The sequence below is a fragment of the Mesoplodon bidens genome (genome assembly GCF_964165515.1).
Source record: "Mesoplodon bidens genome assembly, chromosome: 13".
Taxonomy (NCBI): domain Eukaryota; kingdom Metazoa; phylum Chordata; class Mammalia; order Artiodactyla; family Ziphiidae; genus Mesoplodon; species Mesoplodon bidens.
The window spans coordinates 76520490-76767566 of NC_138169.1; the positions used below are offsets into that span (position 1 = coordinate 76520490).

The window sequence follows — 247077 nt, forward strand, 5'->3', positions numbered from 1 at the left end:
CCGCGCACCACAATGAAGAGTAGCCCCCGCTCGCCGCAACTAGAGAAAGCCCGTGTGCAGCAACGAAGACCCAACGCAGCCAAAAAAAAAACAAACACACAAAAAACAAACCAAAAAAACCCTGGGGAGTGGGGAAGGTGACTAGGAATGGATGAGAGGGCAGAACAGAGTCCTTTGCAGGAGAAGGTACTGACCGGCCTATTATTAAAGGCCATCCATGCAGTGACAGGAGTCACGTGCATCTGCAGCTCACATCAAAGCGTTCACTGTACTGGGTCAAACTCATCAAGCTGGAGCCAGGCCCCACCAGCTTTGTCCGATGTCAGCAGCCTCCTGGAGGAGCAGGTCCACCAGACAAAATAAGGGAACCTGTGAACCTCGTGCCACACAAGCTCTCAAGTGCAGAGACCCAGGGCATGGCTAACAGGCCCTCACCTCATTATTCATCCCTCTCAGGGCTGCAACACCCCAGAAGCAGTAAAAACAGCAGCCGTCAGACCGACACGAGGTAAGATCTTATAAACGAGAATGTCAGTTAACATTACACAGGGCTCATGGCTTAACAAAGGAAATGCCACTGGAAGGCTTCCCTCTCAGGTTCAGGGAATGTTCCTGTGATGGTGCCCTGTCACGGGGCCTGTGGTGGCAGGCCCTGATGTATGCCAAATCTGGATCAAGGCTGAGAGGACTTGTGTGCAGGGCTCCTGTGGGAAAATTCCCTCTCACATTCTGGATTAGGTCATGGATGCCACAGAGTTAGGGAGGGTGAGGGCCTTCTCAAGAATGCTCCTGAGGCCACGCTTTAAAGGACAACCAGACTTAGGACAAGCTTTCAACTTTCTGCTTTTAACAGAATCCAGACACATAAATACCAAAACTATTGAAGGGAAAAGGAAATTCTCAGGATCTCTTCACTACTTCCAGAAAAATATGGCAGGAATGTTCCAGAAAAGCCAAATCGTCAGCAATCTTGACCTTAAAGGGTAATTAACTCCACCTTCAGGTTTATGTGCTGATATTTTAATAGTCACATTTTGTGGTACTCAAACTTATGACCCAGTAAACTGTATGACTTTCAGATAGAGCAGAGCAGTTGACTTTATTTAGATGGGCAGAAAACAAGAAAATAATCGGCTCCTGAGTCACCCATAGTTTTAGCAAACGCCTCAGCTTTGGGTGGAGCAGAGAAGTGTGTTTTGTGAAATGGTTAGAAGGAGGCTTTTCTCCGAAGGTGTTTGCAACTCCATGAGTATTCTAAGTATTTCCTATAGTTTCTCATGTTCTATGCCATTTTCTTTCTGGTTCTACTTGAGTCATTTGCTGGTTTTGATATAGATCAGGAAGTAATGAAATAGATTTCATCACTGAGAGATCATCTCTAACAATCACTTTTTTTTTTTTTTTGTGGTACGCGGGCCTCTCACTGTTGTGGCCTCTCCCGTTGCGGAGCACAGGCTCCGGACGCGCAGGCTCAGCGGCCATGGCTCACGGGCCCAGCCGCTCCGCGGCATGTGGGATCTTCCCGGACAGGGGCACAAACCCGTGTCCACTGCATCGGCAGGTGGACTGTCAACCACTGCGCCACCAGGGAAGCCCTAAAATAAAGTTATTTTTAAAAATTTAAAAGTAATAAAAAAAGAAAGAAGAGAGCAACCGAACCAACTAACAAATCCACCAATGATAACAAGCACTAAAAACTGTACTAAACAAAACAAAACAAAACAAAACTGGACAGACAGAACCCTAGGACAAATGGTAAAAGCAAAGCTATACAGACAAAAATCACACAAAGAAGCATACATACTCACAAAAAGAGAAAAAGGAAAAAATATATATATATATTAAGAAAAGGAAGAGAGCAACCAAATCAATAAACAAATCTACCAGTGATAATAAACTCTAAATACTAAAGTAATATAAACATAAAACCAGAAACAAATTAGATGCAGGAAGCAAACCCCAAGTCTACAGTTGCTCCCAAAGTCCACCGCTTCAATTTTGGGATGATTTGTTGTCTACTCAGGTATTCCACAGATGCAGGGTACATCAAGTTGACTGTGGAGATTTATTCCACTGTTCCTGAGGCTGCTGGGAGAGATTTCCCTTTCTCTTCTTTGTTCGCACGACTCCTGGGGTTCAGCTTTGGATTTGGCCCCGCCTCTGCATGTAGGTCGCCTGAGGGCATCAGTTCCCCACCCAGACAGGACGGGGTTAAAGGAGCAGCTGGTTAGGGGGCTCTGGCTCACTCAGGCGGGGGGGGGGGGGGGGCGGGGAGGGAGGGATATGGAATGCAGGGCGAGCCTGCGGCAGCAGAGGCCAGCATGATGTTGCTCCAGCCTGGGGCATGCCATGTGTTCTCCCAGGGAAGTTGTCCCAGGATCCCGGGACCCTGGCAGTGGCGGGGTGCACAGGCTCCAGGGAGGGGAGGTGTGGATAGTGACTTGTGCCCACACACAGCCTCTTGGTGGCGGCAGCAGCAGCCTTAGCGTCTCATGCCCGTCTCTGGGGTCCGTGCTGACAGCCGCGGCTCGCCCCCGTCTCTAGAGCTCATTTACGTGGCTCTCCTAATCCCCTCTCCTCGCCCACCACAAAACAGGGCGGCAAGAAAAAGTCTCTTGCCTCTTTGGCAGCTCCAGACCTTTTCCCGGACTCCCTCCCGGCCAGCTGCGGCTCACTAGCCCCCTGCAGGCTGTGTTCACATAGCCAACCCCAGTCCTCTCCCTGGGATCCGACCGAAGCCCAAGCCTCAGCTCCCAGCCCCGCCCGCCCCGGCGGGCGAGCCGACAAGCCTCTCGGGCTGGTGAGTGCTGGTCGGCACTGATCCTCTGTGGGGAATCTCTCCGCTTTGCCCTCCGCACCCCTGTGGCTGTGCTCTCCTCCGCGGCTCGGAAGATTCCCCTCCTCAGCCACCTGCAGTCTCCGCCTGTGAAGGGGCTTCTAGTGTGTGGAAACCTTTCCTCCTTCACGGCTCCCTCCCACTGGTGCAGGTCCCGTCCCTATCCTTTTGTCTCTGTTTATTCTTTTTTCTTTTGCCCTACCCAGGTACATGGGGAGTTTCTTGCCTTTCGGGAGGTCTGAGGTCTTCTGCCAGCGTTCAGTAGGTGTTCTGTAGGAGCTGTTCCACATGGAGATGTATTTCTGATGTATTTGTGGGGAGGAAGCTTTTCTCCATGTCTTACTCCTTCGTCATCTTGAAGGTCTCCCCCCGACACCCTTTTTTGAAACAGTATAAGCTGAGGTTTTTAAGTGCAAAAGTATGTGGGGACACTTCTGAAGTATGTGTGCCAGGTGGAAGGGAGACTTGAAGGTCGGTTCTGTGGTCAAGCAAGTGGAAATTTGGGGCATATTGCTATCTTGTCCCTTCACAATGCACATACCAAATTAAATTCCCCAGTACTACAAGAAATACACCTATTTAGCTTTGACTAGGTGTTTCTCAAATATATTTGATCAGGGAACCTTTTTTATTATGACATCTATTTGTATCCTAAGAAACCCATGTTCCAAGGGACATACTTTGAGAAATGCTGCTATGTGGCAAATACTGCAGTATTCAGGGTGGTGAGTTAACAACTGTGATCTGTGTTAGTGTCTCTAAGGAAATTAATAAGTGATACATTACTTCTAAAATGTTCTTTTTATAGAATGAGTATTAAGAGCAGAAATCCCACCCAACTCTTTTACAAACCACACTGATGCAGAAATGGGAAAATGCTACAAGATATTACTACAGTGCTGAAAGCACATACCCTAATAATCCCACTCTCAGGCATTTTACAGATAGAGAGAACGTCAGTATAAAAAGAACAACTCTGAAAAGGTGAGACATTACCAAGTTATCTCAGATCTCGTAAGTAATCCTCAGAACTGCTTGAAGGGGATCCTCCCCAAATGATTTGAGTTGGTTTGGCTCATTCTCTTCGGGGGGCTCCCCTGGCTCCGCTCCCCGACCAGTAGAGACAATCTAGAGACAATCCCCATGCAATGCCCTGACCTCTGGGCCTGCTCCATCAGAAATTACATATTTGATGGCACAGTTACGTATCAAAAGGTGAAGGCCAAAGGAGTCCCCAGTCCACTACAAGTGTGTAAGGGTGGGGCTGGGGGACATATATGCTCCTAATATCTGAGTTGATTGAAATTCGGAATGAGTTTTTCATGAGAAACAGTATCATAAGTGATGAGTAGATTTTCTAGGTACGTAGTTCAGCTCTATCATTGTTAAATCGTTTGAGGGGATTATTGTGAGAATATACTACCGCTTATAACATTATTTCCTGAAAAAATAAAAACGCATTTTGTGTTCTAAATACAGCACATTAAAAAAATAGTAGAGAGAATTAAAGCATTTGTAAATTACAGACAGGCTGCAGAGAGTTTCCTAAATCCTTAGGGTTTCCTCCAAGATTTATTCATGGTCCATGTGACATAGCATGTTTTTTTGTTGTTGTCCAATATTTTCTCAACCTGATATTCCCACTTTAATTCTTACAGCAATTCTTAATTTAAACAAATGTTAATCAGCAAATGTCTTAAGTCTTGACTTGAAAACCTGGTATTTATAGTTACAATGAAAAAGTAAATGCCTTAAACAGAAATATATTTTACTTAAATCTTATTTATATTTTCTCTGTTTTTCAATATAAAAATATGCATTTCAAAACACTTTAAGATATTCTGATAAGCTGTGAAATAGAAAAGGCCCATCCAGTGCACTGTTCCCAGGTGAGTCTGAGGGGTCCTGTCACAGTAGAGCAAGGCTGGCCTGTGGCTGTAGGGGCAATCCATGTTTTGTAAATTCACACTGATTTGAAACAATATTAAAAAGATGTGCTTCGAAAAGCAAAATAAAGATAAAGCACCTTTTACCATGTTGTAATAAAATATTCATTAATTCCTCCGTGTGAAAATCTGGAAAAAGATGAAAGGCAAAACTAGATATAAAAGGAAAAATAATAAGTGTTTATAAAGTCAGTTTTCTCTGACTTGTGAAAAGACTGATCAAAAATCCTTTGAAGCGGGGCTTCCCTGGTGGCGCAGTGGTTGAGAATCTGCCTGCTAATGCAGGGGACACGGGTTCGAGCCCTGGTCTGGGAGGGTCCCGCATGCCGCAGAGCGACTAGGCCCGTGAGCCACAACTACTGAGCCTGCGCGTCTGGAGCCTGTGCTCCACAATAAGAGAGGCCGCGACAGTGAGAGGCCCGCGCACCGCGATGAAGAGTGGCCCCCGCTTGCCACAACTAGAGAAAGCCCTCACACAGAAACGAAGACCCAACACAGCAAAAATAAATAAATTAATAAAAAAAAATACTTCAAAAAAAAAAAAAAATCCTTTGAAGCAATGTGAAAGTTCATGGGTTCTCCATCTGCCTATACCGTTTCAGCAGCTTCTTAGCCGTCCACCTAGATTTCATATTACAGACTGCATGAGGTCTTACATTGACATCAGTACGTCTCTGGTTCTTTTGTACTATAATGCTTTGGCTGATACCATGAAGTACTATCACAAGTCAATTATAACTACACTTCATAATAAATAGGAATTAAGAAAGTACATTTTGCCAAACTGATTTCTGAATCTCCTAAATTGTATCTGTTCACTCACCTGCCAATTTGAAAAATCTGCTAATTTGCAGAGGGCTTCCTCATCATTAATATGAATTAGTGATGCTATAAATTAATTCAAAATCAATTATTTTTAAAAAATGGGACTCAGACCAAGAAAGCTTAGCATCAGCCAAACTCTCCTGGCACACCATGGGCAAAAGGCCAACTCCACAGTGATATCTAAAGGTCACTTTACGAAGAATCCAAATAAAAATTACTCTCAAAATATTTTATCCATTAAAATTAGTTTATGAATAGAAATTAAACTTTAATGAGAGGACTTTGGGCCTTTGGGCTAGAATCTCACAACCAGAAAGAAAAGCAATTTTAACACTGACTTATGATATTTTCAGAAAGTTTAACCATTGATTTAAAGAATTCTGTTGGAATAATGCATGATAAAAGCTTTGGAAGTAAGAGCTATTGAATCTACAATTAAAAACTAATCATTTAGGGGCTTCCCTGGTGGTGCAGTGGTTAAGAATCCGCCTGCCAATGCAGGGGACATGGGTTCGAGCCCTGGTCTGGGAAGATCCCGCGTGCCGTGGAGCAACTAAGCCCATGCACCACAACTACTGAGCCTGCGCTCTAGAGCCTGTGAGCCACAACTACTGGGCCTGTGTGCCACAACTACTGAGCCTGCGCTCTAGAGCCTGTGCTCTGCAACAAGAGAAGCCACTGCAATGAGAAGCCCACACACGGCAACGAAGAGCAGACCCCGCTCTCTGCAACTAGAGAAAGCCTGCGCACAGCAACGAAGACCCAATGCAGCCAAAACTAAATAAATAAAATAAAAAATTAAAAAACCCCAAAAAACTAATCACTTAAATCTTTTTCCCTATGGACAAGACACAAATAACAAGCTTTTTCTGCTTTTCTATCTCCAGAAATTCCATGAGAATCCAGAAATGGAAAAAAAAAAAGTGAAGGTAAAACCTGCATCTAGCTGATTGACTATGAAAACTAAAAAAGCACTAAAAAGCACAAAATAGTATTGCTGAATACTGAAGAAAAATGAAAAACACCTGCAAACATTTTTCTACACATCCTGATTGTCTTTGTAATGTTGTTTAGTAGGTAGAACTACTTGCAAAACAAGTGCTGAGAATTGATAAATATTTATGGTGCCACCTGGTGATTTACTTCATGTTCAGCCAGTGCACTGATTTTGGATGTGATCAGTGCTGCCCACTCAGGAGCACATTCTCCTCTGCATATAATACAGGAAGCTGTACAGCTGGGGACCAGAGACTGTTACAGGTGCTCTGAAACCTCGGTGAGAAGAGTTGCCAACTAAAGGAAAAAATGAAAATGCAGAATGCTTTACTCTGCTTTTCCACAGATGTAACCACGACTTCATGCAAAACCTAAAGAAAATGGAAGCTCCTTTATTCCAGATAACCTGTAAATTCAGAATTCCACATATAATTTCCTTTAGATGAGCAGAGTATGTTATACATTAATATCCGTCTCCTTTATGAATCCTTGATAAGATTTTAGTTGACAAGGAGAATGAGAAACAGGATCTGGATGCTGAATGATGGCTTTGGCAACATCATATGAGATGGCTTTTGGGTCTGCCACACAGTGTGAGTTTCTTTGTTGTGAGCATCTGTGCCAGGCCATTGAGAAACACCAGAAAGATGGTCATGGACATGACAATCACGTAGTGGCTGATGCTACAGAAGGAGAAAAAGAAACATGTTACAGGCAGAGAGAACACATAAGAGGAAAAGCATAAGATCCCTCTAACTAATGTTTCTAAATGTACAGTTGATCCTTGAAGAACTCAGGGATTAGGGGTGCCGACCCTCTGAGCAGTCGAAAATCAGCTTATAACTTTATAGTCGGCCTTCAGCATCCAAGGTTCCTAAGTATCTATGGTTTGGCATCCTTGCATTCAACCAACCACGGATCTTGTAGTACTGCAGCATTTACTATTGAAAAAAATCCACATATAAGTGGATCCATGCAGTTCAAACCCATGTTGTTCAAGGGTCAACTGTGTATATAAAATATACAGAATTACAGAGGATACCAATGATTTTGAAATAGATATCAATATGTTAAAAAGGACAAATTTGTTGTAGAAGTAGTGATGAACATAATATTTTGAGATAGCTCCCACAACTATAATGATATGAAAATGTCTGATTGGTATTAGTAGTGCCTGTGTCTTTGTCACCATTAGAAACTGAATTTTAAAATTTAGTTTTTAGAAAAATAAAGATAATTTCCCCCCCTCTAATTCTTATATACTCTGAATAATATCCACAGACTCCCCAAGATGTCCCCAAGTTAAGTATTCTGATATTTTAGAGCATGCCATCCCATGTTCTGACATAAGTTAGAAGTACTCTGACAAAACTACCAGCCACAAAGAAAGAAAAATGTTACCCAAACTCAAATTCAGTGAAGCAAAAGTTTTAGTCAAAGAATCTAAACAAAAGAAAAGGGACACATCTCTCTATTAATCTCAGAGTCAAAGCTACTATCCCCAAGATGTTTGGAAAAAGATAGAATACGCTTAAAATTACTCAATCCCAGTTCCCATCTATCAGCAATATTAAATATTCAGTTTTTCTTTTTAAACACAGTACATAGTACAGGGCTTGATGATAAATTTGGAAATATGGAAAGAAATTTAGGACACAGATCTGACAAATGTGCAACAAAGCAGAGGCTTCCTATAGTGATAATAGTACAGTATTGCCCAAGCTAAGCTTCAGTGCAGATTGGCAAGTTATTTATTCACAATGCCTATCAGAGTTGTGTTTAACTGTCTAACTTCATAATAGATTCACACATTTTACACTCTTCAACAAAGGTGAAGGGAAGGTTCCGCAGGCCTGTAACCAAGCTGGCTTGATGAAGGGAGGTCATATTTTCTCCCCTTTCCTCTCCTCTACCCACAGCAAACAGAAGTCCTGGTGTGGGTTAAAGAAGCCCCTTCCCAAGAATGGCCCCCGGGACAAACCCCAGGGAACTTGTCTTAGGGCATCTGGGAAGGTGCCTTTTGGGTGCATCGAAAACAGGCCGATCAGAGAGGGACATGGAGACTAAGGGGAAAGGGAACAGCGGCCTGCAGGCCTCCCTCCCACCTTCTCAATAACTCCAGTCCAATAGGTGGGCAGCCCCCCAAAATGTCAAACTGCTGGCCCTAGGCCAACCTAGGCAAAGCTTCACTGTGCTGTCAGGTAGCTGCCCCATAGGCAAGGCCCCTCGAGGCCAGGAAAGAAGGGCCTCTATGCCACGCAGCTTTTATTTATTTATTTATTTTTGGTATTGTTATAAGCTTTTAAGTAAGAACCTCCAGTTGTAAAGCTTTATGGTTTGATAAGATTTCCTTTGGAAAGGCACTGATTCCTATTTAGAATCTTTCTCTAGGTTCACTGGTTCATCTTGTAAAGTAAATTTGATATAGAAGAGTTGGCTAATTAAAAAATAAGAATGAGACCTAGTTATGTTAGAAATCTGGTTCTGGACTAGGGTAGGCTCCTGACCTAAAAAGAAAACAGTAAGATTAGATCTGTAACTGCTAGCCAAATATTAACATTAAGTTAAGATTTTTGAAATGTTTGTTTATTTTCACTGTAAAAATAATGTAATAGAATATTGGACCTGGAATTTACTTCAATTTATGTGTGTATGTGTTTGTGTGTATGTGTGTTTGTATATTTTTTTAACCCTGAATTAATATGATATAGCTCTAATCTACCACTTAATTATGTAGATTTTACAAAGCTACTTTCCAACTTTAGTAGCTACAGAGGAAATAAATCACTGATAATTATTTATTTAAAAATGAAAACAATGATAAGACATTTTTATCATTCTACAAAGCCCTTCTGGGAATAAAACTATCTAGATATTTATTTTAACAGAATGCTCTTGAACAACTCATGCCAAAATAGACAAGATTATGTTACTAAAATTATGTGAGTTATGCTGAAATTTTATCACACTTAAGGTGGTAACTGGTTGACTGATTTTACTTTAAACATTTTCCAAAGTGGGGCAATTCAAGTTTATCACAGCACAGAGGTGTTAGAAAACTAGAAGCTTAAAAAAAAAAAAAAATCAGAAAAACTTCCTTTTCCAGGAGATGGAGTAGGTGTACTTTCCCCTATTCTTCCTGCCAAGTACAACAAAAACTCTGGGCATTGTATATAAAAGAAACATAAGAAGACTGAACAGTGGAAAGAATACACACAGGTTAAGGATCTTGGGACCCAAGGAATGACACAGTGGGTAGTTCCCTGGATTTTCTTTTTGCTGGAACAAATCGGAACAAACCAGAAATGCCAATGGACGTAGCCCACCCCCCCCCCAAAACAACCCAACATGATAACAAAAGCCTACTCTCTAGCCAAAGGACAGACAAGGAATGGGGCAGGCCCAAAAGATGGAAAACTTTTAGACAGTAACTGTTCCACTTCAGCCAGAAACCACAGAAAAAAGGGTGGTTCGGCTCCTACCTGCTCCAGCAAAGGCCGAGTGGGGAGCCTACACTTCCACCCTCACCAGGCTGTGATGAGGTACTCCAACGCCCATCCATCCCTGACCCTGAACCCCCATGGCATGAGAGAACGCTGAGTAGGGAAGCTGGTACTTTCACCCAAACCTGGCAGTGACAAGCAATTCCCACTGCCCGACAGTGTCAGTGGAGACCACGTGAGAAGCCTCGACTTGCACCCCCGTCCAGCAGTAATGAGGGCCCCCCTCACTGGGGTAGTATCAGACGAGGCCCAGTGGAGAGTCATTCACCTCTGCCCAGAGTTAACAAGGCCATTCCCCTCCCCACTGTGATGTTAGTGGAGGTCATGTAGGGGAGCAATAAGGACTTCCAGCCCTTCCTAGCCACGGAAATACCAGGGGAGGCCCAGTGGGGAACTGTAATTCCTTCCCCTGCCCTGTAATAACGAGGAGACCCCTTTGGGCGTCAATGGAGGCTGAATGGGGAACCTGGATTTCTACTCCACAGTCAGTCAAAAAACAGTTTGGTAGTTTCTTATAAAACTAAACTTGCAACTACTATATGACCCAGCAAGTGTACTTCTGGACATTTATCCCAAAGAAATGAAAACTGATGTTCACAAGAATGTTTAGAGGCTTAATTCATAATAGCCCCAAACGGGAAATAACCTCAATGTTCTTCAATGGGTGAATGACTAAACAAACTGTGGTACATCCATACTACAGAATACTACTCCGAAAGAAGAAGGAATGAACTACTGAAACACACAACAGGGCTTCCCTGGTGGCTCAGTGGTTGCGAGTCCACCTGCCGATGCAGGGGACACGGGTTTGTGCCCTGGTCAGGGAAGATACCACATGCCGCGGAGCGGCTGGGCCCGTGAGCCATGGCCGCTGAGCCTGCGCGTCCGGAGCCTGTGCTCCGCAATGGGAGAGACCACAACAGTGAGAGGCCCGCGTACTGCAAAACAACAACAACAACAACAACAACAACAAAAAACCCCACAACAACCTGGATGAATCACCGGAGAATTATGCTGAGCAAAGAAGGCTAATCCCATAATGTTACATACTGTATAATTCCACATATGTAACACTCATGAAATAACAAAACTACAGAAATGAAAAAAAGATGAATGGTTGCCAGGGGTTAAGGAGGGATGGAAGCAAGAAGGAAGTGGTTTTGCCAATAAAAGGACAACACGAAGGATCCTGTGTTGATAGAAGCTGTTCTGTATCTTGACAATATGAACGTCAATATCCTGGTGGTTCTATAGCTTTGCTGCATGAAGTTACCCTTGGGGGTAACTGGGTAAATGGAGTACAGGATTTCTGTATTATCTCTTACAATCTCATGTGAACCCATAATTATCTCAAAATAAAATGTTTAATTGAAAACAACTGGCAGCTTGCAGACAACACAAAAACAGGAAGTGGGCTGGCTTGCGCTAAAGGGTCCTAGATTGCTGACCTCTGCCCTAGGCTGTCAGGTCCCTGGAGGCAGGGACCATGGTCCCCGTTTCTCTCCCCATTGCATCTTTAAGGTCCAGTTCAAGGCCTTGTGGGCCCTTCAGTATTTGTTAAGTTATTAAAAATGGTAATTTGTAATTAAAAGAAATCAGAAAATCTTCTTTTGTTTTATATACTCCGGTAGATTTAGCCTGGACTGAAATCAGACTCCCCTAAAATAAAAGTCATAGACATATAATCAAAATTAAATGATAAAAGACAAAATCCCAAAATATTTAAAGAAACAGAGTCTCTCCCAAAATGAAGTAAAACTAGCTCTAGGAGAAATTAAAACATAAAGATAAGTGTAATTCTGGCATTAGAATCAATAATCAGAACCAGGGAATGGAACAGAAAGCACCGTACACTAAAGATAAAGGAACCATCACAAAAAACTCATGCCTGTTCTGGCTACGCTCACTTTAATTTTATGGGCACAGATGAGATTTGGTTCTCATGAATGCCTCAATTCTGACTGCACACTTGTGAATTATTTTTCTGTCTCCAAGTCAAACCATTTAATGTCCTTTCTTCTCAAAGTTCTATCACCTTCCTCCCCTCTCAGGAGATGACTTTGCTTATTTGAGAAAACTTTACTGAGAGCTAAGAGAGAACTTCTCTTCTTGCTCCAAACCTACTAAAACACCCATATCTGTCCATATTTCCTCCTGCACCTGATCCTGTCTAAAACAAACCCCTCCACTTCTGTTCTGGATCCTGTTCCAACTTTCCTACCAAAGGACTTTACTTTTGCAATGATTCCCCCGCCTCTCTTATAGCGACATTTTCCCCTTCTCTAAAGCGAGCAAAGCTGTCACCACGGAGATGTGTAATTTCTCTCATCCTAAAAATAAAAAACTCTCCCAAGATCCCATGGCTTCCTCTGGCACCATCCTAATTTAAGGCATTTTAAATTTGATATGTAAAACCCAGCTCTTAATTTCCCAAATCTTCCTTCATCAACCTCTCTTTTCTGAGGGGTTTCTCCATCTCGGGAAATGGCTTTACCCTTCATTCACTTAGTTACTCAAGATAAAAAACCTAGGAGTCAGGGCTTCCCTGGTGGTGCAGTGGTTGGGAGTCTGCCTATTGATGCAGGGGACACGAGTTCGTGCCCCGGTCCGGGAAGATCCCACGTGCCACGGGAGAGGCCACAACAGTGAGAGGCCCGTGTACCGCAAAAAAAAGAAAAAAAAAAAACCTAGGAGTCACCCTTGATTCTCACCTTTTCTTCTCCTAGCACATCCAGCCCATTAACAAATTCCACTCACCTCTCTTTCAGAATACTTTGTAAATCTAGCCTCTTGTTACCATTTTGAATCACTGCCCTAGTCGAAGCTGTCATCATCTCTAGTTTAGAATACTGCAAGAGCCTGTTAACCAATCTTCCTCTTCTCTCTCTCAATCCCTGAGTATGTTCTCCATATTGGCCAAAGTGTTGTTTCCAAATGTAAAGCGTATCAAATACTTCCCTGCTCAGGAGTCTAATGCTTTGCCTTATACTTGGAATAAATTCCTAATTCCTTACAATGACCTTCAAAGCCATAAGTAACATCAACTGTCTTTCTGAACTCTCTCCCTACCATGTTTCTCCTCACACCTTTCTCGTCACAATAACCTTCATGTTTTCAAAAGTAATGACATCGGGGGCTTCCCTGGTGGCGCAGTGGTTGAGAGTCCGCCTGCCGATGCAGGGGACACGGATTCGTGCCCCGGTCCGGGAAGATCCCACATGCCGTGGAGCGGCTGGGCCCGTGAACCATGGCCGCTGAGCCTGCGCATCCGGAGCCTGTGCTCCGCAACGGGAGAGGCCACAACAGTGAGAGGCCCGCGTACCGCAAAAAAAAAAAAAAAAAAAAAAGTAATGACATCGGGAAATGGTTATCATAGAAAGCCAACTTAAAAAAAAAACCTGTATATGTTTGCATATAAATTAAGTCTAAAAGGAGATACATCAACCTGTTGGACAGAGGTTAACTCTGAGACACTGAATTATGTGTGACTTCTTACTTTTTCTACATGCTTTCTGTATTTTCTAAAATGAGCTTGTGATACGTTTCTATTTATGTGATGTTTACAAATTATGGTAGGTTTAGACATAGAACTCTTGGCCGAGCTCATAATTATCACAGAAATCTTCAACTCTCTCCCATTTCTGTTCCTCACAGGACATTTCAAAATCTGCAATGGTTCCTGAGATAAAAATCCTCCAGCCAATAAGCTGGATATAATGGTCACAATTCTTCATGTTATAAGAAGGTTCACTCGCCAACCCAGGGACTGGAGTTTGGAGTCAGAGGTGAGATGAGGGATGGAGTGCAAACTGCCCAGTCTACAGCCTCGAGGATCAAATCCAGGACAGCCCAATCTGACCCTGGTTCCATGGGAAGACCAGGCAAGGAGGTTAGGAGGCAGGTAGATGAAGGAAAGCCACGAGGATTGTAAAAGGTTACACTATAAAACGAATATACAGAATGTGGCCTATCCATACAATGGAACACTATTCAGCAATGAAAGGGAACAAAGTACTGATCCATGCTACAACATAAAGGAATGCCCAAAACATCACACTAACTGGAAGAAGACAGATGTGAAAGACTACATATTGTATGATTCCATTTATTGAAATGTCCAGAATAGGCACATCTGTAGAGACCGAAAGCAGATTAGTGGTTTCCTGGGGCCAGGTATGGGAATTGCATAGAACTGAATTAGGCACGGGAGAATTTTTTGAGTGACATTCAAAAATATTCAAATATTCAACAACTAGATTGTGGTGATGGTTGCACAACTCCATAAATCTGCTGAAAAATCACTGAAGTGATTTAAATCATTTAAAACCTTAAAATGGATGAATTTTATGATATATAAATTATACCTCAATAAAGCTGTAAAAAAAAAAGAAGAGATTATATTCTAGCAGATGTTTTTTCCATTAAATTTTACTATCACTTTTAGGTGTTTTTAAAAACTTTAAAATATTAAATATGACTTGACCTCTTAACAAAGTAGTTTTGTAAAACCAGAAAGTAGGTGACCCATCCTCAAATTTAGTGACAGTCTGTTTATAAAAGGTATTCCACAGATCACCTATCTCCTTGGCCTGAAGTGGCCTGAAATCATGGACTCTTGGCTCATTTAAGCTAACAGCATTGGCAGGGAACAGTTGTGAAGCTCATCATCTTCGTGCCACTGAGTCTAAGGCATTCAGTTTGTTATATTTTCCATCAATCAAGTCTTGGTGTCATCACAGCATAGCAGAGTTAAAGGAGCATCAACTTTCTACTTGAAATGAGTTCGGCTGTTCCCACTCTCTCCCCTTGACTATTCTGACAGCATTTAAATCAGTAATTCTAAAGGTATACATATGAGATGGTAGAGGGACAGGGTCTGTGTGTGGAGGGGCATACAGAATCACCAGGCAGGCCTGTTCAACGTGTACAATGGGTGATAAAAGGTTGATTATACTTCTCAATTAGGATAATGGGCAATAGAAGCAGGTCCTATCTGTCAGATGTACTGGGAAAGAAACAGGTTGAGAATCACTGATTTTAATAAAGCTTAGTATTCATTGTCAAGTGTAAAGATATTTTATGGCACTTATTAATTACATTTAGGAGGATATTAAAATATTACTGAACTTAATGATAAGTTTTCACTATATCTAAAGATAGAAGTGATACTTTAGTTGTCATTTATATTTTAATAATGTATAACAATAGTGCATGTAGGAAACAAAGTCCAAATGAATACCACTATCAAACTAAAGTTCAAACTGATGATGATGACTATTCACCTCATATCAAATACATTCAGAACATAAATTTAAATCTATGTTTTTATAGTTATGAAAATTCCCTCAAAGGAATTTTTTCTGTAGTTTAAAAAATGCACTTCTCTCAGTATGCAATATAAAAGGCAATACTCTGTAAAGTTTATGGCCTGCTATAAATGAAGAAACTGTGTAAAAGATCAAAAGAAGAAAATGCTAAATTACAGCTCTGTCGGCCCAACTCAGTTTCATGGCCTGGGTAGGATATTTTTCACATGGCTGTTGAAAAAAACACCTGATGCCACAAGGTTCTCCAGAAAACCACAGAAATTATACCTACGGTTTCAGGTGATCATACTGACTGGAGTGTATTCCTTTAACAGTTTCCATTAAAGTCTGGTAAAATCTGCTCCAAAGATGCATTTTGAACATATTGGACTACACTTACAAACAGATATCCTGTCTTATGCCCTAGCAATGCAATCTTTATTTTTAAAGACACTATTATTTATTAACCTGAAACTCATAGCTGAGGAATCTCTCCAACCTATTTTGAAAACCCACTGCAGTACCCACGACGGCACTACAGACATTACAGATACATGTCAGACTGCATTCATGGGGGTCTTTAGCCCCTAGTCCTCTCTCAAATTCTAGGACAAGTTCTCACCATTTATGTATTTATAAAGCAATAAAATAGTGAGGACAAAAGGACAACATTCCATTCCTGTGAATAATAGGCATGGGATGGCTGAAGTTATTAACTGTATTACTAATACAAAGGAGTTTGGAAATAAAATTTGTCACAAAGGGAAACCACTGCAGGAGCACAATTCAAATAACCCTGGTTCCCATTAAGGAAATTATGACAGAAAGTTTAATAATATCTGCAACATGACAAGGAACTGCTCAGCTTTTCAAATGTATATCCACATAGGAATAATTAGAAAGCCAAAACTTAAAGCAATATTCTCACAAATAAAATGCAGGAAAAAGTAGAATAATGAAGTTTTGATAGGTGAACCTTATTATATGGCGCTTTACTTTTGGATCTTGAAGTGTATTTTCCCCCACTATCCAAGCCTTATCCTGGCAATCAATCAGATGCTTATGAAGATGCATGAACCACTTCTGCACATTAGACCTGTATCACATGGTTCACTGAGGTACTATATGCCATTACTGCTATACAGGATGCAAAGGAAAGATTTTAGAATTCTAACTCACCGACAAGAGCAGCAGCAGCAACGAAAACCTCACCTTGCAGCATCAATTGGGGCAATTCCACTTAGAAAGCTTAATTCCACTAACTCAGATTTCATTCTGTCTCTCCATCCCGACCTCTTCCACCTCCCCACTCCCCATCATCTTCCTTTCTCAAGTAGGCATCTTTTGTACAATACAATAAAAGACAAAGAAGACAAACAGAGCAGAGCAAAGAGATATTTCCGCAGGAATGACCGGGAGGGGATGTGGGTAATTTATGTAGGATGGTTCAATGTTCTCAGCCTGATGAATAGAACTGAGCTCTGAAATCTGAAGTCTCAGAGCAAGCATCCCAGTTCACCTATGGGAGTTAGACTCGTGATGATGAAGCATTGAGACTGAGATAAACTGAGGTTTAACATAACTTATTAACTGGCTACACCTTTATTCTCTTCCCATCCACTTTGGATTTTTAATGTTGTATAGATGAGGATGTGAAGATTACACCAGGACAAAAGGCATAAACCGGGGCTTCCCTGGTGGCACAGTGGTTGAGAGTCCGCCTGCCGATGCAGGGGACGCAGGTTCGTGCCCCGGTCTGGGAAGATCCCACATGCCACGGAGCGGCTGGCCCCATGAGCCATGGCCGCTGGGCCTGTGCGTCCGGAGCCTGTGCTCCACAACGGGAGAGGCCACAACAGTGAGAGGCCCACGTACCGCAAAAAAAAAAAAAAAAAAAAAAAAAAGGCATAAACCAGGACTGCTCCAGGTAAACCTGGACATACGATCACTGTATGTGTAGGGCAGCTCCCTTTATAAAAAAATACTATTACCACAAAATATTTCTACAGCACAGTTTTTACCCTGTATAGCATTAATTAACTATATACTATTTTAATATGTAATATAAATGAAGTACAGTACTGAAACACGGAGTTAGCGTCCTTTTCTCATGGCTAGTGCTGCTGAGGGAGGGGTCATTAATGCATTCACAGCCTACAAGTGCTAATGCACCATTCTGTTTCCCTTGATTTGAATGATGCTCATTGTTTGTTTTATGCCTCTGCAGCCTCTTTTTTGCTATTATTTTGTGCTTTGATGAACACTTTATTTCCCATGATGGTTGTGTAAAGGAATGCAAGGAAGAGGCCTGGAGGTACCAGACGCGTGCCAAGAAGAACGTCACACTAGATATTAAATTCAAGTTTTGCAATGGGTCAAAGCCTCTTTTAGTAACAAAAATAAAGATAGATAAACTGGACTATATCAAAATTTAAAACTTCTGTGCAAAGGACATAATCAACAGAGTGAAAAAGCAAACTACAGAATGGGAGAAAATATTTGCAAATCATATATCTGATAAGGGGTTAATGTCCAAAATACATAAAGAACTCCTACCACTCAACAATAAAAAACCAAATAACTCAAATGAAAAATGGGCAAAGGACTTGACCAGATATTTTGCCAAAGAAGACATACAAATAGCCAACAAGCACATGAGAAATGCTCAACATCACGAACCATTAGGGAAATGCAAATCAGAACTACAATGAGATATACTTCACACCCATCAATCAGGGTGGCTACTATCAAAAAAAGAAAAGAAAACAAGGATTGGTGAGAATGTGGAGAAATTAGTCTTCTGCACTACTGGTAGGAATAAAATGGCACAACTGCTATGAAACACATTATGGCAGTTCCTCAAAAGATTAAAAACAGAACTACCATATGATCCAGCAATCTAATTTCTGGGTGTGTATCTCAAAGAACTGAAAGCAGGGACTTGAATGGATAATGAACACCCATGTTATAGTAGCATTATTCACAGTAGCCAAAGGTGGGAGCAACCTATGTGCCCACTGAGGGATGAATGGATAGACAAAGTGTGATATACACATACAATGCAATATTATTCAGCCTTCAAAAGGAAGGAAATTCTGATATGTACTCCAACATGGATGAGCCTTCAGGACATTACCCTAAGTGAAATTAGCCAGATACCAAAGGACAAATATTGTGTGACTCCACCTATACAAGGTACCTAGAGTAGCCAAACTCATAGAGACAGGAAGTAGAAAAGTGGATTCCAGGGGCTGAGAGGAAGGGAAAATGGGGAGCTGCTGTTTAATGGGTATAGAGATTCAGTTATGCAAGATGAAAGAGTTCTGGAGATTAGTTGTACAGCAATGTGAATATATTTAATAAAACTGAGCTGTACACTTTAAAATGCTTAAGGTGGTTTTTTATATTATGTATATATTACGATAATTTTTTTAAAGAAAAGAAAAACATTATCAAGGAAAAAGACTGTCAAAGTTGGCAATTTGGATTTAGTGCAAAGTACTATGACATGGTAATGGGCCCTGTAACATCGCTGAAGCCTGGGAGGACAGACCTTGAAGGAAGCAGGAAAAAATTATGCCTGGAAGCACAGAATAACTTCAGGGATCAAAAGAGAATTGAAGCCTGACTGTTAAGGTTATGACACCAGGAGCACTTAGGATAATGCTTAATCACCCTGATGGTGCTGGTTTAGTTCGTTCCTCTATTTCCAGACACACATTCTACCCCACCTGTCACTCCACGGAATGAACTTGTATAAAAAAGGCAGTCAAGGGGCTTCCCTGGTGGCGCAGTGGTTGAGAGTCTGCCTGCCGATGCAGGGGACACGGGTTCGTGCCCCAGTCTGGGAAGATCCAACATGCTGCGGAGCGGCTGGGCCCGTGAGCCATGGCTGCTGAGCCTGCGCGTCCGGAGCCTGTGCTCCGCAACGGGAGAGGCCACAGCAGTGAGAGGCCCGCATACCGCAAAACAAACAAACAAACAAACAAATAAATAAATAAATAAAAGGCAGTCAAGATTCCTAACTCCTAGGCAATAATTCACTTGTGGAAGTAACATCTAGAATATTAAAGCTCCGGTAGAACCAAAGTACATGGCTGCTCACTTATATGCCAACAGAATGTACACTGTATGTAGTTTTGTACTCAAGGTTCTCCAAGTTTAGGTTCCCAAAGGCTATTTTCTGGAAATTTGTTTACCCAAAACCTAAGGTTTCTGAAATTCAACTTATTTATCACACTCCAGATGAGTAGGCATTGGGCTTTTTCACCTCTATGCTTTGCTCATATCCATTACGTCTGCCAAAAATACTCTAAGTCCCCTAACTGAAATTATACCCTTCATTCAAGGCCCAGCTCAAACGCTGACCTTGAGCAATGTTTTCTCCGTCACTGCAGTCGGAACTGAAGCGGCCTCCATTCGGTATTCACATAATGCTGAAGCACATGCTGCCTCGTTTTACAGTTATTCTGTCTTACAACCCTGAATGCAGGGGCCATGTGTCAGAGTCATATCCTTCCAGGGCTGGAATAGTCCTTATAAGTTATACAGTAGAACTTCCCCCTCAGTGCTTGAATTCCCTACGAAAAACTCTGATGCAGGAGTTATCCATCTCTAGCAGTGGGGCATCACCAAGTCTTGAGGAGGCAATCCCATTCATCTTTGGGCCCTTGGTAACACCTGGGAATGCTTCATGGATGGTGAATGCTCACTATATACTTTTTCCTGAAGAAATGATCTATATATTAAATGTACATACAATGCAAAAAACTGAAACCTACGTATTCCATGTTATTGTTAAAGTCTTTCAGAGCCAGTTTCTTCTGCTGTAAAGTAGAAATAATTAAATTTTCTTCACATCACTGTCATTAAAACTAATGAAATAACCTATGTAAAACTCGTAATACACTGTGTGCAATAAATGACATTTTAATACTAATTATTATATCGATTTAATACCTTTCTCAATAATCCTTAACTTTACTCATTTGCTGCTTAATTTAATCTGGCTTTTCCCCAGATTTGGGTATAAGTTTTTTTCTGTGGCAAAACAATCCAATCCTCCAAAAGGTTCTGGAAACTTCTAGTGATCCCAGAAAGGAGGAGAGATAAACATGATTGCATTAAATTCCTTAAAACAGTTTAACTTAACATTTCTAAAGAAAGACATTGCAGAATTTTCCAGAGAAAAACGGTGACTATCTTTAAACAAGCAACATGAAAGACTGGGAAAGAGAGAAAATAATTTTTGGACAAAGAAGGATACAGGACTTCCGGAGTGGATCAAGGGCTGATGTTGATGCCAGAAGGTGGAAAATGAAATGCTAAAAAGGGTATTCTTTCTCTTTCTCTCTCTTTCCCTCCCTCTCTTCTTCCCTGCCTCCTCCCCACCCCTCCCTTTCTCTTCCTTCTTTTCTTCTTTCTTTTTCTTCTTTTTGATGAAACAGTATATTACTAGAGAGGAAGAAAAGAAAAGGTAATTTGAGGGGTTGGTGTTGAGGGGAACGTTCTGCTAATTAAGTTTTAGATGAAAGACTGAAGATGACAGAAAGGGAACAGGGCCAACAGTGCTGAATGGAATGGGATCTGTGAAGAACTGACAAGAGATGGATGTGAACAAGAGGGCACAATGTAATGAGAAAGACAGGATTAGAGTTGTTGCTCAATAAGTACTTGTTGAGTGAAAGCATGAAAGACTAAATAAGTCAGTAAGTGGGGGAAAAGGTCCTGAATTCTGGGATCCAATGCTGAAAAGAAATCTCTACTGGAATCCTGAGTAAAAGGTAACCAAGGTCAGCAAATGTGACGCAGCTAACGAAAATTTCTGATCAGGGCCTTGCTCATGGGTATCTTGATTCATCACTATGTCCGTGAATTTGCCCTTGATTCTCTGTAGCCCTAGCAAAAGTCCTTCTAGGGCACACACAAAGCTTCAGAATTTCCTAAGCATCACAGTACTGCAGCATTTCTTTAACCGTATCTTTTAACTCTCCTAGGAAGAGAGTCTTCTTTATGTCACAAGGTTTTTCTCTCAACCACCAGTATGAGACTATCTGTTGCCATCTTCTGACATAAATAAGACGCCACTTTGCCAGCCATGCAGTCTGGCAGTGCGTGCTCGGGTCTGGGGTGCCTGGCAGCAGCCTGCGTGCCCCGTGACGGCCTTCCCCTAGCACAAAGCTGCCACCAGCCTCATTCCCTGCTTCTCAGTATTTTCTCTTTGAGGACACAACTCCGCTCTGTACACTCAACAAAGGCCTCTGGCCCCAAACAGGACTTTTCTGACCTAAGATGCCCTTACTCTTGGCTCATTCCCTCCTAATCAATATTTCTTTCTCCTGTAAATCCTAGATTTATATTATTCAAAACTTTGCAGTGAATGGTCCCTTTGCAACAATCACAAACATGGGATTAGACACAGAGCCACTTTTCAAAAAGAGGTTATTAGAATTACAAAACAAAGACTCCGGGGAATTCTAAGTAGAGGCACTTAGGGGCAGTGGAAATACACAGCCCTGGTGCCCAAGTGCTGCCTCCCTGACCTGCTCAGCCATTTACAGGCTCTGTGGCATGAGCAAGTTGCACTCTCCTTAGGGCCACGGGGTCCTCAACTGTAAAATGAGGCACTAAATATATCCGTGGTGGAAAATAATGTGTACTTCACAGTGCTATGCTAAAGATCACATGAAATAATGTGCTGGGAGATACTGTAAACATGGTGGCACAATACCAGTGTTGGTTATTAGTGCTACAGCTGTGACCAGGGGCAAGCCTTTGGCATCCTGAGCCTCCTACTCAAGTTTGAGCTTCTGTCTTGTTTTGCCTTTTGCCAAATATAAACAGATTCCCTGGTCTCTGAACTGCCTGTATCATGCCTCTCAGGGCCCATGTCTCAAATAACCAACTGCTGGGTACGAGATTCTGTGTTGCAATGCCTTGCTTTGACCTTGCGGGGATGGGTCACTACCCTACTCCGTGAACGGGTTTACTACATTTGAGCCCCGATGCTGGGCCCCAGTTCTGACACAGGGTAACCAGATCTAGGAACATTCATGCCTTCCAACTATAATATCATTCCTCACATCACTCATGGCTGAAACGAAATGATAACAAAATCTCAAAAGGAGGTAGGAGGGTATTCCCAGGTGATAACGGCCTTATTTCTCCTTCCCTTTCCAATTAAGCTTGAAAGAGTGGTCTGGACTTCTAACTCTACTTCCTGACCTCCCATTTCATTTATGACTTTCCCTTTAATTTTTTTTTTTGAATTAGGACCTTTTTTTTGTTGTTGTTATTTCAGTATATTAACAATATACTTATTTCCTGTTTCTCTTCATCTTCCTCATTTTTCTTTTTTTTTTTAAATAGTCATCAATTTTATACACATCAGTGTATACATGTCAATCCCAATCTCCCAGTTCATCACACCACCACCACCACTCCCCCGCCACATTCCCCCCTTGGTGTCCGTAAGTTTGTTCTCTACATCTGTGTCTCAATTTCTGCCCTGCAAACTGGTTCATCTGTACTATTTTTCTAGGTTCCACAAATATGCATTAATATACGATATTTGTTTTTCTCTTTCTGACTTAGTTCACTCTGTATGACAGTCTCTAGATCCATCCACATCTCAACAAATGACCCAATTACATTAGTTTTTATGGCTGAGTAATATTCCACTGTATATATGTACAACATCTTCTTTATCCGTTTGTCTGTCGATGGGCATTTAGGTTGCTTCCATGACCTGGCTATTGTAAACAGTGCTGCAATGAACATTGGGGTGCATGTGTCTTTTTAAATTATGGTTTTCTCTGGGTATATGCCCAGTAGTGGGATTGCTGGATCATATGGTAATTCTATTTTTAGTTTTTAAGGAACCTCCATACGGTTATGGTGTATCTCCATAGTGGCTGTATCAATTTACATTCCCACCAACGGTGCAACAGGGTTCCCTTTTCTCCACACCCTCTCCAGCATTAGTTGTTTGTAGACTTTCTGATGATGCCCATTCTAACTGGTATGAGGTGATACCTCATTGTAGTTTTGATTTGCATTTCTCTAATAAGTAGTGATGTTGAGCAGCTTTTCATGTGCTTCTTGGCCATCTGTATGTCTTCTTTGGAGAAATGTCTATTTAGGTCTTCTGCCCATTTTTGGATTGGGTGTTTGTTTTTTTAATATTGAGCTGCATGAGCTGTTTATATGTTTTGGAGATTAATCCTTTGTCTGTTGATTTGTTTGCAAATCTTTTCTCCCATTCTGAGGGTTGTCTTTTCATCTTGTTTGTAGTTTCCTTTGCTTTGCAAAAGCTTTTAAGTTTCATTAGGTCCCATTTTTTTTTTTTTTTTTGCAGTATGCGGGCCTCTCACTGTTGTGGGCCTCTCCCGCTGCGGAGCACAGGCTCCGGACACGCAGGCTCAGCGGCCATGGCTCACGGGCCCAGCCGCTATGCAGCATGTGGGATCTTCCCAGACCGGGGCATGAACCCGTGTCCCCTGCATCGGCAGGCGGACTCTCAACCACTGCGCCACCAGGGAAGCCCAAGGTCCCATTTTTTAATTTTTGTTTTTATTTCCATTACTCTAGGAGGTGGATCAAAAAAGATCTTGCTGTGATTTATGTCAAAGAGTGTTCTTCCTATGTTTTCCTCTAAGAGTTTTACAGTGTCCGGTCTTATGTTTAGGTCTCTAATCCATTTTGAGTTTATTTTTGTGTATGGTGTTAGGGAGTGTTCTAATTTCATTCTTTTACATGTAGCTGTCCAGTTTTCTCAGCACCACTTATTCAAGAGGCTGTCTTTTCTCCATTGTATATTCTTGCCTCCTTTGTCATAGATTAGTTGACCATAGGTGCATGGGTTTATCTCTGGGCTTTCTATCTTGTCCCATTGATCTATGTTTCTGTTTTTGTGCCAGTACCATATTGTCTTGATTACTGTAGCTTTGTAGTATAATCTGAAGTCAGGGAGTCTGATTCCTCCAGCTCCTTTTCTTCCCTCAAGACTGCTCTGGCTATTCGGGGTCTTTTGTATCTCCATACAAATTTTAAGATTTTTTGTTCTAGTTCCGTAAAAAATGCCTTTGGTAATTTGATAGGGATTGCACTGAATCTGTAGATTGCTTTGGGTAGTAGAGTCATTTTCACAATATTGATTTTTCCAATCCAAGAACATGGTATATCTCTCCATCTGTTGGTATCATCTTTAATTTTTTTCATCAGTGTCTTATAGTTTTCTGCATACAGGTCTTTTGTCTCCTTAGGTAGGTTTATTCCTAGGTGTTTTATTCTTTTCATTGCAATGTAAATGGGAGTGTTTCCTTAATTTCTCTTTCAGATTTTTCATCATTAGTGTATAGGAATGCAAGAGATTTCTGTGCATTAATTTTGTACCCTGAAACTTTACCAAGTTCATTGATTAGCTCTAGTTTTCTGGTGGCATCTTTAGGATTCTCCATGTATAGTGTCATGTCATCTGCAAACAGTGACAGTTTTACTTCTTCTTTTCCAATTTGTATTCCTTTTATTTCTTTTTCTTCTTTGATTGCTGTGGCTAGGACTTCCAAAACTATGTTGAATAATAGTGGTGAGAGTGGACATCCTTGTCTTGCTCCTGATCTTAGAGGAAATGCTTTCAGTTTTTCACCACTGAGAGTGATGTTTGCTGTGGGTTTGTCATATATGGCCTTTATTATGTTGAGGCAGGTTCTCTCTATGCCCACTTTCTGGAGAGTTTTTATCATAAATTGGTGTTGAATTTTGTCAAAAGTTTGTTCTGCATCTATTGAGATGATCATATGGTTTTTCTCCTTCAATTTGTTAATATGGTGTATCACATTGATTGATTTGTGTATATTGAAGAATCCTTGCATCCCTGGGATAAATCCCATTTGATCATCGTGTATGATCCTTTTAATGTGTTGTTGGATTCTGTTTGCTAGTATTTTGTTGAGGATTTTTGCATCTATATTCATCAGTGATATTGGTCTGTACTTTTCTTTTTTTGTAGTACCTTTGTCTGGTTTTGGTATCAGGGTGATGGTGGCCTCATAGAATGAGTTTGGGAGTGTTCCTTCCTCCTCAATTTTTTGGAAGAGTTTGAGAAGGATCGATGTTAGCTCTTCTCTAAATGTTTGATAGAATTCACCTGTGAAGCCGTCTGGTCCTGGACTTTTGTTTTTTGAAAGATTTTTAATCACAGTTTCAATTTCATTACTTGTGATTGGTCTGTTCATATTTTCTATTTCTTCCTGGTTCAGGCATGGAAGGTTATACCTTTATAAAAATTTGTCCATTTCTTCCAGGTTGTCCATTTTATTGTCATAGAGTTGCTTGTAGTAGTCTCTTAGGATGCTTTGTATTTCTGTGATGTCTGTTGTAACTTCTCCTTTTTCATTTCTAACTTTATAGATTTGAGTCCTCTCCCTCTTTTTCTTGATGAGTCTGACTAACGGTTTATCAATTTTATTTATCTTCTCAAAGAACCAGCTTTTAGTTTTATTGATCTTTGCTACTGTTTTCTTTGTTTCTATTTGTTTCTGCTCTGATCTTTATGATTTCTTTCCTTCTGCTAACTTTGGGTGTTTTTTGTTCTTCTTTCTCTAATTGCTTTAGGTGTAAGGTTAGATTGTTTATTTGAGATTTTTCTTGTTTCTTGAGGTAGGCTTGTATAGCTATAAACTTCCCTCTTAGAACTGCTTTTGCTGCAACCCATTGGTTTTGGAGCTGGTTTGGTGGTGCTGAATTCTCTTAGCTTTTGCTTGTCTGTAAAGCTTTTGATTTCTCCATCGAATCTGAATGAGATCCTTTCTGGGTAGAGTAATCTTGGTTGTAGGTTTTTCCCTTTCATCACTTTAAGTATATCATGCCACTCCCTTCTGGCTTGCAGAGTTTCTGCTGAGAAATCAGCTGTTAACCTTATGGAAGTTCCTTTGTATGTTATTTGTCATTTTTCCCTTGCTGCTTTCAATAATTTTTCTTTGTCTTTAATTTTTGCCAATTTGATTACTATGTGTCTTGGCGTGTTTCTCCTTGGGTTTATCCTGTATGGGACTCGCTGAGCTTCCTGGACGTGGGTGGCTATTTCCTTTCCCATGTTAGGGAAGTTTTTGACTATAATCTCTTCAAATATTTCCTCTGGTCCTTTCTCTCTCTTCTTCTGGGACCCCTATAATGCGAATGCTGTTGGGTTTAATGTTGTCCCAGAGGTCTCTTAGGCTGTCTTCATTTCTTTCTTTCTTCTTTTTTTTTTTTTTTGCGGTACGCGGGCCTCTCACTGTTGTGGCCTCTCCTGTTGCGGAGCACAGGCTCCGGACGCGCAGGCTCAGTGGCCATGGCTCACGGGCCCAGCCGCTCCATGGCATGTGGGATCTTCCCAGACCGGGGCACGAACCCGTGTCCCCTGCATTGGCAGGCGGACTCTCAACCACTGCGCCACAAGGGAAGCCCCGTCTTCACTTGTTTTCATTCTTTTTTCTTTATTCTGTTTTGCAGCAGTGAATTCCACCATTCTGTCTTCCAGTTCACTTATCCGTTCTTCTGCCTCAGTTATTGTGCTATTGATTCCTTCTAGTGTAGTTTTCATTTCATTTACTGTATTGTTCATCTCTGTTTGTTTGTTCTTTAATTCTTCTAGGTCTTTGTTAAACATTTCTTGCATCTTCTCGATCTTTGCCTCCATTCTTTTTCCGAGGTCCTGGATCATCTTCACTATCATTATTCTGAATTCTTTTTCTGGAAGGTTGCCTATTGCCACTTCATTTAGTTGTTTTTCTGGGGTTTTATCTTGTTCCTTCATCTGGTACATAGCGTTCTGCCTTTTCACCTTGTCTATCTTTCTGTGAATGTGGTTTTTGTTCCACAGGCTGCAGGGTTGTAGTCCTTGCTTCTGCTGTCTGCCCTCTGGTGGATGAGGCTATCTAAGAGGCTTGGGAGGGACTGGTGGTGGGTAGAGCTGACTTTTGCTCTGATGGGCAGAGCTCAGTAAAACTTTAATCTGCTTGTCTGCTGATGGGTGGGGCTGGGTTCCCTCCCTGTTGGTTGTTTGGCCTGAGGCAGCCCAACACTGGAGCCTACCTGGGCTCTTTGGTGGGGCTAATGACAGACTCTGGGAGGGCTCATGCCAAGGAGCACTTCCCAGGACTTCTGCTGCCAGTGTCCTTGTCCCCATGGTGAGCCACAGCCACCCCACGCCTCTGCAGGAGACCCTCCAATACTAGCAGGTAGGTCTCGTTCAGTCTCCCCTGGGGTCACTGCTCCTTCCCCTGGGTCCCAATGTGCACACTACTTTGTGTGTGCCCTCGAAGAGTGGAGTCTCTGTTTCCCCCAGTCCCGTCAAAGTCCTGCAATCAAATCCCACTAGGCTTCAAAGTCTGATTCTCTAGGAATTCCTCCTCCCGTTGCTGGACCCCAGGTTGGGAAGCCTGATGTGGGGCTCAGAACCTTCACTCCAGTGGGTGGACTTCTGTGGTATAAGTGTTCTCCAGTCTGTGAGTCACCCGCTCAGCAGTTATGGGATTTGATTTTACTGTGAGTGCGCCCCTCCTACCGTCTCATTGTGGCTTCTCCTTTGTCTTTAGATGTGGGGTATCTTTTTTTGGTGAGTTCCAGTGTCTTCCTGTCGATGATTGTCCAGAAGCTAGTTGTGATTCTGGTGCTCTCACAAGAGGGAGTGAGAGCACGTCCTTCTACTCTGCCATCTTGGTTCAGGGCTTCCCTTTAATTTTTATCTGAGCCATACACACAGTATTAAAAAAGCAAAATAAGGGAGAAAGGCTTACAATGAAAAGTAATACCCCTCATTCTTTCTTACCCACTTCTCAAGCAACCACTCTAACTGCTTCCCTTTTTAGACCTTCTGGTGGTTACCTCCTTGACATGAATTAGTATCTTTACATTGCTGTTTATTGATGCATCAATTTAAAACATCATTTATTAAGTCTCTGCTAGGCAAGAGGAGGATTTGGCTGACTTATACCATAGTCTACTCATGTCAATTTTAGGTAGTTATTTTAGTTCTATTTTTCCTTATGAATCAACTTTGAAGTATAATTTATATATAAGAAAATGGAACCATTTCAAGTATCCAGTTAAATGAGTATTGTCAAATGATTCCCCCATGTAACCATCATCACAGTCAAGACGTAGAACACTTCCATCACTCCAAAAGTTTCCACATGCCCATTTATAGGCATGCTTACCCTAATTCCCAGGCCCAGACAACAATTGATCAGCTTTCTGTGACTATAGATTAATTCTGTCTGTTCTAGAATTTTACATAAATGGAATAATATAATATGTACTCTTAATGCATCTGGTTTCTTTTACTCATTAAAAAAATTTTTAAGATTCATCCATGTAGTTGGGTTCATCAGTCATTCATTTTTTTATTAATAAGTAGTTTTCCACTTTATGGATATAGTATAATTTGTTTTATCCATTCAAGTGCTGATAAACATCTGGGTTGTTTCCAGATTTTGGTTATTATTAATAAAGCTACTATTAAAATTCCTGTACAAGTCTTCTGTGTACATATTTTTTCCTTCTCTTGGGTAGGTATCTAGGAATAGAATTGTTATTCTATTCAGAATAGCAATCAGAGGGTAGTGTTAAGTTTTTAAGAAGGTCTTGTTTTCCTCTAGGTCTAACTCACATATAGGATAGTTGCCAGTAAGTTGTGGATATGTAATAAAAATTGCTATGTCATGTTTTAGGATTAGCAGAGGGTTGCCTGCCTCTGCCCTTTGGGCCGGGGTGGAAGGAAGCTATGAATGCTAGAGTGGAGGACAGTTTTTCTATGAGGTAGAAGCACATGTGTCACAGCAGTGAAATTCTTCACGTCTCCTCAGCCTCTTTCCAGGTGACCTCTGGTTTGTCCTTGGGAGTAAAATGCAGAAAGTAGTACTTCCTGCATGGGGATGAAGGAAGAAGGAAAGAGGCCATGGAGAGCTCACTGACCATCACTGGACTGAGAAACATGCAGTTAATCCCCTTCCTCACTCCTGTGTTCCATATTACTTTTGACTGAGTCTGGAGCCTCTGGGTTTTCCTGTTCCTTTGGCAGCACTTGCTGATAGATTCTGGGCTGCTGCTTCCTCTCTTGGATTATCCATCTTCTAGGAATTTGTTGAACTTGCATTTGCTGATGGTCATTTTTCTATTCTGTTCACTTTTGCTGGGTTTGTTATTTTATTGAAGACTTGGTAGTGAGGAGAAAAATGATTATCTTTGGTCTGTGGTCCTCACCCAGAAATCAATGGATTTGATTCAGTGCAGACGTGTAATACTAAATCTTACCACTGAACCATCCCTGGCCAAGCTCATCAATGACCCACTGTTTAATCCAATGCATGTCTTTATGTCTTCTCCTACTTACTTTCTCTGTGACATCTCGATAACCTCCCTCCTTCCTGAATGTTCTTTTGATTTCCACCACACTACTCTCACCTGGTTTCCTCCTGCCTTTCTGGCCACTTCTTTCAGCCTCACTGCCACACCTCCTGTTCTCTACCTGTAAATATCAGTGGTTCCTTAAGGTGCCACTAGATCTTTGCCTTTATTTATGCTACACATTCTCCCTAGATCTTGTGACCCAATGTGCTCTTCTAAATGCTACTCTTGCAGTGTCTAAACAGTCCCTCTCCTGACAAGCCTTCCCTTACCCCGAAGGCTGAGGTAGGTGCCCTGACTAATGTCCCCACAGCACCCAAGAGACTATTCTAGAAATTTTCACACTGCACCATATTGTCTGCTCATAAGTCTGTTTCCTCCTCCAACCTTAAGCCCCCTAAGAGCCTGAGAATGTGCTTTTCATCCCCAGCAATTCACCTGGTGCATAGCGGGTGATCAATAAATATTTGCCCTGTTGAATTGAGATCATGGATATTTAAAAATGCTTTGTGTTTTATGCATGTTATTACTGGTAATAACAGTGAAATTTGTATTTTGAAGAACAAAATCTGCCAAGTAAAGATAAACCTCAAGCAAATCAGAGAAAATCAAATCCTTAATTTGTGTAATATAAATTAATGATGCTGTGCAGAAATTAATGATGCACATCTTCATGTGAGAATTATATCCTCTTCATTCCTTCACACCTCTTTAGAGCCAAAACCAATATAAATTTCTCCCATCAAAAAGTCTCAAACCCATGTTATAGCAGCATTATTCACAATAGCCAAAAGAGGGAAACAACTCAAGTGTCCACAGATGGATGAATGGGTAAACAAAATGTGGTCTGTACATACAATGGAACATTATACAGCCTTCAAAAGGAAGGAAATTCTGACACATGCTATAACATGGATAAACCTTGAATACATTATGCTAAGTGAAATAATTCAGTCACAAAAGGGCAAATACTGTACAATTTAATTTATGTGAGCTATCCTAGAGTAGTCAAATACATAGAAACAGAAATTAAAATGTTGGTTGCCAGGGCTGGTGGAGATGGGGAATGAGGAGTTTTTTGCAAGATGAAAACCATTATGGAGATGGGATGATAATGATAGTTGTACAACAATGTGAATGTCCTTAATGCCACTGAGTTCTACACTTGAAAAGGGTTAAGATGGTAAATTTTATATTATGTATATTTTGCTACAATTAAGAATAAAATAAAAAGTCTCATATGTAATAATGCTATATTTTGTCAGAATATTTTCCAAACAAAATTCTGACCTATGTTTAAAATGAAAATACATTAATCAAATTATGGAGAGAATAAGGAGAGGTATCTCAAATACAAGAAACACTATGAAGGATAAAAAAATAATAATAGTTTCCATTTATTGGAGCTTATTTGATGCCAGGCACTGTGCTAAATGCTTTAGATGGATTAATTCATTCAAAACGACAAGAGACAGAGAGAGATTAGAGACGTTAAGTCACTTGCTGACAGTGTCACAGCTAAAAAGTGGCAGAAACAGATCAATCCCAGGAGCTCTGGTTTAAAGCCCATACCACGACCTACTACCTGCCTGGACACTTTGGGATCAGAGGGCTGGTGAGAAGGACACATTAAAACTTTCCCTAAGGGCTTCCCTGGTGGCGCAGTGGTTCAGAGTCCGCCTGCCGATGCAGGGGACACGGGTTTGTGCCCCGGTCCGGGAGGATCCCACATGCCGCGGAGTGGCTGGGCCCGTGAGCCATGGCCGCTGAGCCTGCGCGTCTGGAGCCTGTGCTCCGCAATGGGAGAGGCCACAACACTGAGAGGCCCGCGTACCGCAAAAAAAAAAAAAAAAAAAAAAAAAAACTTTCCCTAAGCTTCAAACTTAAGAGACTAATGAAAACAAAATTAATGACCTATGGAGTACCCTCTTCGTGCCTAGCACACAAGGAATGAAACAGAGTCAAATCAGCTGACAATCAAGGGAGACAGACCTCTATATAAATAACAAGGCGGTACAAGCCTGAGCTGCCTAAGAGGGTAGGAACAGAGGAGAGGACTTGTAATCGAGTACCTCACAAACCTACACAATTCCTGGCTGAACAAATACTGACTAAAGGAAATAAAATTAGTCTATAAAAATGTCTTCTATCTCTGAATGCATTTGAAAACAAAAAGGCAAAAGGATCAACCTTGCTTTCTTCCCCTCAAAGAGAAGAAATTTAACAGATTATGGCAATCATTGACGTTTAAATCACAATAAAGAGGAAACTGACTTTTTGTTCAGATTATACTTTAAATAACGATGTTCTAGGTAGGTATCACATGTTAACATGTTCCCATATTGAAGATTCTAGGAGGCATATGATGATTACATGAAATGTAAACTGCCACAGAAAATTCACACTGCAACTTGAATAGCTTCATTGTTCTTGAGAGAGATTGAGAGATTATGAGAACACAGACACTGGAGTGATCCACCCCAGATTCCAGCAGTTTTCCTTGTACCTTCCTGCTGTTCTGCATTTCTTTCAGACTTAACATCTGTCCCCACGTCATCCCAAGGAAACACCTGATAATGTGTTAATGCCAAGGACTGGAGGGACGTGTCTCACCTCCAGAGGTTTAAAATAATTGCTACTTGCTATGCTTACTTCAAAAATCAAATTGAAATCTTCTATACTAAGATATCAAGTTACTATTTTTCACTGCACTCTGAAGAATTCTATGTGAATATATACTATACCTTGTTCCAATATCAAGCCAGCTGCCATAATCTTTGATCAAGAAGAAAAAATGCTGTAAAATAAAACAAAATATGGCTTCATTAAAAACAAAGGCTATGTAGATTCAGTCTAAAAGCAACTTTCTTTTAGGATTATGTCTTTCAGATTTCTGACCCCTCAGAACCACTATCTGACTGGAATCAGTAAGAATTCGCCCTTTATTGAAATTTTTGCTTGGACTAAAATGAGCAATAGCTTAAAAGCCAGAAACAGCGTTACCATTCAGTCATATAAGCACAAAAGTGACATCTTGAATAACTAGAAAGAAAACCCAGCCAACTTTCATAAAAGACACTAAGTATCGATTATACCAAAGACTGCAGTGAAAGGAAGCCGTATCATCTATTCATCAGCAAACATTTACTGATCGCCTACTATGTGCTAATCACTGTGTTAGGTCCTGGAGATAAACTCTCTTTCAGGAGATTTATAATCTAGTGACTGATTCAGTCAATTTATCAGGCATGTGTGTGTGTGTGTGTGTGTGAGATGAGTGTTACGATTGGAAATACAGGCAAGTACAGGAGCACAAAGGAAGGGGCACACACCCCAGCTGGGGTAATAAGCGAAGGCTGTCCCAATAAAAAGTCTAAAAATCTAAGTGACAAGTAAGAGTCAGAGGAAAGAGGAGGTTGGAGAGATCCGGGGAGAAGTTTGTTTCTGACAGAGGGAGTAACGTTTATAAACATCAAGGGTCCAGGTAGAGCTTGGCAGGTCCAAGGTGAGGCTGGGGTAGAGGAAACAAGGAGGGAGAGGAGAGACACAATGCCAGTCAGGTAAGCAGAACTTAGACCACACATGGCTCTCTAAGTTAAACGCAGCAGTCTGATTCTTCATATAAAATTAATCAGAGAATTTAAATTCTCTTCTGTTAACATGTCTTTGTCTATTTGCCACTTTGTGAGCCAAACTGAAAGCTAATTTGTTCTAACATTATGTGTGGTCAATTTCAGAAATATATCCAGTTCAATACAACATAAAAATGTTCTCATCTGAATCAAGTGACTAGGAATCTGATTTGGGAAGTTACCCTAACAGTCGTCTCTCAGCACTTCCAGCATAAGATGTTGTGTAGTGAAGAATTAACCCTATCTAAAGAGAGGTCTGGCCTTTACCTTCAGCTACTAGGAGGCAATTACTAGGCCCTGCCTGATAGGAGTGTTTTGCCTGGGGGACCTCAGCCACTGGACAGTCTAATAATGTGATTTATGTTAAGGGCTTTGGGTCGTGCGTTATCAGTTCTACCTCTAGAAGGACTGGAGATTAAAGGTTAGCCATGGGAACAATATATGATTGGGCTCCAATAAAAAGCCTGGACATCAAGGCTCTGGTGAGCCTGGCTGGCAGTACTCCATGTGCACTGTCACACATCACTGCCGGTAGAGCACGGTTGTCCCAGCTTCATGGGGGGAGTATGGCCAGACCTCCACATCTGGACCCCTTCTGGACTCTGCCCTCTGCATTTCTTCCCTTGGCTGATTTTAATCTGTCTCCTTTCCCTGTAATAAGCCACACTTGTGGATATAACAGTCTTCAGTGAATTCTGTGAGTCCATCTAGTGAATTATCAAACCTTAGTGTAGCTTGGGGAACCCTCCTGAACTTGTAGGTGTAAACTGGGTTCTTTTTGTTAATACATTACATACTGGAGGCCCACCTACCTGTTCCTCACTAGAACTCATTATTAGAGCTCGCATCTTGATAACATCATCCCACTCTGCTCCCTCTTTCCTTCCTTCCCTTCCTCCTCCCCTCTTTTTTCCTTTCTTTTTCAATCTGACAAAAAGGTTAAAAATCAGCATTTCAAGTAGGAAAATGGTATATTACCTAAACCTAAAGTTAGCTTTTTCTGTTAACTTCCTATGGAAGTTTCATTTCAGATACAACGTACCATTGAAGACTATGTATAAAGTGACAGATTCTAATAAATCAAGTTAGAAGATTTCTGACACTCTAAGAGCACTCTTACCACATTATAGGTCATATAAAAAGAAAGTAATTTATGTGTAAATTATGCCAGCACTTATAACTCAGTATCTAAAGAGTTCATGTATAGAAATGCATTCATATTTCACTTGATTAAATCAACTCATTGGGGGACTTCCCTGGTGGCACAGTGGTTGAGAATCTGCCTGCCAATGCAGGGGACATGGGTTCGAGCCCTGGTCCAGGAAGAGCCCACATGCCACAGAGCAACTAAGCCCGTGTGCCACAACTACTGAGCCTGCACTCTAGAGCCTGCGAGTCACAACTACTGAGCCCACATGCCACAACTACTGAAGCTCGCACACCTAGAGCCCATGCTCCACAACAAGAGAAGCCACCGCAATGAGAAGCCCGCGCACCACAACGAAGAGTAGCCCCCGCTCACTGCAACTAGAGAAAGCCTGCGCACAGCAACGAAGACCCAATGTAGCCAAAAAAAAATATAAATAAATAAATAAATATATATAAATATATATATATATATATAAATCAACTCATTGTTTAGCTTGTCAATCTTATTTATATTAAATAGCCAGTAATGCCTTACCAAAGCCATGATGTCTGATATGTTGATAACCATGAGAAAAAGACTGGAAAAAAAATGAAGAAAAAACACATGTAATACTGCAGACACATTTTAAAAGCACATTAAAATCAAAATGAGAATCAAATAATCTAACATTCTGTTATTAGTATTTCTGCTTCTGTAAATATTACATTTGACAAAGGCTCTTTTCACATTATCATGGACTACTGTCCCACAGTGATGGGCTAGACTTCAAAAATGTTATTTAACACTTTGAATATTTATTTCAATGGTATGAAAGGGACATGACAGAGAACAAACGTATGGACACCAAGGGGGGAAAGCGGCGGGGGGATGTGGGGGGTATGATGAACTGGGAGATTGGGATTGACAGGTATACACTGATGTGTATAAAATTGATGATTAATAAGAAACTGCTGTGTAAAAAAATAAATAAAATTTAAAAAAGAAAGGGACATGAATTATGATTTTTTTTAAATTAAAGTTTTTATTTTAGATAATTATGGATTCACATGCAACTGCAAGAAATGATATAGAGGGAACCCATGTACCCTCTGCCCAGTTTCCCCCACTGGTAACATCTTACAAAACTATAGTACAATATCACAACCAGGATACTGACATTGATTCTGTCAAGATACAGAATGTTTCCAGCATCACAAGGATCCCTCATGATACTCTTTTATAGCTACAACTATCCTCCTCTTGCTTACTCTCTGTCTACTGCCCAGTCTCTGGAAACCACTAATCTGTTCTCTGTTTCTATAATTTTGTTATTTCAGGAGTGTTGTACAAGTGGAATCATTTGAATCACTTATAACATTTTGGGATTGCCTTTTTCACTCAGCACAACTCTCTTGAGATTCATCTAAGGTTCTATGTGTATCAATAGTTTGCTCCTTTTTATTGCTGAGCAGTACTGCATTATACCACAGTTTGTTTAACCATTCAAGCACCAAAGGACATCAGGGTGGTTTACAGTTTGTGGCTATTACAAATAAAGCTGCTATAAACATTCGTGTACAGTTTTTGTGCAAACACAAGTTTTCATTTCTCTAGGAAAAATAGCCGAGTGCAGTTACTGGATTATGTTGTTGGCACAGTTTCATAAGAAACTGGATAACTCTTTTCAGAGTAGTTGTACTATTTTACATTCCCACCAGCAATGTCTGAGAGCAATTGCTTTGCATCCTCCCCAGCATTCGGTGATGTCACTGTTTTTTACTTTTTGCTTCTTCATCATTATTTTGTCAGTTATAGATTTTACTCTGGGTGGTTTTACCTTTTTACAGTGTTATTTGTTGTTGTTTCTACCAAGTCTAATTTTTCCTGGGTCAAATTTTAGTGCTCTATGGAACCAAAAGGGGGACGTTCTTAAGTCAGTCTTGTGTATAAAAGAAATGTCACAATGTGTAGTAGTAGCCATTTCCAGTTTTATTTTGTGCTGATAACTTCTACCACTAATTTACCACATACGTTTTCAGTTTCTATTGTATGCCAGCCACTGTTCTTGTTGCTGGTAAAACATCGGTGAACAGAGTCTACCATCTACTCAGGGGGACAAATAATAAATAGAATGTTTGTAATAACAATAAAATGTCAGGTGGTGTTAAATGTCAGGAAAAAGAGTCGATTGGTCGGGGGAGACCTCTACGAGGAGAAGACATTTAAGTAGAGACCTGTGTGAACACAGTGAACCATGAAACTATATGATTTAAGAGCACTGCAGGTAGAGAGAGTGTGGAACGTACAAAGGGCATGAGGTGAAAACGTGCATGGTGTATTTGAAGAACAGCAAGAGGGTCAGCTTTAAGCAGAGTGTGCTAGCACAAGAGTTGTGGGAAATAAGGTTGGAGAGATAGATATGCAGGGGCCAGATCACATGGGGCCATTTAGGCCATAATGAGGACTTTAGAATTTTTCCTAGTTGTGACAAGAAGCCATTGGAAGGTTTTAAAGGCTCCTCTGTCTGTTGTATGGATAATAACTGTAGGAGGACAGGAGTAAAAGCAGGGAGATCAGCTAAGAGGCCCCTGAAGATGACTGATGATAGTGGGTTGGTGGAGGTGATTGAAAATGTGAATAGAAAGAAGAGACGATATCAGTGACGTAGCGAGTGGATTTGGCAATGAGGGATGGATGGACTTGGGCTTGTGTGACGGATTAGAAAAAGAAAACAGGATGAGCAGCTAGAGTTCAACAGGAAGAAAGGGAATTGCTGGGTTCAATGTATGACATATTAAGTTTGAGGGGTCAGTGTTATATTAGGGGGGAATGTCAGTGACTTGTAAAGGTTTAAAGGTCAAGAGAAGACATTTATAAAGCCACAACTTTGTCATCTTTGCCTCAGTTCTCTACCTTTGTATTTAGTTTTTCATTGTAGAAAAACTAAATACTAAACTAAATACTAAACGAACAAAACTAAAACTCTCCCTTTGTATTTAGTTTTTCGTTGTACTAGTCTCAGGTTAAAATTACTACACACACACACACACACACACACAAATATACACATACATATACACACACATTTTGATGAGCCTTCTACTTCTCATCCCACATATCCCCAGCTCTTCTTAAACTTTAATTAAAAGCCCTTCTAGGGCTTCCCTGGTGGTGCAGTGGTTGAGAGTCCACCTGCCGATGCAGGGGACGTGGGTTCGTGCCCCGGTCCGGGAGGATCCCACATGCCGCGGAGCGGCTGGGCCCGTGAGCCGTGGCTGCTGGGCCTGCGCGTCCGGGGCCTGTGCTCCGTGGCGGGGGAGGTCACAGCAGTGGGAGGCCCGCGTATCGCAAAAAAAAAAAATCCCTTCTAAAAACTTGCATCTGTTAACAGAGATGTGAGAAAGTACATGTCACTTACTATTTTTTTTAAATTGCATCTAAGTATCTTCTATGTGGTATTGACAAGGTATAAATGCTTTCTTTTTTTTTTTTTTCTTGCGGTACGCGGGTCTCTCACTGTTGTGGCCTCTCCCGTTGCGGAGCACAGGCTCCGGACACGCAGGCTCAGCGGCCATGGCTCACGGGCCCAGCCGCTCCGCAGCATGTGGGATCCTCCCGGACCGGGGCACAAACCCTCGTCCCCTGCATCAGCAGGCGGACTCCCAACCACTGCGCCACCAGGAAAGCCCTATAAATGCTTTTAATGTTAAATTCATGTAAATATCCTGTAAAAATACACTAGTCTAGAAATGAGATTTCTACTATTTTTAAATAGTGAAAGAAGACCTTTTTATTATTATTATTATTATTATTATTATTATGGCAAATACATAATAATACGCTACACTTGGTTCTAGCTTAAATTCATCAAGAACATGCAAATTTATGCTAATATTAGTTATTTCTTTCAGCATTGAATATTCCAGTTTGATTCAAGAATAACAGAACTGCTAAGAAGCTACACATTTATCTCAAGTGTCTTTCAGAGAGGCTGATCAGTCCTGTGCTGATGACACAATTTCATTGCATCACAAAAGCAAATAGTTGAGTTGACAGCTTCTCTTCCAGCGTCTTGATTGCTTAACACTGACTGCTCCAGAAGTTCCTAGAAACTCAGAAAGGATACTTCCCATTCCATTTGCCAAAAGTGTAGAAATCAAGACTAAGGAACTATGTAAATTATTGACATCTAGAAGTTAATTTCAAGCCATGTAAAATGATATAATGTTAACACATTTGTCTAATACACATTTAAGAAATAATCCAAAAGAAAACAGAATGATATCCCTTGGAGTTTGTAGGCACAGTTATATCTACAATAAACAAGTTATTAACTACAAGAATTTAACGTTTATATTTTATAGTTTTCTAGGGGGGCTCCTCTCTAGCTTGAATAATATTCTAATAACATTTTATTGTTGAGAAAGCATACTATTCTGCTAGAGGCTCTAATCAACTAATTTCCTCTCATGACAACTGAATTCTGACTAAAAGGGTGAAACATTTTTTCTCATTTTTATAATAAATCTATGTTACTGTGTCTTAATAGCAATCACACAAAATACCCTCAAGTGTTAACTCTCATTTGTTAAAAACTAACAAATTCAATGTTTCTTAAACATTCATCTTACCTTTTTGATGATAACTGGGTAGTTAACTGAACAGCTTCAAAAGCACACATCACAAGAGCAAAGGGGATTAAAATCTGTTTAAAAGAACAACAAATGATGCCATGGGTAGCTGTACCATTTGAAGAAATATTTCTATTTCTCAAAGTTTGTCTGTATTAGTGAAAAGCCAATGCTGAAATAAAACCATGATACCAATGACATATAGAACGGTGACGAAACGGATTTAAAAATCCACATCAACAGCATTTGGTGTATAAAAGATAACAACAAGTATTTCAAATAAAGCCTATTCCAAATTTTTGTTCTATTTAACTCAGTATAATAATTAATGAACCAAATCAAATAAACTATGGGGTCTGATGATTTGATTCACAGATCCCTGAACTCATCTGGTTATTTGATACTACAACTCTATTAACATGATTTAGCTGCTTTACCATTGCTTGCTGTTGTTTTATTTTAATACTAATTTATTTCTGATTATAAAATTCATACTCTGTAAAAAAAAAAATGGAGAAAGGTATACTAAAATTTACACTGGTTGAAAAATCTATAATCCAGAGGTAACACTGTTAATATTTTGAGATACTGCTTTCCAATGACCAATTAAAACACACACACACACACACAATGTTTAAACAAAGAGGGGAGGGAGAAAATATGGAAAAGAAATGATGTTCAAAACTGCATAAGACTCTTGTTCAAGCGAAGGCTACATGTAGTGAAGGCTACATGACTGAAATAGAGGTCCAGGAGAATTTTCACTTCCAGCCACATCAGTCAAAAAAAGTGACCAAATATATTACATCAGTAAAACTTACTGAATTAAGCTGGAGATTATAAATCTAGCATTTAGTTTAAACTTCTGTTTTTCTTTCTTTTTTTTGCTTGTTTTTAATTAAAGGCCCATGATCTTTAATAGACTGAGAAAAGAACAACTACCTTTAAGAAAAATGTAAATAAAGAATAAGGAAACTATTAATACACATTTCAAAATAATTCAATAGAGAATGGGACATGAGAAAACAAACATCTTTTTTAACATTTCTTAAAATTACATTTGTATTAGTGGAGTAACAAAAAAAAAGGATATTAATCCGTTAATAAACACATACTTTTACAATTATTATTTATGTGATCTGAATAGAAGGCAATCAGATTTTAGGCAGATATTAGTTCCTTTATTTAAACAAATATATACTAAGTATATAAAATGTGCCAGGCACTATGGTAGAGGGAATAAGACAAGCTTAATGATCCTAGAGAAAAAGGGAAAGAGCATGAATTACATTCTATTGGAGAGTCTGAATGCCTGGAAAGCTGATAATTTGTCATTATCTTAGAATCCTCAGTACCCAGCTGGTGCTGATAAGCCTTCAGTGACATATTTATTGAATGAATAAATCAGTTCTAAGTACAGGGATTATGAGAAAAGATGATAACATGTTGGCAGTCTTGGGGGTGGGAACATCAGTTCGGGGAGCCTTTGATCTTGAGGAGCAAGGCAGTTTTGATCCACCCTTCACTTCCCACAGGCTTTAATCACCTTTGATAGGACTTCCTGGGACTAACAGACTCTACTTTTTTGAAGTTAAATGGGCTTAGGAGTAAAGTAAAAAGATTAACTATATTTTGGAGTAAAAGCTAAAGTGTCCGACTTCCCATTCAACAGTGTCTGAGAAGGTATCTTCTTTCCATGCAACTTAACTCTGTCGCTTTAGAATCTTAATGTCATATGTTACATAATCTTAATTGTCACAATGAGTTCATAATCTTATTAATCAGTATCTTAAGAAAATAAGAAAACCAACCTTCCACATCATCAGGGCTCCCATCATGTAAGGACTAAACACCGTCAGAAAGCAATAGACGGAGGCAAGATCAAAGCTAAGGAATCAACGAAAAGAGAAAGGAGTTTAGAATTCACATTGTAACTTTAAAAGAATGTTCTTCTAAAAAGCATGTTTAAATTAATTTTCTGAAATCTACTCTTACTAAAGAACAAGTATACATTGTCTGAAGAACTATTACAAAATCAGTAAAACGAATGAGATAGACTTGTATGTGCCCATACATACCAATTTTCAAAATACATCCTTCAGTGTAAAAAGCAAGGTACAGAACAAAATCCCTATTTGTAGTATTTTCTGGTTATACATATGCTGTTTTTATTTTAAATTACCTGTTAACAGAAGCTATATTCCCAGTTCCAAAAAAGGCTGTCATTAAGAAGAAAACCTAAATAGAGTTAAGGTAATGCCAAAACAAGTCAGAATTCGTAAAAGTTCTTTTTCATTTAGAAAAGATACACCTATTCTACCATGAGGGTAATTTGCTTTTCTACTTGTACATTTGATCATAAATTGCTGTAAATGAGTGTTCCATTGTATCTCCTTGTGAATGCATTTGGAAAGAACCAGACTGAACAAGCAATGTACGAAGAACAACGAGGCCAGGGAGGTCATCCTTGTCACTAGTAACCTTGGGAAGGTTACTATTTTCCTCACCTCTAACATAAACAGTTGGATTACTGTTATTTGTAGTTGGCTGCTAATGATTAAAAAAAAAAGCGACAGACATTTTCAGCTGAAATACGATTTCATTTCATACATGCTTGCTGTGTGCCCACTACATGTGAAACGTGCCAGGTTCTTTGAAAGGCTTAGGAGGAAATAGATATCATGTTTTAAAATAATTCAATAGAGAATGAGAAAGAGTAAACATCTTTTTGACATTTCTTAAACTTACATTTGTAATAGTGCAGTAATAAAAAGTAGGTATTAATTATATTGGAGTCTAAGAACTTACTGCTAGTAAAGTATTTAAAATAGTGCCTGGCCCACTGAAAGGGCTCGATAAATGTTAGTTACTTTATTATCATAAACACACAAAAATGGTACAGAAACACTAAAAAGGAAGTATGAATCAAGACAAATTTCAGTGAATAAGCGGCATTTGCGTTGGTAACTTGAGCCTTAAATATATTCATTGTTGCATGCATTCAACCAGTCAACTAACCAACCAAGATTTATTATCTAGTACATGTCAGAGGCAAAGCTAGGCACTAAGAATATAAATATAAATAGAATAAAGTGCTCATATGGTGACTAAGATCATGATGATATGTAGAAGTATGTAAGATGAATTTAAAGGTAAACTGTGGGAAATAAATGATGTAGTCAAGGACTTCCTTAGCGATCCAGTGGTTAAGACTCCATGCTTCCAACGCAGGGGGTGTGGGGTTCAATCCCTGGTCAGGGAACTAAGATCCCACATGCCACCCAGTGCAGACAAAAGAAAAAAATAAATAAAATGATGTAGTCAAGAAACAGTAAACAGGTGTGATAGAAGCTGAGGGTTTATTGAAGGGTACAGTGAAAGATGAAGCAAGAAATATAGATTGGTGGCATATTAATAAAAAACCTTGAACTTTATTGTGGAGACAATGAAGAGCTGGCAAGAATTTTAGATGAGTAATATAAATAAGAAATACCAATAACAGTGAGATTTTGGATCAGGGATACAAATAATTAGAGGCAGGAAATTCAGTTAGGAAGCTATTTCAGTAGTCTATGTTGGGGACAAGGAAAGTCTGAACCAGTGTGGTTAGAGTGGAAATGGAGAAGGAGGGGAGACCATGGAACTTTAAAAGTGGACAGGGAGTTGTTAAATATGACATGTTTGATGCCCTGGGTAGCTGGGAGCATGGCAATGCCATTAAATGAGATGAGACCTGGCAGAGAGTGATTTTGGAAAGGGGTGGGCAGTCATTAGTCAGTGTGGACATATATCTGGTGATGCCCAGCAGGATGTTGGACATATGACTCTTAAGGTCAGAGAGGTCAGGGCTGGAGAAGTAGATCTTAGAGCTGTTTGTACAGAGGTGTCAGTCAAAGCTATAAGAGAGGATGATATTATCCAGGCACAATTAGAGGAGAAGGTTAATGATAGAGCTTGGAGAAAAACATACATGGTTCAAGAGCAAAGGAAGAGTAAGTTTCCATGAAAGAGAATAGAGATGGTGTAAAAAGCTGAGAAGAGAACCTGGATCATGTTCTGGATGTCAAGGGAAAAGAAAGACAAAAATCAATTGAGTTGAATGTTGTAAGAGTGGTCAAGTAAAACTGAACAGATCAGACTGTGCAATCAGGAAGGCCCTGCAGACCACGAGAGGACAACTTCAGCAGAGACATTTGACAAATACTGAAGAGGTACTATGTGCCAAGCACTGGTCAAGGCTTGAGGATATAGTACATAAATGGGAAGGAAGTAGTAGCGGCAAGGAGCTTGGTAGTAGACACAAAGGACAAGATGAAATTATAATTTAGGGAGATGCAGGGTTCAAAGGAAGAAGTGTTTTATTAGTATAGGCTGAGTGGAAGGAATCTGCAAAGACAGAAAGCAAAATTGAGAGTGAAGGCAAGAGGTAGAGGAGAGAATAAGAACATTTATTTTCTGGACCTATAACGTCCAGACTCCACCACGGTAAGTTCAAAGGAAATATCTCCCTATGAGTTTCTTCAACCCAGTCAGCCAGCCTTCCCAAAGTGAGACTTTATTCTGTCACATTGTCTTTCAAACTTCTAATACAAATAACTTTCACACAATATTGCCTCTGATGTGATCCAAAAACCTTGTGGGACAGATGTTATATAACATGAGTATAGTATAAAATACACATAAAAAGATACAAACCTAACTCATAATAGTGGTTTCTTCTGGATGAGGGAAATTAGTTTGGAGTCGGAAGTTGAAAGGAGACTGTCTTTAGCTGTAATATTTTAATTTTTTAAAATGTGTGACATATATGACAAAATATTAGTTGTTGATATCTTGGATGGCAGGAATACACATATATACATTTGTTATATCATTCTTTATGCTTTTCTATAGTTTCAGAATTTTTTTGAAGTGTAAACTATATGAGAAAATTATGGTTGGGAGGGTGGTTAAATGGTCTCCAAGGTAATACCACTACCAAATGACAGGCAGAAACCCCTCCCACTTCTTCTTACTCCATTAAATGGGAGGTTGCAGTGCCTTAAAACAGAAGTCCATAAAAAGGATACAAGGAAAAAGGCCCTACGGATGTCATCCAGATAGAGGTCTCGAAACTGGGTTATATCAGTATTATAGGTGAACTGGATACTGGAGACCTGTGAGATAAGAAGAAATTCATGAATGCACAATAACAGTTTGCTTACTTCGACCCTCAAAAGCAAACTTACCGTCAAAGTTACAAGAGCTAGAAAGATAACTCGTACTGACAAGAAAACAAACAAAAACAAATAAATCTTTTCCTATGGCTTAATTTCACCTTAATAACATCTGCCGAAAGGTAAAATATACTGTTAATAATATACTGAACAGAGTTGTAGTATTGCCATATGTGTAATAAAAGTGAGAATTGGGCTTTTTATTATCCTGTATAAATGCTTCACTTTTAAATCCCTATATAATTTTTCCCTTTTCTAACATCTGATTTCTCAGTGTCCCGATCTTCTCAAACTCAAGTATGGTATGATATTAAAAAGCATGATAAATTAAATATTTTTCTGTTTTTTTGTTCTTCTGTTAACTCATTTCCAGAGAAATTATTTTCTCTCTATAAAAAAGTAATATATTTCTGTCCTGGTAAAATAAAAAGCCTCTCAGGTTCCAACATGGTGGATGCACTCTTGCTTAATCCCCCGTTTTCCACAAAAGAAAAACTCATGGATAAGTTTAAAGGGAGACTTTCCCTATCTCCCACTTCCCATGTAATTTTCTGTTAAGTTCTTGGGATGCTTTAATCCTCTTTTCTAGAAAAAGACATATCTCCTTTCAGTTAAAATACAGAATTTAAAAAATAACACAATAAACCTCATTTTTAATTTAATAATATTTTATTATTAAAATTTTGAATATTTAATACTAAGGACAGTCTGACCATTTACTTGAATCTGATCAAAACTTCTTTTCATGTATTATTTTAATATTCCAGGACTGAAAGTTAAAAACCAGTAATTACTCAATATACTTCAATAAAGTTTCTTCTTTATTGAAATTGTTTATTCTAAAGCATCAAGTACTCTTTGTGAACTCAAGTAGAACCAGTTAAGGATGAATCAATGGATCAACTATGAAGGTCTTTTCCTGCAATATTTCTTTTCTCTGACCTCAGTAAAATTGTAAATATTTTATCATCAATTTCTTATAATTATCTTCAGTTCTGAAATAAAGGCAAGAGACATCAATTAACTCTCTAGCTCAGCATAATAAAGGTGTCCTTAATATCTGGTTGGCTTTTAGCCAATTCAAAGTATATTACGTTGAATAAACAGCCTAAGATTTGGACTGAGGCCACGATCACTAAGGTGACAGAATAAGCATTTTGGATCAGAATGACTAGAAAGAGAAAAATAACACTGGAACACAAATGTCACTTTATGATCAAATTCATAAATTGAAGTGTGACAACATAAATATTATTCCAACAAAAATAAATTGAAGGAAAGAAAAATTAGATGTGAAAACAAAGGCAAACAAGATAAAGAACATTCTTTCTCCTGTATTCTTTCACCTATATTAATGTTTTTTTGCATCAGAGATTCTCAAATAATCTCTATGAAAAGCCCAACACATATAATGCCCATGAAACAATAAAATCATGCTTTTCTGTTGTAAGTGAAAATTTCCTTACAAACTGTTTGACTTAATTATTAATGCCTTAAGTACTGTAAATTTTTAAGTAGAATTTTTGATGAAATAACATTGCAACCTCTTTATAGGATAGAGAATATTCTAGTATTCTTAAATAAATGCAAGAATGATTTTGACAAGCTACCTTCTGTTTATAGGAAACAACAGATTGTGGCAGGGTTTCTTGTTCCATGTGTATCCAGACAAACATCAAACATGACAATACTAATGGGAAGAGAGCTTCATACCTAAGGGGTGGGGGGTGTGAGGTGGAAGTGGGAGGGTAGAAAAGAAAAAACATTAAACAAATAAAAATGCAAATTTATAATACTAATAGGTCCTTCTCAAAATTAAAACAATCTTGATAATACTTTAAGTTACAATATCATGAAATTTAAATTTTTTAGGCTTTCCAGAAGAAGAAAGTAGGAAAAGAAAGTAACATTTAAATATTAACTCTAACATCATCTTTTGAAATTTATCAGATCTTGAGATCATTACATGTTTAAAATAGTAGAGATATTTAAAATTCATTCATGAGGTAAATGACAGAAATACACAAAAATGAAAGAAAACATAAGACAAAGGTAAAAAGACAATACCTGAGTTAAAATGATTAATATACAGAAAAGAAGATCAAGACAAACATCCCAAATTTTTTTTTAAAATGGGTACAATATGGGAATATAAACCTCTCAAAAAGAAAAAAAAAAGAGCCAATAAATCCATAAAAATGTCTGACCATATTGATAACTGATATAGAAATTATAAAATAGATGCCATAGCCACTTATAATATTTACCATATTAAAAAAATGTCAACAAGAGTATAGTGAAAAAGGAACTCTCATACTCTCTACATAGGAATAAACACTTCCTGGAAGGTAATCTAATACTATGCATCAAGAATCTAAAAAATATTCATATAGTATAATGTAATAATGTCACTTCTAGGAATTCACCCTGAGAAAATAATCAGACATATGCACTATGATTCCCATCTGAAGATGTTTGTTACAATATTGTTTACAGAAGAGAAAAACAAGAAAACAACTTAATATCCACAGGGGAGTTTAGTTCAATAATGTATGGTACATCTTTAGGCTGGCGCATAATGTGGACATTATAATGTGGACAAAGGAGAAATGTGACAGATGCTTTTCCTAATCCTTTTCTGCCCTAGTTTAAGATAAGTGTTTCACCTCTGTAATCCCCCAAATACTCTACATATGATAGTAGTCATCACACTATTTTAATCACATGTTTACTAATATGTATTCCCCACTAGTTTGGAAAATCTTTGACTGGGTCAGTCTTGTCACCACTACAGGCCCCCTCATAATAAGTATTTGTTGACTGGAAGTTACAAAACAAAATCAAGCAAACCAAATTAAAACAAAAAAAACCTGTATTTCTCTTTCAACTTTTTCAACTACTGAACTCTACTCCATATTGCGCTATTTCTTAAACAGGAGAAAGCAAAAGAAACAAAATGCTTTAAACTCTACCACTGATCATAAAACGAAAGCACTGAAGATCAGACAGAAGAAAACATTCAGGTTTGAGAAAGCATACACAAACCACTTGGTATATAAGATTTAGGATGCCCCAGGATATGAACAGACAACACACATGTGAGAAAATATTATTAGTAAAACAAGTGCAGAAAAATGTATCGACACAAAGCTGCACTATTTTTGGCCTACTAAAATAGCATTTGATATTCTTATTTAAAAATGAAAATATCAAATACTGTGAAGGATATGATGAAGTAGGTCCCCTCATAGGTTGTTGGTAATATTATAAGCTGGCACTGTTCTTAAGACAAAAGTAAAAAAAAATTCATATTTTACGGCCCACCTATACTACAACTGAGAAGTGAAAAAAGGAAATAATCTAACTTTATAAAAGGCTTATGCATAAAAACATAACTCAAAACATTATTTATGATAATAAAAACTGTAAATAAAGTGACCAAAAAATACAGGAAAGATCAAGGTGCATCCACGTCATAAAATATTAAAAATCTATTAAAATGATGGTTAGGGGCTTCCCTGGTGGCGCAGTGGTTGAGAGTCTGCCTTCCGATGCAGGGAACACGGGTTTGTGCCCCGGTCCGGGAGGATCCCACATGCCGCGGAGCGGCTAGGCCCGTGAGCCATGGCCGCTGAGCCTGTGCGTCCGGAGCCTGTGCTCCACAACGGGAGAGGCTACAACAGTGAGAGGCCCGCGTATCCCCCCCATCCAAAAAAAATGATGGTTAGGAAGCCTATAAGCCAACTAGGAAAATGCTTCTAAAATAAAGTAGAGGGACTTCCCTGGTGACGCATTGGTTAAGAATCTGCCTGCCAATGCAGGGGACACGGGTTCGATCCCTGGTCCGGGAAGATCCCATATGCCAGGGAGCAGCTAAGCCCGTGTGCCACAACTACTGAGCCTGCGTGCCACAACTACTGAAGCCCATGCCCCTAGAGCCCGTCCGCAACAAGAGAAGCCACCACAATAAGAAGCCTGAGCACCGCAACAAAGAGTAGTCCCCGCTCAACACAACTAGAGAAGTCCACATCAGCAGCAAAGACCCAACACAAACATAAATAAAAATAAAATAAAAATTTAAAAACATTAAAAATAAAATACAGCAAAGTAGAAAATAAAGATATAAAATAGTACATGGACTATGATTAATACTGTGTTAAAAAGATAAATACAGAGCTAAGACTGGAAGGAAATATGTCAGAACATCAATAGGAGGGGTAGGGTTAATAGATGATTTTTCTTCCTTATTCCTACTCTTCAAAATGTGACTATACTATGTTTACAATGATTTTAAAAAATTGAAAAAGAAAGAATTAGAATGCCTGTATCCTAGCCATTATTGAAAATTTAGTTCAATTTCCACATGATTCCTTGATGGCACCAGTTCAGCTCCCTTACCCAAACCCTGTCTCTAGTCATTCTTTATATCACATAATCCACAACTTAAATTACGATAACTTAATTGTTGCGTTTTGTAATTGCCTAACATTGTAAAATAGAGTCCATATTTTATAGCAGCTTACAACTCTATTATACACCTGGGGTACACTAATTGTTCTAACTGTATGTCTGTCTAGTGTTCAGGGCACTAGAAATGTGAAAAAAACTTGACTAATTGAATCAAGAAAGTGTACTCTCTGAGCAAAAAACAAAGGAAAAAAACCCATGATTTTTAAAATATTTGCACTTATATATGAAATTATTCTTTCCTAATATGTAAAAACATAAATTCCATAGTTCTACAAATAGTACTACAGATTTACTTCTTTTCAAAAACTATAAAATAACATTTTTGTAAAATGTAGATGAATAAATCTGATAAAGACAATCTTCTTATGGGACTTTATTTCTTTAGAGAATGAATATCTCATATAAAGTCTGTATATCTGAATTAATAAACTGAAATACCAATAAAATGTCATCATGGGCTCAGAGTGTACATAACAAAACCTTTCTAAATTAGGATCTGCTAGTTAGGTCTCCGTGCAAATTGAACAGGGCTGAAAAGACATTTAGTTTGTATTATACTTTGTTAAGCAAAGGGATACTATAATCAAAATTTTGGAGGAAAATGTTTAACCAACTTAAGAGAACTATTTTCAAGTATTATAATAGCTTCCATCTGCATAAAAATAATTAAATGCTGATTAAAAATAAATCTTCTTTATTCATTTAGTCAAGGGTGCATTGTTAGAATGTAGGATTGCTATTATTGTACTTTTGTAAAGTAATGAAAGTGCATTTCTTTTAAATATCCTATAATTCTGACTATTCACTTACTTACATGGAGAACCCTCCAGGTCGTCCAAAAATAGTGACGTGGAATGATAACAGGTGGACTATGTTTTGCAAAACTGATTTGACACTGAAAAATGTACTAACTGAAATTATTAGACTGCTGTTTCAGGCTACCTCTGTCTAAGGTAAATTAAAAAAATTTTTTTTTTGCAAAGGTAAATATACTTTCTGATGTTGGGTGATATATTTCTTAATACATTCATTAATAAGGTCATACTTATTATTCTGATTTTAGGCATGATTTTTCACTTTTTAGATTTCTTAAATTAAATGTGCTTACATGTGCACAATGGTAAATCCCTAGGTTCTTCTAATTGGGATCAAGATCCTATATTTGGACCAAATTTTGAAACTGTCTGAGTGGTGGTTATTCGATTTGTCTGCTCTATTCAGTGTTTATTATAAAGTGCATATTTCTCACCCTCATGAAGATTTAAGTAAAGATGAAATAAAATTCAAAAGCGAGTGAAGAACTCTTTTCTTCAAAGTAGATGGGAGAGTATGTCATCGTTCTCACTGATTTCTAGAGAATGCTTCAGAATCCAACCCAAATCAAGCTGTTCTTTTTTGGTTTTGTTTTACAAGAAAATTTTAATCTTCAATGAAAATGTTTAACTTTTTAACAGTTTAACTTTTGGGAAAATATTCTAAAAGGTTTCTGAATCAAAAGAAATATCTGTACTATGACATATGTAAGAGTAAAAATAAAATATTATACTCAAAGAAGAATGAACAAATCAAAACATAATTTAAAGTGCATGAAAGGAATGCAACAAAGACTAAAATTCTTATAAGTCATTGTTTGAGACTTAAAATTCCTCCACAATCTATCAGAACTCTCTAACACTGTAGGTAAGCAGTATTTAAGCAACTTCAGGAAATAAACAGAAACACAAATACTATAGGCAATACTGTGAAAATGATAAGAAAAAGAAAACTGAAGATTACAGATCAAGTCACACAGTTTTTACAGAGGAAAAATACTTATAATTTATTCCTCAAGATTCATGTATTTTTCATTTCCAGAGGTTAAATACTCAGAGAAATGTCAATATGTCATGTAAAACTTGCTACTAAAAATTAAAATTTAAAAACAGTTTATACCCTGTGCTTAGAAGTAGGTAGGTCGACATTGAGGAAACAAGAATGCTAAACAGCCGATCAAAGAGAATCAGAGGACTCAGTAGAGGCACGATGAAGGAAGAGGCTGTAATAAAACAAATGTGGGTAGTGTTAGTACAAGCGACACAGGGTATGTTGAGTTTAAAGCACCGAATACTCTATTATCATTTATAGCATTTATTATTTGTGTGACATTTAAAATGAAGCTACATTTGCCCTACTCATTTTTGTAAGAAATTTGAAACTTCACATTTTTAATTAAAATTACATTTCACCATTTTAACCACAATTTAGTTCAGATTTTCCCAATTTATATTCAGCCTTGTTCACTGTAATAACTCTTAAATAAATAATTTGTCATTTTCTAATGTAAATAATAAAAAAAAAATTACTCAAGATTCAGCAACTTTTCTCCTAATTAAACATTTAGTTCAAAGACAACTTACTCCCCAGAAATTGATTTTTCCTAAACACTCCCTCCTCCAAGTTTTCCCACTGCAAAGTATGCATTGAGAGTTGTAGTGTGCCAGTTAGAAAATTAGAGACAGGAGACAAGGACTTCACCACACATGACAGTTGTAATAAGAGTAAACCAAATAAGTGAAGTAATCTTTCTTCTCAGGATTAGAAAGCAACTACTTCAGTGGGAGAAGAGCAAATAAATTGGGGGGGGGTAGCAAAACATAACCTCCCCAATCTTTATTTTGGAAAGAAAATGTGCATAATTTCCTAATCCTCCTGGCTAGGATGGCAATATGCGTGGAATGAAATGCTCTAAAGTATGAAGACAGATAACTTGGGAGGGCATCCTGGCTGAATTACTTATAACTCTTTAACCATGAGGCAAGTTTGTTAATCGATCTAAGCAGTATTTCCATCTGTTAAGTAGAAATGAATAAAGTTGTTGTGAGGTTTAAATACAATTTCACCTATAAAATGCTCTTTGAGCATAGTGCCTGAGATACAGTAAGTGCTTAATAACTGCTAGGTGCTATTATTACTACTAGTCAACATCTACTAATAAGTTAAATGTAAAGACAATCTCATTCAAAGTTGAGTCACTGCAAGATTTAAGATTATGTGAGTTATATTTACAGTAATCTTAAAGGAATCACTTCTGATTTTTTTTCAGTGTAGTTCCAGTAACGTTATCATCATCTGGTATATATTTTAACAGAAAGAAATAGTATTTTAATATTTATTTAAAAAGGCAGTTCAAATGAGACCTGTTTTACCAACCTGTATTTTCTGTATTTGTTTGACTTTTGTGTAAAGGATTGATAAGATGCTAAAAGGGAAATAAGAGTCCCCATCCTGAGTGACATAAGTTAGAACCAGTTGCATAACATATAACCCATTTAGGGATCCCAGCACATTAGCAAAAAATGTTCACTGGAGCTAGACTATAGTGAATTAGTGCTTGGAAGATACCTCTGGAGATACTGCTGACCTACCTATGAGTCAACTATTTCATGCATTGCACCATATGGTAGGCATCCTCTAGTACCGATGCTCTCCTAATCCCAAGGAGGAAATGTCTTGTTTAAAATATATGTCCAGCCTATAAGAGACTCACTTCAGATTTAAGGACACACATAGGCTCAAAGTGAAGGAATGGAAAAGATATTCTATACAAGTAGAAACCAAAAGAAAGTGAAGGGTGGCTATAGCTATATCAAATAAAATAGACTTTAAGCCAAAAAATGATAACAACAGACAAATAAAGTCATTACATAATGATAAAGGGGTCAACTGATCAGGAAGATATAACAACTATAAATATATATGCACCCAACATCAGAGCCCCTAAATATATTAAGCAAATACTAATAGATCTGAAGGGAGAAATAGACAAGAATACAATAATAATAGGAGACTTCAATATTCCACTTTCAGAAAGGGATAGATCATCCAGAGAGAAAATCAACAAGGAAACATTAGACTTGAACCATACATTAGACCAAATGGATCTAACAAAAATTTATATAACATTCCAACTAGTAGCAGCAGAACACATTCTGTGCATGGAACATTCTCCAGGACAGATCATATAATAGATCACAAAACAAGTCTTAGCAAATTTAATAAGACTGAAATCATTTCAAGTATCTTTATTGACTATAATGGTATAAAACTAGAAATTACAACAAGAGAAAGCTGAAAAATCTACAAATATGTGGAAATTAAACAACATACTCCTGAACAACTAATGGACCAAAAAAAGAAATTAAAAGGGAAATAAAAAGATACTTCAACAAATGAAAATGGAAACACAACATACTAAAACCTATGGGATGCTAATGTTAATCATATACACTAGTGCACAAGGAAAATATCAGTAGGTTCTATAAGGTAAAAATGATACAAAAAATACTCTCAGACACAATGTAATAAAACTAGAAATTAAAGATAAAGCAAAAATTAATGAGGTAGTGAACAGAAAAACAGTAGATCAAATTAGTAAATCAAAATCCATGTTCTTTGAGAAAATAAACAAAAAGAACAAACCACTAGCTAAGTTAATCAAAGAAAAGGAAGAAAGTGCAAATATACAAAATAAATTATGAGGGAAATGACTAATGATACAGAAGGAATTTTTTTAAATCATAAGCGATTACTTTGCATCCCTCTATATGAATAAATTTGAAAATCTAGAAGAAACAGAAAATTCCTTAAGCAAATATAGCTTTCCAAACTAACCGCAGTAGAGATAAAAAGCTTAAACAGACCAATTTCATAGAGAAATACAAAGTTATCAGGGGACTACCCAACAAAAAAGGACTAAATTCAGATAGTTTCACAGGGGAATTCTTTCAGGACTTTACAGAACAGATAGTCCCAGTGCTACATAAATTGTTTCAGAGTATAGAAATTAAAGAGAAACAGTTCTTTTTATGTAGCAAATATAACATTGATAACTAAGCCTGATAAATTTAGAACACCAAAGAAAATTAAAGAACAATATCATTTATGATGGAAAAATAGTAGCAAATGAACTCCAATGCTACAATGAGAAAATAGTACATTATAATCAAATGTATCTTAGGAGTTTATATCAGAAACGCAAGAATGGTTCAATACTGGAAATCTATTAGTATTATGCACCATATTAACAGGTCTAGGGAAAAAAACCCATATTATTATCTCCATAGATGTTGAAAATGTCTTTGACAAAATTCAACATCCATTCTTAATAAAAACCCTAAATAAAACAGGAGAGCATGTACTTTCTTTAACATGATAAATATATATACCTCAGTCCTAAAGCCAGCATTTGTCTTAAATGGGGGGACTTCAGAGACACTCCCACTAAGATCAGGAAAAAAATCAAGGAGGTTCACTATCTCTACTATTTAACATTGTTCTGTAGGTATTAGCCAATGCAAGTAAATGAAAGAAAAGAGAGGAATAAGAACAGGAAGGGGGAAATACATATCTGTATTTGTAAATTACATGATGGTATACTTGGAAAATTCTACCTAGAGAGTCAATGATAAACCTAACTCAAGAAAGGAAAATTCAGTAAAGAAGTAGTATATAAAATTAACATGTAAAAATCAATAGCATCTTATACTCAAAAAAAAAATTAGAAGATACAATGAATGAGAAAAGCTCATTATAACAACAATAAAAAAGATAAAATACTTAGGAATATATTTAACAAGAAACATTCCCAGCCTATATGAAGGAAACTATGAAGACTACTTTTAAAGGCACAAAGGTAGACTTGAACAAGTGAAAGGACATCCCTTGTTCTTGGTTAGAATGTCTCAGCATAACTCATGGGTAAAATATAAGTTTTCCCAGAGTTAATTGGCTATATTCTTCAAAAATGTCAATGTCATAAAAGACAAAGGGAAAATACCATAAAGGATATTATTAAGTCAACTGAAAAATTAATATAAGGATGGTAGAATAGATAAAAATATTGAATATGATGTTTAAAAAATTTTATACATACACTCATAATCACAGATGGACAAGAACATGAAGTAGAGGATGACTTTCTGTAATTCTGGGAAATTTCTTTTTTTAAACTTTTTAGACGTTTTAGATGTTTAAAAGTGAGGTACAATAATATGAACACAAATTCTGTTTTCTTTGCTTCTCTTCGTCATGTGGTTTATCCCTAGGTGACATATTGTTTATATGCTGGTGTGTGTTATATACACTGCATATTTTTGAAGTTATGCAGGAAAATAAAAAGACTTCCCTTTAATGTCATCGTTGCCATTCATAATTTTTGATTTTTCTGTGGATTTGAAAACTAACATGTCATATGAGAGACAATTACATATAGATACCCCGCTAGAATACTAGCCCCACCACCCAGCCCTGCAGAATATAAGCTCCAGGAGGGCAGGGACTTGTTCCATATTTATTATTCTCAGAGAACAGAATAGTGTCAGAACACAGTACAAACTAAACATATTTTTTTAAAATGAAAGAGCAGTCTCTGCTATTGTCATGCAGAATGAATGTAATCAAGATAATTTAAAAGGGAAGGCCTACATAATGCCCAAAATGAAATAAAGTTTACACAGTGAAAATAATGTTATATATACAAGAACACTTATTGTCCAAGAATAACTTCCACTTATACAATGACCAAGGTGTTTAGAAAATGAGCAAATCAAAACTTTAGGAGACACATGTCCGTTTCCTGTTGTATTTTTAAGCCTCTGCTTGGATTTTAAGAGCAATCCAAGGACAAACACTCCTATCCCTTAATTGTCTTTTTAAGATAAAGTTCCATCCAAAGATTTTTTTTTAATAACGAACAAAAATCATTTATAAATAAATAAATGTTAAATTGCACATCATATCATTCATAGGCATTACAAACTTTTTCTTTTTTTTAATGAAAAACCTGGACTTAAAGTTTGCTCCTGTTTTCCAGTTGGAAGGAAAAGGCTAAGTCCTTAAATGACAACTGTTTGCTCCACACGCATATTCTTAAAAGAACTATAGAGGAATACGTTTTAAAATGTATAATCAGGGGCTTCCCTGGTGGTGCAGTGGTTGAGAGTCTGCCTGCCGATGCAGGGGACACCGGTTCGTGCCACGGTCCGGGAAGATCCCACATGCCGCGGAGCGCCTGGGCCCGTGAGCCATGGCTGCTGAGCCTGCGCGTCTGGAGCCTGTGCTCCACAACGGGAGAGGCCACAACAGTGAGAGGCCCGTGTACCAAAAAAAAAAAAAGTATAATCAGCTTTATAAAATGTGTAATGTGTTGGGAGGTGACTAATCAATGTTATTTTCAGCAAGGGAAATACAGATAAAATTTAACTGCTTCCTAGTCCCTGTGTAAGAACTGAGAATTTATGAATTGACATGAAATTTCAGCAAAGGAATCTCTTCACAAAACCCTCTTCTCTTCTGGAAGCACTTTTTATCAGGTGCGAATAAATATACAGCCTCATTATCAAGTCATAAATATTCTATCAAGTAATTCTTAATAACACATGAATGCTCACAAAAGTTCTAACTTTCTTTGTCAACTTCCAACAAGAGACAGAAATAATAGCTCGTTAGTATTATTTTCCCACAACAAAATTATTTGTTTCAACAGCAATGATACAGATGTAAGTGGGTAATTTTAAGATGTAACTTGATGGAAAGTTATCTCATTGGATTTGATTTACCTCTTACCTAATATTATCCAGCTAACAACCTGATTAATAAGAGGCAGTCCTTGTTTCTTGAGTAGACTATTATGAGTGCCATACACAACACACATGGAAAGCACCGTGCTTAGCATCTGAAAACAAACACAGAAGACGTAAATAAAAGAGAAGGTGGTGAGTGACTAATTTATATATTAGAAAGAATACTTAGAAAAGTGCTTGAACAACTGGAATCTGGCCAAAATGTTATTGAAATTGGACCAGCTCACCTTCTTGTGGCTAAGGCAAACAGTCAGAATTCTTGTACTAAGCAAAAGCCCTCCTTCACAAGCATGAATGAGGTGTTTTACACTTTCAGGAATATTTTGGCATACATTATCACACTGTTTTTACTTAGAAATATTTGTTATTAATCTTGAAGTTTTCTTAAATCATGGAAGTGCAGAGAGTGAAATGTATATAGCTTGGCATATATGGCTGAGTGTCTTCCACCTCTGGCCCTCACTAACAGTCATATCTATTTATTCATTCAATACATATCTGTGGCCTGAGTTTTCACTGGTACTAGGAATACAAGGAGTACAATATTCTTTAGGGAATATAGACAAACTACTGTAGAGTTGGTAAACTATTGCTTTTAGAAATATTGCTTTATTGGAACATGGTAACTCTCATTCATTCACATGTTGTCTACAGCTCCCTTTGCCCTACAATGGTAGAGCTGTAAAGTGACAACAGACTTCCATATGCCCCACAAGCCTAAAATATGTACAATCTAGCACGTCAGAAAAATGTTTGCCGACCCCTGAATTAGCGGATTAATAGCCAGTTTAAGAAATGAGCTAAATTATGGCTATGAACAAAGTAAACTCTCTTAAAGATCAGATTAGCAACCTGATCACCAAATCCTAGAGATACATTTAATTTACCCATATTTTCAGTGAATTAAGAAGGAAAAATTGTTGTCAATAAATCTATGACACAATTCTAGGATCCTTTCAAATGTAAGACACATTCTCATTTTAGATACATTAAAATGTGAGAAGACACAAATCTTAGAATCATAAAAAAATATATATGGTACACAATAGAGGAATGAGTGCAAATTAATAAGGTTAATGTCAGAAGGAATTACTTTATACTTAGGGGTATTTCTCAAAAAGTCCGTAAGAATTTTAACATGGTATTCTTTGCTCCTACAGAGTAAGATTCAGAAACACACACTTCTGTCAAAGTATTCATTATTATAGGTGAATTTTTTCAAAGCTACTATGGTTTAGTGTAAAACCAGTCGGTATACCATTTAAAATGAAAAGACACGCTTCAATAGCTTGATAGGATCTTTGACAAAAATACTTCTCTTTTTATATGTTCTCTGTTGTTCTCCAAGAATGAGTTAACATCTTTTAAGTGTTGTATATTTTAATTTTTGAGTGTTCTTGGAAATACTATTATCCCAGCTTTGTTCTGAGTAAGTTTTTTGAGGAGACTCAAATAAGTTTTTTTTATCAGTGTTCTAGATGTGGTTTATTGTTTATTGTTGAAAAGGAAAAAAAAGTGGTTTCCACTCTTATCTACTTTTAAAGCTATCATTTTACAGAATATGACATCAAATAATCTCTTACAACCCTACTGGATATTATCTTTACAGATTAAAAACAAACAGACAAGTTCTATTACTGAAAATCACACATCTAGTACAAAGCATAACTGGGAATTGACTCAATTTTGAAATGTCAAGTTCAAAGTTCTTTTCACCACTCCAAAGCCACCAACCAAAGTGAAGTTTATTTTCTCCTAGTATGTCATCTGAAGTCTTAAACTGACTAATCTTCATATAAACATACTAAGCAGCTGCTTTTACTTCAAAGAGCTTACTTTTTTCCTGACCCAAACTAGGACAACACAGAATCTCAGACCAGAGGAAGTCGTTTTCAGTTCAACTCTTTGGACAATAACTCTTATGTCTCCTTAATCTCTGCTATCTAGGTGTTTTTGGGGGGCCTCCTGTTGACCTTTTTGCTATTTCATACCTGGTATTGAGGTTAAAAAAAACAGGATGGCATCTTAAGAACAATATAATTAAATACAACTGTAAGATACATTTTAGTGTATCATTTGTATAACATAGTGTTGAAAATCTGCAACTGACCTGTAATAGATGTAACACCAGCTCTTCATTTACAAAACTATCTTTTCTTTTTAAGACAGATGTTACAACAAACAGGGATAGCAGAAGAACCAGCAAGCCTGCACCCACTCTGTTTTAAAACACAATTCACAATTTCAAATTTTCTTAAGACATTTATAGAATATATATCACATGAAAATATTAGATATTTTACTCTAACATAGAACCTCTCAATCATTTGCTTAATCAAGATGAAGTAACAAAATGAATACACAGGTGTAAGAATAAAAATCTTAGAATAAAGATTCTGTGGGGATGGTGTTATTTGTAATTTTTCACACAATTTTTTAAGTATCTTCATCTTATTTCTATAATTTGATTTTTTTAACATTTACACACACCATAATTCTCAGCTTGACTTGGACAAATTTACAGGAAACAATATAAAAGATAGCTAAACAAATATATCAGTATCTACAGCACACATTTTCTGACTATGAGCACCTACTCATACAAAAAGGAAAATCTACATTTATAATCCACAAATTGTTCCTCTCTATCATTGACGTTGGTGCTTTTCACAGCTGTTTCTGGCTAAGGGAAGGATGGAAGAGGGGCCACAAAAGTAGCATGTGGGTGAGGCATTGGTACAGTAATGAAACAACAAATTACACTTTTTCAAGAACACCAGATACAATATGGTTCCTGAAGTGGAAAGAGACTAATATCAAGGAAGTTGGTTACACAAAGTTCAAAAGAAAGTAACAAAGATGATTACATGATTAGAAAATAAGAAAGGAAATGTTAAATGAAATAATGATCATTTAATTTGCCAAGCGCCTGCACACACACACACACACACACACAGCCATTAGATTACATAATAACTTTAAAGTTAAAAACAAATGTAACCAATTATTTTAAAATTGGTTTATTTTAAAATTTAAAATTATTTTAAAGATTTGCTTGGGATATATTGAGGAGAAATAAATATAACAGCAGCATGGAGAATTCAGGCAAGGTATACAGAATTTTCTAACAGTTTAAGTGATTAAACATGAGAAAGCTGTCAAGGTACAGAGAGTTTCCTCCCATGGAGATCTTTATGTTCAGATTAGAATAGAAGAGAATTTCATTTTTCTCAGACATTTAAAATGTGGACATGATCAAAGGAAAAGAGAGTTTGCATCAATCATCAGTGGCTTTTAGACCTTTTAATTTTGGCAACAGAACATTTTTTCATGTGAAACCTTTTACTGATCTCCCAATATATAAAACATACAAAGGCTTCTAGACCTTTAAAAAATTCTTGGCATTTTAAGTTATCACTGGCACAATTTCATTTTTTATGAAGGTCCAGAAGCATCTTCAGGGAGTTTTAATGCCTCTCAGAGCCTGAGCCAAAATTATGACTAATGGTTTGATATTAGTATCTTAACTTCTAGTTTGTTCACATGATTTTAAACTCATGGCCAAGACTTGGTTCATATTTCATAGTGATGATTAATAAAAACAATTACATTAAAAAGAAAAGTTAAAATATGGTGCATACACTAGAAAGATATTTGGCTTTCGTCCTACAACAGGCATAAGTGGGAACACTGCCAGGAGCAAACAGAAGAAAATCCAACTCAGTGAGGTGCTCTAAAATAAAGAAAAAAGTTATCTTTAGACAATTATGGTACAAAAACTGTCTTCAGTGTTTCACAGACTACATGGCTATGAAACTAAAAGGAAAATTCAAAGCCTTACATCTGTTTACTTTAAAAAGTAATATACTTACTATTTGTGAAGGATCTGTTATATAGTAGGCACTATATTAGGTATGATATAGGCATTATCTCATTTAATTCTCACAATAACCTCAATAGGTAGGCTGTATTATTCACAGTATTTCAGATGAGGAAACTGAGCTCAGAGATGGCAAAGGGTAAGTAGCACCAGATCTATTACTAGTAAATGAAGCAGCCAGGATTTACACTCAGGTCTGCTGTTTCAAAGCAAGCACTTCATTCAATTTGTGTTCTACCATATATTGATGACATCTTTAAGAAAGTTGGCCTGCAATCATAATCAAATGATTGTGCCCAGGAGGGAAATAAGTAAAAATACTTCTGTAATTAGATTAAGACAAAAAAATTATCAATAGTCCCATTAATTGGAAAATTTTGTAGGTTCTCATAGAGTAGAAAGAAGGTATTTCTATCTTCCTGCTACCTCCACGAAAAAGTATCAAAGTGGAAACATGAGAGTATTCTTTGTAGAAGCACACTGTAATTACCTACCTAGTTAAAGGCAGAAAATCAGGAGTAATTATACTTTAAAATAATCTATCATGAATAAATACTTCTCCAGAGAAAGACTGTGGTGGCTAGAGACCAGGAGGGAGGTGACTCCTCGGACTTGAGTCCAGAGTGTGGCCTCTCATGCCACCGCACTGCTCTGGGCAGTTCCTCTGTGGCATTTAGGTATTTGAGCCTAAAGGAATCTAGGAAGTGCTTCAGAGATGGACAAATCAGCTCTGCTTCTTGAGTATTTCAATCACCACAAGACCAGTTCACTTTGATATGAAAGTCTGCATGAATCACTGAAACCTTAAAGTCAACATCAGTCCTCCTGTCAAAAGGATCAGGATCTTTATGTAAGGTCACATTCTACCCTTTTCTTAAAAAAATGAGTAATTCCCTGAGTTAAATGCATATCAAAACAAAGCCGCTATGAATCTGCCTAATTTCAAAGTGAGTACTTATACCTTTGCTCGAGTCCACAGTGGAGTGATAAATGGCCAACCTGCAAACGCAATGAGTCCAGCTGTAAGCATATAGCGGTAGAAAAAACTGAGAACCTAGTAACGCAATCCAAAGAAGAAAGGGAAAATGAGGTCATTTCAAAGGAGTTACATGTGTATGAAAGAGACCTGAAAATGTGGTAATGTGGTAAATTACTTACTAATACTTCAACTCCCAGGATAAAGAGTAACAGGTATCCAACAAAATGACTTGGAGGGAAGGTCAACAGTAATGTGACCAAGCCTTGAATAACTGGAAATCTGTTTAACAAGATTATTTATAAAAAGATTATTAATAACCTATATTGAATATAAAAAAATTAGTTCTCATATAGTAAAAAATAAAAATTTTGTGCATAGAAATCAGGGAATTTTCAATTCATAGATTTTTTAAAAACTAAGATAATCTCCAACAGATTTGTTTCAATGGCTTTACTTACGTAAATCTTTTTTTGATACCTAGTATTCTAGGAAAAATGTAACTTCTGAATTATGTTGATAATGATCACATTAATTTGCTTGTTTTTTTTATAAACATTAATGACAATAAATGAGTCTTATTGGATCTTAGTTTAAACATGGGCACATACAATTACAGATACAACATCAGAAATAAAATACAATAAACCCAAATGAATAAACATAGAGAACATTTTTAAAATTCACTAAAGTTAATTTTATATTGAAATCTCAACTGTCTTAATAAAATAAAGGTCTGTTTTCCTAGTCTAGGTAGAGAAAATCTTAATTGCACTTTTTCACTGGGTGAAATAACCTTTTCCAAACTCAGTTTAAGATGTCACTAATTGTACACTAATTGTAATTAAATGTGAATTCATAACCATTAAAAATGTATTAAATACTTGAGTCCTTTTTACATTTCATCACTGGAAAAATTCTTTTAGCATTGGTAGTGCATTATTAAGTAGGCAATTATAAAAAGTCAGTATCACTTGGTTTCTAACCTTTTTCTGATTGAAAATAATGGTTACATAATGTCATCAAAACGATTAAGGTGCCATGTTAGGAAAGAAAAGCTAACACCAGTCAAAAGGAGAATGTTTCTTTTGTTCTCAACAGTGATGATTTTGTAAAATCATTTAGATTATTTCTAGAAGAAAAGTGAATTTTTATGTTTTATTTTCTTTATAATCTATCAAAAAGATAAAGATAGAATACAACATATTTTCAAAATCAATCTGTCCTTAAAATTTAAATGTATATGTGTTCTTCATAAATAGAACATTTAACAATTTAGGAGGGAATTTTGGATAACACCTTTCATTCTAAAAATTTTTAAGCCAGAGCAAATGACATTAGGAAAAAATCCAATTTAAATATGTACATCCAGCAACACTATTCCTTTCAAATGGAGAAGTAACAGTCTGTTCTTTTGTCAGTGTCTTTTTGCCTTGTTTTTAAAAATGTTAACATTTAAAATATTTTAATATTAATTTTTATTTTTCATATAAAGAAGAGGTGGTCAAAGCTGGAGGTAACAAAAATTAGAAAAGAAACCACATTGTGTCATTGCAACATGCTCGCCAACCCTGACAACACCCTTATTCTGGGCTGTCATTCCCTGGTCTGCTTTCGGCATCTGGTTTGCTCAAAGGATGCCCAAGACTAAATTTAAATTCTAGATTACTGGTGCAAATATAGAAATCAACACGATCTGTAACATGACCCTCGTTGCCTGTGAACATGAACCAGCCCAACATTTTAGTGATTTTCTTTTAAAGTGTTTATAACTTGCATGAGAGCTCTACCTCTGATGTTTCCTACAATGATAAGAATCCATTTCAAGTCCAACTTGTGAGCAAGCACTTAAAGGTAGAACCACAGCATACAAGAATAATCTCCTCTAACCCCTATAGGTATACATGACTAGACTGGATTTAATGACGAACTTTCATTCATCTAGGTTTACATGATAGCTGGGAAAGAAGGGGCAAAAAGGTATGGAACAAAAGCATGCAAATTGCTTTGTGAAACACGAAGATACACTGGAAACTGGGATGATGAGACAAATTCAAAACGTAAGTCACTCCTGACATAGTACAATCCATATTAATTATTTAATTTTTACTCCAGATTTTTCTTATAAAAGTTAACACAGGGCCTCCCTGGTGGCGCAGTGGTTGAGAGTCCGCCTGCCGATGCAGGGGATACGGGTTCGTGCCCCGGTCCGGGAGGATCCCATGTGCCGCGGAGCGGCTGGGCCCGTGAGCCATGGCCGCTGGGCCTGTGCGTCCGGAGCCTGTGCTCCGCAGCGGGAGAGGCCACAACAGTGAGAGGCCCACGTACCGCAAAAAAAAAAAAAAAAAAAAAAAAAAAGTTAACACAAAGAAGGGAATGAGGCCAGTGCTACCTCAGGGCAATCAAGATGAAGTCAAAAGGGAAAAATAAAATAAAAAGGATGTTTAGGGAATTCCCTGGAGGTCCAGTGGTTAGAACTCTGCGCTTTCACTGCCGAGGGCCCGGGTTCAATCCTGGGTTGGAGAACTAAGATTCTGCAGGCCTCAAGGTGCGGCCAAGAAAAAAAAATGCCGGTTTATATGCAACGTTTATGCTGTTATGAATGAAATGAAAGGGCTTGGAGATTTGAGGGTATTATAATTATCTTTCATGACTTACACTACAGAAATCTAATGCATTTAAATACAGATTTAACTGTCAGTGAAGCGAAAAACAAGACCACAAGATGTGTTACTTACTCTCTCAGAACCGCATACCATACTGGCAGCGGCAACAAGCAATATATGTAGTAAGTCCAGGGACAGGCTTGAATCAGCAGGAAAAGTGCTAGTAAAACGCCAACAGCTACAAAACTACATGACAGGAGATGGCTTGGTTTCTGAAAGTTAAACAAAACATTGAAAACACTCCAAACCCATGCTACTTGATAGGTTTTTAAAAGAGATTTTATAAAGTAAAGAAAATACATTACTTTCTTTCAGTGATTCTACAACTAGATGATTAATCTAAGAACTGTATTTAAAAAAAATCTGTCATTGGAGAAGCACATTATAGAAGAAAAAGCTGGATAGCCTGGAATTGTTGCAATTAGGTAATTCTCAATTTAAAATGACTATGCTCCTAAAGTTTGTTTGCAAGTAACTTCTTCGGAACTCTGAACATATTTCTCCTTAGTAACAATTTTATAAATGTTGACTGAGTTCACTGACAAGCCCACAAAAGCCCATTTAATCTACCATAAACTGTGGGACCTAATCTTCATTTGGAACAATGATTCTATCTATTCAAACTTCAACTTGACATGCTGCCCACGCTTCTCTCTCCATCACCCAGCCACAGTAGGTTCATTCAGTCATATCTTCTCTCCCAAACACCTGCCAAACAAGAAAGGAGCTCCTCCATGTAAATCACCAGTGACGGCCTCCACAGGCCGTGGGTGCTCTGGGCCAGGAGTAATGATGCGAGGGTCAGGGACAGAAATGCCAATGATTGGAACAAGAACACACTTATGGAAAGCTGTGATGCTAAGAGCACACAGGAGAAAAAAACAGGACTGGAGGGGTCACATGGTACTCTCTTGCCTCCGTGCCTTGTTTTCTCTCTCTCTGTTTCCCCCTTGTTTTGCTACCCAAACTAAATAAGGTGAGAATTAAGAATTACCTTATGGAGTAGGGGAGGTTAGGGAGGAAAAGCAAGAGGTATTTTCCCCCTTATAACTCCCCCCTCTGGCCTAAAATGTCCCCAGAAAGGAAGTAAAGAAGCAAGAATAAACTAGGGCAGAGTTGTAAAAAGGAAGGTGAGGGCCTCCCTGGTGGCGCAGTGGTTGAGAGTCCGCCTGCCGATGCAGGGGATACGGGTTCGTGCCCCGGTCTGGGAGGATCCCATATGCCGCGGAGCGGCTGGACCCGTGAGCCATGGCCGCTGGGCCTGCGCATCCGGAGCCTGTGCTCCACAACGGGAGAGGCCACAACAGTGAGAGGCCCGCATACCGCAAAAAAAAAAAAAAAAAAAAAGGAAGGTGAGACATAGCATTGTGATGAAGAGTTTGGCGCTACACAGATCAGAATTCAAATCCTGGCTCTGTCACGTGCTCACTGTATGACCACGAGCAAAGTACAAAACAGATTCTGAGGCTTAGTTTTACTCCATCTATAAATTGCGAAGAATAATTCCATATCTATTTATCAAGGCAAGTAATGCTTAAATGAGATTATGAAAAGAGCTTAACAAAATGCCCAGAATATTACTACTGCTTAATAAATAATGGCTACCATTATCACCTTTATTTTTCTTCTCTCCTCCTCTACCTCTCTGCATTAGTCCCAAAAGTCACTACAGAAACCTCTCAGTGACTAGCACTGGAAATGGAGGTCCCATAGCAAGGGGATGGAAGAAGAAGGAGCAAGTCTCAAACAGATATGGACAGGTAGAGTCTCTAAAGCTCAAGGTGCCTGAGGCAGGTATTCACTTGAGGAATTGGGACTGGTTTCACATCACTCTGAGGATAGTAAAATAATAAGAAAATAAGTTTAAAGAGTACCTAAAAAAAAGACACTCGAGGGATTTTCTAGAGTCAGTACAATATCGTATAATTATCCAATCCTTTGATACATAAAGTAATCGACATTACAAATAGACATCTACTTGTAGGAAACCAAATGAAAAAGAATTCAGTTCAGCTAAAGTAAAAATGGAAAGGATTTTCAATAACAGGAATGGGGAACATTTTCCACCTGAACCATGCTGTGTGCACTGTCATGACTCCTGCAGCCAACTAACCATGATTCAGTCGCACAGTCTACGCCACGCTCTGTACTAGGTGCTGGCCTATGAGGAGTTTAAACCATACAGGTGGAGACGGAATCCTGGGACTTGGTTTAAGGGGTTAACATTTTGTGATTTCCCTAAGTAGTGAGAGAATAAGGGAAGCACGTGGCACAATAAGGACATTCAGTTCTAAAGCAAAAGACATCTGAACTAGCAGAAGCAAAGGAGAAGAGTAGATAGAAGTTAAATGCAGAGTTCAATTAGGAGGAGCTATGATGGCAAATTACCTTTAAAGAGCATGTTCACTGCAGAGCTGTGTGTAAGAGTGATAAACCTGTAGAATCTGGGGGACACTGTCATGGAGAAGTGCCAGAAACTTTGGGGTCAGACCTCAATTTAATTCAGCACTGCTGTTCTATTTGCTGTCCCTTTGGCTAAACCGTTTAGCTTGTCTCAAGCTCTGCTTCCTCATCTGGCAGTGGAGGGTCGAATCTGCTGTGAGCTCATCTCTCGCTCCCCCCGGGGCCCTCTAGAGTCCAGCCGCATCAGTGACTTGCAGGCCTGCCAAGCGGCCATGCTACCTCACTCCTCATCTGGCAGGTGCTGCTCTCCCTGCGCCTTTTTCCCCGTCTCCATCGGGCCATCCGACTCACCCTTTAAGATTTGACTTTGGCAACGACTACCTCGGTGAAGGCTCCCTACTCCCCCGCTGCAAGCATCACCCTCTAGCGCGCGCACGGCTGCGGTCTTCTCACGCCCTGATGGCCCTCCAAGCCTCCCTTCGGGTGATGCTGTAGCTTCGGGCAACTGATGCTTCCTGCACATGCTGTCACGTCACGAGATTATAAACTCTCGCTGACGAAGGATCAGAACACGTTTTGGCCACCAGAACCAACGGGTTCGAGATGCTTGTAACAACCTCAGCTCTAACGCTCAGCTTGGCTAGGCTACAGACCCCAGTTAGTTATTCGATCACACATTAACCTAGCTGTTGGCTGTGAAAATATCTTGTAGATGTGATTAAAGTCCATCATCAGTTGACTTCAGGGAGAGTATCCTGAACAGTCACAGTGAGCCTGACTCACAAAAGGCTCTAAGAGCAGAACAGAGGGCTCCCTGAAGACGAAACGGGACCTGTGCAGTGAAGCTTCCGCTCCTGCCTGCAAGTTCCAGTATGCCCTTCCTCATGGCCTGACCTCTGAACTTAGGACCTGCCTAACTAGCCCCACAGTCACATGAGCCAATTCCTTACACTAGATTTCTTAATACAGAGATCCTACTGGTCTATTTCTCTGGTTTAACTCTAAGTGATAGACCAGCTCTGCACTAAAGAAAGTCTAAACTCTATAGTCTAGCATTTGAGGCCTTTGATGACTTCCACCTAATCCACATTATCAGTATCATCTCTTATTAGGCCCTTGAACAAACCTCCCAAATCCCCCCCAAGCTGAACTATTTATTTTGAAGGCAGCATGGTATAGAAAGAGCATGAATTGAAGTATGAGAGTTCAAGGACACCAGTGTGTCCTTGAGGAAAACATTTATCTCTCTGAGCCTAAATTCCCCCATCCATATTATGAGAATCATAACCATTAAATTGAGGGTAGTATTAAGCTTAACTAAATAACACATGTACAACACCCAGGACAGTCCTGGAATAGTGCAGTTGAATAAATATTACTTATTAGCCCAGCATAAAAACACATCTTCCCATCCCTGCCCCTATTTCTATTCTTCAATTTGCTTTATTTTTTATCCTCTCCCTATATTCTGACTGTTAAATATCCACCAAGACTTATTTTTTCCTGTTATCATCACCCTAGCTAAAGTGAGATTTTCTTTATTTAAAATATGATAGTCATTGTATCACATTCACTTAACATTTTATATTAAAGTTGTCAAACATTTGTTGTCTTATGTAATATAGCGTAGTATATGATCTATACTTGATAAGGTGGCTATGTGTACACATATTTTACCCACTTTATTTAATGACAAGCTCCTTGAGAAGCTTGTAATTTTGTATCTGAATTGTGTATTTCTTGGTGTATCCCATGAAGCATCTCGCATTGTGCTGTATACACAAATATTCTCTGCATTATCAGATTAACGAATAAAGAACTATCAGCTGTGAAATCTGCTGACACAACAATCTAAAGACATCATATGCCTTCTCAATAACCCAAAACGTCAAGACAAATACCAAAAGGCAGCGTTTGGTATTAGACTACTCTGGACTCAAATCTCAGTTCCTCCACATCCTAGCTGAATGGCCTTTTGCAAATTACTTAAATAGCTTCAGTTTCCTCTTTTATACAGAAAAATTATAGTGCCTACTTCCAGCACTGTTACGTTTAAAGTGGCAAAATAGATTTCAAATACCCAGCTGAATGCCTAGTTATATCCTCCACTAAAACACGTTTGTTTTTGTCTCTTTTCCTACCACGTAAGAAATGATTTCTACTCTAGCCAATTTCACATACATTCAAATAATGAAAATTACTTGGGGTAAATTATTTAAGATGCATTACAGCATTATAAAGAAATGGAATAAATACTACTGCTCTTCCTTCCATTACAGAAAAATAAAGTATAAAATTGAAAAAAGTTACCACTGGAGATGTCTGTAGACTATTATTATTAATAATACACCATTCAGGTATATTACTTTTTAGAGGATTTGGACATGGTAATAACCATTAGAGAATGAAGCAAAGGAGATGGAAGAGGCGTATTATCCCTGGTAAATGACAGTAATATATTTTAAAAGAGTAAAGTGTTTTAATATAGTTAAACTATATATGTACTGTTATATTTTCTCAGTTGTATAAAGTATTATTAAAGAGCGGGGTTTTTTTGGCATCGAAAGTACAGTAAACTAGGGACTAATTCTTAAAATGAGGATATATAGAAAGTTCTGGAAATCTGTATTTAAGAATTTTAGAGGGCTTCCCTGGTGGCGCAGTGGTTGAGAGTCCGCCTCCCGATGCAGGAGACGCAGGTTCACGCCCCGGTCCGGGAAGATCCCACATGCCGCGGAGCGGGTGGGCCCGTGAGCCATGGCCGCTGAGCCTGCGCATCCGGAGCCTGTGCTCCGCAACGGGAGAGGCCACAACAGTGAGAGACCCGCGTACCACAAAAAAAAAAAAAAAAAAAAAAAAAGAATTTTAGAAAGATGAAAAAGGTAAGGATAGTTCCAGAAAAATGTATATTATTTTAAAAGGAACATTTTGAATAAGTGATTTTATTTCTTTCCAGCTCCTAAACTTAATATCAGATAAATATATAAATAAATATATTGCTTTGAAACTGTTTTCTGATCACCTGTACTGTAGAAAGATACGGAATACTTATAACATGCTAAATAATTATAAAATATAAACAGAAATACAACACAGTTAATGCCATAGGCAAATGTAAATTACACAGCTATCTTTATAGCCTCTTAAGTTACAGGACCATTATTACTGATACACCTTTTTTCCAACTAAAGAAACAGAGATTACTGAGAAAAAAAGACCCAGTACAACAAAAGCAAATGAAAGAGTTAGCTTAGTACAGCATGTACATTATATGAACTCACTGCAGTTAACTTGATATAATTTCTTTCCTTAGTCTTATGATTTTACACCATCATCTGAATCTTCATTATACTTTCTGAACATACCTTGACTTCTTTACTAACACCTCTGTTAAGGCTGCAGTGAGACTTGATGATCAGCAAAGAAACATAAGATGTCCATCCCACAAAACCAAGAACGACATTGAAAGCCAAAAAGAATCTGTCATAAGTGTGATAGTAGGACAATCCTTTCAATGCAAGATTAATCAGCTCCTTGCAAAGGGAGACCTATGGTGAAAGAAAAATATAACTCACCACATGCAAAGACAAAGAAAATCTAAGTTTCAAAGGAAGAAAAATTATTAAAGTAATCGTAGATTATTGATCAAAAACAGATTTTGATTGTTCAAGGATCTTCTTGCAAAGTATAAGAAAAATTCCTGAATAAAATAAATTTCTAAATCTTGATAAAAAAGGACATTTAAAATGCAAACTATCTATGAGATATGCAATTATTTTAAATGATTCTGAATGATTCATTTTGTGGAAATTATCTTCAAATGACACATGAAAGAAATGGTTCTCTAATATAGGTCCCTGATAGGAGATGCCCACATTTACATTTTTTGACTTTCTCATATCAGATTACCCAAATCAGTTATAAAACATTATTAAAATAGCTTAATATTTTAGTAGAGAAGAATAGCTTGCCACTGTAAAACCATAACAAAAATAAGCATTAGAAATGCCATCATACTACTTAGGAAATTTTAGAAACCAAAATAGAATTCTTTCTTACTTTAAAATTATATGACCACTTAAAAGAGAGAAAATTAATGAAAAACATAGTAGGGTAGGAGTTGGGAAAAGTCAGAGCTTCAGTATGAACCATTAGATTTCTAATAGTGTGAAGCTAATTCTAAATGTACAGATATGTCATGTTCTAAAATATTATGCATAAATAAGTTGGATGACAGAAGCTTGGAATATACTTTCTCATTATAGAGAACAGCAATTGTTCATTTCCAATGTTAACCTCAAAAAATTTACCTATAACATTACCTGAAATAAGAGAAGTATGTCCATGTGGCTAAAGCAGCTACTTAGGAAATTCAACCCTTCCTTAAAGGTTCAGGACAGCTCCCTGGCCGGCCCACTGCGCCTTCCATCACCATACCTGCCCCTCCCCATACCTGAATGATCAGCTATTTATATATACAAGGCCTGCATACTTACTGCTTCATCATACTTTTTCTGTTTTATATAAGATCTTGCTTTTCTTAAAATGTTGATCTGTTTAGAATCAGAAAGCGAGCTACAAAAGAAAAAAAAATGCTTTAGGTTTAAAACGTTTCTTCATTTCAATTACATTTTTTCTTGGTTCTTTGCTTAATTGAAAATAAAAGGATGGTGAAAATTGAGTAAAGAAAGAGAGAAAGAAACAAACAAACAAACTCTGAGCCAAACTGTATCACTGCTGGTTATCTGAACTCTTCCAAGAAATAACTTATAATTAAATTTGGTTTTCTTGACTCAAAGTTTCAACTGCCAAGCTCCACTTATGACAGTCATACAATACATCATTGGAAGAAATGTAATGCTCTGGCTAACACAGAAATTCTGATTAAATCAATGTAATTAACGGAACAACAAACGAGTGGTCTGAGTTACAACGCTCAGCTCTCTCATGCTCATGGTAGACACAACAGACAGGGCAGATTCATTACGGTGCTTTGTACCCTTGAGCCAGACAGGGCCTGACAATTTGCATTATCAAAGAGATCTGAGCAGAGCTTAACCAACAATTAAAGTTAGTGAATAATTTGAATCTATTTGCTATTTTTGTATTACACCATATACTTTTTTGGTTTTCCTACCTTTCATTTCTCTTTCCACCATTTCCCTGTCCTTGTTTTACCACAGTAAAAACCTTAAATACAAAGGAGAAATACTCCTAATACTGCATAAGTAATTTTTAAATAAGTATATTTAAACACAAAATTGAATATATACTGCTTAACTAGTATCTACATTCCTAAAGTGAATACCTTTACATTTTAAAAGTGTAAAAAAGTTATTTAAGGATATATTAGGTTGGATCATTTGAAACTGATGTTTTTATATGTCAAAAACTCCAAATGAAATTTTGACAATTTCATATGGCTCAATAATCACTTGTCTTCTTTCTACTTGGTTTCAGCAGCTTCTAAAGAGATAAGATGGAGACTTTGTAGAAAGTTCATCTTTTAAGCAATGTTATTAGTTTGGGTGGGTCACAGACATCTTTCAGAATCAGAAACTCGCTCTAGAAAAATAAATAATCCAAAATCTTACATATAATTTCAGAAAATTCAAGAACCCCAGAACTCAACTATGAACTCTCTACAGTTCTATAGAGGCTTGATTAAGAATCTATGCCTACACCAAGGGATCCCAGATCTTTCAACTCATGGGAACCCAATCACTGTCAGATTGTAGTAAAATCCCCCACCCCTGGGCTCAATGGGATGTGGAAGAAAAAGGTACCAGGAAGCAAGAATACATGAAAGAAAAACAAGTTACTTCAACTGTTGCCATGATCCAGTTCTCTGTCCTTCAGACACCACACATTTTGGAATATCTTCCTAGAAGTCTTAGAAATGGAATTACTGGGCCAAAGGGCACAGGCATTCTTTGAAGGCTACATCTAAGATACATTTTCCAAAGTTCTATAAAATCCTTCTAAGTTGATCTTCCTTCTCCTTGCTCTAATCCACTCCACTTCCTAAAATACTGATTACATCTTCTGATATATGTGAAATTGATATGGGTATATTATTGTCTACTTCATCAATTCTAAACTTCCTGGACTACTGATGACCATCTCCTTCTATTCTACTTAATTTCCCATTATCCCAAATATATACTCTGTTATAAAATGGTTAAGCTCTTCATTCTTCACCTATCTTGCATTCATGTCTGGGTTATTGTTCACAAAGACCCTCCCGTCTCTGCTTTCTAAAATCAAATCTTCATCATCCTTTATGGTCTACTCCAAATCTCACTCACACCATTAGCACTTTAGTGCACTCTCATCATCAATTTATTTCTCTTCAATTAAATTTTAAACTTTATGAGGGCCACTAATTATTTACATTAATATCAATAATACTCAGCAAAGTGCAAAGCACATAAAATGAATCAATAACTCTTAATTGATTAAAATGCTATAAAAAGGGCTTCCCTGGTGGCGCAGTGGTTGAGAGTCTGCCTGCCGATGCAGGGGACACGGGTTTGTGCCCCGGTCCGGGAAGATCCCACATGCCGCGGAGCGGCTGGCCCTGTGAGCCATGGCCGCTGAGCCTGCATGTCCGGAGCCTGTGCTCCGTGGTAGGAGAGGCCACAAAAGTGAGAGGGCCGTATACCGCAAAAAACAAACAAACAAACAAAAAAACCAAAGTTAGCAGAAGGAAAGAAATCATAAAGATCAGATCAGAAATAAATGAAAAAGAAATGAAGGAAAGGATAGCAGAGTTCAATAAAACTAAAAGCTGGTTCTTTGAGAAGATAAAGAAAATTGATAAACCATTAGCCAGACTCATCAAGAAAAAAAGGGAGAAGAATCAAATCAATAGATTTAGAAATGAAAAAGAAGTAACAACTGACACTGCAGAAATACAAAGGATCATGAGAGATTACTACAAGCAACTATCTGCTAATAAAATGGACAACCTGGAAGAAATGGACAAATTCTTAGAAATGCATAACCTGCTGAGACTGAATGAGGAAGAAATAGAAAATATGAACAGACCAATCAGAAGCACTGAAATTGAAACCGTGATTAAAAATGTTCCAACAAACAAAAGCCCAGGACCAGATGGCTTCACAGGTGAATTCTATCAAACATTTAGAGAAGAGGTAATACCTATCCTTCTCAAACTCTTCCAAAATATAGCAGATGGAGGAACACTCCCAAACTCATTCTACGAGACCACCATCACCTTGATACCAAAACCAGACAGAGATGTCACAAAGAAAGAAAACTACAGGCCAGTATCACTGATGAACAGAGATGCAAAAATCCTCAACAAAATACTAGCAAACAGAATCCAACAGCACATTAAAAGGATCATACACCATGATCAAGTGGGGTTTATTCCAGGAATGCAAGGATTCTTCAATATATGCAAATCAATCAACATGATACACCATATTAACAAATTAAAGGAGAAAAACCATATGATCATCTCAATAGATGCAGAGAAAGCGTTTGACAAAATTCAACACCCATTTATGATAAAAACCCTGCAGAAAGTAGGCATAGAGGGAACTTTCCTCAACATAATAAAGGCCATATATGACAAACCCACAGCCAACATCGTCCTCAATGGTGAACAACTGAAAGCATTTCCACTAAGATCAGGAACAAGACAAGGTCGCCCACTCTCACCACTCTTATTCAACATAGTTTTGGAAGTTTTAGCCACAGCAATCAGAGAAGAAAAGGAAACAAAAGGAATCCAAATCGGAAAAGAAGAAGTAAAGCTGTCACTGTTTGCAGATGACATGATACTATACATAGAGAATCCTAAAAATGCTACCAGAAAACTACTAGAGCTAATCAATGAATTTGGTAAAGTAGCAGGATACAAAATTAATGTACAGAAATCTCTGGCATTCCTATACACTAATGATGAAAAATCTGAAAGTGAAATCAAGAAAACACTCCCATTTACCACTGCAACAAAAAGAATAAAATATCTAGGAATAAACCTACCTAAGGAGACAAAAGACCTGTATGCAGAAAATTATAAGACACTGATGATAGAAATTAAAGATGATACAAATAGATGGAGAGATATACCATGTTCTTGGATTGGAAGAATCAACATTGTGAAAATGACTCTGCTACCCAAAGCAATCTACAGATTCAATGCAATCCCTATCAGACTACCACTGGCATTTTTCACAGAACTAGAACAAAAATATTCACAATTTGTATGGAAACACAAAAGACCCCGAATAGCCAAAGCAATTCTGAGAATGAAAAACGGAGCTGGAGGAATCGGGCTCCCTGACTTTGGACTATACTACAAAGCTACAGTAATCAAGACAGTATGGTACGGGCACAAAAACAGAAATTTAGATCAATGGAACAGGATAGAAAGCCCAGAGATAAACCCACGCACATATGGTCAACTTATCTTTGATAAAGGAGGCAGGAATGTACAGTGGAGAAAGGACAGCCTCTTCAATAAGTGGTGCTGGGAAAACTGGACAGCTACATGTAAAAGTATGAGATTAGACCACTCCCTAACACTATACACAAAAATAAGCTCAAAATGGATTAAAGACCTAAATGTAAGGCCAGAAACTATCAAACTCTTAGAGGAAAACATAGGCAGAACACTCTATGACCTAAATCACAGCAAGATCCTTTTTGACCCACCTCCCAGAGAAATGGAAATAAAAACAAAAATAAACAAATGGGACCTAATGAAACTTCAAAGCTTTTGCACAGCAAAGGAAACCATAAACAAGACCAAAAGACAACCCTCAGAATCGGAGAAAATATTTGCAAATGAAGCAACTGACAAAGGATTAATCTCCAAAATTTACAAGCAGCTCATGCAGCTCAATAATAAAAAAACAAACAACCCAATCCAAAAATGGGCAGAAGACCTAAATAGACATTTCTCCAAAGAAGATATACAGACTGCCAATAAACACATGAAAGAATGCTCAACATCATTAATCATTAGAGAAATGCAAATCCAACCTACAATGAGATATCATCTCACACCGGTCAGAATGGCCATCATCAAAAAAACTAGAAACAATAAATGCTGGAGAGGGTGTGGAGAAAAGGGAACACTCTTGCAGTGCTGGTGGGCATGTGAATTGGTACAGCCACTATGGAGAACAGTATGGAGGTTCCTTAAAAAACTACAAATAGAACTACCATATGACCCAGCAATCCCACTACTGGACATATACCCTGAGAAAACCATAATTCAAAAAGAGTCATGTACCAAAATGTTCACTGCAGCTCTATTTACAATAGCCCCGAGATGGAAACAACCTAAGTGTCCATCATCGGATGAATGGATAAAGAAGATGTGGCACATATATACAATGGAATATTACTCAGCCATAAAAAGAAACGAAATTGAGCTATTTGTAATGAGGTGGATGGACCTAGAGTCTGTCATACAGAGTGAAGTAAGTCAGAAAGGGAAAAACAAATACCATATGCCAACACATATAAATGGAATTTAAGAAAAAAAAATGTCATGAAGAACCTAGGGGTAAGACAGGAATAAAGACACAGACCTACTAGAGAATGGACTTGAGGATATGGGGAGGGGGAAGGGTAAGCTGTGACAAAGCGAGAGAGTGGCATGGACATATATACATTACCAAACGTAAAATAGATAGCTAGTGGGAAGCAGCCGCATAGCACAGGGAGATCAGCTCGGTGCTTTGTGACCACCTAGAGGGGTGGGATAGGGAGGGTGGGAGGGAGGGAGACGCAAGAGGGAAGGGATATGGGAACATATGTATATGTATAACTGATTTACTTTGTTATAAAGCAGAAACTAACACACTATTGTAAAGCAATTATACTCCAATAAAGTTGTAAAAAAAATAAATAAAAAGTTACTTAAAAAAATATTTATTTAGTTATTTATTTATTTTTGGCTGTGTCAGGTCTCTGTTGATGTACGCAGGCTTTCTCTAGTTGTGGCAAGCAGGGGCTACTCTTTGTTATGGTGTGCGGGTTTCTCATTGTGGTGGCTTCTCTTGCTACAGAGCATGGGCTCTAGGTGCGCGGGCTTCCATAGTTGTGGCTCATGGGCTCCGGAGTGCAGGCTCAGTAGTTGTGGCTCATGGGCTTAGTTCCTCCGCGGCATGTAGGATCTTCCTGGGCCAGGGCTCGAACCTGTGTCCTCTAAATTGGCAGGAGGATTCTTAACTACTGTGCTACCAGGGAAGTCCCAAAAGTTACTTTTTTAAAAGAAGAATTTTGGGTTTGAGGCAGAAAATTATACTTTTAGTAAATAATTAGTAAATCAGATGGATGAAGTGGTAGAAAGATTCACATTAAAACAAATATTTAAAATTTGGTCCAAGGGAGGAATTTTAATCCATGTCAGACTAAAACAAATAAATATATTAAAAAGAATCAAAGTATCTTTTGTCGGGCTTCCCTGGTGGTGCAGTGGTTGAGAGTCCGCCTGCCGATGCAGGGGATACGGGTTCGTGCCCCGGTCTGGGAGGATCCCACATGCCGCGGAGCGGCTGGGCCCGTGAGCCATGGCCGCTGAGCCTGCGCGTCCGGAGCCTGTGCTCCGCAACGGGAGGGGCCACAACAGTGGGAGGCCCGCGTACCACAAAAAAAAAAAAAAAAAAAAAAGTATCTTTTGTCATTTTAGTAGGAAATATTAATATTAAAATATTCTGTTAAAATTTATTTCAGTTCCCTGAATTTAAATAGTGATTTTTAAATAAAATATAACAGATGTTTTGGCTTCTATTGGCAAGGTACAATATCTCCTTCCCATTTTCATTCTTTTCTAAAATATCTCTTAAGAGTCTTCTCTTGTTCTTTTCTCATTTCATGGAATTTTTTTCTTTTAATCTTTTTCTTATCTTACTTTAGCCTCTATACACACTTTTCAAACAGCAAGTGTTTTTTCCTCCTTTTTAAGGTACATGTAGCCAAACTATACTTTTTCTAGTCATTTAGCTCCACCTGCTGGTCATTCCTTGGCATAGACTCAGGGTCCATTAGACCCAATTTTAGTTTTGAGGGTTTTTTGAGCACTTCTATTTGTCATAATGAATATTTCATGATTATTATTCTTTCTTAGAGGTCTTTAAAATATCAAAGGTAAAATTTACTTATTTTTTAAATAATAGGATAAAATAGGATATGCAATTACCATATGGGTCCATTGGACCCTTTTACAAGTCTAAGATATGTTACAATCTTGTTCTTCCTATATCTTGACACATTTGCTATTTCATCACCCTAGGAACTATTACATTATTCACCAATATTCATGCTAGAAAAGACTAAATAAGACAATGGATGAATGGTAGAGAGATATTATTAAACCTAAATCTAGTGATACTGGTGAAATTAATCACATAAGTAAAATCTCAAGACTGAATTTTCAGCTGTCAATATCCTAGATAAGTTTTCTTACATTTAAGAACTGATGAATGAACAGTATATTTCTAACAAGAAAAAGGAAATATGGTACTTATTCAAGAAGGAAGGACTTCACTGAACAATTATTTGTTACAAGAACCGAGCTGTTTTACAAAAAGGATGTGTGACCACAGCATTCTTTCATCTTTTATGATGTTTATGTTCCAATAATTACTTGATATAGTTTCTAAGTGGACAATGCTAACATTAGGTGTATATATAAAGGTGACTGGAAGGAAAGGGATGGTGTAGAAATGAAAAAAACTCATTGGATTATAGAAAAATAAAGAGCCCATTGTACTCAGATGATAAATGATGATAACTGTTTTTCCTGGTATACTGAACATATGTAACAGGGAAAACAGGATACTACTCATAATAGAAATAAAATATCCAGGAATAAAATAATGAGAAATGTATATTGGATGGGAAAAGTTAAAATTTTACTTAGGGACATAACAGAAGATATAAATAAATAAATGAAGTTCAATAGTGTAAAAACGTCAATTCTCTCCAAATTGCTTCCTAAATATAGTGTAATAACCAAAGAATTTTTCATATAATTCAAGTTGATGATTCTAAAATTTATATGGAAGAATAAATTTCTTTTTTATCTGTGCCCATAACTTTTATGATTTTGATTCATGCCAATGATTAGAATACCGTTTGTTTTGTTTTTTGGGTTTTTTTTTGCCGCACTGTGTGGCTTACAGGATCTTAGTTCCCCAACCAGGGATTGAGCCCAGGCCCACGTCAGCGAAAGTGCCAAGTCCTAACCACTGGACCACCAGGGAACTACCTATTTTTTGTTTCTTTTTAAATTATGTTTTATCAAAGCAATATATACATATAATTTTTAAAATCAAAAACAGTACAGAGGGGCAAAATGACAACCAATGTGTCATTTTGTCACAAAGCCCCACCTTTCTCAGCTCTCAGTTCCCCAACCCAGAAATAAAAACTTTTACATGTGTCTGATTTTAGTTATTCTGGTAGTTACCCTCATTTTTCTTAATAATATGCTTTTATTACTATTTCTTTTTTTAAATTTTATTTGTTTTTATTTTTGGCTGTATTCGGTCTTCGTTGCTGTGCACGGGCTTTCTCTAGTTGTGGTGAGTGGGAGCTACTCTTCGTTGCAGCGTGCGGGCTTCTCGTTGCAGTGGCTTCTCTTGTTGCAGAGAGCATGGGCTCTAGGCACGAGGGCTTCAGTAGTTGTGGCTCGCGGGCTCTAGAGTGCTGGCTCAGTAGTTGTGGCACGCGGGCTTAGTTGCTCCGTGGCATGTGGGATCTTCCTGGGCCAGGGCTTGAACCTGTGTCCCCTGCATTGGTGGGCGGATTCTTAACCACTGCACCACTAGGGAAGCCCCTATTACTATTTCTTGACTTGATAGCCTCAGACCCTTGCTGTTGACTCCCCGCTGATTCTGTTCCTGCTATCTCCTCCCACCTCAACATGGTTATATTACTGTTTTTACCTCCTGGTGGTTACACTGGTCACTTTAATAATCTAATACCCAAACCTCTATCTTATTCTCTCAACTGTAGCTGGAATCATCTCCACATTCTATTTTATGAGGACAATAGCACCACTATTATTCCATTTATATTTCTGCCTTCTAACCTGTAGCCTTGTACATTGCCTAAGTTGGTAACATATGCATTCTATTCTGTAATCATTATTAAGTCTTCCTTGCTTTGTCTAAGGTTTGACTCTAAAAGCTGAAAACCAGTATTTACATTATTTATGATTACTTAAATGCTGTTCACTCAGTAGCAAGGTTTTATACTATAATTAAATTTTCTCATCTATTTCTTTGAAGGCTTGATCCACATGCCAATCTTCAAATCTTTCTTACAGTCCCAACAATTGTTCAAAATCATGTCACATCTTAGGTTGCTTCAGATTTGAAGCCTGCTTTTATTGTACAATTTAAAATGTTTCCTTTCCCCTTAAGTTTCCAGTGTATGGGGGGTGAAGAAATGACACCTTCCAGTGTTTCCTCCAGCTTCTCATTCAGTGCATATATTACTTAAAATTCATTTCACTTCATTTGAGGTCTACTTGCTGTTCTAATTTGGAGGATTTGCCGTCCATTTGGACCATTCTTGCACAGGTTATAATTCCGTAAGTTTTTAGTTGCATTTTGCATTTAAAGAATGCATTCTATACTTTTTCTCATTTTGTAAAGTTTGTGCTGCTTTTTTATTTATGGATACAACAGTTTCTCAGATATTTCTGAGGATTTTAATATTTTTAAGCTCTTTTCTATTCCTTCACTTATCTATTTCCTCACAAGTCAATTCTTTGTTTTATCCAAGGCTTTTCTGGTCATACTGCAGGCTTTCAACGAATGATGATTTTCAGCCAGACAAGTTTTCAGGCAGGGTGGGTGAGCCAGTGTGTGAGAATCAACCATTCTGTTGGGCTCCCTGGTGACACAAAGCTAGCAGTGGCTCCGCAGGCAGGTGTTGAGCATGAAAGCAGGGGAAGTTCATGGGCAGCTCCCGGGCCAAGTGGAGGAAGGTGGGCAATGTGCACTTGAACCCCTTCCAGAAGAGTATTTCCCTGATCAGTCTTTCTCAAGTAGCTGATCTAAAGTAACTCTCAGTTACTTTCAATGTCCTGTGTATTTTCTTCATATCAAAAATTGATAATGTATTTCTTGTTCATTTATTTGTTTATTTTGTTACTGTCTGACTATACCACTACATTACAAATAAACAGATGCATATGATATCTAAATGGTATAATATAGGGTAAATTCTAATTGATAAAGACTTGGCTTATAGTCTTTATAAGTATATGTGATAATCCTACAATTAGGGATACTCCTCAAAAATAATTCTACCTTTGACATATGTAATATAATTAATTTCATATGGTCATAACTTGCAAAATCCTAATTTTGCTTTGTTTTTGCTCTCCTATACACATACACACACACACACACACACAAAGGCAAGCTGCCATAGAGAATGATGTGATTACATGATTCAGAGGGCAATAGTTTCTAGTTTATGAATACTACACTAGTGCTATATAAGTTATGAAAAATAACTCCAGTGAAGTCATTCAATCACATCCTTACCACCCATATTTCAAACAGTTTTTATTAATTTTGGTCAAGAGCAAAATCCTTCCTAATTAAATGTGAGTCCCTACTAACTGCAAACGAAGTCCAAGGAGGCTGAGAAAACCCGCCCGAGTCGGTGGTGCGGAGCCACATTTATGACTCAAATCTCCCCATTCTCACTCAATTCAAGGAAAGCACATCTTTCTGCATGTGGGACAAAATCTGCTGCCCACCAAAATCTACTCTCCTCTTTTCCCAAGTAGTTGTCAGTGTTTCCCAGAATTGTCTCATTGGCCTTTTCTTGGCACTTTTCCCCAGAGCCTCCTACATGTTTAACAGTTTCCACCACCGTCTTTATGCTGTTGGCTCCAAAATCTTAATAACCAATTCTCATCTCTATCTTGAGATCCAAGTTCTTATTTTTAACTAATTAACTGGTATCTTCAAATGTAAGTTGAACTCAGTAAATTCATCCTTACCTTTCATACTAGCTCTTCTTTCTTTCTATAAGCCATAATGGCACAAGCATCTTCCCAATCAACCAAACCAAGAGCCCCACACCTTCCCAGTCAAGCCCTGTTGAATTTATCTCCTTAATGTTTCCTATATATCTCTGTGCCCCTATATCTCCTCTACCAGCCATTCAAAGGTATATAGCATCTGGTTCATTATTTATAAAACAATAGAAGAGGCTTTCATTTAGAAGACTGCACTAACGTACCCAAAAAAGACAATGTTTCTAAGTACCTAATCTATCCTGTCAAGCTTTCAAACTCAGTGAAAAGTTATTTCCTACAAGTTAATAAAAAATATAAGAGACTTACTTAAATGGTGTGAACAAAAATGGTAAAGTAGCTTCTTTTTTCTGAGTCATTTTCACCTGGGAACCAAGTAGGAAAATACTTTATATTATAAATGAGAAAAAAATTAATTTCATTTTGAAACATAAACATCCATTGAAATGGTTCTTCGGGGACAGAAATAAATGGAATTTTGTGTTGCTATATTATTTCATAAATATCTAAAGAAAATGTTAATATTACTGTACCATTACAATAAGCTGAGAATTAAGCATATCAAGCCTGCAAAATAACATATTGTAATGTAATTAAACTATACTTCTTTAATTCTTAGGAAACAAAATAAGCCAAGCTGCATTAACATATTCTGTTATTAAGAATAACAGAAAGGGACTTCCCTGGTGGCGCAGTAGTTGAGAGTCTACCTGCCAGTACAGGGGACGTGGGTTCAATCCCTGGTCCAGGAGGATCCCACACGCTGCGGAGCAACTAAGCTCGTGCACCACAACTACTGAGCCTGCGTTCTGGAGCCCGCAAGCCACAACTACTGAAGCCTGTGTACCTAGAGCCCACGCGCCACAACTGCTGAGCCCACGCACCGCAACTACTGAAGCCCGCGTGTTCTAGGGACGGCATGCCACAACTACTGAGCCCACGTGCTGCAGCTACTAAAGCCCATGCGCCTAGAGCCCATGCTCCACAGCAGAGAAGCCTGTGCACTGCAATGAAGAGTAGCCCTGCTCGCCACAACTAGAGAAAGCCCGCGCACAGCAATGGAGACCCAACGCAGCCAAAAACAAAAAAGAATAACAGAAAGTTTCAGTTAAATGGTCACTTCTTTAAGCTCTTAATGCATATAATAATATACATGGAATGACAAGAAATGTTGCAATCTCTAATCCTACTTCTACAAGGCAAATTCCATTGATAAAGAATTGGTCTGTAGCCTTTATGAGCATATGTGGTACTCTAACAATTAGGGACACTCCTCAAAGGTAATTCTACACCCTCACACTGATTCATGGAACCTGCACCTCAGATATGTGAAACTTTAGGACACTAGTTAAACACACAAAATTTAAAGATAATAAATTATAGAAAATCATTTCTTAAAATGCAAAATCAAATATTTTCACTGAATATGTGCAATTTTAAAATTGTAGTAGCGTCCATTTTTGTGTGTGGTCTTGTTTTACCTTGAACTGTTCAAGAATCTGTACTGCATTTGTAAACATGCTCTCTGCTTTGAAGAGATCAGTGCTGTTAAGTATATCCACAGGAAGGGTTCCCTGTAAATAACAGACACTGATTTAATATTAGTACTAACAAAGCTCAAAATATTCTTATAAAACAAAACAGACTTACAAAGGAAGCAATAGAGATGACATATGGACAAATTCTTGGAATAATTAAACAAAAAATCTTTTTAAAAACCATAACTAAAAAATGTTCTATTATATTTTCTTACAACGTAGATATAATAAAGTAAATAAGGCAAAAGAGATGAATTAAGTTCAATAAAACCTAACATTTATTTAAAGATTACTACGTGGCAGGCAGTGAACTAACGGTGCCCTGCACACACACAAAGTTACTATGGTGGGCTACAGCCAGCTCACTTAAAAAGAAAAAAAAGGCATAGTAAGAAAAATAGGACTATACTACTATGCATAGTAACAGTAAGGATTGTTTTGTGAAACTTTGGTTTCAGTGACAGACATACTCACACACTTAGGACTATAGGGGTCATATCAGAGTTCTGAGGTAGATGACATTTTTTTTTTTAAGTTTGATTTGAAGGGCTAGAAAGAATGGCTGATGGGAATGGATTTTGTTTGTTTTTTAGCTTTTCAGCATCCAGTTCCCATTCTTAATAGCATTACCATTCTATGTTGAGATATCAGGTAGAGCATAGTAGGTCACTAATGAGGCCCCCCCAGCCTTCCCTCACTGAAGGGTAGACAAATAACCGAGGCCAGACCACTCAAATGGTAAGCACTGGAATTTGACACCTGAGAGTCAAGGAACAGAGAGTACAACAGGTGTAATGTTACTCTCCCCTAGTGTCGGTGACCTTGCAGACTGGCCCTGCCATGCGACCACGGTGAGCTCCTTTCTCCTGAGTCTCTGGAGCATTCTTGGTTCCTGTTCATTTCCCAGTCTGGCTTTTGAGGACCCCTTTGATTTAGCAAACCAGCAATATCTTTTTAATAAATTTCCTTTAAATGGATTCAGTTTCTGCTGCTTACAATAAAAAATTACTTATATATTTTCATCACGTAACTAAAATACAAAGACATAAATCTATTTACATTTTAGAAAATAAAAAATTTTTAAGAAAAGCTATTAGGCTTGTGCTCCATGTTGTATTTCATACATAATTATGAGGTGTTACATCTTTAGAAAGAAATATAAAGGAAAAAAGTTTTAAATGTAATCAAAGATCATTCAGAAACACATAAAAAGTAAATTTTACTGTACAATAATTTTTTTTTTAATTCTGAGAGTTGGTAAGAAAATTGTATTCTTTACCACTGAATTAAGAGGGAAGGGAACTCCAATAAGAGCAGCCATCAGTGGTGCAACATCAGCCTACAAACAGAAGAAGTTCAAATCTAAGAAGTCGACAGAGATCAACAAGGAAAGTAAATAATCTAATTAATATCACTGTGGTTTGAAAAGTAACCACGATATTCATTATAATCCATTACCTTCAAACATTTAATACATAGTAGGTACTGATCTCTAAAAAATGTCATTTGCTAGAGGTACGTGAACTTATGAAAACTTACATTTGACAAGAAACCACTAGGATCCCCAAATGTAAAACACATAAAACAAAAAGTTACTTATTCTAGATGCTAAAAACATGACCACTTTATGCAACAGTGTTTGAGTATTATGAGAAGGATGCTTTAACTAGAAAATAAATAGCAAAAATAGACTTTAACTAAAGAAATATATATATATATATGTATATATATATATATATACATATATATATATATATAAATTAAAGACAGTATGTATCAGAAGGAGGTTGGTTTGCCAGCCAGTGAAGTCCAGAAAAGATACAAATGAGCTAAGAGGCTCTTTGGACAAAAGACCTCAAATGTCGTTTTGGAGAGCTCCCTTCAAGTCCAGTTTCCCAGAAGAGTTGTTCATGCTTTCTGTCTCCATGGCCTCACCTCCCCATCACTCCCCAGGCCACTCTAACTTGTTTTGACTCTTTATCATCCTGTAGAGCGCTCTTCCTAAAGAGCTAATAACCTCCATTTTTCTACAACTAATTGATTGCTTTTATATTAGTCCATACAATTTTTCAGGGAGTAAAATACTTGGCTGTCAGAATGCTCAGTTTCAAACACTTGCTTGTGATCTCTGAGACCTCGGGCAGGTTATTTAACCTCTCCAATGCTTCAGTTTCCTTATCAGTTAAAAAAGAAATAAAAGTTTCTCCCTTACAGAGTTATGGCAGGATCAAATGAGACTAAGTTTATAAAGTACCTGGTGCATAATAGTCCTGCACTAACCGGTGGCTACAAATGCTGTTGTGATGATTATAATTACGTGACCTCTTGGCAGTGCTGCGCGGACCACCCCCTCCTGGGCCTCTGTAACATCGCTCCACTGAGTGTCTCCAATCTCACTGTGGCTTCTTTCCAGATACCTTCTCTAGCCCCCATTTAAAATTGGAGTTTGGTCCCAGGCTCTCAGTGTTACTTTTTACCATCTAGACTCTCTTTACCATCTCATAAAACACTGAAAACCCCATTGGCCACCTAATCGCTTCCTCTCCTTCCCCCAGAATCCACCGTTGGCCTCCTCTGATCTAGTCTCCATGCTGCAGCCAGAGGAATCCTTTCACAGAAAATCAGATCATGTCACTCCCCAGGCTTTGAACACTTCAAAGGCTTCCTCAAGCTTTAGGATTAACTCCATAGGGCCCATGAGGCCCTGTGTGGTCCAGTGTCTACCTTATTCTGCCTCACATCAAACCACGGTCTGTTGCTCTGTACACCCATTTCTTCAAGATCCTTTAAAATGCCACATACCCTCTACCAGAGCTCTGGGCACATGCTGCTCCTTTGCCTGAAAAGCTCCCTTCCTCCTGCCTTGGCCTGGCAACTGCTACTCATTCTTCAATCTCAGCCCAAGCCTCAATTTCTGAGGAAGCCTTTGCTGACCACACAGCCTATGAGATATATCTGCTTTATACACTGATGGCTTCACAGGCCTCTTTTGTTGTACTTATCACGGCTATAATTTTACATTTATTTGTATGGTAAATACAAATAAAAGTAAAATTTATCTTATTCCTAAACTATAAGCTTCCTAGGGTAGGGAGTGTGTCAGCTTTTATTCACCATTATATCCCTTATACAAAGTTTAATGTTAATGTGTTAATGTTTCAATATTTTAATGTTAATGTTAATGTTTGCACGATGTTTAAACATACTGCAGACACACAACAATGTTGGCAGAAGGAATGAATAAAGAATTCTCAACTAATATAGATCTGAAGCAGTATTCAGAGAGCAATAGCTGAATCTATATTTAGTTTTTGATTATGATCCAATCTATATAAAAAACATATTCTTGTTTTATGGACTTCAAGTTATTCCTATCCCTTTGACAGTGATTTTTATTGCAAATTAATAGACTGCTATCTGATTCTATACATTGTCACTTACTTGGATAATAAGCATCCATCCTGAGTGAAGAGACCATTCTTAATATGCTGAGAAAGAACAGGCTTCTATAACCGCAAGCCTGAAAATGAGACCCTAGGCCTTGGTTTATCCACCACAGTAAGGAATGTCAGCTTGTGAGGTGACCTGGAGAAGTAAGGTATTCCCGCCATTTTGGAGGCCACATACCAACGATGCCATGCCTTCCACAAATAGTAAAGATGGCTGTCTACACAGCATATCTTCAACAAGATAAATCTGTGCTTCGTATTTACAGATGTTACTGGTCTAACTTGATTAGGTTGGCCACACATTTTCCTATAATGTAAGGTTTCTAGCTGAGTAATCTATATACTCTTGTCACTTTTTCTCCATTGCATTTGTAAAAACTCTGGGTAGAATTAAAGATAAAATGGGTGTCAATAAAAAAGAAATGGTAACTGACACACTAACAGGAGAGAAACCCATAATGGGGTTTTATTAGATCTGTGCTTAAAGGAACTAAGCAAGGCAACCATGACGAGAAATCACAGAAATGTAACAGGCATGCAAATTTTAATTTGCATAATAATTCTTTAATTAGCCAGTGTTATTTGGAGGGAGGGCATCTTCTCTTTTCACTTTTATTTGTGGCTGCTTTTTTTATTTTGCCAAAAGGAAGATTACTTGGGGTTAAGATATTCTCATTTAACAGGGTTTCCCTTGGTAACTGAAATGTTTTAGAAAAATCTTTTATCATTATTAATATACTTTTTTTCCAGACTGTTTTGGTCTAAACTTCTTATAGATGAAATTAAATCTGAACATGATTAAATTTAATGAATACCTGATTGACATCTTGTCTCTTCCAGTTCTCCAATTTCCATTCTGAAAGATACAAATAAACACCAGAGTTGATGTTAAGAATTTTTTTAAAAAAATAAATCATTTTATTATTATAAGTGGTCAGTGGAAAAGAAAGTATTGGTAAAGTTCATTTTAAGCCAAGTATGAACAAAAAGCGTGCTTAAGAAGGAAGAGTTGTACATTTTTTAAACTAGAATTTTAAAAGAATAACTGAAAAGTAAATATTTGATATTTTCTGTGATAGTTTATTAATTTGGAAATAATTTGGAGATAATTGTTTCAAAACTTCCAAAGGCTAAGGAAGGAAAGATGGAAGTAAAAGGCACAATGATAACTGTCAGCATGACTACAACTAATGACAGTCCTGTTCCAGGGAATTATTAAGGCAACCAATAGCCCGTTAGTCAATCTAAGCTTTTCTTTTTTCTGTAATGAGAGTTGCTTGCAAAATATTTGAAATTTTTTAGCTCTGATGCTCTTACCGTCACTAATCCCAAATGTGAAAGTAGTATAGTGAGTTACTATTAAAACTGCCTCATTCCCCTATCTTTCTACATATAGATTCAGAAATTTCAATAAACAGTAATCAAAACAAATGATTATGAGGCCATGTCTTGATTTTAAGACTTTGTTTTTGACTTCAGGATATATTACCCAAAGGGTTCTAAGGCATTTTTATGATGAAATTTCCTTTAATAAGCTAATAAAGTTTAAAAATATGATCCTAATTCTACCAGTCAGCTACTAAAAATTCAGACTAATCACCTGATGAGGAAAAACATGTACATTCTCTTTCTCTGTAACTTATGATACCAAATATCCATATAAGAAAAAATACATTCTTTCAGTAATGATTCTTGAAGTCATATGATTCTAAAACGTTAAGTCACTGAGAAATCAACTGCCAAAAGAAAGTTCTGTCTCCTAAGTATTCAATACAAACATACTATTTAACCTAGCTTTTATTTAGATTCAATCTAATCCATTTAACACAGAGCATAAGAATATAAAATGGTGCAGCTGCTTTGGAAAATAGTTTGGCAGTTTGCAAAAAATAAAACATAGAGGAACACATGACCAGTTAATTCCACTCCTAGGTACGTGCCCAAGAGAAATAAAAACACATATGCACTCAAAACCTTTTACACAAATGTTCATTGCATCATTATCATAACAGCCCAAATGTGGAAACGATCTAAATGTCCATAAGATGACAATGAAATATGGCATAGACATACAATGGAGAGAGAAGTAAGGAGTGACTGCTAATGGGAAGGGATTTGGGGAGGGGGGTGGCAATGAAATGTTTTGTAATTAGATAGTAGAGGCGATTGCATAATCTTGTGAATATACTAAAAAAATTTAATCATACACTTTTAAAACATGAACTTGATGGTATGAGAATTACATCTCAATAAGAAATAAACAAAAAAAAAGAAAGAAAGTGTGTAGGAAAATTTTATTATACAAACCAAAAAGTCTTCTATGGTAGAAATACCTAATACAGCTGGGAGTCCACATCCCTGGAGAAGGTTTTAAAAGGAACATTTCTAGGCCTTACCCAGACTCATGGAATCAAAATACCTATACACAAGGTCTGGAAATCTGTAACTTATTATTTTTTTTGCGGTACGCAGGTCTCCCACTGCTGTGGCCTCTCCCGTTGTGGAGCACAGGCTCCGGACGCGCAGGCCCAGCGGCCATGGCTCACAGGCCCAGCCACCCCGCGGCATGTGGGATCCTCCCGGACCAGGGCACAAACCTGTGTCCCCTGCATCGGCAGGCGGACTCCGAACCACTGCGCCACCAGGGAAGCCCTGTAATGTTTTTTTTTTTAATCTGTATTAACAAGTGCTTTGAATGAGTCTGACACAACTAATCCAGAGAAAGGCATTTGAGAGGAATTTATTTTGTCCAATTAGTAAAAGCTTTGAAACGCTAAAATACCCTTACCTTACAAAATAACCAGAGCTCCAAGAAAAAGGAATTCCTTTTCGTCATGGACATGGACTGAGAAGCAAGGGAGGCTTGGGCAACAGAGAGAGCCTTCAAAAGTACTAGAGACAGGGCAAAATCTGTCCAGTTTTGAAATATCAATTGTGACATATGTGTGATTTATCTAATTGATAGTCTTTGCAGGTAAGATCTAAGCCAAGGGTTTAATCTAAGTCCTGGAATAATAAGGTTTGTGAAAAAAAATATTAAAACTTATACTTGAACTTTCACAAGGCAAATAACTAACAATTATATTTCAAGCTGAATATTATAAACCATATAATATGAACTATACAAAAGTAATACATAGAAATAGTAATGACACAAATATCAAAATGAAAGCTATAACTTGAAAAGTAATTTTTTTAAGTTAAACTTTGGTTTTATTCTAAAATGTCACATTTATAAAAACAATAAAGATAAATGTTCATACCTTGCAAATATGTATCATCAAATTTCTGAGCTAACACTTTTTGAGGATACTTGATTCCAGCTCCCCAAGTGACAAAAGGAGTACAAGTCTCGAAAGGATGACCAGCTCCATGGGAACCTACAAATAAGACACAAAGAGTAATAAGATAAGTATCAATATATAAGAATTAACTTATACCTAAATATTTTTTAGTACTTAGTTTTAAAGAGTTGATCTCTATATAGCTAATTCTAGCCACCATACTCCCAAATGTTTGCATCTCTATATAACAATTAGTTTTTAAATATTCCCAAAGAAAGTCAGAGCATCAACAACAAACAGGCAAAAACAAAAAGCAGAACATCCATTGAGTGACTGGTTGAAAGAAGAATAAGAATAATAACAATAAGAGTTGGAGGAGATGCCACCAGAGTAGCATCAAAGGCAGAAAGAACAGGGAAAGCTCCTTTGGGGAGTAACCACCCAAGTTTGAGGCCAGGTCTGCTCTGAAGAGGATAGCAAAGTCTCTATATGCTTTTCTTCCAGGCCACTTTGGCTGGTATAGCCAAAAGCCCTTTATAAAGTGGAACCGGCTCACAAGAATTCTACATTGTGATTTGGTGACCCAAACCTCAGCTTTGCCTTATTTTGTTCTCTGTGCACACACTGTGTTTGCCTTGGGAATCTCACAGAGGGGATAGGCTCATCTAGTAGTACCCTCAGTAATACCACCTTAAACTCACCCCCTCTGCCATCACATACAGTTAATTCTAGGTGGATAAATAATCAGTATTTTTTGTTTTCTTCACCACACTTTTCTCTAATTTCTCATGTTAAATGAGAGTATATTCCTTTCATAGTTAGAAGAAAGATTATATAAGATCAGTCTTTTATACACTAACATTTTATGCATGCTATTACGTGCTAGACAGTTTGCATATACTAAGATATCTAATCCTCTTCAACATTACAAGATATTTGCAAGCTACATTTACCACTACTTTAATCGTAAAGTATATATCACTTAGAAACAGACTAACCCCAGTCTGTCATTCCATGGTCAGCAGTAAAGATAAATGCTGTTTTCCCATCACTTCCATAAAAATCTTTAAGAGTAGACACAATTTCTTTCAATCCTTCATCAACTATTTTAATATTGTTCAAATATTCCCTGTTTAAAAAGAAAGAGAAGAGAGATTTAAATTATATTATTTACATTAATTTGGAAAAATCAAATTTATTCAATATGAACTTATAAAGTCAATAACTTGAAGTTCTTTTAGATCTCATCTTTAATATTTTTTAAAATCAGAGCTCTTTAGAGTGTTAAAAGTAATTTTCTTCTCTTAAAGAAGTAAAAAAATCTGGAATCATTTTCAAAAATGATTTTTAAAAAGATATTGATTAGCAAATAGATTTTAAGGAATGCTTTTTAAGTCTCAAATGCAACAATGATGACTTTTAAGTCCATGCCTCTCATAATGTAAACTATATTGCTCTTTCCACATTAGTAATAGGTAAGCATCACTGTTTCAACTATAGAATATTTCCATCCCTTAGAGTGTCTGTGATATAAAACACTATAATATATTTTGAACAAACTATATTTAAGCTTTCCATACAGTTGAACAAGGATGGTTTGGTATAAGTTCTATCACTTAAGACAATGCATTGTGTTAAAGAAGGGAAGCATGAGGTATCCATTACTGGCAGCTAACCAATAGTCTTTACAGTTAGTTAGACTAATCTAAATCAAATTCAAAATGAAGAATAAAAGTATAACATGAATTCTTTCTTTCTTATGGTCTGCAAAAGTGAGAAAAATAGTCACTGTTTTATATAAGGAGTACTACTGAAACATCATATACAAAACTTTATACTATTATCTGCTAGATACAGCACTGATTAAATGGAACATAAGGAACAGCTAATTACATCTTTTTGTGATATAAATATTAACACCATAAAAATGCTTTTTATTTCAAAATTTACTAAAATACTTCTAAAATATAAGTTTTTTCTCTCTGACCTGATAAATGAAGAATATGGAATACACATATAGGATATATTTTATTTATATTAATGTGCAGTGTGGTCACAGCATATGTGATTTTAGCCACTATATCATACTACATCTCATATAAATGAGAACTTATTCTACTTTAGAGTCATTTAAAATATAAGTTCTGTTGTGATCATTACAAAGAAAACATTATAATAATATTTTAAAAGTTCAAACAGGTGTTTCCCTCAAAACCATGAAATTAAACACAGCATTAAAATTACCTTGACGATGGTCGGTGAGCATGTCCATTTGTATCTATTCCTAATAAATGTAAGAAAAAAACTATTTTGTCTTCATTTAGTTTAGAAAACAAAGATTGGTTGTTTCTGGCAGCATGAAAGAATTCCTATATGTAACAAATCAGTTAAAAAATTTTAGTTCATTCATTTTACTTAAAAAGTAATTCCAATGAAAACATTTAATTAAATTTATACATAACTATAAAATTAAATTATCCTATTTTGTTTAAATTTGTCCTCAGGACCTACCAACACAAAGTACTTGTCAGTTCAGACATCTACATTCAAATAGTGAGTGAGCTATTTTCTGTGTTATAATTAGGCTAAAAATGTTTATAGAAAGGGGATCTCGTTTTCATGAAGTTCTCATAACATTGAATAAAATATAGCAGATTGAAGAACTATTTTGACAAGAGTCAAAAGTAAAACGGTACTAGTGGGCTTCCCTGGTGGCGCAGTGGTTGAGAGTCCGCCTGCCGACGCAGGGGACACGAGTTCGTGCCCCGGTCCGGGAAGATCCCACATGCCGCGGAGCGGCTGGGCCCGTGAGCCATGGCCGCTGAGCCTGCGCGTCTGGAGCCTGTGCTCCGCAATGGGAGAGGCCACAACAGTGAGAGGCCCGCGTACCGCAAAAACAAACAAACAAACAAAAACAAACAAACAAAAAAAACGGTACTAGTGGCGACAGTTTAGGAACGCTTTATGAGTTTAAAATGTTTTCATACTTCTGTTGTTCTATGTTACCACCCTAGTCCAACCATAGTCTCTCATTTGCAACACTGCAAACAGCCTCCTATTTCCTTTGTCCCAAGACTAGAATCTGTTCTTCACATTATATGATAGAAAAATGTCCACTTAATGAAAGGAAATACGGTTCAAAAATGATTAATTTCATAATGATAAACTGGATTCATAAAGCCCTCTAAGAAAAGGATTCATCCTGTGCTTACATACACATGAACATGTAAGCAAGTACCTATGGAGAGTACTTTTAAATTATTTTAAATAAGTCAACAGGCTGCCAAGATATATAATTATTGTTCACATAAATTAACTATACAAGATGTTAATTTTAAGAATAAGAGGTATTTAACTTCCCAACAAAAGTCTGAAGTATTTTTTCAGATAATTCTTCATTATTACAAACATTAAAAATATAAATGGTGCCAGAGAAACCATCTAGTCAAGAATAGAAATGTCTTTTTAAAAACATAAACATAATGCTACCAATCCTCCTTAAAAACATAAAATGGCCCCCTTTCATATATGTATGAAATGTATATTCTACCTAGCCCCTTTCAAATACATTCTAATTCACCCCTAAGAAATTTTAAATCTAGATGGAAATGGCAAGTTTTTCAAGAGAAAGGAATTACATTCTAAAGATATAATTGAAAGCTGACAAGAAACAAAAAAACTTAGCAATTGAACTTGAGTCAAATTTACAATTTGTTTCATGACTGATAATATTCAGCTTTGTAAAAAGTGCTATTCATTCATATGTGGACACAAGATCTGTGAAGCCATGAAACACTAATCTTACAGAGCTCAGCCTATTGGATTCCCACTGCCTTTTAAAAAGTTGGTCTTTGGTACCTAAGAGATAGAATACACTCCTAGCTTCTTTCCCCCCAATATTTAGTATAATTATGCCCACCAACCCCACTTTTCTTAGCTCAAAGACACTCATTCATTTTTGTACTTAACAAATATTTATTATACCTCATGGGAGACTGCTAGATGACTAACCCAGCATGCAGTCTCTCTTTCTCTCCAAGTAAAACCTCTGATTTTATGGGACATGTCAGTGCTCCAAACTTAAAACCTACATATTTCCTATTCTCTCTCACAGCTACATGTGCCTTTTTGGTTATGGCCAATGAAATATAAGTCAAACATTTCAGTCAAAGGACTATGTGGACCTAAGGCTTTTTGAAATAAATTTAATTTAGTAGGAGAGAAGGTCCTTTTCAATTCCTTGTACTGTTGGCCTAAAACATTTAAAATAATGGCTGGAACTCCAGCATCTCTTGGGTCGTAAGACAACTTTGAAGCTAAAACCATGCCCTGAGGATAGAAGAGAAACTTAGGAGACTGGGTCTTAATGACACTGTGGAACCACTATGGCAATCTTGGACTGCATCAATCTCGGGCTGCCTACTTCTGGCATTATCTTTTATTGAGACAGAACTTCTAAGCAATATTTTTTTTTCTATTACAGAGTTGAATTTAATCTAAATTAATCATGTATCTACGTACCAGACACTTCCATGATAGGAATTTAGATTTAACAATGTGAAAAAGACAGTATCTCTGCCACAAGATGTATATAGGATTGAAATTGTTTGGGTTTTTTTGTTTGTTGTTTTGTTTTGCTTTTAAATCCCCTCCTTTTTGCATAAACAGTACAGAAATGCTTGTTAGATCCAATGGCTTATAATATAGGCAGTTGTAAGCTTAAATAAAAGCAGAGTTCCTTTTAATCCTCTGGGATGTATTGGAACAGTTAGTCCTCACACATCTTTTTTTTTTCCATTCCTTTTTAGATTCTTTTCCCATAGGATTGAAATTGTTGCCAATGTATCAAAAATTACAGCATAGCATAATAAAGTACTAAGATAGAGGTATTAAGGGAATATAGAAGAGGGTTCTCTAAGTCAAACTGGAAGTGGGGTAAAGCAAAGGGAAGTCATGGAAGACCTAATAGAGGAGATGGCTATGGATATTTTACCACAATTTTTTAAAAAGTGAGTAAAAATTGGCATATATATGTAAACCGTTTGACTAGAATTAAGCATGAGTCTCTGGCCAGGGCACAAAGTCCAGGTTGGACCCCTGACTCCCTCTCTAGCCTGATCTCAGACTGTGCTCTAGTAAGTGTTCCTGCCATGCTAACCTCCCCTTTTTTCAGTTCCCCAAATCCATTATGCTGGCTCTCCTTTCAGGGCCCAAGTTTACATAACGCTGTTGGCCTGAAATACTCTTCTCTATATGCAATCCAGATCCATCCATTTCTTTGTCTTCTATACTTCTCCAGAGACTATCTCAAAACTCTCAGGAAAGTCTTCCTCTAACTGTTTAGTTTAGATCAGAATTTTCTAAAGATATGTTCTTAGTCCCTGCATTTTTCCTTCACACCACTAATCATTGTTGATGATTTCATATTTCTGTTATTGATTAATGTACATGTCTCTATTATATCTTATGAAGTTGTAGGCAAATTCTTTTTCTGGTCACTATCATATCACCAACTAGCAGTGTTGAAGTAAAGTAAAAAAGACATAAAATCAGGCCAGTCATTAGCAATATCTGCCTATCCACAAGGAATCAAATCCATGATTTTGGAACATTTTTGGCATGTTTATGAAATTAGAAGCCAAAGGCCTTTAAGCAGATACTAATATAAGTCAATTATATTAAGAAATGATAGCAAAATAAATTGCTAATTATTTTTTTGAAGAGATTTTATTTAACTTGAAGGTCTTCCCTTTTGACAAAAGCATATGTTAAATGAAAAAAGAAAGCTTCAAGGAAAAATATTCTGATAAAAGAAATAGGGTTTATCAAAGAACACATTGAGCACTTAATTCCTGATAAGTAAATACAAAGAAAAATGCAGAAACATACTGACTGTTTACAAACAAACAATAAAAATGACTACATTATGGAGAAGTCCGCAACGTCAGTCCAAAGACACTACTGGTAAAAGGAAGAATCATTAAGGGTCAATCAATGAATGCTTCTTACAACAGATGAATTATGAGTTATAATTTGGAGATTAGAAAGAATAGATTGGCAGAAAGGAGTGAGCCAATATCTACAGCTGAGATTTTCACACAATTTTTGAAAATATAAATTCTATTGGATTCCTGGTGAAGCTGTGATGATTGTCACTAACAAATAGTCCAAAAAACTCAATATCTTAATGAAATTCAAATATTTTTTATGATTAACTTGTGAATTTGTTTTTGCTTATCTAATTTTTCTTTAAAGTACGAATTTTTTAAAACATCTACTTTATGTTATAATAAATGCATTAGATTTGAACAGCATTTTTCAGAAGACTTTCAAACAAATCACATGTTCCCACTACTTGTAAGAGACTGGTTCTGTGGTCAAAGAAAGATCAAGAAGGTTTACCTAGGATGATTCAGCAAACTAGGAAAGAAATGCAGGTTTCCTAAATCCAACCAAGGGCTCATTTTACTGTCAGAAACACGGAATTTAAGAGTTAATTTTTTTTAAATAAATCTATTTATTTAATTTATTTTTGACTGCATTGGGTCTTCGTTGCTGCGCACGGGCTTTATCCAGTTGTGGGAGCTACTCCTCGTTGCAGCGCGCAGGCTTCCCATTGCAGTGGCCTCTCTCGTTGCAGAGCACAGGTTCTAGGTGCGTGGGCTTCAGTAATTGTGGCACGCGGGCTCAGCAGTTGTGGCTTGCAAGCTCCAGAGCACAGGCTCAGTAGTTGTGGCACACGGGCCTAGCTGCTCCGCGGCATGTGGGATCCTCCCAGACCAGGGATTGAACCCGTGTCCCCTATATTGGCAGGCGGATTCTCAACCACTGCACCACCAGGGAAGCCCAGAGTTAACTTTTTTAAATTATTTTTTTTTAACTTCTATTAATTGGTTATTGTAGAATGTGTAATTTCCTAGAATCCAGTCTTTTTAAAATAGTATGCTACAATAAAGTACTTTCAAGTTCATACAAGTAAAAAAAACTAAGATGCATTTACTAACAAATCAGTTTCTAGTACATTAGGTACAAATACGTGTGCTGTAGATTAGCCACTCAATAGGACATACCTTCACATTATCAAAAACCCAGGTATCCAGTTTTGTTACATCCTGGGCACCAAAATCCTCACTGTAAGCGTCATAATTATGTGCAAAAACATGGTTTCCACTAGCACCTATAAAGGAAATTTGGAGAAAAAAATTTTTAATGATCTGCCATGGACCATAGTTTATACTATAACATATGCTGTTGTTTTTGTTCTCACAGTAACATATTCCAATTTTACAGATACACTACAAGTGAGTTAATTAACTTGCCAAAGTCACAGTGCTAATGAATACACGACAGCACAAAAGTGAACACCAAAGTTTGTCTCCCTGTAAGGATTAAACTATTCAAAGAATTTGTGCATCTAAGGATGGTACAATCTAAAATAGATGAAATCATTTGTTTTACAAAATTCCCTAACCAAGAAGAAAATTCAAATATTTCAATTCTTTTATTCATAAAATATGAGCATTTTTCTCAGTATAAGGGAATAAATATTGCTTATTGCCAAATAGTTTGAAAGGGTCAACAAATATATTAATCTTACATAGTTGTAGGATTTTATTAAGAATCTAATCAACTTAGTGAATTTCTGAGTTAGGCTCTTATAGCTCATAAGTAAGAGATATAACAAAATAATGACAAATCTCTTATAATATCAGCTTAGCTCTAATGATACTATTCTATTGTTCAGCCATTCTACTTTCCACATTCTAAGTAAAGATCTGAGTGGGTCTGTGGGTTGCCATAAGAAATGGAACATTCTTATTCGATTATCTCCAATTCAGGCATCCTGTCCTATCAACCGTAGTCAGAAGTAGGGAGGTAAGTTTGGTAGCCATAGCAACTTAATCCATCCTCACCACCACCAGTCCCCCAAAAAGCTTAACTGCTTTCCAAAGAAGGGAGTATATAAATGGCAAGCAGTATGAGTTTTTTGACCTGCTCTACATAATAATGTTCTGTGACTATCATACAGAAAATTCTGAATATCTGTTTTGCTTTTGAGACATATAATAATCTTTAGTAATTACAATTATTATAATTATATTCTTGACTAAGTGTAAACCTTTTCATTAGGTGAAATGATCCTAATGCTCTCACTAAAAAGCAGTTAATGACATAAAATTCAAATGGAATCAAACTGATTTTAGAAAGTAATGTAAATGAATTTTCTAATCAAGAGATGTTCTAATACTTGCAGATTCATGCACACAGAAATACAACAAATACAATAAGTCCAAATGGCATGATCTTGAATATATGCAAATAGAAGTTATAAATATAAATTTTAACATTTAAATCTTTATGTGACTATCTATTAACTTCTTAGTAATAATCTATCAAAGTAAAATGAACCAGACGTCTACATCATCATCATAATGAGGAGTTATCATCATCATAAGCATTTTGCTAAATGTTTCACATGAATTATCTTATTTAATCCCCAAAACAAACCTAGAAGATAGAAATTATTATTATTATTATCACATTTTACAGAAAAGAAAACTGAAATTCAGAGAAGTTATCTAGCTTGCCCAAGATTAAAAAGCTTTTAGATGTTAAGAGTCATACATATACGATTTCATTGAATCCAAGGTATTAAAAACTGTATAATTCAACATTTCAAGTACAACTAAGAAGGAAAAAAAAACAAACTGACATGTCTATCTATTGTAATATACACCCTTATTTCAGAGATGTTAAATATGTAAAAACATGTATTTCAAAATCAATAAAATATAGTATATATTTTAAATTACCATATTGATTTATTGCCTATTTAGTAGCTGAGGAAATATAATCAATGACTTTTACCTTTGGCAAACATAGTCAAGATGTCTGGGCTCCCCCAGCACCATGCGTGCCTGGTTTCATTAATAAGAGAATCAAATTCTACAGGATTTTCCTTCCATCCTTCAGGTAATTGAGAAAGAAAGCAAACAATGACAAAAGTAATATATACATGATGAAATATTAGTATATCCCCTAGAGAAGTATTTTTCAAATAATAACAATGAGGATTAATTGCAGAACAAATGCAAAACTAATAACAGATTTTGTTACATGTATTATATTACAATTTTTTTTAAAAAGCTTACGATAGATAATTTACTTCTTACTAAAATATAGAATCACTTTTGACCTTTCGAGTGTTAAGATCTAGGAAATCCATGAATCCATCCAATCATATTCTATCAATAGCACAGGATGATAAAAAGCTAAAGCTTAGGGCTTCCCTGGTGGCGCAGTGGTTGAGAGTCTGCCTGCTGATGCAGGGGACACGGGTTCGTGCCCTGGTCCGGGAGGATCCCACATGCCGCGGAGCGGCTGGGCCCGTGAGCCATGGCCGCTGAGCCTGCGCATCTGGAGCCTGTGCTCCGCAACGGGAGAGGCCACAACAGTGAGAGGCCCGCGTACCGCAAAAAAAAGTAATAAATAAAAAAAATAATAATAAAAAAGCTAAAGCTTAATTCTTGAGTCAATCCCAGTGTGTGTTTATGTGAGTTAGGCATGCTAAAATACTTGTCAAAAGTATCTCAAAACAGGGACTTCCCTGATGGTCCACTGGTTAAGACTCCATGCTTCCACTGCAGGGGGCGTTGGTTCGGTCCCTGGTCAGGGAACTAAGATCCCACATGCCACGCAGCATGGCCAATGAAAAAGTATCTCAAAACATACTTCACTTTGTGTCATGATTCAGTGTTAAAGAAGCAATATTTTTGCAATAAATTTTTCATGTGATAAAATCATCTAAATAACAATACCTTTGGCAACTGCACTGACGTCTTCATAAAACCCTGCTATCAGGGCTACATGGCCTGGCCGAGATTCAGTTGGCACACGTGTGTGAGATATCCCCCAGCTGCCTTCATGCATTATGATATTCCTAAAAGATGTTACAGATGAATAGTTAACACAGACTATGATCAAATGCTCTGTTAAGGCTTTAGAAAAATAAGATTATTACTGAAGGAATCCAGTCAAAAGAATGAGTCAAAATTTAAGAAGGAAAGGAATCTTTCTGATCCCACTTGAGCCCAGTCTTATCCCTCTCACCAGCTGGATTCAGTAGCACAAGAAAGCCCAGGTGAGACAAAGAACCACTCAACCACTGTACAGGATCACAAGACAAAATACACCATTATTGTTTAAAGCCACAAAGTACTGAAATGGTATGTTACATAAGAAATCACTGATATACACAATATTATTTTGTCAATATTAAATTTTATTAGGTGTGATGGTGGTTAAATTATCTTCCTAAATTTGAGATTAAAACAGGCCAAAATTTCTTTTGTTAAAATGTATCAACATTCTTTAAGTTGTCTAACAGGATTTGCAAAATTTCGGGGAAAATGCAAAACTATCAGTAATGCTGTTGCAGGTAAAAGGCCAGCAGAGCAACAAGTTATAAAACACTAATTCATTGGTAACAACTTTCAAGATAAATTTTCAACTCTCAAAATGTTCTGTAGAAAAGTATCTAAAAGTGCTGGTTTAGATACTTTTAATATTGACATCTCATAATAAAACCAACTTTAGTCAAATATATACATAAAAAGTAAAAGGCTTAAAAAACCATTGAACCACCTGCTGAGGGAGAAATATTTTTTAACTTCTTCAGTTATGTAATGGAAACTGAACTCAAACAGAGAGAGGAAGGTATAAAGAAATGCGGAGACTTCTGTTGAAAACACTTTGATCAGATCATATTTTTTAAAAAACAGCGAGGAACAAATAAAACCTTTCCAAAAAAAAAGGTTTAGAAGCTAGAATGGCATACAACACAAGGAACATCAACTGTGAGCCCTTTGCCCTCCATGTAACACCCCAAGGAGAAGCAAGTGGTACCAGAAAGCCTTGCCTTTGCCTTAACAACCAGTATATTTTATATCTTATTAATTTTACAATGAACTATATTTCTCTCCCTTCTTTGACAACTAAGAAATTCAACCAAATATATCACCCCAATTTTTAAACTATTCATAGAAATTTATGTTACATATTTTTGTGTAGTGAACTTAAGCCATGCTTGATCTTATTTACCTACTCATATTTTCCTACTGCCCTGAGTTGCTCATTTATTTGCATACTTTAGTATATTATGCATTTCTTTGAGGCACCATAAATTTATTCCTGGAAATTCAACATAGAATTCAGGTTCATTCATTCTTCTAGCAGTCAACAAATATTTATTAATTGCCTATATGTTCTAGGAACTAGAGATAAAGTGGTATATAAAACAAAGTCCCAGCCTTAGTGGAAGTTGCACATGCTAAGTAGTACTATAAGGAAAATTGAAATAGGGTAAAGAGATAGAAAGAAATCATGACAGGGGCAGGAGAAAGATAGACGATTTTAGATAAATTTCCACTTGAATTTGAGTTTTAATCTCTCTACAACAGCATTAGGAAGGGCTTTTGAGGGGCTTGCTATGAATCAGAAAAAGAACAGTTGATTGCGGGAGTTCCCTAAGCCCCCAAAATTAAACATTTCTTTTCAAAGCCACTTAATAGAATCCAAAATTACATTATGTAGTGATATAGACTTGGAAGGGCTTTATATATTTTATAGAAGATGTATTTTGAGTTGAAGTCTATATTTTCTAGTTAAACACCTTTGTAATCGGCAATTCACTAATATTTATGCTTGTCATTAATAAGAAAAGGACAATATAGTGAGTTGTAAGTCAGGTTTCAGATATTAGGACAAGTTAGGCCAAGCAGCTAAGGTCATTCATTTCGATTCACCTGATATCAACTTCCACAATAAGAGAAATAACTCTTAGAAGGAAATAAACTGGCTCATCTCTATGGCAAAGGCCAATGTATATGTGCCCTATTCTCTTTCTCATCATCACTCCTCTACCCAACGTGAGATAAACAGGATTAGCATAACATTTTCCAGAGATGTCTTTGTACCAGTTGACATGCTTACCTAATAAAGGGTGCCCTAGGATTTCCATTTTCATCTAATTCATAAAGTTTATCTGCTCGCAGGCCATCAGCAACAAACAGCACTAATCTTTTCGCTGGGGGAGGCAATGGCGTAAACTGAGGAGTCATTCCATGAACCAAAGGAGATGTAAAATAAATGTCAAAGATGGAGGCAAAGAACACCAAATGTATAAGCAATCCCAAAATAATGTACAGCAGCATATCCCGTGTCACTAATCTTCAAGAAAAACTGAAAGGAGGGAACAAAATTAAATTTGGGTAAGCCTTAGTGCAATCATATATATTTTCTCTTATTCTGATGACTACATATAGACTGTATATTTTAAAATATTACATCACACAGCTTCACCTTCATTTATGATGGTAACAAGCATTATTTAATAATGAGATAATACAGAAATAAAATATATGATAAAGTACACTCAAACAAAAAGAAAAGTTCAAGTATCATAAGTAATTAGCACCAATAAACTATTTATAATAAACTTAAATGCATACTAAGCTCATAAAAACTAACATAGGATCAAAAAACAGAGAAAGAATTAAATGAGTCCTAAAATGAGTTAGGGTTCAGTCAAGTCAAATCCTGTATAAAATAGAAAATATAACTCATGGTGGTCTTCGTTACCCATGTGACAACCATTGATATTCTCAGAATTTAACATTATTTGCCTATTTGTGCTTCTTTTTTTTTTTTTTTTTGACTTTTGGTTATCAGCTCAGGACAGTTTTAGCTTCTCTTGACTATCACCAAGTTGAGCAGACAACATGCATTTTGTCCATTTAGTAGGGGAAGGAAAAAGTAGTTAAATTTCATCTTTGCTTCAGAAGATTTACACTCATTAAGGGAACACTTTATTTTAGTTCCCTGAACCAATAAAAAAAGCAGAGGGTTACATTCATTCATTCAGTAAAAATGTTCTGTGCACGTATTAAGTATTGGGGAACTACAGAGACCACCAAAGTGACACAGTCACAAATCTGATGAGCTTACAAATACTTAGGGAAGGAAAACAAAGCAATGTGAAACATTTAAAGTATACCATTAACTGCCTAATCAATGGGAGTCCATGGGAGTGTTTTTCAAGCCAGTCTACAATTTGATTTTGTTGGTGAATCTCTACCCAGATTACAAATAACAGCGAAGTACTCTAACTTGTTCTTGTAATGTAACTGCATTAGTTACACAGAGTGACGCTTGGCTGAAAAACACTAAAGATGAGTTAATTTAATTACAGATAGATCTTATTCTTCCTGGCCTCAAGAAGTACATTATAAAAGGAAAGGGTGGCAAAATATCCTGCAAAAAAACCTGAAACATTGGGGAAAAAACCTTATCAAACTCAAGCTATAATAAAATAATAAATAAATAAAATAGAGAAAATGGTCAAATTATGGGCCAGGTTTTTCTTGGGAGAATCAAGAGTCAACTAAATATCAAAGATATTCCACAAATTATGAAAGTCCCTTACTGAGTAGATGCTATTCTGCAATCTAAGGCAACACTCTCAGAATAAATATGTATTTTCCTTATGAGCTTTGACTACATAACAACTCCCATCTTAATAATAGCAATCTGACTATAAAAATAAAATCACTGTGGTAAGTTTGGAAATATAGAAAAATTACCTATAATTCTACTACCTAAAGAAAAATCTGTTCACAGTTTCTTACAATTTTTATCCTATCTACATTTTTATAGAGGCTCACAATTTTATATAGATTTTTTCCTTTATTATACATTAACATTTCTGTTATTTAAAAAAAAAACCACCTTTTCCTACACATCATTTACCATTACCATGACTCTATTCTACGGGTGCATTTTAATTTTCCTGATCACCCCCATATTGTTAAGCATGTTTTTACAATTAAAAGTATCGATGCGATTAATCTAAATTTATATATAATTTTTATGTTAATTTTTCAGACATTTCACATTATGTGCTTAAGATACTGCCTATAAGTACAGTCACTGAATCAAAGGCTATGAACATCTTTAAGGCCTTTGATATGCTATATATGGAAATAATTGTTTCAGCTGAATACTGATTCTCCTAATGATAAATTAATTCAACACTTGCAATATATATTTCTCTTGCTTATCTCACAAGTCCTCCTTCAAATACACACAGTACAACAAACTAAATTTGATGAATTAAAAAGGAGACATTAAGCAGAATATTCTAAAGGACAAGATTTCAAACACAGAAATTATTATTAACATCAGTGTTTCAAGAGAGGAGGGTGTGGTCAACTTTATCAGATACACTTAAAGACTGGAGTAAGAGCAGGGCAGCAAACTGAAGTCCTTGTTAACCTTACTGAGGAATTTCAACAGAGTAGTGAGAGGTAAGCCCCAGGAACGTGCTTGCTCGAAAGTAAATGGGAGGTCAGGGAGGGAAAGACAGTGGGATGAGTACAGCTCTTTGGGAGAATGCTAAGTCTAAAGAAAAGTTCTTTTCTTAAATGAAAATTGATGTATGGCCAATAGAGGGTTTTCCTCAGCTAGGAGACACTAGATCTGTGTGCTGAGGAATGATTTCAAACGTAGAAAGAAATTAGTTCCAAGTGAACTACCTCTGGGCTCTTCAGCTGGCTCTTCCCATGGCGGGCTCCTTATTTTTCACACCATCTTCTCAAATGTCGCCTCCTCAAGGTTTCTACACCACCCTAAAGTAGACCCTTTCCTCATTTTCCCTGATTTAAACAATGACACACTCTGTATTTATTGGTGACATTTACTAAGTGATTCTCTTCCGCTAGAATATAAGCCCCATAAGGACACAGATTGATATCTTGTTCACCACTGTTAGGTCCTACCTACTGAGAAAGTAGGTGCTCAATCAATGTTTTATAAGGAACTTATTAAAATGAATGGCAAAGTAATTTTGGCTAAAATGAATCCTACTTCAACAACACTTATTCAAAACCTACTATTTTGCAAGTATTATGTTCAGCAACAGAATTTGAAAAGTGAATAGACATGGACCACATGTCCGTGTTGAATACGCATGACCACATGTTTTAGTAGGACCACAAAGAACGAGGCAAAGAACCCAGCCAAAGCAAGGAAAGACTCTGAAGATATGTGGGATATCAGGCAATCAAAAGATGTATGCAAAAATACAATTATCTAGTAGCCCACGTTTCAGTGCTAACAAGGAGCCCTGTGATAATGCTTTCAGATCCAAAAAATTACCTACTAATGTATGTTTTTAACCATTTTTTAATATATGCATATTAAATAAAAATTACCACTAGTTCATACAATTGCTTTTCTTTTGAGTATAAGGGTTCTTGTTATAATACATTCCACTTATTTAGAGTTAATTATTCTAAGGTCAATAGTCTTACTAAATTTTTTCTGATGCACTCTAAGGAATGGCATCTATTTTTAAATTTTTAATCAACTTTATTAAAGTATAATTTATATACAAAAATGGACATTTCACATTTTATAAGTTTTGACCAATATATACACTCATATAACCAACCACCAGAATAAAGATATAGAATATTTTTATCATTCCAAGAAGTTGCCCCATGTTCCTCTGCAGTCAAACCCTGTCCCCACAGCTCTGACCATAAGCAATCACTGCCTTCTGTGATGCAAGATTAATTTTTAGCATTCTGAAGTGTCACTGAGATGGAATCATGCAGTATGTACTTTATTGTATCTGCTTTCATTCAGTATTACATTTTTGAGATTCATGCACGGCTGTGATTCAGTTGTTTCTTCCTTTTTAATACCGAGAAGGATCCATTGTATGGATACACTACAAATTGTTTATCTATTCCCCTCTTGATGGATATGTGAATTGTTTCCAATTTTGGGCTATTATAAATAAAGCTTCTATGAACACTAAATGACTTTGTGAATATATACTTTCATTTCTCTTGAATAAATATGCAGAATTAGAATTGCTGGGTTAAATGGTAAGCAGATGTTTAAACGTATAAAAAGAACTGCCAAACTTTTTCCAAACTGTTTAACACACTTACAAGCAATGTCTTTAAGTGTTTTAAAACTTTATTTTATTGACACTCTATAATTTGGTTATAAATGTCATTTTACAATTTACTTTTATAGTAAGTATAATGTGCTTTATAATTTCTTATATATTGTTATAATGTTTCCCCCCACTCTTGAGTATATTCAATTACAGTTAGTTAGTGGGAGTGTAGTGGTAACCTATTGTGGTTTTAATTTACCTTTCCCTGATGACCAATAACATTGAGCAACTTCTCATGCATTTAATGAGCTTTTTAAAATCCTCTTTTTTTTCCCTTTTCACTTTTTAAACAGCGTTTTTCAAATAGCAGTACTTTTAAATTCTGATTAAGTTCAATTAATTTTCTTTTGGTGATTGTATTTTGTGTCCCACCTAAGGAATTCTTGTAAATGACAACACTTTAGTACAGATTGTTAACATTTTTATTTTCAAACAATTCCAAATTCAGAGAAAAATTGCAATAGTGGTACGAACATCCATACACCCCTTAGCCATATACATCTAACGTTAACATTTTTCCCACTTGCTTTATCATTTTCTCCCTCTTGCCTCTCTGGCCCCTGCCTCACCTCTTTAACTTACCCCTCCCATGTGTGCAGATAGGAGCTTTGGGGTGGGGTGTGTGTCACATAATATTGTATCTGAACCATGTAAAGATAAGTCACATACACTATGGCCCTTTACCCCGAAATACTTCAGTGTTTATTTCCTGAGAATAATGATACTCCCATATATACCTACAGTAGAGTTATCAACTTCAGTACACTCAACGTCAGTACTTTTATCTAATCTACCATCTATACTCCAAATTTTTGAAGTGTCCCAATAATATTCTTTATAGCATTTTTATAGCTTTATTGAGGCATAATTGGCCTATAATAAGCTGTATATATTTAAAGTGTATAATAATCACAGTCAAGATAGTGAACATACCCATAACCCTCAAAAGTTTCCTCATGCCTCTGTGATCCATCCCTACATATTTCATTTTTTGATATTATTGTAAATGATATTTTTTATTTCAATTTCCCCTTGTTAGTTCTTAAATTACCACTGATTTTTATACATTCACTTTGTATCCTGCAACACTGAAAAATTATTAGTTATAGTAGCTTTTATGTAGGTACCTTTTGATTTTCTAAAGAGACAATTATGTCACCTGTGAAAAAAGGACTTCTTAGCAATCTACACTTTTTTATTTTTGTCTCACGCTTGTTGTACTGTCTAGGAGCTCTAGTATAATGTTGAATAGGTGTAGTAACAACAGAAATCCTTGCCTTGTTTCCAGTCTTAGGGTGAAAGTTGTCAGTTTTCCAGGTTTTGTAGATTCCCTTTCTTAAGTTAAAGAAGTTCCCTTTTACTCTCAATATGCAAAGAGTTTTAAACTGTGAATGAATGCTGGATTTTGTCAAATGTTTTTGTTGCATCTACTGAGATGATCATGATCATTCGGTTTTTCTCTTTTAGTCTCCCAATGTGGTGAATTACGCTGATTGAATTTCAAACGTTAAACCAAGCTTGCACTCCCAGAATAAACCCCACTTGATCATTAAGTATTATCCTTTCTATATACTATTGGATTTTATTTCCTGAAATACTACTTAGCATTTTAAAGTAATATTTATTAGAGATATTAGACTATAATTTTCTTTTTTCTCTGGTTTTGGTATCAGACAATGCATTGGGAAGTGCTGTTACCTCTTTTATTTTTTGGAAGAGTCTGTGTAGAATTTATATTATTTCTTCCTTTCTGTGTAACAGAATTCACCAATGAAACAAATGGCTCAGAGTTTTCTTTGCTGGAAGGTTTCTAACTGTAAATTCTTCATATACAGAGAGATGTTATGATTATTTACTACTTGTTGAGTGAGTTTTGGTAGTTGTATCTTTTAATTTGTCCATTTGTCCATTTCATCCAAACTGTCAAATTTATTATTCCAAAATTATTCTATTCACTTATCCTTTTTTCTGTCGTCTAGCTCAGGACCCCATCTATCAGGTATCATATTTAGTTATGCAAAGTAAGTCATTTTTCAAGTACTTAATTCATTTCAGTTGGATCTTAAACACTATTAACAACTAAAGTACATACTGTATATATCTAGATGTACAGAAGCTCACACTGATTTATATACTCCTCTTTACCATGGAAACCTGAGTACTCTCCTTTTCATGCTTATAAATAAGGAAATATGTATATCACTTTTCACTTTCATTTGTGTTTACAAATAACTCCCTGGACTTATGTTCTTTCTTTTCTCCATTGCTATTACACAACTCTTCTACATAAAGTATCGAAGTTTATGTGTTAAAGGATAATACAAATTTTCCACTACCCAAAACCTTACTGAAGTAGTGAAACAAAAATTGTGTTTGAGAACTTTGACCCTGAAGCTGTAACAGCCAACATAAAAATCTAGCTCTGTTCTATAGTGACAGTGGGATCCTAGTCAAGTTCCTACCTTGCACTCTCAAGTATCACTTCCTCAGGGACTATGCAGTCCAAATCAGAAGCCAAAACCTTTACTTCAGTTTACAATTATATGGCTATGACTCTGACTATTTGTAGCAATGTCTGTCTCTATCATTTAAAGCTGATTCCAGGACAGCAAGACAGGCTTTCTCCAGCACTCATCACAGTCCTGGGCACTTACTAAGGACTAATAAATGACCTACAATTATCATTTCAAAGGTAAATGTAATATGCAGGATAGCCACTAGAGGCTGCCTTGTTTCTCTATTCCTCCTCCAGAACATACGCATGAACTGTGAAGATTCAGGATACTTAAAAACAACCACAACAACTTCTATGTTTAAGTCATTTACTATATATAAAATTTTGGTGATTCCAAAATATCATTCTTCACACACTACTTATTTTATTATTGCTAAGCACATGTAATTAAGCAATATTATTACTTAATATTTCTGGTTTTTAAAAATCACTTTTTATTCAGATATAGTGAAAAAGAAAACTTTGTCATGGATGAATCATTTGGAAACCACCAAAATAAATGAATAATTACTAAAAATTTTAAAATACACATAACCATATATAAATAAAAGTTATTTAGCTTATATCTGTGGGATGTTTACCACATGCTGAAAAACAATGTTAAAAAATTAGAATGTGGGCCTCCCTGGTGGCGCAGTGGTTGAGAGTCCGCCTGCCGATGCAGGGGATACGGGTTCGTGCCCCGGTCTGGGAGGATCCCATATGCCGCGGAGCGGCTGGGCCCGTGAGCCATGGCCGCTGGGCCTGCGCATCCGGAGCCTGTGCTCCGCAACGGGAGAGGCCACAACAGTGAGAGGCCCGCATACCGCAAAAAGAAAAAAAAAAAAAAAAAAAAAAAAAAAAATTAGAATGTATAAAAATGTATAAAAAATTAGATACTTATAAAATTTTAAGTCAATGAAAAACTTGCATTTAAAATATTACTTGTGGTTATTTTAAGACTACTAAAGCAAAAAATAATTTTTTAAACAAGAAAATGATTTAAGTGCTTGGAAAAAAGCGATCTTTTATATTTTCATCACTAAGATACAAACTTCAATGACTATCCATATTATTCAGTGAAACGTTAGCTGTAAAGACCAAATTAATGCAGATCTTGCTAAGTAGAAAGAAAATTTCTCAACAATATTAACAGCAAATTATTAAAAGTAGAGATCAGCAATTATTAATATTCTAGTATGTGCTATTTCTTAAACATTTTTAATTGGTAAGTAAACCTCTATGTATTGCGGAAGAGAAAAGTACTTACTGAGGAGACTGGCCAGTTGATTTGTTACGGGCTTGGAAGGTCACATAAACAAGTCCATGATTATAGGATGAAGTAGAATCTGGAAACTACAGACGTGTTATAGGAAGCCAATCATGGAAGGACTTCTACATCCAATTTCTTACAACTCTCTGAGGAAACATATTTTAAATCTATTGATATTTTCAACTTTCATTTTAGAAATCAGACCTTAAGTTAAAGATATTCCCTTTGGGGCCTACTACCTTAATTGCTTTTTCTGGCTGTAGCTACTAAACAATTGACAACGGGTTTGTTTTGCTTTATTTTTAAAAGTCTGTCAAATGTTCTCCATATACTAGTATTACATTAATTGAGAACTGACTATAACATTTATTGTGTAATAGGTACCAGGTACGGTGACAAGCACATTCCTAATTCTATATACTTTCAGCATCCCCTTGACAGATGAGGGCTGAGAGAAGTCAAGTAACTATTTAAAAGTCTCACAGTAAATAATTGGCAGAACTGGGATATGAACTTTAGGCTCTTCAACCTAATAAGCACAATCCTCTAAGGGAAGACCCTAAGTGCAGGGACACTAAATACAAAAGATTTCTAAAATTCCCCATTACAGAGATGGAAATATTGTACTATACAAACAACCCATTTCTAATCATGCCCTTTCCATGCCATTCCCTAATCCCTCCCATTCCTCCATTCCAGAAATTGGTTCCATTTTCAGTCTCTCTGGCAAACTCAATAAGGAGGAGCAATCCTTTTAGCTAAGAAATATGTAACAGCATTGACTAGTTTGATACTATTTTTCTAAGATCCAGGATTTTTTTTTCCCATGGCTTTTCTTCAATATATGGCTCACACACAAAAAAATTTAGAGTTCAAACATTAGGAGCTAATGTTCTATAAAAAATACTTTGAATTCTTAGTATTAATAACATCAAAAACAACTTCTACCAAAAACAAAACGAAAAACCCAAAGCCTCATTCAAATGAAAATTTTAGTTTACTGAGCCTGGGTAAACTGAAATTAAAGCCGACATTTAACTGTTGGTATACATTTACATGTAAACCAATAACCTGACCTAAGGCTATATGAGAACGCTATATTTTTATTTTTCCACAGACCTAAAGGAGATACTTCACTGCTTCAATGTAACATAACTTACTTGATAACATAATTATTGCCACCTCTATTTTGGTGCTTAAAGGAAGAACCTATGCAGAATGACAGGGAAATCTAAAAGTGCAAAAGTGGCAAACTTTGTATACTTGTGCTAACATTTTTGTATACTGTCCAATATATATATACTGTCCAAAGTATACAATATGCTGTATACTTTGTATACTGTCCAAACTTAGTATACTGTGCTAACATTTGATAAAGGATATCAAAACTGTCAAAAGCAGCCAAGTTTGAAAACAATTTCTCAGTTCCACAGTCAGTACCTTGACTCCAGCCTAAATGTACAAGTCAGAAATGTTGCAAGGCATAGCGGAGAAAGAATGGCTTTGGACATAAAAGAACTGATTTTAGTTCCTTTGAATATTTATTATGGAGTTGACTTGACTGGGTCACTGAACGTCTCTAGGAGTAAGTTTACTTTTCCCATTTGATATTTTGAAGCATCCCTGTGTATTAAATCCTGAGATCCTAACAGTTTGCTACTGAAGTCGAGGCTATCAGGGTATTCTCTGATGCACGCAAATCCAAACCTCTGAGTTCCATTTTCCATTTACTCTCTCCATCTCCCACATCCCACCCTATGGCATCCTGCCCTATCACTACTAACTCGGTGGCGAGAAGGCGCTCTCCTAGGCCTCCAGGGCAAACGGGCACACGGCTGGGAAGGCAAGGAAGAGAAAGGAAGCCACATTCTGACTACAGCCCCTGCCCTGGGCACTTGCTACACGTGCGGAGAAAATGTCATCAATTGGCGGCACACAGCAGAAAAAGTGAAACGTGCTAAGGAAAAGTGAAGCAGCTCGGCGGCGGGCGTGAGGCCACTTTCGGTGCCACCGCACCTCTCCCCAACTAGTCCCGGACTTTACCTGGGCTTATAGAAGTCAGGCCTGATCTCAGGAATGGGGCCTCCTCACCGCGAAGGCGGGACCCAGCTCGAAGTCAGAGTTCCCCTCTGTTCCCGAAAGGACATCCAAGAGAATGAATGTTCCTAACCCACCGTCATTACCGCTCCTCAACCACGGAACGCCCCTGACACTTACCTGTCCAGAAGCTGCTCTCGCGATAATTCTTGGGTCAGCCCTCCGTAACTCCAGTCCCCGCCCCCTATCTCAGTTGGCCAATCAAAACGGAGTGGGGGCGGGATTTCGTCTTTGAGCGGGGAGCTGGGCCCTCTATCTTTGCTCACTAGGGGGAGAACGGGCGGGGCGGGGGCGGGGCGGGGGCGGGGCTGGGGCGGGGAGAGGGGGGCACGGCACGCGCTATTTCTCGCGAGACTGGGGACCAGGAAGACGCCTGCAGAGCCGGGCTGCTGCTGCAGCTGCGGCTGAGGCAGCGCGTGGTGCTGCTTCCAGACCGTTTGCCTCCGAGCCTGGGCCTGGTCTACAAGTGAGGAGGCGGGACGTGGCCAATCCAGGGCCCTGGAGGTGCCCAGTGCCCGCTGACGCTTAGTAGGGATTCAGGCTGCGGCCTGTCAGAACCAGACAGGGAGGCGCCCACGCTCCTGACAGTATAAGATGGCGGCGATGGCGCCTGGAGGTGGTGGCGGCGGCGTGAATCCATTCCTCAGCGATTCGGACGAGGACGACGACGAGGTTTCAGGGACCGACGAGCGGCGGGCAGGACTTCGGCTGAGTTCCGGGGTCGGCCTAGATCCTGGCTCTGCGGACTCGCTATCGCCTCAGGATCCCGTGGCCTTAGGGAGCAGTACACGACCAGGGCTCCCTGGGGAGGCGTCGGCGGCTGCGGTGGCACTGGGGGGCACCGGGGAGACCCCGGCCCGATTGTCAGTTGATGCGATCGCGGCTCAGTTGTTGCGCGATCAATACTTGCTGACCGCCCTGGAGCTGCACACCGAGCTGTTAGAGAGCGGCCGCGAGCTCCCTCGGCTGCGCGACTACTTCTCCAATCCCGGCAACTTCGAGAGGCAGAGCGGGACCCCGCCGGGGTTAGGGGCGCCGGGGATCCCTGGAGCAGCCGGCGTTGGAGGCGCAGGAGGTCGGGAGCCGAGTACTACGTCGGGTGGGGGACAGCTCAGTAAGTGAACAACAGCCCTGTCACTCCGGCTGGACTGTTGGGATTGCAAGGGGTAGTTGTGGGGAGGGGGTACTTCCGGGCGGGTACTGAGTACGAGGAACATTTTAGGTAGAGAGTTGGGGCGGGGGGTGATCTTTTGCGATGGAAGCAGAAGGATCTGGCAGTGACTGTTCTCTGCCTGCCTCCAGCTCTTGGCTGGACTTGCACCTGCTCCTGGCTCCACTCTTGGTGTCGGGATCTACTAAATAGCCAGCGTTTCTAGTTCACTGGCTATTACGTGACCCCAGAAGACTCCCTTGCAACCTTGGTTTATCGCGTTAATCCTTTTTCCGTTTTCTCCAATCCCCTGAATCACCACTACCTGGAAACAGTGTTCCTTAAATTGTTCGCAGTAATTATTTGACTCAAAGTCAAGAGAGAAAAGAATAGGAAATTTCTCTCCACAAAATCAGATCCACTTGAACACCCTTTGTCTTTGGGATGACTTGCTCACTCAAAAATTAGGTTTTCTGTTGCATAAAATTTGTTCTGTTTAAACTCAATTTAATTCCATTTCTGTTCCTCAATTTCAGTAGGTTTCCAAAATTACAGGAAGTCTAAGGAGCTGGCTAGGCAAGTTCTACCTGCAGTGTATCTGCTGGTCTCACTACCTCACAGGCTTTTTTCTCTGCCTAAGTTAAGAATTAACTTTTTTACCTTGTTATAATCATTGTTAGCAGTATAGAGTAGTCGTTTACTTCATTCATCATATATTTATAAGCATTTCTTATGGCTTTAAAACGTGCTGTCAAGGATGTATACTGTATTCCTAGGACCCACCCCTTTTGAGAGGCATCTTAGATTTTTTCCCTTATTAATGGTATGAGGTGTTTTTGTGCGTATGTGAGGCCAACTGGAATTTACTAACAAATGTTAAATATACAATTTTAAAATTGTAACCCAATTGTTTATTTTTTGTCTATACTTTTTTTTATTTTTTATTTTTTTTTGCAGTACGCGGGCCTCTCACTGTTGTGGCCTCTCCCGTTGCGGAGCACAGGCTCCGGACGCGCAGGCTCAGCGGCCATGGCTCACGGGCCCAGCCGCTCCGCGGCACGTGGGATCTTCCCGGACCGGGGCACGAACCCGTGTCCCCTGCATCGGCAGGCGGACTCTCAACCCCTGCGCCACTAGGGAAGCCCTGTCTATACTTTTAAATGGTGCCAGAGACTTTTATTTCCTAACTTAGATGTAGTGAAAGTGCAAAGAGTGCACTTTCCATGAGGGTAAATACTGAGCATATTTCTCTCTTGAATATGGAATTTTCTCAGCAGGTGTAACTTCCTTGCTCAATATTATAGGATAATATTCCATTTCTGGAAACGATTTTCTCATTGCTGACCTTTAAGACCATAAAGTGTAACAAAGAGCAGTGTAACAAAATTGTTAGGTAGTTGGCTTTCTTTGTTTGGTTTCAGATTTTTGAACTAATAATGATTTTCACCTGATAAGCTCTCACTACTTCCTCAAGATCCAGCTCAAATGTCATCTTTGTACATGTTTCCCACACTCTCCAGGCTTGGTTGTTTGGTCTTTCATTGTACTATTTTCAAACCTCAACCGTTGCTTTTAACTTTTTGTATTTGATTTGTTAACAATATCATTTTTCTCCATTAGATAGTCAATTCTTGAGGGTTATCTTTATATTCCTCACAGTTGGTACAGTTCCAGGCCTGTTGTTGAACATAATTAAATTGCATCTGCTGTGTTTTTCTACTATATAAATATAATGAAATGGGTTATTACTTACTTCATAATTTTATTCTATTTAATTTAAAAGAATTTATTATCCTATTCACCCTATCTTATTATGGCTTGATATCACTGTTTATGGTGAAAATGTCTCTTAAAAACCTTTTGTATACAAATATATTTATAATTTAGACTAAATATTATAGAGGTGTTTTAGAGTAAAAATTGACTTCTAAATGCCTTTGCATCATACATTTTTATAGTTTCTTGAAATAACTTAAGTCCTATGATCAAAAATCAAAATTTAACTACAATCAAATATTCATCTGCAGTTGTGCTTTTCTATTATCCTCATTTAATTGGACCTGTTTTGGGTATAACTCAAAAGTATATAATTAGATAATATATTTTAGATAATGTATTTTCAAGTTAATACAAAACAAATGAGCAACAGGAGGAAAAAAAATCAAAATTATCCATAATCCAACCAGTGGTACTTGCCTTTTCTGTCTTTTCTATCCATATAATTTAAAAAGCAAAAATTGTTTTAAACTGTTTTATATAGCTTTATATTAGTTGACAGACACTGTAATTTTTACCATCAACTTTGAGGTAAGATTGCATACAATAAAATGTGCCCATTTCAAGTGTACACTGTGATGAGTTTTGGAAAACAAATTACTACTACAAATAAAATATAAAACATTTTTATTGTCCCCAGAACTCCTTCATTTTCCTTTGCATTCAATATCCCAAGACCATCACCGACCACCGTAGAACACAATTTTCCAGTCTTGGCCTAGGCACTATCGAAACTTTGGGCCTGATAATTCTTTGTTGTGTTAGTGTCCTTTGCATTCTAGAATGTTTAACAGCATTGCTGGCCTATCTGTCTGCTAGATACCAGTAGCAACCACCCCGACCCCATTCCCTAAGTTGTGACAATCAAAAAATGTCACCAGCACTGTCCAAGGAAGGGGAGGGCAAAATTTCCCCAATTGAGAACCACTTCCTTAGTTAAGTTTTGTCTATTTTAAAATTTCATATAAATGCAGTTCCAGAGCATATAGTCTTTTCTGTCTGGCTTCCTTTGCTGAGTAAAATGTTTTTGAAATTTATCCAAATAATGTTTTTATGTGTATTAATAGTTCATTCCTTTTTTGGTTTATCCATTCATCTGTTAGCTATTTGTGTTTTTTCCATTTTTGGCCTGTATGAATAAAGTTGCCATGAACATTCTTGTATAAGTTTTGCATGGACATATGTTTTCATTTCTTTTGGGTAATACCTAGGAATAGAATTGCTGGGTCATATACTTAGTATATATTTACATTTGTAAGAAACGGTCAAACTGTTTTTACAAAATGGTTGTATCATTTAAAATTTCCATCACCAGTGTATGAGAGTTTCAATTTCTATACATCCCCCAAACACTTGGTATTTTCAGGCTTTTTATTTAACTCATTCTAGTGAGAGTGCTGTGGTATTTCATTATGGTTTTAATTTTCATTTCTTGAGGGCTAGTGATGCTGAGCTATTTCTTCTGAGCTTTTTGCCATTGTGTGTGTGTGTGTGTGTGTGTGTGTGTGTGTGTGTGTGTATTGCCATTAATGTATCTTTTGTGAAATGTCTGTTCCCAGCTTGTTATTGAGTTATAGTTCTTTATATATTCTGGACCCAAGTCTTTTATCAAGTATGTGTTTTGCAAATTTTTTCTCCCAGTATGGTTTGCCTTTTCATTTTTTAATAATGGGTCTTATGAACAAAGGTTTTTAATTTTATCAAGTCCAGTTAATCGGGTTTATTCCTTAATGATTCGTGCTGTTTGTGTCCTAAATAAGAAATATTTGCCTATCCTAAGGTTGCAACAATTTTCTTGTGTATTTTCTTCTAGAAGTTTTATAGTTTTAGCTTTTAAATTTAGGCCTATGATGGCATCATAAAAAGAAGAAATATTTAATTTAGCAATTTAATTTTGTAAGATTTACTAAATCGTTTACCCAAAAGTCTGTTGACCTCGGTTAATACTAGCATAGTGGTGGTTTTAAGATACTGTAAGAAGTCTTCATACTGTATTTTATCTTTTTTTTCTTGATTAGAAGAGTAGTCTATATTTATAAAACATTCAAAAATTAAAAGAATTATGGCTTTATAAGTGTGATGTTTTCAGTAGAAGAATTTAAAATGAGCTCTAATGAAGTCTCAGTGTTTGATAAATTGTTGCAGCATCATTGTGATGTTCCTACTAGATCCATTTGTTAAACTAATTAGATCTTTTGTATTTCATTTTACTTGCTTGAATATACACACACATTAATTATATATTTTTCCCTGTATTCTTTCCAGTTGAGCCAATTTGGTAATTGTTTTGCTTTCCAATTAGATTGCAAGATAAAAGTTGTGCCAATGCCATTGATTAGCACTGAACAGATTGTAGTATCTTACCCGGAGGAATGCTGGTTCCACTCTAAGCCTTAGAGTTCTAATCAAAATTGGACTGTAATTGCTTAGGATGAGCCAGTTCTTTGTAGAGACAGTATGTGGTCAAATAACTTATGCCTTTCAATGATGGATTTCTTCTATTCTGTATTTATCATCCTTTCAAATTTTTGTAAGGCTGCTTATCAGGAGGCATTTATGATTGAATTTAATAATTTAACTTGTGAGCCTACAGACTTCTTGAGTCATCTTTCTCCTTTTTAAAATTTTCTGTTTCATTACCTTGCCGATCTTTTCTCAAAACTCTGAAAGAGTACATATCTCACTGTGTTCTGTTCCTTTCTTAGTATCACCTGTGCTATATGATTACCGTCTTCCAGAGTTCCCATCTCTTCTGCTTTACAAAGTACAGTAGTTCCTCCCTGTTAGGTTGGAATTGGGTTTAGTGCTTCCTCTGGCTTCTAACAGGAGAGTATCAACAGAATATTTCTAAAATTTATTAGGGTCACTGCTTTTAGCTGAATGAGACTTCCTACTATTGTCTGGACCATATAGATTCCTAAATTTATCTCTTACATGACTGTCATTTTTTTGCCTATGCCTTTCAGTAGCTTCAGACTTACTAATTCTTGTGGCAATTTAGTCAGATATTTTCATTGCCTAGAACAATGACGAGTATAGTTGGTATTCAGTATTTTACATTGATCAATACATTTATTAAACTGTGATCAACTAAGGATTGTAGGAATCCAGAAGAAGTTTAGTGTATGTCCTTGAGTTTATGTTCTTGATGGAGAGGCAAGAAAGTGAGGGTAAAGAGAAGATAATGTTTATTTTATGTTTTGCCTTGTTTAAAACATCATCTGGGAACATGCTTACCATTATCTGGCTCACCGGTTAATAAAGAGATTTTAAAATGCAGTATGATGTTTCAAGCCATTGTGGTACATAGTTTAAAAGGAAGCAAGATAGGGGCATTAATCAGGGGAAACAGGCCTTATTTCTGTCAAAAATTAAATGTACACTTTCTACTTTAGGGGTGATATTCAGAATGTATGCTTATCTGTTTCTTTGCTTGTTTTTTTAAAAACATTTGTTGGAAAAAACATTCCAAGATTAGTGTAATTTTCATTTTGTTTAGTATATTTAGGTCAAAAACTAAATTCGGTTAATTTGTTTTTATATGATGGCTTTTAATTGTGCCCACCCCCTTAACTCCCATGGTTTTAGGATGATTAACTGAAAAAGAACACTTACCTTGATCTAAAAATACAGTCTACTTACATCTAAGTTACAAATATCGATTGAGAAGGGTCTTAAATATTAATAGCCTATTTTTTTTTCTTTCAGGTAGTTGTTTTTATTGGCTTCTACCTATAAGTACTGTGAGAGTTGATGGAAAATGTGGTTTCTAAATTATTTATACTAAAAACATACTTGATGCTTAAGTGAATTATGTCTTGCTGTTTGGCCATATTTTGAACACAGCTCCTCTTTGGTTGATTTTTGGGGGTTTTGCGTTAGTTTAGGATTGATCTACTTCAACTCCCTTATCATATGAGTGTTTGTTTCAATATTACAGTTAATTTTTTTTTGAGATCTAATTGTCATATGACATTTTATTAGTTTTAGGTGTCCAACATAATGCTTTGATATATGTCTGTATTGTGAAATGATTACCACAGTAAGTTTAGTTAGCATCCATCACCACACAAAGTTACAATTTTTTTCCTGTATGAGAACTTCTAAGATCTACTCTCTGAGCAACTTTCAAATACACAAAACAGTCTTGTTAACTATGGTCACCATGCTGTACATTCCATCCCCAAGACTTATTTATCTTACAATCGGAAATTTGTACCTGCAATTAATTTTTTTAACATCTTTATTGGAGTATAATTGCTTTACAGTGTTGTGTTAGTTTCTGCTGTATAACAAAGTGAATCAGTTATATGTATACATATATCCCATATCCCCTACCTCTTGTGCCTACCTTCCACCCTCCCTATCCCACCCCTCTAGGTGGTCACAAAGCACCGAGCTAATCTCCCTGTGCTATGCAGCTGCTTCCCACTAGCTATCTATTTTACATTTGGTAGTGTATATATGTCCATGCCACTCTCTCACTTTGTCCCAGCTTACCTTTCCTCCTCCCTGTGTCCTCAAGTCAGTTCTCTACGTCTGCGTCTTTATTCCTGTCCTGCCCCTAGGTTCATTAGAACCAATTTTTTTTTTTTTTTTAGATTCCATATCTGTGTGTTAGCATAGGGTATTTGTTTTTCTCTTTCTGACTTACTTCACTCTGTATGACAGACTCTAGGTCTATCCACCTCACTACAAATAACTCAATTTCATTTCTTTTTATGGCCGAGTAATATTCCATTGTATATATGTGCCACATCTTCTTTATCCATTCATCTGTTGATGGACACTTAGGTTGCTTCCACGTCCTGGCTATTATAAATAGTGCTGCAGTGAACATTGTGTGTACCTGCAATTAATTTTTTTTAACATCTTTGTTGGAGTATAATTGCTTTGCAATGGTGTGTCAGTTTCTGCTTTATAATAAAGTGAATCAGTTATACATATACATATATCCCCATATCTCTTCCCTCTTGCGTCTCCCTCCCTCCAATTAATTTTTAAAGTGGTTGCTGGCCCCCATTTTGCTGGAGCATGATAACTCTAATTCCGCATATGCATATAGTTTCTACAAACTAAGGACATCTGCCCAAGAAATCTGAAAAAGCTGAATGTAAATTGTCTAATTCACTTTAAAAATAGATTCTTCAGATTTCTGAGAAATGAATACCTGATATAATTGAATACAGCAATGGTGTTTACTAAGATTGAGCAAAAGATAACACTTAACTATAACAGGATCAAGAAGACTGTCCTAGAGCTGATATATTTGGATTATAGCAAGCTACCTGACAGATCTCTCACACTGGTATGAATAAAATAGAGAAATATGGGCTTGGTAAAAGAGTAGCTGTGGAAAGATGCATAACTGGTAAAACAACAGTAGGTCTGTGCCAGTCTATACCATCTATACTTTTGAACTTGGCCTATTTTTTGAAGACCACGCAACTTGTAGTACTGATATCTGATCCTCAGTTCTGCTCTGCCATTTACAGCTCTGTTACCTTGGGTAAATTACTTAGCCTTTTAGAGCCTTCTTTTTTTTTTTTTTTTTTTTTTTTGCGGTACGTGGGCCTCTCACTGCTGCGGCCTCTCCCGTTGCAGAGCGCAGGCTCAGCGGCCATGGCTCACGGGCCCAGCCGCTCCGCGGTATATGGGATCCTCCCGGACAGGGGCACGAACCCGTGTCCCCTGCATCAGCAGGCAGACTCTCAACCACTGTGCCACCAGGGAAGCTCTAGAGTCTTCTTATTCTGTGTAAAGTATAGTAATCATTTCTGTCCACTGCTAGTTATAGGGTTTTAATGAAGTTTACATGAGGGCATATATGTGAGAGGACTTCAAAAACTCATTTTATATTTACTTCTTTCTTTTATAAGAAAAAATATATGAAGCGATGAGGGAAAACTAGATCAGATTTGCTGATGATAAAGACTGAGAAAGATAGGTGATATCTGCTAGTACTAATTTATAGGATTAAATGGAACTAATGGGTGTATGGCATCCTAATTAAAATAATCGTTTAAAAAACATACTGGGAACATTTGTACTTGAAATTCACAGGAAAATTTGATAGCATTTCTATTTGAGTAGCCACCATAAATTAGATCAAAGAAGTCTGCTCATTTTAAGGGAAAAAGCTGTATAGCGTAGTGAGTTAAGAGCACAGTTTGGAGTCAGACTACCTGGCTTGGATCCTGTTTCTGCTACTTTTTTTTTTTTTTTTTTTGCGGTATGCGGGCCTCTCAGTGTCGTGGCCTCTCCCGTTGCGGAGCACAGGCCCCGGACGCGCAGGCCCAGCGGCCACGGCTCACGGGCCCAGCCGCTCCGCGGCATATGGGATCCTCCCAGACCGGGGCACGAACCCGTATCCCCTGCATCCGCAGGCGGACTCTCAACCACTGCGCCACCAGGGAGGCCCCTCTGCTACTTTTTTATCCTTGTGACTTTGAATAAGTAACTTAATCTCTCAATGCCTCAGTCTCTTCATCTAAAAATGAGGATAACGGTACCTACCTCATAGAGCTGTTGTGAGAGTCAGCTGAATTAATATTTATTATCATTTGCAGTAAGTCTGTATAAGTGTAAAATAAATTATGAAAAGGCAAACATTGGATTTGTAATGGTTCATTAAAACCTACTACCATACAGTTAATGCTTTGTATTTTATGTCTGTAAAGGCATTGTACCTACATTTTTACAGATGTGTTTAATCACATTCATGTAAGTTATTTTTAAATATAATTTCTTTTTGTGTTCTTCTTAGACAATGGTTACTTACTCAATTTTATAACTAACGGATGGCCAGAAAAGGGGGGTTTTCCCTTTATTTATTTATTTTTTGGAACTTAATAATAGTTTTTAAAAATCAATATATGTTGCCATCTACAGAACAAATACTTTAAAAGCAAAGAAGAGCAGAGGTAGACAGAGTGAAGTATGAAAGAGATTACAGACCAGAAACAAGCTCAAGGAGTCTTTTGTATAGGAAAAAGAGTCAAATCAGTGCGAGAAGGGTAGGCTATTGAATAAATTTTTCGCCTTCTAGAGGGAAATTATTTCTTTACCTCCTACCATATACATACACACACACCAAAACAAAGTCTCCAAATGAATTAAAATACTAAATGTGGGAAATGGAACTTGAAAACTTTTGGAAGAAAATATTAAAACATATTTATGACCTTGAGGTGAGGATTTCTTAGACATAAAAATTGTACACTTTAAAGTAAGAGATTGATATATTTGTATCAAAATTTAAATTCCTGTATGTAAAAAGCTAACATAAAGTAAAAGACAAGACACAGACTAGGAGTACATATTTGCCATATACATATAACAGTCAAAAAGTATTTCAAATTTAGAATCTGTATAGAATGCCTATAAGTTAAGAGAAGGAAAAATAACCTAATGAAAAATAAGCAAAGGATAAAAATAGGTAATTCAAAGAGAAGCAAACCAATGAAAAGTTGCTCAAATTCACTAGTAATTAGGGAAATGCATTTCACATTACCCAGCCTTTTGGCAAAAATGAAGATGTCTGACAACACTTAGTATTCCTGATATGGAGGAAGCAGGTACTCTTGTGCTACCAGTAGAAGTGTCGATACAACTACTTTGAAGAATATTTTGATAAAATCTAGAAAAGTTGAAGATGTGCACACCCTTCAGCCCAGCTTTTCCATGTGTAAGTATTTATCTGGAACTTATGAGGGTGCGTAACGAGGTGTGTACAAGGTTGGAAACAGTCCTCTTGGCCATACATAATGGAAACATTAGTTATGGTATATTCATAAAACGGAAATCTTAGCAGACTTTAATCAGATCTCGAGTCTGTTGTGGAGCATTACACACAGTTCTATATTATTATGTAAATTTTCAAACATATAAAACAATACTGTATATTATTTGTGGGTACTTGTATATGTATTATAGATGTAAAAGCACCAACTAGAGTCACACTAAATCCATTATTGTGATTGCCCTTGAGGAGGGAAACATTAGGGACATGAACTTTAAGGTATTATTTCTTTTTAAATTGCAAACTGTTAGCAGTTGTTCATATCAGGTGGTGGTTATATGGTGTTGTACTTTATACTTTTCTTTAAAGCAATTTAAAGTAAAGCATTTTAAAGTATTTTTGTCAAAATTTGCATGTAGTAAATTCTGGTAAAACAAGAAAAATTTGTAGTGGGAGTTATAACTCCACTATTCCACCATTAATTGTCACCTAATCCTATAACTGTGCAGTGTAAATTGAGTTTGGTGTTTTTAGTGACATGAAATACCATCTTCTTTCTGGTATATGAACACAGAGAATGAATTTTGCATAGTAAGTTATTTCTGCATATGTGTTTGGTATATGTCTACCTTTTTTGTTACCTTATTGAATATCTGTCTTGTATCATCTATTAATTAAATTTGCAAAAAATAACAGCAAAAAAATGTCATTCTTTGCTCACAAACTATTGGTACACATGTACCAGTTTCTCTATTCTCAGTCTCCTGTTGCCATTTGTAACCTTGAGGATCAGTTTTATCTGGAAGGGAAATCTTCAGAATCAGTTAATAATTCTTAGTATAATGTTGACACAAATCTCTTTTAAGATACATTTGACATGTTTCAAGTGAACAAAACTGTACCAATAGCTTTTTATTGCATCATATAGGGAGTCTTGTAACTATTCTGTTGATGTATATCTGTACGGAAATAGAATTACTGTTAGAAAAGTACCTAGCAACAGCCTTAAAGTTTCTAATTTTTCTAGGCAAGAGTAGCTCCTGATTGTAGGCATTCTTTACAATCATGGGAAGCTTTTTTTTTGAAGCTTTTTTTTTTCTTCAGGGATGGATATGTGAGTAAGGAGCGTTGACCAAAGAATATAAGGTGGGATAATGAGAGTTGTGAATGTATCACCAAAATCTCTAGTCACATTTTATTATTGTTCTTAATGTTTAATATTTGCATTTTGTACCCTTTAATAAGTTACAGCAGTAAGAATTTTTGTCTCCTAAACCTTCTAATAAGATGTCCATATCAAATAGGTAGCCTGTGTTGATGGGTGATTTTTGAATCTACAGTCTCACTGAACTCTTCCTAACAGGTTTTTTTTCTATAAACAGTATTGTCTTCTGAATGTAGTTTTGATCAAATATGTGTGACACAAAGGTCGGAAAGTAAAATGTATACTTACGTACTGTTGGTAGGATACTCTTTTGAGAATAATTTGGTGATATCAATCATATTTTTAAGATACATATTCCTTAATATCCAATTCCTTCTATAATTTATTATAGACAAGCTTGTTTGCATTACTACTGAACCTAGATTTTTTTCATATATTCTACAAGTAAAGGTATCAAAGATTGAAAACAACCTGACTGTCCAACAGGAGGGGATTGGCTAATTAAAAAAAACGATCTATACGTACTGATGTGGAATGATCACCAAGATATATGATAAATTGAATAAATTAGGATGCAGGCTAATTTATTCAAGTATTTGTGTTTTTCCATTTACATACAAAAAGGGAGAGATTGGCCTATGCAGAGGATATTTCTAAAGGGATATATACAGAAGAGTCTAAACAATGATTGTCGTCACAGAGGGTGATTGGTGGTTGGGAGATGGGCTTACCTTTTCTTTGTATGCCCTCTTATATTTTACCACATATCATGTCTTAAGTGGCAAGGCTGGGATTCCAAACCAGATCACTAACTTCCAAGTGTGCATTCTTTCCATTACACCACAACTACTGTTTTGTCCATTTTAAAGCGCAGTTAAGCAAATATTCTTAAATCATTTTAGTGTATTGTCAGGCAAAGTATCTTAATAACTCATTCAGAGTATATCTTATTAACTCAGAGTAGCCAGTTGTTTTAATGCAGAAGGCAAGTCAGGTAGTATAATATTGATCATTTAAAAAATAAAGTGATAAACTATAGCACCACATCAAGACAGAGGTGAATAATCTGCTGAATGAAATTCTAAGGAAATCCACCAAGGTTGGATTAGCATGTACTCTCTTTTTCAGTCTTGAAGCTTTGCTGCATGGTTACATCTAAGTTTCTGGTCTAGACATGGAACATGGCTAAGCCTCAAGGAGGAGACCCCAGTTGCCATCATGGGTGTAACCTTCTTCCAGATATTCCCACCTATTATTTCAAAACTCCCCAGCAGTAAGAAATGGTGTTCATTTGTTTTTGAAACCAGCTGGTCCTGGTTCGGTGGCTTAGATTGCTCAAGGTAGTGTCATCGTATTGTCGATGTTCTTTCTAACCATCTGTCAGCCCGGTGCTTGTGTGCTGCCTTAGTTCAGGCCTTTAGCTTACGTCTGGACCCTCAGTTTTAGCCTTATAACTGGTTCCTGTGCCTTTAAACTTTTCCTCCATCCTTATTCTTAATTGATTATAAAAGCTATTCATTGCTGTCACTGCGGCTAAAACCTTTTAACATTGCTTTCTCCTGTCCAAGGCAACTTTTTCGAACTCTTTTTTTATTAGCAAAATTATATATTGCAGAAACAAGAATTTAATTCTTTTTAGGAATTTTATTTTTTCCCATTTTTGCATAGTATATGATAAAAATGACTTTGAAATATGTTATTATAAATGTGCATCATAAAGTTCTCCCTGTAATTTTGCTCCTTCCTGCCTTTTCAACCCTGTTGTCAGATACCAACCTTTGGTGTACTCACATTGTTAACTCAGTGTCCCTTGAACATGTTTTATATATTCCTATCTCAGTGCCTTTGACCATATTATTTTTCCTTCTCGGAATTCTTTTCCTCCATCCTCCTCTTATTTTTTCCAGATTTTTCCAGATTCTCTATATCCTTAAGGGAGGGTCCAGTTTATGTTCCTTCCTCTCCCTGAAGCTTCTCCAGCACATAGTGATCTCTAAATCCCCTGAACTTGTGGTATTTTTTGTCTGTCTCACTTATGGAGATTAATTATATGGAAACTTGTGACTGTGTTAGTGTTACTGAAATTTTTGTATATGTTAATGTTTTAGCTGACTGGATTTTTTTTTTAAGATGTTTGTTGGAGTTCCTGTCTCATATATCTTTGACTTCTTTCACACCTGGCACAAATGCCTAAAGTAGGCAATATATAAATGTTTATTTAGCATGAGTATAGAAAAGAGACCATATTTTATTTATCTTTCTGTCACCAGTGCGTAATATTGTGCCTGGCAAATAAGCCTTTGAAAAAATGTTGATGTTATGTTAAAGAAATGATCTTTAGGTAGTGGGATCCTATAAATATGTAAGTTTGGAATATTCCTTGTGAAATTAGCTTTTCCCTGTATAGCCTGAGGAAAGTTGAGTCCAGGCTGATCTTTCTGAGGCCTTTCACAGTATCAAGCCCAACTTAGCTGGAATCTAGGAGATCTGAACCTGCATGCTTTTGCATATTGTTCAAGGGAGCTAATGGTTTAGAGCTCAGGCTTTGGCATCAGAGAGCTTGAGTTCATATTTTTACTCTGCTACTTCCTAGCTGCGTATCTCTGGGACAGTCTCTGTTTCCTTTACTGTAAAATATGGAAGGTAATGACTCCTCTTGCAGGGGGCTGTCGTGAAGGTTAAATAAGGTTATCTATGAAAAATATCTGGCACAGAATAAGTGGTCAGAAAATCTTCAATATAATAACTAATGCTGTTATTAATAATAATCTTCCTTTTAACCTGATAGCTGTTCATATGGTAAAATCATCCAGCATTATAGAAATTTTAACTTCAGTGAATAGTTTGTCAATAAAATTTCAGTGTTCAAGTCTCTTCCTAAGTTTAAGTCTTTTGATTTGACATTTAACTCAGTGTAATCTTGTGACAGAAAAGACAGTGGACTGCAAACTGGGAGACTTACATTGTACCCCTAGCTTGCGCACAGATTAATTTGCTTAACCTTTAACATAAAGTAGTCTAACTGTATTATCATTATCTGTGTACAGCACGAAACTACAGTGGTTTATAAACTTATTAAGGCAAGAACCAAGTCTTACTAAATTTTATCTTTCTACTCCCTACCATGGATTAGTAAATATGCATTGAATGAATACACGGTTCAGTTTTCTCATCAAACTGGGGTGGATGGAGGGGTTGGACTATCTCTAAGATTCCCTCTAGCTCTCAAATATTTTGAACATAGGGGTCAGTGAAGTGAGTCCCAGCGTTAGAGAAGAACTGAGGATCAGAGAATATAAATGCAAGTTTTGCCATTGACAGATTTCTAAGATCCATTTTTAATTTAAGTGGATACATATTAAAGTGTTTATGCATGACCTCAGGTTTAGGTACAATTACTTTTAAGGTAAATTTGTTATCTTTCTGTTTATTAAATTTATATACTATATACTTCTTTCTATGTTACTTATCATGACACAGGCATGGTTCAGTAATCTTTACTAAACAAATAGGAATTTAAAGCTAATTGCTTGACATTATTTTTCTTCCTATTCTTTAAGTGTGAACTGGGTACTTTTGTGACTTTTTAATTATGAAATGCCCATATCATAAAAGGTATTAACTGTGTTTGGGGAAAAAAATACCAAAGCACAAATAAAAAAATTCAAGCAGTATGGAGAGGAGTATGTATTGAAAAATTTTAACTCTACTTCTTGGAGTCAGTTATATCTATAACCTTTAAAAATTATCATTCAATATTTTATTGTAGCTTCCTGTCAGTAACCTGATACACTATAGTTGTTCACTAAATGTTCACTGAATTAACCAGTGCTCTTTACCAGTCAGGAGCTGATCAATTTTCCTGGTACACTTAGCTTTTAAAGTGCTATATAATTCCCATAAAAGATACTTTTTCAAGGGTCTGAAACTCATTTTTTTAACTATCGTAAAAGTTACCTTCTGTCATCAGTACTAAAAGATTAAATGTATATATAAATAAGACTACTCTCATATGTGATTTATAAAATCAGTCTGCATGCCTTATAGTCACACTGTGTATAATGGTTTTAGTTTTCAGACCTAGTAAAACTTACATACAGGTTTTACTGGTTTGCCAACTATGATGAAAGTCCCTGATCATTCGGTTTCTGAGTTGTAAAATGAGTTACTAAGAAGTTACACAATGTTGGAATTTGAAGAAAGGCTTTGTGGTATACTTTATATTAGAAAGTGGTAGTAACTTCTTTCTTAATAAAAGAGGCTAATTTTTCCAAACTCTTCTTCTTTTATATTAGAGTATTTGGAAAGGCATGTGCTTGCCCTGGAAAAGAATTGTAGCTGAATCCACAGAAGCATATTTGTCTAGGAGCTGTAATATTACCTATTAGTCTTAAATTCCAAAGTACATTTTATGTACAAAATCTGTTATAGGTTAGCCCCATCAAAGTTAAAATTATTTCCTTCTATAATTTTTTTCTGACATGGAATAAATTTTAATAAATTAGGAGATTTTTTTTTACTTTTATGACACTATAGTTGTTATTAGTTAAAAAGACATTAGAACTTTTTTTCTTGGAAAATATAAAATTGTTGGCTTGGAACTAAAAAAAATAATTAGAATATATTTTTCAATAGCCATAATAATACCAAGTCAAAAATTAAGCAGTGTTTGCTTTCCCCAAGAACTCTTTCTATTGCATAGGTGATTTCTTTGAAACTTTTAGAGAAATAGTAACAGTATAATGGAGGAATAATATATGGTGATCAAATAGGCTCTAACCTAGGCCTGTATGTGTGATTGAAAATACTCTAACCTAGGCTTGTATGTGTGATTGAAAATACTAGAAAACACTTAGAAAACTAACATTAGATAGATACTTAACATAATAGAAAAATATTTATCCAGAATCAACAACCAACATCATACTTAACAGTTCGTGATAACCCAAACTCCTGTCAATATATAGAACATTATTGTCACCCCAGAAAGTTTCCTCATGCTCCTTCCCAGTCCGTCAGCCCCCACCCCTTTCAGCCTCCCACTCCAAAAACCACTATAATGATTTTTTCTACCATAAATTACTACTGCCTATTCTAAGACTATGTAAATGAAATTATACATTATATACTCTGTGTAAGGCTTCTATAATTCAGCATAAAGCATTGAGATTCAGTCATGTTGTGGCATATATCTCAATAGTTTTTTTTTTAATTGCTGAGTAATGTTCCTGAGTTCAGCCTATATTTAATATGAACTTTCTAGATTTCTGTGGTTACTATTGTTATTTGGTGTTTCTTGGTTTATGCCTAAAATAAATTATGCTCTAATGAATGGTACTGTAATACTTGATTTTCTGTTATTCGTTTATGCTGTCTTAAAACTTAAGTTAATAGCAAGTTGTTATTTATCAGATATAATTAAATTGCAAGGGAATTAAATGCTTCTGTGAATAGGAACACAGTGTTCTCAGAAGAGTACTATATGTAGAATTTCACTTAGTTCACCTTAATAGGAATTTAAAGATAAGTGGTACATTGATAATGACATAGCTGTATTTGAAGAGTCAACCATTTCAATTATTGGCGTGTGCTAATTGTTTTAAAAGGAGGTGAGGGAGCCCTACGTGGAGTTCAAATCTTTATTTCTATAACTTGCATTCATTTGTCCAGACTGTGCTTTCTAAACACAGACAATCTATTCCTTAGGGCAATATATAAACAGTAGACACTATGTAAGTAGCATGATTTAATAAAAAGAGTTGACCTAGCCTCTCATTTGTCCCTTCTTTGCATTAGCTAGCTAGATCTCCTTTAGTGAGTATCAGCATTGATTTCTTCCCTTAAGTGAGAATGTTTACATCGTGTTTTTCTGTTTAGGGACACTCCCCACTACCACCATGCACTTAAAACACAGAACTCTGAAACCCCTTCATTTGCCTTTTGCATCCCATATTACAAATTCAATAAATGAAGTCTTTGGGAATTATCTTGTTTACTTTCTTTTACTTAAACCCACATCCATTTCACTACCAGGACATGTTGGTTCTACATCAAAAAATAACCCAAATCTGACCACTTCTGACATTTCTACTGCCTCTATTCTAGGCCAAATCTGATCATCTGTCACCTACATGACGCTAATAGCCTCTTTTTAAAAAAATTTTTATTTTATATTGGAGTGTAGTTGATTTACATAGTAGCCTCTTAACTAGTCTCTCTACAAATCACTTTCCTTACAGCAGCCAAAATGATTTTCCAAAAATGTATGTGTTTTTGTTGTTTTCCATTGTACTTGGAATAAAATTCAAGCTGTTTGAAGTTTTGTTGTCCTTAGCTGGGCTTGCATTATATCCTGTGTGTCCGTTATTCAGGAGTTAGTTAGGGATCTGGGCAGGGAAACTTGAGTTACTTCAAAGCAGATTAATTGGTATGAGCATTTTTACCTTACTGTTTTAATAGAACTCCTATATCTTAGAATCACAGTTTATTCACTGGGAAAAAAAATCATAGCTAATTGATTTCCAATCCCTTATTTTGGCAGTTAAATAAAAATCTGTTTAATTCTATTTTTTGTTGTTGTTGTTTATTACAGATCGAGCTGGGAGCATCAGTACCCTTGATTCTTTAGACTTTGCAAGATATTCAGATGATGGTAACAGGGAAACGGATGAGAGAGTGGCAGGTGAGTAAGATTGTAAAGACAGATTTGGATTTTTTGACATTCCAGAAATAATAAAATGACTTGAAGAATTCTTTCTATAATTTGGTGCGTGAATATATTGATATAGTTATTATACAAAGTTATGTTACTAATTTATTGGCTGCAGGGAACATCCCAGCCCCCAACTGCTCTTTCCAGTGGTGCTCTGAATTTTTGGTTATGCACATCTACAATTTGCTGAGTTCTGCTTGTAGCCAGTAGTTTACAACCATGTAGCTATACAACTGGTTTAAAAGAGGTTTAAGTTAGCCATGGTTTAGTACAAAGTTAGTTGGTCATTGGCCTCCTCATTCCTTTTATCCTCCAAACCAGGGCTGAGTAATATTCATGTGTTATATACCAATACAGCTCTACTGATCATAAAAATTGGTTTAAATACTTCTATGCTGGTTGGTGAATAAAACTTTGCTTGGTTCCCTGGATGCTCCCTGGCCATCACTGCATCTCTCCAGAAACTTCTCTTGACTTGCCTGTGATCCAGAAAATAAAGGGTTAATGCTTGGTCCAGCAGGGGCCTCCAGGACCTTGCCCATTCCAAAAAGAAGGCCAGCATCCTTATTAGTTGCTTGGTTTCTCATTCCAATCTCCTTCCCCTCTCCATCCTCCCACCATTTCTGCCTTTTAGGCATCACCACTGGATCTGTAGGGACTTCAGAAAACCAATTTGTACCCTCTGTGTTCTGCCCACATCAAATGAGGCCAGTTGGATTCTTCTGGGGGTCCACCCTGGGATTTACCAGTGTAGCAGCTCTGGCTCCTCAGGTGTCAAGTGACTGGTACCTTTCTGGTGCTTCAAGGCTGTGGCTGTCTGTTATTGATGTAATTTTCGAATGTCTTATTGGAATTGTAGTTTTCATAGGATGTTAACTCTGAGATAGATGGGAAGCAGACAGACATCAGTTAGATATTTTAATCCACCAGAATGGTGGGCACACCTGGCAGAGGAAGGATGCCACGTGGGACAGATGGGAGCCTGTGAGGGAAATATTTTTCTTCCATTTACTGGGACAAGTTTGTTAAAACCTACCAAATGTTTGCCTGTCATAGTCATTATGAATAAAAGTGAGTGCTATTTTTTATATAGCACTTGCTCCATTCTGAACACTGTTGAAATATATATTAACTTTTTGAGTTATAGAATTATCATCATCCTCCCCTCCCCAAGAAACTGAGGCACTCAGAGATTATTAAGACTTTAATGGCAGAGCTAAGACTTGAACGCAGATAACCCAGCAGCAGAGCCCACAACTGACTGCACTGTATGCTACCTCTTAGCATGAAGGATGAAGTTTGACCTAGTTAAAATGACATTCCAATATGTGGTTTTCATTTATTACTCAAGAATAGAGCTATTGAATGTTTAAAAAATCTCTCTTTCCCTAATCTCTTCCCTGAGTTAGGGGAAAAAAATGATGTAATTGTTTTTAGCTCAACAGAGGCTAAGAGAGGATTCAGCAGTGAGAACAATAGCATTATCAATTGAATGGGGAAGTCATTGGAAGAGTTTAATGCAACTCCATATATCAAGTCATGATTTAGTCATAAGCATTATTAGTTGAAAGCTGTATCAAAAAAGAAATCACATCAGTACTCTCTGAAAATTAGCAAATCAAATGGGAATTATTTGAATAATTTTAGGACAAACTTATCCTACTAATTATATCATTTGTTAAGTGGCATTATGTTTTATTTAATTACATAGTAAATGTTAGCTATTCTGCCTTTTCTGTTATATGTTAAGTATTAAATGCATGGTATTTTGGTTTATTAGAGACTAACCAAATATATTTAGTTTTGTATATTGTATTGTTGTTCAGATGGTTATGTATTAGAAAATAACTTCTACCTGGAAACAGACCACATAATTATTTTCTTCCCTTTAATTTTTATTTGAAAACCTAAATTTTAGACTTAGTAAAATATAAGAGGTTCATCATTATTCTCAGTATTTAGGTATTTTAGTATTTCTAATTAGGGGGAACACTGATATAGAAGCAAGATGTTATAATTAAGCAAAATGTTATAACTAAGCATAACTAAGAGTGAATATTTTATTTGGTAGTTTTGACCTTATATTTTTAATCTAAAGATTATACTCTTGTCTCTAAGTTTGGGGAGATAAAGTAATTTTTGCTTACTATATAATGCTAATGTATAAATATATGCTGTCTTGAGAAAGAAATACTATGTAGTGTCACTTATATGTGGAGTCTAAAAAATAATACCAATGAATCTATATATCAGTGTAAAACAGAAACAGAGTTATAGACTAGAAAACAATCTTATGGTTCCCCAAAGGGGAGAGGGAGGAGAGGATGGGACAAATTAGGAGTATGGGATTAACAGATACAAACTACTCTACATAAAATAGATAAACAACAATAGATACACAAACAATAGATAAATAATGCCCTCTGTAGCACAGGGCATTATACCTAATATCTTGTAATAACCTGTAACGAAATATAATCTACAGAAAAAATCGAATGACTATGCTGTACACCTGAAGCTCAAGACAATATTGTAAATCAACTATACTTCAGTGTAAATGAGTGACTGAATGCGGTCTTCCATCTTCATTGGAAAAGGGAAGGAAATGTATGTTATTCCAAGAGAATGGCATTTAGACTTTTAGTGCTCTCGTGCCATCGCCTGTTATTGAACCAAATGTGTGATACGTGGATGAAAATTTCAATTAATCATAATTCCCATTTACAAAAAGATTTTTGGCTCTTTGCTAACCATTGCTAGTAACTTAGAACCTAATCGAAAAATGAATAATCCAGAAAAGATAATTATCCTGCCATCTATCATTGGATCACATGTAAACCTCACTGAGAAAGAATAAAAATCTCTTTTATTTTCGTACACCAGTCTTGGGCAGAAGGAGATTATAGATAATACAGGTATTGAGTCTGCTGCCCCACGATGCAAATGTAGGGTCTGCTCCAGCCTTTAATAAGCTGTTGCTGTTTATGAGACATATATATACTACTACATGTGGGCTCAGCATCATTCTTATCATCTTTTCCCTAAATTTAAAAATCTGGTTATTTTTTCAAGTCTGTACAGGTGTTCCTTTAAAGAGGAAAAGATCTCTAAATGGACAAATGTTTACTGAGCACCTGCTCTGTGCCAGGCACTGTTCTGGTTGCTTTATATAAAATACTTATTTAACCTTGTTAACAATCCTTCAAAATAGGTCATGATATCTTTATTTTATAGATCAGAAAACTGAGAAGTTTACCAAGATTGAAAAATTTTCCCAGTAGCCTCCATATGGTTAAAGGGCAAAATCAGGATGTGAACGTATAGGTTTTTATTCCAGGGCTCACGATGTATCTTTAAGTACCAGGCTGGAGCTTTGACTCATTTGTACATTCATGTGGATAGCAGAATCTTATCTTTCCCATACAAGACTGTTTCATCATAGTCATTTTCTTTCCAAAAAAGTAAAATTTCAAAAGCATTTCATTTCCAATACTTTCCACTGCTGAATTTAGTAGACACCAAACCAAAATGAGCTTAATTTAACTGACTTTTTAGTAAAAAGCCTTTCTATATGTTATTAAACAAAGCTGTACAGTGTACATACAGTGTAGCTGTTAAATTTTCAAGTTTTCCTCAAGATAGCAATGGACATCTATGTTCTACTGAATGCTGGTAAGATCACTGATGTTTAGGTTTATTAGATATGGCATCAAGTACTAGAATGCCCATTCATACAACTAACATTTGTTGAGTCCTCTATATTCAAGGTATTACACTGTTCTGGGAACAATAAACATCAAAGTAGACATATGAAGCCTTTTTAAGCCTACGTAATCTAGTAAACATTCTAAAATGAAATTCAAATTTTTGCCTGTGGGATAACCTGGCCTTACCCCCTGGGTAAGAAGCATCATCAGTAGCCCTCTCATTCCTTAGCTGTTGGGCTGCAGCATACATATCCAGCTTTATCAGGATTAAATAAGCCTATCTGTCTTATTATAATATATTTTTCCTTAGTACAAATACCTTTACTTCCTGTTTGCAGTACTTTTCATTTTTCTTATTTTCAACTTTACTTAAATCTTATTTATGGTTTTGTATTATTTAAAATAGGATAGATGCTCCAACAAGGCTTTTAAGGGCAACAAGCCTTTGATATGAGTTGTAAATTGCTAAAATTTATATAAGTCATAAAGGTCTGAACTAGGACAATTGCAGAGACAATTGAGATGAATGGATATTTAGGATTCAAGGGCTGGAATCATTATAGCTTGACATTGAATTAATGTGGGAGTAAGGGCAAGAGGTAAGTGAAGAGTAATCTCCAGGTTTCTTATTTGGGCATCTGGGTAGACAGTGGTGCCCTTAATGAAGAGATACTGCAGGAGGAGGGAAGGCAGATTTGAGAGGAAGATGATGAAGTTCATTTAGATAGGATCAAATCCAAAGTTTATGAGACATTCAAGTGGGCATGTCCAGGTGATAAACAGGTAGCCCTGTTTATCTTGGGGAAAAAGTTTAAAGATTTCTGAATCTTAAGAGTACTGGTGAGAGTAAAACTGTAAGAGTGAAAAATGTTTATCATCCCAGTATATAGAGTAAGAAAAGGACCAGGGAGGACACTCTGGGAAACACCAACTTTGAGTTGAATGATAGAGGAACCTGTAAGAGAACCTGAGCAGGAGGAACAATAATGGGAAGAATTTTCTTCTTTTAAAGTTTAAGGAGGAGGAATTTTTTCGCCCTCAGAAGAATATAGAAAACTAAATGTCTGCAAACCATGGAGACTGCATCTTGCTTCCGTTCATTTATTTCTCACTATTTGCTAAGTCATGCGTAACAATCCTCTACCTTTCTTAGGTCTGTAATAGGCAGGAAGCATTCTCTAAACCCAGAAGGAGTGGTGATGGTACTGTCTGGGGATTTTTGTATTATTTTAGGAATGTATTTTTATTCTAACTCATATTCTTATGAGAATTTTCCTCTTTTCCTAGAACCTTTCCTGGGATAATAAAATAAGTATTAAGGATGGGGAAGTGGTATTTTATTATGAAGTAAAATCACCTTACCTTATATTCAGGGGAAAAGAAATCCAAGAAATTCTGACTTGAAAGAAGACAATTTCATGTCTACTATGAGATGGCAAGGTCCTCGACTCAGCCCTAATGATATGAACTCTTCACTAGTGAAGAAAAATGGGAATGAAAAATACTTTACTCTGATCAGTATTATAGGAAAGATCTAAAATATGTATTATTTTGAGTTTTGTGCCAAAAGAACTAAGACTAACAAATATTTCAAGATAATATTAGTAATATATTTAGTTGGGGCAACAAAGAATCAATATTTCTTTCTGCTTTGAAATTTAACACTGCACCTTTGGTGTCTCGACATGGTCAATTGTATATATCCCAAGTCACGAGCACCTGATCTTGAAGCTCTCAAGTACCCCTGATATAATGCCAGTATTATCCAACCCTATTTAGGAAATAACTATTTCAACTAATCTAGAATTGCTTATACTGACTTAGTCATTAAATATTTTGGTAAGATTGTAATATGCAGTATTAGAATATACCTATGTCTTTGCGATTACTTTAGTTCCAATAAAATTGCATTCAACAGGGTTGGGCTAGTGGAGGGTTGGGATAGTGGAGTGAGCAGGCTGGTTGGTTCCTACAGTGTTTTTAAAAAAATGTACTTCTTCAAACATTTTTATGAAGAATTATAATATTTGAAAAATACTTGGAGGTTGCTTGGTACAATGTATCTCTTCACAGGATAATAAATTTTGAGATTTAAGCCAATATTTTTTTAATGAAGAAGTGACAAATTTATATATGTGTAAATATAGCTGTTCAGACCTTTCTTGTGAAACTTTCTCACATAACTTCAAATACTTGATCATACTGAGCCTTTATAGAGATGTGCTATGGCTTCAAAGATATGCCTTTGTCTTTTAAAGTCTATATTGTATATTAAGAAACATGCAGCAGAGTGAATTCATTTTGATAAGCACTATCTTTTCAGAGCATTGGTACCTTTTAATGACATTTGGCAATGTATGTGTAGATGTGCATAAAAATATAAATTCTTGCCGTCTGACATGGGTTTTTCTGGCTTTCTGTGCCTTGATCATTTAGTGTTTTGCTCTTGGTCACCTAAACTTTCACCAGTTGAATTTGAGTTTTTTTCACAGTTTGTGTTTTAACCAGTTTTTTATTTATTTATTTTTTCATATTTCTTTCATTCTGGTGCAGGGCATTTCTGATCTGCAATTGTTCTGTAATATGTTAGTAAATTGTAAGTGATACCGGAAGCATAATATGTATACTCATTTTGCTTGTGGTATAGTTAAGTGCTTTTAAATCAAAGTAAATTACCTAAAGTTTTGAAATAAAAAGAAAAGTAGGGGCTTCCCTGGTGGCGCAGTGGTTGAGAGTCCGCCTGCCAATGCAGGGGACACGGGTTCGTGCCCCGGTCCGGGAAGATCCCACATGCCGCGGAGCGGCTGGGCCCGTGAGCCATGGCCGATAGGCCTCTGCGTCCGGAGCCTGTGCTCTGCAACGGGAGAGGCCACAACAGTGAGAGGCCTACGTACCACAAAAAAAAAAAAAAAAAAGAAAAGTAAACCCATTCTGTACTTACCTAATACACTGAATGTGTGCAGTCTGACTTTAAACACAAACTCTAAGAGTTTCCAGAAGTGTTAAGTTTTAGGAAATGTTTTAACTTTGTTGCACAGAAATATTTGCAGATCAGCATTGCTGACTACCAAAAAAGAAATAGTCACATACATGTCATCTGATTTTTAGTTGTGCTTCCATGTTGCTGCAGGGAAATTCTGTGCATCAAAATAATTGGCTTTAATGTACTAGATGTGATTCAGTTACATCTTAAGTTTTTAATGAAAATATGCAAACTGAGTGAATTCTATTTTTTCCATATATTTTTATAGCTTTGTTGTCTCTGATAGCATTTCATTTGCCATCTTCTTTATTCTGTTTATTAGTCAATGAGGAAAAAATGCATCTTTAAGCTGTTAAATTTGCTAATTTTTATGCAGAACTATTTAAATTATAATTTTTTTAAATATACAGTTGTGACAAAGATCACTTAATTTTCTCAGAGCTTTACTTCACAGAAATGGCTTTTTTTCCCCACATCTAAGCTTGCTTTTTCTTCAGAGCAGTATTTATATATTTTAAAGAAAATTCCCAGCAAAGACACATATAGTTAAATCTTGCTCATGATGAAATATTTGAAAGAGCTCATTAAAATGTCTCCTCAGTATTCATGTTTATCTTATAATCAGACTCTGTGGTAATAGGAGAAATCTTTAAGTTTCATTAGTACCTCTTACTATGAACAAATATCTATTTGAAGAGTTGTCAGAAACTTTGAAATTCTACTTAAATTTATTCAGTATCCTTAGATTACCACACTTGTAGAATTGTACTCAATCATTTGCTTTAGAATGATCTTAATTATAAGTTAAAAGACAAACTATTTCTATCCTTTGGCTTTAAATGAAACCTAAAATAAACCCCTCAGAACTTTTTTTAGATATGTATTTAACATATCTTTGCTTGTTTATAGAAGACATACTTGTTTGTAGAAAAATTGATAGGCATCCCACATTTGTTAAATATTTAAACCCTGTTCTTTCAACATCTTAATGAAGGACTATATTCACTAATGTTTCTGTATGTTGATTTATAACATTATTTTAGATAATGCATTTTAAAATACCTTTTTTTTAATCCTAAGATTTTCTTTAAGTGTATTTGCTAGGACTTCATCTAATTTTTGTCTTTTCCCCTAAAATTATGTCACCTGAAAACATTCCATTACATTTCTAGACTGAGTGAAACACAACCACCTAAATTACTTAAGATTTTTATTTACCTAAAGAAGAGTATGCCATAGATTTTATTTTTAAATAGAGCTATTCCTTGTCAGACAGCTGGAACATTTGATCAGTAGTCCCCTGTATTCTAAAACTATGGAAAACATTCACCAGTTTGCTTGCAAATCAACTCTGCTGCATGCGTTCACAAGTTTCATAAAGATTGCATGCTTTCTGTTTTCAATACAAATTGTATTTTTTTTTCATACCCATCCTTGCTTTTTATTTTTTTATTTTTGTTTCCCTTTTCTTGGTTGGATGCCTGTGTGTGTTTATTCCAAATCCCTGTCCAGTCCTGGAGTTTGAACTACGGAAAGCCAAGGAGACCATTCAGGCCCTCCGAGCCAACCTGACAAAGGCTGCAGGTGGTGTACATAAACTTTTTTGAGACTTTTTCTACTTTGACAATGTAGAAGTAGCTGAGATATTTTCTAATGTAAAATAGTAAAATATTATTCATATTTTCTTCCACCAGAACACGAAGTTCCTTTACAGGAACGAAAAAATTACAAATCAAGTCCTGAAATTCAGGTGGGTGAATGACAGATCTAAAAGTATCTTCCATATGAAATGGTAGCACAAGTATTGAAGGAAGAAGACTTACAGTATTGTATCTGTCTTTTACTTATCTCTAGGAGCCAATCAAACCTCTTGAAAAGAGAGCTCTAAACTTCTTAGTCAATGAATTTTTATTGAAGAATAACTACAAGCTGACATCAATAACCTTTTCAGATGAAAATGATGATCAGGTACAATTTCTTTTCATTTTTTTTTTAATAAGGGATGATTTGTTTCCTTTTTAATTTATAATATACTTATTTTCTCTTTTATCTAGTTTCTTTAGTTTTTTAAAAAGTTATACATGTTGTAAAATTCCATAAGGCTTCCCAGTCTAGTATTCTTTTGGCTTATAGATTTCCTCTTTTTACATAAAGACTTCTCATTCTTTCCAGGGAGCTTTTTACAACTCCCCTATAACTATGTGATCTACTCATATTTCCATGAATTTATCAAATGTGCTTTCTTTTTTAACTTTAAAACATTTACCTAGTAGTACAGATTAATGTGTACTTATAAATTCAGTTTAACTAAAACCTCTTCAGTAACACTATAATAATTAAGATGATAGATAACAGCAACTAAGAGAAAATATTTTTAATAAGAGAATATAAGTTGTGTCTCTGAATAGGAGCCAATCTTAGAACCTCATTATTTTACTGATAAAATCTTATAGGGGGGCTTCCCTGGTGGCGCAGCGGTTGAGAATCTGCCTGCTAATGCAGGGGACACGGGTTCGAGCCCTGGTCTGGGAGGATCCCACGTGCCACGGAGCAACTGGGCCCGTGAGCCACAATTACTGAGCCTGCGCATCTGGAGCCTGTGCTCCGCAACAAGCGAGGCCGCGATAGTGAGAGGCCCGCGCACCGCAATGAAGAGTGGCCCCCGCTTGCCACAACTAGAGAAAGCCCTCGCACAGAAACAGACCCAAACAGCAAAAATAAATAAATTAATTAATAAACTCCTACCCCCAACATCTTAAAAAATAATAAAAAAAATAAAAACAAAGATAATAAATACTCAAAACACATCACTTCATAATTATAAAAAAAAATCTTATAGGAAAAGAAATGATGCTTTGTTTAGTATTATCTCCTAACTCTGGAATATTTTGACTTCTTAGTGCAAATAGGTCAGTTTGAATCTTGTACCTTAGTAAAGTAAATACCAAGGAGTGTATTGTATAGAAATCAGGAGGCTATCATTTTAAATCAGGTATATCCCATTGGTCCATAAACTATCCCATGGATCATTTAGCAAAAATAGAAGTAGCAAAAATAGAAGTTCTCTAAGGAAGATAGCAGTACAGTTACTCCCTCAGTTATTGTAATGTATTTGGCAAAAACTAAATTTAATAAAATATATAGTTATTCTTTATTAAATGGTAGTTTTACTCAACTATATAAAAGATATTAAACTAATATTTACCTAATATAAATAATGTTATAATATACTATGATAATATTTCAGGTTAATCATGTTTATCACAAACTTAGGTTAATGATCAACTAAACAATGAATAAGAAATATGTTGAATATATGAGAAACATTGAGAGGCCAAAAAGAAGGCAGAAAAAGAAGAAAAAGGGAACAAAGAATAGATGGCACACACAGAAAACAATAGCAAGATGGCAGATTTAAAACCAGCCATATCAATACTCACTTTAAATATAAATGATCTATCCTTCTAATTAAAAGGCAGAAATTACTGGAGATGTCAAGCTGGCTCTCTCAATAATTGATAGAATAAGGTAATAGAAAATCATTTAGGATATAGAACACTTGTGCTATGCTGTCAACTAACTTGACATAAGTAGAATTTATAAAACTTCATCTTTCAGTAGCTGAATACATGTTTTCAAATACATATGGGTCACTTATCAAAATAGATCATATATCTATTAAATAGATGTAGGTGATAAAGCAAGTCAGTATTTAAGAGGATTTTAAATATTTCCAAATAACACATAAGTTAAAGAAGAAATCAAAAGGGAAATTATGAAATATTTTGAACTGAATGAAGATGAAAGCAAAACCATCAAAATTTGAAGGATGTAGCTAAAGCTACAGGAAAGTTTATGACACCAAAATGTTTATAATAGAAAAGAAGGAAGATTTCAAATTGATGAAAATCAGCTTCTACTTTAAGAAACTAGAAAAAGAAAACTAAGCAAAGCCCAAAGTAAGCAGAAGAAAGGAAATATTAAAAATGAGAGTGTAAATCAATGATATAGGCAACAGAAAACAATAGAGAAAAGCTAATAAAATAAAAAACTGAGTTTTTGAGGTTAATGAAATTGGAAAACCTCTAGCCTGACTGATTAGGAAAAAGAGAGAAGAAGCAAATTATCAAAATCTGGAATGAGCAAGGTTATATCACTATAAATTTTACTTATTATATATTTTTTAAATATATACCACTGGACTTCTTTTCTTTTTTTAAATATTTATTTATTTATTTGCTTATTTGTCTGCACTGGGTCTTTAGTTGCAGCACGTGGAACCTTCGTTGTCATGTGCGGGCTCTTAGTTGTGGCATGCGGGATCTAGTTCCCTAACCAGGGAACAAACCCGGGACCCCTGCATTGGGAGCGCAGAGTCTTAACCATTGGACCACCAGGGAAGTCCCTAAATTTTACTCAAAAGGATAGAATGGGAATGTTATGAGCAACTTTACTTGAAAGAAGACAATTGCCAAAGCTAAAATAGATTTGAAGAACTTTCTATTTATTAAAGAAACTGAATTTGTACTTAAAAACCTTCCGACAAAGAAAACTCTAGGTCTAGATAACTTCACTTGTAAAATCTACCAGGCATTTAAGGAAGAAGTAATACCGCTTCTCCACGCAAACTCTTCTAGAAACTGAAGAGAAGGGAATACTTCCAAACTCATTCTATGAGACCAGAATAATTCTGATATCAAAGTCAGATAAAAAACATTGCAAACAGAGAAAATACAGGGTCAGTTTCCTTGTGAATTGAATGCAGAAATTCTATATAATTCTATATTTTACTATATCAAATCCAACAATATGTAAAAATGCTAATACATCATGACCAAATGGTTTAGCCAAGGAATGCAAGGTTGATTTAATCCAAAAATCAGTCATTGTAATTCACCATTTTAAGAAACTTTTTAAAAGAGAAGAAAATCATATCTCAGAAGAAAGCATTTGACATAACATGCATTTCCCATAAAAACTTTAAAGAAATTAGGAATTATGAAGAATTTCCTCAATCTCATAAAAGGTATTTACAGAAAAACTACCACTAACATCATGCTTAATGATAAAAGATAAGGAATAAAACAAGGATATCTGTTCTCACTACTTCTACTGAACATCACACTGAAGATTCTAGCCAACACAAGGCAAGAAAAAGAAATAAAAGGCACACATTTTGGAAAAGAAGAAATAAAACTCTAAATTTACTGGTAACATGATTGTATATGTAGAAAATCCTGTGGACTACATAAAAAAATTACTATAGGGACTTCCTGGCAGTCCAGTGGTTAAGACTCCACACTTCCACTTCAGGGGGTGTGGGTTCAATCCCTGCTCGGGGAACTAAGATGCTGCATGCCATGTGGCACAGCCAAAAAAAAAAAAGTACTATAGCTAATACATGATATTAGCAAAGTTGTAAGATACAAGATCAGTAAACAAAAGTGAATCATATTTCTGTATGCTAGCAACAAATAAACATTGAACTTTTAAAGATACCATTTACAAAAGTATCAAAAAATAGGAAATACTTAGGGATAAATCTGATAAAGGATTATACACTGAAAACTATTATACATGCTGAGAGAAAGTAAAGAAGATATAAGTGAAGAGATATATTGTGCTCATAAATCAGAAGCTTCAATATTGTCAAAGTGTCAGTTTCAGCAAATTGATTTGTGTTTTCAGTGCAATCCCAGTCAAAATCTCACCAGCGTTTTTTGTAGAGATTAATTAGTTTATTCCAAAATTCATATGGAAATAACATAGTATAGCCAAAACAACTTTAATAAAGAAGAACAAAATTGGGGGACTTCAGCTACCTGACTTCAAGATATTGTAGTTTAGACAGTATCTTATTGGCATAAAGGTAGACAAATAGATCAATAGAACATAATAGAGAGTCAAGAGATTAATTTATGCATAGATGATCTTTTGATGTCTGACAGAATGCAAAGTAAATTTCATTCAGAAAGGACAGTCTTTTTTATAATTGGTACTGGAACATTTTGATATCTATAGACCTCCAAAAATGAATTTTAAAGCATACCTCACACCATCTACAAAAATTAATTCAAATGGATCATAGCTTAACTCCTAAAACCATAAGGCTCCTAGAAGAAAACATGGAAAAAATTCATTGCAACCTTGGAAGGTGGGCCAAGATTTCTTACATATGACACCAAAAGTATGGTGTTCTTCAGCAAAATTGTTCTCATCAGAATCAATAACTTCTGCTCTTCGAGAGCCACTCTAAGCAAATGAAAAGTTAAGCCATAGATTGGGTGAAATATTTGCAACATATATGATAAAGGACTTTATCCAGAATGTTTAAAGAACTCTCTAAACTGAATAATAAGAAAACAGCCCAATTTTTAAAAGCATGGACAAAAAAATTAAAACAGATACTTCAACAGAGAACATTATGGATAGCAAATAAGCACATGAAAAAGGTGCTCAGCATCTTTAGTCATTAGGGAAATACAAATTAAGTCACAATGAGAATACCATAACACTTAATAGGATGTCTGAGACTGTACCAAGTCTTGGCAGAGATGTGGAGTAACTAGAAATCTCATCTTTGCTAGTGAGAATGCAAAATGGTACAGTCACTTTGGAACACTTTTTGGCAGTTTCTTTAAAAAGTTAAAACCTTCACCAACTATATGACCTGGTCATTCCATTCATGGATATTAAAATCCAAGAGAAATGAAAGCATATGTTCATGCAAAGACTCCTACACAATGTTCACAGCAGCTTTATTTATGGTAGCTAAAATCAGGGAAACAACCCAAATATACAAGAGCAGGCAGTTGAATAAAAAGTTTTAATATATCCTTATAGTAGAATACTACACAGCAACAAAAAGGAATGAACTGCTGACAGATACAGCAACACAGAGCAGTCTGAAAATCCTTAATCATTAATTTGGGTGAAAAAAACAAACAAATAATAGTACTTGCTGTATGAATTTATAAAAAAAATTCTAAGAAATGTAAACTATTATACAGTGACAGAAAACAGATCAGTATTTGCCTAGGAACAGGGCACATGTGAGGAATAAGAGGGAAGGATTACAAAGGGGCCAAGAAAACTTTTGGGAGTGAACAAGTTCATCTTGTTGATTGTGGTGATCTATTCAGGGGTACACACAGATGTCAAAACTTATCAAATTGTACATTTTAAATTAGCTCATGGATTTAAATCATGCAGTTTATTGTGTTTTAATTATATACCTCAGTAAAGCTGTTTTTTATAAAAGGCAGTGGAAGTGCTCATCAATAACCTGTTCTTTAACCATTAAACAACATTTAGTGCTAATTTCAGATGACCTAACAGCAGAGCTATATAAAGCCCTCACTCCCCTCATGTTTAGTCTGTAGACAAAATGTAAGACTTTTTGCCCTGTTTTATTTTTGATCATATACCTCGATTTTACCCTCTTAGTGGCACTTACCATTACCTGCAATTATCTCTTGTCTCCCTGACTAGACTATAAGTTTCTTGAAGCTAAAAGAATCTCTTGTTCATCTCTGTATCTGCATGTATAGTAAAACTCTGTAAATATTTATTGATAGTTTTTTCATATTTTTATCTGCATTCAATCATTGTCTTACTGTTCTTTGCTTCCCTCCTACCAGTTCTTTTATGATTTTTTACTTTCTATTCTTTCTTCCTGTTGTGCTATGTGAAATTTTTTTTAATGTAAATAAGCGTTCTGTGTATTTTCAACTTCTCTCAGAATATCCTTTTTTGCTTTAAATAACACTTGTCTCTTAACTGAGGACCCTGTTTCCTCTATTTTCCAAGTACGAGATGGTGGTGCCTCTCACAATCTAGAACCAGGATGTTTTCTCCCAGGATGTTTTCTCAATTGGAACATACACTTTGACATTACAACAAAATTATGATTATGTTGAATTTTCAAGATATTAGCAATAAGGGGACTTCCCCGGTGGTCCAGTGGTAAAGAATCCTCCTTCCAGTGCAGGGGATGGCGGTTTGATCCCTGGTCAGGGAACTAAGATCCCACATGCCGCGGGGCAACTAAGCCCATGTGCCACAACTACTGAGCCCGCATGCCACAAACTACAGAGCCCATGTGCTCTGGAGCCCGCACACCACAACTACAGAGAAGCCCAAGCACCAAAACAAAGAGCCCGCATGCCACAATGGAAGATCCCGCATGCCACACTAAGACCTGATGCAGCCAAAAAAAAAAAAAGATATTAGCAATAAGGAAAAGATAAATTTCAGGGGAGGAGCTTCAAGATGGCGGAAGAATAAGACGCAGAGACCACCTTCCTCCCCACAAACACATCAGAAATACATCTACATGTGGAACAACCCTACAGAACACATACTGAATGCTGGCAGAAGACCTCAGACCTCCCAAAAGGCAAGAAACTCCCCACGTACCAGGGTAGAGACAAAAGAATAGGGAAGGGATGTGCACCAGTGGGAGGGAGCCTTGAAGGAGGAAAGGTTTCCACACACTAGGAAGGCCCTTCACAGGCGGAGACTGCGGGTGGCGGAGGGAGGAAGCTTCAGGAGCCACGGAGGAGAGCACAGCAACAGGGGTGCAGAGAGCAAAGCGGAGAGATTCCCGCACAGAGGATTGGTGCTGACCAGCACTCACCAGCCCGAGAGGCTTGTCTGCTCACCCTCCAGGGCAGGCGGGGCTGGGAGCTGAGGCTCGGGCTTCAGTCGGATCCCAGGAAGAGGACTGGGGTTGGCTGCGTAAACAGAGCCTGAGGGGGCTTATGTGCCACAGCTAGCTGGGAGGGAGTCCGGGAAAAAGTCTGGACCTGCCGAAGAGGCAAGAGACTTTTTCTTGCCTCTTGTTTCCTGGTGCACAAGGAGAGGGGATTTAGAGCGCCGCTTAAAGGAGCTCCAGAGACAGGCACGAGCCGCGGCTATCAGCGCGGACCCCAGAGATGAGCATGGGACTCTAAGGCGGCGGCTGCTGCCACCACCAAGAAGCCTGTGTGCAAGCACAGATCACTATCCACACCTCCCCTCCTGGGAGCCTGTGAAGCCCACCACTGCCAGGATCCCGTGATCCAGGGACAACTTCCCTGGGAGAACGCACGGTGCACCTCAGGCTGCTGCAAAGTCACACCGTCCTCTGCCGCCGCAGGCTCGCCCCGCATTCGTACCCCTCCCTCCCCCCAGCCTGAGTGAGCCAGAGCCCCCGAATCAGCTCCTCTTTTAACCCCGTCCTGTCTGAGCGAAGAACAGATGCCCTCAGGCAACCTACACGCAGAGGCAGGTCCAAATCCAAATCTAAACCCCTGGAGCTGTGCGAACAAAGAAGAGAAAGGGAAATTTCTCCCAGCAGCCTCAGGAGCAGCAGATTAAATCTCCACAATCAACTTGATGTACCCTACATCTGTGGAATGCCTGAATAGACAACGAATCATGCCAAATTAAGGAGGTGGACTTTGGGGGCAACGATGTATTTTTTTTTTCACATTTTCTCTTTTTGTGAGTGTTTATGTGGATGCTTCTGTGTGATTTTGTCTGTGTAGCTTTGCTTTTACCATTTGTCCTAGGGTTCTGTCTGTCCGTTTTTTTGTTGTTTTTTTTTATTGCTTTTCAAAAAATTTTCCTTAATATTTTTTATTTTAATAACTTTATTTTATTTTATTTCATCTTCCTTCTTTGTTTCTTTTTTTTCTCCCATTTATTCTGAGCTGTGTGGATGACAGGCTCTTGGTGCTTCAGCCGGGTGTCAGGGCTGTGCCTCTGAGGTGGGACAGCCAAGGTCAGAACACTGGTCTACAAGAGATCTCCCAGCTCCACATAATATCAAACGGCAAAAATCTCCCAGAGATCTCCATCTAAACGCCAAAACCCAGCTTCACTCAACGACCAGCAAGCTACAGTGTTGGACATGCTGTGCCAAACAACTAGCAACACAGGAACACAAACCCATCCATTAGCAGAGAGGCTGCCTAAAATTGTAATACGGCCACAGACACCCCAAAAGACACCACCAGACGTGGACCTGCCCACCAGAAAGACAAGGTCCAGGCTTACCCACCAGAACCCAGGCACTAGTCCCCTCTACCAGGAAGCCTACACAACCCACTGAACCAACCTTAGCCACTGGGGACACACACCAAAAACAATGGGAACTACGACCTGCAGCCTGCAAAAAGGAGACCCCAAACACAGTAAGTGAAGCAAAATGAGAAGACAGAGAAACAAACAGCAGATGAAGGAGCAAGGCAAACACCCACCAGCCCTAACAAATGAAGAGGAAATAGGCAGTCTACCTGAGAAAGAATTCAGAATAATGATAGTAAAGATGATCCAAAGTCTTGGAAATAGAATGGAGAAAATACAAGAAACGTTTAACAAGGGCCTAGAAGAACTAAAGAGCAAACAAACAGTGATGAACAACACAATAAATGAAATTAAAAATTCTCTAGAAGGAATCAATAGCAAAATAACTGAAGCAGAGGAACGCATAACTAACCTGGAAGATAAAATAGTGGAAATAAGTACTGCAGAGCAGAATAAAGAAAAAAGAATGAAAAGAATTGAGGGCAGTGTCAGAGACCTCTGGGACAACATTAAACACACCAACATTCAAATTTTAGGGGTCCCAGAAGAAGAAGAGAAAAAGAAAGGGACTAAGAAAATATTTGAAGAGATTATGGTTGAAAACTTCCCTAATACGGGAAAGGAAATAGTCAATCAAGTCCAGGAAGCACAGAGAGTCCCGTACAGGATAAATCCAAGGAGAACCACGCCAAGACACATATTAATCAAATTATCAGGGCTTCCCTGGTTGCGCAGTGGTTGAGAATCTGCCTGCTGATGCAGGGGACACGGGTTCGTGCCCCAGTCCGGGATGATCCCTCATGCCGCGGAGGGGCTGGGCCCATGAGCCATGGCCGCCGAGCCTGTGCATCCGGAGCCTGTGCTCTGCAACGGGAGAGGCCACAGCAGTGAGAGGCCCGCGTACCAAAAAAAAAAATATATATATATATACATATATATATATATATATATATATATATAAATCAAATACAAAGAAAAAATATGAAAAGCAACAAGGCAAAAACAACAAAAAACACACAAGGGAATCCCCATAAGGTTAACAGCTGATCTTTCAGCAGAAACTCTGCAAGCCAGAAGGGAGTGGCAGGACATATTTAAAGTGATGAAGGAGAAAAACCTACAGCCAACATTACTTACCCAGCAAGGATCTCATTCAGATTTGATGGAGAAATTAAAACCTTTAGAGACAAGCAAAAGCTAAGAGAATTCAGCACCACCAAACTAAATTTACAACAAATACTAAAGGAACTTCTCTAGGCAGGAAACACAAGAAAAGGAAAAAACCTACAATAACAAACCCAAAACAATTACGAAAATGGTAATAGGAACGTACATACCAATAATTAACTTAAATATGAATGGTTTAAATGCTCCAGCCAAAAGACATGGACTGCCTGAATGCATAAAAAAACAAGACCCGTATATATGCTGTCTACAAGAGACCCACTTCAGACCTAGGGACACATACAGACTGAAAGTGAGGGGATGGAAAAAGATATTGCATGCAAATGGAAATCAAAAGAAAGCTGGAGAAGCAATTCTCATATCAGACAAAATAAACTTTAAAGCAAAGACTATTACAAGAGACAAAGAAGGAGAGTACATAATGATCAAGGGATCAATCCAAGAAGAAGATATAACAATTGTAAATATTTATTCACTCAGCACAGGAGTACCTCAATACATAAGGCAAATACTAACAGCCATAAAAGGGGAAATCGACAGTAACACAATCATAGTAGGGGACTTTAACACCCCACTTTCACCAATGGACAGATCATCCAAAATGAAAATAAATAAGGAAACATAAGCTTTAAATGATACATTAAACAAGATGGACTTAATTGATATTTATAGGACATTCCACCCAAAAACAACAGAATACACATTCTTTTCAAGTGCTCATGGAACATTCTCCAGGATAGATTATATCTTGGGTCACAAATCAAGCCTTGGTAAACTTAAGAAAATTGAAATCGTATCAAATATCTTTTCCCACCACAACTCTATGAGACTAGATATCAATTACAGGAAAAAATCTGCAAAAAATACAAACACGTGGAGGCTAAACAATACACTACTTAATAACTAAGAGATCACTGAAGAAATTAAAGAGGAAATCAAAAAATACCTAGAAACAAATGACAATGAAAACATGAGGACCCAAAACCTATGGGATGCAGCAGAAGCAGTTCTAAGAGGGAAGTTTATAGCAATACAGTCGTACCTCAAGAAACAAGAAACATCTCAAGTAAACAACCTAACCATACACCTAAAGCAGTTAGAGAAAGAAGAACAAAAAAAACCCAAAGTTAGCAAAAGGAAAGAAACCATAAAGATCAGATCAGAAATAAATGAAAATGAAATGAAGGAAACCATAGCAAAGACCAATAAAACTAAAAGCTGGTTCTTTGAGAAGATAAACAAAATTCATAAACCATTAGCCAGACTCATCAAGAAAAAAAGGAAGAAGACTCAAATCAATAGAATTAGAAATGAAAAAGGAGAAGGAACAACTGACACTGCAGAAACACAAAGGATCATGAGAGATTACTACAAGCAACTCTATGCCAATAAAATGGACAACCTGGAAGAAAAGGACAAATTCTTAGAAATGCACAACCTGCTGAGACTGAACCAGGAAGAAATAGAAAATAGGAACAGACCAATCACAAGCACTGAAATTGAAACTGTGATTAAAAATCTTCCAACAAACAAAAGCCCAGGACCAGATGGCTTCACAGGCGAATTCTATCAAACATTTAGAGAAGAGCTAACACCTATCCTTCTCAAACTCTTCCAAAATATAGCAGAGGGAGGTACACTCCCAAACTCATTCTCCGAGGCCACCATCACCCTGATACCAAAACCACACAAAGAAAGAAAGAAAGCTACACGCCAATATCACTGATGAACATAGATGCAAAAATCCTCAACAAAATACTAACAAACAGAATCCAGCAGCACATTAAAAGGATCATACACCATGATCAAGTGGGGTTTATCCCAGGAATGCAAGGATTCTTCAGTATGCGCAAATCAATCAGTGTGATACACCATATTAACAAATTGAAGGAGAAAAACCATATGATCATTTCAATAGATGAGAAAGCTTTCGACAAAATTCAACACCCATTTATGATAAAAACCCTCCAGAAAGTAGGCATAGAGAGAACTTACCTCAGTATAATAAAGGCCATATATGAGAAACCCACAGGCAACATCGTCCTCGATGGTGAAACATTGAAACCCTTTCCACTAAGATCAGGAACAAGACAAGGTTGCCCACTCTCACCACTATTATTCAACATAGTTTTGGAAGTTTTAGCCACAGCAATCAGAGAAGAAAAAGAAATAAAAGAATCCAAACAAGAAAAGAAAAAGTAAAAGTGTCACTGTTTGCAGATGACGTGATTCTATACATAGAGAATCCTAAAGATGCTACCAGAAAACTACTAGAGCTAATCAATGAATTTGGTAAAGTAGCAGGATACAAAATTTATGCACAGAAATCTCTTGCATTCCTATACACTACTGATGAAAAATCTGAAAGTGAAATTAAGAAAACACTCCCATTTTACCATTGCAATGAAAAGAATAAAATATCTAGGAATAAACCTACCTAAGGAGACAGAAGACCTGTATGCAGAAAATTATAAGACACTGATGAAAGAAATTAAGGATGATACACCCAGATGGAGAGATATACCATCTTCTTGGATTAGAAGAATCAATATTGTGAAAATGACTCTACTACCCAAAGCAATCTACAAATTCAATGGAATCCTATCAAATTACCAATGGCATTTTTTACAGAACTAGAACAAAGGATCTTAAAATTTGTATGGAGACACAAAAGACCCCGAATAGCCAAAGCGGTCTTGAGGGAAGAATACGGAGCTGGAGGAATCAGGCTCCCGGACTTCAGAGTATACTACAAAGCTACAGTAATCAAGACAATATGGTACTGGCACAAAAAGAGAAATATAGATCAATGGAACAGGATAGAAAGCCCAGAGATAAACCCACACATGTATGGTCAACTAATCTATGACAAAGGAGCCAAGGGTATACAGTGGAGAAAAGATAGTCTCTTCAATAAGTGGTGCTGGGAAACCTGGACAGCTACATGTAAAAGAGTGAAATTAGAACACTCCCTAACACCATACACAAAAATAAATTCAAAATGCATTAGCGACCTTAATGTAAGACCGGACACTATAAAACTCTTAGAGGAAAACATAGGAAGAATACTCTTTGACATAAATCACAGCAAGATCTTTTTTGATCCACCTCCTAGAGTAATGGAAATAAAAACAAAAATAAACAAATGGGGTCTAATGAAACTTAAAAGCTTTTGCACAGCAAAGAAGACTACAAACAAGACGAAAAGACAACCCTTAGTATGGGAGAAAATATTTGCAAACGAATCTATGGACAAAGGATTAATCTCCTAATAATATAAACAGCTCATGGAGCTCAATATTAAAAAAACAAACAACCCAATCCAAAAATGGGCAGAAGACCTAAATAGACATTTCTCCAAAGGAGATGTACAGATTGCCAACAAACACATGAAAGGATGCTCAACATTATTAATCATTAGAGGAATGCAAATCAAAACTACAATGAGATATCATCTCACACCAGTCAGAATGGCCATCATCAAAAAATCTACAAATAAATGCTGGAGAGGGTGTGGAGTAAAGGGCACCCTCTTGCACTGTTGGTGGGAATGTAAATTGATACAGCCAGTATGGAGGTTCCTTAAGAAACTAAAAATAGAACTACCATATGACCCAGCAATCCCACTACTGGGCATATACCCTGAGAAAACCATAATTCAAAAAGAGTCATGTACCACAGTGTTCATTGCAGCTGTATTTACAATAGCCAGGACATGGAAGCAACCTAAGTGTCCATGAACAGATGAATGGATAAAGAAAATGTGGCACATATATACAGTGGAATATTATTCAGGCATAAGAAGAAACAAAATTGTGTTAGTTGTAGTGAGGTGGATGGACCTAGAGTCTGTCATACAGGGTGAAGTAAGAGAAAAACAAATACCGTATGCTAACACATATATATGGAATCTAAAAAAAAAAAAATGGTCATGAAGAATCTAGGGGCAAGGTGGGAATAAAGACGCAGACCTACTAGAGAATCGACTTGAGGATCCAGGGAGGGGGTATGGTAAGCTGGGACAAAGTGAGAGAGTGGCATGGACATACATACACTACCAAATGTAAAATAGATTGCTAGTGTGAAGCAGCTGCATAACACAGGGAGATCAGCTCGGTGCTTTGTGACCACCTAGAGGGGTGGGATAAAGAGGGTGGGAGGGAGGGAGACACAAGAGGGAAGAGAGATGGGGACATATGTATAGGTATAACTGATTCACTTTGTTATAAAGCAGAAACTGACACACCATTGTAAAGCAATTATACTCCAATAAAGATTTTTAAAAATATATATATAAATTTCAAAAATGCAAGATAAAACTGCCACATAGATTTTTTTATATTATTATTTTTTTATCTTTTAGGATTTTGAACTATGGGATGATGTAGGGTTAAACATTCCAAAACCTCCAGACTTACTGCAACTCTACCGAGATTTTGGAAATCATCAGGTGACTGGGAAAGATCTTGTGGATGTGGCCAGTGGTGTAGAAGAAGATGAATTAGAGGCTCTGACACCAATTTTAGGCAACCTTCCTTCAAGCCTTGAAACTCCTGCTACTGTAGAGGTGAGAGGTATTAGCTAAGTAATCCAGTCCACAAAAAGTATTTAAACCGCATAAAAGCATACTATGAGATTTTGAGTTTCTGTTTTTCTCCCATTTTGATTTTAGAACTCCTTGCTAGTAAAGAAATTAGAAGATAAAATTAGTTTATTGAACAGTGAGAAATGGTCTTTGATGGAAGAAATCAGAAGACTTGAAAGGTTAGTACTTAATCATTATTTCTAAAAAACCTCTTAAAGTTTTTAAAGAAATTGACAGATTATATAAATATATAAAATAACATTTCAGTTGTAAGACATAATTTTTCATATCCTAATACTTCTGGAAAAAAGTCTTAGAGTTGCTTATATACTTAAAGTGTCCTTTTACCCCAAAAAAGTTGTTCCCGTAATAATCATATGATTGCATATGTCTTGGAACCAAGAAATAAGGTATTTTTTATTTTCTCCAAGTTGTATCAGTAGTAATAAAATAGCTTTTCACATTAGTGTTGTACATATTTCCCATTCATTATTTCATTTAATTCTTAATTCTGTAGAATTTTCCCCATTTTGCAAATGAAGATAGTTAAGTGCTAATCCAAAGCATAGTTTATAAAACCATTTTTATACTTTATAAGAGTTTGTAGCTGCACTTCTAGGTATATGAAGCATCAGTGTATATGGTGCAGAAAAGATTAATCAGTTGCCAAACCACTTTCTATTAATATGTTATACTTTTAAACCATTAAACCCATTATGAGGTTTATGCTATTGCCAAAGTTTTAAAAAATACAGTTATTCTCTGATAATTTCTCTTTCTTTCTACAGTGAAATGGACTTCCTCAAAAATGAACACTTTGCCAGCCCTGTAGTTTGTGACTCTGTTCAGCCTTCTTTGGATCAGTCTCCCCACAAAGACTCTGAAGACAGTGGACAGAATTCAGTTATAAATATTTCTGACATGGGAGAAAACAAGGATCTTTCAAAATCAGATGAAACTGATTCCACTATTCCTAAAGAGAATTTCCCGCATTCTTTCCCCAGGAGAGAAAGAGAAGGAATGCCATCTTCTTCTCCATCAAATAAAAACACAGTCCATTTTGATAAACCCAATAGGTTAGTATGCATCCTGTGTTTTGAAATGCATCTTTCAGCTATTTAGGACATTGTCAAAATAGAAGAGTTTCAGTTCTTATTTTGCAGATCAGATGTATGAATTTTTATGTTTGGCATGAACTTAACACATAGCAAAGTCCATGTCACCAAAAAAAAAAAAAATCATAAGTAATTACTAAGTTAAATTGTATTAACAAGGAATAGACCATAAATGAGATAGGTCCTATCTTAGCCTAGTACTTAAACCCATAAATAATATGTATGTTTTATGTGCTGTATTTTACCCAGTGCTTTTTACCTTTTCTGTATTCCACAGTCATTATCAGACTCAGTAGAAGGTTTTGGTACTGAATAGTTGCCTGTACTAAAGAGGGGATTAGCTATTAATCTTAGGCCTTTTTCCTATGTCTGCTTCCATTACTAATATTGTATCATTAATATTCTCTTAATTCATTTAGTTTTTATTGGATTGCAGTGATTGAACTCAGATGACAAAAGCATGGTCCCTTGCCCGTCATGATTATGTTTTCCAGTAGAGGAGACAAAATGTGTTTAAAATTATTTTACATTTTAATGTGAAAAATGTTAAGAAAGGAACATTTACTGAGTTCTTTTTTATATGTCAGGCACAGTTCTACATGCTTTACTTATACTAACTTAGTTAATCCTCACAAATTACCCTATCGTGCATTCTGAGCCACAAAGCCATGCTTCCTCCTCCCCCTATTAAATGGAGGAATATTATACCAAGTGTTGGGATGTAATAGGAAAACATGACTAATTTGTTTTAGATGTAAAGGTACTCGTTATTAGTGACAAGTATTTGATTTTTTTTTCCCAAGCAAATCTTTCCACTCATGTGCCACAACTTTCTGTGTACCTGCTTAAGTGTGTGTGTGTGTGCGTGTGTGTATTTTTAGGTATTATGGGGGTTGAAATAGACACAGCCCAATCCTCAAAGTGCACTTAATCTTATATGGTTAAGATAACAGTCATAAAAATGATATTCAATAACAGTGGCATTCGTAATAGTTCTTAGTGTTTAGGAGTACTTCCATATATCTCCTTTGATACACCAAAGCCACTCTCTGGAGAAAGATGACTGTTAAATTTCTTCAACTAATTTTTTTAGCTCTTAACTATATGTCAGGCAGTCTCAACGAGGAGTACAATGGTAACCAAACATATGGTCATCCCTTCGGTTACAAACCTTACAGTATGAGAGAGGCCAACAGACAATTATTGTAAGTATGAAGAGTAGTAATATAAGAGAAGTTCACCTTGCTTTGGGAACACGCAGTCAGGGCACCTAACGTAGTCATCAGAGCAGGAAAGATTTCAGGGAAGAAGTATTATCTAACTTTAGTCCTGATGACTAAGTAGTAGTTAACCAGACAAAGAAATAAGACAAAGTCTTCCCACAAAGAGAGAACAGCATGTGCAGGAAGAACACTGCACTTTGGGAGCTAAGAAGAATTTATTAAGGTTGAAGCAAAGAATGCAAGTGAGAAGAATGACAGGAGATGAAGTTGGAGAATTAAGCAAAGACTAAGTCATATAAGCCGTGTTAACTCATCTTAGAGAGTTGGGACGTGATGGCATCTAAGTTTTAGAAAGAGTCCTCTAGGGTAGAGGTAATTGGAGGGTAGCAAGACTGGAAGAAAGGAGACTAATAGGATATATCTATTGGAAGAATCCAAGTAAGGAATGATTGAATTTCCTGTATTAGAAAGAAGTGGATAGATTTACAAGATAGAAAGTAAAAGATTGATTGAATTAGAAGATTAAAAGGGAAGGATAAAGGCTTTCTGGCTTAGGCAATTGGATGCATTATAGCTACCTCCACTGAAAGAATATGGGAGGGGAAACATAACGAGCAAATAGGCTTAAGCTTTGGCACACTAACTCCACAATGAGATGTTACTGGGGGCCACTTTGTGGTGTATACTAAATAACCTCTCTTATGTAACTTTGGTGTTAGCCCTTTTCTTTGTAGATAGAGCACATAAAGTACAACTCATAGTTATAATATTATGGATACTATTATGTAGAGACCAGTGTTGTTTTAAAAATGTAAATGTTTTAACCTTTTTTATTAAACATAAATAGGCTAATATTTTCAATTACAAAAATATTTCCTTTGAGAAATACCATGAATGTTGAACAAGCCTCTCCTTCATTTATCTTTAATTTTTAATTCTTTTACGTGGGTTTCTAACATTAAGGATTATCATTATCATTATACAGATCTGTAAAACTTCTCAGCAACATACCAGGTCAACCTTTGTATCCACTGTTTACCTTTCTGGGATCATAGAGAATTAGGGAAGAAAAAAAAAATCCTCATTTCAGGTTTTACAAACACTTTCTGTGGTCATTGACCTGCCATACCACTTCAGGTTTAATCCACTAACATTTATAAGTCATTCATTCCCATAACATCAAGCTCTTTTAAGATCAGCATCTATTGCTGATTTCTTTTCCCCAGTATAATTTTCCACTGAAGTGACCTTTAAGTCTTTTGTGGCTGAGATATTCAGTTAACATTTGTGGGGTAGGGTTCATGCAAGGATGGGAATTATAACCTGCAACTTACTTTCTCCTTAAATGCCAGTGGTAACTATTTGGTATTGTCCCATTTTCATTCAATATTTTCTTCTAGGAAGCTGTCTCCTGCTTTCCATCAAGCACTACTCTCTTTCTGTCGAATGTCAGCAGATAGTCGTTTAGGATCAGAGGTAAATTATACCAGATTCTTTCAAACTTTCTTAAAACATTCAGTTTTTCTTCTTAGCATCTTACCCAAAAATAATTGTGATAAGACTCTATTTCAAGTACAAATCTATTATTTAAAATAATGCTCTAAGAAATAGTTCCTAAAATTTTAAACTTTTAAGGAAAGTGGTTGATTATTTTTGTCTTTAGGTTAAAGCTTTGTTTAGTATTAAAGTGGCCTTTTACAGTCTAGTGTTAATTTGTTATGTCCACCAACATATGGTTATATGCCTCTCTATGGTATAATTCAGAAAACCAAATCAAGTGTACATATTGTTTATAATTTCAGTTATTTTTAGATTACTGTACATTTAATTTCATTCGGATTGTCTTTTTCCCCCCCACCTTCATGCTTTATGCTTTATAGTCTAATAAGTTTGAACAAATATTTGTGATTCCAGAAATAACTGATAAGGTCCTGCTTCAGGGTCAGGGTAAGGGTATTACTTCAGCAGTTAACATGAAATTACATTTAAAAATACCTAACACATACTAAGCATTATGTTACATGTCATCTCATTTAATCTGCATTTTAATTTGCAAACTTACAAAGTAGGTAATATTAGTCTAATTTTCCAGATAAGGAAATTTTAGACAAGTCCCATAACTTTCCCAGTGTTAGACAGCTACCCAGGTCTATATGATTGTAAAGCCTAACAGCAGAGTATTTGCATTGGTATCAGGAGCTGAACAACCTACCTCTGCAAAGTGAATCTAAACTTAGGTTATTTAGATGCATAAATCAAAAGTATTATTTCCTTTTGATGCTGACCAAAAGCTGTAAACTCAAATGTCTACAAAGAAACCAGGCAGGTCTCATAATATGATGAAGCAAGAGGGTAATAATAAGGAGTGGTGGGTACTGTAGTAAATTCGAACTTACATCCTTTGCCTAAATCTTCCAGGTGATTGCTTCTGTGTGTGTGTGAGGGCCCAAGGATAGTGCCATTGCTAGACTATATATCACCTTTGTGCAAATTAGAATGATACTCCTTACTTTTGATGGATAAATACCTGGCGTGGCAAATGAGTGCCTGTTGGATGTCAGCCCCACTTACCATTTAGATTGATTCTCTGTGCAAGGCATAGCTGATAACAGTCTTTTTCAAGAGAAGCTGAGCATCTGGATTTTTTTTTTTTTTTTGGTTGTCTGCAATTTTCTTTTTTTTTTTAACATCTTTATCGGAGTATAATTGCTTTACAATGGTGTGTTAGTTTCTGCTTTATAACAAAATGAATCAGCTATACATATACATATATCCCCATATCTCTTCCCTCGTGTGTTTCCCTCCCACCCTCCCTATCCCACCCCTCTAGGAGGTCACAAAGCACCGAGCTGATCTCCCCGTGCAATGTGACTAGTTCCCACTAGCTATCTGTTTTACATTTGGTAGTGTATATATGTCCATGCCACTCTCCCACTTCGTCCCAGCTTCCCCTTCCCCTCCCTGTGTCCTCAAGTCCATTCTCTACGTCTGCGTCTTTATTCCTGTCCTACCCCTAGGTTCGGATTGATTGTCTTTGATTTCAGAGTTTATTAGCTCTCAGATTCGTTTTCCTCAAGTCCTTTGTAACTGTGGTTGCAGGCTTATCTTCAGAGGGTTTTTTTCTTCTTTTCTCCTAACTTTATACTCACTCCTCCCTTTCTAGCTGTTTTATGGTTGATTCCACTTCACCTCTTTTGGGCTTCTGTCCCGCAATGTCATTAAGAATATGAAAGAGCGAGAGGATGGTATGGGTGCAATCTGGCAATCCTCATTGTAAGACTGGGTCAGCCCGCTTGGACTTCCCTTGCATGCAGCTTCATTATACAAACTACTCTTTCACCTTAGGCAAAGCCTGTAGCTTTGTGGGCACCTTTTCCCCAAGAACAAAATTAAAAACCGTTGAAGCTGCCCCAGTCCTGTGTTATCCCTGTTTGTTCCCAGAACTGAAACCTTGTAAGCCTCTCTGTCTTCACCCTTGCTTCTTAACAGTGTTTTAAATCCATTTCTGGTCTATAAAAATGTTTATCCCGTTAGGGATTACAGTTGTTCTTATTGTTGTTTTTATCATCATCATCATCAACTGTAATTTTGGATGTGTGTTTGGAACAGAGGTGACAGGGTCCAAAACATAAACTTTAAGTACAATACCATTATGCACAGAAGTTCTCCAGTGTCATCATTTATTAATCCTTTGGTCTTCTAGGTGTCTCGGATTGCAGACAGTGAGAAAAGTGTTATGTTAATGCTGGGGCGCTGCCTGCCACACATTGTTCCTAATGTGCTGTTGGCAAAGAGAGAGGTGAGACACATAAAAGTATTTTCACTCCCCAGATCTCATCATGTTGTCCATTTTTTGTCATTTTGAAGTTTAGTGTTATATTTTTATTTTGTTAAAGTCTATTACTTGCAATCATATTCTTACTTTTGTGCATGCATCTCTGCTCCTAGAGAATGGTTTTACACCTCTGTCAGGTGAGTTCAGTAAAACTGCATGCTATTCATGTTTTCCAGTTTTGCTTAAAGCATCATTAGCTTTTGCAGTACTAACTATTACTGTAGGTCCATTTATGTGCCATGAACACTGTCTGTTTTTTACATTACCAGTTAACTAATTTATTTTATCTCTGCTCATGATATGCGTGATTTGTCTTCAGAAATAGACATGCTTTGTATTGAACATTCACAGGGACTAATAATGTAACTTTTCTTAAACTTAGTTACCTATTATTAATGTTAGTTTTATTGTATTTGTTTGACAGTAATTACACTTGTCTTAGGATGATAGGATAGTTATAATATTGTGTACAATAACTTTTGAAAGTACCTTTTTTGTTTTTCTTGTAGCTCACCTGTTATTGACAGATGCTTTAAATGTCCAAAATAGAGTAGCAAATTTATTTTAGTACACATTGCCTATGTTATAAGCCATAAATACTGTAGAAAGTTATTTTTAGAGTTATATTTAGCCAATAAAAGATTAATGAAAAGTTATCTGTAATCTCATTTAAATGATAGTAAATGATTTATTTGCAAACAAGTTTAATTATTTATTTGAATTATTCAATTTATGAAATCAATTTTCAGTTCAGACATTTTTTTAATGGGTTAAGAATATTTTAGAATGTGTCATAAAAGTTTCTTTTGTTATCCTCTTAATATTTACCACCGGTTTTAATCATAATTCACGGGACCTACAGTATGATAGGTACACAATGCATTGGCAAAACCCATGTAGAGCTTATCCTTAATTATCTGTTTAGCACAAGAAATTTGTACTGATCCTCAAGAAAATGTATGTGTAGAGCTTAAAAATTTTTTTATACCTACAGGTATTTTAAATTTAAAAAAGATAAACATGACTGTTTTCTTACTGATGGTTTTATTTTACCTAATATTTAAAAATAGCTCTGAGACATTAATAAGTATGGAAATTTTTCTATGTCTTGAAGGATCAGTGTCCAATTTCAGATTGTTTTGCAGTTCTGCCTGGCAGAATGGTGTTTGAGCTTCTTTTCCTTTTTCAGCTTGTAACATAATCCATGCAGTGCATTAATGTTTGCATCCCTTTTACTATGTTTCCTTAATATAATCTTTAAAATATCACAGAAACCTAATTGTTATGAGATGCAGTTTAAGCTTTTTTATTTTGATTTTCCCTTTTTTAATCATAAAAAACTACCACTAAAATCTGCTTATACTGCATGAAGTATTTATAAATTTGCATCATCAGTAATCAGATATATATATAAATATATATGTAAACATATTTATATATACACATATTTTATTTGTGGTATGATGTTTACTTTTTGGCTGATTTTAAGGCTTTTATATTTTAAAATATTTATATACTTATAATTTCATGAAGAATTGATCATTTATCTTTGTTTACTTAATTATTTGTACTTTATTCTGTTTTACCAGAAGATTTACCATTTATTATATACCAAAGTTGTATTCCCTCAAAATTAAATTGGTAAATAATGAAGTATACCTTGCCTTTCTTTGAAACTAATCCCAGGGTATAAAAGGTCAAAACTTTTAATTCATTTTATCCTTTGATATTGGATTACTTGTATTTAATATTTTACCCTAGTTCCTTATATCTATATTTTTAAAAAGGTCTCGTGATTGAAGGATTAATATTTTTATTTTTTCTTATTTCTCAAGTTTTATGTGTTCTCTTTTCAGTATAAACCTTTTTATTGATATGTAAATACAATTTAAATGTCCCTTAGTAAACTGATTGATCATAGCAATATCCTAGGTAATTAAAAAAATAAAACATTATAAACAGGTTTTAAGGTTTGAATAAATAATATATTCACATGGTTTAACATCTTTTAAATATAAAAAGATGTACAACAAAAACTTGTCTTCCCTTGTCCCTGAGCCACCATCCTACATGCAATAAATTTTATTAGCTTCTAGTGTATTCTTTCAACTTCTTTGCCCATTTTTGGAGTGGATTGTTTGCCTTTAAATTGTAAGAGTTCTTACAATTCTGGATATTAAACCCTTACCCCATACATGATTTGCAAAGATTTTCTCCCATCCTATAGGTTTTCTTTTCACATTGTTGATAATGTCCTTAGATGGACAAATGTTTTTCATTTTTATGAAATCTGATCTCTCTATTTTTTTCTTTTGTTGCTTGAGTTTTTGGTATCAATCTAAGAATCCATTACCAAATCTGAACTCAGAAAGATTTATTCCTGTGTTTTCTTCTAATAGTTTTATACCTTTAGCTCTTATATTTAGGTCATTGATCCATTTGGAGTTTTGTTTTTTTTTTAATATATGGAGTGAGGCAGGAGTCCAAAACTTTATTCTTTTCATTTAGTTATCCAGATATCCCAGCACCATTTGTTGAACAGAAAGTTGTTTCCCTAATGAATGGTCATGGCACCTTTGCCAAAAATCAGTTCAGTGTCGATGTTTGGATTCATTTCTATACTTTCAATTCTGTACCATTGGTCTTTGTGTTTATCTTTATGCCCGTTCCACTCTATTTTGATTACTGTAGCTTTATAGTAAGTTTTGAAATTGGGAAGAATGAGTCCTCCGGCTTTGTTTTCTTTTTCAATATCGTTTAGCCATTTAGGGCCCCTTTCAGTTCCATATGAATTTGATGCTCAGTTTTGATTTCTGCCATAAAGGTCATTTGAATTTTGATAGGGATTGCACTGAATCTGTAGATCACTTTGGGGAATATTGACATTCAAACAACACTAAGTCTTGCCATTTATGAACATGAGATTCTTTACAGTTACTTATGTCTTTCAGCAATGTTTTGTAGTTTTTCACTTCCATGTTAAAATTTATTTCTAAGTATTTTATTCTCATGGATGCTATTGTAAATGAAATTGTTTCCTTAATTTCCTTTTCAGCTTGTTCATTGCTGGTATATAGAAACAGAACTGACATTTGTATGTTGATCTTGTAACTTGAAACTTTGCTGAATTTGTTTATTAGCTCTAGTAGTTTTTTGTGGATTCTATGACATTTATATAGAATCTTGTTATCTGCAAACAGAGACATTTTGCTTCTTTCTTTCCAATTGGGATAGCTTTTATTTCTTCCTCTTACTTAATTACTTTGGTTAGGACTGCCAATACAATTTTTTTATTAGTTTCTGCTTTATAACAAAGTGAATCAGTTATACCTATACATCTGTTCCCACATCCCTTCCCTCTTGCGTCTCCCTCCCTCCCACCCTCCCTTTCCCACCCCTCCAGGCAGTCACAATGCACCGAGCTGATCTCCCTATGCTATGTGGCTGCTTCCCACTAGCTATCTATTTTACATTTGGTAGTGTATATATGTCCATGCCTCTCTCTCGCTTTGTCACAGCTTACTCTTCCCCCTCCCCATATCCTCAAGTCCATTCTCTAGTAGGTCTGTGTCTTTATTCCCACCTTGCCCCTAGGTTCTTCATGACCTTTTTTTTTTTTTTCTTAGATTCCATATATATGTGTTAGCATACGGTATTTGTTTTTCTCTTTCTGACTTACTTCACTCTGTATGACAGACTCTAGGTCCATCCACCTCACTACAAATAACTCAATTTCATTTCTTTTTATGGCTGAGTAATATTCCATTGTATATATGTGCCACATCTTCTTTATCCATTCATCTGTTGATATACACTTAGGTTGCTTCCAAATTCTGGCTATTGTATATAGAGCTGCATTGAATATTTTGGCACATGACCCTTTTTGAATTATGGTTTTCTCAGGGTATATGCCCAGTAGTGGGATTGCTGGGTCATATGGTAGTTCTATTTTTAGTTTTCTAAGGAACCTCCATACTGTTCTCCATAGTGGCTGTATCAATTAACCTTCCCACCAACAGTGCAAGAGTGTTCCCTTTTCTCCACACCCTCTCCAGCATTTATTGTTTGTAGATTTTTTGATGATGGCCATTCTGACCGGTGTGAGATGATATCTCATTGTAGTTTTGATTTGCATTTCTCTAATGATTAATAATGTTGAGCATCCTTTCATGTGTTTGTTGGCAATCTGTATATCTACTTTGGAGAAATGTCTATTTAGGTCTTCTGCCCATTTTTGGATTGGGTTGTTTGTTTTTTTGATATTGAGCTGCATGAGCTGCTTGTAAATTTTGGAGATTAATCCTTTCTCAGTTGCTTCATTTGCAGATATTTTCTCCCATTCTGTGGGTTGTCTTTTCATCTTGTTTATGGTTTCCTTAGCTGTGCAAAAGCTTTGAAGTTTCATGAGGTCCCATTTGTTTATTTTTGTTTTTATTTCCATTTCTCTGGGAGGTGAGTCAAAAAGGATCTTTCTATGATTGATGTCATTGGGTGTTCTACCTATGTTTTCCTCTAAGAGTTTGATAGTGTCTGGCATTACATTTAGGTCTTTAATCGATTTTGAGTTTATTTTTGTGTATGGTGTTAGGGAGTGTTCTAATTTCATACTTTTACATATCCCTGTCCAGTTTTCCCAGCACCACTTATTGAAGAGGCTGTCTTTTCTCCACTGTATATTCTTGCCTCCTTTATCAAAGATAAGGTGACCATAGGTGCATGGGTTTATCTCTGGGCTTTCTATCCTGTTCCATTGATCTATATTTCTCTTTTTGTGCCAGAACCATACTGTCTTGATTACTGTAGCTTTGTAGTATAGTCCAAAGTCAGGGAGCCTGATTCCTCCAGCTCCATTTTTCGTTCTCAAATTGCTTTGGCTATTCGGGGTCTTTGTGTTTCCATACAAATTGTGAAATTTTTTGTTCTAGTTCTGTGAAAAATGCCAGTGGTAGTTTGATAGGGATTGCATTGAATCTGTAGATCGCTTTGGGTATCAGAGTCATTTTCACAATGTTGATTCTTCCAATCCAAGACCATGGTATATCTCTCCATCTATTTGTATCATCTTTAATTTCTTTCATCAGTGTCTTATAATTTTCTGCATACAGGTCTTTTGTCTCCTTAGGTAGGTTTATTCCTAGATACTTTATTCTTTTTGTTACAATGGTAAATGGGAGTGTTTTCTTAATTTGAGTTTCAGATTTTTCAACATTAGTGTATAGGAATGCTAGAGATTTCTATGCATTAATTTTGTATCCTACTACTTTACCAAATTCATTGATTAGCTCTAGTAGTTTTCTGGTAGCATCTTTAGGATTCTCTATGTATAGTATCATGTCATCTGCAAACAAGTAAAAGTGACAGTTTTACTTCTTCTTTTCCGATTTGGATTCCTTTTATTTCCTTTTCTTCTCTGATTGCTGTGGCTAAAACTTCCAAAACTATGTTGAATAATAGTGGTGAGAGTGGGCAACCTTGTCTTGTTCCTGACCTTAGTGGAAAGGGTTTCAGTGTTTCACCATTGAGGACGATGTTGGCTGTGGATTTTTCATATATGGCCTTTATTATGTTCAGGTAAGTTCTCTCTATGCCTACTTTCTGGAGAGTTTTTATCATAAATAGGTGTTGAACTTTGTCGAAAGCTTTCTCTGCATCTATTGAGATGATCATATGGTTTTTCTCCTTCAGTTTGTTAACATGGTGTATCACATTGATTGATTTGCATATATTGAAGAATCCTTGCCTTCCTGGGATAAACCCCACTTGATCATGGTGTATGATCCTTTTAATGTGCTGCTGGATTCTGTTTGCTAGTATTTTGTTGAGAATTTTTGCATCTGTGTTCATCAGTGATATTGGCCTGTAGTTTTCTTTCTTTGAGACACCTTTGTCTGGTGTTGGTATCAGGGTGATGGTGGCCTAGTAGAATGAGTTTGGGAGGGTTCCTCCATCTGCTATATTTTGGAAAAGTTTGAGAAGGATAGGTGTTAGCTCTTCTCTAAATGTTTGATAGAATTCGCCTGTGAAGCCATCTGGTCCTGGGCTTTTGTTTGTTGGAAGATTTTTAATCACAGTTTCAATTTCAGTGCTTGTGATTGGTCTGTTCATATTTTCTCTTTCTTTCTGGTTCAGTCTCGGAAGGTTGTACCTTTCTAAGCATTTGTCCTTTTATTCCAGGTTGTCCATTTTATTGGCATAGAGTTGCTTGTAGTAATCTCTCATGATCCTTTGTATTTCTCCAGTGTCAGTTGTTACTTCTTTTTCATTTCTAATTCTATTGATTTGAGTCTTCTCCCTTTTTTTTCTTGATGAGTCTGACTAATGGTTTATGAATTTTGTTTATCTTCTCAAAGAACCAGCTTTTAGTTATATTGATCTTTGCTATGGTTTCCTTCATTTCATTTTCATTTATTTCTGTTCCGATCTTTATGATTTCTTTCCTTCTGCTAACTTTGGGGGTTTTTTGTTCTTCTTTCTCTAATTGCTTTAGGTGTATGGTTAGGTTGTTTACTTGAGATGTTTCTTGTTTCTTAAGGAAGGATTGTATTGCTATAAACTTCCCTCTTAGAACTGCTTTTGCTGCATCCCATAGCTTTTGGGCCGTCATGTTTTCATTGTTATTTGTTTCTAGGTATTTTTTGATTTCCTCTTTGATTTCTTCGGTGATCTGTTGATTATTAAGTAATGTATTGTTTAGCCTCCATGTGTTTGTATTTTTTAACAGATATTTTCCTGTAATTGATATCTAGTCTCATAGCATTGTGGTCAGAAAAGATAGTTGATACGATTTCAATTTTCTTAAATTTACTAAGGCTTGATTTGTGACCCAAGTTATGATCTATCCTGGAGAATGTTCCATGAGCACTTGAGAAGAATGTGTATTCTTCTGTTTTTGGGTGGAATGTCCTATATATATCAATTAAGTCCATCTTGTTTAAGGTATCATTTAAAGCTTATGTTTCCTTATTTATTTTCATTTGGATGATCTGTCCATTGGTGAAAGTGGGGTGTTAAAGTCCCCTACTATGATTGTGTTACTGTCGATTTCCCCTTTTATGGCTGTTAGTATTTGCCTTATATATTGAGGTGCTCCTATGTTGGGTGCATAAATATTTACAATTGTTATATCTTCTTCTTGGGTCGATCCCTTGATCATTATGTACTCTTCTTCTTTGTCTCTTGTAATAGTCTTTATTTTAAAGTCTATTTTCTCTGATTTGAGAATTGCTACTACAGCTTCTTTTGATTTCCATTTGCATGGAATATCTTTTTCCATACCCTCACTTTCAGTCTGAATGTGTCCCTAGGTCTGAAGTGGGTCTCCTGTAGACAACATATATACGGGTCTTGTTTTTGTATCCATTCAGCCAGTCTATGGATTTTGGTTGGAGCATTTAATCCATTTACATTTAAGGTAATTATTGATATGTATGTTCCTATTACCATTTCCTTAATTGTTTTGGGTTTGTTATTGTAGGTCTTTTCCTTCTCTTGTGCTTCCTGTCTAGAGAAATTCCTTTAGTGTTTGTTGTAAAGCTGGTTTGGTGGTGCTGAATTCTCTTAGCTTATGCTTGTCTGTAAAGGTTTTAATTTCTCCTTCAAATCTGATTGAGATCCTTGCTGGGCAGAGTAATGTTGGTTGTAGTTTTTTCTCCTTCATCACTTTAAATATGTCCTGTCATTCCCTTCTGGCTTGCAGAGTTTCTGCTGAAAGATCAGCTGTTAACCTTATGGGGATTCCCTTGTGTGTTATTTGTTGTTTTTGCCTTGCTGCTTTTAATATTTTTTCTTTGTATTTAATTTTTGATAGTTTGATTAATATGTGTCTTGTTGTGTTTCTCCTTGGATTTATCCTGTATGGGACTCTCTGTGCTTCCTGGACTTGATTAACTATTTCTTTTCCCATATTAGGGAAGTTTTCAACCATAATCTCTTCAAATATTTTCTCATTCCCTTTCTTTTTCTCTTCTTCTTCTGGGACCCCTAAAATTTGAATGTTGGTGTGTTTAATGTTGTCCCAGAGGTCTCTGACACTGCATTCAATTCTTTTCATTCTTTTTTCTTTATTCTGCTCTGCAGTAGTTATTTCCACTATTTTTTCTTCCAGGTCACTTATCCGTTCTTCTGCCTCAGTTATTCTGGTATTGATTCCTTCTAAAGAATTTTTAATTTCATTTATTGTGTTGTTCATCACTGTTTGTTTGCTCTTTAGTTCTTCTAGGTCCTTGTTAAACGTCTCTTGTATTTTCTCCATTCTATTTCCAAGACTTTGGATCATCTTTACTATCATTATTCTGAATTCTTTCTCAGGTAGACTGCCTATTTCCTCTTCATTTGTTAGGGCTGGTGGGTGTTTGCCTTGCTCCTTCATCTGCTGTTTGTTTCTCTGTCTTCTCATTTTGCTTCACTTACTGTGTTTGTGGTCTCCTTTTTTTCAGGCTGCAGGTTGTAGTTCCCATTGTTTTTGGTGTGTGTCCCCAGTGGCTAAGGTTGGTTCAGTGGGTTGTGTAGGCTTCCTGGTAGAGGGGACTAGTGCCTGGGTTCTGGTGGGTCAGCCTGGATCCTGTCTCTCTGGTGGGTAGGTCCACATCTGGTGGTGTGTTTTGGGATGTCTGTGGCCTTATTATAATTTTAGGCAGTCTCTCTGCTAATGGGTGGGTTTGTGTTCCTGTGTTGCTAGTTGTGTGGCACAGGGTGTCCAGCACTGTAGCTTGCTGGTCGTTGAGTGAAGCTGGGTCTTGGCATTGAGATGGAGATCTCTGGGAGATTTTCACTGTTTGATATTACGGGGAGCTGGGAGGTCTCTTGTAGACCAGTGTCCTGAACTTGGCTCTCCCACCTCAGAGGCACAGCCCTCACTCCTGACTGGAGCACCAAGAGCCTTTCATCCTCACGGCTGCTAGTGTTGGAGGGTCTCCTGCAGAGGCGGGGGGTTGCTGTGGCTCACCGTGGGGACAAGGACCTTGGCAGCAGAAGTTCTGGGAAGTACTCCTTGGCTTGAGCTCTCCCAGAGTCCTCTCGTGCCGCCCCAGTCTCGAAGCTCCCGCCCCTGCTGCTCAGGCCGGGTCCCCCTAATAATTCTTTAAATGTGTTCTAGAGTTCATCAGTTCTGATCCTAGAACTTTTCTTTGGGGGAGGGTTTTTATTACTTGTTCTATCTATTAGCTTGTTATTGGTCTGTTGTGATTTTCTATCTCTTGACTCAGTTTTGGTAATTTATGTGATTCTAGGAATTAGTTCATTTCTTGCTTATCTAATTTGTTGGTGAAGCATCATTTATGGTATTCACTTATAATCGTTTTAATTTTTGTAAGGTTGCTACTAATGTCCTCTCATTTATTTCTGATTCTAGTTATTTGCATCTTCTCTCTTTTTCTCTTAGTCAGTCTAGCTAAAGGATTGTCAAATGTGTTGATCTTTTCAAAGAACCAACTTCTGATTTTGCTGACTCTCTTGTTTTCCTTGTGTATATTTCATTTATCTCTGCTCGAATCTTTATTATTTTCTTCTTTCAGCCGGCCCTTAGTTTAATTTGCTCTTTATTGCAAGGTTGTTGACTTGGGATCTTGCTTTTTTAATGTAGGCAGTTACAACTATAAATTTCCCTCTGTGTCCTGCTTATGCTACATTTCACACATTTTGGTATGTTCTGTTTCTCATTTTCATTTATCTCAAAGTATTTTAATTTCCTTAGTGATTTCTTTGACCCATTTGTTGTTTAAGAATGTGTTGTTTAACATCAACATATTACTGAATTTTCCAGTTTCCCTTCAGTTATTGATTTTTAATTTCCAATGTGGCTGGAGAAGTTTCTTTGTGTGATTTCAATCTTTTAAAAACTTACCGAGAATTGTCTGCAGCCTAACATATGTTCTCTCCTTGAGAATGTTCCATGTGCACTTGAAAATAATATATATTCTGCTGTTGTCATCTAGAGTGGTCTATATATGTCTATTAGGTCTAATTGTTTTACATTGTTGAAGTCCTCTATTTCCTTACTGATCTTTCGTCTAGATATTCTGTCCATTATCGAAACTGGGGTATGGAAGTCTCCAACTATTATTGGAGCTGTATTGTATTCTTTCAGAGGTATTTTCTGCATGTATAAGCAAACTCAAATATATGATCTCTCCATGAATTATGCAAATGCTACCATACTCTATGCACTATTTTGCACTTCGCTTTTTTTCCATGTAACATATTTTTGTATCTTTCTGTGTCAGTAGATAAAGAGCTTTCTCGTTTTCAAGACTGCATAATATCTAGTCTTCTATAGTCTTTTAAACATGTGTTAAATTAGGTATTTCAAGCTTTATTGACTACACTGTAAGGAAGATATTTTACATCATGTGCCAGTATATAATTACACATGTAATTAAAAGAAAGTGTTACAAATCAAGTCTTGCCTTTATTACAAAAAGTTAGAATAGAAGATAGTATCAAACAGGATTTTATAAATATTTTAAAACACTAAAGAATATGCCTAAATAAACAATAAAAAAAGAAAAAAAAGCTCTTTGTGACCCATTCAATTGACTTTATGACCCACTATTTTAAATGGAGTGACATAAAGGTTAATTAAAACTGTCTAATAAATTAAACTTTATGTTGTATAAAAGTGGAAAGTACAGTGACTATAGATATTAGTGTTATTTGTTTTTGTTTTTTAAAAGAAAAATCACAACCTCATTAACCTTCAGGGCACAATTATAGCATTTTCCGAATTCAACATACCATATATTCAAATTTAAGGTACCATTGAGTGTAACAATCATGTACCTTTAAGAAATAAGAATTCCAATTAATTTATGATATGCTGTCCATTGTAAGGTGCATCCCAATTTCAGAGATGATAAAAAGTGAAAAAATAATTTTCTCCTATGTTCTGCGAAGTAGTGATCTTTTTTTTTTTTTTTTTTTTTTTGCGGTACGCGGCCTCTCACTGTTGTGGCCTCTCCCATTGCGGAGCACAGGCTCTGGACGCGCAGGCTCAGCGGCCATGGCTCACGGGCCCAGCCACTCCGTGGCATGTGGGATCTTCCCGGACCAGGGCACAAACCCATGTCCCCTGCAGTGTCAGGCAGACTCTGAACCACTGTGCCACCAGGGAAGCCCGTGATAATCTCTTTTTACCAGTTTGTATTTTAAACGACTTTTTTGCCTGTTCATTTTGGGATAAAAAAATAAAATAATGAACTGATTTTCTATATAGTAGTTCACATTAATGGGTTGGTTGAGGAACTTGTATCTTTCAAACCAAATTACAAAGTAAATATATTTGTCATTTGATATATGTATATAGTAAAATAGTCTAAAGAATTTGATTTTTCACAATTTCTGCTTTAAATGCATTTGAAGGGGAAATTCTGTAATTTAAAATAAGATTTCTTAAAGAATTACTTCTAAAAGCATTTTAAAATAATACATCTAAATTTAACGTTCATTTTTATTCTACGGCAAGGAAATATATGTCATCAGCTAGCTAAATTAGAAAAGCAAAGGAGAAGCCTGGGCCTGGAATGGGGGTGCAGCAAGGTGAAATGGAAAATGAATCCAAGCTTTCTTTGTAGGATGTTCCAAAATTAGATTGGGGATGGTTTCACAACTCTGAATATACTGAAAAAAACCACTGAATGTATACTTGAAATGGATGAGTTTCATGATATATAAAGTATATATCATTAAAGCTATAAAAGGAAAAATGATAAAGGAGAACACCAATTCCCTAAAAGACTTAAAAGTAGCTAGTACCTCTAAAGACTTGCTCATCTTCTGAGAAACTAAACTTTGCTCTTTTACATTGCCATTCTTGGTTACTCCATGGTAAATTTTTAACTTACGTGTAATAATAGCCCCAGGTAATTACAACTGTATGAGAGTAATATAGTAGTACAAGTAAAGTAGATAGTACAGTAAAGTACATAAGCTTGGTCCATCTTCTTTATCCTTGTAGACTGTGTGTGTGTGTGTGTGTGTGTGTGTGTATCTTGTAATTTTCGGAATAAATCACATGCTCTTTAGCAGCATCAGAGTTTGAAAGTCACTTAAGTATTTCAATTAGGCTTCCTAAAGGCTGAGCCCCAGGAATTATAGATATTAATAATTGTAAGAATAGATATTTTAGCAGCCCTTGAAGTGTAAAACTTTTCCAGAGGTGAGTAATCTTTTCTTTTCCTTATGTGAGTCTTTGCAATGTTTTTTCTTTATGTTTTTTCTTTACATGTTATTGTCAACATCCTGACAGATTTCAACTGAAAATCTAAATCAGAGGATGTATACTTCTCGGTACTTGAATTTAAATTGTAATTCATTATTGCTTAATCCCTAGGCAAAAGACTAGATGAAAAAAATTTAATAACAGTTATCTAAAATTTAATTAATTAATTAATTTATTTATTGGCTATGTTGGGTCTTCGTTGCTGCACGCGGGCTTTCTCTAGTTGTGGCAAGCAGGGGCTACTCTTTGTTGCAGTGCACGGGCTTTGCATTGCGGTGGTTCCTGTTGTTATGGAGCATGGGCTCTAGGTGCATGGGCTTCAGTAGTTGTGGCTCGCGGGCTCTAGAGCACAGGCTCAGTGGTTGTGGCACACGGGCTTAGTTGCTCTGCGGCATGTGGGATCTTCCCGGACCAGGGCTCCAACCCGTGTCCCCTGAATTGGCAGGTGGATTTTTAACCACTGCACCACCAAGGACGTCCCCTATCTAAAATTTTTAACGAAGCTTGGGTTATAGGAAATAATTTTAGTGGAACAGTGAGGACAAGCAGTGAACTATAATAATTGGACTAATGTCACCTTTTTAGAACTATAGAATTTTGCTTCTTGACCTGAAGTACTCAAACATTTCCTCCTTGGCATCTGATCTAAATGCAATACTTCCTTTTATGGTTTAGATTCCTTTCAGGTTTCGGAGCCATTATCTTATCAACATATCCATGCTTTGTTTTTTTTTTACTTTTAAAATTTGCCTGATCTCATTTCCTACTTCATTTCTTTCCCCTTTAACATCTGATCACTCACATTGTTTTAGATCCTGTTTAGGTACTTTTTATTCCTTCTGTTTTTGTAGTCTGAACACACACTAATCTTACTGAAAGTGATTTCTTTATTATTATTAGAAGTTATTTTGTTTTACTTGTAAAACTGAAAAGAAGGGACTTCCCTGATGGCCCAGTGGTAAAGAATCCACCATCCAATGCAGGGGATGCGGGTTCGATCCCTGGTTGGGGAACTAAGATCCCACATGCCTTGGAGCAACTAAGCCCAAGCGCCACAACTACTGAGCTCGCGCGCCTCAACCAGAGAGTCCACGTGCCACAAACTACAGAGCTCACGTGCTCTGGAGCCCGTTCGCCACAACTAGAGAGAGAAAAACCCGCACACCACAATGAAGAGCCTGCACTGCAACGAAAGATCCTGCACGCTGCAAGAAAGACCCAACATAGCCAAAAGAAAATAAATAAATAAATAAATAAATAAAATATTTAAAGAAAGAAAACTGAAAGGAAAATCCTGGAAGCCTTTCCTGTTTAATTCTGTACAAAATTTCATAGGAAGAGTGGGAGAGCCTTCATATAGAGAGAACTAGCATTGTTAAAATTGTAAAAATCAAAATAGTTAAAGCAAAAATCATTTACCTGAGTAAAGTGCAAATTACTAAGTCTGTAGGTTAATGAATTCTATAGGCCTTGGTTTTCTGGTATTGTGGTAATAAAGTACTCGAATACCTTCTGCAATAGGATTACTACACTGATTTCCTCTCTAATGATCAGTAGATAAGTTTTGTATTTCACTTCAGTACACATTAATTGAGTACTATCAGGTGCTAAAGTATGTTTGAAAATATTTAAAATTTCTGTTGCCTTGAAATATGGAGACAATAACATTTTTATGGGCGGGGCAAGGGATTCTTTTTGGATATAATGTTACCAAAGCTATAAGTATTATTTTACCATGGTTATTATTCAAAGACATTTTCAAAACCACTATCACATTGTTTTCTGAAGAAAATTTGGCCACCATTTTTTAAACGTTTTATTTATAATTATAAGGAAAGTTTTTTAAACACTAGACTTCATCCGTTGGAGAGATGATACCAAAGGGAGAATATTGATTCAAATCTATAAATTTATGAATACAGTTGACCCTTCCTTGAACAATGCAGAGGTTATGGGTGCTGACCCCCACATAGTTCAAAATCCCAGTATAACTTTTCATTCAGCCAACCACAGATTGTGTACTACTGTAATACATACTTAAGGGAAAAAATCTGCACATAAGTGGACCCACACAGTACAAAACCATGTTGTTCAAGGGTCATCTGTAGTGTGAAAATGGTAAATAGGGTCTTAAATGGATGAATTAGTACCTCAGAGGCTTGAAAAAGGTGAATTCACAATAAATAAGTGATATAAAGCATAGCAGATACACACTTAACACAGAATTCATTATTTCAGGAATGGTACAAATAGAAGTTGTGAATAAATAAACGAATGATAGAGGAAGAGGAAATTAGGATATTTGGAGCTAGTCATAACTTAGCAATTAAAATCCTTGATGGCTCTGTCACAAACAGACTACACTTTCCACTTTTCTGCTATCACTTTCTGGGCCTCTTCTGAGCTCAGTGTTGCTGTAAGAAGGGGAGACCATCTGGCATACTTTATACACTGGGTTATAACTGCCATAGTCATTAATGTGCCTGGCTGTACCCAGTTCTCCTTGCCATAGGCTATCAACCAAAACTTATTGGCAATGACTTCCCATATTTGTTGATTTAGCCAGCAATAAATAAAAACAGATGGCAGGGCTTCCCTAGTGGCGCAGTGGTTGAGAGTCCGCCTGCTGATGCAGGGGACACAGGTTCGTGCCCCAGTCCGGGAAGATCCCACATACCGCGGAGCGGCTGGGCCCGTGAGCCATGGCCGCTGAGCCTGCACGTCCGGAGCCTGTGCTCCGCAACGGGAGAGGCCGCAACAGTGAGAGGCCCGCATACCACCAAAAAAAAAAAAAAAAAACAGATGGCAATATAAATTATTACTAACTGTGATTGAGCATAATTTTAGAGTTCAAGGAGACAAGGACTGACAAATCGTTTTTCTCCCATGTGTCAGTTTGGATTGGTTGGTAATGGCTGCTGTGTTGAGAAGGCTTTTTGAGGCCAACTTTGATCTCAGAAGGAAAAATTAACAATCCCATTAGCCATAGATAAGAAAAGTACAGAATATATGTAAAGATATATGTAAAGAAGTTTTGACTTCTGCACTAATCTTAATTAATTCCTATATATTTCACTTGAGGAAACTAAAAATCAGAGAAATTCGTGGTTTTCATTAGGTTCTTTGGTACTAAGAAGTATTGAGGCAGGAGCTCTTCTAGCTCCGAATTCAGGGTTCTCGGTTTAGCACATCTATAGCCATATTCCAGTTAAAAGTTTCTTTATATTAATGTATGACATAAACTTCCTGTTCGATTAAGAATCACTAAGTCGGGCTTCCCTGGTGGCGCAGTGGTTGAGAGCCCGCCTGCCGATGCAGGGGACACGGGTTCGTGCCCCGGTCCGGGAAGATCCCACATGCCGCGGAGCAGCTGGGCCCGTGAGCCATGGCCGCTGAGCCTGTGCGTCCGGAGCCTGTGCTCCGCAATGGGAGAGGCCACAACAGTGAGAGGCCCGTGTACCGCAAAAAAAAAAAAGAATCACTAAGCCTCATGATTTTAAAATAAAGAGAAAAGGAAAAGAAAATGTGAGGCACAAAAAATAAACAGCAACAGCTATTTTGGTATACTTGTTATTAAGATAAAGAAGCTATGTATTGTTCTATATTTTAAACAGAGTGTATATGCATGTATTTGCAATTATAGCAAATATCTTACCTACATTTCATAACTTTATTTTTTTAAAGAGTTATACAATAGGAAGAGAATGGAATAAGATAATGTAAGAGCGTATATTTGGAGATGATTGGAAAGCAGGAAGAAGGGTTGTGAGGAAGCAAGAAAACCCGTGGGAAAGGTCTGACATAAGGGCAAAGTATAAATAAAATATTTTGGGTCTTTTTGATTTTCAGGCATTAAAATATTGTCTCTTTTTGTTAGTGCTTTCTAGAATAACTACTTTTTCATCCTTAAAGTTCTACTCTCAGTGTGATATGCTGATGTACAGTCTTAGTCCTCTTATTAGTATCATTGGCTCTTAGCAGCCTCAATGGAATCCTTAAGGATCCTTGATATTAATGGTCTTCTACCCTAATGTTTTATAAAAGGTTGTTTATTTTCTCCTCCAAAGTCAAGACTTACCCATCAAGCAACATATTAAGCATCTGTGGAAACATTATATAACAATATAGGATCCATACGTATACTGTTCCATTCCCGGTGCAAAATTATTTTCCCTAATTATTTTTTATTTCTTTTGCTTTTCAGTTATTCACTAATCTAAAACATACAGAGTTGCCTAAATAGAAAGATGGCAGAATAAATGTTTTAAATTTCTTTTTGCTTCTCAGATTTATTCTTAGCTCTTCTTATCTACATCTTTGTACTTTCCATTTAGAATTATACCAAGTAATTATAATTTTAGCATAATATATAAAGATGTTAGAAATAATGGAAAGGACTTCTAGTCACGCCTTTAAGTTTCAGTCTCACCCCCTCTAAAAAGCATATCATCTGTTTCTAAAGGAGCATCTTCAAAATAGGAAGATACTTCTCCTAGAGTGTAGACTTTTCTTCAAGGTATCATGTATTAGTAGGCAGTGATCAATTCCTATTTTAAATCTGCTAGTACTTTTTGGTGGGTAGGAAGGCAGATGGGAAAAAGAAATGGGAGTAATCATTCTACCCTTTATATTACATCATAGTGATTTCTTTAAAATATCTGCAAAGTAAGTTAGAGGATTTCTCTCCAAAAATATTTGATCACTTTTGGACTTTTATTTCATTAGATTTGAAAATCTATTCCAAAAATGATAAACATTAATATCCTTTGAATATATTTTAGAATTTAGTCTTAATTTAATTAAAATGGGAAACAACTTTAATTTTCAAATACTTCTTTGGAAGAGAGAAATAAACTTTTGTCTATTACTTTCCTTGAAAATATTGAATTTACCTCTGCATGTTGAAAGTGCAACAAACAAAATATTGTTAAAAATTTTCATTTCAGCATAAAGCATTTCTACTAACATTTTGTAGTTGTACTGAAAGCATTCAACACCTGTGGAAATGGTCTTTAAAATTAGCCACTAGGTTAGGTGCTAAGGTTACAAAATTATTAATTATATCTAATCTTAAGAAAGATTATATTGTGCTTATGGAAGTGGGACAAGTTGTCTTTATTTTATGTTATTTTAAGTTTTGAAGTATAGTTAACTTCTGCAAGTGTTTGTTTAAAAACTTTCAAAATGAAAACTACTGGGCTTCCCTGGTGGCACAGTGGTTGAGAGTCCGCCTGCCGATGCAGGGGACACGAGTTCGTGCCCTGGTCTGGGAAGATCCCACATGCCGCGGAGCAGCTGGGCCCGTGAGCCATGGCCACTGGGCCTGCACGTCTGGAGCCTGTGCTCCGTGGTGGGAGAGGCCACAACAGTGAGAGGCCCGTGTACCGCAAAAAAAAAAATAAATAAATAAATAAATAAATTGAAACAACTATATCAGCTTATAGTAAGATAGAATGTTATTTAGTTTAAAAACTAATAGACCCTTGGGAAGTATTGGATAAGAAAACAAGGTTATTTGAATTTTAAGTTACTTTATTACATTGTGATCTGCATCTTCTGCACAACCAACATAAAAATATATGTTTCAGTGTTTTCTCTTGAATTATCAGCCTTACAAAGTTAAAATTTGCTCCTATATACGCTGAGGTTTATTTCATTTTAAATGTCCATTTAAGAATACATTGGAGAAAAAAAGAATATTCTGCAATGCATTTTTACTCTGACTTTTTCCACCTTCATATTTCTTTAGGAGTTGATCCCCCTCATATTGTGTACAGCCTGCCTACATCCTGAGCCTAAAGAGAGAGATCAGCTTCTCCACATACTTTTCAATTTGATCAAGAGACCAGATGATGAGCAAAGGTGGGTATGACCACTTCTTTGGTAAATAAAATGTTGACTTATTAATTTTATTAATTTGGCATCATGATTAGCATTTTAATATAAATGCCATCTTTTCTTTCTAATATCTATTTTAATAAACAGAGGGAACACTGACCTTGTTCACAGTGCCCTGCAGTGTTTTCATTCTTGTCATTCCAACTACTCATGTTGAATTTGTACACTTTTGTGTTAGTTACCTTTGGATTTCTAATTCCGATATTTCTTTGCTTTTATTTCTCACATTTGATTTCCAGGAACTTTTTCCCCACAGATGAACTAGATACAGCATGGCCTCTTCATGGTTATGCTTTACAAGAAATAAAATATTTAATATATGAATGTCTGCATCACTGAGCTATCTGTAAAGCAGTTTCTGTGTGGCTAAAGGGATACAGTGTTTTGGTTAGTCCTAAGTCAAATACCCACAATCAAGGATGCCTGAATGGGGAAATGAGTTATACCTGATGGTGGTGGGGTGATGGGCCACACATCGAGAGACTCTCTGGAAGAAAGGGGAATGGGTTTTGATCAAGCAACAGTGATAGAGGTCTGCCTCAGAAGGTAAGACCTTTAAATACTAGGTGAAGCTGTGTAAGTGGGACTGTGAACAAAACATCCCGGTGGATGGGTAGGTAGACTCAGCACCAGTTGGATAAGATTGAGCTATTGAAATGTTTTTCTACATAGTAATTTTCTATCTTAATAAAGAAATAATTTTTGCTTATACTTTTGCAAAAATAGAACTATACATTATGATTAGGTAACTTTATATAATTTCAGTACTTGTTTTACTGACTGTTACAGTTTTTACGTCTTCTGAGAATGTTGGAAAATATAAAAGTGAAGCATAAGACAAAATCAAGCTCAAAATTTTAAACACAAGGAATCTCTCCACTATGAGAATAAAAAGTCATGTAGACTTTAAAACTCTATAAGCATATATCTCTTTCCTACCCTTACCAAAATATACCTGAGCAAGCAGAGAAACATGTTTTTTCAGGATCCAGTCAAGATTAATCTACATGCTAGTCAAATGGAAATAAGGGAAATTCAATCAAGTTCCATTCATTGCAAACTGAAAATTTTCTAAGGACAATTCGATGGTGCTATATAGGAAAGTTAATATTTTATTTTCTCCTTGAAAAATACTATTCCCTATCTTGATAACTTAGTTAATAATTAAATACCACTTATTACACTGTCATTTTTAGATTTGCAAGGCAACCTCTAGTTCTACATAGCCTGTTTTCATAGACTCTGCATGTAAAGCTAACGGCTGCCGCCTGGTGGCCAAAAGTACCTATAGCCTTACTTCAGGTCAAGATATGTCAGGATTTAAACACTCAGTCCACACTTAAATCTTTCACCTTACAGAAATAAAGTTATTTATTAAAATAAACTAATCAATTTATTAACTATATATATGAATAACAAAGCAAAATTTTTAAGTTAGCATGATATGTTTGACATATAATCAGTTGTTACTTTACTTAATGAATCTCAAGCTTCCTTGCATCCTAAGAGAAACTTAATTTTATGCACAATAGTAGTGCATTTTGGCAGTTCTATGCTAACAGCCATAACTAACACCATATTTCTACCTGTGTCAAATAATTCCTATCCTATGATTTTCTACAAGTAGGAACAGTGTTTATTTTTACTATCACAGGAGCCTGTTTCCAGTGCTGTTAACAATCTGTAGGCCGTCTGATCTTTTCTGTTTTCAAATGTATTTCAAAACTGTCCTATTTTTTAGAATTTTGAATCTTAACTCTGCTGACTAAGAAGTTTGTTTTGAGGGGACTAACATTTTTTGAACAAGTTTGTACATCTTTAGTATAGTGATGGTGACTCATGATTTAAAGTCATTTCACATGAAGCTCTTATATAAGTATATACTTCTTATGTGTGTTTGAAATGCTTAAATTTCACCAAAGTTCATTTACTATAATTATCAGATTTTTCTAGAACCTACATATATGACTTCTCATTATTTTAATATACTATGGGGGTAAAAATCAGACATTTGGAAATTTTCAGTGGGAACAGGCAGCTAACGTGCTGTCTTAAAGCTTGGGAATTTCTTTTATTCACTTTATTTGCCTTCCTAAAGTAGGAGAAAATAGAAAAACAAAAGAAAAGTTGAGAAACAGACATAGAAGACAATGATATAAATATAAAGGGAAATCAGATAGATAAAAATTACAAGGTTATGGTGAGGAGAAGCTGCAATATACAATGAAGACATATTGGCTCAACATTTCCCTTCTGATTGTCCAGATGCTTTTTGTCTGTTATTATTCTCCTCAGCCTGAGAGAACAGTTGTAGCTAACTTGACTGAACTAAATAGAAATGTAAGGTCATTATTCAGTTTAAGTTAAATTGACGTATTTTGAGAAATAGCAATGAGTAATGCCTGGGCTTTTATAATTAGTATGAATTAAACATTCTATTTTGGTTTTGCTTAAAGTTGGCTACTTTGAAACATCTATGAAAAACATACTTTTTTTTTTAATCAGGTTTTACTGTTTTGAAGTCATAGTCAATCAAAAGTAAAAAAACTTACAATTCTGCCTTTCAGAGTTATTTTAAATGGAACTTCATTCTGAAGAGTGAGAAATCTTATTTAAAATTTTAAGTTTTAAATCTATCAATTCAAATGAAATTATCACATGAGTTATTGTATATTATTTCATAACAAATTACCCCCAAAAGAAAGTGGTTTAAAATAACACAGTTTATGTGGGTCAGTTTATCTGGGTCTTCTGCTTCAGGGTCTCTTATAAAGCTGTAGTCAAAGTGTTGGCTGCGGCTATAGCCACCTCAAGGCCCATGGGGGAAGGATTTGCTTCTAAGCTTGGTCGTTGGCAGGATTCAGTTTCTTATGGATCTTTGGACTGGGGGCCTCGGTTCCTCACTGGCTTTTGGCCAGAAATTGCCTTTAGTTTCTAGCCACGTAAAGCTCTCCAACATGGCAGTGTCTTCATCAAAGCCTGCCAGCTGAGAAGGCAGAAGAGAGTGTCTCACAAGATGGATATCACAGGCTTTTGTAATCTGATCTCCTAAGTGACATACCATCACTTTGGCCATTATTCTGTTCATTACAAGCAAAACATTGGGTCCAGTCTACACTCAAGGAGATGGGATTACTCAAGGGCATGAATATCAGGAGATGGACCTTATTAGGAGCCACGTCAGAAGCTGCCTACCACAGTTATCTTGGGTGCAATACCAAAAATCCTCATTTAAGAAATACCATTTTGGGCTTCCCTGGTGGCGCAGTGGTTAAGAACCCACCTGCCAATGCAGGGGACACGGGTCAGAGCCCTGGTCCGGGAAGATCCCACATGCCACAGAGCAACTAAACCCGTGCACCGCAAGTACTGAGCCTGTGCTCTAGAGTGCGGGAGCCATGACTACTGAAGCCCTGCACCTAGAGCCCGTGCTCCGCAATAAGAGAAGCCACCGCAGTGAGAAGCCTGCGCGCCACAACAAAGCAGCCCCCGCTCGCTGCAACTAGAGAAGGCCCGCACGCAGCAACAAAGACCCAATGCAACTAAAAATAAATAAATAAATAAATAAGTTTAAATCAGCTATACTTCAATAAAAATTAAAATTTTTTAAATAAAAAAAGAAATATCATTTTACTAATATGACATCGTAGTTTTTAATTATAGAAATACTGGGAAAATAATCACTGATTGTTTTATTAGCTAGAAACTGAAATTCATTAGAAACTGAAGCATTAAACATAATCTCAGAATGTATATGTGGGAAGTTAATTTAGGAGGTTATGAGATTCAGCTTCACACCAGTAGAGAATCCCTTCACAACATCTCTCACAAATGGTTTTGCCACTGCTGGAGGGACTAGTCTTAAGAAACTCATTTTCTTGGTGGCAGCCCGTCCATTGTGAAAAGTTGAATTTGTACAAAAATATTGTACTTCATGTTAATTAGAGCTGACTCTTTTTAACCCTTTGTCCTAGTTGTGCTTTCTATGCAAATACAAATCTTTATTCATCTGTATTATCTTTCAGGCAAATGATACTGACGGGTTGTGTGGCATTTGCACGTCATGTTGGCCCAACACGTGTAGAAGCTGAACTTTTACCACAGTGTTGGGAACAGGTAAATAACTGTACTGGGTTTTCCCTAGCTATTGTATTCTAATTTATTATAAATGTTCATATTATCTTTGAAAAATGCTATTAGGAAATATGTGGGATATAAATTATGCTACTGTTTCTATAGCCCAGCACAGTGATTTAATAGTCCTTAAGAAAGCTTTGGGATGCTTTGCTTTATTCGTTCTTCCAACAAATACTTAACACTATTTCCACTGCCAGGTACTGTTGTAGTCACTAGGGATACAGTGGTGAATAAAAGACAATGACATCCTAGTGGAGAGGTAAGAGTAAAGAAATAAATGAAACGATGTCTTGTAATTTATAAACTATGAAGAAAAAAAAGGTACGCTAAGGGTTAGAGAGTGATAGGGAGTACTGTTTTAGAAAGGGTGGTCAGAGAAGGAATCTCTGAGAAAGGGGTGTTTAGACAAGAATCTGAATCCAATGAGACAAAATACAAAAATACAAAAATTGCTGAGTTCAAGGATCTGAATCAAGTGAGATACAAAAAATATACAAGCTAATGAGTTCAAAGGAAAGCAAGAGGTTGTGTGTATGTGTAGGTAGGTAGGTAGATAATAGAAATCGTATCTGTATATATTGTATACTTGTATATATTACAAGTATATACAGAATATAAAGTGTAAACCTTTGATGTAGGAGGTTTATATATATTTATATTTCAACTCACTATTTACTAACAGTACTTTTGGTTTTATGTTGAATTGTAATATTCCAGTCCTCTCTAGAACTCAGAATCTTTGACTTTCTAGACTCCATATTTAGGTCATTAAGTAACTTATTCTTCCATCTTAAAAAGATGGATTTCTTACTTATGAAGACAAGTTCCATGGCCTTATTTATACTAGCTTTGTCACTTATTTTTAAGAAAAATTATTAGTCTCTGGAATATCACTAAAGTTTATGGTCTTCTAGAATTCTGTTCCCATTTTCTTTGAGTATTCATTTTTTTCTTTAGAGTTTAGTGGAGTCATATCTAGATTCAGTATTTAAAAGGGAACGTTATATATAACCATATTATCTCTGACAATCCATATGTCATCTAGAGGTTATAGTGCATACTAATTTAGGGTTAGGCTGTAACCACTGAAAAGTCAAATTAACTTGGAAACAACATATACAACTTTGAATTTACAATTCTGTACAGTTATACATATGTACATGTAATTTTTTTTTTTTTTGCGGTACGCGGGCCTCTCACTGCTGTGGCCTCTCCCGTTGCGGAGCACAGGCTCCGGACGCGCAGGCTCAGCGGCCATGGCTCACGGGCCCAGCCGCTCCGCGGCATGTGGGATCTTCCCGGACCGGGGCACGAACCCGTGTCCCCTGCATCGGCAGGCGGACTCTCAACCACTGCGCCACCAGGGAAGCCCTGTACATGTAATTTTTTAATAGTTTTTTCCATTTTCTTTTCTTCTTTTAACTTTTATTGAGATGTAATTCAGAGAGCATACAATTCACCTATTTAAACTGTACAATTCAGTGGTTTTTGTAGTCACAGAGCTACACAACCATCACCACAGTCAATTTTAGAACAATTTTATCCCCCCCAAAGAAACCCCAACCCCTTGAATTGGTTCTTGTATTTCAAGATTGTTTTAGGTATTCTGGGTCCCTTGAATTTCTGTATGAATTTTAAGATCAGCCTGTCAGTTTCTGCAAAGAAGCCAGCTGAAATTTTATAAGGATTGTGTTGAATCTGTAGATCAATTTGGAGAATGTTGCCATCCTAATAGCCTTTCAATCCATGAATTTAGGATGTCTTTCCATTTATTTAGGTCTTTTAAAATTTCTTTCAGTAATGTTTTATAGTTTTCAGAATATTACTTATGCACTTTTAAAATTTATTCCTGAGTATTTTATTCTTTTTAATACTATTGTAAATAAATTTTTTAGATTTTCTGTTTGTTCATCACCAATATATAGGAATACAGTTGATTGTTGTGTGTACATTTAATTTTGAGACTCATTTTGCTAGACTAAAGGAAAGTAAAATAGAAGTTTACATATTACATACTATGACATTCAAACCATTTTGTTTTGAGGTTACTATTTCTGGATTAAATTTTATTCAGAGATGTCAGTTACCAGCGTCTCTACCACCACCTCTTCTGTAACCTGAATAAACATGGATATTGGGGATCTATCTAGCCGCCTACCTCCAGTTTGTTGCCCAATAGATTGCTACATAATTTCTTTTCTTAATTTTAGGCATCCAATACATTAATGAATTATGTCACCTTTTCATATGGGAATATGAGAACAGATACATTTCTTTTCCAGTCAAAGAAAGATTTATATTCTATGAAGAAGACATATGGGAACAAAACCCAGTATGTGTCATTTTTTTTGTTTTTGTTATTTTTTGTTATGGTTCAGCATAGTCATTACAATAGCAAAACCCCATCATCTTGCATATGCAAACAGGAATGAATTGACGTCTGCTTACGTTAAAAACAAAATCATAACACCAGTCAAGGGCTCTGGTTAAATCATCGATTAATTTACATCCTAATCCCCGAGGTAAAAAAAGAGGACTAAGGAATCGTTCCTGGCACATATTGTGGACTGTATCAGTAAATATCTAGAAGCTGGGTTTTCCAAATTTAAAAATATACTAATGTTGCTAGGGAAGGAGAAGGTTGCTCCTGACATCCTAAGGAAAGCTTAGTCTTGGGCAAGCCCACAATCTCCAGACACTTTGCCATATTTTCATCTTTGCTTTATCTTCTTTGTCTTTAACAGGTAACCCCTGTGACCTCATTTTTTAGGCTCTCCCTGATTCCCTTAATCCTGATCCAGGTATAGGGATCCCCGAAGTGGAAAAGAAAGAAACTTTATTGCATTCCTAACAGGATTTGTGGTGAAAAATAATTATCTATTGGAGGAAGGGAGGGTATGTTGTTTATGCTTGATTTATTTATTTTTTACTCTAGATTAATCACAAATACCCAGAAAGAAGATTGCTTGTGGCAGAATCTTGTGGAGCACTGGCACCTTACCTTCCTGTAAGAATTGAATTTTTTTCTTAAAAACCTTTTTCTTCCTTTTGTAACAATAGAGAAACCTTTTTTTCAGGTGTCTAATTATACAGTTGAATCCAAATTCTGTCCTAACAAAGGAAAAAGATGAGCCAAAAAGAGAAGGCTCACGTTGACACCATATGGCATTGCAGACAGATAGGTACATTAACCATTGATTTTGCATGAGTATAAATATATTAAACCTCATCAGCAATTCTCAAAGTGTGGTCTGAGGACCCTGGGGGTCCCATGAGATGAAAATTATTTTCATAATAATATTGAAACATTTTTTGACTTTTCCTCTGTGTTGACGTTTACACTGTTGGTGCAAAAAGTTGTAATGGGCAACAATGCCAGTGCATTAGCACTGATCCAAGGCAGTGACACCCAAATAGACAGATAATGATTGTATTCTTCACTGCCATGCACTCGCAGAAAAAGTCAATTTCACTTAAAAATAAGCTTAGTGAATCAGTAAAATTATTAATTCTACTAAATTTTGACTCTAAGTATGCATCATTTTAATATTCTGTGTAATAAAATGGAAGATACTCATATCAAGCCCTTTTGCTGCATTCTGAACTAGGATGGCTGTTTCAGGAAAAGCACTCGAGTTGTAAGCTGAACCAGTTTTAGTTGACAGACCACTAAAAAAAAGCTGTGGTTATTCAAACTTGGGATTTTGACAGACAATTTGCATGAAAATGAATGAAATGGAACCTGTCATTTCAAGGAAAATAAGTAGACAGCATTCATTGCCAGTGATAAAACTGGAACTTCTAAGTGAGAACAAGAATTTTGGAAAACTTGTATTCACCACTGTGAGCTTGACAGCTTCTATTCTTATCAGAAGAGGCTATGAAAATACCTCTCCCTTTTTCAATTATATGTCTGTGTGAGGCCAGATTTTCTTAAATACTTCAACCAAAACAGTACAACACAGTTGAATGCTGAGCAGTTAAGAGGATCTATCTTCTTTTAAGTCAGACATCAATGAGATTTGCACAAAATATAAAACAACACCATTCTTCTCACTAATTTTTTGATTAGTTATTTTCATTAAAATTATAATTTCATTATTCATGTTAACCTTTAATGAATTTATTGTTGTTTTTAATGGTTAATCACTTTAAATTTATCTTTTGTTATTTCTGATATGATAAATGTCAATAGATATTACCCACCCAAACAAAAGCTGTTTGAGGTGCTTATTAATTTTTAAATGACTCAAGGAATCCTGCCACCAAAAGATTGAGAACCACTGGACCATTGTGCCCCTTTTAGGTATCTTCCCATAGGTCTAGGTCTTAGAAGGGGTGGAGGAATGAGGTGACATCAAAAGTTATTTTAATTTAAACAACCATAGTTTAAAGCAGAGCTTGACCAAATACAGCCTGGAACCCCATCTAGTCCACAGCCTGTTTTTTGTTTGTTTGTTTGTTTGTTTTGTTTTGTTTTGTTTTTTGCGGTACGCAGGCCTCTCACTGTTGTGGCCTCTCCCGTTGCGGAGCACAGGCTCCGGACGCACAGGCTCAGCGGCCATGGCTCACGGGCCCAGCCGCTCCGCGGCATGTGGGATCTTCCCGGACCGGGGCACGAACCCGTGTCCCCTGCATCGGCAGGCGGACTCCCAACCACTGCGCCACCAAGGAAGCCCCACAGCCTGTTTTATAAATAAACTTTTATTGGTACACAACCACACCCATTTGTTGTGTATTGTCTGTGTCCACTATCACACTGCAACAGCAGAGCTGAATAGCTGCCACAGAGACTTTTTGGCCCCAAAGCCAAGAGTATATACCACCATCTGGCCCATTACAGAAAGTTTGCTGACCCCTGCCTTAAAGGGTCATTTCTGTAAGATGGTTCTTTTAAAGGGGTACAAAAATTGGAATTGTATAATACATGAGCTGTTTATGTTGCATTGACTGTTACCTCATAATCTTTGGTGAAGAGTGAGAAACCAGTAGTCAAACAATTGTCTTTTTAAAAAATAAAATTTGGGGGCTTCCCTGGTGGCCCAGTGGTTGAGAATCCACCTGCCATTGCAGGGGACACGGGTTCGATCCCTGGTCCGGGAAGATCCCACGTGCCGCAGAGCAACAAAGCCCCTGTGCCACAACTACCGAGCCTGTGCTCTGGAGCCCGCAAGCCACAACTACTGAGCCCACGTGCTGCAACTACTGAAGCTCACACGTCTAGAGCCTGTGGCCCACAACAGGAGAAGCCACCACAATGAGAAGCCCATGCACTGCGATGAAGACCCAACACAGCCAAAAATAATAAATAAAATAAATACATTTAAAAAATAAATAAATAAAAGTTTTGGTTTTTTATTCAGAAAAATATAAAGAATAAAGAATAATTCATAGTCTCACTCCCAGTAACATTTTTTTTATTTTGTTAAAAATAAACTTTCATGCAGTATAGAAAAGAATAAAATGAAAGTCAAAGACTTCCCTGACCCTAGTCATTATCCCCAAAGATTACATCTATGGGTAATGGTTTTTAATTAATACTTACAGAGAATAAAAATTTATGCATATACCAGCTTGCATTTTTACATCCTTTAAATTTTTCTTACCCAGAATTAATTACTCTGTGTGTTAAAAGAAGCAAAATACAGAGATATTAACAGTATGTGAAATTTAAAAATGCACACAAGGGAATCTTCATTTTTAAATTTCACAAACCATTAATACCTGTGTATCTTGCTGCTTTTAACATTTGCATTTTTGATTTTGACAGTGTTAAATTGCCCCCAACCAAGATAGCACAGATTGTACTCCTATCAACAGTGCATTGGAGTTCTTATCTTGCCATACTTCAACTGGGCATAATCACTTTTTTTTTCATGTTTGCCTATCTTTTAAGAGAAAATTATCTTATTGTTGTGATACATGAGTGAGTTTGAGCATCCTATTATTTATTGTTCCAAGACAGAGATGAATATCACATGCTATCGAAGAAGAAGGCAACTGTTCCACACTGCTCCTAGTACTAAAATGCTAAGCAGTATTAATAATGGACTTAATGTTTCCAACATGGACCTCCACTTTCTTGTTCCCCACTGTAACTGGTAACAGTAAAACCTCAGCGTGGTCATGGCTTAAATGGAGTAAAGCATCCTGACTTGTCCTGTGGGTTCCCTTAGCATACTGAAACTGCCACAGTTGACCTCAGGCTTGATCATTGCAAAGCAAATACCCAGCTGAAGTTTACTTACCTCTGTCCTTTTGCCTGTGCTGATATTAACCAAAAAGCCCTTTTAATACACTTTAAAAAAAATTGGGGGAAGCAATTTTAGCCTATAGGATAAATAAACGAGGCTGTACCAAAAGGCATATTCGCCAACCTAAATGTAACCAAAAATTGCTAAACTTACATATATTTTTGTCTCTAAAAGTCAAAACAAAAACTAGGTCATTTAAAAATGTCTTAAGACTTTGCTTTGCATACCATACCACACTGTAAATTTATGAAAATGATCATATCCTTTTATTTTAACTATTATATGTAAAAGTAACTTAAACAAGTTTAAAGAATTTTATAAATTTGTCAACTTACAATAATGGTACAAAAAGAGGGAAGGAAGGGCAAGAAGTTGTATAACAGTAACACTTTGTTCTAACCTCAGACACTAATTAGGCTAAAACCATGGGGAAAAATTGTGTGAAGACACAACAGTGGTTGACATTATATTAAATAGCATCTGAAAGTATCAACACAGTTTTTTAAGCACTCTTAAAGTTTACTCTCATGTTTTATCATCCTGTTTTAATATTTTTCCTCAGTTCTTCAGAAAATAGAACAGCAGGATTTTATGTTTCCACACTCCTACCCCAGGCAAATGTTTTGCTTACCAGAGTGATTTTTGTAATCCGTCCTATTGTTACGACTGTCAGTGCTCTTGTCGGAGTTGTACAGGTAGTGGTAGAAGAGTCATTGTCTGTTTATAGCAGAGTGTTGACTGTTGATTGGCCAAAAGGGCACTGTAAAGGTTTGAGGGATTGACACATATTTAGTTAAAATACAAAAATATGCTGGGAGATGATTAATACCAAGTTCAGGGTAGATGTTATCTTTAGAGAGGGAGTTGGAGGAAGCGGGAGAGGGTGGAGAGTGATAGTTCAGCTGTATCTCTAACGTCTTATGTCTTTCAAAAATGAGGACTTGAAGCAAACATAGCAACATGTTAATATATATTTAATCTAGATTTTGAATACATGATGTCTGTCATTCTTTTCTATCCTTTTCTGCTGCTAGTGTAAATAAATAGTAAAACATGTTCTTGTTTATTTTCAGAAAGAAATCCGTAGCTCCTTGGTTCTTTCAATGTTGCAACAGATGTTAATGGAAGATAAGGCAGATTTGGTCAGAGAAGCTGTGATCAAAAGCCTCGGCATCATTATGGGATACATTGATGATCCAGACAAATATCAACAGGTATGTTTTTCAGAATGAATCCCATTTATTTCATTATAAAATTCCCACTAGTATAATATTCCAAATCTCTGATTCAGATATCCTATAATCTATAGAAGAGATGGCAGACGTGTCAACTTTAACCAGTTGAAGTTGGCTGCCTGGTTTCAGTTCTGTTATTTCAAGGAGGAGATGCTTTGATTCATTTATAGTATCTGACACAGCTTTGTGGCAGTGAATTGGCAACAGGCATGCCATGTTACCACCCTTTCTCTTTGGTTTCCCCATCAACAGATAAATGACATTTTTCTTTAAAGAAATTGTGAAGGATAGGATTATGAATGGTTTTCTTTCTTGCTTAAAATGTCTGCTAAATGTACTGCAGTGTATATTTATTACATATTATTATGTTTTTTAGGGTTTTTTTTTTAATCTACATTTTGCCTATTTCCTTTTGGCAGGGTTTTGAATTGTTGCTGTCGGCCTTGGGTGATCCCTCAGAAAGGGTAGTCAGTGCAACACATCAAGTATTTTTACCAGCTTATGCTGCCTGGACCACAGAACTTGGAAATTTACAGTCTCATCTTATACCTACATTGCTGAAGAAGATTGAAAAACTTCTCAGGGTAAATACTTCCTTTATTTATATAGTTAATAGAAATTTAAAAGGTGTGTTCTAAGGCATCTTGAAAGAATGTTGGGGGAACAAAGACAGAAAGCACCACTTAGCAAACATTCTAATTAACTACCTGTTAAAGACTATTGGTCTGGAGCCAAGGGAGATTTGAGGAGGTTTGGCTTGACTGAAGCTCGAGAAGAAAGAGCGTGGTCTGCCTTTTTTTAGCTAAAATAGCACCTTTGTGGCACTAACTCGTATACTATTCACAGTGCCACCACTTTCTAGCCTCTTCTGAAGACTTAAATATTTTAGAGAAAGTGTCAGCATCAGTTCCCAGAATGCAGAGATAACTAAAATATGAGTTTCTAAAGCTTTCTTATTTATACAGTATCAAAATGCTTTACCTTTTTTTCACTGCAGTAGTTCATGTCCTGACTTTTAAAAGTGAACTTTCCGTTCTCCCCAAGTAAAAGAATTGAAGAAAAGTTGAAGAAACAGTAGAAACTTTTTGGTCTAATTTTTGTACTAAAAGTCTCTTTTAGAGTCTAGAAGAAAAACATTTCTTTAATGCGTATTAATTATGTACTGTTAAGGTAGATACTTTATAAATAAAGTATGTTATTTCATTCTTATAACCACTTGAATTATATTTTGTTTTTTGTGTGGAAACTGAGTGTTTAAGTAACTTGCTCAGGGTCCCAGAGCTGTCAAATGACAGAACCAGGATCTGATATCAGTCTCTAAAACCAAACTCTTGCCCTTTTTACCCCCAGATTATAAAGGCTCTTAACATAATGTATTTTAACTACTCTGTAGACAGTCTTATATGTATACACATGTATTCATTTAATTTAAAAACTGGGCTATTTTTTCTATAAATTTCAAAATGGGTGTTAAAAAACTATAAATAGACAACTAGACTGAAGAACTCCTTTTTATGAAACCTAAGGATAAAGTATTTTTTTTTAATATTTGCATCCCTTCTATCTGAGAATTATCCATACCTGTTTGTTTGTTTTGGGTTTTTAAAATATTTATTTATTTATTTTTGGCTGCATTGGGTCTTCCTTGCTGCACGCAAGCTTCTCTCTAGTTGCAGCGAGCCAGGGCTACTCTTCGTGCGGTGCGCAGGCTTCTCCTTGTGGTGGCTTCTCTCGTTACAGAGCACAGGCTCTAGGCGTGCAGGCTTCAGTAGTTGCAGCACGCCGGCTCAGTAGTTGTGGCTTGAAGGCTTTAGAGCACAGGCTCTGTAGTTGTGGCACACAGGCTTAGTTGCTCCGCGGCATGTGGGAATCTTCCCGGACCAGGGCTCAAACCCGTTTCTCCTGCATTGTCAGGCGGATTCTTAACCACTGCACCACCAGGGAAGCCCTGTACCTCTTTTTTTTTTTAGTTCCATTTCATAACACAGCTAATTCCACATTGTTGCTAAACATAGCTGCAGTATTCAGCACACAAGGTAATTCTTACATGAAGAAATTAACTAATTTAGAACTTGATAGTAAAAAACTAACATCTGGTATTTCTGACACAGTTGTTATTTATAATATAGTAATGACATCTCAAGTGGATTTGAACAGCAATAAATGCTTTCCTCTCTAATGATTCTATTTTTCACTTTAATATTTGGTTTCTGTGTACCATAGTGATCCTTTTACTCTTTTTTTTTCTGTTATCTCTTTCTTTTGTTTCCTTTTGACATTTCTTCTCCTACATTTTATCTATACATTGAATTATTTTAAAGTGCTTCCAATGCTGGCAAATACAGTTGTCACCAAATCTATAAAAGGAGTTAGGAATAGCAAGTGCTGCTGCTCGTTTAGCAGTTGAGCGTTTAAAATGATTCCTGTGGCTCACTTTAATTTCTTTAACCTGACTTATAAAATGTCAAAAGATAAGACCCTCTTAAAAGAAAAAAAACCTGTAAAAGAAGTTCCATACAAATGAAATGACTGATGTTCACCCTAAAGTTTTCCATACAAAAGATTCTATTACTTCCACAATGCCTTAGTACTTCACATTTTCACATACTCAGAGAAATTCAGAGAAGATTCATGGTCATCTCCATTAGGTGTGATGCTGTGAGTCTAACATACATGTCCTTAAATGTCTTATGGTTTGCCACAGAAAGGAAGAACATCATAAATACATAACCTCAGAAGTCTAAAATTAGCTTTCACCTCCTTATATTTCAGGAAGGAGAGCACGGGCTGGATGAACATAAGCTCCACATGTTTCTGTCTGCCTTGCAGTCCTTGATCCCATCTCTCTTTGCATTAGTGCTACAGAACGCACCTTTCTCCAGCAAAGCCAAGCTTCATGGTGAAGTGCCACAGATAGAAGGTACTGAACTTAAATTATGGAAGGAAGATGTAGAATATTAACAGCTTAGCTTCCCAAAGAATCGTTTCTGATTAAAAATGTAAAAGTCACTTTATATGACAGCATAATTACTAAGATGTATTATATGTGTGGAACTGCATGGTCGTAGATTGTATGATATCTGGGGTGAACTATATGGCTTCATCTTTTATGGATAAGCCTCGTGGTATTATTTTATAATATTTGTACTTTCTTTCCATTCTTAATCTAGGGCCTTTTTTTATAGCCTTTTTTTCAGTGTTATAAGTCAGAAATAAGCATTTTCTTTCATTAATAGAGCTGAATTAATAGTTACCAGGGCCAGTTTATGAAGCTTTTCATTTCCACTTTCTTTATATTTTTTCTTCCCCAGCTATTTCATCTTATTTTCAGTAGGGGAAGGTAAATGTAATTACTCTTTCCGGCTATGTCCTTGATAGGAATATAAGCATATGCAGCACAGTTTCTTTTTTTTCCAAAAAAAGAATATGATTTGTTTTCAGAAATACATGAAATTGATAGCAAGAGCCAGTATTTTCTTAGCTCAAAGTCTAGCTAACTAGTAAGTGACCTTTGATCCATGGTACGTGGTAGCCCCACTGCACCTAACCCCCAGGATAAATGGCTATAGACAAGTTATTACTATGTATGAGATTCCTTTGCAGCTTTTTCAGATTTGTGAATTAGCCGTGTCTCTTACGGGCTTCTGATAGACAAAAGAATTATAACATTGAGAAAATCAACACACAGTGTTTTTAGAATTATAGTTTTCATGTAAAGTAAACTGGGCTACCTATAATCTTTGGGATATGAAGCAGTGTGTCCAAGAATACACAAAGCACAGCATAAAAATGGTGTATACTGTTAGAATGCCAGTTTTACTTCGAAAATTGAGAATGGATGGGGTAGGGTTAGTTTACTATTTTTTAATGATATCGAGGAGAATGAAAATTCAAACTTTTACGATAAATCTCCATACAGCACTCACAGCTGGCTGCTTTAGTTTCTACCCCGTCACTCATTAAGACACTTCATCTGCCTAAGGACTTCCCTGTCTTCCTAATTCCCTCTCTTTTTCCTTCTGTCTTGCTGTATTGTTCTGCTGGGGCCAGCATAATGAAGCACCATAAACTTAGTACTTTAACAACAGATATTTATTGTTTCACAGTTCTGAAGTGAACTCTCTAGAAGTCTGAGATCAAGGTGTCAGTAGGGTTGGTTCCTTCTGAAGGCTGTGAGGGAAAAGCTGTTTCATGCCTCTCTCCTCGCTTCTGGTGGTTTGCTGGCAATCTCTGGTGTTCTTTGGCTTGTAGATACATCACCCCAGTCTCTGCCTTCATCTTCACATTCCGTTCTCTCTCTGTGTGTGTGTATGTGTGTGCATGCGCACGCACTTGTCTCTGTCCAAATTTCCCTTTTATAAGATCAGTTATATTGCATTAGAAGTCCACGCTATTCCAGTATGACTTCATCTTATCTAATTATATCTGCAACAACAATATTTCCAAATAAGGTCACATTCTGAGGTTCTAGGGGTTCGGACTTCAACCTATGAATTTTTAAGGGAGACACAGTTCAACCCACAGCACTTGCTATCATTCATTCATTTAGCAAATAATTCTTAAATGTCACCTATTGCCGAGCACATGTTAGAGATTAGATAGAAAATTTTCAAAGCTACTTTACCATCCTGAACATATTCCCTCTGGTGTTTATGTGACCTTTCCTTGTGATTATGTCTTTATCATGCCAAAAATAATCTTTTAAGTTCTTATTGACTTAATTTGACCCTCTGACTTTTAATAGTAGCTGTAAATGTTAGTTATTATTCTCACATGTAGGTTATAATACATTTATTATAAATGAGGAAATATTATATCCTTATTTAGGGTCTATCTATATATCTATGTCTCTGTGTCTTTCTGTATGTACATCTGTATAATTTGGGATACAGTTTATTACAAGTGAAGATTTAATAGTTTTCTCTTACATAATGAAAATTCCAGAGCACTAGCTAATATTTATGTCAGGCACTATTTTAAACACTTGGGATACACTCATAAACAAAACAGACAAATATCTCTGCCACGAAGAGCTTACATTCTAGTGAGAGGGAAATACATTGAAGAGTCATGACAGTTGTTATTTTGCTGGATTTGAATAATTGTGGTAATTTTTTGATAATAAAATACCTATTAAAATGGCGTTCTGGGGACTCTTCTGTATGGTTACAAGTTAGATGCTCAAATTTAAAAAAATCTTTTAAAATAGAATAATGTTTTGAGGTCCCTGAACCATTCTGATTGCTTATCTGTTAGAACTGAGTTATCCAAGTAATTGCTTATTTCTTGACATTGTTTTGCTTCTGTTGGACCTAGCTTTAAATCTTTGGACCTCACTTTGCCTATAATAAATCTTGACATTATCTGATTTACTTTTAACTGTTCCACTATTTTTCAATAATTTGTCAGTATTTTTGAAGGAATGATATATTGATACATCCCATCATAGTATCACAGATTGTGACCAATATGATATAATCCTTTTTGAAATTATCAGATATGCTTCGACAATATAGAAATATGAAGTATAGATATCCCTCACCATCCAAATCTATTTGATTCCTAGGTTGAGATAATGACAGCTCAAGCAGAAATCTCAGATAATATGGGATACCATGTTACCTAAATTCATTTATTTGTTTGTTTGTGTATTATGATAGCAAATAGGAGACTTCAGCTAGCAAGGGGTAACCTTTATCTGTACTTAAGATATTGTTAAAAGCCTTGGGCAGCATAGGAGGACAATACCATCTTAATTTTGTCTTTGAGCATTTTTAAAGTTATTTCATGTTTTCTTAAGTTTAATAATTATCATTACACCATTAATATGTTTTGAGAAAATGCTGCATCCTTAATTGTGTCTTTTTAGGGTGTTAACCTCTATGCAGGAGTTGCTAGGCCATTAGGAATTTCTGTTCAACAGTTAATGAGCTGTTGGTAGCATTATTCACTTAACAGCCATCTAAAACGTGTTCTTTAATAACCTGGAATCTAATTATGATCTGTAGAATCAGAGATTTTATTGATGTGTTCAAATTTTACAGTATACTAGTGTATATTCATGTTTTATTTATATAATTTTAAAAGTAGTTTTTTCAGTTTTTCCCCCAAAACTTTTAAAGTATATACATGAGACTCTGGTTATAATATTTATAATACATTTTTTAATAATAATTTTGCTTTATCTTACTGGTCACTGGTTTTAACACTTTATAGTAACTTAATGTTTATCAAACTATGGAACATTTTTTAAATAAATCATTTAATATTGGAGATTAAATACTTAAGAAGCCTGTTCAGCTCAAGTTTTAATGTATTTTAGGTCATTTCTCTCGTATTAAACAGTTTTTCCCTACTGTCAACCTATTAGTTTCGTGCTGCCTGAAGGAAATATTTTATCATAGTTATTAGTTTTTGACATAAACAGTCTGGTGGAATTACAAGTATTTTTATTTTTTTAAGACCAAATTCAAATCCATATTTTAGCTGAGATCTTATTTTGTGGCCAATTTTAACTTAAACTAAGTGAAATTTTACTCTTCACTGGCAAGCTCTTTCATTACAATATTCATTTACTAGTTATTTAGTCTCATAAAATCTTAATTTTTGAGATTTGCTAAATTTGTTCACATGTGACAAAAATTTACAGTTGATCCTTAAACAACAGGAGTTTGAACTGTACACGTCCACTTATATGTGAATACTTTTCAATAGTTAATGCTATAGTACTACATGGTCTGTGGTTGGTTGAATTTGTGGATGTGGAAGAACCTCTGATACAGAGAGCCGACTGTAAGTTGCAGGCAGATTAACCCCTGATTGTACAGGGATCAACTGTATTTCATTTTTTTCTAAAAATGGTTTAATTAATATATTTTAGTTTTATATTTAAAGTCTATAATAAGCTAAATAAATATTAGGAGGCAGAACCTTACTTTTCTTTTGACAAAAGAGCTAACTTTCCAAACTGTCATTTTCTGTGTGATTTATTTTGCTTCTAATTTTTATAGTGACTAGGTTCCCTCGGCCTATGTCGCCTCTTCAAGATGTGTCTACTATTATTGGAAGTCGTGAGCAACTGGCAGTACTGCTACAACTTTATGATTACCAGCTGGAACACGAGGGTACAACAGGCTGGGAGAGTTTACTATGGGTTGTCAATCAATTGTAAGTTACCACCTCCGTATTCATTTGGTACATCTCAATCAGTTGAATGAAAGATAGCTTACTATATTTAGCCTGGGCACTGAGGGACAAAATATAACAAAATATTAAAAAACACATAGCAAAACATAACTCGGCATGATCTGTGGTAAATTTCTTTAGGAGAGGAGATTTATACTACTAGATACGTAGTTATTTATCTGTGAAGATGGTGCTGCTGTATTATGTCAGAAGACCTGTCTGCTGCCTTATTGTCTACAAGTGGTGATGGATTTTAAACTACATCCAGACTTTTCATTTTTGAGGCTAAAGTGGTTGATGCCATGTTAGCCAAGCTCTTGTATGAAATATCAGCTCCATTGATTTGTCTCATTAACTCCATACTTAGAACCCTACCATTAAGATTCCAGATATTTTATGGCAATCAGTTAAAATTTATTTTAAGAACTTTATACAATATAAACTGAAGACTTTGTAAAGGGTCCCAAACAACTCCTTTGCATTCCAATTTTACTAGCTAGGAAAAGCAGAACAGAAGATATTGTTAGATTTGCATTGTTTCAGAAATTGGCAAGGAAACAGTAATTTATTTGTACCCCTGCCTATTTTTCTTTCCTTTCATATTCAGGTTGCCACAGCTTATAGAAATAGTTGGCAAAATTAATGTTACTTCAACTGCCTGTGTCCATGAATTCTCCAGATTTTTCTGGCGCCTTTGCCGGACATTTGGCAAAATTTTTACAAACACTAAGGTAAAAACTTGTATTCCATGTTTTCTTATATACAAGAGACATAGAAATGTAATGTGTTAATTAATGCTATAACAGAGTAAATAAAAGCCTGAGCCCTTCCTTTATTCAAATTATCTTTTAATACCTTAGAAAACTGTGATAGTAAAGGAAAATTCTAGTCAGTAATATTCTTCTCTTTATTGATTTTCAGAAGATGATTTAGCCAAAACTTAATTTGTATCCAGATTTGGATATAAGATCTACTCACTGTGGATATCTCAAAACTTTCTAGCATAGGAAGTATCAGCTAGGGGACTCAACTGTGATTCTTTGAATGTGCTTCTGGTACTTTACCATCTACCACAGATTCAGGAAGCAGCCATTTGCGTAGCATGCTTTGGTCAAAACTTCAGGTGATTATAGAATCAAAGCAGCTTGTATAGAATACTTGCTACAAGATACAAGCTCTTGGAATAGAATGGACACTCGAGATAAATGCTACATATTTCAATCACTGTCACATTTGCCTATCTAGGTTATTCTGTAGTTTTAGCTATTAAATTGGAATGTCCTTAGGTCCCACTTTCTTCTTCAATCCTGTTAATCCATTTGTCTTCATAGCATATTGTTAAGCCAGTTCTTTAGAGCTCTAATAAAAACATAAAAAGATGTAATTGCTATAATCAAATGTTAATCAAGACATTTAAAAGGTAAAAATTTTGTGTAACTCTTTACTATTAAACCTGTAGTTAGTGAAACATTTAGAGTATGACAGTTTGGTATAGTGGACTGGACGAAATTCGGAAAATGGGTTATGACCCTGTTATGTTTGTATCCTATAATAAATCATTTAATGTATCTGTGCTTAATCTTTCCATGTGTGAAATGAAGAAGTTGCTTCAGTGTCATTTAATTCTATAAGTCTGATTCTGTAGATTAATCTTTTCACAGTGGTCTACATCTCAGTTTAAATGGAATTTGTAAATTAATATGCTTGACCTGTCAATAGGAGGACAAAAACCAGAGCTTGATGTTATTGTAGAAGAAACAAAATCATTTTACATTTTTCACTAACATGTAATTATTAAACAAATATAATTTGATTTTACTGGTAATCACGCTTGGCACAATTTGTTTGACATCTCCAAAAGAAGTAGCTGTTATTTATTTTACTTTTTTTACAAAAACAATTAGGAGTTCATTTTAGCACTTAACAGTAAGTGGTTGACTTCAGTGGCCTGAAATCTGAAATCCAATAATGTTAAAAATAAAAAATTGAAACAAGCATTTGCTTTAACTTAAAATTTTAATGTTAAATTCTGTACTTGATGTTTAAAATTAAATTTAAAATAAAATAAAATTTAAAAGAAGTTAAAGACTAACCTAAGCCAGTGGATATCACTTGATGAATATGTTACTTATTGAATACCCTAAATGAATGGAATTTCATTTTCATTCCTTTTATATACAGCAAATTTTTTCAATAATTCTAATCATATAATACCTGCCTAAATACCCTGTCTAACATCAAGGTCAGTTTTAAGAGGTAGTAATTTCAAGCACTTTCACCTTGGAAATTATTTTAATTTAGTGAAGGAAACTAAAGGCCCTTCAGAAAACTTGCTGACCTGAATTGATTTTTAAAAATATTTTATCTCTAAAAGGTGTTGTTTTCAGTAACTTAACTCTTCTTTTTTCCTATGGCTCTTAAGAATTGTTATGTTTTTGACTACTTGAATCAATGGTCTATAAAACAAAATAAATAAGTAGTGGTAGTAAACATTTTATTTATTTAACCATTGATTGGTCTGTTGAACTTGAGAATTTCTGGATATTTTCTTTGGGTTGCTTAGGTAAAACCTCAGTTCCAGGAGATTTTAAGACTGTCTGAAGAAAATATTGGTAAGTTTGTTCATTATTACTTTTTTTTTTTTTTTTTTTTTGCTATACGTGGGCCTCTCACTGTTGTGGCCTCTCCCGTTGCGGAGCACAGGCTCCGGACGCGCAGGCTCAGCGGCCATGGCTCACGGGCCCAGCCGCTCCGCGGCATGTGGGATCTTCCCAGACTGGGGCATGAACCCGTGTCCCCTGCATTGGCAGGCGGACTCTCAACCACTGCGCCACCAGGAAGCCCTACTTTTAAAAACAATTGAATCTCTTTACTCCAGCAAAATACTTTATTCATTGTATGTAAAGTGTATAAATAAACTAGCAAGTACAATTGAAAAGGAAGATTTATACTATGGAATTCTTGGTTTTACAACTCTGCCACATCTAATATCCTTTCCATGGGGTGGCAGTAAGATTAATCTTTGTCAATTTGACTGTAAATAATCTACCTTCACCGTAATCAAATTGACCTAAAGCTGAGCTTCTCAAACTGAGTACTTGTACCCTTGGAGAGTTGAAGTGGTGTATTCGAGATACTGAAAAGGAAAAAAATAAAGAGCATCTAATTCATAATTAGTTACTTAAAACTTTTCAAACTTAAAACAAATTGTAATTGAAGAGAATGCAAGATACACATATATGTTTTTTAAATGAAACATGAGATTTTAAAGAAACTACAGGCTTTAACGGGCAGCTCCAGCCCCTCTGTTCATAGTTTTCACTTATCTGTCATAAGAAGTGTAGTTGTAGCACCACTGGCCTAAGAACTCCTTTATGTGTGGATCTTATGTCCATGTGTATTTTTCTAATTTCTTAGGAACAAATTGTGAAAAATGTTAGGAACAAAAATGTATAGCCCCCCTGTTTTGTTTTTAAACTTGGTTGATTTTGAATGTATAGGTAATTCTTATCTCAGTCCTACCTTAGTGATTTGAATTGAGTCATCTGAAAAACTCCATTTTGGGCTGTCCTCAGAGATAGTTAGAGAATGAATAAATGATTCCCTTTAAGTTTGAAAATGTCGATGAGATTTTTTTTTTGACAAATACTTCCCAAAGTTTATATTTAATAGCTTTCTAAAGGGTTAATGCTTGGAATACCTAATAGTTGGTATTATTTCTTTAGTTAATTATTAATTCTGATGATAAATTGGTGAAGAATATTTATATATTTTTGGAAACTGATAGTTTTTAGAATTATTAGTTAGCTGTGAATATTTAGCTGTTCGTATGGGAAGTGATTATTAACCACTGTATATAGAGTCTGTATCTGTGAATTCAACTTAAGCTTATGTTCCTAGCCTCAGATTTACCTCTCAGCTACCATAGTCACAGTCAACCAACATCAGTACTCCCCAAAAGAAAAAATTACCCTTACCAAGAGAATAAACAAACCTCAAATACGAATTGATGTGAAAATGGAACTTTCTTTTTTGCTGAAAATTCTTTCAGGACCGTTAAATACATTTTTTTCAAATCTATTTCTTTATGTACTACTTTCTGAAAAGAATTTAAAACCATATTAAAAATAGAAAAAAGTAATTTAAAAAATTTTGAGTACATAAAAGCAAATGTAAAGCACTTAAAACAGTGCCTAAAAATCAATAAGTGAGAGCTGTGGTGCTATAAATAGCAACTCATATCACCTCTGGAACATTTTCATTTTTAAATAATCTACGCGTGCTTCATAAGAAAATCTCTTATGTTACAGTAGTCACAGGACACTCACCTGTGATTGGATGCTTTCCCCTCTCCCCATGCTTTACTTAGCCTCCCTACTCCATGAAAATAATCAGGGCTGAAAATCCCTATACAGGATGCAGGAGGAGCTCTGGAACTAGGCTAGCACTGGAAACCAAGTAGTGTCTCATATCTGGAAGCAGGTAAAATGTATATCTGGGTGCCTCCTTTCAGCTGAGTGCCTTTATGTTTTACTGAATACTGCAAATTTAAAACCTGACAATTTGTGAAGACCTGCTTATATGGGCACTTGGGAGAGTGTTAAAGAAAGCTCTGATTTCTGACTGCAAATAACAGTAGAGCATCTCATTTTGGTTATTAAAGTTTATCCCATCTATCAAAACTCTTTATGCTAATGGCTCTGGAAAGTATTAAGTTGTATAATATTTTCACAACCACCAGTGGATATGTGTTTTAATCAAAATATTTTTCAAAGTAATAATATTTGTTTGTAAGCCTTGTAACCAGTTGTAATTTTAAATATAATTTGTCTTATGACTTTTTGCTTTACATTTAAAGCATACTCAGATTTTTTAAATGGTTTTTGTGATTTTAGATTCCTCAGCAGGAAATGGGGTCCTCACTAAGGCTACTGTCCCCATTTATGCAACAGGAGTCCTTACGTGTTATATTCAGGTAAGGGAAAAATTCTTTTGCTGGAAAATTTAAAGCACTTTCTATTTAGAAAGATAGATAATAGATAGATAATTATGTCTTTTAATGTGTTTATAATTGAAAATGTTACCCATAAATGAAAACAAAATTTATTTATTCATTTCATTCAATAAATAATTTACAGTGGCGAGCATATTTCAGTAATAGTCTCTGAGGAAAATCTCTGTTGGACAAATAAATTTAGAGATTCTGTGCTTCTTGATATTTCGTTAGAGGTGTTAGATTGCACTTATTTAGCAATTTCTTTGTGTTTCCTGATAATTTTTTCATTAATAAAACAACAAACAAAGCACATGTGTTAGGTGAAGCAAACTACAAAATGCTGTAGCATACTATATCATCGTTTTTAGTAAGGTGCTTTTTAGTAATACTTTATTTTTCTTAATTGTTACTGCATAATAAATTACCCCAAAACATAAAGGCTTATTATAACCCTTTTATTTGCTCACGGTCTTTGCTCAGCTAAGCGTCTCTTCTTGCTGGTAGTCGCTTGTGTTGCTGCATTCACTTGGTTGGTTGGTAGGGGGTTCAGCAAGGATGGCTGAGCTTCAGTCTCCATGTAGTCTTAGGGCCTCTCTCTGTCCTCAGGGCCTATGGAACAGCAGAGCCAGACTCATTACATGGTGGCTCAGGGCTCCCCAAATTGCAAAATCAGAATCTGCTAGGCTAAAGCCTAGGCTTGGAATTAGCACATCACTACTACTGCATTCTATTGCTAAAAGCAAGTCACAGGCCCAGCCCAGGTTCAAAACGAGGGAACTAAATGAAAGCATGAACCAGAAGATGTGGTTCATCGGTGGTCACCAGTGTAACAGACCACCTCACTCTACTTAACATTGTTTTAAGTAAACATATTATGTTTATTAAGGCACATCAGTCATTTTTAAGTGTGAGGCAGTCCCACCTGTGAGGCGAAGATAAGGACTCAAGATAAAGCATTTTTAGGAATTAGAATGTGAGAAGCAAACAGGAAGATCTTTTTTCCCAAATTTACCCAATTAATACCTAATTTCTTTTGCCTTTTGTATTCAGAGTACAGCAGTTCATATTTATTGCACTCTTCTTCCAAAATAGATTTGAGCCATCCTATAATATTAAAATATAGTTCTACAGTATCATATGATACCTTGAAACAGAAGCTCCAACTCTGTTAAAGTAGTACAGTATTCTTTTTTTTTTTTTTTTTTTTTTTTTTTTGCGGTATGCGGGCCTCTCACTGTTGTGGCCTCTCCCGTTGCGGAGCACAGGCTCCGGATGCGCAGGCCCAGCGGCCATGGCTCACGGGCCCAGCCGCTCCGCGGCATATGGGATCCTCCCAGACCGGGGCACGAACCCGTATCCCCTGCATCGGCAGGCGGACTCTCAACCACTGCGCCACCAGGGAGGCCCCAGTACAGTATTCTTTTAAACTTTTCTACACTAGTTTCTAAGACTACTCCATAATATGTATACACAGAGAATCCCTGTGTTTAGAATATTTTAAGTCATGTAACCTTAACAGATTGTATCTACTGTTATTCTTAAATTCATGGAGATTAAGTCCTAGCACATATTACGAGGCACAATAGCGTGAATACCATTTTCCTCTTTAATTTTAGAAGCTCTTCCAGCATAATAACAAGTGTGATATCAATATTTTTCTCTTTCATTTTTAAGCTCTGGCAGTTGGTTAGTACGTTGATTTTTACCATAAATGGTATTTTAAGGCAGAATGAAGTACAAAGTTTGCCTCATGGTAGTCCCTCAGTATAGGTTTGTTGAATACATGAATAAAGACATGTTTTTAGAGCCACTATATGAAATCCAAATATCTAAAGAGATAAGAACTTTCCTGCTGGTTACAAAATGTGAATTGAGGTGGCTGTCCTAGATTGCCCACACCAGCTGTTAATATTTTTCTTACTAAACCAAATTTTCTGTTAAAGTTAATCACGCCCTGATTGCTTTGGTAAACAAAACCTATTTTGAATCAAATACATGAGCAGTATTAAATTTCAAAGCTGAGAAATAGTATTATAGTAAATTTTCAAATCAAAGGAATCCATGCTCATTTAGACGTATATTTCATAGGTCTTATTTCACACTTAAGTTTTTTCAGATTTACAGTTTATCTTCCAAATTTATGGATACTCTGTTTAATATAGTAAGCGACTATAAATGAGTGAGATCTATATTCCAACATAGCTCTGATGCTGGTTTGTCAGTGTCTAAGTTCTTCCCTAAATAGACTGGCGTATTATAAAACTGCTGTGTCTATTCTTTATTCATGCTGATCATTACTTTTGTCAATCACTTATCTGTACCTCATTCTAAATTAACCTGACCATGTAGAAAAAAGGTAGGTGGTAATCTAGTCTTCCTCATGGATCTATTGATATATACAGAAGCCATTAATTGTTGAGCTAATAAAGACCTAAAGACAAAATACCTGACTCTATATATATTTATTCTCTGATAGAATGTCAGATTCCCTCCCTTACAGATTCAGGTTAATTTAACATACAGTTGTTTTTTTAACTTTCCTATTTAGTAGACCTGCTTTTTCTAACATATTTCTTAATACAGTACTGTGTAAGAAAAAAGAAAGAAACATTTTTTCAGATTATTAAAATAATGGTTTGTAAAAGAAAGATTAAATGTAAAGATTATTTTTTAGTCAAGGGTGTGACTGTTTTAAGAACACAGTGGTCTATATTTCAGCAAATGTGAAGCTTCTCACCACTAATAATTTCTCAGATATCAATTTTCTACTATTAGGAGGATAACTATTTTAGTGGTTTGTATTTAAGTATTTAGAGCCAAAGTTAATGGGAAGTAAAATTGGTAAAATAGATTTTAATAAAAGAATATACCTTGTTATGTTTTAAACCAGAACTATCTAATCGATAGTGCAATGATGTAAGTAATCTGTATCTGAGCTGTCCGGTAAGGTAACCACTAACCACACATGGCTGTTAAACAACTTGAATTGTAACTAGTGCAACTCAGGAACTGAATCTTTTATTTACTTCATTTTTAGTTTAAATATAAGTAACCACATGTGGTGAGTGACTACCATATTGGACAGCACAGGTCTAAATCTGTGAATCAAGATAGTCTTTGTCCTCATACCATTGTGATCATAAATATGCTTAATAAATATCTTTAATTAAAATGCTCCCAAATTAGGATATTTTCCCCTTATTTGGTAAAATTTTCTAATTATAGTTAGGAAATTATGGTTTTAGTTCTACTTGATTGTGTGGAAATTCATTATCAGTCTTTTTCCTCTGTAGGAAGAAGACCGAAAGCTGTTAATTGGATTCTTAGAAGATGTAATGACCTTGCTTTCATTATCTCATGCTCCTCTTGATAGCCTGAAAGCTTCTTTTGTGGAACTGGGGTAAAAATAATAGCTTATAGTTTTTTAAAAGCTATATAAAGTTTTAAAATTGGATTTATAGAGTACATACTTTTAGTCTAAAAAGATTGGCATACACACCAAATCTCTTGGTTTTGAGACTTAAGATTTTTTTGTTTGTTTTTTGTTTTTCCTATTTGTACATTCTTAATATTTTGTAATCAATGCATTATAATAAAAGAATGGGGGAAAGGATACAGACATATCTTCTTTGAAGCAGTTGGAGAAATAAAGTCAAGTACAGATTTGAAGAAAATTCAGTATCCCAAAACTGGAAAAGGAGCCCCAAGTGAAAGCCAGCTCCTTAGGCTCCTTTTTCCATTCCATTTGATTTGCCTAGTCCCTCATAAGCACATCATCTAGCTGCTTAAGTAGTTTTATCTCATTCTTTACTTATGTGTTTATTAATAATACGGTCCCACATTTGGATAGGCTTCACAGCCAACTTACCCTTCCTTATAGGTGATTTGAGTTATCCTTATTGATCCTACAAACAACCATATGATGTAAATAGGACAGTATTGTTCCAGATTTTTATAGATGCAGAAATTAAAACCCACAGAGGTTATAACTTACCCATCTGGCTCTTAATCCAGTGTTTTTTTCTCATAAGCAATAAATTTTATTTTACTTTATTTTTTTATAATTTTAACTTTTATGCTGTTAAAGAGTTGAAATATCTATCATAATTGCAAATACTTAGAGAAACTAAAAGTATAGCTCCTGACTATGCTAAAAGTTTGTAGTTTTATAAGGTGACTTCCTTTTTTAAAGAATCTTAGATGTAACCTATTAAACCATACAAAGTAATTCTATATGTTTTGCCAATATTTTTATCATTAATATTCCTCATAAATGTAGTATTTTTCAATGCACCAGTAAGGCAAAATAGACTTTAATGAAAGAATATACCTTTTTATGTTTTAAACCAGAACTATGTGGCTCTCACTTTTAGCATTGGTTTTTTTTCTTTCAGTGCAAATCCAGCCTACCATGAGTTATTGTTAACTGTTTTGTGGTATGGTGTTGTCCATACTTCAGCACTTGTGAGATGTACTGCTGCTAGAATGTTTGAGGTATGTAAACAAACGCTTCTGTTGGTTCAGATCATAATGATTTTCTTTGGAAGAGGGAGAGGGAATATTTCTTAAAAAGGCAGAGAGAGAGGCTTTTCATACTATGGTATATTGATGTGTATTTTATGCACTGAAGAGTATCTAGTTGTGTACTGTGTGATGGGGCAGAAATTTAGCTTTGGTACATTGCAGATTATTTCCTAGCCTTATTGGTTCCTTGAATGTTATTGTATTATCATTTCCATTTCTCAGAATTTCTTTTAAATCTTATTTTAATTTCCATCCTATGTAAATCTTCCTGGCTATACTTTCTATTTACTGAGGCACACAGCTATTAAAATAAAGTAAAACAATATAAGATATCTTTAAAGTTATAACATATAGTTGGATTCATGAGTAAAATATAGTTGGATTCAATACTTGAAATTATGGAAATATTTATTTTACTGATTATTCCTACTTCATTATTCCCTCACCTTTCATATCTGGAATAACAACATCTCTATACATTAATTGCCCATAGACTTATAAGACAGAAGAGACTTCATATAATTTAACTAGATTTTCTTAAATTGCCACCTACCCAAGTTTAGTATGAAAATTGGAATACCTATCTTTTTATCCATCATAGAGGAAATTATGTTAGCCTAGCATACATATATATATGTTTCTAGAACTTGAATTTGAGCACTAAAAATGGTTTAGGGTGTTATTTACTGTTCTTGAGTCTTCTCTTAGAGCCATACTGGCTGGGTTCAGTGTCTTGTCTCTGCCACTTAATGCCCGTTTCAAACTTCTCCGTGCCTTAGCTTTCTCATCTATAATGTAAGTGAAGATGATAATAATAAGTATCCATCTCAAAGGATTTTTGTTAATATTAAATGAATTAATACTTCTAAGGTCTTAAAACAGTATCTGGCACATAATAATAAGAGCTTAATAAATGTTAACTATCATTATGATTACTGTTTTTTTAATATGCTGTTACTTCACAAAATAAAATAATAGTTTAGGAAAAGTATACTTATCCAAACTAAAATTGTCCTTAATACACATGTGATTTTAAAATATCTTAAAGCACTTATTTTCATAAGAATTAGACAGTTCAATTTTTCCTGAATTTCAGAATTTTTACATAATTTAAGATAAATTGCAATCTAAAGGATAGAGCACTGACAGATTCGAAATATATACCTTCTAAAACTCTTAAATATATAAAATAGATTTGTGGAATCTAAAGAAAATTCCATCCTTATGAGGAGGTTGAAAATCCTCTGAACATGTTATTCCCACGATTATACATATTTGATCAAAAAAAAAATCACATGTTCTTTGTCAAGATAAATTCCAAATTAAAAATTCAGTTAGATGTCTAGCATAAGTGCCTTCTGGGTATAAATAATTTTTTATTATTCAATATGCTGAAAAATAATTATTACCATGAAAGAAAAAAGTTTTTCTTTAGCCTCCTTTCCCCCACCAAAAGAAAAAAGTATCCTATTTCTTTAATGTACTCACTTAATAGGATTTTTTCTAAGACCATAACAGCTATTTCTTTCTCTTAAACCATTTATTTCTAAAATGTATGTATATATTGGTGAAGCATACAATATAAATGAAAATAAAGAAAATGAAGCATCCTCCCTTTTTACTTGTTTCTGTGGGGTTTTTTCTGCCTTATTTCTTACATGTGGTTTTTGTCTGGTTTTGGTTTCTATGTCTGCTGTCAGTGCTTGTTGGAAACTATACCTATGCTTAAGCAGTTTTCAGTGTTCTCTCAGGTTGATTATGAGTTTCTGAGTCTAATCTGAGAGACTTATTTTAATGATTTTTCAGGTTCATTTATGATAAAAAAAATTTTACTGAGCATGTCGGTAAAAGTCATTAGTAGGAAAAATTAGAGTTACTTTTTTGTCAGTGAGGCTTATTTTGAATAATATTGTATTAAAAGAATAATTATTTCATAAGATTTCTTTTGATACTAATACTTTATAATTTACAGTTATGCCTGCTTCCCCCACCCCCAAAATGAGTTAATTTGAAATAAAAACATAAAAAACAGGTCACTTAAAATTTTTAATTTTTTTAACGTGAGACCAGAAACTACTGAGAAGAAAGCAATAAATGGATATACCAGGAACATAATATGAGATACTTAGTGAAATTGAACACTAAATTTAGCTCTGAGTTTTCAGACAGCAGGGCAAACAGGGGAAATCCAATCAGTCATATTATTCTCATTGTTAAATAAGAGACAGTATATTCTTGATGTAACAAATTATTATTGAAATTGATTTATAAAAGAGACTTTATTATGTGACTTCCAGTGTGACATAATGGATTTCCCAAACGATGCAGAAAAGAACTTCATATAATGATTTCTTACATCAATCATAAGGAGATAAATCAGGTAACATTAAGACCACAACTCAAAGAAGGCGTGGGCTTTTAAGACAAATGTGACTGAGTCCATTTTCTTGCTCTACCTCTTTTGGGCTCTAAAACCCTGGGCAAGTTATTTAACTTCTCTCAGGCTCAGTTTCTTCATCTGTTAAAACATTAATAATAATAATACTTACCTCATCATGTTTAAAAATCAAATGATAAAGTGTGTCTAAAATGTGTAATAATTAATAGCTCTTAAATTTTGCTTTCTGATTTTCCAGCTTATTAAATTAAACCTAAAAACTCCAGTGCAATGAAAAATTAACTTGCCCCCTGGATTATCCCTTTTTTTTTTTTTTAATGCTTTTTGGCTGGCACAAGATAGACATTTCAAGATACACTTTACTAATTCGAATCTAAGCTACCTTATTTATAAAATGATACAGAGAAGAAAGTTGTATTTAATGTATTTGAACTTCTTCCCCCTATTTCTTTCTACCTGACATCTGTAATGTTTAAGGTAGTAACAGAAGTTCTTTTGTCATTTTATTCCTGCCTAAATTATCCATGGTTCTGTTGAAATAAAAATTATTTCAGAATACTGAAGTAGATTCTAAAGTGTATCAGTTGTTAAATGGTAACAGATAATTGTAAAATTAAAAATCTCTGAAAAAGGGAGCTCTGCTCTCTGATGTGCTATGTAGGAGGAATAGTTAACCCAACACAGTGTTGCGTTTTTGTTACTAAAAATTCCACAGCATCTTCCATCTTCCATGAGGACTAGTTCCATTACAAGGTGAAGAGATTGATTAGCATTTAGGATTAATTTGTGTTTACATTCTGAAATAGAGAATGTAGGATTAGGATGTTACCCTTTTCTGTTGAACTCATAAAATTCCGTGATTTTTATAAAAACAACACGTACAGCTCAATATTGTCCTCTTGTTCTGCGATTTAGGGTTGGTTGCAAATGAATTGTTTTCATGATTAGATTATAGAAATAGGTCTAATTGTGCTCATTGTATTTTTTTATTTGAGCTTTTAGAGAAATGCAAAACAAAGAACTATTTTTAAACATTAACTAACTACTTGGACGAGACAAAAACATTTTTTAATTAATAATTTCTTTTTCTAAATATATCACAAATCTTATGTCCTTTGAGTAGTCATAATAATTCAACTTGCATTTCTTGAATGCCTAGTCTTTGTCAGACACAATATTTAAGTATATTATTTGTAGTTAGTAGCACAATGATCCTTTAAGGTAGATGATAGTGTCACCATTTTCAGATGAGAAAACTGAGTTTCAAGGGATTATGTAATATATCTAAGGCCACATGACCAATAAGTGGAGAGCTAGAATCTGAACCCAGGTCTGATTCCCACATGAAATAAGTACTTTCCACTAGGCTGCATTATATCTCTGTACCTCAAGAAATAAAGCTACGTGATGTAAAAGATTGGGAATTTTTGTATGTGATTTTTAAATTTACTTGCGTTAGAACAATCAGAAGCAGTTTAGTGGTGGCTGCTAGCCATTTGAGTTTGGTTTAAAAACAGTCCAGTTTGTACCTTGTTGGTCATAACAAAATTATATCAGATTTATTTAAAGAATTTAACCATAGAACCCAGTATGTCTTCTTTTTAATTTCTTTAAAAAAAAAAAAAAAGGTAAAGCTTTCTTTTAAATTGAACATGGAAATTGCATAGACTATTTGACCAAAAGTACAAACTGCCATTGAATTGGTAACAAACTGTTTTCAGGGACTGCTAGGCTGTGTAAGCTTTACTTTTCTCTTAAGCATTCTCTGCCTTTATAAAGCACTCTAGTAGCAATATTTGCTTAGCTTCTAATTTTGGTTTTGCTTTTGTGTTTTCTCTCTTTCTCTTGGTTGTACCTTTCTTCTTCCTGTGGCATTGTGTTTGCTCTTTCCATGCATCACCTGTGAATACCCCCTGCGCTGACCAATCAGCTGTTGGTGAAGGGGGTGAATGAAACTCTTGTAGCTCAGAGGGTTGTTCCTGCTCTCATAACTCTCTCCAGTGACCCTGAAATGTAAGTGTCGTTCCTGCCTTTTACATTCAGCATCCCTTTCAAAATGCGCCTGTCAAGAAATAACCATCAGCTTTTAAATTCACTGAAGACTAGATTTAGCTCTTTAAAATAATAATATTGGATTATGCTTACTTGATTTTAAACTTTATTATACTACTATTCATGTATTTTTTTAAGTCAACCTTCACAGTAAGCCTAATGACAAGGCCATATATTGAAAAGAATATATTAGTAGTATTTATTAATCCTCAATAAACACTTCCAAAACTTAAAACATGCTGATGGACTATTTCTTCCAAGCCAAGAAGGGATGCTCTGCTAATCTCACTAACATGTTGTTACCAGTAAGTATAGTGGCATGAACCAGAGGCTTAACATTTTAATGTCTCGTGTGGGTGACTAAACCAAGAAAGGCCAATGAGTCTGCCTGCCCATCCTCAGTCACAGCTAACCCAGTTCTCATTCCAGTTTACCAAACCATTTTTTATTGCATGTTGACTGGTTTACAGCTGACTCTTCGAGGCATGAGTGAAGCGTTAGTTGACAAGCGGGTTGCTCCGGCCCTTGTTACCTTGTCCAGTGATCCTGAATTGTGAGTTTCACAGACTGCGACCTTAAGTTATCCTGTCTGTCTTTTTGAGCATTCTTCTTGGTCTGCTTTTTTTAAAATTTAATTTGTCATTGCTAGAGACTAATACAGTATATTTACCTTGTACTTACTTTGATATATATTTTTAATAATAATCAGTTTTTCATCTCAAAGAAAGTTTCAGTTTCTTTCTTCTTTAATTTTAACAGCTCTGTCAGGATTGCCACAATTCCAGCCTTTGGCACTATTATGGAAACAGTTATTCAAAGAGAGGTAGGAAAAGACTGGAATTTATTTAATCTATGTACTGTTGAGGTGATGATAACACATTACTATACATGTACCCAGTAGCATCATACCCTTCATTTTATTTCTTAGTTACTTATGGGCCAGAAGAGGATCTCAGTATTTGAAAATATGATAGCCTACCAAAAGTATATTTTCATATGCTAAGGCAATCTCTAGTCTTTCTTCTCAACTAGAAAATTAAGTATAAGCCAACTCTCGGATGTTCTATTTTAAGTCTATCTGGATATTGCAGTTTTGAATAATCCTTCAAAGCAGATTTAGCTCCAAAGGCTTCTGTTATCCAGTAGACTTCTGGATAGTCTACATAAATTCCCAATTGCCAGCTTGTACAGATTTGAAGACAGGTTGTCTCAGTTTCACAAACGGAGGCTAGAGGGTACCTGTGTTCTTGTAACTGTCATTGATAATCAAGCTGCAAGTCATGTCGTAGACTGGTATCATCCTTTTGTAGCACACATCACTGTGACAACCCTCTGTCACGCCTGCTTCAGGAGATTACCAAAGTCTTCCTCCCTAAATATGTATTTTGATTCAGAAACTTGTGATTTAATTTTCAGTTTGTTAGGTTCTATCTGCAACATTAACTATAAGACACTTCTCAAAATTAGTTATCAGAATTTTATTCTTTATTATCAAATTGGACATGTCCTTACACAATAAAAAACCCTATACATTAGAAAGTAAATTATTTGTGGGCATATCACTTAGCCACTTAAATGGAAAACAAGGTTTTCCATCTCATAGACATTTAACCAAAAAAAAATTTTTATATATATATATATATATATATATATATATATATATATATATATATATATATATATATATTAAACTGTTCTGCAAAATTTTTTTGTCATATAGATTTTTTTTATAACAAAAATTAAACAACCATGTTAGTTGTGGGAAAAAATGTTTTCCGTTTTTTCACTTATATATTTCCCCGGTGGAGCAAAATAAAAAAACACATTGTTCTGCAAAGCTTGCAGTCTTGGCAGAATTTCAACATGTTCTTAAATCCCAAAATAAAAATGTCTTTTAGGGAAATATGAGTAAGATGTAAGTCATTAATGACTCATTGCTTTCAGAAGGTGAATAAGTGGGTAACTTACACTCTGATTTGTTTTAAGAATTATAATTTAGATACAAAATCATCAAAACTCTATCTTTATCCCTAAATATTGTGGGGTCTTTTCTACAGTTTGTCAGGGAATATTTGTGTTTTTAAAAAACAAAAAATGAATTAACAAGCATAAACAAAAATTTAAGATCTTTTCTGAGCCAAAAGACTAAATAAGTACTTATTTAATTCCAAATTTCTACTATTATGTTGATATAAGTCATTTGAATCCAGTGATGCAAGCCATGTTTAGTGTGTTTCCTTCTCTCAATTTGACTGTATAATATTCAATTTTAAGTTGCTGGAAAGAGTGAAAATGCAGTTGGCTTCTTTCCTGGAAGATCCTCAATATCAAGACCAGTATTCTTTGCATACAGAAATCATAAAAACATTTGGTAGAGTTGGGCCCAATGCAGAACCAAGGTTCCGAGATGAGTGTAAGTTGCATTTTTTTTTTACCATTTTTCCTGAATTGTAAGAGCAAGACCATAAGCTTCACTGAGGATTTGTCATGTGTTACATGACACCTTTCTACACCTTATCTTTCATATACAGAAAGCTGAAAGTGAAACAAGTTTGTTATTGTGGATTGATCGGTATTGCTATTAACTGCTATTAAATGGCTTCTTATACTATATAGTGATTGCTGTAGACATATGAAAAGTAACTCATAAATAATTTCAAGTTATTTTTAAAACAATTCTTACTTAATTTCAAAATACTGTGCTCATTATATTTAGAGCTTATTATTTAATTCTTATTTCTAAGGAAATTTTTATGCTTTTCTAGACATGTTCTTATGAAAGATACATTTCTTCCACTTAGCATGCCATTCCACTATTTTGTTTTAAATCATGGCTTGTTGATCTGCTAAATAATCTGCATGATGATCTGCTAAAGCGTTTTCTCCAGTTTCTGTAGTATCACTTTTTACTTTATGACAACAATTTCTTTGGGTGGCATCAAAGCATCCAGTAATTATTACTCCAAAAGCATGACAGTTATCACTGTTATACCTTAGTCCTTTTATTTTTAGCAATTTGACGTGCTCTTGGAAAGTCCGCAAGTTTGGCTTCTTACATCAGTTTGGTTTCCATACAAAATTGGATTCTCCCATAGACTAGTTATTGCATATCTAACCTGGTATTTTTAAGATGAACAACAAAGATATTGTCAGGATTTGGACTGCAGTGTCCAAAAGGTCTGTTGAGGGCATGAACACATGTTGAGCTACAGAAACAACCACAAGGTTATTTTTCAATGGGTAATAGTGTTGGTAGCATGAGGAGAAAATAACAGTATTTCACAATCAGTTAACAGAAAAAGGTTTAGTATTTTAATTAGCATTAGGGATAGTTCCTCATCATAGTAACGTCAGATTTACAGGTGACCCTCTACAGGTGCTTTGACTAACTTTTTTGAGGCTGTCTGTAATTGCTCTGAAACAAGGAGAATAAGTCTTGGCTGTTGGATCAAGGAATAGGCTGAATAGGCAATGGGTCTTTGGTGGGTGCCATGTTGTTGAGTTAGTAACTGTCTAGAATATGATCTAACCTTTTTGTGTACACTCAAAAGAAAGATTTATGCATCACATAGAAAAGAGAAATATTCTTTTCATAATGGTCCCAAAATAACAATTAAAGATTGGCTTGAGAAAAAATTGAGAATAGCAGTTTCCACTGCTTGAATAGGTGTAGTAAACCATTATCCCTGAAGCCTTCAACTTACTGTATACCCACAGTATGTCTTATACAATCTTCCTTCACATTCTGGCACAACGAGACTTTTTTTTTTTTTAAGACAAAAAAATTTTTTTTCTTCTGTATTTACTACTCAGTCAGTTGGCTTCTCTTTTGCTTTAAAACTTTACCCTGAGGAATTTAATGTCCTATATTAATAAGATTAATGGTAGATGAAGTAGAACCCGTATTGACAAGGATGCTATATTGTTATCCATCTGTATTTATAGACAGTTCCTGTTAGGAGTTTAGAGAAAGAACGAAGAATTGCTGGGTGGTAATGTCTTCCTTGGAGTGGCATTTTTGGATATTTTTCCCTCTATTTCTTAGAGAATAGAAGACATTGGTTCTTCCAGTGGCCCTTTTTCTCTCCCAACTCTTAGTTATTATAGGACCTTTTGGTCCTTATTTTATCTCAGAGGCCATTTGTTTTATTCAGAACATGATACAGTTTTGTTTATTTGTTTTCTACTTTTTTAACTTTATAAGGCTCTCTGAAAATGTTCAGTCATACCTTGCAGATTTTCTAACATGGAAGTTTTACATTTCCAGATCATTTTTTTTCAAAGTTCCTTATTTTAGATCTAAGCCCATTTACAAAAAGAGAGGACAAGATTTCCTTCACTTTCACTATTGGATCTACCCCAGAATATTCTTTGAAAGTTTACAAAAATCTATTTTTATAAAGTTTCCTATTGATTTATCTTTATTTTGTTCACAGTTTTGAATCTTTGTCCAACCTGCCCTTAAGTGAAAGGCTTCAGAAGTGCCCTTATGTTGTGTATTTCCTATTTTCCTTGCCCACCGAAGGTCAATTGTAGAATTACTCACATCTAGGTTATTAAATCTTTTAACCATTTATCTCCATCTGAGGGGTTAACAGTTAAATGAATTAATTGGTACAGATGCGGTAGCCCAGGACAATACATATATAATGAAATGTTGAATTCTTTAGTAAACTTCTATCTTCTGAGATTTAGCAAGATCCTTAATTGTAGCCTTTAACTGTCTGTAGACTAGAGTTTAAAGTAACTTGTATAGGTTTGTTTTCTAGTTAAGCAGTTTTACAGGGATCTTATGTAGTGTGGTTGTTGAGTTTCTGAGGAAAACACTGAGGAAAGGATTGCTTGTGTAGGAAATCAGGGAATGAGCGGAATGAATAGAGGCCACATGTTTATAGATAAAGTAGTGCAAGGAAGGTCAGTTTCAAAATGTTTGGGCAGAAATGAAATAGAGAATCTTTGAGAGACTGTCTCAGAGCCACCATTTTGTTGAGGCCTCAGCATGCCAGTTAATGAATCAGAGTTTCAGTGAATTCATTGGGAATTCAATGAATATTTGGAGTTTTTTTGTCTTCTTATTTTTTCTAGAGCACCTCTGAAGTATGTTGTTATTAATTTTGATAAGTCAAAAAGTCCCCTAAAAATGGCCATTGTTGTCCTAAGTTTGTGTGGGGTTTTTTACCGTTTACTAAGGTGCATAAAAGTTGTAATTATAGTACTGGTTTATTGAGGAAGCAAGAGATTTTTCTAGAAGGAGATTGTGGCTTTAACATATACAAGCTCAAGGTAAACATGAACGAAGTCACTACAGTTGGTCAGAAGTATGTGCTTATGAACCATGTTTTGGGTCCCCCAACTAAGCAGGGACTAGAATGGGACCATGTGATCAACAATTTGATAATCACTTACCCTGGAGCCATTTCTGCAAGGGACCCTGGTTTTAGTGGAAAATGGTATTTAGAGAACACAATCTTAGGCAGTAGGAGTGCTCAGTGCTACTGAAATGGTTACTGTTTCTTGGGCCACCACTTTTATTTTAGCAATGTGTTGTCTGTATTTTTGAAATTTTACACTATTCATTGAGATATAAGATATTAAGCCCATTAGGTGACTTGAAAACTCAACCACCAGTGCTATTTGACACTGGTCTTTGCTAAGAATTTGAGAAACTAAAGCTAATAATAGTTTCGTGAAGTAGTGAAATAATTTGATATTGAAAAAGAATCAGTATACTGTATTTATCTTTTTAATAACAACAGTAATACAAGATTTATATAAACTTATTTATAAAGATGATAATAACACAAGAGGTAGGTTGTTTACATTTGTTTATTTGGCTTTCATTTTTCAAATTGGGAAACTGAATTGCAGTGAAGCCAAATGACCTGTATACATCCTCATAATTAGGTTATAATGGCATGCTATAATCTATTTCTCCCAAATTCTAGATCACTCTTTATTCTGAAAAACATGCTTTCTTCCCTAGTACGAAAAAGCAAGTATGGGATGTGGGTAAGCTTTCGAAATCATCCAGAATTAAAATAAAATTTTATAAAATAAAATGAAAAATTATTTTTAATATATAAGCATGTTTTAGATTAAAATTAATAATTTCTTTTTCTTTTTTCAGTTGTTATACCACATTTGCATAAGTTAGCCTTGGTGAACAACTTACAAATTGTGGATTCTAAAAGACTGGATATTGCTACCCATCTTTTTGAAGCCTACAGTGCACTTTCCTGTTGTTGTATCCTTGCTTTATTAATGTATATCTATATTTAATAATCAATCTTACAGTGAACCTCAGTTGTTAAAGATGGAGAAGTAGAATTTTTTTCTTCAACTTAACTAAGAAGTAGTTAAGTAGAAGATTAAAAATTTGAGTTGACTTGCCCCATAAGATGGCTCCTTATTCTAGCCATCTCATAATTTTAAAAGATAACTTTAAGTCTTCTGTGTTTATATGTTCCATAGTTTTGAAAACATTGACTAAAATTTTATCTATGTTAATCAGCTATATAACTAAGCAAGCAATGAGTTACAACTGAGGCTTCTGTTAATCAAAAGGAATCCTTGTATGTGTCCTGGCATTCATTTTTAATGAATGTTTAACCGTCTTTATGATCCTGTGAATATCTCTTGGAGAGATATCACTCATTAAAAAAAATACAGGGACACCGTGGTTAATCATTTGCAGTGATGGTAGAACTGGAGGAAAGCTCAGAGATCATCTAACCCATGTCAACCACTACATTTTATAAATGACTAAACTAAAACTTAACGACATTAGTGACTTCTGTTTTTTATAATTAAAAGCAAAACTGTGACTAGAACGGTGAACTTTAGCTATCCTGTTAAATGTTCTCTTTAATATCCTTGGCCTAGTAAAATAAAAGTAAGAAGGAAGTAAAGATAAAGATGGGCAGAATAAACTCTAGCTTTTAGGCTCTCCCATTAAAAGCCAGAATATTTCAAGAAAGGGGGAAATAAGAGATTGAAAAATGAGTGAATGGCTGAACACTTGAATATAACCGTAAAAATATGTGCTAGACAACATAATCAGAGAATTATGATTTTGACAGAAAAAAAATGATGGTAGAGAAAGAAATGCAGAGCTGTCTATTAAGGAACTATTTGTCCTTTTAGAAATGTTAAAACTTGAAGTTCGATGTGTGGTTGAGAGCATTTCATTTTGGGACTCTGCTACAAATTGCCTATTCATGTGGCTGATATAAGCCACTTTCTTATACTATAGATCATAAAGTGGGCAGAGATACCATATTTTGATAATTTTGCCTCAACTAACCATATACCTTCTATAAGTTTAATTCCACTAAAAGCAGAACTTACTATCATTCCTGATTTATCTTGTTGGCATTTTCAACTTAGAGAAGATAGAGGAAGCAAAAAGAGGAAGTGATAATTCTGAATTAGCAAGAAAGGACTCTTTAGTAATGGAGAAGTGACAGGACCTTTACAAGAAAGTAATAATGGCATGTCAGAGTTTGGCATGTCAAAGAAAGAAAACATTGATACGCTTATACCTATTCCCTAAACTTTGCGAAAGTAAATGTTTACAAACTTAAGTGAAGAGTTGTGTGTAATTTTATATGGCAGAGTTTCTAAAGGAATATGCGTCAAGGAAAATGAGAAAGTCAAAAGATTAAAAATTTTAGCTCTGTTAACCTAATTTTCAAATGGACTAAGCAGTGGTTTCTGAAGAGCATAGAAGTCTGTATAGAAGGAATATTATTGTGTATTTAGGTATGTACAGAATATTACTAGAGAAAATACAGTAAAAAGTCTTTATAACAGCACAGTAAGGGGAAGAACCATCTTAACAATAGACCCTGTTCATGTACTAAAAGCGTTAGTTCTCCATGAGTCAGAACTTGTACTTGTGTCAACAGGGTGGTTATGGCCACTAATAAAATCACATTGTCCATATCTGTTCTGCTGTTCTGTTGAATTACGAGCTGATAGAACACAAGAGTATTCCTTTCAGCACGACATCGTATTTCAACAGGAACATAGGAAATCTATGTAATTTAACATTTGGCATGGTATTAAGTCAAGAAATCATGTTTAAGAAAAATCTGAAGGAATTTAGAAATGTTTAGCCTGGAAAAGATGGTTTAGGGATGAAAAGATAATTTGAGAATTATTTTAAAGGTTGTTATATAGAAAAAAGGTTAGGCACGCTTGTGTAACTAAAGTGCAGAGCAAAAACACTAACAAGCAGAGGTCATGGAGAGGCCTACTGTGTTTATAAGAAAAACTTTCAAATTGAGCTCTCTAAAAATGCAATGATCTGTCTTACAAAACTGAATGTCCTGTCATTGTTAGCAGTCAGAGGCTTTATGACCACCATTCACAGATGAGGTAGAGGTGACTCCTAACATCAGTTAGGACTAAATGATCTCTAAGTTTCCATCCCCTAAGAAAGATTGTGGGGTTCCATGGGGGAAAAGGACCAAACAGTGGGTAGAGAGAGAGGAGAAGGAAAGTGTCTTCCCTCTTACCTCCAAGTAAGGCCATTTTCAGTTTTTCAATCCATGCCCAGATTTCTCTAGATCAGAGACCTTTCTCTAATCCAAAGGTCACTCACAGATATATCTAGGTGATACTTTTCCTATACCCAGAAAATAAAACTACATAGCCATTAGGTTGTAGAACTTTGTACATCTATAGGGATTTGGTTCAACCAAATGATGTCTATATTTTTATAACTGCCTATTTATAAGTCACTCAATTATAGGAGTTTTATTTACAAATACTGTTTATTTATAACTATATTTTTAAGGCAATAGTTATATGGATTTTTTTACTTAATATAATTTATTATTTTTTTCAAAAGGACTAACTCATCTTTATAAAGGAACTCATTTACTGGCGTTTTTCACTTTAATATGGTATAATATTAAATAAGAAATATTTTTAGATGGCTCACAACTATAATAGGTGAGTGTCAGAAGCGATGTGGATAAACAAGGTGAATTGTTTGAGAAATGCATCTGCTTTCCTGACTCCTTTCAATGTCATATAATCAACTAAAACTCATATGACTAGGAAATATAAGTAGTACTAAACTTATTACAGCAAAAGCTCTCTTGCCCAATTCAATGAGGACCAGTGTGGGTCAGTATAACAGAATGGTTAAAGTAAGAAATCAGGAAAATGGTGTATACCTAAGATAACTTCTTTTAACTTAAACACATAAATGTAATTTCTTTTACCAATCTTTTGATGTAGGACTGAGGCATTTCTTTTGTGTGTCTGCTGATTAGAATTAAATATCAGCTTTCTTAGGTGAACACATTCGTAATATAATTGTCTATGAATTTTAGCTTAAGTTTCTTTAAAGAGAATCCAGAAACATTTCTGATACTGGGTACTGAATTTTTCTAGATTTTTATATTTTTCTTTATATTTAAATATGTATCTATTTACAGTTGTCTTATATACATAATTAAGCAGCAATTTTTTAAAACATCTTTATTGGAGTACAATTGCTTTACAATGTTGTGTTAGTTTCTGCTGTTTAACAAAGTGAATCAGCTATATGTATCCAAGCAGCAGTGTTTTAAGCAATTGGCCTTTATCAATTTTTTCTGAAACTTTCAACTTAGTTGTCATGGAAACATTAATTTTTTTACTTTTCATACTCATTTAAACATCCAATTAAATTTCATGATTTAATTTTCACCCTTATTATTTCATATGTTTACATACCATGTAATTAAATTATGTGCTGTTATAATAATCAATGCCACTGACATAAAGAGATTTGTGGGAATAAACACAGTTGCCTCTTGACAAGTAACTAACTCAACAAATACAGATCGTGCTTGACGGAAGCCTGTTTGCTCTAAGTGATCAGCATGCCATAGGCAGCATTTAAGAGATCTGCTTCTTCTATATTCTTCTGTTGTTCTGTTGGATATACCAGTTTGTTTTTTTTTAAAATCTCCTTAACTACCTCATCTCAAGTCATTTCAGAGGATTTAATGGTTAATCACTTCTTACCTGGTCTCAGATGTTTACGAATTGACATGGAACATCTTTCTCCAGAGCATGAGGTAAGCTACTATCATGATTAAGCCACTGTGATTATCAGTGCCATGTTCATGTGTTTTAATATCTCCTATATAGACTCTCATTCCTCTCCATATGAGGTGTGATTATGATACGCTGTGCCTAATTTTTTAAAGTCTAGTTCAGTGTCATTTTATGGATTTATTTACTAGCTATGAGATCTTAAGCCACTCCTTCAACATGTTTGAGCTTCTGTTTAATTCTCTAAAGTAGGAATAATGTACTGTCCTTCACTGAATATAATTAGAATTTAGTAAGAGAATGCATGTGAAATGCTTTTTATCTATAAAATGCTGTACAGTATTGTCTCTGACCATCAACTTTCTTAGAAGCAAAGTTTCTATTTTCTCTCTCCATTTCCTCATAACTCTTTTCATTCTATTTGTCTTCCTGTATTCTCCAAAACCCTGTTTGTCATTAATTTCCTATTCTAAATCTTCAACCTGTTTTTCTAGCAGCTTTTCTTTAACCTATTATTGTGTTTGACTCTTCCCTCCTAAACAAATCAAAACAAAAACAAAATCTTCCCTTCATCCCTCCCTCATATCTTTTTTTCCTCCCAGCAGTTTACACCCCCTCTCTCAGCTTTCACACTGTCTGTTGGTACGTCGTATTCATTACCATCACAGTAATCCAACAAAACTTCTGTCTCTACGATCACTACTGATCAAAGTGCTGCAGCGAAAGGACACTTTTCAGACCTGATAGGAGCATGCAGGAGTATGTAGCCTTTTCATCCATATCTTTGTCAACACTTGGTATTCTTAGACTTTTTGAATTCAGTAGATATAAAGTGGTATATCATTATGGTTTTCATTTGCATTTCCCTGATTATTGTCAAACTTGAGAATTCTTTGTATGTTCACTAACATCAAAGCCTTTTTAGGTTTTTTGCCCATTTTTCCCACTTTGGGTTGTCTTTTTTCCTATTATTTCCTTGGAAGTTTGTTATATAATTGGAATAACAGTATTCAGTCAGTTTTGTGTTTTATGAATATCTTTTTCCAATTTTTGATGTTTTTTCACATTTTTGGCCTGTTTGAACACTCATTTTTAATATTTTAATAGATCATTTCCATGACGTGATCTCCTATACTTCTAAAAATGTTTAAAGTTGTATTTTCACAATAAAATTCTTAATCCATCTAAAATTAGTTTTTATGTATGATGTGAGGTAGTGCTTAAGTTACATTTTTTTCTATATGGATAACCAGTTGTCCCATTATTGTTTATTGAACAGTGCATCACGTCTATACTGATTGGCAGTGCCACCTCTATCATAGATGATGTTTCCTTGCATGCATGTGTCTGTTATTAGGGAACATCCTTTTCCACTGGTCTCTTTCTCAATTATTGTAACATTGATACCCTGGCTTCATTACAGTTGCCTTGTTAAAAAGTCCTAAAATCTAATAGGGCAAGTCCAGCACCCTATCCTTTTTTAGAACTGTTCATGACCCTTAGCATTTTTATGTAAATTTTAGCATTATCTTATGAGACTCCAAGAAAGATCTCGTTGAGATTCTGATCGAAATTGAGTTGATTCTATAAATTAATTGGGAGAGACATCAACTTCATGATTTTGAGTCTTCCTATCCAGAACATACTGTATCTTATATTTATTTAGATCTCCTTTAATGTCTTTTAATAAAGTTTTATAACTTTGTTTGAAAAAACTGTCACTTTATATCTATAATGTTATAATGCTACCTTTTTTAGGATTATATGTTTTTTAACCCTTTCTTGCTGATGTATAGAAATAATATAACTTTTGTATGTTGAACTTATGTCTGGCCAACCTGAGAAACTTATTAATTCTAATGACAAAATGTCACTGGATTTTTTATAAGTTTCAAGTGTAGAAAAGTCACCTGTAAATAATAGATTCTTGTGTAATACTTTTATTTTTTTCCCTTTTCCTTACTGTAAGATCTATTATATTGCTACCCCTCTTTTACTTCTGATATCAATTTGTTTCTTGCTTTCTTTTTAAAATAGTTTTGATAGGGGTTTATCAATTTTATTAACCTTTTCAAATATTGAACTTTTGGCTGTTTTGACTCTTCTCTATGTGTTAGTTTCATTGATTTCTATTTTCATCTTTATTTCCTTCTGCTTTCTTTAGGTTTTTTTTTTCTGTTTTTCTAACTCCTTAAGGAGGAGGCTTAGATTATTTACTTGTTAACTTTTCTTCTTTTCCGATACATAAATTTAAGGCTCTAAGCGTTCCTTTAGCCACATCCCTTTTACTGCATTGTAGCTTTGTTATCATTTAGTTCAAATTAGATTCTCATTTCCATTATATTTTTATTGATCCATGGATTTTGTTTCATAAGGTAAAGGTAGTTAATTTTATGAGTCAGTTCTCTTATATTTGTATTAGCTTTTTGTAATCTGCTTGTTCTATCAGCTATTGAAAGACATGTTAAAATTATGATTGCGAGTTGCGCCTTTCTCCTTTCAGTTTTCTCAATTTTTGCTTTGTATATTTTATAGATTCCCTTTATCAGCCTGAGGAAGTTCGCTTTTTTTGCTAGTTGCTTGAGTATTTTTATCATGAAGGGGTGTTGAATATTGTCAAATGTGTCAGTTGAGATGATTACATGGTTGTGGTTTTTTATTCTCTTACAATGTTTTATATTAATGGATTTTTATATGTTAAAGCAACCTTTGCACTACTGCAATAAATCCCACTTGGTTATGGTATATAATTCCTTTTATATGAAGGTAGATTCAGTTTGCTAGTATTCTGTTCAGGATTTTTGCATCGAAAATGAAGGCTACTTGTAGAATAGAACAAATAAGAAGCCTTATTTTCACTACCTTCCATTAGTGTAGGGTGGGACGGAAAATAGGGGGAGTGGTTAAAAGTTTTTGAAAGGATCAGACTCCCAGATTCCCTTTTGAACCTTGGTGGAAGACTGGAGCTTTCCTTTCTAGACTTGAGATATCAGGCCTAGCTGAGAGCAGGAATAAGGTGCTATAATGAAAGGAGGGAAATTAAGTCAAAGGTATAGTTAGTCATTAGAAACCTCATTACCTTTCTTCTTCTTGGCTCCAGGAATGGGGTGGCAGCCAGAATTATATTGCAGGGAAAAAAAGATCGGCAGAAAGTTTGTGCCAGAGTCACCTTAAAGTGAATTTACTCATGCATGAAGAGATTCTAATCAACGTTTTAGTACCTCAGTCTTTAGTGGATATCCCAGGATCACCAACCATTTGAGAAAAGCCTCTGACATCAAAGACAGAGATGAAAACATACACACAAGAAAAAGGATACTGGAGGGAACAGACAATACAGGGAGCGGAAGAGAAAGTACAAAAACTCTCCCAAAAAAACACTGATGCAAAAGAAAATAGCCAAACAAACGAAATCTGTAATCTGTCAGATGAGAGAGTAGGAAAACATTAAAAAATCAAGAGTCTTTACCATAATCTGCAAGGCACTAGAGGACCCGGCTCCTTCCTCCTTACCTCCCGGGCCTCACCTTCTCCCTTCTCCCTTGCTCACTCTGCACCCACCACTCTGGCTTCCAGGCTTAGAATACAATAGACATACTCCCACCTAGAGTCTTTGCTCAGCCTCTAACCAGGGTCTCACACACTTACTCCTCATGTCCCTCAGGTTCTTGCTTAAATATCATCCTCTCCATGAAACCTGCTTAGAACACCTCCATGTAAATTGTAATATTCTTCACTTTGGCCTTCTATACCCCTTATCTCGCTCAGTGTTCTTTCCAAAGCCCTTATCACTTTGTAATATGCTATATGATTTACTTATTTTTTGTGTTTGTTGTCTATAACAAAGGAACATAAGCTCTCCACAAGGAGGGAATGTTGTCTATTTGCTACATCCTCTGTGTCTAAAAACATGCCTAGCACGTAGAGGGTGACAATAAGTTTGTTGTCTAGTGACCTCCATGCACCAACATGGGCCAAGAAAATTCAGGAGGGCCATTTGGTTTCCAGTGTGGGTGCCAGCACTTGGGGCAGCAGCTCCCATCCCTCCACCCTTTCCATTACTCACTCAGTCTCACTGCAAGAGTGATAGCAACTCTTAGACACTCATTGCCTCCCCAGTTGTAGTGACCACAGATCTATATCTGGTCTCTGCCCTAGACTTTAAAATAGAGCATCTTGCTTTTTGCAACCTGGAAAAAGCAAGGGACAAGGGACAGAACAGCTTTTACTGGGAAAATATGTCTGACCATGGTATGTGTATTTGTTAACTGTATAGATGTATATAAATTTCACTTTTAACATTAGATAGTGGGGAAAGCTAAGGGAGAATGGAATCAGACTCAGAAGGAAGGTTAGTGAAAATCAAAGTGAATTATTAAGTTATACGATTGAGATCTTTTAAAGCTATTTCGGTACCTAGTCTAGCAACCCAATGTGAATTCCTCTAACAAAGTAACTGCCAAAATTTTCAATTTTTAGTAAACATATTAGCTTATGGGAATTTTAAAAATTCAATTAAAAACTTTAAACTGTAGCATTTTACTATGTTAACAGTATTTCTCTAAAGTCATTTTTTTTAAATCAGGTTATTTTAGCTTCCATGATAAAAGAATGTGAACAAAAAGTAGAGAACAAGACTGTCCAAGAGCCTCAAGGGTAAGACATTAATTCTTTTTTTTAAGGCTTTAGTTAACCTTAATTTCTCTATATAAATTTTCTTGAGGTGGGTGTAGTGTTTTATATTGTGTTATTTTGTAGTCATTAATTTGGAAGACAAGAAAATCCTTTAAATCAGCAGTTCTCTAATGCTAATCCATAAACCATCTGGGAAATATAAAATTCAGATCTCTATCTCATTCTCTGTGACCTCAACATTCTGAGTCAGCCTAGGGATCTGTATATTTAAAAGCTTCCAACAAAAACACTAATTTGAAAAGATATATGCACCCCAATGTTCATAGCAGCATTATTTATAATTGCCAAGGTATGGAAGCAACCTGAGTGTCCATCAGCAGATGAATGGATAAAGAAGATGTGTGTGTGTATGTGCGTATATATACATATATATACGCACATACACACACACACACATACATACAGTAGAATACTACTCAGCCATAAAAAAGAATGAAATTTTGCGATATACAACAACCTGGATGGACTTGGAGGGTATTATGCTAAACAAAATAAGTCAGAGAAAGACAAATGCTGTATGATATCACTTATATGAAGAATCTAAAAAATACAACAAACTAGTGAATATAACAAAAAAGAAATAGACTCATAGACATAGAGAACAAACTAGTGGTTACCAGTGGGGAGAGGGAAGGAGGGAGGGGCAATACAGGAGTAGAAGATTAAGAGGTACAAAGTATTATGAATAAAATAAACTACAAGGATCTATTGTACAACACAGGGAATATAGCCAATATTTTATAATAACTATAAGTGGAGTATAACCTTTAAAAATTATGAATCATTATATTATAAACCTGTAACTTACATAAGATCGTACATCAACTATACTTCAGTAAAATATAAAAATAAAATAAAATAAATACAAGGTTCCAAAGAGATTCTGATAGGTAGCTGGATTTGGGAATCACTGGTGAACATAGTTTGTAGAAATTTATGAGAGGAGTTGTAAGATTTAACTTGATTCACTGCATAAAGGATTGTCAACTTGTGAATGTTCTAGTCCCATGCTTCTAACCAAACTAATTAGAATTCAAAGATTCAGTGAAATTAAAATATGAACATAGGTGTGAAAGAATAAAGTTGGGCATTTCAGGACAGGAAGTAATTTACAAATAGTCTGTGTGTACTCTGACTCTTTCTGAAGTAACCTTGACCAGTTGATCTTAAATGGACTCTGTTAGGCAAGAAAAGCTCAACGGTGTTTCCTTTATAAAACTGACTACCAGGAATAAGTGTTTCATCTTGTCAGGCTAGGTACACAGAAACACACTCCTCCACACCCACAACCCCAACACACACACACACACACACACACACACACAGAGACACACACACACACAGAGTCTTTTGCCTTTTACTATGAGTCAGAACTCTTGCTTTAGCCTCCTGGAATGGTGGGAGCTCTTCTATCACTTTAGCCATGGAAAGTTATAAAACAATAGACATAACTTTGATAGGTTTCTATTCTGAACACAAAATCCATAAAGTTAACATTAAAGCAAATAATTCTGTTCATTTGTATATTAAATATTAAAATTATTTGGTGCCTTATTAGTTTAAAATGTAAAAGGTTTTGGACCAAAACTGAGAAAAATTATATGTGAAATACATTCTAAATGAAATTTCATGAATTATCATGCAGGAATTTTACAAGAAAGAAATCTCTCTGTAACTTCCTAAGATTGCTTTGGTTATACGACCTTCATTTTTAAGAAAAAAAAAAGTTCACATTTATAATCATATTTTCCCATGTTATTCAAATCCTCTATATTATCATTTATTTTTTAACTCTTTTTTTTAATTTATTTTTTTATACAGCAAGTCCTTATTAGTCATCCATTTTATACACATCAGTGTATACATGTCAATCCCAGTCTCCCAGTTCATCACACCACCACGCACACGCGCCTCTGCTTTCCCTGCTTGGTGTCCATACATTTGTTCTCTACATCTGTGTCTCAATTTCTGCCCTGCAAACTGGTTCATCTGTACCATTTTTCTAGATTCCACATATATGCGTTAATATATGGTATTTGTTTTTTTCTTTCTGACTTACTTCACTCTGTAGGACAGTCTCTAGATCAATCCACATCTCTACAAATGACCCAATTTCGTTCCTTTTTATGGCTGAATAATACTCCATTGTATATATGTACCACATCTTCTTTATGCATTCGTCTGTCGATGGACACTTAGGTTACTTCCATGTCCTGGCTACTGTAAATGTTATTCAAATCCCCTATATTATCATTTATTTTTTTTAACTCTTACTGTAGAGAATTTCAAATTAACACAAAAATAAACATGATATAATGATTTCCCATGTACTCATCACTCAGCTTCAACAATTATCAACTCATAGTCAATTTTATTTCATCTATACCCAACTCTTCTCCCCTCCCGTATTCTGATATGCATCTCTAAAAAATAAGTGCTATTTTTTAAAACATAAACACAATATCATCACACCATAACAACTCCTTAATATCATTTATTATCTGGCCTTCGTTCAAATTTCTAATTGTTTCATAAATGTCATTATTGATTTGTTGTTTGTTTTTTCCTTACAGTTTGTTTCCTTGAGTCAGGATCCAACATTCCATATATTATAAGTGGTTAATATGTTTCTTGAATCTCTTTTAATTCAGAGGTTCCCCTTGTATCTCTTTTTTTCTCCATACAATTTACTTGTTGAAGGAACTGAGTCATTTGTCCTATAGAGGTTCCCACAGTCCAAATCTTGCTAATTGCATTTCCCTTGTGTGGTTCAAAATGTTCCTCTGTATTTCCCATAAATTTACTAGTTGGATCTAGATCTAGAGATGTAATCAGGTTTGGGGCATGTTTTTTATTTGCCAAGACTTCTACATAGGAGGAGGCGTGTTTTCATCGTGAGGCAGGTAATGTCTGCTTCTCTCTTTTTTTGGTGATGTTAACATCTATTAATGATGAATGCCAGATCCGTTAATTCATTAGCAATTACAAAATGTATTACTCTATCATTCCTTCTTCATTTGTGAGCTAGAATTCTTCAGAAAGAAAACCGTACCCCATATGTACTATTTTTACCAAGTTATACGGTTTATATAGTAAAGACAAGATAAATGTTCAATTATTTCTCTTTATGTACCAGTTTCCAAAGTAATGAACTGATCCACCCTCCAACCGGAGGCAAAAAAAAAGAGAAAAGGGATTACATGCAGAAATATCAGCACTGTGCAAAAGGACAAAACTTTCAGAAAAGCATATTTGGGAACTGTAATTAAAGCTAGAGCACAGAGTATGTACGGGAGAACAACAGAGATAAGTCTATAAAGGTAGACGGGCACCATTAATAAAGAACTTTGTATGCTACATGAGAGGTTTGGACTTATCCTGTGGCCAGGAGTCAACAAACTTTCTCTGTAAAGACAGTAAATATTTTAAGCTTTGCAATTCATATGGTCTCTGTTACAAGTACACAATTGAACTCTGCTATTGTAGCAGTAAGCAGCCATTGATAATATGGAAATGTATGGCTATGGCTGCATTCCAATAAAACTTTATTTACAAAAACAGGCAGCAGACTGGATTTGGCCTGTGACCCTTAGTTTACCAACCCTTAGTAACTTTGCTTCTCAGGCCTTAGGGTCCATCAGAATCACCTGGAAATTTTGGGGTGCCATCTCCAGAGTTTTTGATTCAGAAGATCTGGGATGGAGCCTGAGAATTTGAATTGCAACCAATTCCCAGGTGATGTTAATACTATGGGTCCAGGAGCCACACTTTGAGAACCACTGCTTTGGAAGCCATGCTCTAGTGAATACAAGCAACAGAGAAGCAGGTGGAACAGAAAGCTACTGTAGTAACCCATGATGAAGGCAGGTGTGGGCATGGATGGGCAGGTAATAATAAGATACACTCATAAACCAGACACCATTCTCAGCATTTTTCATACATTTGCTAATAATTTATCATAATAACCCTATGAAGTAGATACTATTGCTATTCCCATTTTACAGATGACACAGAGGTTAGGTAACTTGCTCAAAGGCCACCTAGCTACTAAGTGGAGGAACCAGAATTCAAACCCAGGCATTGTGGTTCTTGAGACCATGGTCTTAACCACCATGTTTTACTGCCTATATGTAACAGTGAGTATGAGAATAAGGTGGACTCAAGATATATTCAAATGTGAACTCAGTTTAACTTGGCAACAGATTAGAGTAAGAGAGAACTAGAATCTAATAAGAATTCCCAGATTGAATGATGGCACCGTACAACCAAATGGAACTGTTCTGAAGAGGAATATTTAAAATTTGAGGTACAGGAAGAAAAACACTCTAAGCAGTTACTGAGATTTAGGAACCATTAGGATATAGGTGGTAATTAAAGGCTTAGGTAAGGACTAGAGGTGGATGGATGATATCACTTGGAAAGGGAGCTCAGACCTAGAATTAGACCAACATTGAAAAGGCAGCATTGGGGGCTCCCCTGGTGGTACAGTGGTTGAGAATCCGCCTGCCGATGCAGGGGACACGGGTTCGTGCCCCGGTCCGGGAAGATCCCACATGCCGCAGAGCAGCTGGGCCCGTGAGCCATGGCCGCTGAGCCTGCGTGTCCGGAGCCTGTGCTCTGCAATGGGAGAGGCCACAGCAGTAAGACGCCCCCATACCACACACACACACACACACACAAAAATAATAATAATAAATAAAATGCAGCATTTAAGGGACTTCCCTGGTGGTGCAGTGGTTAAGAATCCACCTGCCGATACAGGGGACACGGGTTCGAGCCCTGGTCTGGGAAGATCCCACATGCCGGGAGCAACTAAGCCCGTGCACCACAACTACTGAGCCTGTGCTCTAGATCCCAAGAGCCACAACTACTGAAGCCCGCACACCTAGAGCCCATGAGCCCATGTTCCACAACAACAGAAGCCACTGCAAGGAGAAGCCCGCATCGCAACGAAGAGTAGCCCCTGCTTGCCACAACTAGAGAAAGCCCACACGCAGCAATGAAGACCCAATGCAGCCAAAAATAAATAAATAAAATAAATAATTTTTTTTGAAAGTGCAGCATTTACAAGAAGCTTAACTGAGAAATAGGAGGCAAATCAGAGTGGTGTCAAAAAATCAAATAGGGGTTTCAAAGAGAAGGAGTAGTGATTTAAGGATAGGCCAGAAGTAAGAGATTCTATAGATTCAGAATCAATAAGAAATGACAGCTGGTTGGCTATGAGTTGCAAAGGAAAGATCTGAGAATCCCTTGAAAGCCTGCAGTAAGAAGACATTACAAGGCAGCCCATTTCATTTTTAACAACTCTGTTTTTAAAATATTCCCTTCTCATCCTGAGTTAAAGTCTCCCTTCCTATAACATCTACTCTCTATACCAGGTTTTCATCATTTGGCCGAGGGGTCAGAGTCAGACCCTTTTGTCTAACTGATAAAAATGTAAACTCTTTCTTCAGGAAAAAAAAAAAACCCATAATGCAATGGTTTTTTACTAGAAAACTTTGTAAAATACATACCTGGGTCCTCTACCCCAGATGGAAAAAATCAGAATCACTGGGGTTAGGTCTAGGTGTCCACATTTCAAAAAGTTCCCCCAGGTAATTGTGATGTGCATCAGTAGAGCTCTATGGATATATACAGCCGTGCATATATATATTATATATCTCATTTTTCACAAGTAACACACAGAGGTATCTTAAGTCTCCTAAATCTTCTCTTCTCCAAACCAAACATTCTTCATTCCTTTCACTTTTATCTCTTATGGTTTCCAGACTCCTTAGCATCATTGTTGCACTCCTCTTAGAATATCATTAACACTTGATGGGGGACTTCCCTGGTGGCGCACGCTCCCAGGGAAGCATGCTCCCAATGCAGGGGGCCCAGATTCAATTCCTGGTCAGGGAACTGGATCCCACACGTGTTCCGCAACTAAGAGTTTGCATGCCACAGCTAAAGAGCTGGCGAGCCGCAACTAAGGAGCCCACCTGCCGCAACTGAGACCCAGTGCAACCAAATAAATAAATATTAAAAAAAAAAGACTTCATGGTATCTCAAGTATTATCTGAGCCATGTATCCTGTTTTTGTAGATACAAATTAAAATCATACTTATCTTTTACTTAACACTTTCCTACAGAAAAAAAAAAACAGTACTATAAACCTAGAGTGTTAAGGAAAGGCATCATGGAAAAGATAGGGCTTGAGCTGGGAATTGAAAGATGGCTAGACACGAGATAGAAGAAGAAATATTTAAGTTGAGAATGGTTTGAACAATTAGACTAGGCAGACCTGACTCAAGGGGGTCTAGAAGTTAAGTAGTGATGGTTGGTTAAAACACATACACACACACATAAGAATTAGATTGCTATGTTTCTTGAATGCCATGCATATTTTATCTTGTAGCTAGTAAGTGGCCACTGAAGATTTTGAGAAGGGGTGTGATATAAAGAAGTGATTATTTAAGAGGTGAATCTGACTAAAACAAGGAGGCCAGATCTAAAACTTTGGGAATAATTCAGTTGTAAAGTATTGGCATTAGAAATAGAAGTAAACAATAGAGAAGATATTGTAGAATAAAGTCACAAGATTTGATGATAGTTTGAAGTGGAGAGCCATTATAGTCACTGTTGGGAAGAGAGGAAAAGGATAGAACCACTGGCAAGTAAAGAAATAAAAGTGAGTGATAAAAACTCTCCAGAAAATGTGCATAGAGGGAACCTACCTCAACATAATAAGGGCCATATATGACAAACCCACAGCAAGCCTCATACTCAACGGTGAAAAACTGAAAGTATTTCCACTAAGATCAGGAGCAAGACAAGGATGTTCACTCTAGCCACGGCCATCAGGGAAGAAAAAGAAATAAAAGGAATACAGATTGGAAAAGAAGTAAAACTGTCACTGTTTGCAGATGACATGATACTATACATAGAAAATCCTAAATGTGCCACCAGAAAACTACTAGAACTAATCAATGAATTTGGTAAAGTTGCAGGATACAAAATTAATGCACAGAAATCTCTGGCATTCCTGTACACCAGCAACGAAAAATCAGAAAGAAATGAAGGAAACACTCCCATTTACCATCGCAACAAAAAGCATGACATACCTAGGAATAAAGCTGCTTGAGGAGGTGAAAGACTTGTTCTCAGAAATAAAAGTGGGGAGTTATTTCTAAAGTTAGGGTATGAAAAAAACCTTGAGACATTGGCTTTATGTAGCAAACAGTGGTAATGTGGGACTGGCCCTCAGGAAAAATGTTGTGATTCAATAAATATTTTTGAGTCACCCTAAGGAGATGTTACTTAAAACTTACAGCGTGAGTAAGTTTTGTAATTGAAGAACTAGAGGCAAATGCTGAGCCTTATGGAGGATTACTTTGTGGGAAGAGGAAAAGCAGCAGAAGGGGGGTATTCAGAGCACATAGGGACAGACCAGGTTGATGTACTGGCAGGAGAGCAATGGGAAGAAGAGACTTTCAGGATGGGCATCGTGGTCGCGTATTTAACTGAGTAACTCGGCACACACCTTTAGAGACCACATAGAACCAGAGGTCTTAGGTAGCAGCACATACTTCATGTGTAGATTTAACAGACGTCTGTTGAGCTCCTGTACCTCGCTCGCCACTCATTGTCTTTGACATGTTCAAACATATTCTCTCACTTAGTCCTCAAGATATTTTGCAATAACAGTTGAAAATTTTTACAGAGGAGGAAACTGAATCAGAGTGATTTAAAGCATCTTGGCCAAAGCCACAAGGCCAATAAGCTGGATTCCTGAATCCATTACAGCACAATTGTTGGATCACTGAAAAATTGTCCTTTAGCAATACTCTGTTCAGTAATATGATAAACCAGCTGTCTTTAGTAGTCATTTAGATTGTGCTTACTTCCTACACAGAAGGTTGGTCAAAAAGAAAGGAAAAGATTTGACACTGTCCATCAAAACTAGTGCAATTGGCAACTGAGGACATGTTTCTTCTCCCCAACCCCGCCCCCCCAAAAAAGTAATATGTCATAGGATTGTTAAAGACCTCACTGTGATTTCATTTACTCATCTGTGAAAATAGGGATAATATCTATCTTCCAGGGTTGCTGTAAGAATTAAATGAAGTAATGCTGATAATAAGAAGAATAACTAACACTTAGAGCATGCTATTACGTGCCTGGCACTGCTAATAAGCACTTTACACTCGTATAATCCTAAATAGCCCTGTGAGGTAGGTACTAGAATTATCTCCATTTTATAGGTGAGGAAACAGAGACTAAATAACTTGCCCAAAGTCACACAGCTGGTAAATGACAGAACCGAGATTCAGTCTCATTCCACACTTGCTCCTAATCACTATACCACACTGCTTCCTTTAAAAAAACAACATGAAAGCTGCTAACCTATTATGGTACCAAAAAACTCGACTCCATAAATACTCGTTTCCCTTTTGTGATACCAGTTCAGAATGTATTTATTAATGTTATACTACTAAAGAAATGAAAAAATATATATTTTAGTTTTTTAATTGCTTTACACGAATTTCAAAATTTCTTTCCTAGCTCAATGTCAATTGCTGCAAGCTTAGTGAGTGAAGATACAAAGACCAAGTTTTTGAACAAAATGGGCCAGTTGACAACATCAGGTGCCATGTTGGCCAATGTGTTTCAGAGAAAGAAGTAAAAGCAGGAAGGAAGCCCCCAGTAAACACTAAATGGACCTCAAGCAGACTGGTTCCTTGTACTTGAAGTACTTGCCTTTTTTTATTTCTCTTTTATGTTCTTGCATTATAATTTTATCTTAACCTCCAAAGATATTTGCACTGCTTTTGATTATTGCTGTATATCTGTTAATTTTGGGGTTACAACTGTGGTGATAAAAAAATGAGTCGATAGTCTGTACCAAGTCCCTCCTCTATGTTCTTGTCTTTCAGAATAATTATATATATATGAGTTTTTTAAAATTTTTGGATGGGATATTAGCAAATATCTGTATGATACACTAAGCTATTACAGTGGTACTTAAAATAATGTAAATTTGCAGTCATTGTTATAAAGTAATAAAAGTGGAGATTACTTAAGTATTTAAATTATGAAAGAATAATGCAGACTTTTTATTGTTTCTTAACGGACTAGAAAGAGCCACCAGCATTACTCTGTGCCTTTTGGACTTCAGTTTGTGTGTCTGTAGGAGTTGTATGCATTCCATTCACACAGTGTTTATAATACTGCGATGAATTTGAATTGCAAATCCTACAGTAAGTAGATAATAATGAAACTTTCAATATTTCAGCACTCTCATGAATATTCTTTAAGTGCTATTTAAACCTCCCCATCACTTACATGCATATAGTGGACTTACCTGAGGAAACCCAGCACAGAAGCATGGGGAGTGGTTAACCAAGGTGAATTTTACATACTGGTGTGTAGTAGATTTAAATTCTCAAAACTAAATTTAAGTAAGAAGAACTAATAATTGTGACATTTTTTCCCAAACCAAAATACAGAAGAAAATATGGTTTGAATCTAATATTTAACACCCATTTACATAAAACATTTTATTAAGATGTTTTCTAATGATTTTAATTTCAGAGATTATCTTTTCATTCTGTGTGTTACAGAGAAGTACAGAAAAGTTCAGGACATTTGGGGGCTGCTTTTTTCCCTCTAAACTAAAAATGACGTTGGCTAAATTATTACTGGTTAGTCATCACCTTGTCCCTTAAAGTCAGTGACTATTCTTGTGTTTGATATATATTACATAGAGTCTTAAGTCAGTGTACCGTTCCGCTGGAATTTGACAGTTGTCTTTAAAGTAATGCAACTTGAAGTAGAAAAGAGTGGTCCTGGACATAGAAGGGAGGTGGTTGGTTTAAGGGGTTAATGTGAGGCCTTTTTGAAAAATGCATATTTTGGTAAAGAGAATTCTCTTTTGAGCACAGCTGATACAAATGGGTGATTGTCATGTTTGTTGTATAAACTGGTTTAATACACTTGGAACATAGGTGGATTATATTCACTTCCTGGGAAAGCTAGCTTACCACATATTAAAGCTTATAAAATAAGTTGCCATAGGCAAAGCCATTTAAAAAGTTTATTCTGAAATTATTTCTTTTACCTACAGTGAAATAATTGTTAACTAACTAGTCTTTATGGAAACTGTTGGATTCTAGGCATTCCTGAGAAATTGAAAGTGGCTACCTTTCATGTCAAAAATGTTGATCTATTATAAATAAAATGTTTTTGCATACTTGTTTTGGTTTTGGTTTTTGCTATGTGTGTTTATTTTCATTTTGAAACACTATATCCTATATCCAAGCAAAATGAAATGAGAAAGTGTATATTCATTAAAATATATTTTATTTTGGGAATATAAGCTGTATAAATTACCTATTTTAGTTTACTTTTACTAAAAAAAGATTATGTTGTATAAAATTAATACATTTCCGAGGTGATTTAAAGAAAAAATGTTTAAATTCTTATTTGCTTTGAACTGTAGTAGAATTAGTATGTTTATTACCTGGTGAATAAATATAATGTATTTTTAATGTGATAATTTTTATTAATTTGTGACTCCATTTATCTAAATGCTAATGTTTTTTTTGGAAAGGCACCAGCTAGCGAGATAAACAGTATATCTCAAGTGAGCCCCCCTTATTATGCCGTTAAATATCTTAATGTCAGTAAGACTTCCCATTTATTTTCACATTGATTTTTATGGCAAAATATGGATTCTTTAAACACAGGACAGTCACTAATCACTGAAACATGTGTTCTTCCAAAACAAGCTGTAAAACTCCCATCCTCACTCTTTTTAAACATTAGTAAAAATGATACAAATTAAAGTTAAGTTTGCAAAGTAATGAAAAGTTAATTTGGAATTATGCTCCAAAGCAAGCCAGAGACTAAAATTTTTCAGAAATCCAGAAGTGCCATAGTTAACAATTTTGCTGAATTATTCCAAGAGCGATGCTTGAGTAGTAGCACTATCTACCTCTCTATACATAGTATCCTTGACCTTCATTTGTTTCCATCAGCACACCTTTTGAAAGATTACTTTGCTAAACATCAGATTGACTTACAACCTGAATGAATTTGTGAGTAATTTAAGTAATTTTAAGGGGATATCAATTCAAGGTGCTATCAAACTTCCTTTTCTTACAGAAAAAAAAAATTGGTTCAGATAGTCTCTGAACTAAAATTTAGGGAGGTGAAATCAGTGTGGGCTGAATTGTCTTTTCATGACCCTGATTTTTAACATAAACTATTTTAGACCATTATTTGACCTTTAAGGACATAACTTTGTCTAGACCTACCTTGTTGATCTTTGAACAGTGATAGCCAACTGCCGCTAACATTTTGTGCTGATTACCAATTTCTTAACTACTTTTTGTGTAAATAATGTATATTTAAAGAGCTTTGTAATTGGCTACTCTAATTCCTAAAATTCTCCAGATTGTCCAGGTAACAATATTCCAACTTTATTTTGGTTGTTAACTCCCTTACAAGCAAACTGTGAAATAAATTTAGCCTTTCATATGAATAGACATGTTTGAAAGTTGTAACGTTGCAGTGTACTTGGTTTGGTTACTGTTTTATTTCTGTACGTTTAAAAATAATAGGTTAAAGCTATATGCTACTAATCAAAAATAGTAAATGTATCTGCATATTGGTAAAATAATTGGATTTTAGACTATTTTTATACTACATAAGGATGCTCTGCATGCATTTCATCTGTGGAATCTGTGTTCTAATCACAATCTGAGAGTGCCACATCTCATCATTCCTATTTTCCCTTCAGGACTAACTATAGGAAACTTTGTGTTGATTGCCTTCTTTATGGTTTACTTTGTGTATTTAAAAAAATGTTAATATAAAAATTTCTATTCACTGTAAGAGCATACCAATCATAAAGTACACAATAGTTAATATAAACTTACCACAGTATTTAAAAACTTTATTATGTGTTTGTGATAGCATATAAATAATTCCTTCAGTTCAGTGTGGTGAGGAATGTAAATTATTTGCTTTTCTCCAAAGAGTCTTCAGTAATATCTGGAAAATTCTGTTCAAAGCATGTCTATATTAGAGGACTGTTTGCACGCGGGCTTTCTCATTGCGGCAAGCGGGGGCTACTCTTCGTTGAGGTGCGCTGGCTTTTCATTGCAGTGGCTTCTCTTGTTGCAGAGCACGGGCTCCAGGTGCGCGGGCTTCATTAGTTGTGGCTCGCAGGCTCTAGAGCATATGGACTTCAGTCGTTGTGGCACGCGGGCTTAGTTGCTCCATGGCACGTGGGATCTTCCTGGACCAGGGATCGAGCCCATGTCCCCTGAATTGGCAGGTGGATTCTTAACCACTGCACCACCGGGGAAGTCCTGTTTTACTATTTTAATTCCTTTTATTTCGTTAAAGATTACTCCATTATATTTATTTCAATTAGATCATTTCATGAATAGATTTCTTGAGGGACTTTAATGTAGCAATATTTATGTTATCTGTAAACTACCATTTTGTGTCATTATAGTTATTAAATTCTTTGTCAGTAATGTTATTTAGGGTTGTCATTTGTTGATAGCAGTCTGCTTTTTTAAATTTTAAGCTACTATCTTAGTGGAAAAGCAACCCTCTCTTGAACTGTTGGCATTTGCAACCTTGGATATTTTTAGATACTGATTTTCAAAAAAGCTGGAAATATTATAAATATCTCTATATGAAATATGCATTGTTGAATAGTACTAATAATTTCTCGTTGACTTTATGATTTCACAGATGCTTTATCTTTATTTCTGACAATTACTTGACAGTTCTTTAAATTTTTAGCTTTCTCTGTTTGTAAGCTGTCCATCATGTATCAAATAATGAACTTATAATGAATGCTTTAATAATGTAAATCATTTCCTAATTTATTTTTATATGGATTTTATAAATATAGTCACCTTTCTAACAAATTCTTTTGTCTTACCATCAAAGAGAATGAAAACAATAATATGCTTTCTATACCTCACAAGACTTTATGAAAATTATATAATAGTAAACCTGAAAGTGTTTTAGCACTTCTAAAGTTTTATGAAAGGTCAAAGTGAAATTTTAAATTTTAAATTACTGAATCACTAAAGTGTGGATAACCCCCTCCCTCATACTTTTGTTTTCTAGTAAGTGAACATGTTATCATACCAGGGATGATTTACCTAATACTACAGTAGAAGGCAGAAACTACTTTTGGTGGTTACTTTGGCCTACTTTAACCACTTCCAGAGTCTCCAACCTAGTGAAGACTAGTGAGGTAAATTTGCTCTTTAGGGACTTCTCTGGCAGTCCAGTGGTTAAGACTCTGTGCTTCCACTGTAGGGAACGCAAGTTCAATCCCTGGTCAGGGAATTAAGTTCCCACATGCCGTGCGGTGAAGCCAAAAAAAAACTTTTTTTGGCTCTTTATTTACTAAAACTTGTGATTAAATTAAAATTTTTTCAAAGACCCAAATAAATTAGTTTGATAGATTCGTTTTCCATTACATAAGTTGTTTAGGTTTTGAAAAAGTTTTACCCTCTGCATCCCCACCGTTGTCTGTTAGTATACATTTGATTCTTATAGTAACTAGCTTTGACATGTAGTTTGAAATTCCAGGCTCTTTGCAACTAAACTTTTCATACTGAGGAAAGCAAAATAAGAACCGGCATTTCTTGAAAATAATTGGCTTCTACTGTTATCTAAGAGAAGGAAATCCTTCAGGTAACCATGGACCAATAAAAAAAAAAAAGAATTCAGGTTTCTTGCTGAAGCTACAAAAGTCTTCATAAGGAGGTAAATGCTACATATCAAATTTAGAGACCATTTTGCTTTCTTTGTCATACTACAGAAACACTTAATATTGTAATCGTCCTCAAGAAATTATGAAGAGGTGACAGAAGACTAGAGATGAACAAATGTCCTGATTTTTAAACATGAGAAGCCAGTAGATTTTATAAAATGTGGATTCCCATCTAGTTCTCAATTTATATAAAGCCTCTTCAAGTTGGCCCTTTCTGACCACCCAATTCAAAGTAACCACTGTAATTCCCTCATCAGCCCGGTTTATCTTTTTCATGATTCTTACCAGCACTCATTTTCTTATTTTTTACTGTCCGTCTCTCTCACTAGACTCAGCTCCATGAGAGAAAATGTTGTCTATCCTTTTCAACCAGTGTCTCTCCAGTTCTTGAAGAATGGTATGTGGTTGGTACTCAACAAATATTGATTGAACGAATTAATGAATTGTTGAGCTTGATATCAATTCTATGCAAGTTTTCTAATTAGATTAAAAGAGTGATTATGAGGATAATCAGAAGTCCCCAAAACAGTATGAGTTTACTGAGACTACATTCTGAACTAACCTAATGTCCTTTTCATAGAGCCATTATATTTTGATCAGGAGAATTGTGTAGTCTTGTGCCTTATGAGCTCAGCAAAGTATTTGACTGTTTCTCTTAATGTATTTATTTATTTCCAAGGTAGAAAATATGGGTAAATAAAAGTGCAGATTAAGAGCTGTGCCATGTGCATATGGCCTAAAAAGCTCTTGGAGCTTGTATTCATATCTCTGGCTCCCTGGGCAGCACCTTTAACGACAAACCTTACCATGTTTCCTAAGCCATTTGTAAATGTAGGGAAACCACCCCTTTCTAAGAATTATAAAGTCATTCACTTATGGAGTACCTATGTTGTGCTAGGCATGGGATGCAATGAACGAGACCAACAGAGAACAGAGCTTGCAGCCAGGCAAGGAAACAAACAGGTTGAGAGGGAAGGGCTGAGGAGGACTTACCTTAATTAGGGTGATTACTTTGGAAGGCCTCTCTAAGGTGACATTGTACCTGAAAACTAGGAAGAATGGGCTTTAACTATTTGGAAACAGGAAGAGAAGAAAGAGCAGTATATGCATAAGCCTTGGTGTATTTAAGGAACTGGAAAAAGAAGGCCAGTGTGGCTGGAGCATTTTGAAATGAGATGGAGTATCAAAAGATGAAATTGGAGGGAAGTATAGCCAGATCACAGAAGGCCTTGAACACTATGGTTAGAAGTTAGAAAGGGAAGACTTTGCATAGTTGAAGTAGTAGAATGACTTGACCCAATTTGCATTCCGATTAGGTATACTTATGCTTTGTAAGAATGCTTTGGAAAAGGGTATGAGTCTAGGCTGCAGACAGAAGCTAATGCATCAATCTAAGCAAGAGATGATGGCAGCTTGGACAAAAATGGAGGGAAAAAGGCAGATCTGAGATATATATATATATATGTGTGTGTGTGTGTGTGTGTACTTTTTTTTTTTTGGCTGTGTTGGTTCTTAGTTGCTGCGCGTGGGCTTTCTTTAATTGCGGCGAGCGGGGGCTACTCTTGGTTGCGGTGCGCGGGCTTCTCATTGTGGTGGCTTCTCTTGTTGTAGAGCACGGGCTCTAGGCGAGCGGGCTCAGTAGTTGTGGCTTGAGGGCTTAGTTGCTCCGCGGCATGTGGGATCTTCCCAGACCAGGGCTCAAACCCATGTCCACTGCATTGGCAAGTGGATTCTTAACCTCTGCGCCACCAGCGATGTCCCTGAGATATATTTTGAAAGTAGAATTGGCATGACAGGTTGGGTATGAAGAGTAAGGGAAAGAGAAAAACCAAGATGTCACTGAGATTTCTGTCTGGAATAATTTGAATAAATAATGAGTGATAACAATAGTAAGGAAGTAAGGTAAAGAACAAGTTTTAGGAGCAAATCTACAATTTTGTTTTAGATGTGTCAAATTCGAGATGTCTGAGAGTTACCTGTCTAAATATCAAGAAGTTAGTTATACAGGTCTGGATCTCAACAGAGGTCAGGATTGAAAATATAGATTATGGAGTCAACAATATTTGACTAAATCCATGGAAGTAAATGAGATGGCCCTGGGGAGAGAGTAACCGTGGAGAAGAATATCCAAGTCTGGGACACTCCTATATTTGGAAATTCAGCAGAGCAAGAGGAACTACTAAGAGGTTCAAGAGGAGTGAGTTAGGAGGGAAACCAAGAAAGTGTGCCATCTTGGAAGCCAAGAGAAGAGTGTTCCAAGGAGGGTCAATTGCTACTCAGCAGTCAGGATGAGGATGGATCTGAAATCTGGTGGAAGATTAAAGTCACTGATGACTTCAATAGTAGTTTCAGTGGATTGGTGGAAATAGAAGCCTGATTGGAGTGGGCTAAAGAGAGACAATGACCAGAGATGACAGCTCTTTCAGGAAATGTTGCCATAAAGGGGAGCAGAAGTACTGGTAGCTAGAAAGGAACATGAGGTCATGTAGGTAAGGTTTCTAACATGAGAAATTAGATCCTCTTCATATGCTGGTGAGAATAAGCCAGTAAATTGAGAGGTAGTGATGACGCAACAGCAACAACGGGCAACAACTGCAAGAGTGAAATCCTTGAGAAGGTAAGAGGGGGTGAGATTCAGAGCACAAATGCAGCCTGGCCTCTTTTGTAATTGGAGAGAAAGCAGAGAATAGATACACTTGGAGGTAATTTGATAGATTTAGTGGTGGGAAGGTTTGGGGGTTTCCATTTAGTTTCTCAGTGAAGTATGAAGCAAAGATACTAGCTTGGCTGGCATGTGGAAAGTATTGGAGGTTTGAGGAGAAAGAAGGTAGAAATGGTTGTCTCCAAGAATGGCAGAGTGAATTATTGAGGGAATTGTAGGACTGCCAAGCAATTTTGAAAGCCCGTTTTAGAATAGTAATTATGAATTTAAAGAAAGAGTGTTAACACAATTGTGGGGTTTTTTGTTTCTTCCAGACAAAATTAACTGTTCAGGAGCAGATGTGAAGATACACAAAATAAAGTATAACCAGGTCTGGGTTTTTCTAGATGCATAAGAGGAGGAGAAAAGACAAGGACATTAAAGCTCTTGCAAAGAAATGATTATAGTGATGGACCATAGACTAAACTGGGAAAGGGGGAAAATGAGATATTGGAATGGGGGGAAATAAATAATCTGAGGGATGGGTCTCAGTAAAGTAAACAACATGTAAGTAAACTGGAAAGATACTTCCTTTGAGAGTAGAAATGGAAAGCAAATAATATGCCTGTTCTACCTCCAGCCTTTTAAGTACAGAGGTTTGTGGGAACAAGATTGAAAAGCCTCCACTTTAAAGAATAGCAGGGAAGGTGATGTCTTAGGGGTAGTCAGCTTTCAGTTAGTATAAGATGAACGAGAGGCTCTTCAAGAGAAGAGGTTGAGGAGGTAGATAAGAAATCTGAAGGCACCATGAGTTCCCATGTGCCCAGTGGGTGGTGGGGAAGGGTTAGAGATTAAGGAACTTTAAGGAATGTTCAGAGTAGCTCAGGGGTAAGAGCTCAGGTCAGAAAAAGCTTGGGCTTCTGATGAGTGAGGTAAGTGGGTTTGTGAAATGCAGTAGACTGACAGTCTCTGGGAAAATGGGTCCATTGGGCACCTGTACTCTCTGAAAGTCAAAATGTTCCTGATAGTGGCAAAACTTCAAGTTACTCACCATTAAGTATGCTAGCTAGGGTTTTTGTAGATATTCTTTATAAAGTTGAGGATGTTCCTCTTCTATTCCTAGTTTACTGAGTTTTTATCATAAATAGGTGTTGGATTTTGTCAAGTGTTTTCTTCTGCATTTATTGATATGATCATGTGGTTTTTCTTCTTTAGCCTGTGAATGTGATGGATTTACATAATTGATTTTCAAATGTTGAGTCAGCCTCTCATACCTAAGATGAATCCCACTTGGTTGTGGTGCATAATTCTTTTTATACATTGTTGGATTCCATTTGCTAATATTTTGTTGAGGATTTTTGTGTCTGTGTTCATGAGAGATATTGGTCTGTAGTTTTCTTTCCTTGTAATGTCTTTGTTTAGTTTTGGTATTAGGGTAACATTGGCCTTATAGAATGAGTTAGGAAGTATTATCTCTGTTTCTATCTTCTGAAAGAGATGGCAGAGAATTGATACAATATCTTCTTTAAATGTTTGGTAAGAATTCACCAGTGAACCCATGTGGGACTAGTACTTTCTGTTTTTGAAAGGTTATTAACTATTGATTCAGTTTCTTTAATGGATATAGGCCTATTCAGATTGTATCTTGGATGAGTTTTGGCAAATTGTGTCTTTCAAGGGACTGATCCATTTCATCTAGGTTATCAAATTTATGGGCATAGAGTTGTTCACAGTATTCCTTTATTATCCGTTTAATGTCCATGGGATCTGTAGTGATGTCCCCTCTTTCATTTCTGATAATAGTAATTTGTGTCTTCTCTCTTTCTTTCTCTCTTTCTCTCTTTCCTGGCTTGAGGATTATTGGTTTCATTGATCTTTTCAAAGAATCAGCTTTTGGTTTTGTTGATTTTTCTCTATTGATTTCCTATTTTCAATTTCAATGATTTCAGCTCTAACTCTTATAATTTCTTTTTTTCTACTTTTTGGATTGAATTTGAAGTTCTTTTTCTAGTTTCCTAAGGTGGAAGCTTAGATGACTGATTTTATATCTTCTTTTCTAATATATGGATTCCAGGTTGTAAGTTTCCCACTTAGCACTGCTTAATGCTGCATCCCACAAATTTTTATAAATTTTATTTTCATTTTCATTTAGTTCAAAATATTTTAAAATTTCTCTTGAGGTTTCTTCTTTGGCCCATATGTTATTTAGAAGTTGTTTAATCTCCACGTATTTTGGGATTTTCCAGTTATCTTTCTTTTACTGATTTCTAGTTTAATTCCATTGTATCTGAGAACAGATACATCTAACTTCTTTAAAATTTGTTAAGATATGTTTTGTGTCCCAGAATATGGTTTATCTTGGTGAATGTTCCATGTGAGCTTGAGAAAAATGTGTTGTCTGCTGTTGTTGAATGAAGTAGCCTACAGATGTCAATTATACCCAGTTAATTGATGGTGTTGTTGAGTTCAACATGCTCTTATTGATTTTTATGCCTCCTAAATCTGTCCATTTTGAGGGAGGTGTGTTGAAGTCTCCAACTATAATAGTGGATTAATCTATTTCTCCTAGCAGTTCTATCAGTTTTTGCCTCATGTATTTTGATGCTCTGTTATTAGGCACATACACTTTAAGGATTGTTATATCTTCTTGAGGAATTGACTCTTTATCATTATGTAATGCCCCTCTTTATCCCAGACAAAGTTTCCTTAGTCTGAAATCTGCTCTGCCTGAAATTAATATAGCTACTCTCACTTTCTTTTTATTAGTGTTAACATGGCATATCTTTCTCTATCCATTTACTTTTAATCATATGTGTCTTTATATTTAAAATGGATTTCTTGCAGACAACATATAGTTAGGTCTTGTTTTTTGATCCACTCCAACAATCTCTTTTGATTGGTACCTTTAAACCATTGATGTTTAAAGTGATTATTGAGGGACTTCCCTGGTGGTCCAGTGAGTAAGATTCCGTGCTCCCAATGCAGGGGGCCTGGGTTTGATCCCTGGTCGGGGAACTAGATCCCTCATGCGTGCTGCAAGTAAGAGTTCATATGCCGCAACTAAGAGTATGCATGCCACAACTAAGAGTTCGCGTGCCACAACTAAGAGTCTGCAGGCTGCAACTAAAAGATCGCACATGCTGCTACTAAAGATCCTGCATGCCACAACAAAGATCCTGCACGCTGCAACTAAGACCCGGTGCAGCCAAAATAAATAAATAAATAAATAAATGTTTTAAAAAACAAAATGATTATTGCTATAATTGGATTAATATCTACCATACTTATTACTGTTTTCTATTTGTTGTCCTTGTGCTTTGTTCGTATTTTTGTCTTCCACTCTTTTTCTTCTTTTTGTGGTTTTGATTAAACATTTTGTATGATTTCATTTTCTTCCCTTTCTTAGCATATCAATTTTACCTCTTTTTTTTTTAACTTATTTTAGTGGTTTTCCGAGAGTTTCCAGTATATGTTTACAGCTAATCCAAGTCCACTTTCACATAACACTAGAATGCTTCACAGATAGTGTGGGTCCCTTATATTAACAAAATAATCCTAATTCCTCCCATCCCTTGTATCATTGCTGTCATTCATTTCACTTATATATAAGCATACATAAGCAATATATATAATATATACATAAGCATACATATATATGATGTATACATAAGCAAACATCGTCGATATTATTTTGAAAAATCTTTATCTGTTAGATTAAGTATAAGAAAAAAGTTTTTATTTTACCTTCACTTATTATTTCTTCAATGCCTTCCTTTATATAAATCTGAGTTTCTGACCTATGTTACTTTTCTTCTCTCTAAATAACTTCTTTTAACACTTCTTGCAAGGCAGGCCTACAGGCAACAATACCATCACTTTTTGTTTGCTTGAGAAAGTCTTTAATTCTCCTTCACTTTTGAAGGGTAATTTCACTGGTTACACAATCCTAGGTTAGTGAGTTATTTCTCAGCATTTTAAAAATGTCTCTCCACTATCTTCTTGCTTGCATGATTTCTTAGGAGAAGTCAGATATAATTCTTATCTCTGCTTCTCTAAAGAGCAAAGATTTTTTTCCCTCTGGCTTCTTTCAGGATATTTTTCTTTATCTTTGATTTTCTATAGTTTGAAAATGATAAGCCTGTATGTAGTTTTTCTGGCATTTATCCTGATGGGTGTTCTCTGAGCTTGGATCTGTGGTTGGGCATCTGACATTAATTTGGTAAAATCCTCCATCATTATTGGTTCAATTTTTTCATCAGTTTCTTTCCTCTTTCTTCTCTCCTGGTATTTCCATTATACATATGTTATAACTTTTGTAGTTGGGTTTTTTTTTTTCAGTCTTTTTTCTGTTTGCTCTTCAATTTTGAGGTTTCTACTGATATATCCTCAAGTTCAGAGATTCTTTCCTCAGCCATGTTCAGCCTATTAATAAGCTCATCAAAGGCATTCTTCATTTCTGTACAGTGGTTTTTACCTGTAGCATTTCTTTTTCATTCTTTCCTGGGATTTCTGTCTCTCTGCTTACATTGACCATCTGTTCTTGCATGCTGTCTACTTTATCCATTAGAGCCCTTAGCATATTTATCATAGTTGTTTTTAAATTTCTAGTCTGATTATCGCAGCATACCTGCCATGTCTGGTTCTGATGCTTGCTCTGACTCTTCAAACTGTGTTTTTTGTCTTTAGTATGCCTTGTGGTTTTTTCCTGATAACCAGACGTGATGTACTAGGTAAGAGCAACTGTTGTAAATAGGCCTTTAGTAATGGAGTGGTAGGTGACAAGGGAAGAGAAACATTCTAATGAGTCCTGTGATTAGGTCTTGGTCTTTAGTGAGCCTGTGCTTCTGGACTTCGAACTTCGCAAGTGTTTCTCAGCTTTGTCCTCCCCTCTTAGGTGTGACAGAATGGCAATGGTGGGCTGGAGTTGGGTATTTCCCTTCTCCGAGTTAGGCTCTGATAATACCCAGCAGCTTTGGCTCTGAGGTTCACTAGTTTTCCTAAGGGCAGGCCTTGTTAGGAAGAACAGAGCAGTCTGGTGTATTTCAAAATTGTTTCTTCTCTCCTCCCCCTGCCAGAAGCACAGGAGATTTTTCTCTGACATCTGCTGTGAGAACCTGGTCAAGCTCCTGGAGGTAAAACTCACAAAGGAGTAGGAACCCCTCTATGACTGGGTCCCCCTGGAGTTTTTAACTCTCAGACTTGTCCACTCCGGGCCTCCAGCAATTGATCAATTACCGTTGTGGTTTTTCTACCCCTCCCCTGGTTCCCACAGAGGTTACAGCTTGTGAGCTTCTGCTCTGGTAGCTTGTGATTCTCTGTATTTGCCTGTCAGTCTCTCCAATGTGGGGGGCAGTGGTGTGCCCTGTGACCTCCCTTCTCTTAAATGGATTTAGGAAGATTCATCGATTTTTCAGTTTGTTCAGCTTTTTACTCATTGGAACAGAGTGGCAACTTCCAAGCTCCCTACATGTGGAACCGGAAACAGGAAGCAGCCCAGATTTTTTTTTTTTTTTTAATGCAAAACACAGAAAAGAGGGTAAAAGTCGTATGGGGCAGAAGGGGAGATGAGAGAGATTGGGCAGAAATGTTATTTGAAGAGAGAGTGGCCAAAACTTTTCTCAAACTAACAAAAAACATCAAGAAGGACAAGGAACTACAAACAGGATAGATTCAAAGAAAACTAAGCCTACATATGTTATAGTAAACCTGCTGGAAAGCAAATACAAAGAGAAAATCTTAAAAGCAGCAACTGTAAGACTGATAGTTGGCTTATCGACAGAAAACAAAGCAATTATATTTTTTAAATGCTGAAAGAAAATAACTGCCACCCTAGAACTTCAAATGAAGGCAAATTAAGATATTTTTAGACACTGTCCCCCTAGAAAAACGCCCCAAAACAGAATTTGTTACCAGCAGACTCACACCAAAGAAAAACCAGAAAAAGTTATTCAGGCCAAAGGAAAGTGGTCCTAGGTGGCATCTTAGAGATGCAAAAAGGAATATGGAGCAATAAAGAAGATAAATATGTGGGCAAATTTTTAAATGTCTATAGGATTTAAAATATACATACCCAACAAAAAGAGCACAAGGTGGGGGTGGGATGTGATTGATGTTAAAGCAGTCTA

At 36.2% G+C, this 247077-nt stretch overlaps 2 protein-coding genes across 7 annotated transcripts; one reads left to right on the top strand and one right to left on the bottom strand.

Annotated features, from left to right (window-relative positions):
- Positions 1-5854: 5854 nt before the first annotated feature.
- On the bottom strand, positions 5855-111806 carry PIGN (phosphatidylinositol glycan anchor biosynthesis class N). Of its 4 annotated transcripts, none has more exons than XM_081253030.1 (30): positions 111754-111806; positions 109534-109682; positions 101734-101982; positions 99561-99682; positions 98611-98709; positions 96813-96919; positions 91987-92111; positions 90741-90871; positions 89722-89838; positions 87274-87314; positions 84289-84348; positions 82953-83045; positions 81781-81836; positions 70919-70997; positions 69788-69970; positions 64092-64231; positions 61536-61635; positions 61339-61431; positions 60139-60230; positions 58608-58716; positions 56481-56589; positions 50811-50913; positions 46019-46121; positions 44262-44348; positions 41375-41430; positions 41004-41079; positions 39193-39266; positions 35117-35159; positions 32545-32597; positions 5855-7286 (listed from the first exon to the last, which is right to left on the bottom strand). In XM_081253030.1, the coding sequence occupies exons 3-30, from the start codon at positions 101952-101954 to the stop codon at positions 7163-7165; spliced, it is 2796 nt and encodes a 931-aa protein (XP_081109156.1). In that variant the 5' UTR covers positions 101955-101982; positions 109534-109682; positions 111754-111806; the 3' UTR covers positions 5855-7162. The 4 variants fall into 4 exon arrangements, with proteins under 4 accessions (XP_081109156.1, XP_081109155.1, XP_081109157.1 ...); XM_081253029.1 differs by lacking the exon at positions 111754-111806 and adding an exon at positions 111580-111741; XM_081253031.1 differs by lacking the exons at positions 98611-98709; positions 111754-111806 and adding an exon at positions 111580-111741.
- A 189-nt stretch (positions 111807-111995) lies between these two features.
- On the top strand, positions 111996-234769 carry RELCH (RAB11 binding and LisH domain, coiled-coil and HEAT repeat containing). Of its 3 annotated transcripts, none has more exons than XM_081251871.1 (29): positions 111996-112747; positions 130058-130147; positions 138380-138451; positions 138562-138617; positions 138722-138835; positions 152487-152690; positions 152796-152887; positions 153497-153784; positions 156447-156522; positions 158750-158845; positions 176845-176957; positions 181019-181109; positions 184066-184137; positions 188458-188598; positions 189039-189203; positions 191392-191539; positions 195630-195786; positions 196412-196535; positions 198368-198416; positions 200700-200779; positions 204094-204200; positions 205195-205294; positions 210245-210327; positions 210534-210597; positions 212049-212187; positions 215902-216018; positions 219762-219850; positions 224413-224483; positions 233067-234769. In XM_081251871.1, the coding sequence occupies exons 1-29, from the start codon at positions 112228-112230 to the stop codon at positions 233185-233187; spliced, it is 3639 nt and encodes a 1212-aa protein (XP_081107997.1). In that variant the 5' UTR covers positions 111996-112227; the 3' UTR covers positions 233188-234769. The 3 variants fall into 3 exon arrangements, with proteins under 3 accessions (XP_081107997.1, XP_081107996.1, XP_081107998.1); XM_081251870.1 differs by lacking the exon at positions 210245-210327 and adding an exon at positions 209653-209735 and having other exon boundaries at positions 233067-234768; XM_081251872.1 differs by lacking the exons at positions 210245-210327; positions 210534-210597; positions 212049-212187; ... (2 more) ...; positions 224413-224483; positions 233067-234769 and adding an exon at positions 207622-207706.
- The last annotated feature ends 12308 nt before the right edge of the window (positions 234770-247077 follow it).

What these genes read in the sequence shown, in the direction of transcription:
- PIGN (XM_081253030.1), bottom strand. Translation starts at nt 101,954, where the DNA reads ATGCTGCTGTACATTATTTTGGGATTGCTTATACATTTGGTGTTCTTT. An exon ending in TGGTGTTACATCTATTACAG is followed by an intron (nt 56,590 to 58,607) that starts GTCAGTTGCAGA and finishes GTTTGTTTTCAG; the next exon opens with ATGCTAAGCACGGTGCTTTC. An exon ending in TTGTTTCCTATAAACAGAAG is followed by an intron (nt 44,349 to 46,018) that starts GTAGCTTGTCAA and finishes CTTATCTCACAG; the next exon opens with GTCTCCAGTATCCAGTTCAC.
- RELCH (XM_081251871.1), top strand. Translation starts at nt 112,228, where the DNA reads ATGGCGGCGATGGCGCCTGGAGGTGGTGGCGGCGGCGTGAATCCATTC. An exon ending in TGCTGTTGGCAAAGAGAGAG is followed by an intron (nt 158,846 to 176,844) that starts GTGAGACACATA and finishes ATATTTCTTTAG; the next exon opens with GAGTTGATCCCCCTCATATT. An exon ending in CACTGGCACCTTACCTTCCT is followed by an intron (nt 184,138 to 188,457) that starts GTAAGAATTGAA and finishes GTTTATTTTCAG; the next exon opens with AAAGAAATCCGTAGCTCCTT.